The sequence below is a fragment of the Simochromis diagramma genome, unplaced genomic scaffold (assembly GCF_900408965.1).
Source record: "Simochromis diagramma unplaced genomic scaffold, fSimDia1.1 OVJJ01000205.1, whole genome shotgun sequence".
NCBI lineage: Eukaryota > Metazoa > Chordata > Actinopteri > Cichliformes > Cichlidae > Simochromis > Simochromis diagramma.
Window position 1 is genome coordinate 12,901,757 of NW_024386782.1, and position 266,432 is coordinate 13,168,188.

At 41.3% G+C, this 266,432-nt stretch overlaps 17 protein-coding genes across 36 annotated transcripts; 8 read left to right on the forward strand and 9 right to left on the reverse strand.

Annotated features, from left to right (window-relative positions):
- Nucleotides 1-5,485: 5,485 nt before the first annotated feature.
- LOC120727568 (mitochondrial coenzyme A transporter SLC25A42) lies at nucleotides 5,486-12,861 on the reverse strand. 3 transcript variants are annotated; one of them, XM_040021911.1, is made up of 8 exons: nucleotides 12,698-12,861; nucleotides 9,976-10,142; nucleotides 9,249-9,360; nucleotides 8,906-8,931; nucleotides 8,573-8,739; nucleotides 8,358-8,474; nucleotides 7,640-7,791; nucleotides 5,486-7,526 (listed from the first exon to the last, which is right to left on the reverse strand). In XM_040021911.1, exons 2-8 carry the CDS (start codon nucleotides 10,054-10,056, stop codon nucleotides 7,201-7,203), a joined length of 981 nt encoding a protein of 326 aa, XP_039877845.1. In that variant the 5' UTR covers nucleotides 10,057-10,142; nucleotides 12,698-12,861; the 3' UTR covers nucleotides 5,486-7,200. The 3 variants fall into 3 exon arrangements, with proteins under 3 accessions (XP_039877845.1, XP_039877844.1, XP_039877846.1); XM_040021910.1 differs by having other exon boundaries at nucleotides 12,430-12,861; XM_040021912.1 differs by lacking the exon at nucleotides 12,698-12,861 and adding an exon at nucleotides 10,647-12,402.
- Nucleotides 12,862-12,990: 129 nt separating this feature from the next.
- armc6 (armadillo repeat containing 6) lies at nucleotides 12,991-19,466 on the reverse strand. Its single transcript, XM_040021909.1, has 8 exons — nucleotides 19,331-19,466; nucleotides 18,942-19,083; nucleotides 16,363-16,448; nucleotides 15,711-16,272; nucleotides 15,455-15,600; nucleotides 15,242-15,373; nucleotides 14,961-15,098; nucleotides 12,991-14,871 (listed from the first exon to the last, which is right to left on the reverse strand). Exons 2-8 carry the CDS (start codon nucleotides 19,060-19,062, stop codon nucleotides 14,659-14,661), a joined length of 1,398 nt encoding a protein of 465 aa, XP_039877843.1. The 5' UTR covers nucleotides 19,063-19,083; nucleotides 19,331-19,466; the 3' UTR covers nucleotides 12,991-14,658.
- A 402-nt stretch (nucleotides 19,467-19,868) lies between these two features.
- On the forward strand, nucleotides 19,869-31,755 carry mau2 (MAU2 sister chromatid cohesion factor). The gene is made up of 19 exons (XM_040021913.1): nucleotides 19,869-20,239; nucleotides 20,351-20,368; nucleotides 20,503-20,568; nucleotides 21,046-21,141; nucleotides 21,239-21,333; nucleotides 21,431-21,458; nucleotides 21,560-21,715; nucleotides 22,997-23,143; nucleotides 23,249-23,339; nucleotides 23,423-23,526; nucleotides 23,672-23,749; nucleotides 24,876-24,941; nucleotides 25,233-25,316; nucleotides 25,461-25,510; nucleotides 25,609-25,686; nucleotides 25,761-25,872; nucleotides 25,978-26,068; nucleotides 29,122-29,249; nucleotides 29,339-31,755. The coding sequence occupies exons 1-19, from the start codon at nucleotides 20,006-20,008 to the stop codon at nucleotides 29,411-29,413; spliced, it is 1,797 nt and encodes a 598-aa protein (XP_039877847.1). The 5' UTR covers nucleotides 19,869-20,005; the 3' UTR covers nucleotides 29,414-31,755.
- A 5,459-nt stretch (nucleotides 31,756-37,214) lies between these two features.
- LOC120727572 (transcriptional repressor p66 alpha-like) lies at nucleotides 37,215-56,824 on the forward strand. 6 transcript variants are annotated; one of them, XM_040021916.1, is made up of 11 exons: nucleotides 37,215-37,387; nucleotides 46,398-46,912; nucleotides 48,537-48,669; nucleotides 48,908-49,036; nucleotides 50,775-50,852; nucleotides 50,961-51,080; nucleotides 51,326-51,505; nucleotides 53,359-53,617; nucleotides 54,157-54,578; nucleotides 54,678-54,936; nucleotides 55,442-56,824. In XM_040021916.1, the coding sequence occupies exons 2-11, from the start codon at nucleotides 46,401-46,403 to the stop codon at nucleotides 55,579-55,581; spliced, it is 2,232 nt and encodes a 743-aa protein (XP_039877850.1). In that variant the 5' UTR covers nucleotides 37,215-37,387; nucleotides 46,398-46,400; the 3' UTR covers nucleotides 55,582-56,824. The 6 variants fall into 6 exon arrangements, with proteins under 6 accessions (XP_039877850.1, XP_039877855.1, XP_039877854.1 ...); XM_040021921.1 differs by having other exon boundaries at nucleotides 54,678-54,801; XM_040021920.1 differs by having other exon boundaries at nucleotides 37,216-37,387; nucleotides 51,350-51,505.
- A 2,662-nt stretch (nucleotides 56,825-59,486) lies between these two features.
- ndufa13 (NADH:ubiquinone oxidoreductase subunit A13) lies at nucleotides 59,487-64,142 on the forward strand. The gene is made up of 5 exons (XM_040021932.1): nucleotides 59,487-59,619; nucleotides 62,483-62,561; nucleotides 62,660-62,731; nucleotides 63,214-63,283; nucleotides 63,915-64,142. Exons 1-5 carry the CDS (start codon nucleotides 59,526-59,528, stop codon nucleotides 64,032-64,034), a joined length of 435 nt encoding a protein of 144 aa, XP_039877866.1. The 5' UTR covers nucleotides 59,487-59,525; the 3' UTR covers nucleotides 64,035-64,142.
- A 1,257-nt stretch (nucleotides 64,143-65,399) lies between these two features.
- On the reverse strand, nucleotides 65,400-69,927 carry cirbpa (cold inducible RNA binding protein a). 4 transcript variants are annotated; one of them, XR_005694557.1, is made up of 8 exons: nucleotides 69,796-69,927; nucleotides 68,967-69,077; nucleotides 68,757-68,863; nucleotides 68,526-68,658; nucleotides 68,308-68,440; nucleotides 68,165-68,229; nucleotides 65,721-65,812; nucleotides 65,400-65,586 (listed from the first exon to the last, which is right to left on the reverse strand). XR_005694557.1 is itself a non-coding variant. In XM_040021931.1 (7 exons), exons 2-7 carry the CDS (start codon nucleotides 69,064-69,066, stop codon nucleotides 67,655-67,657), a joined length of 531 nt encoding a protein of 176 aa, XP_039877865.1. In that variant the 5' UTR covers nucleotides 69,067-69,077; nucleotides 69,796-69,927; the 3' UTR covers nucleotides 66,753-67,654. The 4 variants fall into 4 exon arrangements, 3 of the variants coding, with proteins under 3 accessions (XP_039877865.1, XP_039877864.1, XP_039877862.1); XM_040021931.1 differs by lacking the exons at nucleotides 65,400-65,586; nucleotides 65,721-65,812 and adding an exon at nucleotides 66,753-67,668 and having other exon boundaries at nucleotides 68,547-68,658; XM_040021930.1 differs by lacking the exons at nucleotides 65,400-65,586; nucleotides 65,721-65,812 and adding an exon at nucleotides 66,753-67,056.
- A 2,135-nt stretch (nucleotides 69,928-72,062) lies between these two features.
- On the reverse strand, nucleotides 72,063-77,936 carry LOC120727574 (midnolin-like). Its single transcript, XM_040021923.1, has 7 exons — nucleotides 77,431-77,936; nucleotides 77,199-77,286; nucleotides 77,046-77,108; nucleotides 74,090-74,632; nucleotides 73,838-73,943; nucleotides 73,423-73,656; nucleotides 72,063-72,638 (listed from the first exon to the last, which is right to left on the reverse strand). The coding sequence occupies exons 1-7, from the start codon at nucleotides 77,658-77,660 to the stop codon at nucleotides 72,457-72,459; spliced, it is 1,446 nt and encodes a 481-aa protein (XP_039877857.1). The 5' UTR covers nucleotides 77,661-77,936; the 3' UTR covers nucleotides 72,063-72,456.
- Nucleotides 77,937-83,890: 5,954 nt separating this feature from the next.
- LOC120722842 (voltage-dependent calcium channel beta subunit-associated regulatory protein-like) lies at nucleotides 83,891-93,400 on the forward strand. The gene is made up of 9 exons (XM_040013981.1): nucleotides 83,891-86,030; nucleotides 89,094-89,239; nucleotides 89,441-89,502; nucleotides 89,614-89,776; nucleotides 89,863-90,043; nucleotides 90,125-90,268; nucleotides 90,630-90,810; nucleotides 91,230-91,434; nucleotides 91,513-93,400. Exons 1-9 carry the CDS (start codon nucleotides 85,983-85,985, stop codon nucleotides 93,398-93,400), a joined length of 3,018 nt encoding a protein of 1,005 aa, XP_039869915.1. The 5' UTR covers nucleotides 83,891-85,982.
- A 2,818-nt stretch (nucleotides 93,401-96,218) lies between these two features.
- Nucleotides 96,219-115,532, reverse strand: stk11 (serine/threonine kinase 11). 3 transcript variants are annotated; one of them, XM_040021924.1, is made up of 11 exons: nucleotides 115,344-115,532; nucleotides 113,637-114,585; nucleotides 106,598-106,681; nucleotides 106,316-106,405; nucleotides 105,870-106,002; nucleotides 105,507-105,643; nucleotides 105,284-105,411; nucleotides 102,588-102,645; nucleotides 102,247-102,440; nucleotides 97,571-97,817; nucleotides 96,219-96,808 (listed from the first exon to the last, which is right to left on the reverse strand). In XM_040021924.1, the coding sequence occupies exons 2-10, from the start codon at nucleotides 113,921-113,923 to the stop codon at nucleotides 97,609-97,611; spliced, it is 1,320 nt and encodes a 439-aa protein (XP_039877858.1). In that variant the 5' UTR covers nucleotides 113,924-114,585; nucleotides 115,344-115,532; the 3' UTR covers nucleotides 96,219-96,808; nucleotides 97,571-97,608. The 3 variants fall into 3 exon arrangements, with proteins under 3 accessions (XP_039877858.1, XP_039877860.1, XP_039877859.1); XM_040021926.1 differs by lacking the exon at nucleotides 115,344-115,532 and adding an exon at nucleotides 115,238-115,310; XM_040021925.1 differs by lacking the exon at nucleotides 115,344-115,532 and adding an exon at nucleotides 114,983-115,209.
- Nucleotides 115,533-116,427: 895 nt separating this feature from the next.
- On the reverse strand, nucleotides 116,428-124,166 carry sugp1 (SURP and G patch domain containing 1). The gene is made up of 14 exons (XM_040021922.1): nucleotides 124,035-124,166; nucleotides 123,398-123,572; nucleotides 123,146-123,246; nucleotides 122,734-122,982; nucleotides 122,453-122,576; nucleotides 122,250-122,350; nucleotides 121,217-121,340; nucleotides 120,797-121,125; nucleotides 120,094-120,200; nucleotides 119,768-119,945; nucleotides 119,540-119,646; nucleotides 118,465-118,610; nucleotides 117,191-117,320; nucleotides 116,428-116,973 (listed from the first exon to the last, which is right to left on the reverse strand). The coding sequence occupies exons 1-14, from the start codon at nucleotides 124,051-124,053 to the stop codon at nucleotides 116,947-116,949; spliced, it is 1,917 nt and encodes a 638-aa protein (XP_039877856.1). The 5' UTR covers nucleotides 124,054-124,166; the 3' UTR covers nucleotides 116,428-116,946.
- Nucleotides 124,167-124,992: 826 nt separating this feature from the next.
- Nucleotides 124,993-133,039, forward strand: rnf126 (ring finger protein 126). Its single transcript, XM_040021927.1, has 9 exons — nucleotides 124,993-125,151; nucleotides 125,938-125,996; nucleotides 126,239-126,299; nucleotides 126,393-126,631; nucleotides 127,206-127,274; nucleotides 127,359-127,428; nucleotides 128,756-128,849; nucleotides 129,181-129,296; nucleotides 131,902-133,039. The coding sequence occupies exons 1-9, from the start codon at nucleotides 125,077-125,079 to the stop codon at nucleotides 132,052-132,054; spliced, it is 936 nt and encodes a 311-aa protein (XP_039877861.1). The 5' UTR covers nucleotides 124,993-125,076; the 3' UTR covers nucleotides 132,055-133,039.
- A 4,043-nt stretch (nucleotides 133,040-137,082) lies between these two features.
- LOC120727571 (potassium/sodium hyperpolarization-activated cyclic nucleotide-gated channel 2-like) lies at nucleotides 137,083-172,862 on the forward strand. The gene is made up of 8 exons (XM_040021914.1): nucleotides 137,083-138,475; nucleotides 141,412-141,835; nucleotides 144,792-144,953; nucleotides 153,991-154,209; nucleotides 165,441-165,587; nucleotides 165,694-165,934; nucleotides 166,014-166,178; nucleotides 166,668-172,862. Exons 1-8 carry the CDS (start codon nucleotides 137,304-137,306, stop codon nucleotides 167,615-167,617), a joined length of 3,480 nt encoding a protein of 1,159 aa, XP_039877848.1. The 5' UTR covers nucleotides 137,083-137,303; the 3' UTR covers nucleotides 167,618-172,862.
- Nucleotides 172,863-196,875: 24,013 nt separating this feature from the next.
- Nucleotides 196,876-210,108, forward strand: LOC120727580 (spindlin-W-like). 5 transcript variants are annotated; one of them, XM_040021934.1, is made up of 7 exons: nucleotides 196,876-196,886; nucleotides 199,561-199,573; nucleotides 204,775-204,842; nucleotides 205,467-205,508; nucleotides 206,198-206,457; nucleotides 208,397-208,630; nucleotides 209,003-210,108. In XM_040021934.1, exons 4-7 carry the CDS (start codon nucleotides 205,489-205,491, stop codon nucleotides 209,206-209,208), a joined length of 720 nt encoding a protein of 239 aa, XP_039877868.1. In that variant the 5' UTR covers nucleotides 196,876-196,886; nucleotides 199,561-199,573; nucleotides 204,775-204,842; nucleotides 205,467-205,488; the 3' UTR covers nucleotides 209,209-210,108. The 5 variants fall into 5 exon arrangements, with proteins under 5 accessions (XP_039877868.1, XP_039877870.1, XP_039877867.1 ...); XM_040021936.1 differs by lacking the exons at nucleotides 196,876-196,886; nucleotides 199,561-199,573; nucleotides 204,775-204,842 and adding an exon at nucleotides 204,209-204,228; XM_040021933.1 differs by lacking the exons at nucleotides 196,876-196,886; nucleotides 199,561-199,573 and having other exon boundaries at nucleotides 204,576-204,842.
- A 12,584-nt stretch (nucleotides 210,109-222,692) lies between these two features.
- LOC120727582 (fizzy-related protein homolog) lies at nucleotides 222,693-229,750 on the reverse strand. Of its 2 annotated transcripts, none has more exons than XM_040021938.1 (14): nucleotides 229,561-229,750; nucleotides 228,815-228,887; nucleotides 228,214-228,342; nucleotides 227,986-228,049; nucleotides 227,128-227,258; nucleotides 226,945-227,030; nucleotides 226,668-226,851; nucleotides 226,469-226,534; nucleotides 225,875-225,977; nucleotides 225,556-225,740; nucleotides 225,205-225,438; nucleotides 224,810-224,914; nucleotides 224,141-224,233; nucleotides 222,693-224,022 (listed from the first exon to the last, which is right to left on the reverse strand). In XM_040021938.1, exons 2-14 carry the CDS (start codon nucleotides 228,881-228,883, stop codon nucleotides 223,981-223,983), a joined length of 1,491 nt encoding a protein of 496 aa, XP_039877872.1. In that variant the 5' UTR covers nucleotides 228,884-228,887; nucleotides 229,561-229,750; the 3' UTR covers nucleotides 222,693-223,980. The 2 variants fall into 2 exon arrangements, with proteins under 2 accessions (XP_039877872.1, XP_039877873.1); XM_040021939.1 differs by lacking the exon at nucleotides 229,561-229,750 and adding an exon at nucleotides 229,060-229,529.
- Nucleotides 229,751-232,137: 2,387 nt separating this feature from the next.
- Nucleotides 232,138-238,672, reverse strand: plekhj1 (pleckstrin homology domain containing, family J member 1). Its single transcript, XM_040021940.1, has 6 exons — nucleotides 238,260-238,672; nucleotides 238,020-238,087; nucleotides 237,859-237,925; nucleotides 236,059-236,149; nucleotides 233,944-234,007; nucleotides 232,138-233,366 (listed from the first exon to the last, which is right to left on the reverse strand). The coding sequence occupies exons 1-6, from the start codon at nucleotides 238,351-238,353 to the stop codon at nucleotides 233,274-233,276; spliced, it is 477 nt and encodes a 158-aa protein (XP_039877874.1). The 5' UTR covers nucleotides 238,354-238,672; the 3' UTR covers nucleotides 232,138-233,273.
- Nucleotides 238,673-239,628: 956 nt separating this feature from the next.
- Nucleotides 239,629-243,861, forward strand: sf3a2 (splicing factor 3a, subunit 2). Its single transcript, XM_040021941.1, has 8 exons — nucleotides 239,629-239,757; nucleotides 241,189-241,457; nucleotides 241,570-241,616; nucleotides 241,802-241,911; nucleotides 242,038-242,087; nucleotides 242,341-242,481; nucleotides 242,574-242,642; nucleotides 243,208-243,861. The coding sequence occupies exons 2-8, from the start codon at nucleotides 241,260-241,262 to the stop codon at nucleotides 243,475-243,477; spliced, it is 885 nt and encodes a 294-aa protein (XP_039877875.1). The 5' UTR covers nucleotides 239,629-239,757; nucleotides 241,189-241,259; the 3' UTR covers nucleotides 243,478-243,861.
- A 241-nt stretch (nucleotides 243,862-244,102) lies between these two features.
- LOC120727585 lies at nucleotides 244,103-247,008 on the reverse strand. Of its 3 annotated transcripts, none has more exons than XM_040021943.1 (7): nucleotides 246,889-247,008; nucleotides 246,223-246,323; nucleotides 245,289-245,317; nucleotides 245,113-245,188; nucleotides 244,906-245,040; nucleotides 244,721-244,815; nucleotides 244,103-244,643 (listed from the first exon to the last, which is right to left on the reverse strand). In XM_040021943.1, the coding sequence occupies exons 1-7, from the start codon at nucleotides 246,894-246,896 to the stop codon at nucleotides 244,293-244,295; spliced, it is 795 nt and encodes a 264-aa protein (XP_039877877.1). In that variant the 5' UTR covers nucleotides 246,897-247,008; the 3' UTR covers nucleotides 244,103-244,292. The 3 variants fall into 3 exon arrangements, with proteins under 3 accessions (XP_039877877.1, XP_039877878.1, XP_039877879.1); XM_040021944.1 differs by having other exon boundaries at nucleotides 246,885-246,995; XM_040021945.1 differs by lacking the exons at nucleotides 246,223-246,323; nucleotides 246,889-247,008 and adding an exon at nucleotides 245,950-246,138.
- Nucleotides 247,009-266,432: the final 19,424 nt, after the last annotated feature.

Consider the following 266,432-nt stretch of genomic DNA (forward strand, 5'->3'; position numbering starts at 1 on the left):
AGTTTTTAGCTACATATCTTTGACGTGGTTAAAAAACAAAAACGCTCGCTATACTGTCTACAGCATAGTTTTAATATTACTAACCAGAAAAGCAGGTGCATTTGTAAATCAAACACAAGGAGCTTAATGGTATATTATAATTCAATTTTTTACTTAAATTTTTAGTAAACTTAAAAAAAACTGCGCTGTTTAGAGATGGGGAAAGGACAGTGAAAGAAATGGTTCTTCTGGTGCTTTTATTTCAGGGAAAGAGGCAATGAGAGGGAGAGAGAAAGAGACTGTGGAGCCGCCATCATCTGAATGAATGCAAATTGGCGCTGCCTCCATCCGGCATCATGCCAAGTATCTATAGCAACCACATCCTCTGACAGCCTCCATCCATCCCTCCCTCCTTCACTCTCTCGGCCTAATTAGTCCTCTATCTTCCCTATAGCTCTTTTCTTCTGGTGTTTTTTTTCCTCCCACTTTCCCAAAAATCTTTGCACAAAGGAGTGTGGACCGAGCTTCCTGCCCGGTTTAAGAAGCGAACCCCTTTTTTAACCTAATTCAGAAAGATGCACAGGAACACAAACACCCCAAAAAAAATCAACCTTAAATAAAATAGGTCATTTCTTTCTAGAGACTTCAGTGCCTTTAAATCTACTCTGAGAGATGATCAGGATTATAATAATTGTCCCCCTTTTTTTCAATTTGTTGGGTCTGTTCTCAGTATTGCGGGGGGTTTTTTTTTCCTTCTTTCATGTGTTGCTGCGTTCACGGTCAAGTTCAAAGCGGCAGAGCGGCCTCGGGCGGAGCAGCAGCTCCATCTGACCCAGTACACCTGCTATCTTTAGCCCCAAGAGCCGGGCTGCACCGCCACCTGCTGACCGACGTGTATTCCTGCAGCAGAAGGCGCTCAACCATTCATGGGGAAGCAGCGCCCTCGAGTGGTGATTAAATGTCATTACACGATAAACAGGCGTGAGAAGATCCATAAATATTTGGACAGACTAACATTAGTTTGAGTTATTGGATTTGTCACTAATTAGCTAACTCAGTGTTAAACAAGGACAATAAAACTAAATAGCAGCCTAGGGAGATCACTTTTGGAAAAACAAGGATATACGTTCCACTATCACTCTATTTTTTATGAATAAAGACTGTGTGGAGGCCAGGCTGTTTGAATCCGCTGCACCAGTGTTACCAAACGGCCAAGCTGGAGTCAGACAGTAGTTTTTCTTTATGCACAGGCTGTGGTCAGCTGAGCTGCTGCTCTGAGATTTACTGCTCTTTGTGACTTTACACCACTGAATTCAACAAAATGTAAGGAGACGTTTCACGAGCCATCTTTCCCCAACACTGTTTATACCATCTTTGTTGGTAAAAAGGCTGAATTCAGTAAATGAATCTGAGTATCATCAACTTCAATTCAAGTTCTTAATGTGTCCTCACTCTGACCATGAACACCACAGAAAACAGTCCAACACAGTGCTATACTGTTAATTCACCACACCACAGCAAGCTAGCCTGTTTATCCTGCTCCAGACTGCCAGTATTTTAATAATACATAGTTGATACAGCCCAGTTTGTTTTACAGGACGTTTCACAATAAGAAAAAAAATATATCAAATCATGTGGAGTTCCAATATCTGATTTAAGAATGATAACATTACATGTTTTACATTTGCAGTTTATCAAATGAAACTGAGCAGTCTTACCTTTAAATATAATCTCTCTTCTTCCTCTCCAGTACTGTCTTTCTTACTTCGTTCACTCTGTGAAACAAAGGAGTCGTCTCTTTAGCTAGCGTGGTAAACTGCACAGAAACTGTTTTTGTTATCTGATATTTGATGAGCTGTTAGAAATGTTGCATTTGAAATTACCGGAAACTTAAAAATGTTACCCCACTTAAGCTAGCTCTTCTTCTGTACAAACAGCTAGCTAGATGCTGAAGTGCAACAACCACGGCTTGGACAAAAACAGCCTTCCAGATCGTTTGAGGCACCTTTTCTTGACAAAGAAACACACAGATGTTAGTGTTGAATTTGTATATGTTTTTACTGTAACTATAAGTAAGTCTAACCCTAATGCCTAATGAGATGGCAGTGCAAGTGAAGGTTATCATTAGGCTAAAAACTTAAGTCTATCCGAGAGACAGTAAAAAATGTAGGATCAACCAAATCATTAACCGGGTTTGTGCTGAAAAAAGAAGAAATGCACTCATCAGCTCATCAACACCAAAATGCCCCAAAGACCAGGGAAGACCAGGGCATGAAGACAGAATTATTGAATGTTAAGGAAAAACAACAACATCCAATCATGAGACACCTTCGTGAATCATGAATGTAAATACAAAGGGTTTACAACAGGTAAAAACCACTGGTTACACTCGAGAATAGGAAGGTCAGATTATACTTATAGTTTATCATTATACAAATGATTCAAGTGATTCATTGGTTTCGTAAGAAATTTAAATATGCAAGTAGCTTAACAGGTTAGGTTGGCTATCAAAATGGGATCTCGCAAGAAGACCAGAATCTATGAATATGTAAATAGTTTAGATTTGAGTCCTGTTTTCATCAGGTTTGCACATCACACGTGTTTGAGACCAAAATTAGCTTTTCATAAGCAGGTATAGCTCTTCAATTCACTGTTTAGGTTTTTATAACTCTGCACCGACATCATGCTGACCAGCAAATGTTAAATATCCCCCTAAAAAAATAAAAATAAAAAAAAAAAACTCAGTTTGAGGGGGGGAAATTCTTTAATATCAATCCAAACAACACTCCAAGCACAAAAATACATCAGTCTGGGACATTAAACCAAAACTAATGATCACAAATCAATGTGTTATCAACATCCAGTTTTATTGTAGACTCTGATGTTACAGACTCATCATCATCATCACTACAGGCCAGACACAGGTTGTGGTTATCAGTAGCTATGTTGACATTCAGTTGGCACAAATCACTAGAATTTAACAACCAGCTGTTGAGTCACATCTGCACCCAAACTGGAAAAACAACAACAACAAAAAACACCACAAGATAATCGGCTGTGACACACAAAGTAGAGTTATAAGTCTACATGTACGGGTTAAAACAATTAACATTTGATTTTACAAGAGGAAACAAAAAACACTCGCACCAGAGTAAGTCGTTGTAGTGTGTCAGTATTTGTTCTTGTTAAGCGCCTGTTGTGTTCCCATCTAAAGATCATTTTGTGTTAGACAAAAAACAAAAAAACAACTTTTTGGCATTCAATGATTGTCTGGAAATGGAAATCAAACAGGCTCTTCGTGTTATACTCATCTGCTGGTAGATCAGAGAAAAGATCATAACAATGCAACAATCACGGTTATTCCAATTTAAATCAGAGTATGGCGTGTTGGAGAAGGGGCAAAACCAAACCAGTAACTTTGCTTTTTTTAAAATCTGCCTTCATGGCTTTAAATAAGTCCTAAATGTGTTGGAATGAACTGGGAACTGAGAATCACCTTTCATGGTGATTTACTCTCCAAGGCAGTTTAAGCTTTACAAAATTCACATACAAAACTGAACCTGAAGAAATACATTCAGCCACTGAGGACTAACAATTTCTAAACTTCAGAGCATCTGCTTCTTCTTACTGAGAACATCCAGACTGAAGCAAGGCTAGAAAATGGAAGAAACCTCCAGAAAGGTTAGTAGAAGCAGCTCAGTCGTAGTAAAAACATTACTATCCTTTGCTAGGCACTTAGAGTGAGGAAATACCCTTCGTTCAGGTTTCACTTAATGTATTCTTTTAACCAAGCACACTTTCATATGTGCTAATTACAGACCAAATTCTCATTGATCTAAGCTTTTCTTCTGCTACCTAAGGCAAGGAGTAAAGACAACTGATATTAAAACACTTTACATGCATCTGCCCACAGCTGATGGAGCAGATATATGGACTGGAGATGCTGTATGTCACAAATCTTCCTCATTTACAGAGGTCAACTAAAGTCAAAATATTGTGTTATGTTCAGGAGATCACCTGAACGCTACATTAATTCCAACAAACAATTTCCACGAGCAGACAAAGAAAATGAGAAAATGATTTCCAGAGAAGGCAGGATACAGGAGTGTAGGGATTGTAAAACTCCCTGTAAAACCTCCCCTCCCAGATATTTTTAAGAGCGATGCCGATATTTGTCGATTTAAAAATTTGATATATAGGCTGATATTTTCTTTTTCTTTCAGACATAAAAAACATAAACAGATTTCATTAACATTTGTTATGCTTAGCTATTTGTCAGTGTGTTACATTGTTCAGCAACACAGTAATGTAACGAGTTACTGTACTAAATTCAGTAATCACATCACGACGTGCATTACAAATCTGCACAAAATGGGAAAATAGAAAAAAGAAAAAAAAAAGAAGTGGATCTTACTTTACTTAGACTTCACCTCTGACGTGTTTATTTATTTAAAAAGAAGTTTGTGGTTTCAATCCCAGCTGTGCTCATTACTTTTACTTTTATTTTGGAAAAACATGTTTAAAACTATCCAAAAAGAATAATACCTATATCACCGTGAGTACGCTGATGTCTTGTAGGCACTAACAATGGAACAATTATCATTATGCTTTAGCAGTGAATCTGTCCCTGGATAAACCAACAATTAAATTTAAAAAAAAAATTAAGTGATTGCATTTTAATAAACTGAAACATTTTCCAAATCTCAAAAGCTATTTTCTAAACTATTAGTATTTCTCATGTTGTTAATTATTATTTGGTGAGGTTATCTGCTGGTCTAAGATCAGAATATTACTTTGGGCACTGTCATCAGTCAGATTAGGTTTTCTCGTTTTGGTGATTAATCTTCCCATTTTTTAATCATCAATTAAACATCCATCCATCCATTCGCTTCCGCTTGTCCTTTTCAGGGTCGCGGGGGGCGCTGGAGCCTATCCCAGCTGTCATAGGGCGCAAGGCGGGGTACACCCTGGACAGGTCGCCAGTCTGTCGCAGGGCCAACACACAGGGACAGACAACCATTCGCACTCATATTCACTCGCACATTCACACCTAGTGGTAATTTGGATTATCCAATTAACTTATCCCCACAAGCTGCATGTCTTTGGACGGTGGGAGGAAGCCGGAACCCGGAGAGAACCCACGCAAACACGAGGAGAACATGCAAACTCCACACAGAAAGACCCCGGCCTGATGTTGGAATTGAACTCAGGACCTTCTTGCTGTGCGGCAACAGTGCTAACCACCGTGCTGCCCATCAATTAAACAATTGTACATATTTAAAAATATAAATCTTTCAAATTCACTGCTGAGTTTCAGTCACAAGCCTTGCTTCTTATTCCTGTTACAGATGACACCTCATGCCCTCTGCTCCGCTTGGCTCTACTCATCTGCTCACCCAGCTCAGCCGTTCTGCCTTGGTATGTAAGGTCCAAGTATAGAAACTATTGACACTGCTCAGGTTCTATGAGCCTGCATCAGTACTGTCAAAATGTTCATCTGCATCATTCAAACAAGCTCCAAGTCCCATCTGCTGCCACAACTCTACATTAACACTTCTAATTGATATGTGACGATTAGAAAAACACGTGATTGTGTGCTGAGGTAAAGTACAATACTGAGAACTAAATTATCTTTGTAACAGAACTCAAATGATCTCTTCACTATGTGTTTGCATATTTCCAGTCAAGTTAGCAAATACTGCTAAAAGCTCTACACTGAGTCCTCCTCCCTAACCAGGAGATTTAAAGTCATTCCAGTGACATGTCACAGTCTAGTGTCAAGTCACGTTTTTAAAAACAAAACAGCCGGGAATGGCAGCGAAGAGACAGACTGCACAGCTGTCACGCTGGCAGCAAATGGAAGACACATTTGTGTAATGTGTGTACTTCGTGTGTGTCCAACCTCAGCGACACATACGAGGGTGAAGATATAAAAATGCCTCTTGATATACTGTACTTTTTAAAAACACCACCACAGATAAATGACATATTTAAAAGCAACACCTCTCAGACTGTGTCAGCAACAATGAGACACTGTAAACGTCACAAAGAGGGCTGTGTACATGTTTAGCTGTTCTTTCTAAATATCAGTGTGTAACATCTCACATTTGGGGGATGACCTAACTACTTGATGTGCGTTACTTAGGGCTGAGAACCAATAAGCATATTTCCACTAAAACTGAGACGCTGTAGTCTCAGGAACTTTTTCCCAAAGAACTACAAGGTTCCTTCATATTGTTACTTGTCTGTGTTTCTACAATACTCTCTTTTCCATTGATGTTTCAGAGCTTATTAGAAAGAAAGAAAACATCCAAAACAGCCTCCCAAATGTTCCTAGTTCTTAGGGGAAGTGGTTCCAGCAGTGAAAAGGCCCCAATAGTTTAGATGGAGTAACTGTAGTATCTGTATTTATACTTCAGATATGAATCTAAAGCCTATGACATGATTAAAGTGAAAAACAATCGATATGTGACGAAAACTTTCTAAAAAAAACACTATGGGCACTGGTAATTCTTTTTTGTTGGCACCACCATAAAACACAACTAAACAACTAATAAAACTGTGAATTCAATCTTCAGGAGTGCCACTGAAAAAACACTAGACTGTGAGCTTTTAATATTTCAGCTCAAACTAAATCAAACCATTTGATAGCAGTTACAAAGCTGCTGTGAACTCACACTTAAACATACTACAACACCATTTATGGCATATAATTTGCATTAACTAACGTCATAACCTTTGGTATATTTTCTTAAAATAAATTTCCTTAAAACAAATCTCAACAAGGGCATATCTTACTCTTATTAAATGAATGCATTTTTTAAAACTCATGGGAAATGAGTGGAAACCAGCATTGCACTGGAAAGTAAAAGATTTAAAATGATATACATGGCAGCTGTGTGTGTGTACCTTTTAACTCTCTGGATTACAAATGTACTGAGAGGGTAGGAACATTACAATTCATGTGTACACACAAACGTATTGATGATATTGCACTTAGATGTACATGACAACAAGGCGTACTATCCAACTTACCTCTGTTACACACAGACAAAGCGAGAGAATAAATTTTTATTACCCACGCATCCTGAGCCACTGTGCTTTTTGTTTTTATCCAGCAATACCCATTTTTCACTCTTGCTTCCTCTTCTGTCTCACCAGAGTGGGCTTACAGGGATCTACTCAACCCTCTACCCCCATTTTCAACTCTCTTTGTCATTATTATGGAGTAGTATAACCCATTTGATGAAGCTTCTTCAAGAGAATCTGAGTGAGGTCAAAGGTGGTGAAGCTAATCCCCACTGCAATAGGTCCTTTAACCCAGTTCATACTGAGACCTTTGTAGAGTCCGCGGATAACCCCTTCCTCGGACACAATCTCCCTCATGGTCCCCAGGATGGTGCGGTACGTGTGACCTGTGACACCCGCAGTCTGCATCCGCCGCCGTACTACATCCAGAGGGTAAGACGCAGACTGGCCGATGAGACCTGCACAGGCTCCAAAAGCCAGGCGTTCGTATGAGTAGGGCTGCTGGCGGCCGCTGTGCTCTGCGTGGAAGAGAAACGTGTGAGGTTTAAGTACTGTACATGAACAGCAGCTGTGCACAGAAGGAAAGGAACAGGGCTAGATCAATACAGATAAACATGTGGCTGTTGAATACCTGCATGCAACTTCTTCAGTGTCTCATAGGTAAAGAAGCTGAGGCCAGCATAGGGGGCAACACCCAGTATGGTGGGAGTAAAGCCTCGATACAGTGTTTTCATGCCCTCTTCTCGAGAGATCCGCACAAACACATGCAGAATGTTACTGTACCTAAAACAGAAAAATATTAAAAATATAAATGTGTTTTAGTAAAAGATGGATGAGAAATTCAGAAGAAAAGAAAAAAAAAAAATTGCTCTTTCCATCTTAGATCATAGAAGTTGACTCAGTCTGCACAAGTGTGCAGTTCAAGTCCATTAGAGGCTAAATAGGATCACACAATACCCCAGCTGACTATACAGTGAAGATGTGAAAATGTGCTGTAGTAATATCTTCTGCATTATGGTTGCACAACCAACTATGTTTATTCTCAAAACAAATGAACAACATTTCAGGTTTTTAGTGATGAATTTGTCTAAAGTGACATAGTGACACATACAAATCTATAAATGACTCAAGAAATTGATTTAAAACACAATTACACAGCTCTGAAGACAAAAGGAGGTCTAGCCCAGCACAAGCAAGGTGTACCTAATGTAGTGGCAAAGTGAGTGTATGTATAACTACCCTAAACATTAACCATGTTTCATGACCCTTGGATTGTTTTGCTGATGCTATTAACAAACTCCCCAACTATGCCCAGAAGACAATTTATAATAACTTCAAAGTTGGCTTACATTTCCTTTGGCGTTACAGCCATCCTCGCACGCACCATATCAAGAGGATATGTCATCATGGCGGCAGTGGTACCAGCCATGGACCCAGCCAGCAACCTTGGGACTGGAGGTAGGGCACTGCAACCAAAAAAAGGAAAAAACCCGTCAGCACTTCAGCCCTTTTATGTCTTTACATAAGAAAACATTTCATAAACAAGCAAAACACAGATACATACTTTCCCTGAAAGCCATAGTAGCCTCCCAGCAGGCCCTTGTACTGCTCGTGTGCGCAAAACTGGATGGCAGCGTACGGGATGACTCGCACCATGGTGGCAGAGTTTCCCCTCCACAAACTGAAGAAGCCCTCCTTCAGGTAGGTGCGGTAGATCAACCTGTAAGCTTCCTTTAATTCAGTGTGCACAAAGATATACTTGCTCACGTTAACACGAAATTAACATGATGCACAAATATTTGTACCCAGTTTTATTTCTGCTAAAAAAACAAAAAAAAACAACAACAAACAAACAACAAAAAAAACACTTATAAATAGGAAGCATGCTCAAACATACCTTGGCAGAGAATCTTGCAGAAGACACTGAAAAACAAAATACATAAACAATATAAAAACCATACCGAACCACCCTTATTTGTACAGCACTTTAAAATAAACCAGGGTTCACAAAGTGCTGTACACATACAAATGGCATGAACAGAAAATAAAATCAAAGATGTTAAAATAGAGATTCTTTAAAAAATCTGCAGTTTCTCACAAGTCCAGTCATTTTATAAGTAATATCAATAATATGATTTTTTTTAGGTATTTCCACACTAGTCCCAACAAGATGTAATCATATATTAATATATGTCCTTTATTCAGGTCACTGTTGTAAATTAGCAGAGCAGCCAGCTTGCCTTGGAAGATGATTTTAGTTCTGTCCAATGGGGCGACAGCTGTCTTGGCTACAGCTCCTGCTAAAGCCCCCGAAAAGAGCGAGTTGATAACAGACCGAGTCTGTTTCATCCCCTGCAAAGCGAAATGAAAGGGTTAGGGTTAGGGTTACTCTTACAATGCCACTATATTCTGCAAATAACATATGACTTGATAGGATGCAATCACAGAAGTGATGGGACAACTGTGGGGGAATGAATAATCATGTAAGAAAACCCATTTAAACATAACTGTATGATAACATAAGGCATATTTATATATCCATTACACACATACACAATTTTAGAAATGCATGCATGCAAATAAATATATCTAGCTAAACTGTCTAACTATTCAATTTAATGTAATTCAGTTAGTAAGATAAAGTCCCTACAATAACGCAGATAAAACCCCAACAATTAAACGACCCCCTAACTGCAAAAACCTGGTAACAGTGTGAAGGAAAAACTCCATTTTAACAGGAAGAAACCTCCGGCAGAACTGGACTCAGGAAGGGGCAGCTATCTGCCAGAATCCGTTGGGGGTGACAAAAATGGCTGACTCCAGAAATAATTGTACAACCCCCTGGAATGTCAACATTAACACAATAATGACTTTTTTCCCTCTAAACACAATTAGTCACAATTAAATAAAATTTATTAACCAAACCTGAGCTGTATGATTACCCTGATCCTGTATAAATGTGCTCACCTCTGACTGACTGGAGGAAGCCAGTGGGAGCACTTCACCCTGTGTGAGTGATGCCCGTTGTTCCTGGACTCCACTCCCCATCTCCGAGGATTAAGAACCAAGCACGCTCATGAATTGAACCGCTGGTGGCAGCAGTGATGCTGGTGGGGAGTACAGGAGGCTAGAAGCTACAAGGAAGAAGGAAAAAAGAGGAAAAACAAACACAGTTAAGTTTCATGTCAGTCTAAATATTTTTAAACAGATTTTCCTGTTACAGCAAGGAAGTTGTTTGAAAACCCTTTTTCCTGGTATGCCTCACCTCAGAAAAAAATGTTCATACTCCACATTACACAACTTTTAATGAATCAGAACAAAAAGAATATGACGTCAGCACTGTCATCCACTCTTTGTTTATTTTCTCTAAAATATTCTTATGTCCTTTTACCTGATTGTCCACCCGCCACAGTTTGATAACCAGTGCTCTAATTAGACTGCATGATTATTTATGGCCTCAATGAATCATAACAAGTACCACAGAATCAAAGTCTGGTCTTAAATCTATTCTACTTAACCGCCCTCTTTCTTATATGCTTACAACATGAGTTGAGAAACAAGATGTTTATCTGTACACAATAAACTAGAAATACAATACACACCGATGTGAATAACTACCTCAAGAATAGCCCACTTACTCTGAACCACCTGCCCTCATGAAAACTGCAGCTAAGTGGAGGCACAATAGATCACTCCTGAAGGACAGAGGACTTGTAGGTGAAAGGTGTCTGAGTGACACAAGCACTCCTGAATCCTCTCCCTTGCTGGAAACAAGTTTGCAGTGTAACCACAACTTTGAACATTCAGGACAATCCTCCAGATCTCATCAATAAAGACAAGTTGACCTTTAGAAGACAAACATTATTTAGAGTGAACTCACTGATTTTAACAATAGAGGTATTTGCATGGCTTTAAAGAACTAATCACTTCACCACATAGATCACATATTCATGTAATGTTCAACCCATCCACTCTGCTTTATCAAGTCCAAAGCTATCAAATATCTAAACCTGAGCTGAAGGAACACCAACAACAAGATGCAAATTAGTAATTCACATCCAGTCTACACAAGATCTACAAGTTTCACACATTCAGAAGAAAGAATGAAAATGATCAGCAACTCTTTTTCTTTGGGTTTTCATGTGAAGAATTTTACTTATTTGTGTTTTTTGTTTGTTTTTTGTCATCATGGGACACACGGATACTTCATCAGTATAAGATCAAATCTGCTTATGACTATGACTAATGTTTATCTGTTGTGTAACATTCATTTTATGCTGTATAATTCTTCAAGCATGATGAACAGCTGACTTGCCCTAAAAGTTTTTCTTGTTTACAGTTTTGCCAACAAACTAATACTGGCACTGGTATGATTAAGTGATGATCTGCCCTTTCAGATTTATATTATTACAGAGAATATGGGTTACTTAGTTTTTGATATACATACAGGCTCAGTACAGGATTTGTGGATGCTGAATATTTGTTAAAAAATTAACAAAACAGCCCTTAGAAACACCAGAGTTCAAGAAGAAGCAGTGAGAGGCTGGCGAGAGGCTGGTGAGAGACAACAGTGAAACTGTAAACGGAGGGTTGGCTCAAAAGTTGGGTCAGAGGCAGCAAATACTGGCAGCAGTGCAACAGGCCTTGTACCCACCTTTTCACAGCAGCCACCATCCCAAATCTCAGGCCATCTCACACCCCTCCCTAAAGCTTCTTTCCCCATGCATATCATCTTACAGTTCCTTATTCCTCACTTGTTTCTGTCCTGCTATGTCTAATTTGTGTGCCTTAGGCTTCATTACTCTGTAATACAGGACAGCATTCCCATGCTATACACATGCAGCAGTGGAGATTTTATAGAAAGTGTATTATCAAGAATAAGGGAGTCAAAAAAGGCAACTTAATACTTATGGGTAAAGCGTGGGTTTAATTTTGTGCTGTATTTATCAAGAATAAGTCCATGAAAATTATTGGAAGTCTAAGTGGAAAAAGTTGAGAGCAAAATATGACCACATGCTAGCTGTGGGAAACAGAAAATACATAAGCATAAATACTCAAAAGGCATCACAATTATCTGCGGATTATCTGAATAATCAGCAAATGTAAGAGTGTAGTGTTGCTGGAGAGAAGTGGATCATCAGCTGCTCATGTTCCCTGCCTCCTTAATACATCAGTTTTGTAACAGCGCCGTGTCCCATATATTGCCATTTGCCTCGACATTTATTAAACTGTAAACCAAAGCACGGTTACAAGTCAACATTACTGCAGTAGAAGTGGACACTTATTCATTAAACGATCACCATGCCTCGCCTTTCTGTTTCTGCCCGCTGCTCCAAACCTGTCGACACATGCCCGCAAACAAAACACAGCCACCCTCTGAAGCCAGCGACCTGTCACTGCTTACACAAACACATTTCTTACCTTATAAACCCGACACCGGCATCAAGAGCTGTCACGTTTTGATATCCCCTCTACTGGCGCGTTATTTCCAGCCGTTAGCAGTTTCTTCGGGAGTTATTTCTAAGTTAGCCAAATACCAGGTTAAGTAAGGTAAGCTAGCCGTTAGCCCGCCGTTTAATTCGCGTCTATTTTCTCGGTAACAGCGTACTGCAAATGTTAACCATGAGCTAATGTCCTGACTGGAAATGTGTCCTAATGTTGAAGGTGCCTTTTAAAATACGTTTCTCACATGCTCCACAGCTGCATTGACTCTAAGTGACAGGCTTCCTCCATTGTGGGCTCTGCCGTTACTACTCCTGTCAGCCAGGCGAGGCGGTTCGCAATGACCACAGTGAGGTTTGACAAGGACGAGCGCAGGTGCATTGTGGGAAATGAAGTCTCAGTGAGGTGCGGCACGCTTGGATAGGTCAGTTAGAGGGGCGTGAGTAGGAGAGCCACTTAGCAGGCAGTGGGCCTCCTGCAGTTTCTTGCTAGAGATACAGGGTCTGTTACTATCACACACAGCTAGATAACAGAAGATGGTATCATACTGTGTTAAACTTTAATGACAAATTTACAAACTAAAAGTAAAGCATGTGTAAGGCATTCAAAACATGTACAATTTGGCCCTGCCAACACAGGAAATAAGTCACCACTTACAGAGCAGTTGCATAGCAGCAAATGCACTCATACAACATTTTACAAAAACACTTCAAAAAAAAAAAAGTTTTACATAAATAATAAAAACGCATACAACAGCACTACAAAGGCCTTTTTGTACTTATTTATACTGGAAAACACTTTCAAATCTTGCAAAAGCATCGTGACTGGTCGTGTGTTGATTCATACTGCCTGAAATGCTTTTCAGCAAATGTACTGTGCAAATATGCCTCACTAAGAGAGTATTTGCTTCTACTATGTTTATATGTTAGATATAAACATGACAGGATTACATTTTAGCCAAAATTGCACTCAGGGAGACATATTTAAGTGTTTGTGGCAAGTAGAACAGGGCCAATGTTGTTGGTTCAAATGTGAAATGTGGGCAGATTTTAGCTGGGCTACCACTAAAACAGGGATAGATTGTGAGTAAGATTAAACCCATTTACATCTGCTGTGTTTACAGACCTCAAAGAAAACCCTAGGGCCACAGGTTGTTGTAACTTTTTGTTGAAATACAACAAATTAAATTGCTGGTTAAAAAAAATCATCTTGAAGCCTCGAGTCTCACTATCTTTGCATTTTCAAACCTGACAAGACAAGAGAGGGGTGGACTCACCGAGATAACAAGGGTCAGGGCACTTTCTCATTTACAAGCCTGCCACACCCTAAAGCACACCCTTCTTTGTCCCTCTTCATGCATTTAATGACCACATGTTTTCAACCAGATGTGAAACTAAAGTTGAAGGCTTTTCTTCATATGCTTTCAAATGTTTTTTGTCTTACTTCAGCTAGCTAGGCTACTGGCTATCAGTACTACTAACAAAGTATCAAACATGGTATCTTAAACCTGGATTAATTTTAATGGACACCATAAGGCATCATCTGTGCCTACAAAAATACTATCCCATAGTCCTATAGAAGTCGAAAAGGGAAAAAGAACAACAATCTTGACTTTTGTAAACCATAAACTGATGATTTTATGGGCTCTGTCACATATTTTGGGACATACTGAATAAAAACTCAGTCTATTTTGTAAATTTTGGTCATCTTAAGTGTCAGAAACGAAGATTATTCAAGATAATCTCATTAGCTAAACAACTGTGATTGATTGCCAGTAAGCACGTGCTGTCACAGTTCCCTCCCTCACTCATCACGTCTGATTTCAAAACATCAAGATGGTGATGGCAAAAACTCTCAGCTTGAGGCATCAAAACAGGGCTTCACAAATCACTGAGTGACATCACGGTAGTGACAGCCATCTTTTATACTGTCTATGGCTATTGATTGTTGTACTTTAGTGGTTAAGTAGCTAACTAACAAGCTATTTTATTTTTTCATACGAATATGGAAGGAAGACTGACATCACCAGCGTCTCTCCTTCATCATGTGGCTGCATGCAATGGCAGTTGATGCCTCACCTAAACCTCTGCCGGGAAATGAAATCACAGTGGGCGGGACTGAATGTCTGCTATTAAACCCCCACCCCATCCCTGCAAGGTGTGTTGAACATTCCTTGCGAACCTTCTGCAGTGGTGCTGTGCTCCACTTTCAGTTGGTAAGGCTGCCATGTTTTCCGGTCCACAGCTCCCGAAGCTCCACCTGACATCCCAGATCTCTCAGGGCCGCCTTGCCTACATCACCGCAGTCTTGATGGTTCTGCAGTGCCTGGGCTATCAGCGCTTCTGCTCCCATCTCCAAGATTGGCTGGCTGAAGTTACGCATTCGTGCGACCAGATTTCTGAGCACCATACACCCTTGTTTCTGTAAAGAGCAGAACACCAAACGTGAATCACAGTCACAAAGACTCCAGATCCCAGGGAGCATATTGTTCACTGACGACATGATCTTACCTGCACGTTCACCACATCGGTATGAGTCTTCATAGCCTGCAGGGCAGCCAAGGCACCTCCATTCTCCATGATGGCCGTGCAGTTGTTGGGTTTACGTAGAGCAAGGACGGAGAGGCATGCACAAGCCTGCTCGCACACCTATGGCAGAAAGTGAGCACAATCTTAGAACATCTTAGAGGATTCTTTCAGTCAGTGTATCCCTCATTTGTGTGTTTGTTTGTTTCAATGCACAGACACCAATTTAGCATGATTTAACATGTAGGTACAACAGTGACACTCACAGCAGAGTTGCTCATGTGCCTGTTCATGGCGATGACAATCAGCTGAACTCCACCGGCATTAACAACAGCGTCTTTCACGTCATCATTTCCTGCTATGGCTCGGATCGCGCTAAGGACCTGCCGAACCAGCTCCTGCGGGAAGACAAACACTTCAGTGAAAAAAAACAAACCTGGACTTGATCCTCATCACGATCTTTGCTTCTTGTACGTTACCGCTGACTCATAGCTGTCTGCGAGCAAAGTCATCATGAGTTTTAATCCGCCCATATCACAGATGTCTTGACAGAACTCATTCCGTACAGCCAGACGGGATAAAGTCGCACACAGCTCACTCAAAACAGAAGTGTTGCCAAGGTGAGCTGCATGGAAGATATCCAAGAAATCAAAATTATTTAAGTGTACCAGCAAATACAAAGCGACTAGAAAGCGCAGAAGCTAAATCTATATTGATATGATCAGCTGGCCTTACCTTTGGCAGCCTCAATCAACACCTTCAGTCCGCTGTGTTCAAGAACAATACTCTTGGCGTGTTCATGAGCGTGCCCAAACGTAACCCGCACGTCATCATCAAAGGTCATGACTCGGAGAGTTGCGCAGGCCTCCTTAACCATCTCCGCACATTCACCGTGCTGTGTGATGGCAACAGTGAGCAGCGGCAGGACGCCGCCTTTAACAAAATCCTGCCTGTTCTGTTCGTGCTTTAAACAGCAGTGCCGCACGGCACTGATGGCGACCCGTGTAACAGAAGACTCTGCCTGGTACTTCTTAAGGACATCCAATAGGAACTGCCGGCCCTCTGCATCCAGCAAGTCTGGCTGTCCATCCGTCAGCGCGGCCAGAGCAGACAGCGCAGCTAATGCTGCTCCCTGCTCCTCCGTGCTCTTTTTGCAGTAGGACAGGATGACGGGGTAGGCGTCTTTCTGGGCAGCGAGGTACCGCTGGGCAAATCCCAGTGAGCACTGCTCAGTGAAGCTTTTTAGGTCTGCTGTCACACCAGCAGAGTCTTTTCCAATTTGGAGGGACTCCAACGCCTGAAATGATTTAAAAAAAAAAAACATTTTTAATATAGATAGAACTTTGGAACAAGCATTCTCTTTTCAGGAAAACAGATCAAGACTCACCTGTAGGACCTCGTGTGTCTGCTCTTCTTGACTGTCAGCCGATGATAATGTTGGGACAGCTTTCACTATGCAACTGAGGTCCACACCTGCATGAACACATACGACTAGATTTAATGCTGACTCACAGCACAACATGAAGTTCACAAAAAAAAGCTCCAAAGGGCAACATAACTTCTTTAATGACCATTTTAACATCTCAGAAGTGGCAGTAACAACAAAAAAAGCTATTGTAATTATCAGAGTGTCAGTGCACTCTCTTCTTCATATTTGACGGGCCTGGAGCCTTTCACAGGTCTCACTGGGCGAGAAGTGGACTAACCTTATGTGTCAATTGTTATTCAAGACAGAGGCTTCAAGCTGATTAAAGTAAGGACAAGGAATAAATTACTTTTTAGTACTTATTGCTTTCCCAACATTCCCAAAATGTCTTTACTGTAGCTTCTGTTAGAAGCAGCAAACCTCAGCCACGGGATCTATATATGAAGATTTGTTTGAAAAAAAAAAAAAAAAAGAAAGAAAGAAAAAAAGCTTTGTATCAGTGCTTTGTGCGCATTTGATTGAGAAATAAGTGAATTCATAAAGTTAATCTGTCATTATCTTTAAAAAATAAGGAAAGTTAAACTCTGTGTGTGCTCCAACTTCCTCCCACAGTCCAAAGGCGTGGAGTTAGTGGGGTTGGATTAATTGGTGATTCTAAATTTGTCATAGGTGTTAATGTGAGGATGAATAGTTGTCTCTCTCTCTGTGTTAGTCCTGCCTCCAGCACTATGGTAAGCTGGGATAGGTTCCAGCCCGGGGGGACAGATAGATGGATGGAGCGACGGACAGATAGATGGCAGAAGCAAATGGAGAGGGTCACTGTGGGGACAGGAGGGACAGCAGCAGTAAAAGTAAATTATAGCTGATTAAAGTCTGAAGAGAAAAGAAGCCAACTGATCCAGTTATGAAGAGTTTGCTACTTTATTGAGGATTGTGGCAGCGGGATATAGTTTGTAGCTTGGCTGTAAGAGGGAAAGGGATGGGATGGTTGAATGCATGGCACACTTGCATTTGCTAAATACTCTCTTTCCCTACATGGTAAGTGCAGGGGTGCCAGAGGACGAGAGAACAGAGCAAAGCACAGAAACAATAATGCTCTGAATCTGGGCAGCTGGTTGAGCAAACGTTTTTCTTTTGTGCTTGATAATAAAGAAGTCTGTGTGTGTGCTCTGTGTGTGTGTGTACAGTCTTCCCTCTCTGTTACTGAGGAGAACCAGCTACAAAGACATATTCATGAGAATGAAACTTGAACAGACTGAAAAGGAAAAAGACAAAGGGATGTTGCTTCTTTTTTACAAGCACACAAATAAAGCAAGACCAGTTTAAGACTGCATACCTTTGCTGAAAAGCCCCTACACACCATGCATGAACTGGCTTCCTTTTCTGCCTTTCAGTTCTATTTGTTACTGCTCCCCCACACCTACCCCTAGACCTTATTTGTGGGGATGTAACAGTGTACTTGTACAGACATGTTGCAAAATGTTCAGTTTTGCTCTCACAATGCAAATCGAATCCAAAATTTAATCACTTTAATTTTAGGCCAAGCTCCACCTCTCCTAAAAAGTTTCATGCCAATCCTTTCATAAGTTTTGAGTAATACAGTGACCAAACAGACAAACTGAACTAATCATAAAATCACAGTGAAAGAGGTAAAAGAATGGTTACACAAATCAAAAACAGAGATTAATCTAGATTTGGCCCATCAAAAATCAGAGTTTTACGATCTGGACCGTTTCTAATTCTGCTGATGTGGAAAAACTGAAACATTTTTTACTTTGGATTTTTGCAAACAGACTAAAAATTTGCAGTGCACAGTGCAGTAAACAGGGAATCTGTCTATCAGCATAGTAAGTTCACCTTCCCATTAAATGAAGGATCAAGGCTAGAGTTGTCAAACATTAAGTCCAGGGCCCAGAATCAAATGTGTAGTGAAAATAATAGAAAAAGCTGTATCAATGGTCCAGCACACTGAAGATCAAAGTGGGCTGTATGCGGCCTGCAATGTACAATGACTTTGACATTCCTGATCTCGGCTAACATCTGCATGCATACAGATAACATGACATGTTACAGATGTTAGAATATAAGGCAAAACTTTAAAGTAAAGAAATTTTAACATAAAACAAAACAAAATGTGACAGAACCAAAAAATAAAGGACACATGTTTCATGAGCACTTTACATCTTCTTCTTCCTCCTCCTCCTCTTCTTTTGGCTGCTCTCTTTAGCCGTTGCCACAGGGCATTGTCTGCCTCCATCTCACCCTATCACTGGCATCCTTCTCCGTCACGCCAACCTTCTGTGTATCCTCGTTCACTACATTCATCTACACTAAAACCTTCTCTGTGGTCTTCCACCTGAGCACTGCACATGCTCATGGCTCCAGTCTTCTGCAGCTTGACCATCAGTGACTTAATTTCAATAGACATGCAACTCTTACCTTGTCATTCGGCCTGAAGTTTATATCAATCTTAACCGACACGGTGTCACCCCGACAAAGTGTGTAACAGTCAGTGTACATTAACCAACTGTGACATTTACCTTGAGACTCAAACTGCTCCACAGCCTCCCTCAAAGCCTCGTCTGGGTCCATCTCAAACTCCTCCATGTTTTCCCTGACAGCAGCATCAAAGGTCTCCTGTGTGATTCTCCGTTTGGCCATTTTGCCTCGTTATCTTCAACTCTGAAATTAAATGCAACAACGAAGTGAAACCTCAGCAGTGTTGGGCGGATTCAGTCTCCACTAAGGTAGCTAATACCGACAGCTATTGTTGGCTAAAGCACATGAGCTCCATCCCCTGTTACTGTAGCCGGTGAAGTTTCCAGGGCAATCGTTAAATAAGACCCTTACTGTGGTATTTCTCGTTGTTTTCATTATTATTTTATATCAGCCGATTAAAAGTAATTCAGTCAAATGCTTTGGATATTACCTCCGCCCTGAAAGAGGATGCTTTCTCCGGTATTATGAATGAAGCGATCACAGTAACGCAGTTTTCGCTCTCGACTGTTTGGTACTATTCACAGAGAAGAGAAATTGTGCGGAAAAATGTACGTGAATAGCAAATTTCTCCAAATGTCCCACACAAATTTTTGCTCTTCTCGAACATAGTCTGAAAAGCATAGGTTCCTCTCACAAATTTTACAATTACTACATTATATCTTGAGAAGATGGCAGTAAATTGTTCATATTATTTATATGTGATTATTTAACGTAACATGTATATTTTAGTGGATGATAAAAAGGATTTGAAATGATATTTTTACTTTGACGAATACCCTTTCAAAATAAAGGAGGCGATTTCAATTATTTATAAAAGTAACTTGTCAAAAAACTAAATGATGGAAAATTGTTCTTTCTGTTTGAATATTGTATCCACGTCAGGCAAGTTTAACAGATAGGTTTACAACATACTAAATATGTTCTTGTTTGGTGTGTCCATATTTGAAAAGCTATAACCGGAAGTCGTTTTTCTTCGGACTAGCTCCCTGGCGCTATTACTCCGATTCATGCAAATGACAGAGGTGGAACGCGCAGCTGGGGCAAGCTGAAGCTGGGGACCTTGTCCCAACGGTAAATTGTTGTTTTTATCCCCGGACGACTTGGGATGGCAGCGAGCACAGAGGCCCCGGAGCCTTGGTATCTGGCTCTGCTGGGCTTTGCCGAACATTTCCGCACGTCGAGTCCTCCAAAGATCCGACTCTGCGTCCACTGTCTGCAAGCAGTGTTTCAATTCAAGCCGCCCCCGAGGGTCGAGGCCCGGACTCACCTCCAGCTGGGCTCGGTGCTGTACCGCCACACAAAGAACAGCGAGCTGGCCCAGAGTCACCTGGAGAAAGCGGTGAGCAGCACTGATGATCAGTACTAGAAACACCACCACCGTTTTCACTGCACCACCCAGGGTCCACCGTGCTCTCACTGATGATCTGTTTCCTTTTTTTTTCTTCCTTAGTGGTTCATATCACAGCAGATATCCTTTTTCATGTGCAGTATTAAAACCCATGCAACCTGTTTTTGTTTTTTTTAAGTTGTGCCACTTAAGCATCTCCTTAAAACCAGGTGAGTTTTCACATTGTAGGTTGCATCTTTAACAACACCTATCAGATCTCTCAGTTTGAAGATGTCAAGTTTGAGGCAGCGAGTATTCTCTCCGAGTTTTACTGTCAACAGGTATGTACATCCATGTTATCATCATCTTCCCTGTTTGTAAAAAAAAAACAATGCTTGGACAAACTTTTGCAGAGGTGCATTTGTTTATTTTATTGGGTTTTGCTCGCAGTGACGTCATACTCACTGCTGTACCGCTGAGCACACCTGAGTCACGTGCAAGCCTTGTGTTCAGAACTCAGAGATAACAACCTGAAAAACCTCTGGCCAATAATCTGAATGAATAAAATGCATGCTCTCATGCATGTGTGTTTGTGTATACATAACTGTCTGTGTGCCATGTTGATGTCATGTCAGCATCCTCTCTTGTCTACTCTGTTCTGTACACTGAGAGCAAAGAAATAACTGGAGCTTAATTCTTTGTGCGTGTACACATAGTTGATCAATAAAGCTGATTCTGATTCCAATTAGATTGTGACTTAAATTCAAGAGAAAATGAATTCAGATTCTTTCAATTACTTATTTGCTTCTTTCTCCAAGAACTTGGTGGACTCTGCAAAGCCGGTGCTGCGGAAGGCCATCCAGATCTCCCAGCAAACTCCCTACTGGCACTGCAGGCTGCTTTTTCAGCTGGCAGTAAGAAACATCTCAACATTACAAACCTACTCGTGCCCGTTATGTTAATTTGAAGCGTGGCTGATGTATGAGCGCAATGTTGTTCTGTCTCCTTCAGCAACTGCACGCACTGGAGAAAGATTTGGTGTCTGCCTGTGACCTATTAGGAGTCGGAGCAGAGTACGCAAGAGTCATGGGATCAGAATACACGAGGTAAACTGGTCAGATTTCTGTTTTCCGAGTGAGATAAGTGATTCATCCGTGGTCATGCATTGACTCACGTTAAGTTTGTTCTTTCATTTTCCCACAGAGCCCTCTTCTTGTTAAGCAAAGGAATGGTAAGCTTAAATCATTCTCCTCTAACTAAAAGCGCTCGATGTGTTAACTTGTGTTGTTTTCTGATTATGCAGCTTCTTAATGTGTGTTTGTGGCCCTGTAGCTACTGCTGATGGAGAGGAAGCTGAGCGAGGTCCACCCGCTGCTGACACTATGTGGGACCATTGTGGAGAACTGGCAGGGAAACCCCATTCAGAAGGAGTCGCTGAGAGTTTTCTTCCTGGTATTGCAGGTTACACACTACCTGGATGCTGGACAGGTATTCCCGTGGTTCATTACTGGCTCTAAATAGATACGTTATTGTTGAAGTTTCACAAAAATGTAAGAAACATCTATTTTAAATCAAGTTTTTTTTAACCCCATAACTTGTGCCAGATATCAAATATAAATCTGTATGCTTTTACATTATGCTAAAATGATGCTCAGAGCAAAGTTAAAGCTGCAGTGTGTAAAATCTCACCACTAGATGTCAGTAGATTGCGGATAACTAAGTTCTGTCTTCTTATCCATCCCAATTCAAATGCATAATTCCAGCGACAGTGGCCGCTGTAGGGCAAACAACTCTCACCTCCGCTCATCTGTAATCAGTGTAGGCTGTCTGTCCGCTGTTTACCTCAGATATCAATATGTGTCCACATCTATTTAGTGTATTGGAGGCTGTGAAGCTTTGTAAAAGGATATTGGCTGTTGAGTCAGTGAAGCTCAGTTCTGTTCGATAACAGCATTACTGTGATGAGTTGTTGAGGATATGCTGAACTTTTCTGCCAGTAAACGCTGCTCTATTTGCTGTTGTTAGCCAGCATTGGTGAAACTTTCGTTAAAGTGGGTCTAACATTGCTGGGCTCTGATGTTTGGGGAATAAACCCTCATGTGGTGAGAGAGAGTGTAATCAGTTTATCACAGGAAAAGTGGAATTTTCAGGACACTCGAGCCTGGCAATAATGTTAGCTTATAACCAGCTGCTGATGTTGTTTAGCCGTCTTATTGTCAGCTACCTGGAGATAAGATGCTTGTGTGCGTTTTTTGTGTGTTAGAGCCCTGACTTCAGTTCATAGATGAGGCTTCAGGTGTTGAGGAGGTTTTATCTAGATGTCGGTGGGTTATCTCTTTCCTTCACGCTTTCACTTCTTCGGTGACGGGGGCCCTTCTCTGACGAGAAAACACATTTATGATTCTTCATATCTGGAGTCTGGAAGTGCAGGCACGATTTGCTTCCACGTCACAGGAACGGCTACGACTTCTCTTCTCCCTGACCTTTGGTGTCCTACTTATGCGGCTGGTCTCTAGCCACATACATAAAACTGGATTTGGTGAAAGGCCCACTGTATTTAAGATTAAAGGGTAACATGTCAGCTTCTACTCACTGGTGCCTGCTCCTACTTATTTTTAATGGATTAATTCTCAAGTTATGAGAATGCATACATTTGTTGGAAGGCATATTTACACACTAATCACTGTATAAAAAGAGTATTCAATTTTATGTTTTCTTTTAAATGACCGACTGTAACCTTCAAAGTGTCTGTGCACGTGTCGGATTCAGGTAAAGAGCGTGAAGCCCTGTCTGAAGCAGCTGCAGCAGTGCATCCAGACCATCTCCACTCTCCACGACGATGAGATCCTTCCCACTAATCCAGCAGCCCTTTTCCACTGGCTGCCCAAGGAGCACATGTGTGTGCTTGTGTATCTGGTGAGACGCTGTTGCTGACACACAGCTTGCGAAAGACTCTGAAAGTATAGTGCAAAAGCAGATAACGTTTTGTGTAATATCGCTTGTTTGTTTTTGTCTGAAAAGGTGACTGTGATGCACTCCATGCAGGCGGGATACTTGGAGAAAGCACAGAAGTACACAGACAAGGCGCTCATGCAGCTGGAGAAGCTGAAGAGTAAGTTTGATGGCGTACATTCGCGTATTATTTCCTACTTGATGATGGTGTTAATCAATCACCTCCGATTTGTGTGCTCAAAGTGCTGGACAGCAGTCCCATCCTGTCCACGTTTCAAGTCATCCTGCTGGAGCATATCATCATGTGCCGGCTGGTCACTGGACACAAGGCCACAGCTTTACAAGAAGTGAGTCACCAGCTGTAGAGATTTTATCCTTACGTTGTCAGATGAATGATTCTGGATAAAAGCATAGATTCTGTGACATTAACTTACTTTGGAGATTCTCAGCAGTTTGCAGTTGTAGCTTAAGATTGCAATGGTTTGTGTTCAGATTTCTCAGGTTTGCCAGCTGTGCCAGCAGTCACCCAGGCTGTTTACCAACCACGCAGCCCAGCTTCATACACTCCTGGTAAGTCTGCAGTTAAAGAAAATGCACATGAGCAGCAGCTGTGAGCACTTCTATGAAAGCAGTGGTTTTGGTAGCTTCGTGGTCTGGAGCATTCAGGTGTGTTTTAACACAGCACGAAGAAGGAAGGACATCACCAGTGACGTTAAAGGAACAATTTTTGCTGCCCATCAGTCTGGGAAGTGAGTCACTGAAGTTCATTCTACACTGAGGATGATTATTCACCCCAAGGTCAGAGCGTGTACTGCTCAGAGAAACTGCAGAAACACTCAAGAGCTACATCTCAGACTGCAGACCTCAGTTGGCACATTAGAAAACTGTATACCAAAGTATTATAGAGTCAGATGTGAAGCCATCTGCCACATAGATAAAGGTTGGCTGACAGTGAGTCATGCAGTGGGACAATGATCCCAAGGAAACCTACAACAGTGGCCGAGTCAAAGTCCAGACTTTAACCCGACTGAAAGTCTGTGGTGGGACCTTAAGAGAGCTGTGCATAAGTGAATGCTCACAAACCTCCACGAGATGAAGCAACGTTGTGAAGAAGAGTGGGTTAAAATTCCTCCAAAGCAACACGAGAGATTGAAGTCATACAGAAAATGTTCACTTCAAGTTATTACTGCTAGAAGTGCTTCTACAAGCTATTGAATCATTAGGTGTACTTAGTTTTTCACACACTGGTTCTGGATTTTGACTCCATCATCTTTGCTGTTGATCACGAACCTGATTAAGGACCAGATGGTTCTTTTATTTTTTTTACGTCTGATATGTAAAATGTCAGCTTTGAAACTGCGTACGTTCTTTTTTACATGACTGATGATACAAAGCTTTATGGAAAATATGACATTCAGTGCATTTCAGAAGACTGATGCTATAAAAAGAAGTTCAGCAGAAGTATTTACATTGGTCCCTGGTGCATGTACAACCTTCCCATTTAAGATCTGTGCTTTTTCAAGGTTTCAGTTAAATCCCAATGAAATGTGTCACATAAGTGTGCACTTGTGGTTGATGTTCTATAGCTTATGGTTCTGTTCAAGTGCCTCTCTAACTGCTCGCTTACTGTTTACAAACTGCAACTGTCTCATTTAATATGAAGCTTTCACACCTGTTTTCTCTTCTTGTGTCTCAGGGCCTGTACTGTATCTCAGTGAACTGCATGGACAATGCTGAAGCCCAGTTCACTGCAGCTCTGCAGGTGAGTTTCGTCATCGCCATCAGCTCCGGATTTGTTTGTCCTTTCATTTCTTTTTAGATCCCAAGTCCCAGGTGCATTGTGAACTCGCCATGAACTCTTCGGGTTATCCAGATACTGGAAACCCGGTAGGATACCAAACATCTGTTTGTATCAGTTCATGCACGGCTAACTTTTTTACACAAAGTGACCGTCTGTCAGCAATGACTGTAATTTTATTATTATTTTTTGGCTCTGTGGTGTTCAGATAGCTCTGTGCTGTCAGTGAGTCCCTGTGTCTCTTTCCTCTGTTAGATGACGACACATCAGGAACTGTGGACGTTCATTGTGACAAACCTGGCAAGCGTCTACATTCGGGAAGGGAACAGACATCAAGAGGTTTGAAAGTTGCTGCTTTATCTAACATTTAAATTCTTTTTTTCCTTTTTTAAAATAAATGTTTGCCTCCTTTGGTTTAAATTCCCTTTTTTGTGCGTGTGTTTGTGTTTTTTTTTTTTTTGTTTGTTTGTTTTTAATTAACAGCTGTATAGCCTTTTAGAGAGGATTAACCCTGATCACAACTTTCCTGTCAGGTAACTATAGAGGCTGCATAGACAAACACATCGTGCAGATTTGTTACTTTTTTGGCATTTTTTTTATTGTTTTAAAATAAAATAACTGACTTTTTCAGCTCTCATTGCCTTCGAGCTGCAGCGTTTTACATCAGAGGGCTCCTGTCTTTCTTTCAGGGACGTTACAACGAGGCAAAGTAAGATACTTTTTTAATATTCTGTCCTTGTTGTTTGGGATGAGGGAGATTATCGTGAAAATTTATATCAACAGGAGATTTCTAAGGGAGACTCTGAAGATGTCTAATGCAGAGGATCTAAACAGGCTGACGGCGTGCTCGCTCGTCCTACTGGGCCACATCTTCTTTGTTCTAGGCAACCACAGGGTGAGACTGCAAACCACCGCATGTTCTGCACGTTAGACCACGCACGCTCTGGCACAGTTATTTTAGGACTGCGGATGTGATCGCGACTTCATTTCTTTTTTCCAGGAAAGCAACAACATGGTGGTTCCTGCCATGCAGCTGGCAAGCAAGATCCCAGACATGTCTGTGCAGCTCTGGTCTTCGGCACTTCTTAAAGGTACAGCTGTCACAGAGCCTTTCTTCAATTTTTGTGTTATGGTCAGTTTATGGGATAAAATTAATTTACCTAAGATGGGTCCAAATAGTTTGTAATCTCGAGAGGAGTTTTATGAGCTAAAATCCCTCTTAAGATTACAAACAACAAAATTGTGACAATATTTGGCCTGAAGGGGTCGCAATAGACAAGCGCTGTGTTTGGAGTAGTTCAACCTGAAGAATACATTCAGTTGTGAACCTTAAAGAAGTTATTATGAGAGATGATGTTTCAAATTAATTATTAAGTTTAGCTCATCAGACTGAAGGACCAATGAGCTAGTGTCATGACACAGTGATTACCCAATGGGTCTTCACCCAAACTGCCCTAAAGGTCATGGTCATTTTGAGGGCCCCTTTCCATTTTCAGAGCATAACTGTCATGCACATTAGTCACAGGGTCACACAGTCAGAGATTCTCTGTGCTGATAAATTGTGTACGCACAAAATGAGGAAAGGACTCCATGAAATGATGTGATAGCTTTGTCACATGTTTCATCATTTTAGTCATGATCATGGAGGGATCCTATTGGTCGACTCCCAGATTAGAAAGGTGTGGTATGGAGCTTTTGTCACCATTATGCTGACATCAGTGACAAGTTCATATCTTCACATATTTTCATGATTTTTATGACCATAGTTACTTCTGACTATGTAGCCATAAACTTTGTGAACTCAAACATTTCTGTTTGCAAGCCTCTTCCACCTGCAGTGGGGTTTTATTCTGATTAGTCGGTGCAGTACAGCCAAGCAGTGTAAATGTATCACTTTGTTTTTGAACACTACACAGTCCTGTGAGTAGTGTTTGAGCATGAGCTGCTATGTGACTGTGCAAAACTCTCAAGCCACCTCTTATTTCATTATATTTTGCTCTGAAAATAGGAAACGAATGCAGTGGTTTATTGAAACATGTACAAATATACATGGGGATACAGTATATAAGGCAAAAACAGAGTTTGTACACTTCTAACAAGCTTAAAAGTCCACATCTGGTATGACAATCTTTAATCATTAACACGGGCTGAAGTGTCTAGGCAGCTTTCTTGTAATTTATTTAAGTAGTCTCCAGGAATATTTCTTTAAACTTCCTTGAAGGACATTCAAAGCTCTTCTTTGGATGTTTCTGCATTTTGTTCTGTTCTCTGTGAAGATGATCCCACACTGCTTCAATATTGTTGATGTCTGGGTTTTTTGGGAAGCCAGTCCATATCCACTGATATCCAGGCATGCTTTTATTTTATCGGCAGTGTGTTTGGGATCGTCGTCATGCTGAAAAATGAAGCCTTTGGCAGTTTAGTGCTTTTATTTCATGGTGTATCCGAATCTGATGGTACAGGTGAATTCATAATTCCATCAATTTTGACTACATCCCCGATGCCAGTGGCTGAAAAGGAAGCTCAAACATGACAGAGCCTCCACCGTGTTTTACAGCTGGCTGTAAACGCTCACTGTTGTACCTCTCTCCTCACCTCATCCACACAAATCGATAAAAATTTAAATCTCTCCATAAAATCTTCGCCACTGATTGTCAGTCCAGCTCTTGTGTAGTTTGGCATGCCTCAGCCTTTCCTCCTTGTTTCCCTTCCTTAAGAATGGCTTTTTGACAGCCACCCCTTCTACTGAGACCATTTCTGATGAGGCTTCACTGAACAGTAGATGGATCAGCTGAAGATCCAGATGCATCTCTCAGGTCTTTACTGAATTCTTTCCTACTTCTTAAGGATATTACTTTCAGATTCTGTTCATCTGCTGTGGATAGTTTTAGTCTTGCAACTTGTTCCTCCACTTGTCCAGTGTCCTCAACTTTTTTTAAGAACACACTGCACACCAAGTTGAGATATGCCAAGTTTTTATCTAACAGCTTTTTCAGAATCACCTTGTTATTGCAAAAATATCTTATGCCTGTCGAACCGGAGTTTTTTTTTTGTTTGTTTAAGGCACTTTGGTGCCTAAAGATACGGTTTAAAATTGGTTCTTTGTGCAGTTTTCTGTTATGTGTATACACAACACTGGTTCATCCCTCATCCCCATCCCCTTCATCCCAAATTTTTGTTTTTTGTTTTTTTTATCCTTGAGTGATTCAAAGGTCAGTGTTAAGTGGCATAACAAACAAAACAAACACATTAGCCTGAAAATGGTCGGATACAAGGAATGGCCTAAAAAGTGAGTGAAAAAGCAGCCAATGACCAAAGAAGAGCTCTGAAAGACCTTCAGAAAGCTTGAACAACTATTGCTCAAGAGCACTTTATGAAACTACAAGAACGTCTGGCTCCCTAGAAGAAAACATAAAGCAATGAGAGGTGACTCGAGACTTTTCACGGTACTCTGTTGATGGGCCACCTGTTATCTAGCCCATCGCCCTTATAGCACCATAATACTTAACAGTTAGTTAGCTTATTTTCAGCAACAACAAAAAGAAAAAAACAGAACATTGTAACTTTGATGAATATGGTATTTATTTGTGAATTCTCTTATTTGACAGCTTTAGCTTGGTGTAATGGATAACCCAGTGGTTGATAATTAACAGTAATTTGTTTATTTTAGTCAAAATTCATGATGTGATCATGATAAATAAACTCCATGGCTCCACGGCTACAGCACAGTACAAAATACCTGTTACGTTTCTTTGAACTACATTGTTATTTTTGGCCAAGTGAACATACTAAGAACACACCATCGCCTTCCTGGCACAGTTGTCGCTCCCTTCGAATAACAAAAGCGCTTTTTGATTTCCAGCTGATCATTTTGCACCAGTATTCGGTTCACGGTGAAAGATCCCTTGCAGAAAGGGCAGTGATATGCATTTCTCAGCCAGTTATAGCATCAATAAATCACAGAGTAATGAAGCCACAACTGAATTAGAACTGAACGAAGCTTGGGGAAAAACAAGTGGGTGAAAAATCATTTAATCACAGTACACACACGCACACATACGGCGCATTCTAGGTTTGGAAATGGTGTTTGGATCCAATATAATTTAACAATCATCAGCATACACAATTAATCTTTTCCCAGCAGATTTGAACAAGGCTTGTGGAAACACCATGGACGCCCACGAGGCCGCGCAGATGCATCAGAACTTCTCCCAGCAGCTCCTGCAGGACCACATCGCAGCCTGCAGCCTCCCTGAACACAACCTCATCAGTGTGAGCACATCATCAATCAGTCACACTATAAACAGTGAGTCACTCCACCCTGGTTGGGTTTTCAAAGGAACCTCTGTTTTGTGTTTCAGTGGACAGACGGCCTCCCTCCTGTGCAGTTCCAGCCTCAGAATGGACCCACGACCAGCCTGGGCAGCCTACTCTGAGAACTCGATGCCACAGTGACGGAGAAAATGAGAGACAGAGCAGCTGCTGCAGACAAAACGGTTAAAGAAAACTGGGGTGTCTGAAAGTAGAAGCAGCTGATAAAAGGGTAAAAAAAAAAAAGAGTGAGAGAGAAAGGAGGAGTAATGAATTTAAGGGGAAAAATGAGGCACACTGCACTGTGTCATTTGGCAGACTTCCATTTGGTGCTTTCCTTCATCGTTTTTGGGGCACTGGGGCATCACAGCTGGGTTTGACTGGGTTAAAGTGCCCCTGTTGTGGTTCTTTATAGGCTCATACTCACTAGAATAGTTTTTCACACATTCATATTTTTTACACTGTACACTGCAGCGGTGCCACTTTTCACCCACTGTCTGAAACACTCGGTTTTAAAAGCCCTTTGCCTACCGACTTTGCCTGCCTTTTACCTTCTTTCTGAAATTTACCTGAAACCACAACACTGACGTGCTTTTAGCCAATGTGAACAGTGACTTTTATCGAACAGCGATTTTAGCAGCAGAGAGCAACGGGAGGAAAGATGGTTTCAAAGTGATGGCTAGTTTGCTTTAGTCGTACTGAGGTGGGTTTGTGTGAAGATCTGTAAATGAGTTTTGTTTGGGGTGTTAGAACAGGCAGTACATGTGAATGAAGAGAGTTGGAGAGAACAACAGTACTGTTAGCCACATTAGCCACACAGCATACAAACACTAAGCTTATAGAGATTTTCCTCATGTTGTGGGGACATTGCAGTAACTCTCAGAGTGTATGAAGACCACCTGATACATTTTTAAGTTAGCAGAAGTGGATGCAGAATAACAGCTGACTGCATCTGGATTTAATCAGCTCTTTAATCTTTGTCTGTGGGTGTGTCACACTAGTCATCATGCATGCATGCATTGTGTTATACACAGTGAGGTAGAAAGCCTGGACTGTAAACAGGCGTTTCAGGAAGTTCTGTTATTGAGAATAACTCCAGTTTGACACTAACGTTGGTCTTTGTAACTTTGCGAGGCTTTTAACTCCATTAAAGCATAACAGAGTCACTTTGAATGTTTTCAGAAAACATTGGGTTCTTTTAAATACCTCAAATAATAATGGAAGTGAGTGAGTACTGTGTGTTGCTGCTAACATAGGCTAGTATAAAAACAGTGTGTGTGGCTTTTTTCTGAGCAACAGACTGCACTGAGCACACCTGTGATGCCCACCACCTGACCTGCTTCTTTCTGTATGAAACAAAAAACAAAAGATCTGCAGTTTTGTTGAACTTTTCTTTTAAATTCACCTGCGTTGTTCCACGAACGTGACAGACGCAGCTCGTCTCTTAAGCTTTGTTCCAAACCACCATGAATGTGTTCTTATATTAAGTCAAATAAAGCTTTTGGTTTTGAAGAGTTCGTTTTAAAGTCGAACCAGTGGCCAGACAGATGCGTTTAGTTTGTCGTTGTGCACGAGTTCAGTATTTGTCTCTTTAAAAGCACAGGATATATTTGGATACGCATTACAAAGCATACTATGTGTAATTATGTTAATGTTATGCAATGATATGTTTGATATGGCTTACTAACTGAAAAGGATCAAATGTTTAAAGTTGTATGAAACGGCCAAACCAGCGGAGCATTTTGGAAACATAAGAACTTATTGAACGTCCAGTTGTATGTAAAGTGTAAAATATGACTGCGATGTCACAAAAAAAGTCTAATCTGACATCTTTTGACACTACAGTCTTGCAGCCTGACTGTGCTTCCCTTTAGATTTTTGTCATTTCACTCTCACTGTGTATATCTCTATGCTGTGCACATTTTCCCCGGGTCAACAAACCAGTAATAAGAATAGCATTTCTACTAAAATAGAACCGACTGTTACCTCTTTGCACATGTGCCGTTTCACAATGAAACCTGCAAACGTTTTCAGAGTTATAGTGTTTTCCGTTTCACTTATCTCTTCCAGACGATGTCTTTATGTATCTATATTTAAATTATTTATTTATTTAAGGGTTTTTTTGTTTTTTGCCGACACAGTTTATAATAGTTTTGATATATTATTATATAGCATGTAGGATATGATTTTTGAGTTCATGCTAAAGTAGGAAAAGATTTAATTAGTTAAGACAGTTTTACAAATGTATTTTAAAAATCAACTACTGAGTTTCGTCAGCTGCATAGTGATTATTGCGATAAAGCAAAGACGTTCGGTTGGTACGGTGTGGTTGCCATTTATTTTATTGCCATTTTACAGCATGTCATAAAAGGGAATGTTTAATTTCTGTTCGCCATGTTGTCATTTTCATGACTTAACTTTAACACTTGTATAACTTTTTTTTATGAATAAAGATTCTAAAGTTGAATGATTTGTTTGTTTTCACTGAATATGCTTCTACACTTGGATCCACTCTGAAACAACGTGTGGCGCTGCAGCGAGGAGAAAGCCTGATAACTGTGTTCAGCACATATGATTGAGTGAAATAATGCCTGCAGAGCCATACCAAAGATTTAGCTGTTTTAGCTTCTCCAGTAGAAGCACACACTCTGCATTACATCACATTGAACTGTGTGGGAAACCAGGCTGATGTGCTGTAAGTGAATTATTTTGTCCACATGTTCAGTGCGTCCACTGGGTTTCATAATTCTTGTACATTATTTTAAAAAATGTCCAAAAAACACTGTTGTTTTGTCAGTTTGAAGTCTGCATCGATTTATGCGAGTCGCTTGAATGTGTTAAGAGCAGTCTTCACTTGCACTGCGTTGCTGCACAGTGATGTCTGTCCGCCTTTTAATTTCCTGGCGTACAGATGGATCGTAGTGGAGGAAAATGCACCAAAAAATGTGAAACCCAAAACTTTGTGCGTGACGTAAAGTCAAAGAGCTGTTTTGCAAAGAATTCTCCAAGTCCACACAGAAGTTAAGTTCAACCACAAGACCTGATTTTAATTATACAGCCTGTCTTCTAAAAGGGTTTGACGTTTTATGAACGCCTGAGATGATGTTTGATTAATGCAGCGGTTTCCGAGCTGTGGTGTGGGCCTAACGGCCAGTCCTGGGGAAGCATGGACAACCATGGGGCAGGGGCCGGGGGGGATGAGTGAAAATCAACCAGAAGAGTTTGTAAAGCCACCATGCTGGAGTTTATTTCTCTATGATTCAACTTGGATTTGTTCTTCTTTTTTTTTTTTTTTTTTTACTTGTGTGTGGAAATCACAAGTTTTTCCATCTTCTGGAGCCGGTTGACCATCTAAAGGCTGGGATAGTTTTATTTTTTTAATTGAATTTATCTGTTTTAATCACCCAAACTGAAAACCTTTTAATAGAAAAATTGCAACCCCACTGTATGAAGATAAATTTAATAGGTACTATCTTCTAGTTTACTTCTTTAGTAGGTTCAATAAACCTAACCATGATGGGTGACAGGTGACCTGGAGGTTAAGACATGCTTAAAAGACAGACATGAATTAATTTAAGGAGAAAAGGTTATGGTGTGAAAAACTACAGTATATGCATCCTTATGTAGGAGTGAGAACAGTGAATAGAAAATAGTCATTTCACATTAAGCCTACTGCTGTACATAACCGCTGTATGTGTTAATAATATCTTTGCAGCGCATGAAAAGTGTGAATGACATCAGGACCACAAGGGAAGTGAAGACCATCACCTGCTCAGACAAAAAGCCAACAAAAGGTCTCGTGTTTCAGGTGTGGTGAAAGCTGGGTCCACTTTTAAAACCTCTTCATTTTGGTGAATGAGTTGCAGAAGATGTGAAAAGTGAAAATGTGTGCCACAACATATTCTCAAACCTCAGTACACAAAATTAAAAAGCTACACGTCCACCACTTTACACCTACAGCCCATCATTCACTCGGGATGATGAATTTGGAGCAGTTATTTTGAAAATCAGCCATCTGTCTTCTCTGCTGAGGTAAGGCATGCATGTGAGGTAGGACATGAAGGCACACCGGGGGCAGAGGGAGACAAGGTTTCACTGTTCAGTGAGCAGCCAGCCTGCAGAGTCCTGCCACAGAGGGAGACAGACACACACATGCGCGCGCGCGGTGGAGACTCCATTACATTTTTATCACCGTGATTACGCCAAACTTCGTCTGCGTAATCTGATTAGAGAACAGACAGTAATCATTCACACGTTAGAAAGATGGTGTAACATCAGCGCAGTTTAAAATGTAAACTGGTGAGGACCCTATAGCACCAATGAAACCCCTAAAACATTGAATGAACACTTAATTGGTGTCAGGCTGAGTTGGTTTAATAGATCCCTTTCTTATAGGTGGTTATGTCAGATCAGCACGCCCGTAGACTCATTTTCCTCTTTAAAGACGCTTAAATTGATTTTTACGCAAGTTGGAGAAAGGCCAGCAGGGTGGGAATCATGAATCCTTCAAAGCTTTTACAAATGAATTCACAGGAACAGCAAACATCTGCGCCCTGACTTCAAATTTATAACTTGTTTAATGTGAAAATGATCAAATAACTCCTTCTGTGCGCTAAATGTGTGCATGAGTTTTAACTTGATGCGCAGTTGCCTTTGTCCGCGTTCAGAAAAAGCACGAAATTTCCACCCACGAACATGAGGTTAGGCAACCTGACGCAGATACCGGCATTCATCGGAGACCCCCGTACGAAAGCTCATCTTTTCTCAATACCTGATTTCTAGTCAATCTGATCCCAGTACACCTACACCCACCCCCTCTCTCCTCCTTTATTCCTTCGTGCACCGATGCCGCCGGGTGACTGTCTCCACCGAAGGAGGAGGAGGTTACAGTGAGAAGTGAAAACTTTTGGGACGCTCTAGGTGTCTTGGACGTAGCTGCTGAAAGGAGTCATTTCCTGCCAAATAGTGAGCCCGCCTAATCGTGACTGCTGCTGCTACTTCCTGCATTGTTACAGTGCTTAATGAGGATTAAGTTGAAGCTGTCATGTCGTAACGGGCGGCCATTAGGCCTGCTCCACACGGAGAGAGGAGCTGCAGGCTGGCCTCGCCTCACTATGATTTCTGAACTGAACCCTTTCCACCTGGACAGGACCTGTAAAACCTGAGTGTACAGTCCTGACCTTAATAAACACCATTTCTACTAGCATATCAATTATATATATATATGTGTGTGTGTGTGTGTGTGAATAAAATCTGCTTTGTTTAATAATCTTTATGAGCTACTTTGTTACTTAACAGGTCCAGCCTATTTAAACAAGCTATGTACACTTCTAACATAGATCACATGACAGGCATGTATGTAACCCAATAAGCCTTATTAAGTCTCTGGCTTCACACTTTGTCAATAGTACTCACTTCAAGGTTGTTCGTTTGGTTAATTATCCACTTTGATTAAATGATGAATCAGCCAATTAGTGTGTGTGTGTGTAACACTGTCCACACAATGCGAGAATAAAACCCAAAGACACCCAAAGTCTCCAAGATTTCACTCATTTATTGTCATAAAGCCCTCCTGTTGGAGGGGTAGTGAATCACTCATATATCTACCGGGATACAACGTTGTCATTAACATAAATGTACTGATTTGTTTGATGAAATCAGTCAGTCAGTCCAAGCCTGTCCCAAGTGAACTGTATTTTCTGTATTTTATATCCCAAAAGCAAATGTTCACTAAATGTCAATAGCAGACATCTAGTTTATGTATCCTAAAAAAACAAAAAAAAGTCTGGCAAGGCTTCCACCTTGTAGACCTCTTCCAGAGGTGGACCGCTCCGCTTTGAAGTCTTTTCATTGCAAGTGCTTTGACTTGTGGCTTGGAAAAACTTCCCCCAGGGGTTGCAGAAAGTGACCAGAAATAACACAGAAGAGATGACTTCAGTGTTCTCAAGTGCAACTCACAGCCCTGATTGTTTTTTAATAGAGCTGGGATAACGCAGTTCTTCTCCATGGGTCTGCTGGAGGAGGAGGAGCAATATTTACAGAAAGATTCATCACAACCTGTAAACTCAAGACCGCCTTTCCCCCCCCCCCCTTCATCTTAATTTGATTTTTTTTTTCTTTGTGCTGGGTGATTATGTGAAGATGGCTCCCTTGCTACAGATGTGATTGCTTTACACGAGACAATCTGTAGCCTCAGGAGATGGAACAGTGGGATGAGGGGACAGAAACAATCAGACCCGATGACACAGCAACATCTAGAGAGAGAGCTCTTTTTGTTGTCATTTAAAGAATGGGAGGGTGAGGCTGACAAAGCACTTCTAACCACCCCCCTCTGCACCCACCTGGAGGCTAGCACTCCCGCTCCCGCTCAGTCTTTATGGACTTCTGTCGTACTTAGATCGCTGTATTCCAGGCACACACACGTTTACATATGGATGTCCATTTATATGCACGGTAGTGGACGAATGAGGATGAGTTCAGTTCACAGGGATGCTTTGAAGCGATGCAGGTCTTGTCATGAAAGAGCACGCCAGCTGGAGCTTTTACAGAAGGGACTCTGTCACTGGCATAGTATAACCCAGCTGAGAGTGCTCTGGACTTGCATGTTTGGATCTGATTCTAACTGCAGGGCTGGCTGACCGCTCTTTAAAGCAAACCTCCTCTGTGCCCCCCCCACCCACCACACACACACCTTCTTCACTGTAAAGAGAGACACAAATAGCCTTAATGTTTGGGTTCAGGACTTGGATCTATTCTGAGTTGCATCACATGCTGCTGCACACAGTGACTCTGAATCAGGAGATAAGTGAGGATGGTTACCTTAGATCATAATTTGAGGTCAGGGAGACAAATGTGAGGCCGGATAATTACACGATGCTGAGGATGTGACGCTGATGCACTTCTGCAGTAGAGACACTGAAGGTAAACATGGCGCTGACTTTGCTTGTGTAAGATCACAGACTGAGCTCAGCAGACAACGTGTTTATGGAGTATTTATATGTATATTTACTCCCCACATGACATCTATCATCTATCTAAGTCTGGGGGGGGGGGGGGGGGGGGGGGGGGAGATTGCAGCTGCCCTCCCCCCCATTAAACCCTGCAAACCATCATGTACAATGCAAACATTAAACTGCTGGGTGGCATGTTTACTATGCATCACTCACTGACTGTATGAATGTGAACAATCTGAGCTTTAATCAGGCATGTAAAGACAACATGAACCACTGACGTGATTAAATACGTGTCTATATGGACTACATCAGCACAACATAGCAAAAAAAAATAAAAAATTAATAAATAAGGGTTTGATAAATCGATTTAGTCACATTCGCCTCTGCCAGGCACAGATTCAACATTATGAAATAAAACAGGACCACCCCCATTAAGCTCATAATGTACTTTAAGTAGAAATAAATCAGCATTTGCTTGCACTTTGGAGACCTTTAAGGGTCCGGGCTCGGGTGCAGTTGAGCGGATTGTCTCCTCGCTCTTGCAGCTGCTGTCCGCTTTGTTTTGTGTGCAAATTGATTATTTGTCCACATGCTAAGTTTGAAGCGTTACTTGTGTCACCGTGCCCATAAGGCTGGCAATAAAGCCACTCTGGCATCTGTGAGCTGAGTCCTGACTTGGAGTTAGAGCCACCGTAGAAGCTGTGGTGATTCAAAGAGGATGCTAGTGAGTGTTTGGGATGAAATATGTGGTGTTTTACATATTCATGGGTCAGTACTTTAACAGTGTGTGTGCGTGTGTGAGTGTGTATTGGAGGGGATCTGTACACTTGCTGGTACACTCACGGGTCACTCCGGGGACCCCGGGGGGCCCTGACATTGTCGTCCCGCTTTGGCCCTCCGTGGTCAGTGACTTACATGATGTGATCCGGTCGCCCTGGTATGGCGAGGTGCGCATGCCCACTAAGAGGACGCAGCGGCTCCATGTGTGTTGAGGCGCATTATTTGGCAACAGACGCGGCAGCGGGGAGGGCCGAAAAAAGAGGATATCCCCTGGATTTCAAAAAAAGCAACGATTTATCGAGGTTAACTGCAGATTAAACATTCCTTGGTCGACCATCGGCGAAGAACGGGAGACAAAGCTACCGAGTAAGTTGACTTATGTGAAGCTGAAGTTTTTTTAGTGAGGGGATCGAGAGGAGCCTTTTATTCGGACTCGTCGAGAGGAGCCAGGTTTTCCTCCACCTATCTGTGACGATAAAGAAGCTGATGGGCTGTTGAAAAGTAACACTTCTCCGCAGAGCCAAAGGTTGAGCACTGGGGAGGAGAAGAGGGGGGGCTCGCTCAGCCAAAATTTCTTTTATTTAATGTTTCCTCAGGAGCACCGGCGAGTAAATGTGATGGCTGGACTTGATTTGGTGCGGTAGAAGTCGTTTAACGAGGTAAGGATTACAACGTTACATCGCCAGCGGCTCGACGGTCGTCGGCGGCGGCGGCTCAGTCCGTGGGCCGGTCGATGAAATTTATGAGTTCCGACTCGAAGGTTTTTCCTCGGGAGGGGACAGACAGGTAAACCGTCCCGGTGAGCCTCCTGAAGCCGCACTTTTAGGGCAGTATCGCGAAAGTTTGGGGGTCCTTTTTGAGCTCGACGGCTGTCCCGCATCGGGGGTGCGAGCCAGGTCAACGATTCGGGCTCGGTTCTGGTTGTGTGTGGGGGTCATGTTGACGAGCGGCTTGCCCCGGCTCGGAGGACTTTCAGTAGTTTGGCTTAAAGTGTCCGGCAGCCGCTGGTGGTCACACACACCGAGTGCCTTTATCCGAGCTAAAAGTGGCTTCGTGTTTTTGTTTGTGCGATGTAGCTAATGTTAGCTCGCTAACTAATAACACGCACACCTCCTCCGAGGCGGTGTCAATAATAAAAAAGCCGGCTAGTTGCACATGTAAGTGTGGGCTGGGTTTAGTTTTTAAAGGGCTGAGTTTGGTTTTTTGGACTGTGTACTGGCGGCTGGAAACGTTAATGGTGGACGCCGCTGCCCGCTTTAAGCCCCGTGGCACCAGTATTGGTTCTGCTATCTGGTAGCTAATCTTCCTACTTCTCTCTGTGACAACCGTAGTCTTCCTCCTCTTAAAGCTGAACACACACACACTCTCACACACACCGCACACACTCCCCTCTCTGTCTCTTCCTCTCAGCCAGACAGGAGCACGCACGCACACACACAGGCGCGTGCACACATTTCCACAGCACGAGTTTTTGCAGCGCTTCGGGACAAAGCTGTGGGCTCAGGATTTCTGCCGTCACACCAGTTCGCCGCTAAATTCGTGCCGTCCGTTCATGCGGACGCGCTGAGGTGGATTTAAAACGTGGGGATATCTAATGGCTGAACGTGACGGAAGCCGGCGTTGCTCATGGTGTGTGCAGCGAGCCACACGCGGACTGACGCCGTGTTGTGACGGCACTGGTTACTCTTGCTTAGTCGTGATCGTGTAGCCTTTAATTGGTTAATTAATTAATTAGTTTTGCAGTTGATTGATTTTCAGCGTCTTATTGCATACCGTCACCTGCAGAGGACATAGCTGACTAATGTCTGCTGACTTGTATCAACTTGCTTTCCAAGTAGCATTAATGCCTGAAAGTGTGAGCCACAATCAGAGTTACTGCAGTGAAGTTCTCCTTGTTAAGCTACATAATCGTCTTTTATTCATTAAAAAATTAATTATTATAAAATTAAGACTGCTTGTGAAAATGATCCAAAAATCTACAAATATGTGGTTAAATGCTACTATTGTAAGACTAAGACAGCTATAAAAAATAAAATAAAAAAAATCTAGGTTTTCTGTCCGATTCCTATCAGTTTCTGTTAGTTCTCATTGCAACACAATGCAGCCACTTAAAAGTCCCATGCATGCCATGTAAGCTGGGGATGGCATTGTGGCAAAAGCGAGCTGCTGCTTTTAGGAGACTTTTATTGCCTCTTTGTGGTGATCTGGAATGAACCCTCGCTTGTTTGTGTGAACAAAGGCCCTGTAAAGCATTATTTACATGTCAACAGTGTGCAGGTTGCCTTTAGTGAAGGGGGCAGTCAGAGGAGAGGGGAGCGCTTTGGCTGTTGAGCTACCTGTCCTTCCTGTGTAGAAACTGTGCATCTGCAGCGTGATGCAGTAGTAGTAGTACTATCCACCCCAGAGTGATTGTGTTGTTTGTATTCAAATGACAAGACTGAGTGAGTCAGAAACAGCGCATGAATTTTCAGCCATTCCAGAAAGCACTGTTCCAGCGATGTCTCTCTCACACACACAGACACACAAGGCTGGTTCAGGGCTGTTGTGCAGTCAGCTACTGTTCTGTAAAGGGTCATCTGCTAGCCACATTTCGAGCTGCTCCACATAACTACTGGGGGTCACAGGGCGACCTGTTTGGTCAAACATCAGAGACGTCATCAAATACGTGTGGAGCAAGTTGCTCCCTAATTGCCTTTTCAGTCCGTTTCGTGTAGATGCTGCCGTGTGAAGCTCTGATCTCTCAAGATCTGAAGTTATTTAACTGAGCAAGTCAGTGACCCACAAAAGTGAGCTTTGGCCATAACTAGCTCCAAAGCAACATCTTATTTAAGCATACACCTCCGATGACATTATTCTATTGTGAGTGGGGCCGCGAAGGTTTTGCTTTTTAGTTAGTGCACGGACACTATCATTGCTATCATTTGTTATTCTGACAGATGCAACCAGGTAATGGAAACGAATACTTTGCTGGTTCAGCAGTTTTCCAAGGTAGAGTGGCCGCATAGTTGCACGGTTTCCTGAAGCACCCGTGTGATGTAGAAATATGTGTTCACAGGGTAAAAGGTCTCTCGGTGGGTAAATAAAGTGCTGAACACATACTGCATGTAAAGGTGGACATCAGTGATAATTGAGAGCAAGGCTGCTGGTGTGAGTGAAGATGATTGACTGATAGCTGACAGGATCAGTGTGATAAATAACTGCCTCATAGCAGGAGAAAAAGACAGAGAAGACAAAACCCTGATAGTGGTAGGAACCTGATGCTATGTTAAAGTAGCACTTTGCAACTTGATAATGTGGCAGTGATCACTGTGATTTAATTACACTCCAGTTGTTAATGAGATGATTGGGTTTGATTGGAGAAATGTCACAAAAAGGATTCAAATGTTTATCAGGCATTTGAGACAGCTGACCAGAGTTGGATTGGCAACTTTCTGGACACTGAGTCAACTTGCATATGTGCCGTTCGTATTACTGTTGGTCAGGCGTCTTACACGGATGTATGGGCCACGTCAGTTCTCATTAATGGTCACTTATAGTGACATGGGCAGGACTTGTTAGAGGACCAGTCTTGTGGGCATTCTTGTAGTGTGCACATGGAAACCTCCAAAGCACAACTAAATGTTGGAAAGCACAGTGTGCACACGGCAACTTTATTGGAAAAAAAATCAAAATTGTCATCATTTTGGAAAATGTGTCTCTGAAAGCAGCAGCGATGCCGTGTTTTCCTACATTGTTGTGTCCCTGTAAAACTGGAAGACCAACTGAAGTCTAGTTTTACAATTACAGACTTGTGGCTTTAGGACGAAACTGCAAGACATTACATTTTGCAAAACCTGCAGAATCTTGGATTAACTTTGTTCTTCAATGTCATTAAATTACAGCTATTTATGTTACCCTTTTTTAAAAACACTGATAAAGAGTTTTAGTAATGCAACGACAGTGTGCTTTCAGATGTTTTTGTCTAATATCTAATGGGCTTCAGTTGGGTGGCTCATGTGGCTCTTTTAGATTAGCACCTACTCTGCTCGACTCGAATAGGTTTCGGTCGTTTTCCATTACAATTGAATGCCATCACACTGTGAGTATGCGGCACAAAACAACACAACAATCGTCGTTGGTGGAGAGTGTCGGTTAGTGTGGAGTCTTTTTCCTTGTATCCGGGGTTCAAAAATGGCGAGTTTGATTCTTGCAAAGGAGTCTCTCTCATGACTCATCCAATGACATCACTCTCTGGCCAGTCAGTGGCATGCAGTCTGTTGACATTACATTTTCAGCTCGCTTAGAACCCTGGCTAAGTAGATACTAGCAAAGTACCAGGTACTACCACCTAAGTGTCGAGTAGAGTTGAGTCGAGTAGGTACTAGTGGGGGAAAAATGGCGTTATCATTCAAGGACAGAAAAATGTAACTTCTTTTCACCAGACACCAAAGGGACAGTGCAGCTTCTGGTCGAAATCAAGTGAATGTTTCTACTTTGGGAAGAAATGCAGATGGTAAACTTTTGGTCTGGTGAAAATGTACTAAAGAAGTGACAATCAACCAGTCAGCCCAGCCCGTGAGAATTATGAGCGCGATCTCTCGCTGTGCTGTCAAGTCTTTGCAGTGTCGTTTAATGCTGTTTGAGGATTTCCATCTGATTTGAATATTTAACAGGATAATGTTGTATACAATGTGATTCAGATCATACCATGACACTAATCACTCCGCCTGCTGCTGTAACAAGTGTAATATTGAAGTGGACAGTGTAGCTTTTCCTCTTTGTGTGTGTGTGCGTGTGTGTGTGTGAAAAGTGAGCAGTTAAGTTTGGCTATATAGCCTGAATTTGTGAGACATGTAAAGTTCAGTTTTGCTTTCGGTTGCTTTCAGAGGTTTTGCACTGGTTGCATGTGATGTCAAGTTCTTGGGTGGGAGGTGGTATGCTCCACCGTGTGTGTGTGTGTGTGTGTGTGTGCGAAGAGGGTTTGAAGGAATTGTGTGTGTAAACTGCCATGAAGATGAAATGTGAAACCTGCCAGCCATTAAAGATCCCCCATTACAAAGATGGGGTCAGTGCCCGTGTAAGGTTGGTGCGGGGATGGGTGGCGTTCCCCATGTCTAATTCCTTCCAGCAGCATCATTTCACAGCTATATGCGCCAGAAATTAATAATGTCATCACAACACCCCACCCCCGCCACACCACACACACAAACACACATACGCACACACTGTATAATGGCCGTCAGTGTGGAAGCCCTGCGCCTGCTCCAGCACCTGAAGGGTTAAAACCAGCTTCAGCTTCTCTCTGTCACACACACACACACACACACACACACACACACACACACACACACACACACTGACAGAGTCACACACACACACACACACTGACAGAGTCACACACACATACACACACACACACAAGCTAACCGGTTTAAACCGGTTCTCAGGAAAAGTGCTTTGTGTGTCCCACTGAATCCTGGGAAGGGTCATGTCATGTGTGTCTCAGTGATGTCAGAGTATTATAAAAACTTAGTCAGCTCTCTGCTATCAGGTGATTGCTCTGCATGCTGCATTGTCACCCTGCGTGCATTTTGTATGTGCGCATGATGGATACATTAAGTGCGCTCATTGCTCGCCGCCATAGCCGTTGTGAGAACAGGAAGGGGAGGAGGGGTTGGAAGCGCATACGGTGTGTGTCACGGAGAAGTACTCCAGGTTGTAAGGGTTAATTGTAGCGAAACCCCCCCCCCCCCCCCCCTTCCCACACCCTTCCAAAAAAACAAAACAAAAAAAGGAACGTAGCTTCCTGTGGCGCGTCGCTGGGCAGACTGAGGGCCTCCACAGTCCTGGGAGGACTGGCTCTTGATTCTGTAACATAAAGACATAAATATGCATAAGTACATAACTGCGGTGCGCTGCTGCTTCTTCATGCTCTTCCAGCAGAGAGCAAGATCCTTTGTGCATCTCTGAATGTGCTGTCTGTTTGAGATCCTGTGAACTTTGAGCACAGGTTGTCTACTCTCTGTGTGTAGCATGCCATATGGATCAACATTTGCCTTTTTACACATTCAATAATAACCAATTCAATGAGTGTGTACACAGTGAACAATAGCGAGCCTTACCTGGCTTTTTGCTATTGCTCTGGATATAAAAATTTCTGAGTAAATCCTTTGTGATCATATCACCAGCATCATTCTTGTACCAAACTACAGTATGTAAGTCCGCGGCATAATCAGCACCACTAGTAATGGAAATTATGAGTCATATTCTGTCCTTATAATTGCACAGTATACCTATATTTAGGCATATTGGTGTTTAGATAATACAGCATCGTGTGTACTTGATGGGGCAGAAAACACCTCAGAGGCACGTGCCCAAATCCAGAGTCATCAGTGGGATGATTGACCCTTTTGTAAGTCTTTTCTTAGTGCACAGGATGCTATTATGGATAAATGGGTCAATATCCACTGATATGAAAAGTGCATCAGAGATGTACAGCCAAACAGTTTGATAGGCCATTATCAAAACCATCAGCATGTATTGACTGATGTGGAGTATCTGCCGTCTTCCCGTGCGTCCGCTCTCGTTTCTGACCCGACTCTGAGTGATTCAGAGCAGCTACTGTAGGGATAATGTGTGACACTATGTGCCATGTACTGGTGCACTTCTGCGAGGGCACAAGTGCACTCTGTAATGCTCGTCCGCCTGACAGAGCGAGCCGCTGTATGTCCTCATCTCCACTACCGCTGCCATGTCAACATCTGGTGGGGATTGAATCTGGTGTTCAGGGGATATTGGACAGTAATGGATATGGTGCACCACTCAGAAAGAGTTGTATACGCATCGTGAGCTCCTCGCAGCCAATGAAAAATCCCTCCACGTGAATACGTACATTTCTAAAATATGTGGATTCATGAGTTGTTATGAATATTTGAACAGAATTCATGCTCCAGTGAATTTTCGCTCTACCCCAAGTCCCTTTAACTCTGATTTGATTACGATGTTGTCATAGATGTTTTATCTCTCTGCAGCATTTTTTTTTTCTCTTTGCAGTCTTTCAAAAGACCTTTCTGCTTCTCTCGAGTGCATTTTTTTGATTTTCTATTTTGCCCTGAACACTTGAGCACTTTCTGAGTACGCCCATATTTTTCCTAGTGTCCCCCTTTCTCCTGGCTTTTAGTTTAGACTGAGATTTGGAGAATGGGATGTTTTGGAATTATACTTGAGTCAACATCTTGGCTATGTGACCGTGATAATCCAAGATGTTTTGTCTGGGTGCCATTTTTAGAGCATGTCCCCTGCAGCTGGTTCAAGGTCAGTCTTGTCTGCGTCATTATTGAACGACACGAGGACAATCGCAAATGCAGTTGGGGTAAAATAGACGCCTTAATTTATTATTGGGTAATAGACCTGCAGGTTTCTCCTACCGTGTTAGCCTTGTGAGAATGACATGTGACTTGGACTAGAGCCTAAATAAAAGGGGCTCTGTTATTTTTCTTCTCACAGTTCATCATAACCTTTATCTGTCTTACTCTGTGCCTTGGTGCAGCCCCTCAATTCATCCACTGTCTGAAATAAGCTGTTTTATCACCTTTCCTTATAAGATAGCTTTCTTCTGATTGGCTGCCCCTCACTAACAGGAAGTTTGAAGAGCAGCTGGGTGAGGCTGCTGCGCTTGCAGTCAGAGCTGTGTGCCTGAGATTACCACATTAAGGATGTGCGATCAGAAGAAATTAAAGTTCCGGCAGCACTTTATTAATTGGCCGACATATTTTACCTTATAGCTCGCATCAGGGTCACTGTAAAACATCAAACACTACACGCTCAATAGGATAAATGCAGAATAGATGAAATGGAAAACAACCAGTCACTGACAGAACACTTCAATACATCCAATTTGCGAGTGTAGTCTGTCTGTCTTTTGGAAACATTCCTCAGATTTTGGGCCATACTGATGTGTCACACAGTTGCTGTAGATTTTTGTAGCTACACATCCATGATGTGACACCCCCCCTCCCGTTCAGTGAACTGATTGTCATGTTTAACCAGTCAGAAACCAGTTTGAGCTTTTATTTGAGCTTTGTATAAGGGTACACTGATCATAAAATTAAGCCATGCTCAGTTAATACTGTGGGATCCAAAGCGTGCCAAGAGAATATCCTCCATACCATTACTCTATGACCACTGTGAATCAGTGGTATAAGGCAGGATGGTTCAATGCTTTCATGTTATTTAGTCTGACCCCACCATCTGATTGCTGAAACAGAAATCGAGCCTCATAGAACCAGGCAGCCTCCTATTGTGCACTTTCAGTGATCCTGTGTGACGTCTCAGTTTACTGTTCTTAGATTCACCCGGTGTGGTCTTCTGCTGCTGTATCAAATCTGCTCGAAGGTTTGATATGTTGTGCATTCAGAGATCCTCTGCATACCTTGGTTGTAACAAGTTAGTGTTGCTTTCCTGTCAGCTCAAAGCAGTCTGGCCATTCTCCTCTGACCTCTGGCATTAACAACGCATTTTTACTCCGAGAACTGCTGCCCACGGGATATTTTCTCTTTTTCGGACCATTCTCTGTAAACACTAGAAATGGTTGTGTAGGAAAATCCCAGCAGTTTCTGAAATACTCAGGCCAACCCCTCTGGGAGCAACAGCAACGTTACATTCAAAGTTACTTAAATCCCCTTTCTTTCTCAATCTGATTCTCAGTTTGAACTTCAGCAGATTGTCTTGACCATGTGTACATGCCTAAATAAACTGAGTCGCTGCCGTGTTGAGTGATTAGATAACAGTGTTAATGAGAAGTTAAAAAGGGCTGGCAAGTGTAAAGTCACATAAAGATCTGCCAATGAGGCGGCAATACGGCTGTGCCTAATATCATACGATCATAGTCAGTCAAGGCAAAAAGGGAGTGTCCAGTGGAAAACAAGGTGGTATGTGACGCAGCCATGAGCTGGAAAAGTGCAGCTGAGGGGTGGTGTTTAAATTTTGTCTCACCCAACATCAGACATATCCACTCAAAACACTTTGAGGTAGTTTATTCACATTTTTTAAAGTTTTTATTTTTATAAATATATCTTTACGTTGACCCTGATGTAGGCCATAAGCATGTGACTATAAATGGGTAATGTAAATTAAATACAAGGACTTTCACTTTCAGTTCTTTTGGAAATGGAAATATGATTTTAAAAGTTCTGTTTTTTTGACTGAGTAGAATCTTAAATATACCTAAGTGGTGTTTTCCAACTTCATACAATAAAAATGGACATTTCCTTTTACTGGAGTTTTTATGCTCCCTATTTTCAATGTAAACTTTTTTTGTTTTCGTGTCATTTTGGGATCCTGCTTGACTATTGAACACGTCACGTAACACTGTTATTCTTCTTCTTTCTATTTACAGGGGATGTCTGAGGAGGCTGTCCGCCAGACACGCAGCCAGAAGAGGGCGCTGGAGAGGGAGGCTGCCCCACAGTCTGTAGAAACCTCCGATGCCGACAATGAAAGCAAAAAACCTAAACTGGACCCGTCTGAATCGCCAACGCAGACACCAACTAAACCTAAGCCTGACCTTATTCTGGCACAGGATGGTCAGAGCCGGACTAGGCCCGGATTAGAGCATGACAAGGAGCAGGAGCAGGATCAGAGCCCTTTGCCGTTATCTTTAGTGTTACCCTTGACCTCCCAGCCGGTGAAGGATGATCGGAATTGGTCCCAGAGACAGGAGGTGGTCGAACCCGGCTCAGACAATCGGACTGACTGCAATGACAAAGCAAGGGCAATGGATACAAGGAGCCGCGTCCGGCAGGCGGAGCCAAAGGCGTCCGGCGGCATGCTGGCCGCAGGGGAAGTAAAGGCCACTATTAAGGTTGAAGTTCAGACAGGAGAGCAGCCCGTGGACATGAGCACCACCAAAGGGTGAGAAACGGTTCACAGTAAACTCTGTTCACTTGTGACAAGCACAAAAATAATAATGTGAAGGTGCCTTGTGGCTTTTCTGAAGCACTGCCGGCTCCTCGTCTAGACTTTTTGTTCTAAAAACCCACTTATGGGGTTTTAGAAAAGGACAAATGGCACCTTGTTTGAATATGAACAGGCTAAAAATGTTTCAAAGTTACTTTTGTAATCCTGCTGCGTGTGTGTGTTAGTGTGTTTGTGGCTCAGAGGTGATGCTGAACTTTTGCTCTACCTCCATTTTCCCCCCTCTCCACCACCTGAACCCTAAAAACTCCCCGAACACAAAATGAAGCCGTGTGTGTCACAAACTGGTTCCAGCCGGTTGTTGCCATGGTTTCCACAGTGGAAGGAACAGTGAGGGGAGGGGGAGGGGGGGAGAGATGGGAGGAAAAGTGAACGTGTCACGTGATGATGACTTTGAGGTCACGTGACTTCTTTGGAAGAGAAGTGATTAATCCACAGGAAGTGATGATGGCGCTAAGCCCTCAGGAGAGACTAATACACACATGAATAAACACACAGACACACACAAAAGAAAAAGACGGCGAGGAGAAGAGACGGGCCGCGTGTCGTCATTTGTTGACTTTACCAAATTCTTATGCTTCACAGAAATGCATAATCTGTGCAATCATAAGGCCTGTCTTATTTTAACAGGAGCATTCCTCCTGCCCTTCAGTCTTTGAGTGCCACTAGTCAAAGTATTTAGGTCATCTACTCTCACATATAGCCTGCAGCTCAACTAGTCACTTTGCAGTAGGAGCTGTAAGTGTTTGGAGGGGAGGCCATGAGTAAAACGTGCATAACGATGTGGTTTTGTAGATAAAAGTGATGACTGATCCCAAAATTCTCCAAGATTTCCTTAGCGTGCCTTGTGTGACGAGTTTACGCGAATGCAGGTCAACTCTAAATGCTTCAAACGCCTGCCCACAGTATCCTGTTTCAACAGGAAATGCGTGCTCTCAAGCAGCCGTTTCATTGTGACTTAAAGACCTTCACCGGAGCTTTAAGTCAGTCACACCTTGCCCCTCCTTGGCATTTAAGCCTGTTCCCCTTGTTGCTGGTAAACCTTCGACATGAATAGAAGCTGTGCGGAGCGCTGTCTGGACTTGTTAGATTACAGCGAAGAGGATAAACCTGTGGTCATAAATTATATTTGTGGTTGAGGCGCAGACCTCCTTAAATACAGGCATTAGTAATGGCTGCCAATACTTGAAGCGGTCGAGTTGTGCTTTATCTTCTTTCAAACCGCCATACACGTTCTGAAGCTTCTCAACCTATCCGGATCTGCCACTGCGAACTCGAACGGCACAGCTAAATCCTGTCTTTAAACTCAAATCACATTTGTGATTTTTCACTGGGGATGCTGATGTTTCAAGAGTATACACATTCATGCACAACACATTCAAATGATGCATCTTCTGAATTTTGACTAGAATAGAGAGATGATAGAAAGAAGTGAAATGGTCAAGCTGTGGAGTTTATAACATCCCTCAAAGTACTGAAGGAACACACTGGATGTAATCCGGACAGAAACATCAATTTAAATGCTGTTATTAACATTTTTGTTTTGTTTTTTTTTGTCCAGGATTATAAAAAGAGAGAAGCGCCCTCCATCCCCTGAAGATGATGACGTCATCATTTTGTCAGATAATGACTCCCCTAGTCCACCGATGAACGGGCTCAGCCACTTTAAAGAGCTGGACACGGACTTGCTCATGGTGAGAGACCAAAGTCAGAAATCGTGCATTGGAAGAGAGAGCTCGAGACTCACTTAGCTGTGAGCTTTTATAGATTTTAGTACTGAGGGTGCAAGTTTGGACCTCAGAGATGTTGCACTGTGTGGTTAGAGGTGGATTGAGGACTCAGAGGAATCAGGGGATGTTGAGTCACCTGAAGGGATTTCATTTTTTTTGTAACGTGCGTGGTGTAAGTGCCGCTGTGCTCTGTTGAATGTAGAAGAGCAGCCCAGCTGAGAGGGAGCGTATCATTAAGCAGCTGAAGGAGGAGCTGAGACTGGAGGAGGCCAAGCTCGTGCTGCTGAAGAAACTGCGTCAGAGCCAAATTCAGAGGGACACTCTGCAGAAGGTAACTAGCAGCTTTCGCCCACATCAACACATCATTGCACTCTTCCACGTGTAGGGATGGATATTGATGGGATAATATTACAAATCTGCCAACAGGTCATTGATCTTTAGTGATTCTCTTATAGTTCCTGCACAGTTTTCTGTGGATTGTGAAGTATCCCAACGCTGTCACTAAAATCTCCCATAAATGTTACCATAATACAGTCAGTCTGACTGCATTTGAATGTGTTCATGTTGGCAATTGTATCGGTTTCTGATAATACAGCAATTAACAGTGATAAATCATTGAAAATCACATTTGTTGCCCTCTACATAAAAAAAACTAAACAAAAAACTCACTTTAACTCTTTAACATTTGTGCTCAGCAGACTTCCTGTTCAATAAGAATATAACCAGCTGAGTCGAGTCCCCTGAGTGTGCTCATTGACAAAACTTGTTCAGATTGATGCATGTATAAATCAGACGGCAGTTATTTGCCAACCTTCGACTCTCTGAGAGTTAGACTGCAACTGTTTGCAGAAAGGTTTGCCTCGTATCAGGTGACCTGTGCAATCACTTTGCGATCAAAAGTGGTCATGGGTGTGCAACACAATAAAGCTCTTTTAATAACCCCAACTTGCAATTGGTAGCCTATGTGAAAATTCAATACAGTCAGCAGAGGCAAGGGGGTTCCTGTCACTCATGTGACTGAGCCAGTTGGGAGGTCAAAGGTGTGTTCAGTGTTGGATGATTTCTAGGTTGAGCTGATTTAATGTACGGTCATTTGGCTAACACATATGACATCAGCCCGCTAGTTCATTATATTCAGAGTATTTTAATTCATTTATTGAATTTTCAGTATTGTGTTACACGCATCAGGTTAGAAAAATAAGTCAAGTCTAAAAGTTGTGTGAGTTTGTAAGGAAGCAACAGCAGCTACAAATTGGCCCTTAGCATTAAAAGCCTCTCCTACAATCTCTCACCTACAGCTTCAGATTATACGAGTCGTCTGCACATTTTCTTTTTCATTTGATGATAATTTGTTGTAAATGACTAAAGTCAAACTTGTCAAAGGTGGTGCACAGAAGGCAGAGAAAAGATGGGTCGAAAATGTGAAGCCAATGCAGAAGTGGCTAAAACCTGCATTCTTTCTAATGTCCAGCAGAGGGGCTGGGGGAGGAACACAATGTTCATTTTGTGATGTATACGTTAGGGTTGCTACTGCATGAGCGTGCAGTGTCTTTGATTTATGTGTCAAATCCATCCAAAATGAAATCGGATGAATCCAAAATGCTGCAAACAGCAGAGCACTGTCCAACGGCTCATGTCACTGTGGTAGGAATCTGTTGTTTACATACAGACTATGTGATTAAATACATTTATGAAAAACGTTGGTTACAGAAAGATGACACAACAAACCACACAAATCTGCAACTTCTATTAAGTAAAACTGACAGTAACCATGACAACAGCCTCATAATTATTACATAACAAAATAAATAAACGATTTTAAAAAGTGATAACGACTCTCGGTCAGGTTTTATTCAAATATATAGGTTAAAGCCATGATAACTGTTGAATAATGCAGGTGATGCCTTGATGGTGCAGATAAACCATGTGTTACATGCAGTTCATGTCGTTGTCAGGGACAGCCGCTGTTTCTATGTTGATTGACGATGCGATTTGGTTCATCTAAGCTTGTGCTGTTCAGCAGAGTGAAGCATCGTTTCAGTTTAATATCTCTGTACGTTGTTTTTCAGCCCTCAGGTTTATCTGGCTCATCTGCTCCTCCTCCTCTAATTCGAGGAACAATTGCAAGCAGTAAAGGCTCTCCACAGGTTAATACATTAATATCACACATGCACATTATTTGTTTGAAAGCACATTTGCACTATAGTTGATGCCACTTCTCACGGTGTGTTTTTTCTTTTTCTTCTTTAAACCAGATTTTGACAGGGAGGAGTTCGGGTACTGTCATCCCTCCACCCCTGGTGAGAGGAGGGCAGCAGATATCGTCTAAACATGGCTCCCAGATCATCATGCCACCTCTGGTTAGAGGGGCACAGGTGAGTCATGGGAAAACTCATCCTTGTCAAGTTAATTATAGCCTGAAGGTGTTTCGTGGTAGTGTTGTCTTTTGCTCTAAGGAGACAGACTATAGGGAAAAGGTTATATTTAAACGTAGGACTTATGTTCTCTCTTTGCGCCTTCCTCTCTTTCTGTGTGTTCTTTGCTTTGGTGCTTTTTGATGTCCTTTCCTCGTCCTCCGCTACCTTTATGTCTGTGTTGCCCCTCTCATTGTCGTGGTTAGCCCATCTCTGTGTCTCCACAGCAGATTCAGGCTCTCCGCCAGCAGCAGCAGCAACAGCTGGCTGCCTCTGGAGGCTCGGGGTCTGGTCCTCCTCCTCTGCTGTTGGGTCCCCGGAACTCTGACGCCCAGGGCCAGAGAGGAATGATCCAACCAGGCCTCATCAGAGTCGGCAGCACGCTGGTTAGTATGTCACCGGTCCCTCAATGTAAAAAAAAAAAAACAAGAGTGGGCAGAGAAGTGATTCACTCTTCCAGGCTGGAAGCGTAGGATGTATTATACCATGAAGTTAAAGTTTTGTTACTTTGTCTAAATTTGATATGTGTAGAGTTCAAATTGCTCCTGATTATAACTGAGAAAGCTGTAGCCACTGCACGTTGGTGTATGTGTTGCCTTCAGCATTTAATATCACAAAGAATCCTAAATTTAACTGATGGGAATTCAGTCAGAAATCTTGAATGGTTCACTCAATAACTACTTTCTTTCATTGATTATCTACAGCGCTGAGGTGCAATCAAGTGTGCAGAATGTACAAAAAGTGAAGTCTAAACGGTTGGTTAGCTCACATTTAGTTTTGAAAATAAAACAAATAAGAACCCTTATCTACCAGTCCATAGGAAGCCGGGCTGTTAATGGAAACTGTTACTTGTAGGGGAAACAGGTTGACTAAGATGTACCGTCAGCCTGTAGATGTACAGTCGTGTGAAAATGAACACTGCCCATTTCAATAGAAATTCAGAAGGCATGTAGCAGCCTGATCAGATGCACTTGGTTAATTGATCATCAGTAAGCGTGAGCACCTTTATGAAAACGGGTTTTGGCAGTTTGCTGGTGTGGAGCATTCAGATGTGTGTGTGAACACACACAATGTCACAATCTACTCAGGAGTGGTCGTCCCAGCAAATTCAAGGTCAGACTGTGCAATGCTCAGAAACCTCAAAAAACAATGATGTGCTTTGGACAGACAAGGTCAAAGTGGAAATGTTTCACCATATTTAGCGAAAACCAAACACAGCATATCGGCATACCAACTGCGAAGCACGCTGGTGGAGGGGTGATGGTTTCCTGGTCACTGAGTGGAGTGTGAACACTTCTGTATACCAAAGTATTCTAGAGCTAAATGTGAGGCCGTCTATCTGACAGATAAAGCTTGGTTCAAGTTGTGTCATGCAACAGAACAATGATCAAATCTACAACGGAATGAGTGAAAAAGGAAAGAATCAGGTGTTGCAATGGCCCAGTCAAAGTCCAGACCTCAGGCAGACTGTGAAATGCTACGGTGGGACCTTAAGAGAGCTGTGCATAAATGAAAGCATGGGACAAAATTCCTCCACAGCAATATGACAGACTGAGGAAGTCATGCAGAAAATGATTACATCACGTTATTGCCGCTAAAGGAGGTTCTGCCAGCTTATTTTTCCACAGGGCTGCATTAGGTGGCAGACAGCAAGTTCTCCCAGTCCTCAATTAAATTTCGAAGAAATTGATTAATGTATCGTTCGAATAAAAACTCTGAAGCCTGTTGATGCTCAGACTCACAAACTGTGCTCAGGCAGATGATGCGCTTCATCACTCATTTGACCAGCTTAGCCTTGCTACTGAAGCAATAAATTTGAAACCTAGATTAGACTGTTCAGAATGTGTAGTTACTGCAATGGAGAGTTCATTTTGAGCCAGGCTAACCAATCGCAGAGAAGGGTCCTCTGGCCAGGACAGTTGGCCGTTAGGTCGGTGCCTCTTAAACAGGACACTTCTGACTTCAGGAGAACATGGCACAGTCACCCATAACAGACTTTTTCTGGAGAACGGGGAATAAAGTAGGTTGACCAACCAGGTGTGTGTGAAGTCAGCATCTTTGATAAATAGCAGGTATTTTTGTAGTCAGATCATCAGATGAGTTAGGTTTTTTTGTATTGTGTTATATTTGACATTGGCACAAATGTGAAATACATTGTGACAGAGCTTTGAGACACTATTGTGGTCGGGGCTGAATATTTACACCATGTGTTTCTTCCTGTCTTTGCTTGTTTACGCAGGCCTCTTCATCCAGTTTGAAGGGCTCTTCCCTAGGAAGCGGTGTGTCTGTGGTGGGTCTGAATGACTCTCCGGCAAGCCGTCAGGCTGCAGCTAAACTCGCTCTGCGGAAGCAACTGGAGAAGACACTCTTGGAGATCCCTCCACCCAAGCCACCTGCCCCAGAGTTCAACTTCCTGCCCTCTGCAGCCAATAATGAATTCATCTACCTGGTGGGACTGGAAGAGGTGGTGCAGAATCTGCTGGATACCATCCACAGAGGTATGTGTGGATTTTTAGCTTTTGGTGCTTTGCTTTGTTTTGTTGTTATAGAGGTGAACTGAGCTGTGGTTCAACAGAAAAATAATGAGACGTGATCACTAAAGGCATTCATAATCAGGGTTGCCAATCGGTCTCCTTTTGCAGCAATTGGGTTTTAACAGTTTGTTCTTTTTATTTTGTATGGTAGTAAAACGAGTATCTCTGGCTACACAGTAATTTTGTGGTATCACGATCAGCTTTGGGAAATATTGATAGACATTTTGGGGCAAGCAAGCAATTAACTGATTAATTAGGAAAATAACTGTCATGTTCCTCAGTAATGAAAATGAAAATAGCGATTAGTTGCTGTCCTCCCCCTGTTACTAATTGGCCTGCTTATTTTTGTTTCTATTGTTCCTTCCGAGTGAAGACATCTCCACTATCACCCAGGATTTAAATATCTGTCTGCTTGTGTCTGTTTTTCTTCAGTGCTTATTTGATGCCACACTGCTCTGTCTTTGCTCATTGCCTCTGGGCTTCCTGTCTCTGTTTCCAACCAGGAAAAACGGGTGTAGCCCTGCCCAAGCCCACCATCAGAGAGCCTTTCATCTGCAGCCAGTGCAACACTGACTTCACCTGCCGTTGGAGGCAGGACAAGACGAAAGGCGGGGCGGTGCTCTGTGAAGACTGCATGTCATCTAACCAGAAAAAGGCTTTGAAAGCTGAGCATACCAATAGGCTGAAAGCCGCCTTTGTCAAAGCACTGCAGCAAGAGCAAGAAATAGAGCAGCGTATAATTCAGCAGACATCCTCACCAGTCTCCCACAGTACCTCATCATCCGCTTCATCTGCCTCTTCATCACTGAAGGCAGAGCATCTGGTGGCTCAGCAGCTGAAGCAAGTTCAGGCCAGAGTGTCCTCCCTCCAGCACCACCACCAGGCCAGCCGAGGAAACCTCATTCATCATCACTCCATCAAGCAGGTTGGAATCAGGTTTTGTTCTCTTTTTTTCAGAGAACACCTGTAGAGTCAAAGCTGCCGTAGCTCAAACAGCCTTTTTGTGTCTCCCAACCTCCCTCAGAGCTCACAGGGCCACCTGTCCCACGGTGTCTCATCAGTGGGGGTGAGAGGCATCCCCCACTCCTTTTCCTCCTCCTCCCAGCTGCAGAGCGCAGTGGCGGCCGCGGCTTTGGTCAGCCGGCCAGGTAAGCACGCCCATGTTTCCCACCGCTCTGTGCAGAGTTCAAAGGTGAGCAGCAGTGGAATCCGCGGCCACAGGATTATCAGCGGAGGTAGTGCCTCATCCACTGCATGGAAGAAGCAGAGCAGCAGCAACACAGGTAGACTCGCATTAATACCAGCCCAACTCTGACGCCTGACATCTGCTCTCTCTCAAATTCCTGTCTGGTCCAAAAGCAATCCTTTGACACCCCAAATCCAACTTTTTTTTTATTTTTATCATTAATTTGTCTTCTTTCTAAAGAGAAAAAAATTGTGATCACTGTAATCTTACACATTAGAAAGAAAATGACGAATAGGAAATGTTTTCGGACAAGGCACCCCCCACCCCACCCCCACCCCTTCTGGAAATTAATCTGTTTTCCTGCTGTAATCCCTCAGTTTGGTGGTTTTAATACTTTTTCCTGGGTCTCACTACTGTGTGTTAGATTAGCGCATAACTCTCATTCGTTTTTCCTTGGTGTCTGTCCGTGCGTTATGGGGCCGTGGGTGGCTTTACATTCAGGTGTTACACAATCATACAGTGTTTTTCGAAGTCATTAGACGTAACGCCGCAGTTCTTTTCCACGCCCTGACCTGACCTGCCGCTCTGCTGCATGTTCACAGGAGTGACCATGGCCTACGTGAACCCCAGCCTGACGGGTCACAAGACATCAGCCACAGTGGACGCTCGCCAGAGGGAGTACCTGCTGGACATGATCCCCTCTCGCTCGTCAATCTCGCAGACTGCAAACGCGTGGAAATAGTCGAAGCCGTACTCCGCTACTCATTTACTAGTTTTTGTCCAAAGTTCCTCAGCTCCAATAATACGGTCCACAGCGCCCCCGCAGGACTTGTTAAGCAATTACAATCTCTCAAAGTGAAGAAACGTTCCTTAATTAATACCTTTGTATGATTCTTGTTTTAGTTTTGCTTATTTTCTAATGGGTTTTTTTTTCTTCTTTTGGGGTTCATCGTTATTTGATAATTGTGCAGAAACCATTTTGATTTGACTGGGCAGAGAAGAAAATACTTGAAGGGCTTCCTCTGGGCTCTGTCCTCCAGACAGGGTCGTTCAAATGATGATGTACGATAGGAGGTTATGTCTGCTGCGAGTACCTTTGATAAAAATAAGAGTTCTGTTTGAGGCTTGTTAGCCCTTTTCTGCCATGATGTGGGTGAAACGCACCCAACCTTTTGACACTTGAATAGTTGTATCACACCCAAGAGTTCACGTTCGACAAAATACACATTTATTTTAAGTAAAAGCAAAATAACCAAGTTGTAAAATTTTCATTACACCACCCATGTAGTTAAAGGTTTGAATTTACTTTGTATTTACCGTAAGTTATTTTTGTGTTTTTTGTTTTTCCTTTATTTCTTTCTTTTTTTTTCTTTTCTTTTTTTGTAATTTGGACTGATGTTTAAGATCACTCAGTATAATGTGGTTTCCACAAATGAAGATTATTCTAGCTTTGTTTTTTCTTCTTTCTTTTTTTTCCTTTTTAACAGCATGCCTATCCTTAAGCCCATTTTGCACCTTAGCTGAAGAAGCGTGGTGTCATTGCTTAATTCATCTGTAATTACCATCTGTAATTTGCTTATTTTATATTGTCAACATTGTAAGATTATTTTGAGTGTTACATCATCACTGAGAAAATGCAAAACTCTGAAGGAGCTGAATTCGCCACACTGGAGCCAGAAATCTTGCCTCCGATATTTATCCATTGTCCACGTGAGACACGGGCTACATGTAGCCTCGACTCAGTCCTTAAAGGAAACATCTTCCAGCTTCCTGGATTACACAGTTAAAGAGTTGTGTGATCACACAATTAAGATTAAGACTCTGGATTACACAAGACCATTGTTATCTTGTGCCCCTCACCATAATGCATAATTTCTCTGCTTTCCAGTAATCTTAATTGCAATGTACAAAGTTATGTTTAAATTTATTTGGTTTACTTTTTTCCTAGCTCCTGAAAGAAATAATAAAAAATATTACATTTTAAACTGCTGCTTTCGTTTGCTGCTTTGGGATATCACTGCCTCTGTGACATTTTTGCTCTTATGAATTTCGATTCTAGGCCCATATGTAATCAAATCAAATCAAATCACTTTTATTGTCACATCACATGTGCAGGTACATTGGTACAGCACATGTGAGTGAAATTCTTGTGTGCGAGCTTCACAAGCAACAGAGGTGTGCAAAATACAATAATGTAAACAAGCAAAATACAAGAATGGCTACATCTGAAACTAATAAATATATGTACAATATATAATAGTATATGCATTTCTGGATGTGTATACTAAATATTTTTCTACGTGTGTGTGTGTGTGTGTACACATATTTTACAAATTAAATAGAGTAAACAATAAATAAAATATATAAAATAAATTAAATAAAATATACAGAGTGAGACATGTGCAAAACAGTGGCATTACTGTACAGTATGGAGTGCATAATGTTAAAGTTCCAGTAGTGAAGCTGAGGTGTCTATGAAGTGTTCAGCAGTCTGATGGCCTGGTGGAAGAAGCTGTCTCTCAGTCTGCTGGTACGGGACCGGATGCTGCAGAACCTCCTTCCTGATGGAAGTAGTCTGAACAGTTTATGGCTGGGGTGACTGGAGTCCTTGATGATCCTCCCCGCTTTCCTCAGGCACCGCTTCCTGTAGATGTCTTGGAGGGAGGGAAGCTCACCTCCAATTATCCGTTCAGAGCACCGCACTACTCTCTGGAGAGCTTTGCAGTTGTAGGCGGTGCTGTTGCCATACCAGGTGGTGATGCATCCAGTGAGGATGCTCTCAATGGCACAGTGATAGAAGGTCCTGAGGATGCGGGGGCTCATGCCGAATCTTTTCAGTCTCCTGAGAAAGAAGAGGCGCTGCTGCGCCTTCTTCACTGTTTTGTTTGTGTGTACTGACCACGTAAGATCCTCAGCCAGGTGTACGCCAAGGAACCGGAAGCTGCTCACTCTCTCCACAGCAGCGCCGTTGATGGTGATGGGGGTGTGTACTTCTCTGCACCTCTGGAAGTCCACTATCAACTCCTTTGTCTTTGCGACGTTGAGGGTGAGATGGTTGTCTTGACACCAGTGGGTCAGGGCGCTGACCTCCTCCCTGTAAGCTGTCTCATCACCGTTGGTGATAAGACCCACCACTGTAGTGTCGTCCGCAAACTTCACAATGATGTTGGAGTTGTTAGTGGCTGTGCAGTCGTAGGTGTAGAGTGAGTATAGGAGAGGGCTCAGTACACACCCCTGTGGAGCACCAGTGTTCAGTGTGACGGGGGATGAGGTGATGCTGCCCAGTCTGACCACTTGGCGTCTGTCAGACAGGAAGCTAAGGATCCAGCTGCAGAGGGAGCTGCATGTATGTTGTTAACAAATATCTACTCATTCACATGGTAGCAACTATGCATGTAGATGTGGTCAGGATGACCTGCTGAAGTTTAATTTGAGCGTTAGAATGAGGAAGAAGGGTGATTTATTTATTTTTATTTATTATTTTTTAAGGGACTGAATGCAGCACAGTTGTTGGTGCCAAACTGGCTGGCATATTTCACAAACTGCTAATCTACTGGGATCCAGTGAGCAGCATTTCTGTTGAAGAAAATACTCCATTAAAATTGGCCAATAGAAGATTAGAAAAATATTGCCTGGGCCGATGAATCAAGATTTCTTAAGATGTTGGAGTCAGAACTTGGTATAAACAACATGAATTTATGGATCTACACTGCCTTGTATCAGCAGATCAGGCTGATGGTGGTGTCTTGATGTGGGGGATGTATTCTCTGTGCTCTTTATGCTCCAATGTACCAACTGTGCATCATTTAAACATCACAGCCTACCTGAGTATTGTTGTTGACCATATCCGTACCTTTAAAACCACAGTGTGCCCGCCTTCTGATGGCTGCTTCCAACAGGGTAACACATCATGTCACAAAGCTCAGGTCATCTGTACTCAAATGGCCTCTACAGTCACCTGATCTCAATCCAACAGAGCAGCTTTGGGATGTGGTGAAACACACCACATCCCATTTTATACTGTCATGTCAATATGGCTCAAAATCTCTGAGGAATGTTTCCAGCACCTTGTTGAATCTGTGCCATGAAGAATTAAGGCAGTTCTGAAACTTGACACGAGGGAGGCGTAGCTAATGGCCCCTCTGGTGTTTCAGTCCAAAATTAAACAGGTGAATCTAAAATCAAAGCCAGCAAGAAATCACATGATGAAATGGAAATATCAACAAGCAACCGTGATGCTTGTTGATATTTCAACAAGCATTTTTCTTTTGGCATTTTTTGCAACATGATGTTTTTAGGAAATCCATCTTTGCTTCTATACACTTTTTAAGTACTTTTACTCAGATTCAGGGCATTTCTTTGTTATAGAATATTTATGTTTTTATTCTGTTATTTGCATTATAGTTATCACTTTACCACATCAACATAAAAAAATGAACATTATGTAACATTTTTATAAAATATATGTTAACATTACAGTTGGATATAATATAATATAATATAATATAATATAATATAATATAATATAATATAATATAATATAATATAATATAATATAATATAATATAATATAATATATGTCCGAACATGTGGGGGCGCTGGAGCGCTGCTACAGTTTTTCTCTACCAGAGAAGAAGAGTGTCTTCAGGGACGTCACTGGCGTGTTTTGGAGGAGGTTGGAGGAAGATGGCGGGGTCCAAGGTGAAGCAGGACATGCCTCCTCCGGGAGGCTATGCTCCCTTTGATTATAAGAGAAATCTACCGAAACGAGGACTTTCGGGTACATACGCCACACGCTCACGTAGCCAGACATTTAGATTCATTCAGCAGTTGTTAAATGTTGGATAGTTTATGTGATATTTGCTGGTTACGCTAACCCGTTAGCATAAATACAAAGATCCAAGATAAGATAAAATGTGTATGCGGGGTCTTACATTTAATCTTGTTATTAAAAGGAACATCTTCATTAACAGCACGACAACAGTTGTGAAAGTGTTTTTGCAGCAGAGCAACATTTTAATGTGAATTGTTATTGACAGGTTTAGAACGACATGCTAACTAGCTAACACAGGGAGTCGTTTAATTTGCAGGTTCAGTTAACGTGATAATGCCTACTGTTAAACGGAGGGTTAGGTTTTATTTGATGAAACTATTCTAGCTGTTCTATCGTTTGCTGCTTGGTTAACAGTGTTAAAGCCGTAAAATCAACTACTTGATTAAGTTTAAGTTAATTGATTAAGATGATCTCTTAGGACAGCGTAGTCTGAAGTGGTATTCAGGAATATTTCTTCAGATTTCTTGAAGGGCATTCAAAGCTCTTCTTTGAGTGTTTCTGTCCCCTTTTGTTCTGTTCTCAGTCAACATGATCCCACACTGCTTCAGTAATGTTGAGGTCTGAGCTTTTGGGAGGCCAGTCCATGGCTGATAGTGTTCCACTACTGTGTTTTTTTTTTTTTTATACAGGCATGCATTTACAGCACATACTAAAAGACCAGATTGTATTGCACGATGGGTCAGAATCCAACCACACTTCTTTACTGTGTTCACAAGGTCTTTACACCACTGGCTGAAATGCAGCTCCAAAGCATGACAGAGCCTATATCCTGTTTTACATATGGCTGTAGACACGCTAATGTACCTCTTTCATGGTCTCCTCTCTACATGTTGACTTGATTTGAAGCTAAAATTTCAAATCTGGATTTATCACTCCACAAGAGACGTTACCACTGATGATCAGCCCAGTTCTTGGGTAATCTGACATACCTGAGCCTTTCCTCCCTGTTTCCTTTTATTAGGAATGGCTTCTTGACAGCCAACCATTGAGACCTAACGTTTGTGCCTCTGTTAACCTGCATTAAAAATGTCTGCTGACACAATTTCCGATTAGGCTTCAGTGAACAGTAGATGGATTAGTTGAAAGGTCAGATTGATCTCTCAGATCCTGTGTCATTTCTTACAGGGGTGACTTTCAGATGTGGTTCATGAGCTGTAAATATTTTTTTTTTAGACCTGACATCTCTGTTGTCCTCCACTTATTAAGTTTCCTGGATTTTTTTGTTTGTTTGTTTTTTAGGGCACACTGCACAACATTCTACAATATGCCAAGCTTTCAGCTCTTTGAGAATGAACTTGTCGGTGCAAAAATATTTGATGTTTATCAAACAGTGTTGTCTTTCGGAGTTTTGTTGTACATTCAAGTAAAAGAATAGAAATGAACATTTGGTTTTTGTTACAGGCTGCTAGTAACAAAATGCATAAAGATACAATTTAAAATGTGTTCTTTGGTAAGTTGTCTGTTATGTGCAGACACAGCACCGTTGCATCCCTTGAGTTAAGTGCATTTTTTTTGTGTTTTGATTTATTCAAAGCCCAGTGTTAAGTGGCTTAACAAACACAAGAAACATTCCCTTGACAGTGGTCGGGTACAAGGACTGAAAATTATTGAAAAAGCAGCCATGTCCAAAGAAAAGCTTGGATAGACCTTCAGAAAGCCTGGAGAATGATTGGTCAGACTACTTTGCAAATTACAAGAAAGGCTGGCTCCTTGGAAGAAAATATAAAGAGCTCAGGCGCGCCTCAAGACTCTTGCACAGCTCTTTACGTTGGGGCACAATAATTGGTACAAAACTCTCTTAGTGACAGTAACGTTATATAGATGATTTCAAATTAAGCTGACTATGAATAAAAGTTATTTTAATGTGAACCCAAAAAGAGACTTTATGCCAACACTACACATCAGAATACACTGCAACTGAAAAGCACTGCAAAGAGTTTCAGAGAGCAGCAGCTACAGAAACAGTGACTTTTAGACGCTTTTATCTAAACTGTCCCACCTGCGTTTGAGTTGTAAAACCTTACTTGCTTGGCTTTTGGCTGGTAAGTAAAAATATAAAGTGTAAAAAGTATAAAATGCATATAAACACTGTATTAAACTCCATGACTAGATAGTGGTTGCAGTAAGAATGCTATACATATTAATGTTAAGTGTTAAATTAAGATTATTTCCTGTTTGTTACTCCAGCACCTGGATTAGTTTCGTCATGTGAATAATGGGTTAATCTGAAAAAACAGGAAAAATGTTTTAATGGAACCTCATTAAGTTGGTTTGTGAAATCTTCACACATTTTTCCTCCCTATACCAAAAAGTGTGTGGTAATATCCATTTAATGGTAATTTTATAAGGCGTTGTAGGGCAGTACAGGACACTGAATTTTAGCACCACTTACTTGACAGTATCGAGAAAGATCTGAAATGAGTCTCAAAGAGGCATCAGTCAGCAGTCGCAGTCTGATGACTTTATATCACAGTGAAACTGCTTTAAAATGAAGCGTACTCAGGTTTTCCACATCTTCGACATGTAATGATGGGAATTTATTTCCAAAGTTGCGGCCGAACGCAGGTGACACCGTATGTGAATGTCAGCTCCTCCAACAGGGTCTGATGTTGTTAAAAAGCAAATTCTCTGATGGATATTTCAATGAGTTCTCCTGTATAATACGTTAGAACAGCATAAGCCTGTGCAGCTATTATTATAGTAAATGCTTTAATACATATGTAAACTTACTTAAGCTACTTAAAGATGTTAAAAATGTGCATTAATACTCAATATTGTTCTGTTGCTTCATTCATTCTTTAACCTGCAGGATATAGTATGTTTGGCATTGGCATTGGCATCATGGTCTTTGGGTACTGGAGGCTATTCAAGTGGAACAGAGAGAGGAGGTAAGAAATGTCAAGGAATTGTGATGTGGTTTTGCTCACTGTCACACCTGTGTGCACTGCTCAGTCTCAAACTGTGTGTGCGTGTTTGTGTGTTGCAGGCGACTGCAGATTGAAGAGCTGGAAGCCAGGATAGCTCTGATGCCTCTGCTGCAGGCAGAGCATGACCGAAGGTGACTGAGCACTTTTGTGCATGCTTACTATGATTTTTTTTTTTCTTTCAATGGTGTTTACAACAATAGACTGTATATAATAGTTAGACATAGGCAGCCAACCAACGTTTAGATCACCTAAATGTTGGTCTGTAATTTTCTGTTATGAAGCCTCAAACTGAGGTGTTTCTCCTTCCTGACTCCCAGATTGACTTTCATTGACAAAATGGCCTCAATGGTTTGTTCAGTACAAACACAAACTACAAACTGAGTCCCTAAACACATCAGGAAAGTGTTTACTGGGGTCTCAGAGGAATTTGGGAATGCTTTGGGGTTTTTTTTCCAAGCACAGGAGTCGCCCTCTGCTGTCCATTAGAAAGAATGCAGATTGAAGGCCATTGACCTTTTCAGACACATGAACTATGTCCATCTTTTATACTGCCTAAGCTTGCAAACACAGGTCAGCTGTTTAAATGCTGAGCTGAATGTTGTGTCTGTGCTAGGGCCTTACGGATGCTGAGGGAAAACTTGGAAGAGGAGGCAGTCATCATGAAGGACGTTCCAGGTTGGAAGGTAAGAAGTTAAAAAAAATCAGTTGCTCCTGCTTATTCATTATTTTTTAGTCATTTATTACTTTTTTTCATATACAGCATCTTTATGATATAATTATAGAGAAGAATTTTTCATGACCTGTCCAACATTATTTAATAGATGCCTTTTCATTAGTTTTTAATATACTTGATGTTTTCATTTTTGAAACAGTTCAGACACCAAAGAAGAATCATACTATAAACATTTGCATTTCGTATACAAATATTAGCTGAGATAGGTGCGTACAGTCCAACACAGAAAAGATGATTGACTTTTCCTCTTAAACGCACTGACCGACAGTATTATTTTCAGCTGTTTTGTAAGCATAACACTTATCTAGATTTCCCACCTACCTTACTTGCTGTGAGCCTGCTGAGATGCAAAGGTTAACCTGAGACACAATTTAAACAACCCCGTACTACTGCAGCTGAAAGGAAAAAATAAATAAAGGAAACTTCAAAAATCCAAGTATGTTTGGGTAAAAATGCAAAGTGAAAATACATAAGACTCAGTAAACAGGGTAACAAATGAATCTATATTTTAGTTCAGGTCTGTCGCTGAACTTCAGCGTTCCTGTGTTGATGCTGACTGTGCATCTTTTTAACCCGTGCAGGTTGGCGAGAGAGTCTTTCACACAGACCGCTGGGTCACCCCTCTGTCAGAGGAGCTGTTCAACCTCAGGCCCCGCGAAGAGCTTTTGCACAAGCGTTTCGGCTTCCTGTGGTACGTGTGAGCACCACCGAGACCACCAGCATCCCGAGCTCCTCCACCTGGACCTGTGTGGTTGTTCACTTCAGCTTGTAAATGTTCCAAATTAAAGTGTCTGTTTTTCTGTACCTGATCTTGGCTTCTGTGTCAGTTCTTTAATTTAGGCGAAACTAAAACTACTTATGTCAGTACTGTTTCAGATATTTATCATCATACTTCTACTCCACTGCATTTTATAGCCATGTAGTGTACTTTATTTCTTATTTCATGAAGTTGACTGTTTATTTTTCTACAGGAACTAGCACAGTACTAACACACCTCTACCAGCTGTGACATCCAAATGCTTGATATTTATTTAAATAATGAATTAATATACTTAAATATGAATCCTTATTTTGTATTTTTAGTACATGTAACTCAGTGCTCAAGCACAAAATCTACTAGTCTGAAGCTCTGCCTTTGTAAAATGTGACACCACACGTGTGCAAAGTACAGGAAGATGAGTTTGGTGAACTACAGTGTGGAGGTCAGTGCACACTGACAAAAGTGAGCCACTGCCTGATTATCAGCTTTCCAAACTGTGAGGTAGTAGATTAGCTTTTATTTCACTGATCAAATTACACTGAAGATTAAGACAAAGTTGTCCAATTACCTTTTTAGATGAAGCCATTATGAAACCACAAAAAGTACAGCGGTGCATCCTGTTAAACTTGTTTGTCCTAATTTACAAGACAAACCAGCAGCCTTCATGTTTGCATAGTAAACAAACCTGCTGGACTTGTTTCATGTGCCTGTGTGTCAGTGTGCGCAGTCGGCTGCATTTGTCACGTACACATTGGGTCAGAAGTGCATCTTACACTTTTGCCATATCTGATGCATTGATCATATTTCCACTTCATATCATGTTAAACTTCTAATGTAATCCTTCAAATCTCACAAAGACCAAGTATTAGTTATTACCTCTACCAAGTATGTAATAATACCAAGTAATAGCTTGGTAGCATCAGTGTGTCTAAACACAACAGCTTGACAAGTGAGATGTTATTCAATTAAAATTGGCTTACATACACCAGACTACTGGAAAGACAATGAGCTGGGTAATTAGATTGTAGTATTTTACACACTATTCATATCCAGCCATTTACAAATTTGTACCAATGACCCATTACCCTACATACTTAAACACGAATGTATATCTGGCCCTAGTGCATCTTCCTTAAGATGACAATTAAACTTAAGCACACAATATTTCCTCAACTACATTACTTTCCCCTCCCACCTTTAAGCCATTCTGACATGTCTGTATCTTTAGAAATAAAAAGCCAATGTGAGTTTCAAAGTAAGCAAATCCTCAGGCATGTGTTTACAAAGATAGAAAAACCACAGCAAGTTCTTTTGTGTCAGATTTTATTCACGTTTCGAGCCAAAGCAAAACTACATAGTCAGGTTTGTCTATCAACTGCAGCTCTGTAATGCCGTTTTCCCTAGTTTGCGACATTTACTGTAACATCAGGAAATGTGCTTCAGGAATTTGGGAGATTCCTTCGTGTTGACAGTCACCCCACTGCTCATTGGACCTGGAACAAAACACATCTTATTTAGCCTGACAAAATTCTAGTTTTGAGCCAAACAAAAAAAACAAAACAAAAAAAAAACCCCACAAACTGAAAACCACCAAAAGCTTTGAGTAACAACATGCTTCACAACTTACCTGATACAGCAACTGCATGAGATCTTGCAGCCTAAAAATCCAGCTACTTCAGCTGTGACGAGATCCACTGAAGCATCCAGTCAGTTTTCAGTCTAGAGGAGGAGAAATGGATGGATTAAACCTGCCAACTGATGCTTGAAGTCAAACTGCATGCAGTATTAATGACTCACCACATAAGGTACAAAGGAAAAGTGAATGCAGTCTAGACACCTTACACATGAATTGGGGCTTGTGGACATTACAGGAGCAAATTTGTGGACTAGTGAGCAAAGTGGACTGAGCACAAAACTACCCGACTTAAAGGACCAATGCATTTTTTTGGTGGACTCAAGGTGGAGCACTAATATCCCAGACAGAAACCCCACCTCCCAATGGACTTTAGAATCAGGTAAGAGGACCTGTGATGTTTGTAGGAGACATCTGAAGCAGAGGACTAAACAGCGGCTAACTTGAAGGTATTCATGGCAACAATGAGAACTTAGTTTCAAGGATGTGAGCAAAGCAAAAGGAGATTTTTACCTCACGTGCACTGGCCTACTTTCTTCACATTTGACTAGGCAAGAGCAGCTTTCATCTCTGAGGAGCACTTGTTGGTAGGCGCAACACTTCACTCTCCAAGGACTTGTAGGATACTGAAGGAGCTCTTGACCTCTCTTGAACGTAATGAAGCATGAACATGACCAGGCACCAACTTCCCCCATATGCCACTTTGTTTGATCAGCACACTTAGTAGGTACAACATTCGGCTCATGGATCGTTTAACATGTACAGGATTCACTTGATTCAACTGTGCCCCCCCCTCCTTTTTAAACTTGTGTGGATCTTTACAGATACCCAGTAACTTCCCTCCCCTCCCTTTTCAGCTCTGAGAACTTTGACTAGCCTACCAAATTGTTGACTTTAGTCCAGAGATGGGTACCATCTGATTGCATCAAGCAGATGATTTAGTTCTCACGCAGCATTACATTAAAATGAGCCTACAGCGCTCAGCTTTAGTCCCCATGCGGTTGTTTTAAGAGGCAACAATCATGATGATTTTCCACAATTTGTTTAATAGGCTCCATGAAGCCAAACTGACAAAAAAAAGTTGATCATACAAAGAACAAAAAGTACAAAACTGTTCCCGGTTTGAGATATATATAAGCTTTAGGGAAACAAAGTTACATTTCTCGATCACTTTAAACAAGATTAGTCCATTTTACAGCACATTAAAAATGCAGATGTTGAGCAGAGCACAGAAGATACCTTGGACAGACTGTAGCATGCTGCAATTTGCAACTTCATGAACAGCCGGCCACTTCGGATGTGTAGTTCACCAGTCTGAAAGGAATTCACTCTTTTGGGAAATTGAACAAACAGGAGCCTCAGTTAAACTAAGGTTTTTTTCTCTTTTTTAATATTAATTTGAATTTAGCATCAAGTCTCCCAAAAGTCTGTTTATGAGCATATATCTTTCCTCTCAGTTTAAAACCTGGCAGGAGGTAGGTCAGTCAGAGACTGAGGGGGAAAATAAGGAACACAAACAAGCCCCAGATATTGCAATATATAAGAAAAGGAATCAAATCAGGAAGCACTTCAAGTGCTGGACAAAGTTTAGAGCAATGGTAGTGGCTGTTCAATGAAAAGCCACACTGAGAACTGTCTTGATCCCCAAAAATGGGACTTTACAGTATCAGATTACAGATGCCTTTTAGTTGCACGATCTTTGAGAAATGAGTCCAATTAAGCATGGTTAAGATTCTTTAACTGTAATTTGTAACAGGTTTTATAAGGAATGACCAAAACCCATTGCTACATTTTTCTTCTTTTTAAAGATGCTGAACTATTACAACAAAACTACAGAACTAAGGTCAGCAAACACGTGGACATTTTTCTTGAGGAGCGCATCTTTGAAAAACAGCCAGCCAAGTGAAGATCTTGAATCAGGGAGATGTTTACTCATGTGTAGCTGAGGATAAGAAGTGGGCACAGAGGTAAAGACACTGCAAGTTCGAACACTGGAGTTTACAAATATTCCCCTTTCAACCCGCCTAACAACCCTCCCTCTTTTTGCATAAGGGGGTCCTTGCCTTCCTCGCAATTTGAGAACACGTGAAATTCGGGGTTTGCTTTAAGTGGTTCAAATGGTTTCCAGCCTCTTTGTCAGAGAAGGGCACAAAAGAAATCTGGCAACCGTTTGGAAAGAGGCATCAAGTTGAGCACAAAACTGAGGGGCATACATGGTGATAGGCTTCCCATGTTGGGGCTGTGAAATCTCAATTTACAGTGTTGGAGTGTACAGCATCTCAACCCGCCACTTAAAGCAGGTATTTAAAAATTTGAGTGCTGCGCAGTTTGACTATGCCAGTTACTGAGATGTGCTTTCAGTGTTCCTTTAGATTTTGTACAGACAGCCCCAACATAAATGCACCCAAATACCTGAAATACATATTATTGATGCTTACCATAGCTGTCGTATCCATCGCGGTAGGATCCAGATCCTGAACGCTCACCATATCCACCCTGCCCCCTATATAAACAAGAAACTTTCATTTAAAATACAGTCAAAATAAAGTGCATTAAACAAACTTAAGCTCCGATTATTTACCTGTTTTCTCTGTAGCCGCCTGAGGAATATCCTCCACTCCTGTATCCACTGCCACCAAAGCTCCTGTCTCCACCACCAAAGCTTCTGTCACCATAACTCCTGTCTCCGTACCCTCTGTCTCCACCATATCCACCTATTAAAAACAAATCAGTTTTAATTTCGATAGTGTTAGAATAAACCTTTAATTTCAATTTTTTAAAAATATTCCCACGTCGCACCTCGGGAATAACCACGCCCACCTCTCCCTCTGGAGCCGCTAAATCTGCCTCCTCGTGGGCCAGAGCCAAAACCTCCTCTTGAGCGCCCTCCCTTTCCAGCTTCGTCCACCCGAATAGCACGTCCGTCCAGCGTCTGCAATACAACAGGAAATGTAAAAACGTATAAATACAATTACATTAACTATATAAATTTTTTTAATTCGATTATAAATTGAGTAGCGTGATTTTTACCTTTCCGTTCATGGCGTCCAGTGCGTCTTTAGCGTCCTCTGCATTGTCGTACTTCACGAAGCCAAACCCGCGAGATCTTCCGGTTTCTTTGTCTCTGATCACGTCCACTAATCAGGGAGAAATTCCGATTAGGCCACATATTTAGTAAAATATTTATGTCTGAAGTCATTTTAAACTATATACTCAAGAGGGGTAAAGAGGTTTAATTACCTTTTTCGATGGTTCCGTATTTGCCGAAAGCCGCAGCCAGAGAGTCCTCGTTGGTCTCGAAGCTCAGACCTCCGATGAATAATTTTCCCTCGTCCGACATTTTTGTTATAGCTACAAAAAAAAAAAAAAAAATGAAAGCAATTAAAAAAAAAAAAAAAGTCTCCCCACAAATCCTTAAAACTGAAAAGGGGCCCTTTATCGGCGAAAAACCGTCGACACGCACAGTCGGGTTAGCCGCAATGAGAAAGTAGGTCACCGGAGCAGTTTCATAAAATGGCGATCACTGATTGCGTAGTAATGGCCTACATACCTCCCGACGTTTAACAGACCATGAAATCTGAATTTATCTTAAAGCTACGTCATATTTAATCGATGATCGTCGACAAAAGTCAAAATGGAGTCACCCTAGGCCTGGGGCCTGAAAACGTGGCGCAGTTTCGTTAGCGGATTAGCTGGCGGTATTTCTTCCAGCGCCATTTTGTAGCACCGCGCTACACGCTTTTGTTTCAATGAGCTACTTTGCGCCATCTCAAGGGGTGGCCAGCTGCCTTATTTTGCAGCTCATATAACTACCCCAATTAATATGGGAAAAAAAATAGGTTAACCTATTTCTGCAAAGTGCACCATAGCATTTACACATCGAAAAAACATTCTAATACGATCAAATAAAAAAAGCGATCAAACGTCGGTTAAAAATATTTTCAATCAATAGAAAAAGGTCACATTGGAAAAAAAAATATGCGTTTCATACTTTACAAATATAGATGCATGAATAAGATTATAACTTGCAACGTGTAGAAACAACACGTAACAAAGAGAAAGCGTTTACCTTTGTCTCTCACGGAGATGTAAGGGAAGTTGCTAGGAGCGGCGATGCAGGTCGAATGAGGGAGAATAACGAGCGCGATCCGCTTTTCACTGCAATGCGCACTCACTCCTTCTTCTACTGCTGTTTGGGCGGCAGACCGTTAGGACAGCCGCCAACAGCGCCATCTTGTGTTAGGGTGACGCAGCATAGTGCTCTTAGGTTGGGCCGCATTTAATTCCTCTTCGTTTTTCGGCTGCTGCCTTTAGGGGTCGCCACAACGGATCATTTGCCTCCGCCTCAACCTATCTTTAGCATTCTCCATTATCAGACAGCTCACCTGCATTTCCTCTTCCACTACATCCACGAAGTCCTCCTGCCTGGCAGCTCTGTATCCCCCCTGCAAAGAACAAGGTACTCAGAGCCGATCCCTGATGCCCTTGAACCCATCAGTCACTTCTGGGCTTTTTCATCTCCAAGTAGTTTTCCTAGCAGCACAGATTACCGTACTCTGATTTGAATAATAATTTGTATCTGATTTGACTTCGCAACCAAAAATATAGATGTAGAAATGTCCTCCTGCCAGTGGCTTCCAAACACATTAAACTGAAAGTATCCGCGTATATTTGTGCCTTAAACAGAAACCAGATTAATAATCATTCCAGAGATGCTTTGTTTTCAAGCACAGTAAAATAACAGCGTGGTAGCACAATTAAAAACACTGAGTGCAGTCAGATGAATGCCAGTCATAACTGCAAGTCGCTTTCATATGTAGTTAACGGAGGAAATGATTCAACTGTGTTTATTTTGCACGCCTCGAGTGCTTTGTTTGCGTGAGTCACGATGGCAGTCAGGTGTGTGGGGCCGAAGTCCTGTTTGTCTGTGTGGGAGGAAGATTTATCTGCACATGCACGCCTAAGCGATGCAGTGTGTTTGAATGGTGTGTGTGGGAGGCAAAGAGAGAGAAAAGAACGTCTGTGTAGGAGGCTCGAAAACCCATAGCTTTCATCTGCAACGTCCTTGCAGCGCTACAAGGAATAGATCAGCGTGCAGGGAAAGGGTTTCATCCTCTTTCTTGTAAATCATTGGATCGATACCGCCAAAATGAATTCATCGGGGCAGGCGGTGTGTAGGCTACACTATCATGGCCGACTGTGCCTGCAGCGCCGAATCTGCAGCACAGGCGCTCTTTAGGATTCAGGACGAGCAGCCGTGATATGTGGCGCCGGGCGTGCTGCTGCAGCTGCACACTCCGTGATCACGATCAACAGAGCTGCACCGAAAACAACGCCAGCATTCGCGCTGCAGTCCCCAGCTGTGTGCTGATCGTCGTTTGATAGCCGAACGAGTGAGCTTCCACACGCTTCTCAGCTTGCAGAACACACAGGCTACACCTGAGCAAGGCTTCGTGTTTGTCTGCACGTCAGCGGCGAAGGCAGGCACAGATGTTTCAGCTCACCTCGAACAGTTTCATGTTCTGCCGCTGTGATTTGCATCCTGTGAGCTCAGCATCAGACACGCTGGCTACAGAGAGGCGAACGCTTCGGTTTATGGCATTTTTCACAAAGTACTCATTGGAGTGCCTCTTAAGATTCCAGTCATAGCTTTAATAAGTCACATAGTTATTCACGCAAATTCTGGTATCTCAAGCATCACGTTTTAGACCCTATGCTATGCTTGTCTTTAACGGCCCGCTCGAAACAGTTTGAAATGTTCAGTTGCTGTCATGGAAGAAGTGTAAGGAGTCTTGGTTGGCTGCACATCAGTGCTCACGTTCTACTTCCTGCGTTACTGTCGAGGAGAACCAATATTTCAGTTTTATTTTAAATCGTAATGCTCAGCTTTACAGCATCACTGAGATTTTCTTGAAACCTCTGCTCCACGAAGAGAGATGGCATCACCTCTCTGAAACTCATGCGGCTATTAATAATGAAAAGCGACAAAGCACAGAGGTCACAGAGTAACCTGGAAGGCTGCTTCTGTTGATCCAGTGTGCTGACTGCAGGTGTTCCCAGCTTTATAAACGGCATTCAGTTCAGTTGTTCTCACCTGGATGATTGAGCACGCATCAAGACAAAGCACGTAGCATTTAATCTAGAAGTAGATCATTCATCTTCACCACACATATCTCCTGATCACAGATACAAGAGCAGCTGTGACAACCAAACAGAAAGGACGATCAGTAGAATAAGGCTGAGACATTTTTATCCCCAAAAAACCAACAAAAATCCAGTTTAACAGACGAAGGCAACATTATATTCTTCATTTAAAAAGAACAGGCTCCACTCATAAACGCTTTCAGATTTTTTATTGTTTCCCTTTATTATTTGCATATTTTTTTGCTTCCTATTATTTCATAAATAAGATATTTTCAAGAAACATTGCTTGCATGGAACGAAACACAGTCTTACATTCAAAACATGTACAGTTAAGGCATCAGAGTACGTAGAGTAAAACACCAACAGGGAAATCTATGTGACACGTGCTACATACTGCAACAGCCGGAGCTGCAGTCACTGAAGGACAGACTCAGATTACACATCACAGAAAAAGCCACAACATTTAGACGTATAGTTTCAGATAGTAGAAAAATACTAACAAAGGCTCATTTTTTTTTCGTAGCCCTGTACGGCAAGGTCAGCTCTGGTATCTATCATAGTGAGCGGGTCTTTTTACATTCAGAGACTAGGGGTGATGGTGGCGCTTCTGGTACGGATGAGAGCCTTGTGAGAGGCGCGAGGTCTTGCAAGCCCTCCTGCGTAGACGCCTCTCGTGCATCAGGAGCTGGAGGTGCTCTAGCTTACAGTGCAGCGTTTGATTCTCCTCTGTGGACGAGTGCACGACGGAACCCTCGTGGGCTACGTCACCTACAGAGAAGAAGAAAGAAATGGGTCAGACACGTGAATGTTTATGATGTGCTCTCCGCCATTAATTACTGCATTGATCATAAGAAATACACTCAAAAGCCACTTTGTCAGGCTTAATTTATATGTCTGCTCATTAATGCAAACATCCAATCAGCCAATAACACGCAGACGTGGTCAAGACGACCTCCCGAAGCTCCGACCCAGAATCAGTTTGTTTCTCTGACGCAGTAAAAATACGACTAGTTGAATTTTCTAAAGCTGCAGCTGTCAGATGCTTCGTCTTGTTCCACCACCTGTCAAAACCCTCAAAGTTTCATCAGCTATGAGGAGAAAGAAAAGCACCTAACTATGTAGAAGTGATTGACAGACAAGCTGCGAGGCAACTGCTCTGCTTGATTTCCTCATATTTTCAGCTCTAATGCAAACATACAAATCCACGAGAAACCCCGTCAGCACGAGAGAATCGCAGCCTAATAAGGAAGCGTAAACGCTCGTGGATGCGCTGTCGTTAACACCGCCTGTTAAGACTGTAATAGTCTTTATACTCACGCAGGCCCGTGTAACTGCTGCACAAGTGCTGCGTGACTAAATATGACGCAGCACAGAAACACGAGCGCGTTTTATTCTCTGGGGGCCTGAAACAGTCTCTTTTTTTCATGTTTTTGTTTCCATTTCCCTGTCCTGATTTCTAAAATGCACACTATTCCAGTATTTGCATGCATTTACATGCGTGTGATGATGACATGCTCTCTGAGTTTCCAAAATAATATTAGCTTGAGCTGACCTGGAGCTCCGCAGAGGGGCTCTGTCCTCTGCATCGCTGGTGGTCTGGGCTCTTCTGCTGTGAGCAGCGGGTTGACTTCAGCGCCTTGAGCAGGACAGCGGTGTAGAGGATGAGGAACTGGAGCCCCCTGGTGGTGGTAGGCGGCTCTGAGGAGGTCGTTGAGGATCTGGAGAATAATGGCGACACCACGTCGAGGATGACTGAAACCGCTCTGACTGCAAGGGGCCAGGGTGCCTGAGAGGATAAAGGAGTCATTACTACTTTTTTCTCTACTTTTCCTAAAAACAGCTATTCAAAAGAGAAAGGTCATTAGATTAGAAAGAGTGCCCTTATAGTTGCAACACTAGGAAACATCACTGGTTTATGTTAATCAGACCAAACAAAAACTGCTGAGCAGTCTCCAGATCAGACGTACCAGAGAAAGTCCCAGAGAAGATGCCAGGTGAGTGTCTCACGAAACTCTCTATGACAGCTCCTGGAGGATTGGGCAGCTGTGCAGTGGATGAAGCATCAGCATTACTCTGTAAGGGACAAATATCCACCTTAAGGAATAAGTCTGAGTAATAAAATATTCTTTTCTCACTAATTTAAATTCAAAAAGACTATTGTGAAAATTCGGTTACGCGTTAACGTGGATGACTTCTGCGTTAGAGTGTGTGTGGCTAACCTCTGTGAAGGTCGAGGCTGCTGTGGGGCTCAGGGGTGCCGGGCTGGAGCCGATGGGACCGGCTGAACAGACCGGTGCAATCGCTCGCAAAGGAGAGCCCGGATGTGGAGAACCACAGGGCAAAGGAGGAGAAGGAGCGTGCGGAGATCCGTGCTCAGAGTGGGAATTAAGCAGAGAAGAGGGATTACAGCAGTTTGTGGCAGGAACGCTACTGGATGGAACCGAAGGGTTTTGTGAGTTCAGTGAAGTTCTGGCTCCCTGAGTGTTAAACTGAAACGAGGACAAAGAGTCAACAGAGAATGGAGTTGCAGATGAGGCCTGTGAAGCTGATGTGGTAGCAGGTCCAGTGGTGGAGGTCCACGCCGAGGCAGAGTGAGGGTGGTTCGTGCTGCTGGCCGTCTGCGCATTGCTGCCGTGAGCCTTTGAGTCCAGCAGCAGCTCCTTCACGTCCTGCGCCGACAGCTGGAGCTCCACACACATCACGTGGGCACCGATTCCAAGGTTAATGTTCAGAGGTGAGCGCCCAGACAGGAAGTCGTTAATCTGCAGGGACAGACAGGAAAGTTTCACTCTTCTTCTCCCGGTGCTATCAGTTTACAGCACAGTTATCTGAAACCACAATACACTGATAACCAAGAAAACCTATCATGGATGTTTCCCATGAATTTCTCATGTGGGTCAATTTGAATGGCTTCAATGACATAACCTCTGATTACAGAGGAATCTGCTACACAGAGATGTAAATTTAAATAGCAAATTTGCCGCTTTGCTTCACCACACCTTTATTAAAGCTTTAAAGACTGTGTAGTGTGTGTGTCTGTGTGGGTTATTGCCTCTGGTAACTACAAAAATGATGAAGGTTATCTCACCTATGTATGTTTTAATGTTATTAATTGGATCCGATGTTTGTTTTTATGCATCTATGTTGCAAAGTCTCTCTTGTAAAATGGATCTTTGACCTCAGTGGGCCTAACCTGGTTAAATAAAGGATACATAAAAATATCTATCTTTATTGAACAATCACTCACAGCGCAGGCTGGGAAAAGTAAGTGAACTCTTGTCTCACAAAGATGAAATATAGAGCAGGACAGCGCAGGATGTGGAAAAAGAGAAGCGTGAGAAATTATTTGAAGAGGTGGACGGGTGCAAGATGAAGGCCAGATACGCTGTCTAAAGTTATTTATTTTTTTAAAACTTCATATTAAAGACTTGTTGGAAGTGGCTCAAAGTTTACTAGAATGTAAAATATACTGCTGCAACGCAGAGGATCAGGAAAAGATGGAAAAGAAAGTTCAAAAGGAGAAAGAGGAAGAGAAAATGATAAATAAAGAGAAAGAGAAGAAGCGACACGTCATGAAGAAGGAGGAAGAGAAGAGATGGACAAAGATATCAGCATATTGTGAGAAAAGACAGTAAGTATGAGAAACAGCTGTGATGACAAAGACAAAAATAATAAAAGAAAAAAGGGAAGTAAAGAAGGGACTGGGGGGTAGAAAGAGGAACAGGTAACGGCTCCAGCATTCCTCCCCCTGAAGTCTCACCCCCACCCCTTCTTTCCTAAACTGTAATATTGTAATAATAAATAGATAGGATTACATTTCTCCACCCTGACTGTCTGTGAATATTTGCTGCTTGCGTTCAGTACAGAAAAGAAAAGTGCAGTTGTTTTTGTGCTATTATTAGGACTCTATATGTGTACAGGTCAGTCCTCATTTTACGAGTACAGTAATACTGAAATAAAAAGTAAAAGTAAGATGGAAATCCTGATAATTACAGGGTCCGCATACCTTTTCTCTTGCAGCTTTAACGGCTGAATGACATGTGTGTAGCCAAAACTATGCACCTCCAAACTTGGTCTTTAGACGAGTAATTATTGATTGATTTTTTTAAAGGGTTTTTAATATGTTTCTCTGCCTCATTCATGCATTCAACCGGTTCCTACCATAGACCGTACACCCACCAGCCACTTTGTTAGGCACACCTGTTCTGCGACTTGTTAATGCAAATATGTAATCAGACAATCACTCGACAGCGACTTAACACATTTAGGCATGTCGGCATGGTCAAGACGAGCATCAGAGTGCGGAAGAAAGGAAAGGCAAAAAAAAAAAAAAGCCTTGTTTACTGCGTCAAGCTGATAGGAAGGCAACAGGAACTCAAATAACCACTTGTTACAACCAAGGTATGCAGAAGATAGGCTCTGAAAGCACAACACGTCGAACCTTGAAGTAGATGGGCTACGGTAACAGAAAACCACACTGGGTGGCTCTCCTGTCAGCTAAAAACAGGAAACTGAGGCTACAGATCACACGGGCTCACCAAGACTGGACAACAGAAGACTGGAGAAATGTTGTCTCGATTTCTGCTGCGACATTCAGCTGTTACAGAAGGAATTAGGTGCAAACTACAGGAAAACGTGGATCCATCCTGCCTTGTGTTAATAGTTCAGGCTGCTGGTGGTGCAACGGTGTGACTTTTTGCCCCCTTATTATCAGCTGAGCACCCTTAAAACACAACAGTCTACCTGAGTATTGTTGCTGACCATGTCCATCCCTTTATAACTACCAGTGTAGCGTGTTCTGATGGCTGCTTCCAGCAGGATAACACATCAAAGCTGAAATGATCTCATTCTGGTTTCTTGAACTGCTCTCTAATGGCCTCCACAGGCACCTGATCTCAATCCAGTAGAGCACCTTTAGGATGTGGTGGACAGGAGATTCAGTTCATGGATGTATCTGTGTGGGGCTATCATGTAAATATAAACCAAAGTCTCTGAGTTTCCTGCCGTGAAGAATCAAGACAGGTTGGAAGGCAAAATAGAGTCCGACCGAGAACTAATAAGCCGTATTTAATGAAATGGGTGCATGCAATAATATAATAGCAATATTATTACATGCAAACGGTAGTTTCTAGTGTTTACTTCAAGCATACAGTCAGAAAGAATTAAAACGCTCACCTGGACTTCTGTTAAACTTTCCAACACATCCATAACAGTCCTTTCAGCCCTGGTAGTCGAGCACTGTGCGGCACAATATAGTAAACAGTCTGATTATATGTGTGCGTCAAAGTTACAGAACAGCCAGTCTAAGATGTGCATTAGTTTACGTACCAGTAAACCAGCTTCAATGACTGGGACCAGAGTCAGTTTGCTGCCATCTGTTACACCCTGGTCCAGGAGCGTCCCTGCAGTCAGGTGCCTAATTTATAATACATAAATCAGCTTTAATGGGTCAAACCGGGAAAAAACAAAAACACATACGCATCAAATACGCGGATTAAACGTAATTGCTTTACCTAAACTCCCGGAAGTGCACAGCATACAGGGTAAAGCAACAACTCACCTGTCTTTATGCAGGAGTACGATCCTGTCCGTGTGCAGTCTGAGTTTCTGGGAGATGCGCGCTTTCAGGGCCTCCACGGTCTCCCCCCGGGGGACGGTCAGCTCCACCGGGCTGCCGGCCGTGGAGGTGATGCACAGACGCATGGAGGACTGGCCGCTGGAGACCCCGGCCCCGCGGCTTGCACACTGGAAGGCGGTGACGCTACAGAGACCCCGCTGCTGCTGCTCCATTCACGAACACTGGCTGCTTTAAACTCGGGCTCTGGTCGCTGGGATGACCTGAAGCGACGCGCTGCGGGGCTCCTGTGCTCGGGTCGTCACTGCTCCTCGATGTGAAGCATCCCTGAAACCACGACAAGCCGCAGACTGCACACCAGTTCCTCTTTCTGTCTCTGACAAGCGCAGCTCCACTCCTCCAGCGTGAAAATACACCCCGACCCCTGGCAGGCCGAGGCCCGCCCACTTCCCATCACAACCAATCGGAGAGGGACACAAGACTACGAAGGCTTTATTGCCCAATCTGAAGGAGCTCTGCTTCACGTGGCTTTTTTTCACCCAACTCGCCATTCATAAATGACGCAATCCGCAGTGCACATTTTGTACAGAATCACAAAAAAACATCCGACTGTAGTAATTCTTAAGATTTAAACTCTGGGGATTCTTCACGTTATTAAAAGATTATACCAGAGATGCTTCTGTACCGGCAGGGGGGTTAGTTCTGACCCCCCGCGATGACATTGCATCCCTCTAAGGAGGTGACTATTTTGTTAAACGCCCACTCCTTGGCATGAAAACAGCGTCGCCTATTTTTATGCAAAACCTTTAAGGAGCTGGAAGCTCCTACAGCATGAAAGGCACAGAAAATCCTCACGGACATGCAGTGGAGTCAAACACGTGGATTCATGAAAACCTGAGAACTTTGAGCTGATTAAAACATGAGCATAATCAAAAGTATCCCTAACAACTTTTCTAAAGTTTTAAAAATATATATTTTTCTGAGGAAAGAAAGCTTTCAGAGAAATAGTAAACAGACTGGTTCTTACATAGTGCTTTTCTACTCTGCAGAAGCACTCGAGGCATTTCATACAACATGCCTCATTCACCCATTCATACAGGGGGTTTTTCTACAGCGAAGTGTTTTCTATCTGACATTGACACACATCTATAGTCTGATGAGCACATCAGAGATCTACTTGGGGTTCGGTATGTTGCGTAGGGATACTTTGGCACATAGTCTGGAGCAGTCAGGGATCAAACCACCAACCTTTCAATTAGTGGATGACCTGCTCTACCTGAGGTATGTCAGTAAAAGCCTCCAAGAATCTGATATCAGGGTAAGAACATACATCATACAGGGATAATCAACCATTTATTCTTATGTTTCTCGCATTTAGCAATGATGTGGAATTTCACCGTTCAATCAGTGGGATGAGCGCTCACAGAGAGCCCATCTCTGGTCTGGTCGAGGCTGCACCTGTCATGTGATGCACAGCCGAGTGGACTGGCTTGGAGTAAAGTGACGTATGAAGCCGAGGAGTGAAGAGAAATGGAGCTCATATGTGTCTCCTCACGGTGGCTAAAAATAACCATACCCACAGCACCCCCGTTTTACAGCCTGCGTCACTGCACTTCCACATGACCTGCATCACCTCACCCCCTCACTCACCTCTCTCCCAAACGCAGACATGCAGAGCTTCTTTCATCACGTCTTTTCTGCCTGAAAAACCTCGGCATCCCTTGCTGTTCTCCTCTGGTTTCCTTTGCATAGCTGTTTCAGCAGTTACCGAGCTCTCTCTGTGCCTTGTATAACTGATACGAGAAGTTTATGCACAGGAAAACCAGCTTTTTAATCACTGCTGACTTCACTCTGGAATTTAGAAGGAATCCCATGCTGACCTCTCCCTGATCTTTTCTCCTTTAAATAACTCCCTGAACTTCATGTTCCAGTGATATTTTCATGGAGGATCTGACCTCCCTTTGGAGATTGCGTTCTCCTCCTCCTCCTCTTTTTCTTCCTCGTTTATCTCTCCGTTCACTCCAGCGCTTTGCTGAGAGGAGTGAGATGAGAGAGGCCGCTGCTTTACATTCTTCAGGCCTCACAGAAAACAATTCCACAGGATGTCCTGCTCTTCGGAGCATGCACAGACGCAGCTCTGACGTCAGCCCTCCAAGAACACACACGCACACACACCCACTGCGTCCATCCTCTCTTTCTCATTCCTCCCACCCCAACACGGCCTCTCCTGGCATCATTTCCCAGATGTTTCAGTTCCCTGGCAGGCTGATTTACCCCTTGTATTTCCTGGAATTTTTCTTTATTTTTTTTAGATAAAACAGTCGTACATGACGAATTTTATCTGAAATATTTTAACAAAGACCTCACTGATCAGCTAAGAAAATTTAGATGGAATGTAGCTTTTAGACGCCACTAATAAGAACGCAATAAAGAAAGAGGGCACTACTGTTTGTTTCATTCATCTGTTGTTGCCGTTTTATGACACAGCACAATAAGATCAAGGAGTTCAGCCGATTAAGATGCAAAGAAATAACTATTAAAACTACAAGAACAAAAGTGACAAGTAGAATCATAAAACACCATGCACTGAGCAGATCTCGTTTAAAACCATTGAGTCTTTGTTGATTTGTAGCTCCACCTTTCCAAAGCATTTATTAACATATGCCTTAGTTCCCTTTAAGTACACCCACGCTTACTGTGAGGCAAGTCAGTTCCAGTGTACTGTGATCATGTGTAAATGGTGACAGTGTAGCCTGTGAAAGGAGGCGTAATACAGTCTTCCTAGTACAGATTAGAGATAGAACTAAAAAAAGCTAGAAAATCCAAAGATGTCTAACACATTGTACTCAAAAGCCAGTGTTACAGATCTGGCACTGAGCCACTTTGCTATATTCAGTTTTCTTTCCTACTTGTGCAACTTGTTCATTAATTATTATCCAAAACAATCACCATGTTACAAAGATAGCGCTCCACACGTGCCGTTCCCTCTGAGATCTGTCACGTCCGCTGAGTAATACTTTAACAGCTTTGATATGTGGAAAACATAAAAAAAAAGTAGAATTTCCTCTTTTCTGCAATAATTTTAGATGCTGTTCCAACATGAATGCTGTCTTATTCTTTATTTATCAGGATACTGATACTCTCATATGCGGCAGAGAAAGTTATACATTTTTCTTATTTTAATAAGAAAAACTCATGTCCATGATGAGTCTCTCCATATAATTAGGGTTATCTGGCCTTATCCACTGTGCCTCATTGTATATAATGAAAAGTGTATTTACATTTCAAGGGAAGAGCTCTCTCTGGCTTTTTGAGTAATTAGGTTCTTGTTAATGGAAAAAGGGTTTGAGGAGATTAATATATTCCAAAAAAGTGACCTGGAAGAAAAGAGAGAACACATTTAAGACCGTAGCAGCTTAGTCACCGGTGGCAGAGGACACTGTCACAGTTTCCTGTGCCCAACACATTAATGTGTACCGCCACTGAATAAATACATTTTGGTGATTTCAGTCACCCTGAACTGATTTCCCAAGTTGAATTAAATCACTTGTCACGTGTGGTTATTTCTGTCGCTCAGCTTTGAACCAGTTCTCGAAAGTTTTCGGAGAGGCGGGGGAAACAAACCCAACAACAACCCAAAAATAGCTCTTCGGATGTCTAAGTGCCCCCCCTGTTTCCTGTTTTCATAGAGGCACAGGTTACACATCTATTCATTTTGGTGCTGAGGCATTTTCTGTTTGTGCAAAACATCATGCAAGGAGTGCACACTGCAGAGGTTAGAGCTGCAAACTGTGGATTCCATTGTGGGTGCAGATGCAATATGCAGTTTGTAGCCTATATGATGCGAAAACAGAGACAAGCACAACAATAAAAAAAAAAAGGGTCATGTAAACAACAAAACCTTAAACTAGCAGATGGATTTAAATCATTTGCAAGCACTCTTACGGAGGTGGGTTAACTTAGCCATATTTAGCCAAATGCACCCAAACAATAAACATCACAGATTAAGAGCAACATGAAAAGGAGGGCAGATAAATTCTTTCTGCAGAAAAGCATCCTCACTAGAATCCAAGTGTGCAGCAGCTTTCACTGGCAAATAATTTTAGATGGACTAACTCTATTGAATTAGAGTGAAATGAAGCTTTATTTAGCTGTTTTTTCCCTGGACCATCTGGACAAAACCTGCAAGCAGATCTACCCCCCCCCCCCAAAAAAACAACAACAACAACAACAACAACAACAAAACCCAGACAGAAACAAACAAAACAAATTAAAATGAATTAAGTCAAACAAAACATTGAAAAAACAGCAGTGCAACGCTGCCACCACGTGGCCAAACATGAGATTACAAAAAAACGTTTTAAGGGGATCCGTCTGCTCCTGCTATAGGACACAGACTCAAACACTGCAAAAAGGGAAACTTGGGCATATTTCAGTGACTTATTTAAATATCTGCATCGATATATATATATGGCTCAGATAATTACTGCCCCCCCCTCCCTCCCTCTCCCTCTCAGTAGATACCATTCATGAGCAGCTGGTGTGAATGAGGACGGGTTTTCTCCTCCATCTCGCATCATCACCACCATCACCACCACTGTCGTCGTCAGTGCCTGTCACGTGGTGCGTCGGGAGCGGGCGGTGGGTGTGTCTAATCGCGTGTGGCTTCATTCATAACTACAGTCTTTATTTGAAGCCCAAATTAAAGTATGCAGACGGGGCAGGCTGCCGGTGGACCGCTTCAAACGGAGTCTACAGCCGGGTGAGTCCGATCCTTGCGCCTCACACACACACACACTGATCAGGTTACACGGACCTACAGCTGTGCTCACGGTTTAATGTGGTACTATTTCATTATGTAATAGGTGGGATAGGTGACACAGCCGACTCTAGATCGCAGCATCTGATTTATTGGGGCATGTCTGAGGCGCGGGCGGGGGTCCTCAGCTGAGCCCCCACACTCCAGCGTGTCCGGCACATGAAGGCTCCTGGGTGACTAATCGTGATTTATTCCCCGCAGGCTGAGATCAGACGTCGCAGAGATATGGGGCTGTCCTGATCCGCGGGTTTTCGGAGGAGAGGGGAAGATGCTGCCGAGGCTGCTGCTGCTGCTGATGCTGAGGCTGCTGAGCGCCGCCGGCTGCAGCGGATCGCTGTAGTCGGGCCCCACAGAGCGGAGCGAAGCACCGTCAACAACGCCTGTATAGACCGTAAGATGCATCACATCTGGAGCACATCATCGTGCAGTCACACGTCAGACTGACATCCATTACCCGCCCCCCTTCCTCCTTAGTCCGGACAGTATTTATGAAAGTGACACCATCCGCTCCATTACCGTGACACAAAGTACACCAAGACGTCGTCAGAGATGATGTTACATTCTAACATGACTTCAGACCCTGGGACTAACACGCGCACGCACGCACGCACTCACGCGTTGGATTAGGTTATATTTTTTGCCACCAGTCGGGGTCAGTGTTTTAAACTTCAGCTTCAGTATTTACCGACAAAATGATGGTGAAGCTGATGCACTGCTACTAGGTTACAATTACCAATACTATAGCACCGAAAATTATTTTTTAAAAGATCATGATAATAACGACAATAATGACATTTTCCAAGCCTGACTGGAGATTCACGGTCTGTCCAGCTTCTAAAACTCAAGCAATCCAGTATTTTAATAAATATGTTAATAACTAGACTTGACTTAATTTGTGAAATTAGTTTAAAAGAGCCCCGTGGATTTGTCTGGATGTAATAATTGAATACACAGAGAATGTAAGAGTGCCTTCAAGGATACATTTTAAAACCATCATCCAAAGTTTATGACTGCCTGTTACGTGATCAGCAGAAAGAAGACAGATGGTTTCCAAAAAATAATCTGGAGTTATAATTAATCTAATTAATTATCTGTTCTGGTTTTGCCTGATCCCAGCGTGGTGGAAACCCTCCAAGACACACACACACACACACACACACACACACACACACACACACACACACACACACACACACACACACACAGACCATTAAATGCCCACTTTAACCTCATTCCATCTCAAAATTATGTCTTCCTGAGATGAAATCCTCATGTCTGTTATGGGGATCTGCTTTTTTTGCCCACATAAAGAAGACCCGTGTCCCCCTCAGTGTACATCTCACCAGTGATTAAGGTCCCCCCACCATACCCCGACTGCTCTCAAGCACATTTTGACAAATGCCAAGCGTTCACTGAAGATAATTCGACAGCAGAAGAATGGGCCGTGTGTGTCTGTGTGTAGTTCTCGCCTCAATTCAGAGCTGCGCTCACATCATAGTTACCTCGAGCTTGTTGGTTTGTATGAGCTCTTACATAAAATATGGCTCTCACATGGTGAGGGAATGTGTGGCGGTGTTATCAGCATGTGTGAAGAATGCGGTCTTGAGCCGATGTTACACAAGCTGAACTCTGTGTAAATATTAATGGGGTGTCCGCTCGTCTTCCTTTGCTCGCACCTTTCTGCAGGAGAGGTTAGTTTACCAGATGTGAGCAGATGTTTGGGAGCTTTAGCTGAGAGACATTTGTGAGGGGTTTTGTGCCATTTCGGTGGATGTCAGCTAATCTCAGCAAAGCAGTCGACCCAGTCAACTGTCAGGCTTACATTCTTGGGGATGTTAAAGGGGAGTTACTCCAGTTTTGCAATATCCAGCTCAGCTGACTTGTTTTTGGAGGTTATTAAAGTCTGATGAATTCATGTTATCTCCATGATCTGTGGCTGCTGGTATGCAGACAGCCTTCATTACTAACCAGCGTATTTCAAGTTTGAGGGGTGTGGATGAGCTCCAGGAGGAATTCAAAAGAAGATTCTGCTGGAGTGCATTTTCTAGCCTAAAAGTCTGCAGCATCAAGCACCGGAGCCAGGGTTTTTAGCAATATTGAACTCTGTAGATTTCCATATTTTTCATCTTTTCAGTTTCTTCAGAAACCTCGCTTTTGGATTCCTTTGCCGCCTTAAAACCCCACCGTGTGCCATTTATCTATAATTACCACAAAGTCCGGCTCAAATTGTCAAAATGCCAGCTTTCAGAAACAGCTCTTATGGCGTGACGCACCACAAATGCACTGTAGCCGTGGTGTGCATCTTCATCTTATAAAGACATTAAAGCTGAACTATCAGGTTCTCTGCCAAACCATCAGCCCGCACACGCATCCCCAAATTATTTCCAGGCAATGAGTAACAATCATCACCCTAATGATATGAAGATGTAGCTGCACATTGCTGCTGTGTCATTCTCAAATTGTCTTTCACTTGATGTGGACATGACAACAGATAACATCCTGTGGTAAAAGTACGGCTGCGAGTACATCTGTGCGTGCAAGTGAGATGTGATGACGCATAAGTTGTGAGTTCTGCGAGACAGAATTACAATAGTGGTTTTAAATGGCCCATTTGTCGGGTACTATTTTCAGCTGTGCATTAATACTCTCTGGGTGCTCTCATTAATATTTTACAGCACTGATGTATGTGGTATTTAAAATAAACTCTGCCATATGCTGACTGTAAAACAAGAGCACATCACGCTGTACAATGCTGTGGCTCTCTCAGGTGTTTTTGATGGTTATAAAGTAGAGTTATGTGGCTCAGAGGCTTATCCTACCGTGTAAAAGTCTTGAGTCACCCTTCATTTCTTTTGGTTTTGGTATGAAAATGGGAAATAGGTGCAGCGATATACTGAAACAGACTGAAACGGTAGCTGGTGTAGGATCCGACCCCTACTTGCTTTACCGATCTCCTGACAGTTTCCATTCTGATGAAGCTTCAGTGAGCAGTAGATGGATCAACTGAAGGATCAGATGCATCTTTGAGGTCTTGTGTCATGTGTTTGCTGGATTTTCTTTCTCATTTCTTAAGGACATGACTTGCAGACATTGTTTATCTGCTGTAGATAGTTTTGCAGTCCTGCAACTTCTTCGTTTGTCCTCCAATTGTCCAGTTTCCTCACATTTTTAATGACACTCTGCAGACCATGCTGAGATACGCCAAGTTTTCAGCTGAAATGGGAACAAACAATGGGTAAAGAAATAAGGCGTTACTCAAGACTTTATGCACTGTTTATTTGTAAACGTTCTGATTAGTGAGGGCTTTGACATTTTCATATCCTTAGCATATCTTTAAAACTCCTTGGTCCAACAGGCTAGCCAGTCCCAAATATTTTTATTTTGCAGTCTTGATAACTAACCCGTTTCAGTGTTCAGGGTGTATACCAGTATTATAAAAGCTGCGTGATCAGAGCACCCTGCAGTGGAGTTAAATTCCCAGTCTAAATGATTGTTTCAGCCCAGTCTTGTGGGATCTTTCCACACCGACTTAGTTCTGGATTCGATGACCACGAGAAAACGACTGCGCATCTTACCAGTGATCACACTGTTTACACCTAAGACTTTTCAGCATAACATAACAGGAATTGTGTTGCTGTCTAGTAAGAAGCGTCAGCTCAGCGTGTGACATTCTTCACTTTCTCATCCTCTGCAGGGTTCACTCACACCGACCTTTACCATGAGCAATGATCTGCCTGTTCTGACAACTCTGACTGAGAGCTCCACTGTGAGTACTGTCAACACCTTTGACACAAACTGGTCAGTGCGTCCACTGATGCTGTGCTCGGCAAATTTCAGTATTGATCTAATACCAAGTAAACACAGGGCCAATATGACTGACACCAATGCTTTCAACTTATAAAGACAGCTTATGTAGGGGAGAGCAGTGTGTCATGATTTGATGAATCACTAAAGCATGTCATGCTAGTATCGATCTGATACCAACACCAGCATTGATCTGTATCAATTTAAAGCAATATTTGAACTGAATACAAGCTACTGCTGGACATAGATGGGTAACATCCTCTTGACTTACTGTCACCTGGATCTGGAACTGTATTGTTAATAAACACTGAAGCCGAATTTGACCAGAATAGGAACTGAAATCTTTAACAAACTGAAGTAATAAAGTAGCTTTTCCTGGCAACTAGCGAGATACCGGCAGACTAATGGCTCAGACAGGTCGAGCCTCTGTGTGACATAAAGGACAGTTTTCACTCTCTCCTGTCTGCAGTGGACGAGTTGGCAAATATAACATTAGAAGACATTAGAAAATATCACTAAAATACATTATTATTACTACTTTATTACTATAGTTATTTTTAGGCGTTTGGACCCTAAAAGGGTCTAAACTCACATGAATCATCAGCCCTTTCTGGTTTAATAAGCAGATAATGACGTTAGATTGAGCCTGTGATTGAAGCTGACTGAGACTGATTGAGGCTCATACTGAAGAGCCTCTGAGAGCATAGTGGAGGCAGTGAAAATCAGCTGTTTTTGCTCTTTTCAAACGTGCACAAGCTGTTTTCTAACAGGCCGCTGCTTTTCTTTGCCTCATGTTCGGAGTAAACTGGATATATTTGGGGGTTGGCTCGCTCTTCTGACAACAACTTTAAATAGGCAGCAGCAGGCTTCAGGTTTGCTTTAATAACCTTGCTGCTGCTCCTATTAAGGTCATCATCTAAAAGTTGGAGCTTCTCCGCCTCACAGTTAACTCTAAAGCTCCATAATGGCCGTCTGTCACACTTTCCTGCCGAATTAAAAAACACAAAGACTTGCAGCAGATGAATATTCTGCATGTGATGCGGGGGGGGGGGGGGGGGGGGGGGGAAGAGAAACCAATTATTTTCCCTGCTTTTTGAAGCTGACATGGGAAGAAGAGCCAGGAAAGTCTCGGTGCGGTGTGCGGATTGCTCATGTGCGTTGGCATCCTCCTCCTCCTCCTCCTCCTCTTCCTCCTCCGATTTCCATTTTTAGCCTGCAGAGGCCTCATTTCCCCTTCATTGAGAAGAGCTGGGAAATTGAATTAAGGGTCTCGCTGACGTTTCGATTAGCATCCACGGGCTCACTCAGCCAAGACAGAGTATTAATCAGAAGAACGCGGATGTACACAAGTGTGCGTCTGGATAAGAATCACTGTGAGGGACTTAAGAGAGTCTTTCAGTGTTAATTCCACTCATTAAATATTACAGCGCTTAGCTGACCGCCTAATGCCAGAGAGAGAGAGAGAGAGATCCCTCAGTGCTGTGAAGCTCAAGGGGAGAAAAATCAATTACTGAACTGTGCAGCCACCAGTTCACTGCAACACAACGTAACAACAGAGATACTGCATGTAAGCTTGTGCCTTATTGTGCTTCTGAAGGAAGGAGTTATGAGCTCCAGCTATGCCATGTGAATACAAGCGGCGCAGATTAATTTGATGTTGCGCAACCCAAATGGGAGAAGAGTACAGAGAGTACCAGTTTGACGGGTTTTTAGTGAGACGCTTTGTGTTCTTAAAAAGGGAGAAATTCAGATTTTTAAACTTGTTACTGTCAGCAGTAACACTTGTTTTTTCTTGAAGCGCAAAAATAGCTTTAGTGTTACTGTTTCATTGGTATTTGATTAACACTGCTTTTCCAGTTGCACTTTTCTCTAATATTTGTTAATAAACAATGAGATGAATTAAACTGGTCACTGGATTAAACCACGAGTCGGTAAAGTGACCCCAGCCTTTCTGTGTGCTCTGTTATCTTCTTCAGCCTCAGCTGTAACAGACATGCACACTACTGATGAGTTTCAGTTCAGATTGAGACTAACAAATCAATGGCAAAAAAATGACCCTCTCGTTATGGTGTCATAAGTTGGTTGTTACACTAAAACTTTCAAATGTAAAGCTACTCGTTATGTGGAACGGTCCTTATTAATATTACACTGTGATGTATATAAAGTGGGTCCATGGTGTAAATGTTAACACATTTGCCATACACATGTCAAAGATCCCTCTGAGCTTCTGTGATATGGTGTGTTATCCTGCTGGAAGAAGCCATCAGAAGATGGAAACACTGTGGTCATGAAGAGACGGACTTGATCAGCAACACTCAGGTGCTCTTTGGACTAAAATATCCCCCACAGTATTACATCACCAGCAACATGAGCTGTTGAGAAAAGGCTTGTGCTTTCATGTGGTTTGCACCAAATTCTGATCCTACCATCAGGAAGTCCATGTGAGCTGTAGCTTTAGTTTCCCCATTCTCAGCAGACAGGAACCTGCTTCTGCTTCTGTTGCTACGACGTGTTTAGAGATGCTCTTGTGCACAGCTTGGTTGTAAAGAGGGGGTATTTGAGTTACTGCTGCTTTCCTACCAGTTCAAATCAGTCTGGCGATGCTCCTTGGATATTTTCTCTTTTTAGAAACACTTTCTGTAAACTCTAGATCATGTTGAAAAAAAATCAGATCAGCAGTCTGGCCCCAGCAGCTACGACGGCCACTTAAAATCACCTTGTTTCTTTATTCTGATGTTCAGTTTGAACTTCATCAGATCGTTTTGACAACATCCACATGCCTAAATGCCCTGAGTTGCTTCCATGTGATTGATAATGCAGATATCTAGTCGTCCAAGCAGTTGAACAGGTGTAATTTTCTTTATTTATTTTATGGAACTTATCCAACTTTGAAAACAAACCTTGATTTAATATTTGATTAATAATTTGATTAATATAAGCAAGATGTTATAGCTGATTGCCCCTCTGAAATGAATAAAGGTTTGACCAAACGTGCCACCCTCTTTTCACGATTGCCTCCCATCAGGATGTGCCGGTGTCGGCCGGTCAGGTAGAGAACTATGTCCTGCTGTTGGTGCTGCTGAGCGTTTTCGCCGGGGGGATGCTGGTCCTGCTCTCCCTCCTGCTCCTCTTCTGTCACCGGTGCTGCATGGGTGGGCGACGCTACTCCAGGTGAGCGCTACCTTGCAAAGTGACACACTGCGTGGGGACTAGCAGGTCAGGCTTGCCTCGACGGCACTCGGGGATTACAGGGGCCGATGTGATTATGACTGCCGTGGATTAAAGCTGAAAATGAAATGGAAAGCTGCGAGGTGACGCTGCGTTTTTGCTTCCACGAGAGAGATCTGAGTAAAACTCATTTGCCTCTTTCAGAGCGAGCGATGACCCTGAGAAGACAAACACCACTTATGCTGAGGATTCTCAGCCCACGCAAGGTCAGAGCTGTGTAAATGTTTCACGTTCTTGTTTTTTTCTTTCGGTCCGCTGTCGTCAATAACTCCATTATTCCTCTCCCTTGCTGTGTCCTTGTTGTCTTTGTCACTCAGAAATCACCATTCGTCTCGATGAATCAGATGCCCTCTCAGCATCGAGCTGTCACGATGGAGAGTCAGAACGATTCATCTCCACCGGGTCCACGGGCCGCAGAGTCTCCTTCAATGAGTCTGCACTTTATGAACAGGAGAAAACGACTCAGGACAAAGGACGCAGGTACAGCTCAACTGAGCTTGGGATTTTTTATCATTTAGATAAGCTGTTTGATGCCATGAGCTCAGGCGCTCAATCTTTATGTTCAGGTACACCCTGACCGAAGGAGACTTCCACCACCTGAAAAAGGCCCGGCTGACCCACCTTCACCTGCCTCCGGCACCATGTGACCTAAAAATACTCACCATCATGGAATGTGACTCAACAGAGAGCAGCACCATAAACATCAGTGAGACAGCAGCTCCCAAGCTACCCCTCACCATCTACCAGGTATGCTTGAAATCACACATTGTTCAGTCACTGGAGCAGACTCTCTCAAGGATAACATGCGATTCAATTCTTTCTCTCCAGCCCGCTAAGAAGAGAGTCTCTGACTGGATGGGCCTTAGCCTCAGCGGGGGTCTGCCAGGAGACCGACACCACTCCGTCATCCTGGACGAGGGGCCCAGGCAGTCTTTATCAGCCATGAAACCACAGCACACACGTTCTCAGACAGTGAGTTTGACTTTTATTCACCTTCCACTGAGAATAAAAGAAATAGGTGGGTCTTAATAAGTCTTAAAATTTAAAATAAGCCTGCATTCAGTAAAAGGCAGGAATACAGTGTACAATTCAGTGCAGATTCATTTGCTTTCATCAAACATTAACAGAGCTGTGAAAATCAGCTGCCACGGGCGCTGAAAGCTGCTGATGCGCTTTGACATCAGTCATCACTGCTACTCAGTGACAAAATGACAAACTGCTGTCCCCCGAGGACTTTGCCTCTGCCCATCACAATCCATCTTAGCTCTCCCGCTTCAGCTCCTCCTTAATGTGTCACCACCACCCTCCTCGTCCTCCTCGTCTCTTCTGCCAGATGGAGGCTATTGGCGACAGGGGAGAGGCCGAGAGCGAGACGAGTCAAACTGTGGGCCAAGCTTCAGTTCTGCATTTCTTCTCCAAACTGCGGCGTCACGCCAGTCTGGAGGGGGCAGGGCCTTACTTCAGGAGGTGGAAGTTTGACACCACGCATCGCGCTGCAAGTCTCGATGCCAAAGGTTTGTGTGCATGACAGAAATGGATCACTCAGACATGGTTAGTTCAGCCAGGGCACGAAATCAGTCACAGTTACAATCCTGACAAATACGCTGGACTCTGTTATGATGACTAAAGTTGGTGGTTTGACCCCTGGTTAGTCCAGTCTGCATGCCAAAGATAGTGAAGCCCGTGTGGCTACAAATGTTATCATTTTAGATAGATAAGGATCTGTTGTCACTGATGCTCTGCTCCGTCTGGGAATCGTGCTCTCATGTATGCATGTGGATGGACACAAAAGTCCCAGATCAGAGCCATGCTGCCAAATATGTATTACTGCTGATGGGAATATCACGCTTCTTTTGACTTTAGCGGCCCTGACTGAAATAAGACTGAAAGCATGGGTAAGGTCTAACCTTCTTATCATATGAATTTCTCACAGGGTCCCCCAAGAGAAGGCCCTTTCAGAGACAGAGAGCAGCCAGTGAAACCACTGATCACACTGAAGACGATTCCTCTCCTCTCCGAGATGAGGCCATTGAATCTTTTCCACATACACCCATCCAGTCCGGTGGCCTCCAGTCACTCTCTGCAGAGTCTCTCTCTCATCCCCAAACTGCACCCACATCTTCAGTCTTCCTTAGCAGGTACACCCCTGCCCATAATACCATGACTTAACACCATGCAATTTACCAAATTGTCTGACAGTTTTCCCATCTGTGCAGGCTTAATCTGGAGGCCATGGTGGAGGTAGGTGGTAGCAGCACCAGGAGAGAAGAGTTCAGTTTGCCACCAGATCGCTGCCTCGCCCAGAGGCAAGAGGAGGTTACAGTTAATGGAACAGGAACACTGAAAGAGGCAGTCGTAGGAACAGCAGCAGGATCGGGAGGAGACGGGCTGGAGTCAGCGGACGAAGATGAGTTGTTTGGGACACAAGAAGCTGTCATTCCGGAAAGATTTGAAGACATGTTGAGGAAAGACTCAAAAACAGATGGTGCGATGGCAGACGCAAGGAAAAAGAACGAGGTAGAGCCAGATGATGGAGACGAAGTGGTGTTGGGGGCAGAAGCCAGACAAAGGACTGACTCGGGCTCATCGCTTTCCTTCATGCTTCGCCAGGAGAGCCTGGAGGCGCCTCCTTCCTTGTACAGAGACATTTGGAGCTTGCGAGCCTCTCTGGAGCTGTATGCCTCCTCAGACCAGAGCAGCACAGACCGGGAGTCCATCCGCAGCGATGCGGACAGCGTCTCATCCCTTGGCGGTGCAGGAGCTCGTTCTGGCCTCGACAGCTGCTTGTCCCAAGACCTGGATGATGAGCCTGAAGGAGATGGGGAGGGAGAGGGGTTGGAAGGGGGAACCAGAGGGGCATTGGGTTTAGACAGTGAGATGGGAAGTGGACCTGGGGGAGAGGGTGAGGGGGGGAACAGAAAGCTCCTTCAGATGGACAGTGGTTACGCCTCCATCGAAGCTCCATCCAGGGCCCCTGAGGAGATGCGACTGTTTGGGACTCCCGGTGCCCCACGAGGGAAAACGGCATCAGAGAGGAGGTTGTTTTTCACCAACTCCGGTAGAAAGGGTTCAGTATGTGAGAGCATCGAGGCCAGGCTGTTTCAGGAGGAGCTGGAGGATGAGATGGCAAGCAGCACCGAGCCAGAGGAGAAACTAAAGGAGAAACCACAGAGCGGCAGCCAAACTCTCACCCTCCAAGATTCACATCACCCTCTGAAATCTCTTCACCCTCAGAAATCTCCAGAATCGCAAACACAGCTGATGTCTCCACTTGTGAAAACAATCGCACAGCCCACCAGTCCTCACCGAACACGTCTCCGCCGCCGTGACTACAGCATAGATGAGAAGACGGACGCCCTATTTAACGAGTTCCTTCGCCACGACCCACGGTTCGACCAGCAGGACTCCCCGTTACGTTCCAGGCACCGATCCAGAGTTCACCTCCGGAAACAGTGGCAAAGACATAAGCAATACAGCGATCCTGGCTCGAGCTCTGGGGGAAGATACTCCCCGTCTTTGGAGAGGCAGAGGTTCACGCCGCTGAGGAGAGGGGACAGCGCTGGTTACCCTCTGGACACCAGATACCACAGCACCCTCTCGCGCATCGCAAGTGCTGCTGATGAAGAAGCCAGCGAGGTCGCGGCTTCTGAGGAGGCAGCAAAGGAAAGAGCAGAGAGCGCAGATCCATCACACGAAGGCGCGGCAGAGGATTCCCCACAAAGCGCTGCCAACAAAACATCCGAAGGAGACGAGGCAACAACAAAGAGCAGCTCTTGTTGTGCAGCTTCAGCTGGTGAGACCGATGGCTGCCAAGCCTCCGCAGAGAGACAGACAGCAGAAAGCACAACTTGCCAGTCTGTAACCACGGTGCCTGCACAAAAGAGCTTCATGGACCCAAGAGTTGACAACAAGAACAATAACAGCAGTCAGGCTATCCTATCAGAGGTCTCCCTGCAGGCACAGAGCAGTCTGACAGACAAGCTGGCTGTGTCAGTGGAAGAGAGGCTTTACAGCGGCCTGCGCAGCACAGAGATCAGCCAGGGGGAACCGGAGCGTGTGCTCACAGTGGCTCGCACAGCCTCACCTGGATTCAGTCCCACGTAACTTGTTAATGTCTGTTTTCCAGTCTGTTGTCTATAGAGCGCACACCCAGATAAACGGGTCCACAACAGTTCAAACATCCTCGTGTTTCAGATGTCTTAAAAAAACAAAACAAAAACAAAAAAGGACGGAAGTACCTTCTCGCTCAAGCATTTCCATTCACACCTCAGCTGTCGCTGTGATGCCCATGTGACGCGTGATAATCCCTTCCATTGGTAATCATGGGGGGGGAAAAAAAAAAGAAGAAATAAAGAATTGCACTCAACCCATCATAAGGAAACCTACATATTTTCAGACTTAACTGAATTCTTGGCATGCTACCATAGGTCCGAACATCATCATATGTGAATACTGTACAGTTTACAAAAAAGCACTTTGATGGGAAGAAAGACAATGATGGCATTTGTTCCCCCTCATTTTAAAAACCATATCCTCAAGTGTCCTTCTTGTCTCGACCATCATGAGGTTAAATGTCTGTGTGAGCTGTTGTATCAGAACAATGCTGACCATGTTGAAAAAAAGAAAAAAAAAAAAGAAACAGCTTAACAATTCTTCAGTGCTTGCAGCCCTCTCTTTCATGAACATGTCTTAAAAGTAAAAACAGATGGGAAGCACAATCCAGTCAGCAGGCGTTTTTCCATCCTCATATTTTACCCGTTTTTATTCTTGTTAGCCATCTGTCCCCTGTGCATCAATCAGGTTGTGTCCGGGAGGAGTGGAGTGAGTGCTGCTGAGGGAAGACTGACAGATGATGCTTAAATAGTGACACAGTAGCCTCTCAGGCTTTTAGACAGATGGTTTGGTGATGGGAGAGCCGATGCTGTGAGGCACGGGAGGTTGGAATAGCTCCTGCGACATTGTCTGTCAGAAAGGCAGTGTGGCAGTGGGAGTGTGTGCTTCCAAATAAAAGTTTGGCGATTTACTACATTTCTCAAAATCAGCAATGGAAGTAATCTTACTAAAAAATGAAGGCCGAGTAGGCGAAGTCAGATTCTTTTATGCCACAGAGCTCCATATTTGTTGTCTAAACATTATTACATAAACATCAGTGAGTCACACTGTTGGACTGTTCTGTCATTACAATGAGAGCAGCTACCGAGCCCCGCAGACATCATCCCGCTGCCATAAATACAACGCCGAGCACCAAATGCATCATTCTCCAGCTGAACGCTGTCCTGCCAACGCTCGGGAAAAAAAAAAGCACTGTTTACACTTGAGAGATACTCGCTTCTTTGCCAGAAAAATCTCAGCCCAATGACTTTAACCTGCATCGCACAACCATCGTAAATCTAAGCAACCCATCCAGCTGGGTAGAAAGTGACGTGCGGCTTAATTATGCAGTCCAGAGAGTCTCAGAGGCGTCTTCTGGTGGAAGTGGTTTAATACTTAAGGCAAAATTTAACAGCTAATCTTAAGATGAGAGTCCATGGGAACAAGCGTAATTATCCTCAAAGCTTTAAGAATATTAAATGCTCGCGTATGAACTGTACAGCAAACTCTCTTAGCTGATAACTGGTTTTTATGAGCTCTTCATCCAGCTAAGGGATTTTAAACTAGTCACACAATCCTGATGTTTGGTTTAAATAATCTTTGTGTTGTTGTTCTAAATAACTCCTGGGAATTATTTTTTAAATTTCCTGTGAAACTACAATTTGCATCTTTAAGGACATGTTCGTTGTCAATATATCACATTTTGTTTCGTTCAGTCCATGAGTACATCACCTCCCTTAGGAGAACCAGAAGAGACGCTACAGCAAGGAATTGATCTAATATGGAAAACTAATTATCAGGTTTTCCTCTCCTGCTTTCAGTTTGTACTCTTTGTTTTGCATTCATGTGAGAAATACTTCATTTTCTAATGCGTGATGAAGACTGTCAACTGGGAAATGAAACGGTAGGTACACAGGTTTTTTTTTAAACTTCTGTTTGAGCTCCAATGAGCATCTCATGAAATTTTTAAACCCTCGTTCAGGGTGAAGCGTATGCTTTAGTGTGCAAAAAATTCAAAACGTCTCGCAGCCTCAACAAAAGCTCGACCTTGTGAGGCGAAAAATCGATTTGCACTTTAAGTTTTTCAGATTTTCTTTTTTAATAAATGAATTTTTGCTGCTGATCTGTCAGCTGACACAAGAGTGAGACCAGTAACCTTAAGTGTGCCCTCACGTACTAATCACCCTCCCGTCTTCGGTCTGTTAGCGCGACATCTCTCTTCTTCATTTGTCTCGTCGTACGGAGAGCCTCTCCGTCGACCTTGCTGACGTGGGAAGCGCTCATCTCTCCCTCCCTCACAGTGGTGACTCACCTGCTCTCTGATCTATTCCCAGTGAGGAGCTGATGATGGGCCTGCCTGCGTAAGAGGGGGGTTGGGGGGGGGAAGGACACCCGCTGAAGTGATCGGCACAGCAAAGAACATCACTGCATGCCGCCCGCAACCGCAGCATCACCCTGACTACCTAATTGCTGCAGACACGAGAGGAAGATGAGTCTAATATTCCTGTCAGAGCTGTGCGCTCTTTAAAGGACACGTGAAATAAAGGGGGAGGAAAAAATAAAAAAAGGTCATAAACCAATGAGCTGTGTTTATGAAAATATGCTAAACTTAAATTCAAACAGAAAGGATCATCCAACAAAACAGCCTGTTTGGGACATGTTTTATATAAATAATAATTAAAAAATATTCATAGGAAAAAAAAAAGAAAGAAAACCTAAAAGGGGAGGGAAAAAAATACAAATCTCAAGGCTTCAGTCCGTCAGTGCATCCACATAAAACCAAGAGCTTTCCCTTTCTTCCAGCTCTGTACAGCATGCAGTTTCTATGTCGGTGGTAGCACTACCATAATTATGCTCAGCAGAGGTTTAAATATAGAATTATTCATAACATGTGTGGGGTTTTTTTTTTCCTCTTTAATTTTTTTACACATCACAATGTGTCTTAAAAACTGCCATTAGGGTTCTGTAAAAACAAAAGGTAGTCAAAGAAACAAGGTGGGTTAAGGAGGGATGGGTGGGGTAGGTGGAGAGGAGGAGTGGGTAGGTGGGTGGTGGAGTCTGTAACGTCCGGTGCAACACTTGGCTCTCTGAGGAGGATGACAAGATTGGAGAGGAGGGGGGAGGGTTGGGAGGGGGAAAATGATAAGAGAGAACTGGATGAGTTTAGTTGAAAAGGAGCCCAAAATTTTGGAGAAAATAAACACCATCTTCACAGCCTCAGTCTCAGAGCAGAAAGAACATTTCATGCTGTCCTCCTCCTCCTCGTCGCTAATACCGCATCTTCAAACGACTCTGCAGGCCAGTGGTCCAGCGAGGTTTGGGGAGAGGGGGGCAGGTGAAGGTGTTGGGGGGGCTTAATGTCAGCAGGTTTCTCTCACAACTGTGAGGACTCTGGACACAGGAGGATGAGGACAGATCACCCTGAGGGGACACAGACAACAGAATATTAGCGGAAGTCTGACGAGGGTATTGAAAGCCCCCCCCGACTTAAAACTAAACACCGTGACAGAATTTTTTTACAAGACAAGTACTAATTGGCGCCGTTAACGCGGAAAAGACTCAACCCACAGAGTGAGAAAGAGAGAGACACACAAACATCCCACAGCCCACTTTATCTCATCCAAGGATGAGTCATCGCCTGAACAAATTAATACACAGCATCTCTCCTGCACTGCACCCGTGACAAACAGCCTCGCTCCGTGACTGGTTCTGTATGTGCTGAAGACAGAAAGAGCAGCTGTGGGCGGTAACTGGAAAAAGAGAGGAGGACAACTTGTTAAATTTATGTGTACGCTTGTAGCAAAAATCTGCCTCACTCCACGTGAATGAGGGTGACTGATGAACCCTTCAAAGGCAACAGATCCGAACAGAAACAGGAGATGCATCACCGTGGGATAGGTCCAGATGTGGTTTTTGTCACTGTATAGGAAAGTGCCCGTGTGTTTGCCAGGGGAATGGTGGTGATCCAGAGTGCTGCTTGCTGAATACCAACACAGACTCTCTTCACTCACTCATTTCCTCCCCCTCCTCCTCCCTTCCACTGCACTGTCATTCCTCCTACCTTTTATCTGGATCTGCAGCACCTGCTTTCCATAAGGGCTTCTTTATCTTTTCCCACCTTCTACTGTATAACAAGAAGCACAAATTGAGCCACAATTTTTGTGAAGCAGTCTGCACACTCACCAGGTGGGTTGCTGCTGAGGCAGAAAGGGGGAGGAGGGTCATTGCTGTTTGCAGGTGGAGAGCTTGCGGATTTTGCTGGCTGTGGAGACTCCTTTACGTGAGGGGTTGGACGAGGATGAGGATCGGCGTTCGGCTTTGGCCTTGCTGTTCAGAGACCCCCCTTCTGTCCCATTCACACAAACTGGCTTGGCTACAGCTGGACTGTGGTCTGCGTTCCCCTGATCCTGATCTTCTTCGGCCACTTGTCCTAAAGTCACAAACACACACATACGAGGCTCAAAAGAAACCCAATACACCAGTGTTGAGTGCTGCTTTGCTAACCAGCTGTGAGTTTGTAGTATGAGCAGACCCCTGTAGACATTTACCTCGTTTTATCCAACATCAAAGCACCAAAAACACTCCGACACTCATATGCGACAAAAACCTTTGTGTTGCGTCAGGCTCTGAATTTCAGCACAAGGAAAGGTCCAGGCTTTCTACTCCAAGTGTCCAAGGAACCAGGAAGTCAAAAGATTAACTTAATTCTTAATTAGTATGAAAAAGCGACATTAATGCTATCCATTAAGGACAATAAAAACCAACCTTTACTTTTAAACCAGTTTCTAGTTTCTTCTTCTCTTTAGGCCTAAAGATTCTGTAACAGAAGGCATCGAAAGTGAATGAGGAGTTTATCAGAGAAGTCAGTTTTATGATTTTGGCTACATTCACATGTAAAATCAACACTCTTGCTTGTTGTTAGCAGATATACTGCTGGTTTGAATGTGCTATGCTGAGTACATACTGAACTAACCTTGCTTTGTTTTCAAAACGCCTGAGAGAAAGAAGCTAAAATGGACACAAAGCATGGAAGAAAGACCTGCAGATGCACAATGTAGAATATAAAATTCTGTTTTTTGAACAGAAAAGCTTGCAAACATATTATAGTTCACCCACAGAAGAATTTATGAGTTTGCAAAGAGCCAGTTCACTAGATGATATCAAAAATGCCAAAAATAGAAAACAGCCTACTGCATTTTGTCACACATGACTTGTTTTATCCATTAAAAACAAACAAACAAAACCAGCCCCCCCCCCCACACAAATAAAAAAAGTAATGCATAGGTTTCTATCAAATAACACATATTTGTATGACCTGTAACTGCGTGCTGCACAGTCATCAGAAACCCTCACCAAAACCCCCATGATAACACAAGAAACCTGAAGCTGTGAGAACTGAAGGGGACTTAGGCTCATTTCTAATCAATATTTCTATTCTTAGATTCTACTGAAACACTCGCATGACTCACAGCTCACAAATGATCTGTATTTTTCGTATACTTGATCATACTGCAAGTGTGTATATATTTTGAGAGGGGAACGCTGAAAATCTAATTTACCAACAGCACCATCAAAATGTCAGGTCAGGTAATGGTGAGAAGTGTGCGACAAACCGAAACCTACAACAACAGGAAATCCACCAGCTGAAAATAGAAATTAACCTCAGTGTGACCAGTTTATTTCAGTACAGACATGTGTGAGTATCTGTGAGTGCAGCAGGCGCCAAGATAAACTTACAGGTTCCCACACAGCACAAACTGCAAGTCTGAGGAGAACATTAAGAGCAGGGACATATATATTTACTGATTACGAGAGAAGAGGTCAAACGAGTGATTTAATTTACCAAACACACCAACATTTTGTGTGTGTGTGTGTGTGTGTGTGTGTGTGTGTGTGTGTGTGTGTGTGTGTGTGTGTGTGTGTGTGTGTGTGTGTGTGTGTGTGTGTGTATATATGTATCCTGGAAACCCATTCAGACTCCCACACTGAAACCATTTCAGCAGGATTATTTTTAGATCGCTTCATTCACATTCTGCAGCTCCATTTGGTTTTTTAATGTGGGGCACCAATTCTAGATATCCGAAACCGACTACTGCATTTATTATTACCAACTGTTGCCTAGCAACAGATAAAGGATTTTAATAATTCGGGGGGGGGGGGGGGGGGTGGAGAGAGAGAGTTAAAGGAAGAGTCTGGGTGCAAATTAAATCAAATGAAAAGATGCAGTTAATATCTGCTCTTACCAGAGCCTGTCAACAGTGGGTTGACAGGCTCTGGCTCTTTTCTTTGTACACATATCATTTAAGTGCACCTTGTTCCAGCCCTCTGAACCTTATTTCATGGCAGACATTACGACTCTGCACAGCATGGAGAGGAAATGGGGAATTTAAGATGCCTCAGGTTCATACTGGGACAAGCCTGATCCAGACGTCCACATTTCCGCAAAGACCGTGAGGGCAAAGAGCCATCATGCTGTCAGCGTATGAAATGCATGAGAGCAGTCTGACGCAGAGATTTTAAGGCTTTTATAAGAACTTTCCATAAGTCTCACTTCTGCAGGAAAAAGGGGATCACGCACAACACAAAATGTAGCAATGTTTACTATTCAGGGATTTCACAAACAATGAAAAACAAGAAAAGAAAAAGGGGGGTAAATTAGCAGACGAGCAATGAACCCTCACATTTAGGTCCTGTCATACGCAGGTATTCTGGTAAACTCAGCTTTCATTACATATTAAAAAAAAAAAAATTGGTGCTTGAGGTCACTTAATACAGAGCTTTGGGAAAACTCGCTCCTACTGGCTCGTGAAATCAACATTTTGTCTTACATCATAGAAGGTGTGCTCCTATATTTGTTTTGTTTTTGGCAAACTGGACACCATGATATCATTTGTAGGTCTGGCACACATTTCTACATGCGTAAGTGTGGATGTAGGCTTACAGGAAATCAGAGAATTGCAAGTCTATTAATTTATGATTTTTTTTAAACTGCTGCTTTCCTAACTTTGTTAACTTTATGACTAAAATAAGTTAAAAGGATACCAACGAATTACTTCTTCCTCCACTCTACTCAGGATCCTTTAATAGGCAGTTTGTCTACTGAGTTCCTCTGAATAACAACAACAACAACAGTAACAACAACAACAACTTCTAACGAGTATTTAACATGTTTTGTCTTCATCAAGGTCGTGTCAGGTAATTTGTAGTCAAGTCTGGTCCCATTCATATTCATACCATTTTAAAACTACATGAACTCACACTGCACTGCAGCTGCACAGGGCCACAACCACGAGACATGATAGAAAATGTTATAAAACAATGAACAGAAATAAAAACCCTGAGACTCACACAATTCCTAAATCGGTGTGGAAATCCTAGGAAATGACAGCAGCTTCCACGATTTGAGTTCACTGATTTGCACAGCCACTCCCAAAAGGAAATCACCAAACATGAGCACGATGTCAGGCTGAATGATTGAAGTGAAATAAATGATGTGTGATTACCAAGCTACATTAAACACCACATATCTGATCATTTGTGCGCTGACCTTCACACTGAACCCAAAGCCTTCAGTTTTAGTAACATTAAGACGTGACCGTTTTATTCTTTGCAATATGGGACGGAAAGATTAGCAGTAAGGCCTTTATCAAAACCAACAGTATCTGATAATTGCAAACTGCTGTAACATACTGAATACTTTAAAAGGGAAAGTACTTAATGTGAACTTCGATTTCTATGTGAATGGGATGGAAACATTACCTGTACCATTTTACCATTTCCACACAAATCCTTAAAACAACCCATTCTTTCTGAATGTTTGTAAAGGCACAATGAAAGGCTAGGTGCCTGATTTCATACACATGTGACTTAGGACTGAAAACCCCTGAATGCAAGGAGTAAGAGCTCTGGCCCAATACAATTTTCCACATATTGCATTAGCTACTCTGCTTACTTAGCCTCTGGAGGAAACATCCAATTTCTTGTGTATCCTGGATATCGACGTTACAGAGAAAATTTAAGACTTCCAATTTTATGCAGTTATTTGGAAATATGAATTTTAAAAAAAGCAAACAAAACCCATGGTTTTGATACTGCAGTGTTTCCATTTTCATTAACTGACCTTCAAAGCCAAAGGAAGGAAGGAAAACTCATTTCTTTCATTAATCATTCACTTTGTGTTATTTATGTGCATTTCTTTAATTTCAGTTCAATGTGAAAGTATTTATTACATTTGGAAGTTTCCTGATTTCTCTTTGCTGCTCTGTCTGTGCCTGTGTGTGTCTGTGTGAGAGAGAGAGGAAGGAGTGGTGGAGCACAACACAGAACCCAGCAGCAGAGGAAGAACAGAAGCATCAATTGGGCTGAAGACAACTCCTCATTACCGTACAGCAAGTGCAATAAAAGCTTCCCAACAAGTGCTCCAAAGAGAGACAGACGCTAACAAACCCCAGATATCTGTAAGCCCGAGTACTGGCTGACACTGTCCTCATGTGAATTTTCAGTAGTTCAGCTGTAATTTTCTGTCAGAGTTTAAATGACACCTCGTAGAGGCAGAGTAACAATTATGAAATGTCCAATTTTCTTCAATACAACAAACTAGAACAATGACACAAAACTAAATGGAGGAGTAAAGCAGTGAACCTCGGGCAAACTGTCTCGGATTTCAGCAAATGCATTTCCCCTTTTTGCTCTTCACATTGACCGTATCCCTGCATGCAACCAAAGCCTGTTCAGACCTGACTGTAAACAGAACTAAGACAACCAAAAACCTTTCCTTGCCGACAGATTCTGCATATAGCATATCTGCTTATGGAGAGTACCCAACTCAAATCATAAGAATTATCTAAGCCCACTCTTACCTGGCACTGTGAAGTCCTGAGTGTATATGATCTCATCCTCCCCATCATAGAGCTCGTCATCATCCTCCTCTGTGTAGCCATGCAGATCTTCTAGATAGGGCACCACCGTCATACTCCGCCAAGGGTCCCTGCTCTCTGCGCTGGCAGGGATGGGTACAGGAGGCTCAGATGGAGGGTGTTTCTTCCGCACCCAGCTGGTAGGGTTATAAGAAGGACGGGATGGTGGGGGGGAAAGGGCATGTAGATAACAGATCAGTCTTTTATTTTTAGTGTAGAATATAATTTTCCAAACACCTGATAATTTGTATGCTTAGTCACAGAAATACAATCAAAATACTCACTTGTGTTGCCTTATGTTTTGTATGGAAAACCTCTTCACAGGATCATACTCAAGCATGCCTAGATAGGAGGGGGGGGGGAGAAACAAAACACAAACACAATGTCAAGGTGAATTTAATCATGATGATCCTGAACAATTTCCTCCACTCACATCTGTTTCCATGGAGCATTTAACAAACTGCTGGGAGGCCACAGCAATGTGGGGAAGGTGAACAGCAGCCAGACAGCAACCTCATTCAAGAACATCAATTAATGAAAGTGATAATCTTTCACTTGTCAAAGCATCCGGCATAGCTGAAGAAGTCAATGAAGTACAGTAGAGAGAGAGGGGAAAAAAAAAGGACTGAGCAACAACTGTAACAATGTAATGAAGATTTTGTATCTCAATTATCACAATGTGGGCTGAATCTGTGGGAAAAGCGCAGTGTCAGTGTGATAAGGTAGAAGTGATGCAGTGCCTCTCCTACTAATGTAATTGTTTCCTAGTAGGCAGAAAACAGGAGTATGCAGAGTGCTGATAGTAGTGCTGCGCTGGCTGAAAGACACCTTTTTGTGGCTTATTTTAGGCGATGTAATTATGGACCGACTATTTCTCAGGTGCTGCGTCATCACACACACAGACGTCAGACCGATGATGGGGGACTGAAGCCCAGTATGTTTTTCAGAAGAAACAAAAATCAGCGAGTTCTTTTTTTCTCTTCATTGTTAAACATTTGATTCCTTTTGACAGAAAAAAAAAAAAAAAAAAAGTTTAAATCGCCTCCATTTGACCCAGAATCATTTTACAGGTATAAGCCCCAGCACTTATACCCGGCGCTTTTTTTCCATAAAAGGACAAAGAGAGCAAAGCTGGATAATATGCTGAAATACAACTTAGCATTCAGCCTTCATTGAAGGATTTCATTAGTTAGTACAAACATAATCTTCCCAACATTGTTCTTGGATTTTATAGGCAGTGAGTTTGGGCTCTTGTAATCGATTCTTTTTCTGTTCCTTCTTTTTTTCCTCCTTTCTTTCTTCTTTTTTTTTTTTTTTTAATTTGTTTTTAACTGAAGGACTCTTGCCTTTTTTGTTTTGTTTTTTTAAACAAGGGGCAAAAGCATTGCAGTATTTCACTCGGGAAAAGCAATGCCCGACTGTGAAGTGCTTAGTATTCTGCTGCTGGCTCCAGATCAATGGAAACTACGTCAACAGCTGGAGGGATTTCTACAGTTTGGTGGAAGCCTGGCATGCTGAGAAGCCACAGTGACTTCCAGTGTCACAGCACCACCTACTGGGTGCACACAGAAAAGATCACAGTGAAACTGCTTGACATTTGAGTGATTTATTACCCACTAGACTGCTGGTTTTTCTGTCCTATATTCTCCTGTTCACCAATCCTAGCAGTCTAGAGGATGTTTTCATATATGATCAATAAGCATGACAAAAACATCTACTGTTAACGCTATGATCTTTAATGGATTCATTGTGCCCTGAACTGTAAATCCACTGCCTTTTATTTCAGCCTACACCTAAAGACTGACAGGCATAAAGGACTGAAAATAAATGTCAGTTTTTTAAAGTGTGACTCATTTTGCATTTCATGAAAATTGAGCTAAATCTAAGATAATGGATAGAAAACAAACACTGTAGTTTTGTATAAGGAGGGAAGCAACCTAAGAAACAAAATAATATATAAACCTGATGCATGCCTCATCTTGCAAACCATCTGGTGTACCATCCTCAGTGGACAGTGGTTACAGCAAAACACCTGACTGCTAGGTGGTTAGTTTTGGTTTTGTGATGACGTTCAACAGCTGCAAGTAATTTTAATTTTAGAAGGGGGCACACCATCTGAGATTTTAAACAAACATCTATAGCAAACTTAATGTGTCACAAGTAACAGCCAGTTTTGTATCTTTACTTTGCAGCTTCTCCTACATGTCTCAAATGGTCAAAAATGGTTGGATCCATGCATTGGATTTGGCACCGTTTTTACACTGGATGTTCTTCCTAAAGCGATCCTATTTATCCGGGCTTGGGTCTGGCACAGAGAGTACACTGGTCTGCGTCTCCTCCTGAGCTCAAATAAGGGATCTTTCATGTGTTAACCACTTCATCGTAAAGCCACAGATTATTGAGAATAAGAGGGTCTTCACAGGAATCAGTAAACAAGGTACATCAAAAAGGTGTGTGTGTGTGTGTGTGTATATATATATATATATATATTTTTTTTTTTTTTTTGAAGTACATGTACATAGAAGCTTCCCGTGCACTCGGCACATATACATATGATGGTCAAATTCGTCCCATACTTTTGCAAGCATATTGGAGTCACTGCAGCCACTGTTGCTGTTATGCTACCTGCAGGTGAACAAATGAAACTTACAAACCCAAATCTTTCTAACAGTACATGTTTCGATTGTTACCGGTGAAAAGCTGCAGAATTAAAGAAATCAATTCTTTTTGATAGGCACTGTATATTGACACCTCTAAAATACTAAGAACACCTATCAATAGCTGTGAATATGGTAATATTTCCAGTCCAACAAACACTCAATGCTGACTTTTCACTTTTTTTTTTTTAAATCTGTGTGCACACACCACTCTCAGGTGCTGTTCAGCATTTGCAAGGAGGCGACAGACCACTGAATTGGCAAAACAAAATGCCAAAATTCATGCAGAAAATATAAACACTTTGGCTGCGAACAACACCGACCTCGCAGCAGGTCCGACAGGAGAGGTCCACACTCCTCAGGAATAGTGTACTCTCCTTTTCCAATGTTCTCAAATAGCTTATAGATGTTGTCCCCCTCAAATGGATACAGACTTGTTGTAATGTTGTATCTGATTGAAAGGAAGCAAGAGTCAGGAAGAGTCAAGGACAGAATTTAGAGCTTTATGTGGATAAATGCATGACAAGTACGCAGAGTGCCGCTCACAGTGTTACTCCAGCAGACCAAATGTCCACTTTAAACCCTGAAAAGGTGTCCAGTCCATTGGCAATTTCTGGAGGCTGAAAGGCTGGAGAGCCCTGACTAGTACGACACGTGTCATCCTCTGCAAATGGGTGAAGGGCCTGAGGAAAAACAGCAAGTAATAAATAGATTATTTTTTGTTCCTGTATACATTTCAATGCAAATAATTATAAACTTAACACCTTTAAAGCACCAACATAAGGAACAAACACAAGCACAAGGAATTAAAGTCATACACAAAGTCTATACAAAGAAATGCCAGCCCTTTTCTTCTAATCAAGAGTAAGAATTCAGAGAGTTTACGGAACTCTGGCAGGCGATGCTTACCTCTGCTACTCCCAGGTCGGAGATTTTAAGCGAGCCGTCTGTGGTCAGCAGCAGATTCCCTGGTTTAATGTCTTTGTGAACTATTCCCTGGCTGTGCAAATATTCAAGGCCATCTAAGAGTTGGCAAAAGTACCTACAAGAAGCATCAACCAGAGGGAATTTATGGACACATTTAAAACCAGCCAAAGTCAATCACAGTTGAAGAAACTTAAAAAATAAAATATTTGTGTGGTTAGATAAAGCTGCATCACATTTTGCTTCAGCAGCTTTCCAGCAGTGACCCGACATTCACACAGTCTACGGTCAGTAATTTTAACGGTAGAGGCCCTGAAGTCTCCGATCTAAACTTAGGTTTGGAGCAGCGGCTGCAGAGAGGCTCAGACTAAATATAGCAGAGAGACTCAGGGATAGAGGGGGCAGAGAGGAGAAGTAAGAGGAAGACTTACCCGTGAGCTTGAAATACTGGAAACCTTTTCTCTGGGACGCTATCCAGCATTTCTTGCATCCCACAAACGCAATACTCCATCACCATATACGTAAGTCAGGAGTCAAGAGAATTTACCAAACCAAACAAACACATTTTTTACAATTATGAACCAACTATAAAATCGGGAAAAGTGCAGAACATAAATAGAACTTGGGTACAGAAATAACCAACGGTAAAATAGACCGTCTATAATAATTAATGTCAAAAATCAACATATGCTTATTCAGTAGGTAAAAGATATATTTTCTGCTTCTCTTCATTGTAAAGAACGTCCACCAACTGAATCACATTCTTGTGTTGGAGTCTTCTTAGCAGCTGAATCTCCCTATAAATGAACATACAGAGAAAAGACATGAAAATGCATCCACTTGCTTACTTAATGAGAGACATTTTCTACTTAGTATCATTTTCTACTGGGCCATGTTAGCTGCATAATGTAGCTAACATGGCTGGGTACCGTACATCTGCACACTGGCTTCAGTGGGTGACTGTACAGCATGGCCACAACTGTATTATTAGTTTCATTACTTTCTAATAACCTGCTAAACAATGCGAGAACTGGTGAAAAATCTAGTTGTTTCACTACATAATGCGTAACAGGTTTATGAGTTACTCTATACAGACACTCAAATTTAAATTTATCATGTGATTTAGTTCTTAATGAAAAACATTGAATTAAGAGAAAACACATTTAAGACCGACTAATAGAAGAAGATGAGCAGAGTTGCAAGGACACTATATTAACAGACTTCATGTTATCAGCTGAAACTGGCTTCTGATGGTCATGGGTAACAGTGCTGTCTGACATTTGCTGCTACTAACTTTAACAGAACACCATGCAGAAAAGGACACTTGGTGAAATATAGAGTTGCTGTCATCACAGTTTGCCCAGCAGAGTGGCTAAAGCCCTGACATTTACAATGCTCAGTATAGGCTGAAGCACCAGCAGCAGAGCAGATACAGTTAGGCTTTTTTTGGACAGTGGCACATTTTTCTTTGTAGCTATGACTATGTAACTGGGATTATGAATAAAATGAATAATAAAAATAATGAAAATTTCTATCATTTCCAAACTATTAGTGCCTGCTAAACAATGGACTGTTAAATTCTGACATGTGTCATATTGTTCGATTGTTTGTTAATGAGACCCTAACAAATATGCACCCACCAAAAACAGTGCAGCAGTAGCAACTCCATTCTTACTATAAAGACAGATAACCTGACAGTTTACTTCGCTGTCCAAAGAGGAGATGTTCAAATCACCAGCATGGCAAAACCCCTGGAGACTGAACATTAATCAGCGAGCCATGAAAGGGAACGCTAATGAATCTGGATCGTAAGAGGGGAAGAAAAAAAAAAAAAAAAAAAAAAAAAGCACAAACCACAGACTTTCCAGGGGTAATATCCAGATGCTCACACAGGAAATATTGAGGGCTTGCTTTACAATTACAGGAAGGAATCTAAAATCAAGTATCATTTTGTATTTTTGCACATTTCGCTGAGCATCACGATATATTATTTGCACTCATAACAAGACAACTTGTATTGGTTATAATTCAAAACAGTTAGCATAACTATGAATGAAATGCTGCTTACTTCTCTGTAATATTGTTTCATATATAGTGAAGACCGGTTTGTTTAACTGCCATTTATGTTTCATAATGCAGTAGAGGTAAACCGGGGAAATAAATAACATTTTTTTGATTGTTGAATAAGATTCTCCGCCTGCTTCTCTTGATACTAAATGTGATTTACTGCATCACACAATAAGTCAAAGCCATAAAGGAGGGCTGCCTGAAATAAATAACACTCTTCAGTCCCTTCAGAGCTGAGACATCATCTGTGCTCTCACAAAATACACACTTCAGAGCTTTTCTGGCCGTCGTCACCCTGCAGTGTATGAGCTGCGTCAGTCCTTCGTCTTAAACACAACCCCCCCCCCACTGACAAAAGGATATTCAGGGGCTAGTCAGCCTCTGGCTTTCACACACAGACACACAAGCGGTTACTGCTGCATCACTGCACTGGCAGAAAGACTAAAAAGCTCACCCACATGTAGAACAGAGCAACATTAAAATATAGAGTCTGAAACTGGCTACTAAATGATGTAAAGATGATGTGTGAACTGTAGGAAATCACAGTGCATTAATAACAGAGCTCATTTCCATAAAAAGTGAATCATGAAATGGAGGCAGGGCTGTTGCTTAAGGCACACTGACTGCTGCAGTCCATCCACAGTCTGAGTTCAAATGTGCACTGATGGACCTCGTGCATTCGAGGCCTGCAATCCGCAGAGCTTAGTGATATGGCAGTGACTCAGGCACACAGCACCAACATAAACAGCTGATCAAAATCTGCATCTCCACTGTGCGTGCCCGTGTGTGTGTGTGAGCCTGTCATTCCAAACGTGGGAAGGGCATTCTTGGCGTGTTACCATAGGAACAGAAGTAGCATTGCTCAATCAAAGCAAGCATAAGCATGCTTGTCCCTATAGCAATACTTTAAAAGCAGGAAGTGTTAGGCACACAGGAATGCTCAACAGTGGCTGAATAGAGAGGCTGGGGGCTACTATGACACCCAAGCACAGACAGGCATTCACAGGCTCGGGAATACAGCTTCCTCAGGCTGGAAAACATAAGGCAAACACCAAGTGGGAGGGGTGTACAAGAAGAAAAAGTACAAGGGGGAAAAAGCAAAGGGAAAACAATTTCACACATCAAGAGACACTGCTATGGCCCCATTAACAAAGTGACAGAACCATGTACTATTGCAGCCTATAAATATAACCAAAGAAATCTAAAATAAGAAAGTGAGAACTGGCTTTAGATGAGCTACATTGTAACTCAGGAAAAGATACACCAGCATGCAAAGAAAGCAGTTGAGGCTGATGAAGACCTGCTTCATGAACCTGTGTGATATTCTAACACACCTGTTCAATCTGAAGCTCTCAAGGCTGTGGAAAATGCCTTGCTTGGTTCCCGTTCCAAAAAGTCATCTCACCAACCACAATGACTACAGACCTGTAATGGTCCCCTCACATGTCATTAAGGGTGTTTTCACACCTATAGCTTGTTTACTCTGGTCTCAAACAGTTGATGAGCTTGTAAACTGTAGCTTTTCCTTGTGGTTTGGTTTCACACAGAAAAAATTCTGTGTGAACCAAACTGCGCAACTACAAACCCTTTATAAGGAATTCACATCGTTTAGCTGTTGGATGTATAGTCTTAGGTTTGTGTAGAAGCTGCTGTGTAATTTCCTGCAAATAATTAATAAAGGATCTAACTATTTATCTAAAAAAAAAGAAAAAAAAAGAAAAGAATGTGGTGCAAGAGTTTAGGCATTTTAACAGATCTTAGCTCTTGGATAACTTTTACCAAGGTCTATGAGCTTAATTAGCATGCCAGGGGTATTACTTGTTCACATTTAGGTCCAGAATATACTCTATTCCGGACACAGACAGCTGAAGACCTGACGGCTGATGGCTCATACTTCTTTTTAAGTTTCCTTTAAGTCCACTGCCTGGGGCGCTCGTGGCTCAAGAGTTGGGAGTTCGCCTTGTAATCGGAAGGTTGCCGGTTCGAGCCCCGGCTTGGACAGTCTCGGTCGTTGTGTCCTTGGGCAAGACACTTCACCCGTTGCCTACTGGTGGTGGTCAGAGGGCCCGGTGCCGCCAGTGTCCGGCAGCCTCGCCTCTGTCAGTGCATCCCAGGGTGGCTGTGGCTACAATGTAGCTTGCCATCACCAGTGTGTGAATGTGTGTGTGGATGACTGGATGTGTAAAGCGCTTTGGGGTCCTTAGGGACTAGTAAAGCGCTATACAAATACAGGCCATTTACCATTTAGTCTGTGCATTGTAATGAAAATTCCCAGCTGACAAGTCTGCATGGTCACAAAACAAACACCTCAGAAAGAGGAAAGATCTGAAAGACCAAGAAAATGCTTAAAAACAACTTATTGTAGGATTGCTAGTTAGGCTAGTAAAAGCTGCGTTAGACCTTCAGAAAACCTAGATAAAGTAGTGGTGTACTTGAACAAATGTGACCTTCATGGAAGAGTCATCAAAAAAACAACAACAAAAAAAAAAAAAAAAAAAATTTTCCTGTGGCCTCAACATGAAACTCAGAAGAAGTTTGAAAATGAAATAAACAAGCCTGATGTATTTTGGAAACAAGTCCTGTGAACTGATGAAGTTAAACCAGACCGTTTGTAGTGCAAAGGGCAAAGGTACATGTGGAGGGTTCGTGTCATTTTTATGACACGAACCCTTCACCCACTGCTTAGTTTGGTGGCAGATGATGGCCATGGAGAAGATTTTTCTGGCAATAAAAACAATGAATTCTATGAAATACCGCCAAACTTCTAGAAGGAAACAACACACCATGTATAAGGCAGCTGAAGATAAATAGGGGAGACCTTAAAATACACCGTGGGTTACAACAGGAACTGCAAGATTAAGGTTTGGACATGGTGCTCACAGATGCCAGATATAAAAAAACAAAAACAAACCCCCCAAAACAAAACAAGCATGGATATTAAACGAACTCTGCATGCAAGAAAGCTCATAAATCTCACATAACTGGAAGCCTTTTGCAGGAAAATTTTGCAAAAATCTCTCTAACAGCATTCTAAACACTCAAAAAAACCCAAACCCCCCCCCCACCAAAACCCTTTAAGTTGTAATACTAGCCTGAGAAGATGTTACAAAGTACTGACTGTGTATCTATCTTTATAAGATTTGCACATGTGGACAAACAGGTTTTCACCATTCTGCTTTGAACAAACTTTTCAAAGTTTATGAGGGGAGACAGGCCACAGACTTGGGACTGGACTCAGGCCTGGACGTGACCACTCAAAAGAAAACTTAAAAAAGGAAAATGAGTCAGTGTCTTAATAGAAAATAAATGTCTCACAAGTTACATTTATTTTGCCAACAGTTGGTTTTCTAAGGATTTCTCATTTTGCATTTTCATTTTAACCTCTACCATCACTTCTGGTGAGCTTGTGTGTTTTGTTTTGTTTTTTCCCCCAGCCATCATTGACTTGGTGACCTTTACACAAGGACTTACCCTAGTGAGATACTGAAACTCTAAAAACGCTCTTGTAACATTTTCCTTATCGGGACTTTTACGTAACACTGAAGATTTGCACACAATACTTTTTTATGATGATTTTCTTCCTCCAGAAAATCAACACCAGTAACTGGACTTTGCATTTGTAGGTGTATTTAATTTGCTGTACTTTGATTACAAGTCACAAGTGCTAATTACCAACACTACACCCCAGAGCCAGTAATGGGGTAGGGAATGCTAATTTATTGTTTTCTGGTTCTCTGCTGACATTAAAACAGACTTTGTCTTAGTGGTGTTGTTAAATATTCCCACTCATACCATCGAAGACTCAACAGTGCAAAATAATGAATAAAAATCGAGCAGAAATAAATAAGTATTAACAACATTGAGGTGAACAGTGATAAATGGTGAATTGAGCCGACTGCATTCTCAAACTGCATCTTAGTGCAAAGGCAGCACTATGGGTAAACAGAGCCAGTGAAGATACTAACAGCTGAGACTACAGCTGCTGCAAGGCTCTTTTATTCCCAGCAAACTAAAATGCAGCTTTAGATTATAAAGCAGTTTTCTAGGACAAAATTTGTTTAAGTTAGATAAAACACGCAATACCAACAAAATGATTCTAACTGAGCTTACGGGCTTTTCATTGCTCTGCTGCTGTTGTGACTGTGGCCTAAAAAAAAAAAAAAAAAAAAAAAAAAAAAAAAAAAAAAATCCCAAACAAACAAAAAAAAAACCCACATTATCTTGCACCTTCTTTCTGTCTGGGTGAACTTGCTCTGACAGTTTTCTAAGGCTTACTCTATAATTAGCACAGGCCCAAGGCGAAAGGCTGGAGTGATATTTAATAATACTGCTGTGATTAAAACTACCGATGCTCATCAAGAAATGTGGGATGCAAAAAAAGAAAAAAAAGAAAAGAAAAAAAGAATACACAGACATGACAGCTAAATCACAGACGCAGTGAGACAAAGGAAACAGAGCCCCAAGAACAGAAAACAATTACACAGTTACTAGAAATCCATCTACTACTCACAAACAAAAACAAAACACGTTACTGGTTTGTATAAGTAATATTTGATGACATATTTTTTTCCTCTGTGCATGTTGTGTAGATGCACTGGAATTAAATAACCGCTTTATCAAATGGATAAGTGAAGATCTGAGCTGAAGACACCGTTTTTTTCCCCCATCACAGGGGGGATTGCGAACAAAAAACTAAGCATTAACAGAAGTACGTTGATGAAAGTAATCAGGTTTCATGCTTATGTGACTACTGAAAAAAAGCTGACAATGACCTATTGATGTGCATCTAAAAATCGCTGAATGCAGCATCCTCATGCAGCCTTTCTCTGTCTCCTTCACATTTTAGCAAAAATACACAACCATTTCCTGCAGTTTTTTCCCCTATTAGATAAAAACAGATCCACACATTTGTGCATCGCTAATAAATCACTCTTCTCTTTTTTATGGCTAGGTGTAGAAAGTCATCATTTAGGCCAGATCTGCAAGTTGGCCTTGCATCTACGGATGGTGTTTGGCATATGTGTGTGTGCGCCAGCCTTGACTGGGAGGTACCATTAGTGCAGCGACACAAATGCTATTGATATTACCCATATAAGTCTACTATTATTGACTTTGTTCATATAAATGACAGATGGATTACCCACCGCAATGATCAACGACTCTTACATTTTAATGGCTGCACAAGCACAACCTCACTCTCAGGATTCAAGAATGATGCTGACTATGTAAAATTATCTTTGCTATGTCAATTGCTGGACAGGTTTGGCTTTGTTAAGTGAGAAAAATAACAGTGTGTATTGAAATTAAATGTCTCAAACATATTACAGTATTCTGGTGTTTGGATTGAAACTAAGGCTTTGTGTCTGCCTTTTTCCCTTATCAGTTATGATCGGTAGGTTTCAAGTACAGTATCAGGTTTTTCATTTTAAAAATACAAATTAGGAGTTGTACACATTTCGGAAAGGGAGCTGCATTTTTTTAAAGGCTATGGCACACATTAAAACTCATAAGAAACTGATTTTACTGTTGGCAGGCTAAATAAATTTTCTGTGTAGTGACTAAAATTAATTATATTTTGATCATACGCTGCAGGCATGCCACCTAGTTTTACCTAGTACAACCAACTAAAAAGACCTTTCAAGATGCATGTGTGAAACAAGATAAAACAAATCGGGAAACACTCACTTTTTCACATTGGCTTCTCCATTGGGAATCCTCCTAAGCTTCTTCTTCTTCAGTATCTTGACAGCCCTGCGACAAAGAGTCTCTGAGTCCAGCATTTCTTTCACCTTGCCATAAGATCCTTCCCCGAGTAGATCCCCCATCAAGTACTTTCCTATCAGCTTTGCCCTCTTCCTCCGAGGTTGGTAGATCACCTCTGTAGAGTCAATGCGGTGAATAAAAGTATCCATCTCCATCAGTTCATTTTCATTTAGATAGTCAGACAGGTGAGGCAACTCGCTGGCACTCATGATTGACAGCTTGTACTTCCAGTGAAGGAAACTGTTTGCAAATAGCTATGACTGCTGCTGTGAAGTAACCCACTGGTAACCTTTCAGCACCGAGGTGAGTATTTTAATTCTGCAGGATGAGTTACAAAATACTGAACATTGGAGAGGGAGTAATCAGGCCTGAGAGTTAAGGGGAGGAGGTGGGTGATCAGGCCCAATTTGTAAACTTTTTCACTCAAGAGGGGCAAAAAGGGGCTAAAAACCCTTGGAGTCCAGTACCGAGTTAGTGCTTTATACTGTGCATTTTAACTACATCTACAACAAGTGCGGCTGAACAGAAAACCGGGGAAAAAAAAAAGCGATACTACAACGTTTTTCTTCTCTTTCACCAATCACCTCAGAATTAATACCATACAGTCTTAAGCAGAGGCAACCAGTCTTGATTCAAGGCCACGCAGCACGGCATTTCTGTCAAGGGTCCATGCTGGATATCAGAGTTTTCTCAGGGTACATAAGTGTTTATAGCTGGATTGGATCCAAGCACAGATCTACAGCCAGAGCATGCAGCAGTATCAGTCCAATCTCTGCTATCAGTGGGGCTCCTGGAGATCGACTCCAATGTCCAATGTGTTGAACTGTCCTCAGGTGTCCTCCATGTCACCGCGGTTTTTACTGCCCGGTGCCTGAAAATATGAGTAATTTAAACATTAATAAAAACCATACACATAAGTTAGCCATCTTTGGTAAACAATCGACAACACATCAACACCTAACCACCTTGAAATCCCGTGGTCAAAAAACAAAACAAAAGTCACCAGGTTATTCTTTCTATATGCAAACATAACAACCTCATATATATATAAGGATTGTAGTTTACAAGTTCTTAAGCCGGAATAAATATTTTAAGTGTCAACTGTTGGCTAGCTGGTAAGCTAGTGCAGCAAGTCTGCTTGAATGAACTAGCCTGAAATGCCACTTTGCGGTCCGTCGGTAAGCACACATTCAGCAAGCACAGTAGGTTTAATCTAAGAGACATGCTTAAAAACAACAGATAGCAATTTAATTTGACAGTGAACTGACAGAGAACAGCTGGTAGGTGGGGGGATAACCGAAACGTCGTCATCCAACTGGAGCTAACGGTGGCTGTGCACCTCCAGTACTAGCTAGCCAACTTTGCCTGACGTTTGTATTTAGCGTTAGCCAACTTCACCTCCTTTACCGGTGGAAGCGGAGGCAATAATGGGGACACACATTGTTCTCTAAAGACAAAGCATTACGCTGAGCCGACAGCAGAGACACCATCTTCAACCTCTTCTACACTCAGAAGAAACGCACCAGATAAATTCAGCTAACGCAAGCTAACCGGAGTTGCGTTGGATGCCAATGTAAATAGCGAGCTAGCTGGTTAACAAGCTAACTAACTCCCGGTACCGGGTCTCACCTAGATCCAAATGAACCTCCTTTTCGCTGCAAGGTTTGTCCTCTGTTGTGAGTCCGTCCCCAATGAATAAATTATTTAACTTTAGTCTGACAAAATCTCAGTGATATATTTTTTCCCCTGACTCTTCGTGTTACTCTTGCTTCTCAGGTTGTCGCCATCTTGTTTACCTACCCCCCCCTACTCGCAGGGACAGCCCATAGGTTAATGCGTCAAATCAAAGTTCCCCCCCCCCCCAAACAATGTAGAGGAATGTCAACAACAGGGGAGTTTAATACAACAACTGTAATCTTTCTCATTTCACTTTTAATAAGGGATTTTACCCCATTGTTATCTGTGATCATTTATATTTCCCAGGAGGAGAGAGTATATTCTCGGCAACTGTAGTTCATTTTTCTCAAGCACTGATTACAAGAAAGAGAAATTGTTAACTGAGACAATTAATTAACCAATTAAATATCCAATTATTCCAACTAAAAAATGTCAATCATTACTTGTTTCATCTTCTCAAATGTCAGGATTTATTTGCCTTCAAGATAAATAATTTAAGTATATTGTCAAAAGCTATTTTACATCCCTTTCACAATTCTCATAAATTTTAAGAGATCAAAAGATTAATGGATTATAATAATTGCACCCACTAATATCTGTCTTAAGAAATTTAATCCATCAAGAAACCCTCATGCCATTAACCAGCAACTCTCGATTTACTTTCTACTTTCTCTTAAGTTGCCTCTGATTGATTGTTTGGATGAGGAGCAGCTCTTGCTTAGCTGGGATTTCTGAGTTATATTTATCCTGTCTAAACCTCTCTGGAGAATGGCAAACTGAAGGTCTGGTTTCACTGATTTGTCACTCCTCACTACTGGCTGCTTGAGCCCGGTCAAGCCTGCTTAATGACTCACTGCTGTACAGAGCCATGGCAGAATGATTACCGATCAAACTATCAAATATGATTACACGACTGCCTACACTTGGCACACAGGTATGTCATAAACTGAAAGTAAGATACTCTTGGCCCCTGCATGTCCTCTAATAAACAGATTATAAACAAATAGGTATAAGTAGGTGAAAAGATAACTGCACGTTTCAGGAAGTGGCTGTTTTATTGCAGAAACTGTAGCATATAGTGAAAATAATCAAAATTGTTACAGAACACAGTAAACAAAATTATACAGAAAATTGTGTGCTAAAGCAGAAGTGAGTTTATTAGATGGTAAAGCAAAAAGATGTAATGAGTTTACTTATTATAGAAGTCGGGTGAGGACAGTATTTGTTACAATCTTAAATTGAAATATAACACAGATGATCAAATACTGAAAACTGTGTGTAATTACACCAAACAAACTAGAGAATCTACAGAGCTTTATTCCATTTTCAAACTTCGTCATCCTCTTGGGCACACACACACACACACACACACACACACACACACACACACACACACACACACACACACACACACACACACACACACTCTATTTCAAAATTTCTACTGTGCAACAGTGTTCATTTTGTAATGAAGCAGAGCTGTGGCAACTGGGAAAAAAAAAGCTTTTAAGTTACAATAAAGAAGAACAAGTATAAACATAAACAGCTGTCTACATTAGTAATATGGTCTCCGTGGATTATTCTGTAAGAAGACAAAAGAAAAAGATTAAATTCAAGCACAACAAAGGACTGTGTGTGGCTGTGCAGCAGAAATCTTCTTTAAAAAGTCAACAGATCATAACACGGAAACAATGTGTGGCTTTCTTTATGCAAATCCAAATTATGTAAACAGTTTACATAAATTGGTGAAATTTTATAGATTACTTTTACAATGTCTGAAAACATAAAAGATATGTTACCAGTGGGTTGGGCCTGAAGCGGTAGGCGAGCATCATCCTCTTTCTAAAAGCGTCATATTCATCATCACCTTTTGAGAGCTCAGCTGGGCGGTCAATTCCAAATCCTGCTCCATTCATAGCTGTAGTTCCCCTGGAGTGAGACAGAGAGATCATAAAATAAGACTTTTTTGTGTCTCTCTGATATGAGTGTTACAGTCTCTAATAAAAACAACTGCTCTTCCAAATCAGAGGTGTAAATAATGAAAGTATTAATGAATGGCTACTGTGCACGTTGGCTCACTGTCAAACTCATGGCCCCCTGAGACAGCTGAATATAAACAGAGCCAGTGGTAATAATGGCTCTGTTTATATTCAGCTATTTATACATAAATAGGTCTGCTAAGTCCTATTTAGGTATAAACGCCCACAAGATTTACAAGCACACACTGTAAACTGACTGCTAAGTAATACATTCCTGACACTGTCATTACCGGGTCATTTAACGACACCAAATTACACTTTTATATACTTACTGCACTAAATGTTGAACTAATAATTCCTGCAATTTATGTACCAAAGTACCCTGTGACTGAAGTAGTAAATCAGGTGTAGTTTACTTACACTCATCATGGGCATGAATTTCATGGTTATTTAGAATTTTTGCAACCGTTCATCTTCCAGGATGGAGTGATTATACAGCATATATTACTCTCTATCGACTTAAAAAACAAAACAAACAAAACAAGAAATGGTGCACAAGTTGGAATCTTTTTATAACTGCCAAAACTCAAGAACTGGAAACTGCTGGAGTGTCACTGTCCACACTGAAGCGAGTTTTACATTGACATGGAGTGAGAGGGTACTGACCAATAAAGACGATCCTGCTCTAAAAACATCTTCAAGATTATCCAAACCAAATTTCAGTCAAAGCAGGTTAACATTAAGCCGATGGAATGGCCTTCCCAAAGCCCCGACCTCAACCTTAATGAAAATCTGTAGACTATGTTTAAAAGCTGGGTTTAAATGAACTGGTTTGACAATACCAAAAGTGTCTGGTTGAGGTGCAACTTGATAAGAGACATTTAACCAAATATTACAATCAATCCATCCTGGAAAATTAACAGTTACAAGAAATCATTTAAAGCCCCAATTTACCACGGCATTCATGCCCATGATTAGTATATGCAAACTTTTGCCCACAACTGTAAACACCAGAAATCCAACATCATAAAATTACTGCACTGAGTTCAGTTTAATTTAAATATTAGAAGGATGATATAAGTAGAAATGCTCACTTGTTGACAGGAGCCTTTATTCCTTGTCCTTCACTGCCGAGGCCTTCGCCTTCTTTCCAGCCCATCTTCATGAGCATTCGGAAACCGAGATTCTCCACCGTCAACTTAAACTCTTTGTATTCTGAGTAGTCAGGGTCCCGACCCTCCTGTGAATCCAGGAAAAAAAGTTGAGCATTCATAACAAACAGAAGCAGCATTGTGTTTTGATTCCACACATTTTTTATGACTGTGAGGAATCATAATTCAGTTTTATTAGAAACACTCAAAAAATCCTAAAGATGTCGCACAAACATGGAGCAAATGGGACATGGAAACAGCTAAAATAAAGCAACAATGTTTATCATCCTTGGGAAGTGCACATGTACAGAAACAGGGAGTGTATATAGTTGATTATTAGTTCTGCACAGGTAAGTCATAGGTGTCTTCTATTGTTTAGTTGTTTTAAATGTTGAGAACATTATAGATGATGTATCTCAATAACACTCAGCCTTCAGGCCTTCATCAAATACAGCCTGCAAAAACATATGTACTATAATAACCCAACAGTTATATTACATTTTCCTCAAAGACACTTGTCTGTGTTTATACGTGCTTAGACTCAAACTGTATGCAGTTTGCCATTTAAAAAGCCACATCCTGGAGCTGACTTTCTAACAACTTCCCATGCCTCTGGTAGACAAATTACATTCATAGTGTTCATTTTTTCAGCTTTGATACTTTTTGATGAGATAATAACAGTGTCAAATCACACAGATTTCTTTTTAAAGTAGCAATTATAGTCTGTTCCTAGGGGACTTTCAGAAAGGGACGAGGAATGTGCTGGGAAATGGGCAGTCTGGGTTCAACTGCTGAGGCATTTCAGAAAAACCTCAGCTCTACTAAAGATATGTATGCATTTGTTGTGGAAAAGACACTAAAAATTATATATATATATATATATATATAAAAACTGATTTACAAGGGCCTACTTTTCCAATCCTTTCTTTTCCCCAGAAATAACATGCGTGATGCATTAAACAAATCCTGATATTTCCTTCCCAATTTGGGGAAGTGTTGAATTGAAATGAAAACTGACCTTTAGTGCCTTGAAAGTCTCCATAAACTTCTCCAGCTCCTCTGGGGGCAGGAAGTCACCAATAAAGTGCTTCCCTTTACCCATTTCTGTCAGAGATTCAGCCCATTCTGGAATAGACATTTACATAAAAAAAAAAAAAAAATCAGAAAGGATCACATACTAAGTCTTCAAAAGCCTATAGAGTTAAAGTGTAAATGAATGATTTTCCAGGCTGCTGGTAAAACTCACCGCGAGTCTTCTCCATTTCCATCTTTCGGAGCCGATGTTCCCAGGTCCCCGCTTGCTGGTCCACCTCTTCATCGCTGTCATACTCGTGCTGATGCTCTCTTATGGCCTTCTCCCACATCACTTGCATGTCTGCCATTGCACGCTTGTGCTTCATGATCATGTCATACATCTCTTGCATCTGCAAAAAACCCCAAAAACAACGCCTGCTCAGTTAGCAACACGTACGTTGTTAAGAACTTCCAGGAAATTATAATCTTGTATGATCTGAAAGAAATTTAAAAGATTAAAGCAACAACACTATGTATTCTTTTTTAATACTTCCATACCTCTTGTTGTTCTTTCAATTGTCTCTTCTGGTCCTCAGATAATTCTGTCACTCCAACCAGACCAAGAGGTTTCCCTTTTTTATAACCCAGACCTCTCAGCTCCTGGGCTAAAACGGGGAATATCCATTAGTATGTATAATGCTAGCAATCTCAATTTCTCATTAATTGTCAAACTATCTTGCTGGGCTCAATGTTCAGATGACTTTATGAAATATGGCTATGAGCATTAGGGGTGGCTGTAGCTCAGGTGGCAGAGCAGGTCAGCCACTAATCAGAAGGTCGGTGGTTCAATCCCATGCTGCCTCCTGGCTGCTTGCCAAATATCCTTGGGCAAGATACTAACCCCATGTCTGCCTACTGGTGGTGGTCAGAGGGCCCGGTGGCGCCAGTGTCCGGCAGCCTCGCCTCTGTCAGTGCGCCCCAGGGCAGCTGTGGCTACAACGTAGCTTGCCATTGCCTGTGTGTGAATGGGTGAATGACTGAATGTAGTGTAAAGCGCTTTGGGGTCCTTAGAGACTGAGTAAAGCGCTATACAAATGCAGGCAATTTACCATTAGCATTTAACAATATTTGTTGTCAGCTGCAAAACACATAATACCGTCTTCCGAAAGAATTGCACAAGAAAAAGGTTTGGGGTTAAATTAATATTCATCCCCTACAAATAAACACATGAACAGTACTTGCACATTTGTAAAGTAAATACCAGAAAGTGATGGTGCGTTAGGGTCTGGAAGACTGTTCTCATGAGGAACAACAATGAGAGGAATAGGCAGGTCGACTTTGTCTTCTTCAGACCCCCATCTGCTCTTCCTCTTTCGTTTCACAGGTGGAGTTTCTGACTCCTTAAAGTTAAGTGCAGATGGTTGGCTCTGCTGTGGAGAGATTTCTGGTACTGGAAAAGCAGCTGGTGGCTTAACAGCTGTCCTGGAATCTCCTGTTAAATCTGCAGAGTTCTGAGAGTTTGCAGCACGATACTCCTTTACTTTCTCTTTGTAGAAACGGTGGGCTGGACTTTGTTCATCATATAAAAAACTGAAGGACAGAAGATTCATACAGTTCAGACGAACTATCAAAAAAGAAAATGTGAGACATGCAGGACACAGGAACAGATATGGCCACTTACCTGAAGGCTGGGTTGTCTCGGTTGCGCTCAGCAGCGATGGCTTCCACCTCTGGGCCACCCTCCGCCACAAACTTGGCCAGCTTCTCAGCCACCTGCTGGGTTTCCGCGTCCACTGGGGGGGAGACTTTAAGCAGCCTATTAGTACTGGGAGTCAATTCACACTCTACTACTGTACCGTACTCAACTGGCCCTCATACACCACCAGTCTAGAGCCAATAGGGGATAAGAAAAGGAAAAGGGAAGGAGGAGCAAGGGGGACAGGGGTGGTGAATGGGGAACTGTATGGATTTGAGGCGTTTACTGTAACAAATGAAGAATGAAGCCCTGAGAGACTCCAACAACATACAGTATGACTATAATTTAAAACTTACATCTGCATTCATTACACCGTTCAAGTCAAAGTCTAATACTGTATTTATTAAAGACTTATCCAAAAATAAATCAGTATAGCACAGTCATTGTGCCAGAAAACAGATTGAGAGTCTGAAAGCAAAATCTGCAACATATTAAGCACAGTTAAAAGCAAAGGCTAGCTGTGATGTGTTGTCATGAAGTTGGAAAAAGACCCAATCAGAAGCAGAAAGTGGGTGTTGAAAAGTGCCGATCCAGATCAGAATTTTAAAATACATGAATGGTTCAGCTGCTTTCTAAACATCTCAGTTTTAGATATGCTAGGAGTAGACACAGTAAAAGTTACACATTTAAAAATAAAAAAAATATTGGTGTAGATGGTAAGCTGCACTAACACTACCGAGAAATGTGAGCCTTCTGCTATGCAGTTTTCAAAACAGATCAAGTTATGATGAACTCCGTTGCAATAGTACATTAGTTACAGGCTTCTGTAGTCACGATATTAGCCATCACTATCAAGCTCTGAGTATCTCAGTAGTCAGATTATAATACCTGAAAATTGCAAGTGTATCTGAGAATGCGGTATCGGCATGCATTCCTGTGCAATAACAGTAATTCTTGAGAGGAAAGATTAAAGAAAAGAAGCAGAAAAGGAAGTGTGTGAAGTAAAAAGGCCATTTACCATTATCTGAGAGTTTCTCTGGTCTTTGCAAATCCTTTTTCCATTCTGCAATCTTTTTCTTGTAGTAGAGATATTCCACGCTGCTCTTATCATACAAAAAACTAAAAGACAAGGACAAAAATTGTAAACAGATATGTCTGAAAAAAAACTTTCAGAGTAAAATAAGTCTTACTAAGTTAAGCGACAATGTCCTTCAAACTTACGAGAAAACAGGATTGTCCTTGTAGTCTTCCTTGGCCTTCTTCTCCAACTCAGGTCCCCCCTCAGCCACAAAAGAAGCCATCTTGTCGATAATGAGTCTGGTGTCTGAATCCTCTGGGGGAGAGACTTTAAGCACGCTATGAGTACATTTACTCAAAGGGCACAAATGACAAAATGCCAGTCACAAGGCAACTGTTCCACTGGAGTACGCAGAGGATGCACTGAAATGTCCAAGCCATGGAGGTGTCCCCTGACACAATGAAAAACACAGGCCAGGAATTACCTTTCATCTCTAAGAATTTGGAGTAATCGGCCTCTTCTTCCTCATCATCACCATCTGGAGAGCAAAAGACACTTGGCCTCTGGCTGAGAATAGGATTCTTCTTGGACTGTGAGAAGCTCTTGAACTGATTTAGCATGCTGCTGACTCCAAGGCCAGGTCGCTGGCCAACGAAAATGCTCTTTTTCTGGAGCGCATTTCCTCCTGGTGATAAAGTTGGGGTTGATGGGGTCTTGGCATCATTGATGGAACCTAGAAAGAAAGGGAGACACTTCAGAAAAACCCTTCTACTAAATTCTATTATATTTAGATTCTAATTAAGTAGGTTATGCATACTAATGCAAACTGTCCCATCTAAAGCTCTGCTAAATATCATTCAATATTTTGAGTAAGCTGTGCAGAATCGGGTACTAACCAGACACATGCCCCTTTTCCTTCTGCATCTTCATGAACTGCTGTAAGAAGCTCCCATCATTTGCGAACTTATTTGTGGAAGCCCCTTGGACACTGGTAGAACTACAGGGATAAAAGTGTAAAAAGGTAATTTTAAAAATATGTTTTCAAGTCTAAGGTCACTGCTGGCATCACAGAAAACATTCACGTGTACAAATATCAGATTGTTGGTATTCAAACTGAATGTGGGCCATGATAGGATGTGTATAATTACCTTTCAGATAGAGGCTTGCTAGTGGTTTGAACATTCATTTTTGCTTGCTCTGCCATTCTTTCTTCGATCTCTTTTTTCTTCTGAGCTATCAGTTTTTCTTGACGGAGAATAGTCATGTTCATTTTGCTTTTCTGTGGTTGGATGGGTCTGGACTTCCACCCTCCTCCTCCTCGACCTCAAATACATGACAAAATACAATGCATGTGACAACAAACCTAGACCTCTAACAAAAGATAGAGCCACCCTCTGAAACAACTAGCATATCAGGAAATCTGACACTTATTTTATAAACTGGCGAAGACTAGTGCTAGCCTTTTAAAAAAAAAAAAAAAAAAACACTTATTCGACCAACAAAACAATTTTCAGTAGCTATGTGACGAACTCTGAACTGGGTTAAAGAGGCAGTTGTGTCTTTAAATATGATTGTTAAAGACTGCAGTTGTATTTATGTGTATTTATTGAACTGTATTAATCTTATTTAAAACCTGACCCAGCTAACCCAACAGCTAGTTAACTTAGCTGGCGTTGTACACTGGTTCAAACAAGCTAAATTAGCTTGTGAGATTTAACGGATAAACTATCGACCTTAAAGTGCAGTTTGCACGTATTTGGTGTAAATCTCACTGTAAAGGTTTACCTGCATCGCCAGACTCCATGGTCGCAGCAGGAAGAAAAATGCACTTCTAAAGAAGACGAGCAGGGACGACACAAAAGGCCTGCAATAGTTACGGTAGAAGCGGGGCGACTTCAGGCTGAATTTCCCCACAAAACTTCCGGTTTCCACTCACCAGAATAAAAGCATAATTTTTACCTCGAGCCTTAACCGCATTTACTTTAAAGTCTATGTAGTAAATAGGTATAGAATAATTCAATAAAACCATGCTTTCTTAAATTCCGAATCTTAAACAATGTATATAATTATCCTTCATCTTCAAACCCCTAAAGGAAAACAAAGAAATAAACAAACAACAACAACAACAACAAAACAACCTGTAGTAAGATTTTTTTTCTTCACATCTCCCTGCCCTATTGAAATTGTTTGGACTTGTAAAGAGGAGGGCTAGTGAATATATTGTTACCACAAGCTCTGACTATTGAGCTATCAGGCAGGAAGAAGATGGATGCAGTGAAGGAGGACATGCCGAGGATTCGTGTGACAGAGGAGTAGGCAGTAGTCGAAAGAAGAATAAAAATACAGTAATTATAGTGCAATACTTTAATCATTTATTAATTGTTATCATTCAGCTTCTTTTCAGGTTCACTTTTATTGTTTAAAATGGGTTAGTTCTCTTTCTTCTTTGCCTTCTTCCTCGTATTATTATAAAAATGATCAGGTTTAAAACGTTCTGAAAAGGTAGTACAATATACAGATAGACAAAACACTTTGTCTTACAGCCATACCAAGGTAGGTCAAAAATGCACCAATAGGGCCTCCTCAAATTTGACAAAACTGACAAAAAATAAAACTAAAAACTTGCTTCTATATTACATATTCGTTTAGTTCGTTTTATGGTAAGATAGAAGAACAGAAATTATAATTTGGAGGTAAATACACCGGAAGTCATTTCCTGCCTGTCGTGTCAGGTGCCCGTTAGTTTCCGTTTCCTGTTGCAAGAGCCGTCGCTGTTGTCCCTTGCTGCTACCCGTCCGTACTGTGCGAACTGCTCTCCTGCTCAGAAATGGCTGAAGCTCCCCCACGGCCCTGCCGGTTTTTTTGTCACCGGTGTTCAGCAGAGATTAGTCCGCGTTTACCGGTAAGGGCCGTAGAGACACCTTTTGTCCGCGTGAAGGATGATGAGTAATATCCGACCTTTTCTTTTTTATGTGCGTTTGGCGCTCAGAGAGTCTCTTGACTCATTTGCTGCTGTTTAGCTGCGCTAGTTCGGCTAGCCCTGTAGTAAAGGACGGGGTGGTAGTCAGGTGTCACTAATCAGGCTAGCGGATACGCTCGGGTTGAGATGTCATGTTTTACCGTTATTATATCGAAAGTCACTAAATGACAACCAGGTAGAGCTGACGTTAAGGGCTTGACAAGTTCAACCGCGGTAGCCTTTTGACGTTAACGGGCAAGCTAACGGAAGACCGCGGGCTCACTTTCGATTTAGGGGACTTGTTCTTTTTTTTTTACTCAAGAGACACCGCTTAGCGGGGAATGCTTTCCAGTAAAGACTTTTGTTGGCTGATTGTAGTTGTTAAATCATTACAAAGTCACTCTCTGTCGGCTCTGCTGTTGTGGCATCAACCAACCTCCCAGCACTGTTGTCAAAGCCTTTCACATGAAGCTTCTTGAATGTTGCAGTAACAGTTTCTCTTTAGTCAGTCTGCTGCTCAGCTGTGTGACACAGTGCCCTTTAAATGTAGGAAACTTCTGAAGCCCTGCTCAATAAAGTTGCACTCCATAAACCCTCCTAAAGACAATTTAAATTAAAAAAAAAAAAAAGTCTATATATGGGTTGCAGAAGTATATAATGTTGGCGTTTGACCTAATAAAGAGACAACTGTGTTTGTGTCAGGGATTCAAATTTACATTTTCATTGTAGGACTACACGTGTCCACGCTGTGAATCTGGTTTTATTGAGGAGCTGCCTGAAGAAAGAAGGTAAGGAGGATCAATCTGAAGAAGTCCACTGAAACAAAGTTTAGCTCTTCATCACACTCTCTTTGAACATTTAGTCAATGCATCAGAACATCAGTGCAAAATATGAGCCACCAGTAAAAATTGACCATAGGCAGAAGGGACTTGTGTATTGATGCTCTGATGATAAATCGGTGTATCGCTACTTAGTTTAATATTTCAGTACATTTCTACCTCTTAACGTTTCACTTTCTTTGTTTATGCAGTGCTGAAAATGGGTCTGCCTCTACTTCCTCTTCCAGTGATCAGTTCCGCCCAGTCTTGGAGGTAAGTGTGACGTGATAAATCAGCTGGTTCTGAAAAACATTTTTTTTAACACCCTACACTATATTTTGACATTGTCTCTGTCTCTACCACTAGAACATGGATCACCAGCACTTATTCACATTTCCCCCGGGTTATGGTCCGTTCGCCCTTGGGATTTTTGATGAAAACTTTGACCTTCGGTTGCGGCTACCCACAGAGGACAACCGAGAGACGGAAAACAGGAGAGAGCGGGAAATGGCATCGCGGCAAAGATACGGTGCACGGCAACCACGGGGTCGGCATGTTCCTCGGCGACAGGGTACGCGACACGAAGGAGTGCCCACATTAGAGGGGTGAGACATTTTCAGCAGTAGAGCGTGACTGAGAAGAAGTGACAGGGGAAACAGCTTGGCTTGTTACTGTGTTATGTGCAAATATTATATGTCACATGTTATGGCGGCACGGTGGTTAGCACTGTTGCCGCACAGCAAGAAGGTCCTGAGTTCAATTCCAACATCAGGCCGGGGTCTTTCTGTGTGGAGTTTGCATGTTCTCCCCGTGTTTGCGTGGGTTCCCTCCGGGTACTCCGGCTTCCTCCCACCGTCCAAAGACATGCACTTAGTGGGGATAGGTTAATTGGATAACCCAAATTGTCACTAGGTGTGAATGTGCGAATGAAAGTGAGTGCGAATGGTTGTCTGTCCCTGTATGTTGGCCCTGCGACAGACTGGCGACCTGTCCAGGGTGTACCCCGCCTCTCGCCCTATGACAGCTGGGATAGGCTCCAGCGCCCCCCGCGACCCTGAAAAAGGATAAGCGAATGGATGGATGTTATGGTAACAGTATTAATCCCACTGTTTCTCAGTTTGAACCCTGTTGCTTGTTGTAAGTAGTTTGTTTTTGTGATGTTTCTTTTTTCCTGACTAGAATTATCCAGCAGCTAGTAAATGGAATTATAGCACCTACAGCCATGCCAAATATTGGGATGGGACCTTGGTAAGTTTAAGAATGTGTGATAGACACATTGCTTACTTATTTCAGGAGATTTTTTACTTTGTTAACATCCTTCTTAATTTGCAGGGGTATGCTACATTCCAATCCAATGGACTATGCCTGGGGTGCCAATGGGCTCGATGCTATCATTACGCAGGTATGTACAATGTTTTTCTTTCACATGAAAATAGAGATAAACTGAAACAGAATTTTATACTTGGCTTTCGAGTCCAACAAATCTATTCAACAGAGTTGCAGGAATACTGTGATCGAGTGAATACAAGACCTGGGCCCTGGATTTCAGAGTGGGGTCATTTTAGCAAGTTTAGCACTTTAAAAATACACTGAAACAATCTAAAAGTGTTGAGCACAACATTTGGAACCTCCCTCTGGTGTTTCAGGAAGTCTCACTAACGTACACATAGAGGCTTCAGAGATTTGACCTTGAAGGCTTTCAAATTTGGATCACTAGCTAAAATGTAAATCTGCATCAGCTGATTTTTTTGAACAAACAAAAATTACTCTGTGGGAGATGGGAGGGGGGGCTGACTACAACAAGGAACGAGGACCTAGGAGGGAAAAAACTCCCAGCATTTTTTTTTCTATCGGCTGCCACTGGATATGAAACATCAGGACATAACCGCATGGTTAACACGTAACACACCAGCATGACCCTAAATGTCTTTGCAGAAGTCCAAATCAGACATTATTGTAATGTTATTAAGGTGAAGTCCAAAGACAAAGCTCTAGGCTAACTGGCTCAGAATGTATCTGTGACTTGAACATAATTTAGTGAAATGTGCAGCTTGGTTTTTAATTCATGGTGTTTAATGTGACAGAGGACAGGATAAGAACACAGAGGTGCATGGAGGCAAAATAAAAGAGCCACCACAACAAACACAGAAATGGTAGAAATTACACCAGTGTTGTAGCTTAAGGAAATGGCAAAGCACAATGCAGGCCTGAAGTTAAGGTCACAAGCAGTATCCTCCTGGAATTGTATAAAACCTTCAGTCTAAAGGAGCATCTTCTGCAGCCCAGCATAACTTCTAACCTTCCTGCAACTTTCACGTCCAGGTCACGTTCCTGACCTGATATGCTGCCTTCAGGCTTGGACACTGTGGACTCATTCACTGAAACTTGTGGTTTGGTCCCTGGGTCATAGCTTTCATTGACCCGGTTCCCATCAATATTAATGATCCTCAACATGAGGGTCTGGTCAGAACAGGAATTTCAAGGTTCACTCTAAAAATAGCAGTGACAGTGGGAGTGGAGTCGAAAAAAAAGGAGAAGGTCCAAATTAAAAATTTTTCTTTTTTTTGTGTCTAGAGTCAAAGAATGCACGTTTGCAACTGCCTAATGAAGCACTGGTGATCAGGCATATAGAAATATGAAGAGAAGTTTCCTTTGATTTGATCGGCCTCGTTGTCATTCTGATTTGGTCACAGCTGGTCATTGTGAGCCTGTCTGTTTTTCATTTGTAGTTATTAAACCAGTTTGAAAACACGGGTCCCCCTCCTGCAGACAGAGAGAGGATAAAGAATTTACCCACGATTTCCATCACAGAGGAGCACGTCAGTAAGTCCTCTTCTCATTTTCAGCGTGGTTCTTTGTACATTTCACTGCAACCTGTTCAGCTATGCACTCTACTTAAAAACAAATAAATAAAACATCTGTGTAGACATTTCTACTGATTCAACAACAGTATGTTTTTTTTTTTGTTTGTTTTTTTTAATAATGAGAAAACAGCCTTTGAAAAGTGTCTCTTTTTTGGGACATTTGGCTTTCAGTCACAATTGCTCAACACTACCTAAACTCAAATAAACTATATCAGCGTGATCTCAGTTCTCCCTGGGGCTGATGTGTGTGTGAGCACAGACAGATGGTGTGTCGTTTGCTGTTTGCACAGGTGCTGGTTTAGAGTGTCCCGTGTGCAAAGAAGACTACAGTGTTGACGAGAGTGTAAGGCAGCTACCCTGCAATCATTTGTTTCACAATGACTGTATAGTACCGTGGCTGGAACAGGTATGTATATTTAATGGATGATGCAAACAGAACTATAGAGCTGATTGAAACATTAATTGTGTTATTTCATTGATATCAACCACTTGCATATGAAGCCAGGTTTGTTTTGGATCACTTGATTCTTATATAACCTTTGTACTTCATAAACTACTAATGTGGTTGCAGCAGATGGCTGCCCCTCCCCGAATCTGGTTCTGCTGAAAGGTTTTCTTCCTGTTAAAAGGGAGTTTTTCCCTCCCAATGTTGCCAAGTTCTTGCTCATAATGGGTTGTGTGATAGTTGGTTTTTTTTTTTCTAATCTTCTAGATTATTTTCCTTAAAGTATAAAGTGCCTTTAGGTGAGTGCTGTTATGAATTGATACTATATAAATACAATTAAAATGTTTCTGATGATACTCTAAACAAGTTAACTGCTAAATCATAGCTTTACAGTTCTAATAAAGACTTTCAAAAGCAGCACTGATTCTCAATATTCTCTGGTGGCTCTCTTAAATCTTGCTGCTTTGAAACTTTAGTGGTTTTCTGTATTCCAGGAGTAAAGAAAAACGCTCTAATCCATGCAGTTTTACACATACTGCATCATTACACGGTAGTTTGGAAAAACACACAATATTTCCCCGTCTTACACTTAGTTGCAGGCCATATTATAAATGGGTTGCATTTTTTTCCCTTGGTGCATATCATGTGTCTCTTCTGGTACTTTCAGCAATCTTCCAGGAATTTGCTGACATTTGTGAGCCAGATAAGATGGAAAGATTTTTTTTCAGAAGCTCTGTTTTACTAAAAGGCCAAAACAGAAAAAGCAGTGTTTACCAAAGTACCTGTGTATAAGTGGGCACGGCTTACAAAACCAGTCGGATGCAGGCTGCACTGTCTTATTTAAGAGCTGTCATTCATCCTGCCATTGTGTTGAGGTCAGATGTTTTCTGGTTGGTGGGGGTTATTTAGTTTTATTTTGCTCTAACTTGAGCAGCTTATGACGTGTGAGTCCTGAAGAAATCACCTTGTCACTGAAGCTGTGGCTAGAGGCAGTTGAATTACATTGTTTACAGAAATATGTCAAATTGAATTGACAATAACAAATTCCAACACTAACTCTTTGGTTGCACTGGACACGGAGGGTTTTCAGACCGTTTGCGGTGATTTTCTCTTTTTACTGGCTACATGCAGTGCTTGTTCAATTCAATTTTATTTATACAGTGCTAAATCACAACAACGTTCACCTCAAGGTGCTTTATATTGTAAGGTAGACCCTACAATAATACATACAGAGAAAAACCCAACAATTATATGACCCCCTATGAGCAAACACTTTGGCGACAGTGGGAAGGAAAAACTCCTTTTTAACAAGAAGAAAGCTCCAGCAGAACCAGGCTCAGGGAGGGGCGGGGCCATCTGCTGCGACCGGTTGGGGTGAGAGAAGGAAGACAGGATAAAGACATGCTGTGGAAGAGAGACAGAGATTAATAACAAGCACGATTCAGTGCAGAGAGGTCTATTAACACATAGTGAGTTAGAAAGATGACTGAAGAATAAATACTGAGTGCATCATGCAAATTTCCCCAGCAGCCTATTGCAGCACAACTAAGGGAGGATTCAAATTCAAATTCAAATTTTATTTGTCACGTACACAGTCATACACAGTACGATATGTAGTGAAATGCTTGGACAACTGCTCGTGACCTAAAGAAAACAAAAAAGGAAAAGGCTATGAATAAGATAGGAAATAAATATGAAAAATTAAAAAGGGTAAATTTAACTAGGAAGGAATAAAATACAAATTAAGGTTAAAAATGAAATAACTGTACAACACAAATTAGAATGAAGGGTAAATTTAACTGGGAAAGAATAAGATAAAATATATAAATTAAAGTTGAAAATAAAATAACTGTACAACAAAATACACAATATAGAACTATATAAGAATGTATGAAGAAATATAAATATAAATAAATATATACACAATAACAGCAGCTGTACAAGTATTAACTGGAAATGAAGAATATAATGTCCAGTGTTGTGCAATCCACAGGGTCACCTGATCCAGCCCTAACTATATGCTTTAGCAAAAAGGAAAGTTTTAAACCTAATCTTAAAAGTAGAGATGGTGTCTGTTTCCCGCATCCAAGCTGGAAGCTGGTTCCAAAGAAGAGGGGCCTAAAAACTGAAGGCTCTCTTTTGCATGTTCTGGGTAAGGCAGTTTGACTGAGTTTGTGGGATGGCCAGACTACACTGGCTAAATAAATGTTGGCATCAAAGGTCATTTATGGAGTTAAAAAAAGATTTCCCAACCCAATAGCGTCGTCTATTTTTACGTTTTTGGAGTGGCTCTTTGTGGCGCACTCAGTTTAGTCATTGCTGTCACGCCTAATGTTGGCATTTTCATTGATTACAGTGGAAGCATACACCCAGTGAAGAGTCTGCATTATGTCTACAGTGTAGCCACAAGGCTGTTGTCTGGAACCAGGCTTCTTTCAGTTGTTTAAATGCTCTATTCAATTGTCCATTTTACTGAATTATTAAGATTGTGGGTGAGAATAAAACTGCTGTGTCCATGTATTGAAGCTGATCACAGTGATAACTTCCTATTCCCCGTCTCTTACAGCATGATACGTGTCCTGTGTGCAGGAAGAGTCTTAGTGGACAAAACACAGCCACAGACCCACCGGGGTTATCGAGAATGAGCTTCTCCCCCTCTTCCTCCTCCTCTTCCTCCCCAAGCTCACCTAGCAATGAAAATGCTGCCAGTAACTCCTAGATTTTCACTGTTTCACAAGAGAAAACATCACACCCTTCTTAGACCCAGCAGCTCCTCTCTGCAGCTGAAACAGGACATTTTTCTGTCTCAGGTGAACGGGACAGTGAGACGAGGTAAACTCAAATTTTAGGATTTTTTTTTGTTTTGTTGTTTTTCTCCCTCCTTCTGTGCTGAACAGATATTGGGACCAGCTCCCGCTGCTACTGTTACAGAGTGTTTGAGGAGGTGGGAGTCAGAAAAGATGGAGAATATGATGATGATAATAATAACAGTCCACTTATGAGTGGGATTCTTACAAGACCCGGAGCAGAATTGAAGCCAGATTGGACTGCTTTTTGATGAAAACATGTCCTTGCAGCAGTGCTTGGACACATTTTATATTTAAAAGACAAGATGCCCTTTGTTTTTTTAAAAACATTGCCTGTGGTGGTGGAGTCCATAGATGTGTAGATAGAGAATTCCTTTTTGAACTGCGAGCCACTGTACAGCGAATGGATCAAACTAAGACCTTGCGGGAAGGAGACTGAGAGTGTGCATCTGATTTTTATTTATTTGCACAGTTTTTGTTTTTTAGTTTTTTTTTTTTTTTTTTTTTGTTTGTTTTTTTGGCACAAAATCTCATGTTGGGATGTGAATGTGAGTCAACTGCTGAACAAAAACAAGCAACATTTCAACCTTTTGCATTGAATAAATCTTTGAAGATGTGTTTTTTCTTTTTATTAATTTATTTTTTTTAGAGTTTGATTCAGTGTATTTGGTGCATCTTGGTTAGTTGAACATTGTTACAACTTAGGAGGGGATATGTAGTGAAAATGTTCACAACTGTGTGTTTATTGGACCCCTGCAAAGTAAAAATAGAAAAGGCAAACAGGCATGGGATCATCTTAACTCTGTGGAACTGGCCAAATGTGTTTCACGAAAACAAGTGTTTATTATTTTATTTACTGAATTTTTGTACAGTCACAATAAAGTGATTAAAAACAAATTTAAAGGTTTTTGCTGACGTTGTAAAGAAATATGACAGCTGACAAAGTTACTCTGAGGTTCAACTATACAGTATACGTTAAACTATAGGTTTAGGGAAAAAAAGGATGTTAAAAAATGTAAATTCCCTCATTCCCTTTTTCAGGATGAAGTGTTTTGAGGTTTGATTTCTTTAATGGGTCATAACAAATGTTAATGTGTTTTCTCACCATGTGAGATTTGAAACTTTTGGATAAAACAATGTCTTACATATGTCTTGAAACTTTTTTTTGATCATGTAGTAAAGTGATGGTTGTAAATCAACGTCTTGTTTGCTGCAGCAATGCTCGTTTTCAGCCACGTCCCGTATCTGACCTTATATGTGATTGTTATACAACACTGAATCAGTGTAGATGATGTGTGGCTTAATAGAAACTGATCAATGGCTTAAAAAAACAAAAACTTGATATGATGATGCAACAAATTTTAAACTATAATATTTCACTCTCTGTATTACGGCACAAGTCAAAGCCTTTCAGTTATGATAAACAACCAAAGGACACTTTATAAGGTACACCTTCTTAGGGCTGCCTTAATTATTTGTGGTTCAAGAATCCAGTTTGAGATGATATGAGTTTTGTGACATGGTGCGTTGTCCTGCTGGAAGCAGCCATCGGAAGATGGTACACTGGTGATAAAGGAAAAGGACATGGTCAGCAACAATATTCTGTTTTTTTTGTTTTGTTTTGTTTTTTTAAAGAAGCCCTTTTGGTACAGGGGGTCCAGATTGTTCCAAGAAAATATCCCCCACAGCAGACTGAAGCAAAATGAATCCATGATTTCATGTTGTTTTCACCAAATTCTGACTAATATCTGGATGTTGCAGCAGAAATCAAGATTTGGCAGACCAGGAATCACTTTGTCAATCTTCATTTTACCAATTTTGTTGAGCATATGTGAATTTAAGCTTCCTCCTCTTAGCTCACAGGAGTGACACCCAGTGTGGTCTTCTGTGGCTGTAGCCTTTCTGTCTCAAGGTTTGACGTGTGATACCCTGGTTTTAACAAGTGGTTATTTGAGTGTGGCAGGATGTGGTCTGCTGTTCAGCTGCAGGGAATGGATGGGGCAGTGCCAGGGAAGGCTGGCTAGCACAGGTGGTGCCCATGTTCTAATCGTGCGTCCACCATTTAGCACCTTGGATAGCACCTTGGGACCCAGAGAGCAGAGTATGAGTAGCTGGGAAAACAAGCTGAGGGAGCTGACAGCATCAAAGAGCAAGCATTTAATAGAGCACTAGAAATCATCCACCAACCCATCTTTATTATTACATTGAGTTACTGTGGCCTTCCTATTAGTTCAAAGCATTCTGGCTATTTTCCTCTGACATCACCCAGAAAACTAATGCTCACTGGATATTTTCTCTTTTTCGGGCCATTCTCTGTAAACCCAGGATATGGTTGTGTGAGAACATCTCAGCAGATCAGCAGTTTCTGAAATACTCAGACCAGTCCATCTGGCACTAACAGCCATGCCACATTCAGAGATACTTAAATCACCTTTCTCCGTTCTGATGCTTGGTTTGAACTTCAGCAGGTCGTCCTGACCACGTCTACATGCCTAAACGCACTCAGTTGCTGCCATGTGATTGGCTGATTAGATATTTATGTTAAGGAAGTAAGTACCTAATGAAGTAGCTGATGAGTGTATTTATACATATCATGAGTGACCGTGAAGGCAAAGTTAAGAGCACGAAGATGACTCTGATAGATCCTTTACAACATTACAAGTTCATTTGAGGCCTGGTGTTCATAAAACCTAAATCTGCACTGATAAAACCTTCAAGCCTTGAACCTACTTCCCTGAAAGGAACATGCCATTCTTGGATTTCTGTCAATGTGTGAAAAAGACATCAGACGTTCCCATTGAATTAAGCAGCCCTTAATAATCAGGTGGCGTCTGAGTCACTGCAGCGCCCTGTGAGGTTTTCAGATTCAAGTAAATGAATATAAGATTGCTAAAGGACTCCAAGTTGTTGGTACAAAGAAATGAGGTGGCAGCACGTCAACGCAATTACAGAAAGCTTTTGGTGACTTATTTACACAAGCTCGACAGAACTGCTGTAGTGGAGAAATGTTGTATCACTAAGCCTTAGAACTTTTAGGAAGACTTACAGATGATGTGATTCCTCTTTAGTTTTTAGAGCTCTTACCTTATGGGCCACACAAATAAGGCCATCGCTTAGTCTTCCCAATATGGGCTAACACATGTGGTTTGATTAATGGATCAACCTTTATAGCGTGTGCGTTCTGCTCTTGTGTTCACCAACATGTTTCTGGGCCACTCACATTACCTACCTACTTGTTGAGAGTTTCTTTTCTGCTACCTACATTAATTTTCCTGCCTCCCTTTGGTCTGGAATTAGCTGGAAACCATTTGAGAATGTCAGACCACTACATCACCACTACCAGGAAATTAAACCGAACCTGAGTGCTGCTGCACATTTTTGACTAATGATGCAAGGGGAAGACGGCAGAAAGAGGGAGACAGAGAGAAAGACTACATGGGGGGGGGGGGCAGAGATGACTTCTGAGCACTGATAGTAAAAGATAAGAAATTTCTGAGATGTCGCAGAACAGATCTGCTAAGTGGGATTAGTTACTGTATATTCTTGTGTAAATGCCAGATTCTGTGAAGCACCACAACCATTTTTTTTTAAATATATGTGGCTGAAATTGCACCCAACCAAAACTAGAACAAAGAAAAGAGGCTAGCTACTATCTCTCCTCTGGTGGCAGAACACTCGATTATCGTGGCCTAAATCTGTAGAGATGAAGCTATACCTCTGTGGCTTTGGCTGGTGTTACATGTGGGTTCAGACAACTGCTAGTCTGGAACGTGGTGATGCCAGTGGATATTTACTTGTTCACTATGTGGAAGCAGCTGGTGTTGTGCTCATACTTTGCAGGTGAAACCACAACACAGTCGTTGCAGTACATGACATCTGCTGTGTATTCTTGCCGACCTTTGTCACAGGTAGTCTCTGCCAGATTATGCCGTAGCTGACTCCACTTCTGAGTGTTAAGTTGTTCTGTTTTTGTGGGTCGGGTGTTGGAGAAGGACAGGAATAACTAATTGATTATTCCTTGGTATTTCCTTTTCATATAAGAGTAAGCATTTGAAAACAAAAAAAAAGGCCAAATGTGGACAGCAACAGAACAGAGGTTTTTGTTTCATGAGCTGTATACTTGGCAGTGGTTAGCACCTCACAGCTAAAAAGTCCTGGGTTTGAATCCAGCTTGTAGCCAGAGACTTTCTGTGTGGAGTTCCCCCCGTGTCTGCGTGGGTTCTCTCTGGGTACCCCGGCTTCCTCCCACAATCCAAAGACAATCAGTTAGTGGGGTTAGGTTAATTGGTGATTCTAAATAGGTGTGAATATGAATGTGAATGGTTGTCTGACAGACTGGTGACCTGTCCAGGATGTAGCCTGCCTCTTGCTCTATGGCAGAAGAGAATGATGGATTGTATGCTTTGAATGTAAGAAACTTTATACTGGACCCATTCATATTTTGGATATTTTTTACTAGACTCAAATGTGTAGCAATAAATAAGTTGAATGAATAAGAAGAAAAAGCTTTTAGGACAAAAATCAATATTGTGAGTTTCAGTATGTCCCCTCGGGATCTTCAATGCACTTTGTTTTTGTAGAGAAATGAGTCCAGACTGTAGATCTGTTGCTGGTTTTGAACATGTGCCATGGATAACATTTGAGAGCTTTGCCAGAATCATAAAATGAATTATGACCACTAGAGGGTGCTAAACACCAGCTAAGGCACCAACATGCTTTAAGGAAGATTGACATTGTCAACGTCTTACAGAACACATGAATTAATTTCAGTTTGCATTGACGTTCAGGGAAAAACATTCAGTAATTGGCAGCATGTCAGGTATTTTCTTTGTTAGATTTAAACATGACGCTTAATTCATGTTTAAGGTAATGACTGAGAGGCCTCAGCTGGATGCAGGCTGAACTGAATTTAGAAGAGCACAGGGTAATGGTGTAATGACATTTGACGCAAAGAACCCAATTAATTTGATGCTTAATCATTTCTGACACAATGACTAGTGAAAATATAAGTGCAGTAGTTTGCAAATAAGTCACGTCCACCCCTCCCTCTCTCCTTTCTCCCCCCCCCCATCTCTCCCTCTCTCTCCCCCTTTTTCTCCTCTCCATCCTCGCTCTATCTCTGATTGGCTTTCTTCAAAGATAATTGGAGGCAAAATTTGATATGCTCAATGTCATGGACAGGAATGAGGTTTCGCCGGCGTCTGCTGCCACCATGAAAAAGAAGGCGGAGGGCGGCACTGGATGCAGCCACATCAGCGCAGCCAAGGCTGTCTCATCCAAATGCACTCGGAGCAACAGCGGGCAGAACTGTCTGGACCCTGGCTCTCCCGGGGCAGCGAGCGCTAACCTGTCCGGTGTGCCCAGCAACGTCGTGATGGACGAGACCGAGGACGGAGAAGAGGAGTCCAAGTTTCAGCATCCGCGGTTGCGCCGAGCTGGGGGGAGCGGCAGCGGCGGAGGCGGAGGAGGAGGCGGCAGTATCAGGATGAAGAACTTTACGCCAGGAGGGGGAGCCTCGTCCTTGGCTTCCAGGAGAAACTCCAACAAGGAACCCTGCCTTACGCACACAGAGGACGCTCCTGCCGCCCCACGGCCCACTGCTGCCTCCAGAGCTACCGAGACACCCTCTCCGGGCGATGCTGCCCAACGCGGCGAGACCTGCAGAGCTTCTGGGGTGGAGGCGTCGGAATCAGCGGTCGCGGTAGAGGTTTTAAACGCGACAGCGGGTGATGGTTGCAACGGCGTCGCTCCAATTTCCAGTATGAAATGCAACAAAAACGGAGAATGCAGGAGGGACTCGGGTACCGGGAGCCTGCGCTCAATCATCTCCAAGACGGAGAAGCAGACCGGGGGATCGGGGAGAGCCGAGGACGGGGGGAGCGCCAAGCGAGGAGCCTGTAACTCGACCACCGCCAGCATGGACGGCTCGATCACGCCAGGCGGGTCCCTGACCGGGGGGCACGGAGGAGAAAGCGCAAACCCCGTGTCCAGCGGAGTCCCCGAGAAAAAGGACTCCAAGGTGTCCTTCTCTAACGCACCAAGCCGGAAAGCCTCGTCCTCGCTACACGGCCCGGCTCAGACTCAAACCCAGCAGCCGAGGAACTCTGTCACTTTCCAGAAGCCGGAGGATGGCCCGGCAATTGTGCCCGCCGAAGATGCAGAACCTCGGGGAAGCCAAGCCAGCTTCATGCAGCGGCAGTTTAGCAGTATGCTGCAGCCTGGAGTTAACAAATTCTCCTTGCGCATGTATGGTAGTCAAAAAGCAGTGGAGAGAGAGCAGGAGAGGGTAAAATCAGCTGGAAATTGGATTATCCACCCTTACAGCGATTTCAGGTAAGAGCTGTGGGTGCGATTGGTTACATGAGGGGCTCGCAAGGGTCCTCATTGTCATCTACAACTTACTTTGCAGTGAGTAGCCTAAACACTGGGACTCCTTGGAAACACATGCATTTATTGTTCGGGGCTGCCAGCTGCTGGTTTTTCATGCCGTCCCTTATGATTGAACCCGCAGAGATTTAAAACGATGCATTGCATCGGACTGCCTGTAATCCCCCCGCCAAACAACCTGTTGTCAGGCAAACCGACTTTAGCGAAGAGTGTCCTTTCAAGGTTGTAAACAAACCCATTGTAGTCCACACTATAGCATGTCTGGGGTGCTCAACAAGCTAGGCCTGCTAATATACCTCGACTTTTCGTTGCAGTGCGATCTCATTTAGCAAAGGGGACAGACAGCGCTCTGAAGCTGCCTTCATTTAAAATGCCATTATTTCTTTGAGGATCCGGATAAGGTGTGCAGTGTAGGCTCTACCACAAAAGCTTGCTGACAGGATGTATATGTATGTGTGTGTGTGTGAGTGTGTGTGTGCCTGCGTGTGTATGTGATGCACTCAGTAATGGAATGTCACCTTGAGCCAAGTGTGCGGAAACCTCAAGCATGCTCACTGGAGACATATCCGCCTGTAAGACTCCCCGGATTGTGCATTATAATGACGGATGCGCTCTTTTACATTGCGGCTCAAACGCTGGACATCCAGCAGCTATTTTGTCATTCAAATATTTTGGAGGAAGCACCAGAGAAGAGGGCTCCTCGTGATTGAGGCTTGCCTTTCAGCGTTTTATTATAAACGTATGAGTCGCCTGATTGAATTTGGGTCAAAAAACCAGCAGGTTTGACTCTGGGGCTGGATGGGTTGGTTTCAGCACCACAGGGAGTGGACAGCTCCCATCTCATTTGGAGTCGGCTCGCGCGTGTGAGCGCTACGTTTAGACCCCCATCACTCATCATCCACGCTTGGCCCTTTCGTATCACGTAACACCGTGTCAGGACACCAAGCATGAGACATAACTTCAGCAGCAGAGATGCAATTTGACGACAGGCCACTTTGTAGACCTTTGTTTAGCTCGCAGACTCCCACTCCGCGAGAAGCTAGCGGCCCTCCCCTGATACTTATGCTAATTAATGCATCTTAAAGCAACAAAGTTGCTTCAAATATCATCATCGGGGCGGTTATTGTTGTTGTCGTGTGGTGGGGGAGTCAGTTCCTGTTGCATAAGTCGCAGTGTAATGACTCAGCGCTGCACCTGTCCTGCAGAGCTTCCTGTGACGGGATCAAACCTCAACACTTTGCTCTCTGTCCCATTTACCAGCCTGTCACATCAGCACTGGCAGTAAGTAAGCGAGACTGTCGTCCTCTTGATATCAATACCGTAATATTGTTGAGAGTTTCGTATAAACGAGCCCTCATTTTCTGTTATTGGGGCCCAGGAGAGCTCAAAAACACATTTAACACAATATATGCGCGACTTTTTGTGACAAGAGAATACAATCATGGGTTTAAACAGATCATTCAGAATTCAGAAATAAAAAATAATAAAAATAGTGAGAAAATCCCTCTGTTTGCAGTCTCTCAGACTCCAGATGTAAAACCTGAGAGAAAACAATCGATATCTACTTGCTGATCTTAATAATAGGCTACTTCCTATGCAGCACTTCCTCACTCAAATCCTAAATGCATGCATCTGTGTTATTAAATTAAAGTAAATCAAAAACATGAAACATTTCCTTGTTTGTTGCTGGTCGCAAATTCAGCTTATATTCATACATATCCGGTTTTAATGAGGTCTGAACAACAGAAATAAATTAAAAAGGAATTTTCTGGTCATTTATATTCCCTAAATACTGATTTTTAAACATGCAGATGTATAAGTGTTGGCAGGACCCTAAACAATGAAGAGGGTCCTGCCAAATGCAACATTAACAGATTACATCCTTCTCTTTCCACCCAGTCTATGTCCTTTCTTGTCCACAGTCCTGTTACCTACCGTATTGACTACTGCAATTCTCTTTTGCATGGTCTCCCCCCCAAAATCCCCCCATAAGCTTCAACTGGTTCAGAACTCTGCTGCTCGCATTATCACCAGAACCCCCTCCTAACAGCACATCACCCCGGAACTTCTTCTGCTAACCTTCTCTAACCTTCTCTGCTCCCAGGCTGTGGAACTCTCTACCCCCAGATATAAGAAACATTGGTTTTCTCCCCCAGTTTAAATCTCAACTCAAAACCCATCTGTTCAAATCTGCATATTCACTGTGAACCCACTGTTTGTTCATTTTATCTTATGCTTTTGTTTTATTGTTCTTCATTGTCTTTGTTCTATTATGTGCTTTTATCTATTGTACAGTGTCCTTGGGTGTCTTGAAAGGTGCTTTATAAATAAAATGTATTATTATTATTATTAAGAGGCAAAGCCAAAATAAAACCCAGTGGTTCAGAAACGAAGATGAAAAGGCCTTCCATGGTTTAACCCATCATTTAAACATTTGCATTTAAATTTTTGAGTTATTACAGGAAACGCAGTTCTGCTACATGTCCTTACTCACACAAACAGTGATAATCATTAGATTCCTTTTGCTTTGTTACAAAAATCTAAAATGTGTAAAGAAATCAGTTTAATGCTGATTATAATTCACGTCAGTATCGGAAAAAGTAAGTATCTTCCCCCCCCCCCCATTATTCTCTGCATGCTCATGCTGGCAAAAAATACCACTTTGGCTGCACTTTGTTTACACTTTTCCATTTTGAGCCAGGCAGTCTCTTGTGCCTATTGCGTTTCCACAGCAAATCCCTCTTCTCATCTGACTCTATTTTTGTCTTTTCTTCCCCTTTCCCCTCTTTTTCCCTCCTGTACTCTGTGCACACACCCATCTAAAATGCACTGTCACGCACACGCACACACATCCACTTCCACTTCGCACACACGCCTGATAGGTTCTACTGGGATTTTACAATGCTGCTTTTCATGGTGGGCAACCTGATCATCATCCCCGTGGGCATCACCTTCTTCAAGGACGAGACCACGACGCCCTGGATCATCTTCAACGTGGTGTCCGATACCTTCTTCCTCATGGACCTTGTGCTTAATTTTCGCACTGGAATCATCATTGAGGACAACTCAGACATCATTTTGGACCCTAAAACCATTAAGAAGAAGTACTTAAAAACTTGGTTCATTGTAGACTTTATCTCCTCCATCCCAGTGGATTACATATTCCTTATAGTAGAGAAGGGGATCGACTCAGAGGTGTACAAGACTGCTCGGGCCCTGAGGATCGTCCGCTTTACCAAGATCCTGAGTCTCCTGAGGCTGTTGAGGCTCTCCAGATTAATACGCTACATCCACCAATGGGAAGAGGTAAGGGCACACATTTCATAGCTGTCCATGAGCTAAAACATTATCTCAAAACTCACAGCTACACAAGAAGAAACCCCTAGCTTAGTCTGTGAGAAAAGGTCAGTGATTTTCCTCCAATATGCTGATGTTGGCTCATGGCCAAACCAACAATCTGCTTCTCTGGCCTGCTCTCCTTCACCTGGAGGCCCAGGATCAGTGTTCTCACCTGCCACCTGGTGAGAAAAATATAATGTCTGCAGGATGTTTGCGCGCTAACAAAGTTTGCATTCTAATTACTGTTATTGTAACACCATCCTCCTAACCTTCTGTCTCCATCTGACCTGGCAGTCCCACAGGTGGCACTTAATAAGCAACCTATTACCAGGGCAAACATAGTTAATCAATTAAGAGACCGGAGGAAGAGCAGGTGAAGTAGAGACAGCGATTATCATAAGCAGCACTAGGGGGGCTATCGACTGTGATTATGTGACTAATTATTCATTTAAAGTGATTAGAGTTAGGTGAGATGGCAGGTCTGCACAGACCTGACTGGTAGACTCTGCATGTGAGGATGGGTGCTGTTGCTAGGATGCTTCTTGAAGACAAAACCCAAAGCACCAGTCCTGAACTTCCTGGCCACTCAGCTATTATTTACTCCACGAGAGGGATACACCTTTGTGGGCCCCTGCCCCAGCCCCTCACCAGACTCTCCTCCTCTGCTTTAAGAGGAATAGCCTGGGAGACAGGAGGTCCAACAGTGTCATAAGATCGCTCTACTTTTCATTTATGCGAGTATTGGCAGCCTGGTGCTGGCATTTTGCAGTAGTGAGCAGCACAGTGGGGCTTGGCTGCTCACTTGACCTTTGGATAATTGGATTTCTGAAGATATTATGTGATATGCACATAGAGTGGTGCATGATGGGAAGTAATACTTGCACGTGCGAAGAATAAGAGCGGCGATGTAGTGGAGAGCGAAACACTGGCACATGCGGGAGATGCCCATTTCAAATGCCTGTTTCCGTTATTGTTAACTATAACAGTTTATTTTGAAAATCCAAGAGTTGAAGCTGTGAGCTGTTTTTAGTTCCTGTAACGTTCTCGGTGCTGTCCGCGGTTCTGAACACCTCAGTGAGCCAGCACAACAAGTCGGCTTTCTGTCATCCATCCTCCTTGCAAGAATGATGACCAACTGCTCTATTTTGTGAGTCGCTGATTGATAAAAAGTGACAGTGAAAACCTCATAAAGGTTAAAGCTGCATTTAGAAAGATCAGCACATGTGATTCATGTCCAGTCTCATTCCTCATCACTCCAGTCATAGAGTATCACTTCTCCCTCAGTTGCACTGAGTAAGAAATGACCCATTTCCTGTTCCTTCATAGTAGACTAATCAGACCATTCTACGTGTTTTATAATGAAACGTACTGTCACTTCTGCACATTAAGATCTCATACCTATTATTAGTGCTTTTAAGCAGCTATTAGATGCTAAGCAGCATCACAGTTTTGATTCTTGAGGTCAGGCAAGTGATAGATGATTGGCCTAAGTGACTGTCCAGTGATGGAGGATGATTGATGTGCGAGACGACACAGACTATCAGTTGTTAAGGCTCATGATGGTCCCTGTCCATCACGCTGTGTGCATGTGATGGCACGTCTGTCTCCGCTGTTAGTGTATCTTTTGTGCCCGCCGGCTTGCGTGAGTGTTTTGTATATGTGACTGGGCCCCATGCGTGCTGGCGCCTCAGATTGATGTCACATATCTCGGTGTAACGAATGCGCTGCTCGCTCCTGCTGTGTTTGGTTTGAAACTGATGGGAAGCTGTCTCCCCTACTCATTGATTAAACTTGGTGGAATCCAAAGAAGAGTGTGAAGCTGAGCAGGAAGGCAGCTTCCCAATAGGAAATTAATTTATAGTAGATTCTTAGCAGAGGGGCAGTTGACATGGTCAAGATTGAGGTTCAAAAGTGGACACGGTTACTGATACACACACACACACACACACACACACACACACACACACACACACACACACACACACACACACACACACACACACACACACAAGAAGACAAACTGGCCGGGGTTATGAATACCAACATGGAGAATGAAGAGGCTGCAGAACAAAAGGAAGCTGTGTTGACTCTGTGACACAGAGTGAAAGAAGACACACAGAATAAAGACACGGCGAGGAGGAGGTTAATAAGGTACAGTGGGATGAATCAGACACTAACAACTGTGGACAGAAAACAAAGGGAGAAAGTGAAAACAAATAAAAAAGGAAGTAGCACAAAGGGTGGTGGGTCAGGTAATCAAATCTGCTCAGGACCATTCCTGAATGTGTGAAGTGACCAGGACGCATCCGCACGGCAGCCATAATAAGACCACATGATACACTGAAGCATCTTTTATGAAAAGAAAAAAGATCAAATTTGCTACTTATTGAGATTTTCCCTTGTGTGAAGATTTACATATAAAGGAAAAGCTTAATCGAAAACATGTTTAAAGTTTACTACAATTCACTTTGTATTAGCTGTATGTATCCTTCTGTTTTCAGCTTTTTTTTTTAACATCCACGATTTTAAAAATTAAAATTGTCATATATACGAACTGCCTGAAACAGCACGCTGGAATGATGTCCGATAGGCATTTTGTAGCCCATCTGGGCATTGTAGTTTCAACATTGCAGTCATTTGTTCAAGAGTGCAGCACTACCAAGTTTTTCTTTTACAAAGTCCTTATAAGTTCCCCTTTTCTTGTCCTCATGATGTTTTCCATTAAGATCAAAGTAAAGCAATTATGAATTGGAGGTAGGGGGTAATCATTTCGACTGGTCGAAATGCAGGCAGCTGGAGAACACATAGCGCCGAAGTCTCATCAGATAAAACTTACGACACTGTCAAGAAAGCCATAATTACTGAGTTCATGTTCCAATATAATCTTACATATAAACTCCTCTCCTTGCCTTGCTGTCTCCAGATCTTTCATATGACCTATGACCTAGCCAGCGCGGTGATGCGGATCTTTAACCTGATCGGTATGATGCTGTTGTTGTGTCACTGGGATGGCTGCCTACAGTTCCTGGTCCCCATGCTGCAGGAGTTCCCATCGGACTGCTGGGTGTCCCTCAACAAGATGGAGGTACGTATGAGGGAATCATGACTAGGCACGTAGGACTGCACATATCAGACCAGAACTGGGCTTGCTTCTTGTAACCCGAGTGAACAAGAACTAACTGTGGTCACAAGGTATTGATCGAAGCGTCTCGCTGTCATCAGAAAATATTGGCTAAATCTCAGTCAATATTTTGTGACCATGATAAGCTCTTTCTTGTCTTTCACTGCGCAGGAAACCCCGGTGCTTTAGAAAGGTTATTTGGAGAAGGGAAGCCTCAAATTGGCCTCAGAGATTTTTAATACTTTAGAGATGAACACCACCAATTTTCCACTTGTGTTTACAGGACCTTGCTAAATATGTTAAAGAAAGTTGCACAGTGCCCTTTGTCACTTCACAAAGCCGTGTGAAGTGTGATAAATGTCAAGTGATGGCACTTGAAGTTACCAGATATCATCTGTCGCCCACTCCTCAGCTCAAAGCTACATCAGGCTCCACCAGCATAACACAGCTGATTCTCCAGTGTGGGTAATATGGGCAGCAGGAAGGAGGCATGCAAGCAAAAAGACAATATCTCTGTTGTGCTGCCTCAGTAGCTTGTTTTTATTGGTTAATCTTTTTAAATGATGTGAGCACAAAAAATATTAAGACATGAACATTAAACAGATCTTAATTGTGACCAAACTACTTTACAAATAACCGTGTATGATTCAATAATTTATAATATTAATATTAATTAATATTACTGATACCAGGGCAGAAAATCATTATTAAGCTTAGTGATCACTGCTGTGTATGATTCAGGAGGAAAAGTGTGTTCGCCTTTCAAGCAAATCAAGGATATTACTCATATCACAACCTTGTCATTGGCAGAAAACAGCTATAGCTTACCAACAAAGAGGCTGTTAGAAACAAACCTGTGAGATTTAAATGCACCTCTACATCACTCCGTGTCTCCTCTTCAGCACGGTGGGGCGATGACAGGAAAGATAAAAGGGGGAAATAGAGGGATGGGGGAAATATGGCCAGGCAGCTGGGCTCTTTGTTGCCATGTCTCTCTCAGAGAGATAAAAGCTGTTTGTTTATAGGTCTGTCTGTCAAACCAGCCTTTTACTGAGCAAGAGGAGACCACACCAAACCCAGACACGAGGCACAGGTCCAAATGGGGTTTTAAACAGATTGGGTCCTGCTCCCAGACACCGTCTGGGTCGGCCACGACGGCTTGTAAATTCAGATTTGAAGTATTTCCTGGATGAGTGGAGGGACTCTTGTTTTTAGTGCTGTACAAGAGTAATTCTAGTTGGAACAAGTTAATGGGATGATGAGGGTAAACATCCTCTTTGCCATATTGCTGAGATGAAAAGGATTCACTTTTTGTTTGATGTGTCAGACTGAAACCTACTGCAGTTTTACTGATGTTATTTTGTAGAGCTGGGTCACCGAGGACAAAAGATATATATATATATATATTTTTTTTTTTCTTCTTCAATGCTGGTAAAATGATCTTGGACAAAAAGAACAATAAATTACCTCTTACTTTTTATTTTGCTCCTCTAAATAACTAACCTACATCCAGAAAATGTAGGTACACATATTTATATGCAGAAATTTAGAGATTGCAATGAGTGGAGGTGTGTTCGCTCACCCCCGAGGCTGACTATATCAAAACCAAGCCTTTGATGTTATAGATGATTAAAAATCCGTCATGCATTGCCTTGACTGTATCAGCTCTATGCCCTACACTGAAATACACACCACAGTACCAGTATAACAAACACCCCTGCTTCTTTGAATTTATCCATCCATCCTTCCATCTAGTTTCTTAATCACTTGTCCAATTCAGGGTTGGAGCCTATCAACAGCTGTCATGTCAGAGGGTGAAAGGCAGTGTGCAGAGATAGGAATAAGACAGTCAAATTGAAATTGCGGCGATTTATTGGATCTGAAATGATTAGCTCCATTTGTCGAGCCACAGAAAATTAAATCAGCAACTTAATGACAACAGATGAAATCTTTTGCTTAGCTGTAAGTGCCAAATATTCACTACTTCTGTTGCTCACATGACTTATGGCTAATCTCTTTGTTTTACATAACTCGACATTCCTGGTAAATCAAAATAAGAAATTTGAAAATGCTGTTTTGGACTCACAAAATGAAAAACTAAAGACTTTTGTTTATATTGGCCCACAGTGAGATTTAAAAATGTCTATCAAATATTGATAACATCATAAATTAGAGAGTACATAACGGCAATAAAACTGTGTCAGTGGCACAGATGATTTTGGACCTGTTGTAAAAGTTGTCGACTGCACTCGACCAACTTTGATACAACGCAAATGAACCACAACAAATAGTACATCCATTTTAATCATAGCAGGAACAGGGGCCTGCTCAGTAAATGTACCATGGTACTTTGGAAGACACGGACCTCCAGGGTGAAAGAGGTTAAAGGCCTAAAGAACTCACCGAGCGAATATCCAAGAGATCCTTCAAATTAGTGCACCAACATGCAGCTGCTATGTAAAATGTAAAGTGTGTATCTAACAATGACAACTAAAAAGCACCGCAGATGCAACAGCAACACAAGTTCAAAAGTATTTCTACTTTTCTAAACTTATAGGCTGCACAAAAGGCAATCGTGCTCAGTACACGCTGCAGAGTTTGAAGTCCATGATGATGGAGTCTGGGCCTGACAGGACACTGACTCCTCCAGTGTTCTCTCCTGCTGTATAATCAAAGACAGCCGGTCTCCAGAGAGCCGTCACTCTCAAACGAAAGGCCCGCTCTGGCATGGGCTACATATGGCCACCTGAGACCACCCCCTATTGAGTGGCTGACAACTTGTAACATTAGCCATTGTGTTGCAGCCAGGCCATCCATCATGGCTCACACCCTACAGTGGCTCTGGTGGTGTGGAGCCCACAGGCAGGACCCATGGAGGGCGTTGAGAACACTCTGTAACTCTGAATGACATCCACCAGCTAATAATTGGATTCAGTCAAACTTGTACTACCTCAGGGAACATAGGTTGTTTTAGCAGCACACCCAACTTCCACCCCTGTATTGAACTCAGGTTATATTTAGCGTGAGCTTTACTCTGCCTTATCAGCCACTAAGTTAATTTCCATGCAAGAGTGCTTATAGAGCTTGGCTGCATTATAGAGTACAGAGGCGACTGGGTAATAACAGTGACAGTCATGCTAACTGACAGAAACGGGGTGTATACTTTCAACTCTGTAATTACAGCTGTGTGTGCACCCATCCCTTACAGTACCCACATCACAGAGGCGTCTCTTTCCCATTATCCTCCGCTTCCCTCAGCTTTGCAGTACAGTGGTCTGCTTACTTTAGTGACAGTAAGTCAGTAATCACTGTGTCTGGTGTGAAATCATCTGATTTACTCATTGCAGTTAGTTTGACCAAACACCATCACAGGTCTGCTGTGGGATATTTCAGATTTGATTTGAAGTACTCATTAAGCCAGTTATAGCAATATACACATGAAGAGCTAAATCTGCTGTCTGAGCTCTAAATTAACTCGAAATTAGTTGGTGGTGTTTGTTTCGTGGGAGAGGAGAGGGAAAGATGGGATTATATCGCAGGTGTTTTTGTTTTGTACAGCCTTACTGAGCCGAGTACAAGGAATGCAATAATATTATAGCCTACTAAAAGACGTCGTATTACTGAACAAGTAGCTATGACATCTAATTATGCTGAAAGCCACTCAAGAGGAAGTATTTTGAAGCCAGTGTAACAGGAACTTTCCCTCACGTGGTGTTGTTAAAAGGACTAAAGTGGGCTCCTGACTCAACTTATTTCCCTTACACACACACACACACTCACACATTTTCATATCTTAGTGAGGACATCTAATAGTGATAATGCTTCCCCTAGCGGCTTCCCCAAACCCTAACCATCAAAAATGAATGCCTAACCATAACCCTTAGCCTAAACCTAACCATAGCCTAATTGTAACCCTGACACTAAAACCACATTTTGAGTCTCAAAAATTCCTTCAAACTCGTGGGGACAGGCATTTTGTCCGCTTAAGTGACTGTTGGTCCTCACAAGTATGGTATCACTACAATTTCATGGAGGCTTTTCACAAAGATGACAGTTGCTGTGGCCACCATCAAAAAATATATGTACACTTTATTAGTTCCACCCCTCTGGTATTGGTTTGTACCCCCTTTTTCCCTCACAGCGGCTTTAATTCTTCATTGCACAGATTCAACAAAGTGCTGGAAACATTCCTCAGAGATGTTGGTGGTTACTGACATGCCAGCATCACACAGTTGCTGCAGATTCATGATGTGAATCTCCTGTTCCATCACCTTTCAAAGCTGCTCTATTGGATTGAGATCTGGTGACTGTGGAGGCTATTTGAGTGCAGTGAACTCACTGTCCTGGTCAAGAAACCAGTTTGAGCCATTGGTACAATGTGGTCATAAAGGGATGGACCTGGGCAGCAACAATACTCAGGTATGCTGCACCCTTTAAACATTCAGTTTCCTGTTTTTAACTAACATGAATGGCACCTGCTGTGGTCTTCTGCTCCTACTTCTACTTCAAGGTTAATGATCTTGTGCGTTCAGAGTCGTTCCTCTGCAAACTTTGGTTGTGTTGAGTGGTTATTTGAGTTACTGCAGCCCTCCTGTCAGCTCAAAGCAGTCTGGCCATTCTCCTCTTACATCAGCAAGGCATTTCACCCAGAGAGCTCCTGCTCACTGGATATTTTCTCTTTTTCAGAACATTCTCTGCAAACACCAGAGATGGCTGTGTGGGAAAATCCCAGTAGATCAGCAGTTTCTGAAATACTCAGAGTAGCTTGTCTGGCCCAACAACTATGCTAGATTCAAAGTCTCTTAAATCACCTGTGCTCTGATGTTCACTTTGAAATTATCAGGCCACCTTGACTTTTTTAAAAAATGTATTAGTCCTTTATTTATCCAGGTAAAAAATCTCATTGAGATTAAAAATCTCATTCCCAAGAGAGACCTGGCATCATGGCAGCAAAAGTCAAAAATACATGTACCACACAAGTACATAACATTTAAAACAAATACAATATCCCGTTTGTCTCCATGTTTTAGTGAACTAAGTTGCTGCCATGTGATTGGGGGGGTTGATATTTGCATTAACAAGCAGTTGAACATTATACCAAACAAAGTGACTACTGAGTGTATGGATAAACAGTATATATTATCTATCTATCTATCTATCTATCTATCTATCTATCTATCTATCTATCTATCTATCTATCTATCTATCTATCTATCTATCTATCTATCTATCTATCTATCTATCTATCTATATATCTATCTATCTATCTATCTATATATATATATATATATATATATATTTGGTGATGAGGAGCACTACTCACTTCATAGAAATATTTTTTCCAGTTTCTCTGAATGAGTTTTGTCAAGTCCAAAAAAATAACTGATGTTAATGACAGGTTAATAATTTTAGCACGCAGCCAGTACTAAGAAAAAAATCAGGGCATGTTGGCCTCTGCTTCATCTGCCTAATCCTCTTTAATCTGTCGCTCACAGGTATACCATTTCATCACAGTGAGTACAAAAAATGACTTATAAGTTGCATTTAATTTAACAAAAAACCTTTGCAGGAAAAGCTTGACCAAGGGTTAAAAAAAGAAGACACGTATAAGTCTGAGATATGTACCATGACGATCAAACTCTAGTGGAGACGGTGAAATAAGATGCGGGAAACAGCTAATCTGACTCTGTCCAAAGAGTAATGTTGATACACTGAACTTTTAGTGTTATGCACTATTTTTGTTTGCATGAGCCCCTCCAAATGTAAACATGAGCTGTTCGGATTTAATTGATGTCATTGGTATAACTGACCAGCTGAGCAAAAGTCCTCCTTCATTTTCTGGGCTTATAACTATGACACAGATGATAGAAGACTAAACAGAGTAAGCGTTTTCTCACCATATCTAACTCATGGAACACAGTGTATAACAAAGTGTCTCCGGTTCTTTTCATCTTCTCTAAAGTTGGCTTAAATTAAGTAGCTCCACTGGGCCAGGCAGCCATCAGCTCATATTGGACAGAATACTAAAATCCAGCTTCTCTGTTGACCTTACAATGAGCTCTCTGTGGAGCATGCTTTGCCCTCCACTTTCCAAATAAATACATTTCACTGTCCAAACTGCAGATCATAGAGACACCACGCACACTGAGGCAGACAGGGAGAAACAGAAGGAGAGGAAGCACCAGACAAAGCTGACTGTACAATGAACTCTGATAAGCTGTTGTAAACTAAACTGGTGGGCGTGTGGCAGGACCAGGGCAGCGACTTTGTCAGACGGTTGTCGATTATCTTTGAGATGTTTGTTCAGCTTATCGGGCATCCAGCACGCATAGTGATCATTCAGTATGATATTGCTCCATTTTCCACTTCAGTATTACTGTTGTTTTTCATGCACTTTGTGTCATTTGTAACATTGTAAGTGATTTGGATCAGGGAATGGGAAGGTCTGTCTGTTGCTCTGCGTAACACTTTGATTACAGAATTTAACAGATTGCTATCAAATTTTCATTAGACTATAAACTTTGTTATACATTATATATATATATATATATATATATATATATATATATATATATATATATATATATATATGTATATAATGTATTTTGACACCATCCGCAATTACAGTAAACATAACAGTTTTCATATTGCACTTTTCTGCTCTACCCAACCACTTTCAGCCATTCACACAAGCACTTTTTTTTTCTATCGGGCTCTGATGGATACACTCGAGAACAACTTGGGGTTAGGATCTTGCCCAAGGATATCTGGCAGCCAGGGATCAAACCACCAACCTTCTGACTGGTAGATGACCTGTTTTACCCCTACTAGGAGTAACCCTTGCAGCTCCTATCTGAACTGGGTGGTTTCTGTCATATTTCAGACTTGCTTACAGAAATAATTAATGAGTTTGCATCAGAGGTTAGTGATGGTGTTTTCTGCCTATGAACAAAACCCAGAAACTATTCTAGTTCTTGTCACACCACATCTTTATTAATATATACCGAAGTGTCATAACTTGTCATTAATGGTATAGGGGAGGTTGTCAAATGTCGCCTTTATGGGGGAAAGAATTAAAAGCATCCCACCGCTGCTAGCATGGATAAAGTGCTGATGCATACTGATAATGTGAAGGTATTTTGACAGCACACGAGTTACATAAACCTGCCCAAACTGTTTGGCAGGTGCGTTTCACATCTGTGTTTGCGAAGCATCTTGCACAACAAGGTTGCTGCAGGCTATTTAAAGAAGCATTTTAGGGTACCACAAGATAAATTTAAAGCCCCTGCGTTATCAGTCAAGTTCAAACAGACTATCTGCGGCTAATGGAGACGGTGATTACCATCAAAGCAACGGATAGTTCCCAAACTGAAATCTCTGAGGAGAGCGATTGAGACTTACGAGGATATGGAGTCTCTCCTTCTCTCTTGCCTGTTTCTATTTCAGAATCAAAGTGCTCATCGTTCATCTATTATTCAACCTGCTTCACTCCACTGTTTCTCTTTCTGTTTTTACATATACCATTTAGCCCCAGCCCACTTGGTGGAGCTATATTTATTTTGGGAGTTTTGATTTCCCTGACCTCATATGGAGAGCTCTTTCTATCACTTTGTGGCCATTTAAAGTTATGCTGTTTGGATGTTAACAAACCTCTCTGCTCAGTCTCTACCTGTGATTTTTTTTTTAACCTTTTATACCTAGTGATTGTTCTCGTATTTAATCTAATAGAGGAATCAGATAAAAACAAATCAGAAAACAGCAAAAAAACCAACAAAAATTCCATATGCTTTTTTAGTTTTCAGGTTTGGGAGTTACCAGCACTTAGAGAAACTACATTTATTTGCCTCAATTAAGCCAAATATTTATAATGAGAAACTGATTTGTGCATTAATCTGCTAGACACAGTACTTGTTGTATCGTCAAATTGTTAACATTTGAATACACACAACACATTTTGCATCGTACTAAAAAGGTTTTTTACATGAACTTAAAACAATAATGTAAATTTTTAAGATTCAAACATTGAATAAGTTCAGGTTTTTCATAAAAGCACTACACTTTGGTTCATTTGGTTAGTTTCGTTATAGGAAAGAAACAGAGAAGAACTGCACACTTCTTAATATAATGCTGTAGTAGAGTGCTGATGCACTTCTCTGCAGCAGGTTATGGGGAGGATATAATGCAGCTGATTGCCTTTGTTAAGTGCAGCCTGTGACCTCTGTGTAGCTGGTACATATTTAGTGAGGCTAAGTGTGTGTGTGTTTTTTTTAGTGTGTGTGTTTCTTTAAGACTTAAGGGTCTCAGAGGTTTTCAGGATGCTGTTTGTAACTTTTCCCCCCCTGTGCGCTGCTTTAGTAACACAGCTTACACAGATAATGAGTTTCTTTAGTAGAAAAAAGATTAAACATAGCTAAAAATCTAGGATTCTGATCCTACTTTTGGCTTTGAATTAACTGCATCAGCATCGTGTTCAGACTCAGGTAAGCACAGTAAGACCTTTTTCATCTGACTTTTCTGTGAAGGGCTGTGTTTGGGGACAAAGTTACAGTGAAATAAAACATTGAATAAGTGTTCATTACATGTATTTAAAGTGGGCGGAAACATAGATGTCTTTCTAAGTCACAATAAGAGTTTGGAGTTGCCGCACAAGCAGCTTGGTGACTGCTGCCCGGCCGTAGTAGATTCCGATTCACACGGTTCTTCAAGTGCATATTTAATGACCTCTCATTATAATTCCTCTCTGAGGAAATAACTTTCAAACCGTCTCTACTTTCCTGATTAGGCCTCGAAGGAATCCCTCGGTGTTGTTTCCCCTTCCTCCCTCTTTCCTTCTGTGTCCCTTGAGCTCTCATTTATATAACTGTTCCTCCATGACCTCCTGTCCCCAAAGCTTTTCTTCTAGTTACCTACTCCATGGCATCACCCTCGTCTGAAACATATATTTGAATGTAACATTTGTGTGTTTAACTCCTTGTTTATCTCCTTTCTTGTCTTTCCACAGAACGACACCTGGTCAGAGCTGTACTCCTTTGCTGTTTTCAAAGCAATGAGCCACATGCTGTGCATTGGTTATGGCCGCCAAGCCCCGGAGAGTCTATCAGATATCTGGCTCACTATGTTGAGTATGATTGTAGGAGCTACGTGCTATGCTGTTTTTATTGGCCATGCAACAGCTCTCATCCAGTCCCTGGACTCCTCCAGACGGCAATATCAGGAAAAGGTGAGGAAACAACTCCATCCCATGATTTCAACACTTTTCTGCGAGCTGTTTTTCTTTAGATCCAGTATTTCCTCTTTATTTGTCCTTTAAAAGCAAGTTATTCACCTGCTTGCAAAGTGTTGGATAAGAAAATGAGATGAAACATTAAAGCTGAAGTGGTGGCCCATCAGTTGAGTAATTTAGCCTAGCATGAAACAGAGAAGCAGCTAATCTCACTGATCATCTACCAAAATTTACTCACAAGCTTCTGTAGAGCTCTTCAGCTTAAACATTATGTTGTTTTTTTGGGGGGGGGGGTTGTCTTGCCAATCAGAAGGAGCAAGGCTTGATCCCTGGCTCCTTCAGTCTATGTGCTGAAGCATCTTTGGGTGAGACACTAAACCCTGAATTGCCACGATGTATCCATCCCGCACCAGATAACGACAGCTGTGGTTGGAAAAAGTCTTTGTTCCAGTTGAAGTCTATGGGAAAACAGCTTCCTGTCTTGACCTCTTTAAACACTTTCCTGATGAGTTGATGGGCTCAGTCACTCATTTTGAGTCATACTGAATAAAAAATTAAGTCTGGTTAGATTAAAAAAATGAGGATTAACCATCATATGCTCACTGGCTAACAACTTATGATTGATAAGTCACCTCACAGTCAAAGACTCATCCTGATGCGGTCAGGACCAGCTCTATAGTCCAGAACAATCATTGTACTAATGGAACTATGACCAGCAAGACACAAAATTCAGTAAGCAGTAATATGTGTTCAAACAAGCCTACATTTTTACACTATTTGTTAACTAAAATGTAAAAATGTAGGCTAATAAGATTGCTAATATGCATGACTAGCAAGTGTTACCAAGGATTAATCTCATGTAGTCCAAGATCTTACAGAAGAAAACAACTTTATGTTCATGTTGAACAGAGCTGGATAAAATAGAGAGGTCCTTATGGTTAATGTCAGACATGCAGATGCTGACATTGCTAATGATTTGACGTAAAGATCACTGGAGACAGATTGGTAGTTAGTGTCAAGGGAGGAGTTAGATCAGTTTCACTATATCTGGAAGAGTATTTTACTAACTGAAGGTCAAAAAGGATCTTTTTTTTTTTACAATCCTCATTTTGTTTGTAGCCGATTTAGATATTTACTGCTCATTAAATGAAAATTAAACCACAAGGTCACGTAATTAGTTATCAATAATAGATAATACATATCATACAACAGGCTGTATGTGTGTGAGGAAGTGTAACAGCAGTGTGTAGCATCAACCTACTCCTAAACACTTCAGGTTGTGACCTTAACGGCACACCATCAGGCGCCATTAAAGCACCCGTATATGCTGTCATAAGGACAATGAACCTGAGCGCGGATCAGAGCAGCGCTGAGCCGCGCTGCAGCAGTGGCCTGTCGTGGTAGCACAGTCGCTCTGTTTCCAAGCAGAGTCTTGCCGGCTGGGGAGCAGTGGGAGTGCTGCTGGCTTTCAGCAGCCAATCAGAGGCTCCGGGTGTGTTCGGCCAGGTAGAGCCACATTGCCAGAGGCTGTGGCTGTGCCTGTGTGTGTGTGTGTGTGATTGTGTGATATGATGTCCCCTTGAGCAGCAGTAGAATTGATGAGGCAGCAGACCTGTGTGTCCCGGCAATGTCATCCTGAAGGTGACGTAAGCCATCATGGCCGCCTCCCTCTCTCAGAGTCTCTCACTTCCTGGTCACTCACTCACTGGATCTCACTCTGCCTCTGCTCTATATCATCTCTTATGCATCTTTAACTATCCCACTTTACATGAGCTCCACCCCTCTTTTTCCTTCCCCCGCACTGCTTAAATGTCTCCACCTGATTCTCTCTGGCGTATCTCCTTCCTGATCTCTCGCTCTCCTCACCCCCGGATCTAAATTTCTTTCTTTTTTCCCCTTCTCTTCCTCTATCTCTATCCTTTCTGGTGGTGGTGTCCTTGAAAGGTACAGTGCTATTGCTAACTGGCTGCTATACAAAGCAAACTGAGGGGGAGGGTAAACCTGTGGGAGAGACAGTCCTGGTGCACTGCAAGACATTTGAATGCTGTGTATTTCACATTGTTTGGAGTTTTTCTCTCTCTTTTTTTTTTGTCAGTTTGGTGTCTGGCTAGCATTGTGCGGCTCTCCCCAAAGAGTTTTTTTGCCATGTGGCAGGACACTTGAGTATAAATCATGTCCAATAAACGTTTTAGAAGAAAACGATTCAGCCAGCAGAGTGCTGACTGAAGCTCTTGTCGTCGCAGTTTGCCCAGGATGATGAGAGTTACATGGCGAGAGGAAGGTCCTTTGTGTTTTCTGTCTGAGGAACAAGTCACCCAGATGTGCAAAGTTTAAGTTTTCCCCCCAGTTTTAAAAATCTTGTCGAATTTGCACCACAAGCAGGATGAACTCAGCAAACTAAAACTTTAAAAATTTAAGAGCTGTGATGAGTTGTCTAATCCTAAACCAGCCTGTATGTTATCCAGTTTAAGGATGAAGTGAGGAGTATGAAACCTACATGCCTTGACATTAGAATTTTTTTCATAATGCCGTGCTCTTTATGTTTATTCTTTCAGATTTAGACATTTTCTAATACGTCCTCACCCTGTCCCAGAATATCCAGTTTTTCTGCTGAGGCCAAGAAGTGCATTTCCCTTAAAAGCCTTTTTTTCTGACCAGTTGTCATATTTTTTTTTCTGTTGCTCTGTGAGGATTAGTATTTGAGCTGCAGGCATGTTTATTAAAGAAAAAAAAACCTCAGAGAGCAGAAAAGTGCCATGCATGCCAGTGAGGCTGATGCTGATGCTGCCGGGTGAATTTGCAATGCTTCCAGATAGGACTGTGAGTGGCATTTTTATCATTTTGGAGAGTGTTAGCAAAACACGTCTGCTGGCAGTCTGTTACAGCCCCAGTGTGGATTGAGCTAGCATTGTGTGAAGGGTTCCTTTTCAACCCAGAAGAAATGTCAGAGTCACAATTCATGCAGGTTAAATTTAGCGAGAATTTGGCTTGGTGGCTTTGGTGCAGAGACCTTTGTGTTAGTTATACATAGTAACAATGCACAGTGACACATAGCAGAGGGGCATAGAAAGAACAGCAGTTCTACTTGTGCCTCTTTTTTGCAGATTCAAATCTGATACACCAATGAAAATGATAAAAATGATGAATTCAGGGATTCTAGATTCTAGATTTGACCGTTGATTTGGGATACCATATAACTGCACTGTCCTCTGATTCCTAGCTCAGTGAATATGCTATATGTCATATTGCTATAGCTCTACAATGACATACCAAAAACATGCATAACTGCTCATTTGAACATCTGGAAAATCATGTTTTAGGTGCAGCATTTTGTGATTCTGACTTTGTGGTTCTGAGAGTTTTGTGTAGCGCTGTATGAGGTGTATAATCGTGGTAAAAAGAAAGTAGACTTCAATTCTAAGGTTTTGGGTATTGGGACATAATGAAAGTAATCTGGTCCACAACAGATCTTAAAATGAGGTAAATACAGTCTGAGATGAATTACAAAACAACACATATTAAGATGAAGTACACCCTTACTGGTTACATAGGAACCAAGAGGGTAGAAAGCAGCCAGGCGCTGTTGATCAACTGCAGTTGATGAATTGATTGTTGGAAAGTGTGAGGTTTGCGGAGTTTGCAGGAGCATTCAGATGACTGTTACCACAATGCCAAGGAGAAAAGACATCAACAATGATCTTTGGAGAAGCAAGTGTTGCTGTTTGTCAATCTGGGAAGGGATATAAGGCCATTTATAAACAATCTGAAGTCCATCATTCTTCAGTGAGGTCAGGCCTTAGCATATTAAATGTTAAAGTACAGGACAGTTAAAGGACAGTACAATTAGAAAAAGCATGGCTTGTTCTAAAGTCACCAGGAGAAAGCTTCTTCTCTCTAATATAAACATGGCAGCATGGCTTAGATTTGCAAAGTTGTATCTTCTTGTTGTTGGCTTTGGACACGTGCACCTTGCAGTCGCTGAGTGGATCATGAACTCCTGTGTATACTAAAGTATTCTAGAGTCAAATGTGAGGCAGTCTGTCTCACAGCAAAAGCTTGGCTGAAACTGGATCACGCAACAGGATAACGATCCCAAGCACAGCAGCAAATCTGCAACATAAAAAAAGAAAAGAATCAAGGTGTTGCAATAGTCCAGTCAAAGTCCAGACTTCACCGTGATCGAAATGCTGTGGTGGGACCTTGAAAGAGCTGTGCATAAATGAATGCCCCAAAACGTCAGTGAACTCAAGCAATGTTGTAAAGAAAAGTGGGTCAAGGTCTGTATGAATGCAGCACAAGGAATTTGTAGACATGACCTGTGATTAACATGTCTCAAGCTTTTATTTTTTCCCCCTTATACTTGTGTCAGTGCTAAACATCACACTTTACTAAGTGTGGCTTGTTAATAAAGTTGTTTCTAGTTGCAGGAATAAGTGAATCTGTGTAGAGGTGGAGAATCTTTAAAGATCAGACTGGATTTTATATTTATATATACTAGATACACTCTTTTTTACTTATAACATTAAAAAGGGGTTTTACGTGAAATAATCATCTCTCCTTTGTAATCATTGTAGAGGCTGATCTGAGTCAGTGAGACAGAAAACACACAACAGTGCTCCACCACCACTAACCTCCCTTCCCTCATCTAGGGTACCAAAAACTCTTTTCTACAATTTTTAGTCATCCCCCAATTACCCAGAGGCAGGCGGGCTTTGTAAAGAGATTCCTGCACTCACATTTACAACAAAAACCATCCTTTTTTAGCTGTATCTGATGGTATTCATTATTTTACATTACTGGTTTTTAAATAAAAGTTTGTATTGAGTCAAGCCTTGGCTGTCTCTGCCTTTGACTGAATTATATGATTTCCTGTATTTCTTCAGAAGCTCAGTTTCGTTTAATGAGACTGTGTTCTGTGTGAGACCCCACAGCGTGTTTTTCCTCCCTCTGTACACATCTCTGAATTGAAGACAGAGAAGTCAAGTTCTTACTTACTGTTATCTGATTTCCTTCTCTTTGGTGAATGTGCTTCATAATGTAATGAGGTGATTTAGCCGGGGATGGAGTGAATGTATTATACATCCACATGTCCGTTCGGGATGAACCCGAATTAGGATGGAGAGTTTTTGGATGAATGAGAGGAGGTGACTCAAGCGAAAGGGAGAGAAAGGAGTAAAAACCTGATGCTGGCTCAGTAGTTCATGGGTTTGAAAGCGGGAAAATGTAATCACAGACAAAGCGCTCCCTAAATGTCTTTCCGAATAACAAATCACGAAAAGCAAATAGATCCCAAACAGCGGTTTAAATGACAAAATGTCAGTGGAGCGGTTTGCTGCCGCATCATCAAAGTGACACAGAAAATGGATGTCATTTTCACTCTCATTTGGGTGTTTGTCAGTCCCCTGTGGGCGCTGTGACGCACTGGTCAGACGCTTGTTTTCTCTCCTCCGTGACACTGGAGAGATTTGACGTTTGCCCGGCGATGATCGATACGCCGCACTATGACATGGCCAAGTCATTAAATGCCACCATCTCAGTTCAATCAGATAAGCTTTAGCTGCCTTATTCGTTCAGCCTTATCCGACTCAAGCTGCGGGACTGAGCTTCATGCGTAACCGCACACGGTCGCTGCACCTCTCCCTCTGTGAGGTTTACCCTCACTGCCACCCCCCCTCGACACCTACTCTTTTCACACAATCAGCATTTCCTATTGTGTGGGCTGCTCACCAAGAGCGCAGTGTTGGCATGGACACTCCGGGTAAAGAGTTGTGACACGGGGTCATTTCTTCAGGCTGCCCTCCATCTGCAGATGTCAGGAAGCAGATTCACTCATGCAGGTGAGACTTTGTGTTGCGTAACTCCGTCAGAAGAGCTGTGGCGCTGCGCCGGCCCAGGAGACTTTTCTTTATGTGGATGCTGAATAATTCAGATGTTGCATGTTAGGTTTATTTATGTTTATTTTTGTTTTCCTTAAGGAAGCTCTGAGGATGACGCTATCAGTCAGAAGCACGCATTGCTTTTTCTGGGCATGGTGACAGTACATTTTCACTACAGAACAATCTGCATTCACTGCATTACCATTTCCTCTCTGCAGGAACAATAGTCGTGTAGTGTGAATCTGGAGGGGTGATATTAAACCTACACAGAACACAGTTTCATTGTTTGGCCTCCGTGCATTTGAAATATAGCAGGTACTGAAAGTACATAGAAAAATCTTACAGTCAAATTTCGTATTCCGTTTTTAGACTTTTGTGTTTTTTGTCACGAGTTACTCATCAGAGAGGCCAATCTTAAAATATTTACACATTCTTCTTCTCCAGAGTGCACAGGGAAATAGAGGAGTTTACGGCCGTTTTGCTGGCAAAGCATACCCAAAGACCGAAACTGTTTTCAAGCCCATGGCACCGTCTCATCTGGACAAGGTTTACAATACTGTGCAAAAGTCTTGAGGCACCACCTATTTCTTAATATTTTGCTCCCAAGGAGCCAAGCGTTCCTGTAATTTTTGAGCAATAGCTTTCCAGGATTTCTGAAGGACACTGGTCATTGGCCATCTTTGGACATCGTCTGCTTTTTCAGTCCAGTTCTTGTACCTTTTAAAAGCAATCTTGTTTTCTTTAAGCCATTTAACGCCGACCAGTGAATTGTTCAAACATAAAAAAAGGCACCTGACACAAGGGACGAACCACTGTTGTGTCTACAGATAACAGACAGCAAGCAAAGAGTCAAATTAAATCCCCTTTCTCTAGTTCTAATATATGAAGAGTGAACGGGTCACCAATATCCACAGAAGAGGTCAGAACAGAGATTCAACAGTGAGTGTCTATAGCCATCTGTAAAGCACTGCGGAGGCCCTGGCATGATTTGGGTCTGCCTTTCAGCCGGTGGTTTCAGGGATCCTCTAAAGCAGGGGTGCCCAATCCCAGTCCACAAGGGCCAGTGTCCCTGCAGGTTTTAGATCTCACCCTGGGTCAACACACCTGAATCACATGATTAGTTCATTACCAGGCCTCTGGAGAACTTCAAGACATGTTGAGAAGGTAATTTATCCATTTAAATTAGCTGTGATGGATCAAGGACACATCTAAAACCTGCAGGGACACCGGCCCTTGTGGACTGGGATTGGGGACCCCTGCTCTAAAGAATGATGGAATTATGAACATGGAAAGTACCATCAGACTGACAGTGGCTTCATTTTCTAGTATGGTGATGATCCTGGACACACTGCCAGTGCTTTAAAACCATACCCAGGTAGAAAAACACCCAACGAAACACTATCATTCATGGATCGACCTCCCCAGGGCCTGGAGCACTATTCCTGAAGACCACTTAAAGAAATGACAAGAAAAAAGCCAGAGACAGTTTAGGCTGTGTTTAAGAATAAAGGTGGTCATGCTAAATACTGACCTTGTTAGAACTGTGCAAACTCTGATTTTGCGTTATATGCTGTATTTCCAGGTATGTTTGCATGTTTCAATAAATTGCTGTAAATGAGGGGTTGCTTAAGACTTTTTTCACAGTATTGTATGCTCACTTCACTGACTGCTCACACTTGTGTGATATAATCCTGAATGTTGCATCACTATGCACTTACTGAGAACTACATTAGCAGTAGCTAATGTAGCTCCTTTTGCATATTTCTTCAATAATGTGCTGAAAATTCCTTAAAGATTTTGGTCCATATTGACATGACGGCATCACACAGCCTCTTACACACTCTGAGCAGCCCATCTGGCACCAACAACCATATCACGTTCAAGTGACTTAAAACAGCTTCATACCTCAATCTGATGCTCTGATCTGATGCTCGGTCAAGGTCATCTTGACCATGTCTCTGCTGAGTTGCTGCCATGTGACTGGCTTATGAGATATTTGCTTTAATGAGCAGTTGAACAGATAAAGAGTGTGTCAGTGTGACTGTGTAAGAGGAAAAAATGTCCCAGAAAAGGGAAAAAAGCAAAAATGTTGCATTTACTTCTGCACTGTGGTGTCAGTGTATGCACATCATTATTTATTATTCAGTTTTAATAATACGAGCATATCTGCTCAGTTTATTAGCTCTGAGATCGTCCCCCGCTGTCCGCTGTTTTCCCCCTGATAGTTTCATTCACATTACATGAATAATGTAAAATATTCAGCCAATAGCAAGGGAGATAATTCAAAACAAGTCTTAACAGAAATAAAGCTCCGTGTTTAAGCAATGTGACCCTAGTAGAGTGAAATGGTACTCATCGGTGGGGTCTGTTTGGTTTCTTGTTTGTCGTTCGTCTCTTATTAGCGCGTTAGTGTGACCAGGATGTTCACAGGATGTACTGCTGTCATAAAGCCTGGAAATGAAAAAAGGGAAGCTTTCGTTCCATTGTGCAGCTTGGATCTGAGACAATAATTCTTCTAGTACAGTACACATGCATTCGGTTGTGTACATCTTAAAATCATTGTTTACTAACTGTAATTTTCTTCTGCAAACAGAGAGCCAGGCCGTCTGTTCCTGACAACAAACAATTTTCAGTTAAGGAGTTTATACGTTGCACTGGAGGATTCAGAGCTTGCAACAGTGTTTGAGCAGGTGGCACTCATTGTTTTGCTCGGGGCCTCTGGCAGGACACACAACATCTGACATACTGTTGTCTGTGGAAGAAGTTAGCCAAAAGCCTTTCAGGTTTTTTTGGGTGGGGGTGGGGGAGTGGGGAGTGGTGGGGGGGGGGGGGGGGGGGTGGTCTTGCGAACAAACCTTCTCAGGGGACGTTACTCGATACTTACAGAGTGTGGCTTTATCCACCGCACAGCAGCTCCTGAACGTTGTGAGTACACAGCAGCGGCCAGTGTGCTGACCTCTCAAAATTGTGGTTTGGACAGCTTTATAGGCTGAAGTTGAGTTGTGGTCTTAAGCTTTCCAATTGAGCTGGGTTGAAGTGCACAGAGGCTGACAGCAGAGTACAAGGAGAAATCTTTTTCAACCAACAGTTCACTGTCTGCTCTGTTTACTGCCACGTCTATCACTCCTCTCTCTGCAGCCCAGCCACGTTGTTTCTAGTTTCTCTGTGATCACTTTGGAAGGACTGAAATTTGCATATCTAAACAACAGAAGCTGCTTGTTTGACTTGCAGCTATGTTGAAGGGAACCTTTCACTTTTATATTGATTTGGCATTGATTAACTGCTTGGTGTGTTCATTTCAGCTGCGTGGTTTGTATATGTTTGATGACACTTGACAGACTTTTGCACAGACACTGATGTGTAGAGATTTATAAACCTTTCTAGCACAAAGTGATGCTTCTATTGAGAAGTTCTTGAAAAAATAGTTACCGGTAGTTAATTAGTAAATATTCAGTAAAGCATTTTAGTCCATGAGAGGGAGAAGTGGGGTGAAACACTAGTTGGAGCATAGAGGACTTCTAAGAAGCTTAAGAGATTCTGAAGCAGATAAAAATTATTTGTAAGAAGAAGAGGCATGAGAAATATTCTATAAATGCTAAATGAGAGTGGGGCAGTAAAATGCTACAGGTGAATTTTGGCCTTTTCTAAAATTCATAGGTGATATTGCCTAATCATAGCATGATGTTTGCTTATTTTGCCCTTTGTCTTAGTTTATTTTAAACTTTGAGTGTGGTGGTATTCTGGGTTTTTATTATCATCAAAATCCTGTTCACTAGAAACATTTAGCACTTCCTAACTCTGTCTTTCACTAGAGCCCTGAGCCAGTTCCTTCCTCCTAGATGTATTTATTTATGAATGAAATGCAGTTGTGAACAAGTTTTCACACTAAGGACAGGTTACTGCTTCTTAGGAATTAGGAGGGTAAGTAGCTGCCAGATGCTGCTAATCAAATTTACTTGACTAATTGATCATCAGCAAGTCTGAGTGCCTGTATGAAAGCAGAGGTTTTGGCTATTTGCTGGTCTGAAGCATTCAGGTGTATGTTAACACAATGACATAATCTTACCAGGAGATCAGAAGAGTTTCACCCCGAGGTCAGATGGTGCAATGTTCAAAGAAACTGCAAAATACTCAAGAGCTACATCTCAGACTCTACAGGCCTCAGTCAGCATGTTAAACGTTTGTGACAGCACAATTAGAAAAAGACTGAAGGAGTATCGCCTGTTTAGAAGGGTCACGAGGAGAAAGAATATCCTGTCTTAAAAGAACAGCTTCAAAGCTGCTTCTGAACAAACCACAAGTGGGGATGTTTGTCCCTAATGCACAGAAGCATTTGGACAAAACTAAACACAGCAAATCAGCACAAATACCTCATACCAACAGTCAAGCATGGTGGGGGAGAGGTGATGACCTGGGCTTTTATTATCCTTAAGAGGGCTGTGGATAAACGAGTGCCCACAAACCTCACTGAGCTGAAGTGGAACAAAATTCATCCAGAGACTGAGAAAGTAATGAAGTAATAGAAATGAAAATGATCAGTTCATGCTATTGCTCTAGTAAACTAGAAGGTCACAAGAAAATGCAACAAAAATAAAATGAAATGCCCACACTGGACAGAAACAGCTGTTTTGCAGATCGCTTTGAGCGATCACCTGTCGGGAGTTTTCGTACTGAGTTATAACTGCAAAATATTGAGCAGTTCTTTAAGGGTGTAAAGTTTTTCAGCCCTCTCTGGCCAATAAAATGCCTCAAGTCTCAAGCAGTTGCCTGTTGACAAACTTGGATCTTGAACAAAATTTAATGTGGTCTTTGTGCACCTGCCTAACTGGGAGTAGTAAATAATAAAGTCCAGAAACGAGTGAGCACTGCAAGTTTTCACAGTTTTTAGCTTGTTACTCAAACAGGTGTGAATGTGCATTTTGGGGGCTGTTATCAGTGGCAGGTTGATACACACTGCTGGTGTTTCAGTGAGTTTTAGAGAAGCAGGTTGATATATTTGGGATTTACTGAATGTGAACTGAAAAAAACATGTTGCGCTGACGTTTTTCAGTGTTTGAACAGGTCTGTGATGAGAAATAGATATAAAACATTTTTAATGGCTCAATTAATTGCTGCTTTCTGTATTTTTGGCATTAAGAAACATGTATAATAATAGCTGAACAATTGAACAGTGTAACACTAGAAAAGCAATATGATGCACACTTGCTAAAACTAATTTGCCAGCCCCATTACTGTTGTGGTTTTTAAATGCAATCGCTCGCCTCAAGGTCAATAAAACCTTTTTCTTTCTGTTGTTTTTGTTTGCATTAACAGGAAGTAAAAATCATCTCTCTTCATCCCACTCTCTCTTAGTACAAACAAGTGGAGCAGTACATGTCCTTCCACAAACTGCCTGCTGACTTCCGACAAAAAATCCACGATTACTACGAGCACAGATACCAGGGCAAGATGTTTGATGAGGAGAGCATCCTGGGAGAACTCAGTGAGCCCCTGAGAGAAGTGAGACAATAATGCACATTATTCCCATTATTATATGAAATATATATTATATTAAAAAGTCTTTACTGTGCACATTTTTACTGTTCTTCTTTGCGTCTTGTCTTAGGAAATTGTGAACTTCAACTGTCGCAAGCTGGTGGCGTCGATGCCGCTGTTTGCCAACGCAGAGCCAAACTTTGTGACCGCCATGTTGACTAAGCTACGTTTTGAGGTATTCCAGCCACAAGATTACATCATTCGGGAGGGCACTATTGGCAAGAAAATGTATTTTATCCAGCATGGAGTCTGCAGCGTCATCACCAAGGGAACGCTTGCAATGAAACTCTCTGATGGCTCTTATTTTGGAGGTAAGATATTTTTTTTATGGTGCCATTGTTTTTTTTAACCCTTTTGTAAGCGGTGGCATTTTCTGTTTCCCCGTTTCAGAGATCTGCTTATTGACGAGGGGTCGTCGAACAGCCAGCGTGCGAGCGGAGACTTACTGTCGACTTTACTCTCTGTCTGTTGACCACTTCAATGAAGTGCTGGAAGAATACCCCATGATGAGAAGAGCCTTTGAGACTGTTGCCATTGATCGTCTAGACCGCATAGGTAAAAAAATGATTTAGATCATTTTCATATGTATCATAATGTATTATCATATAATATATAGGGCATGAAATTATGTAAATCTCAAAAACATCAGCTGCTAAGTGTTTCTTCTGTCTTTTCTTTTTAATGAAAGAAAATGAAGCTGTGAACAAAAAACACAAAAGAAAATGTTTCCCGAATATTAAAAGAAGCAGTACAATGAGCTGTGCTCTTTGCTCAGAATGGCATAGGATGCTGTAACAATAGATAAAAGTACAGGGTGACACGTATATTTCCTGAGGGCTTGTTCTGCTAGAGGATGTACCTGATTTGAAGGGCATCGCATGCTATATCTAAATCGCATTGTTCTCTCGTTATACGTCCTCCTGTTTCCATGTATTTATGCATTATTCACCTTTATGTACTCCTTGTCCTTTCCTCAAACTTTACTGCTTCTGCCTTTTTTTTATATCTTTAGTAATTAGCCTGTGCTTTTATTTCTCTCTGCAGGTAAAAAGAACTCCATCCTGATGCACAAGGTGCAGCATGATCTCAACTCTGGTGTCTTCAACAACCGGGAGAATGAGATGATTCAGGAGATCGTCAAGTATGACCGTGAGATGGTAAAATTAGTAGACCTGCAGCGGCCACGGGCCATGTCTATGACCCCTTCGCTTGGCGGCATCTTTGCCCCTCCGGGTCAGCAGCAGACGGGCTCTGCTATCGCCACCCTCCAGCAAGCTGTGGCCATGAGCTTTTGCCCTCAGATGGCAAGTCCTTTGGTGGGTCCAGGGACTCTGCAGTCTCCACGCATGGTGCGAAGGTTTCAGGTGATGCAGAATCTCTCCAGTCCAGTCTCCATGTCTCCTCTGCAGTCTCAGCCCCCTCTGACGCTCGGAGGGGCATTTGGATCAGCAATTTCGAGTCCCCCAGTCCAAAGCCCGCTTGCAGCTTCAGGACGGACTTTCCAGCACATTGCAAGCGTGGGACCCTCTGGGTCCCAGCTGTCCCTAGTACAGCATCATGCACCAAGCCCCACACAGACCCAGCAGAGGCCTGCCTCACACAAGAGCACCCACTCCCTGCATATGGGGAGCTTGAGTCAGGACACCCGTGCCCTGTCGGCCTCCCAGCCTTCACTCCCCCAGGAAGGAACACCGCAAGCTGCCTCTGCAGCCCCTAGCCCCCCGCCCTCCACTCGCACCTCCAACACCTCCATCGGACCTCCGCAGCCCCCTCACTCCAGCATGCCAGGGCCCTCAGGGGTGGGGAGATCATCGGGAGCCCAACAGAGGGTGGCATTTGCCTCCACACCTCCTCCCACTGGACCTGCTGGAATGGGGGCAGTAGCAGCAGCTGCTGGATCAGGACCTCCAGACTCTGGAGCTCCCAAGAAAGATTCAATTGTCAGCCTTCCAGAGCTAGACTCTGCCAGATCCCGGCTGTCTTCCAACTTGTGACCCTGGTAGAGTTCGAGAAAGAGGCCTTTTTTGTAGGAGAATCCATTCGGTTTAGGTCAGTCCGGCTGATCTGTCAGCTTGCTGAATGACCAATCAGCTACCGCCAGCGCCACCAGTTATTGGACCTGGATGCACTGTGTGCTGGTGCCAGCAGAAGGAAAAGAGCTACTCAAAGTCTTGAGACACTTTGGCCAGGAGGAGTCTATACAATTAAGCTAGTATAACTTAAGGTTGAACTGGTCTAGTCTACTGTGCCAGCACCTTTAGTCTTAGTATCACCCCTTTCACTCTGCTTCCAAACACCTACTGTATATCGCTGTCTTTTCTGTAAAGATATGAAGAAAAGTATGATTGATGTAACTATTGCATACTGTGTAGAATCCATGCAATGCAATCTAGCAGGAGCTGGACTTAAACTGAAAATCAGGGACTTGAGGTCAAATGACAATGACATTTTAAGCGTCCAAAAGTGTTTTGAGTGTAACTTTTCTGTATAAGCTGTCGTAGCAAAAGAACACATTGCTCTTCATATTGTTTCAAATAGTAATGGAAATAGTGTTTTAGACCGCTGGTCGATCTTACATCGATGTGTAAATAGTTGATGAAAAAAGTACGGAAGGATATTATATTCATCGTATCTACCCAAACCAAAGTTGAGCTTGAACACCAAGTCTGGTTGTGTCTGTATCAACTAAAAAAAAAAAGAAAAGAAAAAAAAAAAAAAAAAAAAAAAGAAACATCGAAGAAAATGCCATTTATTTAACTGCCTTGATTCAACATTAGAAGCCATATATTTGGTTTGTGTGTATGTATACATGTGAGTGTAAGTGTGTGTGCGTGAGTTTGTTGATATGTTTTGGTTCTACTTTCAGAGAATGGACTCACACTCTACACTGCACGGTTGGTTTGACATGCCGATGGTGGTGCTGACCTGCTTTCGTGAAACACCTCTGAAGCCGGTCGGGTTACAATCAGCCGCCCACCAAAGCCGGTTTGGTGGGTGGCTGATTGTAACCCTGAAGGCAAAGGTGGTTAAAATATCTGAGCTTTACTCGAAGGAAACATTTGTGAACAACCCATACTGTATACTTGCTTGTTTCTGTCTAGGTTTATTGATTAACACATGCAATATAATTCTGCAATACTCTACCCCGCCTATATATATAAATATATATGAATATAAATATCTATACATATGCTGTACAGGAAAGTGAACTTCTTTCTTTTTCATATTGTTTTGTTTTTAATGTGAAATCTTAAAGAATCCAGCAGCTATTGTGGCTTCACTTGAGGTATTGTAATCCAGTGACCATGTTGTTACCTTAACCAAAAATGCTTGAGAGAATGAAAGGACTTGTAGTGTAACTCTTATTTTGTTTTGTTTTGTTAACACTTGAGAGGAACAAACTGTTTAATTCTGGTTTCACGTCACAGGAAGAATCCACGCTTTGAGTTCAGCGGGTCAGAACCTTAAAAAGAAGAAAAAAAAATCAGTTTAGCTAAACTAATTCTCTCTAATGTTCAATTGTGAGATAAATGGGGGTTGAGGGTAGGCAATATGAGGGCATAAAATGCCTCACATGTAAAGAAAAAGACAAGAAAAAAAGAGAAAAAAAAACCGTACTTGCTCTATATCAAAGTCTTTATGTGTCCCATTTCATCCAAAACTCCCATGAATGTCTCAATATTTAGGGTTGAGGCTTGGATAGCTGGTTATATTTACTCAAAATACTCTGATCCTGTTGAACCTGAAATACTTCTCTTGCTGAATGTACGCCATACGAGAAGGAAGACAGCTAATCAGATATAAACTGCCATGTAAATAAAGGGACAGTGATTTAAAGAGGCTTTTATGATGCAAGGGGGGGTTGTGGGCATTGCTGTATGTGTTGCTGAGTGTCCGTGTGATCTTTTTTTTTTATGGTTTAATGATGCTTCTCTGGGTTGAACATTGCTATATTTAACCTGTACCAGATCTACCACAAGAGGATCTTTCTTCTTCTTCTTCTTCTTCTTCTTCTTCTTCTTCTTCTTTCTATTAGTTTATTTACTGAAGTGGGCGTGAACAAGAGTGAGTCATAACAACTTTGATCTCCTTGGTCCAAAGTGAGCACTGAGGACGTCCAATTAAGCACCTTGTGTTGCACTACGACCTTGTAATCAAAATGAAAAATCGATGCTTCATTCTCTTAAAATGGTTGCAGTACTTCTCTCGGATCCATTATCTGGTTAAACTGTAAGGAAGGAAAGTGAATCCAATTGGGTTAGAAAATAGGCAGCTGATTCATTGTGTTAGACAAATACCATGTCCACCTTTTTCAGCTCTGAACATCGACAGACTCTAATTGTAAAATCGATGCGATGGACATTTCACTCAGGTTTGCTACCTTTCCAGAGAGATGTATTGATTGCCGCAGCGTGGCTTTCCATTGATTTATGTAGACTTGTCTATCCTCCCATCATCCACTTGTTGATTTAACCGTGCTGAAAGGTTCCCCTTGAAATCTGATTGGCTCAGATAAATATGGAGGATCTACTGAAGTCGTAACCCTGAGATTGTTATTAGCGTAACACTCTGCCCGTTTGGTTGTGATCACTTATCCTGCGAGCTGTTTGAAACAAGGCGTAGGTGATTGTTTTTATCCAAGGGCTTCATTATATGGCTTGTAAATCCTGGCTCATTGTTACTGTAGAGCAGCCACATGTTCTCTTATCTGTTTAATTGATAACATGCACTAAACCTCGTTGTTTGTCATACCTTGGTTACAAAGCTGTGACCCTCCTTCATCAGCAACACTCTTTTTGTATTGCTTTTTTTTTCCTATGGGAAAGGTACATGCCAAAATGCCAATATGATTGTGAATGAAGTCCATTTGAGTCAATGGCTGTTGTGCGCTTCAGTACTGTTCCAGTGCAATCAATTGGTCCTCTTCCCCAATCCTTTGTGCTAATACCAGAGTTTGCCCTATTAAGCTGCTATCAGGACTGTGCTGATATTATTTGAATGAGACCACAGTCAGTGAGAGCAAGATGGAAGGAGAGTTAAAGAGCTAACGTTTCAGGCAATATCAGGCGCTGTCTCTGTTTCATTGCATCCAACCGGTAGGATATGTGTGTAACTCACTCCCACTCAAAGGATGGCGTCCCAGACACTTTGATCAGTACCGCTCTGTTTGAACCCTCGGCCATGAGGCGGATACAGCCCTGGCCGAGCACATACTTCTGTCAGTTATCTGTCTAGTGTTCAGTCTGCTGGCTTAAAGCCACCGTCAGCATGTTGTGTGAGTGTATGTGTGTGTGATGTGGCGCTGTATTTGCCTGATGACGGGGGGTTCAAAGTGTGATTGTTTAATGGTTCTTCTACTGGGCCTTGCTATTTAGTGGGATTGAAAGCCCTCATACATGTTTGACACTGACTGACAATTATTGAGAATCCCTAAGTTTCAAACCTCTCATTCTTGCTGTACCAGTTGTTAAGGGTACCGAATGCCTTGGTGTTGACATGTTAGCAAATCAGGGTATTGTTTTTATTTGTAAAACTGTCTTTGAGTTATCAGTCTCTTTTGTTCGGTTGTTGTTTTGCAGTTTGTTTTTACAATGTGCCCCATGCACACGGACTGTATATACCTTGTGCCTAGTACATCTAGTTTCCACATAGTCTATTTTTGTGGTTTGTATGTGCCTGTAAAAATGCAAATCTGTGTTCTTATTTTCAACTCGCAATATATGTAAAAAACAAACAAACAAAAAAAACATTAGAAGAAGATTAGTATTGCTGAATTACGATGACAATGTCAGTATATACAATTTTCCCAGATACGGGAAACACAAAATTGCACATTTTTGTTGGTTTGAGCCTTCCAACACCATGCGCGCTGTACTCTGTACTCTCATGTTCTGTACATATGGTATACACAGAGATGTGGGGCACATTGTTGTGTTTTTACCACAGCCTGCTGTATAAGATACATTTTTTTTTACAGTGAGAGGGTGAGCTCTGACAGGCTTCTGGTGGATATCGGCAGTCTAGACGTTAGCTTAGATGATCCGCTCACTGCAAAGAACCAAAAACGACAGAAAGTAATAAACAAACTGTGGAGATGCTTGCACAATATCAATACAGTAACAGAAGTTGGCTGTGCACGTGCTGGAAACAACGTTCTTAAAACATATTGTTGCACAGCTATTTACACTCTGATGCTGGTTGCACACTGATCAAGTCTTTGCCATTTAAGAAAAGCTCTCTCTTAGGCTGAATTCGACTCATGAGCAGTCATGAGCTTGACCTACCATACCTTGGCAGATAATAGCAGAGTGCATGTTTGTATTTTTCTTATCTAAGCAGAGTTCTGTGTACAATTCTTAGTGGGACCTTCAAATCTAGACATTGTTGTGTACCAAACTACTGTACAATGATTTTATTTAGTCTAACAGTTAAACTTTTGTGTCGTAGCTACTGTAGCCTGCTTAGCTTACCTAAGCTTTCTCTCTGCTTCAGGACTCTGTGTGCTTGAGTTTGTGTGTGCGTGTGTGTGTTCCTGTGCCTTTCCTTCTATAATGTTGGTCCCACTTGAGAATATGATGCCATTTAGGGGGTTTTAAAAACCCACATGAAGCCGAGAGAGATGTGTGTTAAATGGTCACAACTACATTTGTTCTACAGAAGAGAAAAAAAAAAAAAATGAAAGAAACCACTGTAATGCTCCAAGAAATCACTCTAGCACATCCCTAGACTTAGTAGCATTCCACAGCCTGCACGAATAGCTCAGTGTGGGCATCCAGACACACTTTACCAGCACCATGTAGACGACAGCACAGATATCTGACACAGCATGTGTTCTCTCTCTCTGGAGGCCAGTCTGCAACCATCTCAGGCTGTGCTCTGCTTCTGCTCTTAACGGAACGGTTTAAGTATTTTGAAACTCCAGCTCTGTCTAAGTTGATGTCTACAACCCAGGACAACTCAGCTCCCAGCCCAAGCTGCAGTGCTACCAAATCAGTGTCAAAGGATTTAGATGGATACTTGGCATGCTTGTAATATTTGCCTGCATCCAGTCCTTGCGGACCGAGATGCTGGTGGCGAGGGCATGGGGCTGATTTGAACCTGTTTCTGAAAAGGCTGTCTTGTCCACCACCTCTGCTGGCCAAGAACACAGAGCCACACCCTGGTGTCTCTCAATAAGCTGGTCTGTCAGTCAGTGGCAATGTTGTTTAAGCATTCGTAAACAGACAATACATTGTTGTGCAATAAAAAGATGAGCGCATTGGCATACTTATCTCTGGGTGTGGACTTTTATTTGTCATCTGTCTCTGTTGGTTGGTGTTCTGTGTGTGCATGAACCTTTACCAAACTGCTGGAGTTACACTAGTTATTACCCCCCCACCCCCCACCCCAAACACACAGACACACACACACTCGCATATGTGAACACACACACGCTCAACCTTAATCAGACAACCACCTTTCCACCTCATTCTATCCCACATCAGATGAGATCTCTCTCTCTCCCTCTTTCTGCAGACAGGGGCTCTGCTGCATCCCTGATGAGGTGTCTGCGCTCAGTCTGAGAGCTTGCTGCTCTGTCTGTGTGTGTGTGTATACGAGTGAACACACGCACACAGCATTGCACAGCATTAAGTTCAATTTCTCTGGTACCTAAGAAGGTGTGCATGCACATGCAAGCCCTAGTTTTGTATTTGTCTGAGGGAAAGAGAGAGAGAGAGTAAATGAACCGGTGCTAGGAGTGTGCGCGCGTGTTTCGATGCGCGTGTCTGAAAGGGTGGGTGGGTGCGTCACGGAAGAGGGCAGTCCAAGGACACACTCCTCTGGCAGCCTGGGAGCAGCATCCACCCATTCCCTCTCTGTCTGTTTCTTTTCCTTTCTATGTATGCACACACACAAACACACTGCTGTCTGCCTCCTCAGTGATTATGCATGGCACAGTGAGATAGAAAGATTAAAATTACATGCAAGGTGAGATTTCACCACAGTGCTCTACACTGTTCATCTTGCCTCCCCAGCTCTACATGCAGGTGGTACAAATGCGGGAGAGGCCATCCGCACTGCGTGTCCGCACTTTTACCTTGACGTGACATAATGTCCTCTCTCTTCCGCTCTGTTGACACACACACACACACACACACACACACACACACACACACACACACACACACACACACACACACACACTCCCTCTTTCTGTTTCATTGTAATTCAATGAACAAGCAATGTACTGGTAGTGGCTGCCGGCTGATACTACACCAAGTTGTGAAGCTATGTGAGTATATAGTTTCAGCCTTATATGGCCGAGGACTGTCCTCTACCTTGTTTCCTCTGCAGTGCTGGTCCTCTACTTTGTCCCTGGCTGTCCTACTTCAATTAATCATATCAGCATCACCCGCACTACCCACCCTAGCTGTTTACCTCCAGAGGGCAATTTGCTTATTTAGCTCCTTACCGGTATCCTCGCCCCTTCCCATCCATCTCCTTCCAGTTTGCCTTACTGCTCCGCACCCCCGTCTTCGTTCACGTCTCTCCCGGGATCTTCCAAGTAAGCAAAATCTACATTTCAGCTTTTTCAGTTCGCAGTAACAGGTGTAGCTGGGTATTGCTTAAACATTTGCAGGTGTTCTAGTGTTATGCATAGACATCTGTGTGTGTATTAAAAGCAGATACAAACAGACAGGCACAACAGTGCACCCCTCTGCCCCCAAATTCCCTATCCTCTGATGCTGCCGCACCTGCTTCAGCCTTGTCTCTCTGCTAAGGGGAGCATCTAGAGAGCACAGCTCAAATCTGAATACCAGGATTAGCATTTGGTCCAAGCTCTGACTCTGTGAGCGAGTCAGTGAGCTAGGCAGAGAGAAAGAGAGGGGGATACAGTAAATCATCTTACAGCTGCTGGCAGCCTCAGTAGCATCACAGTTTGCTGGACAGCGGGTTGGGTGGAAGTGAGAAATGCGTCAAGCTGAAATGATCAATAAAAAATAAAGCAGAGAGAGAAACAGGAAGAAAGGATCATGTGATCTTCTACAAGCTATGCCATTCATTAAAATAATAGTTTAAAAAATCTTGAAGCATTTGCTTTACTCCTCAGGAAACCATTGAAATGACTCCATGACACTTCTATGTCTTGTTTACATGAATGTTGCTAATTTACTCACAAAATTCTGCTATATGCTAATGTCACTTTAGTCCATCAATTCAATTTTATTAATATAGCACCAAATGTTAACAACAGTCACTGGTTGGCACTTTATATTATAAGGTAAAGATGCTACAATAATACGGAGAAACCCCAACAGACGACCATCAGCATGAGCAAGCACTTGGTGACACTGGGAAGGAAAAACAACCTTTTAACAGGAAGACAGCTCAGGCAGAGCCAGGCTTAGGGGGACTGACATCCATTGTGTCCAGTCTGGGGAGATGGGAGTGAGACAGGGCAAAGACATGTTGTAGAAGAGAGCCAGAGATGAATAATAACTAATGATTAAATGCAAAGAGGTGTATAAACACATAGTGAGTGAAGCAGAAATGCTGAGTGGGAAGACCCCAGCATCCTAAACCTATGCAGCTTAGCTAAGGGAGGAATCAGGGTCACCTGATCCAGTTCTCACTATATGCTTTATCAAAAAGGAAAGTTTTAAGCCTAATCTTAAAAGTAAAGAGTCTGCCTGTCTCCCGAATCCAAACTGGATTCCTCAGAAGAGGGGCCTTAAAGCTGAAGGCTCTGCCTCCCATTCTACTTTAAATACTCTAGGAACCACAAGTAAGCCTGCATTCTGAGAGTAATGTGCTCTAATGGGTCAATGCGATACTATGAGGCCTTTAAAATAATATGGGGCCTGATTATCCAAGACCTTGTATGTGAGGAGCAGGATTTTAAATTTGATTCTGTATTTAACAGGGCACCAATAAAGAGAAGTCAATGTGGGAGATATATGCCCTCTCTCTTTTTAGTCCCTTTCAGTACTCTCACTGCAGCATTTAGGATCAAGTGAAGGCCTTTCAGGGAGTTTTTAGGCCAGCCTGATAATAATAAATTATAACAGTCCAGCCTAGAAGTAATAAATGCATAAACTGTGAAGAAAACAAACGTTTAAATGTGATACATATACAATGCATTATTTGAATAGCGGGATCAGAATTGAAAAAGCTCACAAAGGAAAACAGCTCAACTGGATAAGTTGCCCTTTGCACTTGAGTATTCAACAGTGTTTCCCATCAAGTAGTGTATATTTGCTTTAAACAGCAAATTATATAATGAGCAATGTGCCTGTTGGGGAAGAGAAGGAGGATGAGGAGGAGGACAACAGCAGTCATAAGGGCACAGTCTACACATATATACAAGGTTTTATGTAACATTTTATATAATCTTTCATGTAAATTAAGTACTGGTTTTATTATTGTAGTTTTCAGACTAAAGTCCCTGAAAACTGCTTCCATAGTAGTTATAATCATTTTACATTTCAAGACTCAGAATCAGAATACTTTTTTAATTATGTGGTCATAGTACCCCACATAGACACAAAAGTACTTAAAGTCAGACTGGGTTTTGTATAAAAACAAACCAACAAAATAACAACAAACCAACAAAAGAGAGAGAGAGAGAGAGAGAGAGAGAGATAAAGCAGAGCAGAAAGAGTATGTGCTGTGAGCAGTTGACCTCAGCAGCACTCTGTATCATCTGCTCTGCTAAACTCTTCCTGTTACAGGAACATCCATGAAGCCCCTGGCTAAAAGAACAGAAGAAAAATACAGATGGGGTTACAAATGGGGGAGATGTGGAGAGCTTGTTGCTGACATTTTAGAACTGGGAAGAGCAGGACACGATTCATGAAATGAAAAATGAAAAACTTTTTCTCTAGGTAGATGTAATAACTATCAGTTTTGATAAGCACTTTTTCCTTTTGTTTGTATAAGAATAGCAAACCCCCGCACTTTCTGCTTTGGTGTTAGGTCATGCTCTGTATATTGATCCATTTACTTAGTTTATTATTTCCTATTAGATGTCATATATTTAACAATATAAATATGCAAAATGAGGAATATAATTGTCATGACTGCAAAGCCGGTGTGTTTAAGGAACGGACAGGCCCTCCCGGTGATATGCATGTGTGGTATAGAAGTCAGCTCCGCCCTCTCTCACCCTCTCCTACTAATTCCCACACACATTAATATGAGTGTCTGTACAGTAATCTCCAAAAGTGTGTCAGTGGTGGCTCACCTCCAGTAAGTAGTTATAAATGCAACCAGACCACATTATCTTCCAGGTGAATGTTGTGTGTCACTCACAGACAGTATAAAAATGGTTTTGAAGCCTTGAGATACTCATTTTAAACACCTATAGTGGCAACAATTCACTTACTATTTCATTAAATATGACCTAAAACTAATGCTTAAGACCAGGTCAGACCAGAAGGCTGTTCTTAGATCTATGGGTCTTTCTGGAGCCATGGGTATTTCCTCCCTCATGGAGACAAAGTTAGCAAAGCAAGGCTGAAATTATTTGGACATGTGCAGAAGAGAGATGGAGCTTCCAGGCAGAGGTTAAAGAGGAAGACAAGAGGAAGACCGCAGAGAAGATTAATCGTAGTGAAGGAGGACAGGCAGAGGGTTGGTGTGACAGAGGAGGATGGTAGAGCTTAGGTGAGCTAGCGGCAGAGGATCTTCTGTTGAGACTCTTAAAAGCAGAAACCAAAGGAAGAAGAAGAAGAAGGTACCTTCAATTTGTTGCTGTTAAAAATAATGCAGATTTGAGGTAATTTCACAATGGCAACATTTGCTGCCCCCCCTGGCAGGACTGTCCTATGTTGGTAATAATGTAATAAGCTTGCAGAAAACCTGGTGCCAATCGCTGGACAGATCTCTGGTGCATCTCAGGACCAACATAGACACAGGCATCCATTCTCACTCTTACAAAGTGATGGTTGGGACAATCAATCAATCAATCAATCAATCAATCAATCAATCAATCAATCCAAACAGATTATTATGAGTTTTAAAATCTTATTTAGTTTTCATATCTACCTGTTTTCAGTGATATCAATTTTAATACCAGGGAAATAACTAAGCATATAATTGTTTTCTTTCACTCTTTTTTGTAACCTGTGTGTGACAACAGCACAATAAAACTGGAAGTTCTGTTGTTGTTGTGCCACTGCAATATTTTTAGTGGGTGCCATATGGCCACCACTGTGAAAAAATTCTGGAGGCACCCCTGCTCATAGCAAATCTTAAGTCAAATTAGTAAATCCATTTCTGGCAGGCTGCAGAGTGTTCTGGACTTTTACATTAGAGATTTGCTTCTTCTGGAAAATGTAATTTATTTCTGCGTATGCATGCTTTTGTTCAGGTAGTAGCTGTCGATTCTATGTTGCTGCTGCTGATGTATAGGTAATACTCCAGGATAAATCAAGTCTGGCTGTTTGCGTGGTCTAAAGCAGGCTGGGTGCACAGAATATGTCTCCATGGTAATTTATGTGCCACTGCTCTCATGAAACCAAGTCACGACTAAATTCAGCCAGGATACCTGGAAAATCCCACTTTAATCTACTTTCTGTGTTTTGTGAAAAAGCCTCCAGGTCTTTACTCTCTTTCAGCTGTGATTGTTTTGCAAAAGGAAAAGGAGGCCCCCGCTCAGTAATTTTACTCCATCATCCACTTCCACCAATAATATTAGCTCTGGGCCGCCAACTGAAGTGATGAGAGCCAGAACAATGCTTTGCTTCTGAATCATCTCATCTGTTCTGCTCTGTCAAGGTCTGTACTCAGTGACACTGTGGGCTATTCATCAGAGCAGACACACTCACACTTTCACACATTGTCACACACAGAGCGAAAGACAAAAATATCCACCGTATGATTGCAGCGCTTCTATTGACTGATCAGATTATGCACATTAAGATTCTAACAATTCTCTTTGTGTTAATAGGCATTTGTCAGTAATGTATGCAGCAAAGTGTCAAAAATCAAAGGAGAAACCAACATGAAGAGACTTAGTAAGGTTTTTGGGCCTCTTCACTTCAAAACGCCTTACCATTGATTCTGCAAGCCTGGATCTCTAATGAAAGGACTGTCATCAAAACAGAATTGTTTTGATGACAGTGGTAAAAAGCGCTGTCTGATGTTGTGAAAATGTTCTACAATACAGTAATCACAAAGAGCTGTTTTTTCTGGGATTTATTGTCACACTTGCCAACAGGCCTGTTTCCAGTCAAAAGAGTGCTTTCTGATCCTAAAAGAAGCAATCCATCTACTCCAAGCATCCTTTTTGTACATGTATTTCAATAAAGAGAGATCCTTAGAAGGAACTGAGTGCGATTTATTGATGTACAGAATTCAATTTGAGGTATTTGGCGGTTAGACTCCGATGGCCCAGCACAGCAGAAAGCAGCGGTGATGGGGATTAGGGCAGGACCCCCCAGAGTCAGTGGTGAGGAAGAGGTGGGTTGGACAAAGTTGTCTGCAAGAAAAAATGATAGCTGCGCAGTGAGATTCAAAGTACATGGAGTGGAAGCTGGTTGGCCTGAAGAAGGCTGGCGGAAATATGATTGGACTAGACCAGTGATGTCACAAGCAGCTTGACAGCATGGGAAAGTGGAAGTGATACAAAGCTTAGATTAGCTGCTAATACCTGGGAAGCAGACAGATGTGTGACTACAGAGCTTCCTTATAACTTGCGCATAAGCTTCTTTTTTTTCTGCAAATGCATCCAAATATCAGTGACAGGTTTTTACATAGGTGTTCCACTGTTGAACTGGTGACTGCGAAGTCCATAGCACATGATTCACACATCTTCATACTCATTCGGTGACCCCCACCCCCCTCAGGCCCTTTAAATGGAAGCATTGCTGTGTTGGAAGAGAGCACTCCCTTTGGGACAGAAATGTTTTGTCATAAGACAAAGGTGATCACTCAGAATTGCTCTGTATTGACTCGCAGTGACCTTTCCCTCTAGGTCGGAACACACCAGCAACGTGACCCCCACAGCATAACAGATCACACTCATTGTAGGGGTCAGAGTTCACATTTTGCTGCTGATGTTGTACTGCTGTGTGTAATTTTGAATTACGTGGCTTTTTTGTTGTTTGTAGATTTCATGTTTTGTATGCTTTAGTTATAAAAAGAGACAGAAACATAGACAGAGTCAAATGACTACGTTTATTTTTAATACTATACTATATGTGTTCCCTTAGAAATAAAATATCTTATGAATATAAATAATATGTGCCCCTCAACTATAGTAAACAGTTCTCAGATCTTGATGCAGCTTTTTTAGGAAATACAATGCAAAAAATTACTTTACTGAGCGAAATGCAGCTCTGAAACAGTGTGTGTTAAAAGCAGCCAATTCAGATGCTGGGGGTGACTGGAGGCCGAGAGACAGTGACAGAAAAACTGAGAAAACTATGAACACAATAAACTATTTGTCACTGTGACCCTTTAACAGAGCTATTTAATTCTGTCTGTGTAGGCCTTTCTGTTGTTGTTGAGCATTAGCTCAGGGGCCAGTCTGTTCTGCTCTGTCACTGCGTTTGGCTATGTGACCATAATCACTAATGAACTGTTGTGGGGTCTTGCACTCTCTAGTGGAATCCAGCATTCAGTAACATAATCTCTAGTAGTGATTTTTAAGTGGCCTTAGCAAAGAATGATGACTGTGTGCCGCAGCATCTCAAGCAGGCATATGTTTCTGGGTGAAAGGGAGAACAACAATGATGCTCTAATTGTCATGAGGATATAGAAACTCTAAAGCATCCATCACCTTCACACAGAACACCCCTGGGTCCCTCGTTTCTCCCTCTCACCTGGGAACAAACAGACCTTCAGTGATTCAAACTAATGCAATATAAATGTATTCAGGGGTCTGTGTTCAGGATAGTATCTCATGAGCCAAAGGTTGTTTGGTTTTCTTAAGATTTCAAGAAGCGTTGCTATTTGGTTTTATTCAAGCTACCAGTTTCTGGGAATTCAGATACTCTGTTTTGTTGTTGATGTGTAAAGATTTACACAACGAGTGAAGGAAACAATGCTTTTTATGTCATTTAATCCTTTCTGTTCACATTATATTCTGATTCACTGAGAGTAGTTGGCCAGTAGTGAGTGAGTGTATGGATCACTGTCCTCTCTGTTCTTTGAGGTAGCTGCAGCTGCAGAGTTCGGTTTGTTCCCCATCTCAAAGGCTCTTCTGGGACAATCAGCATGCAAAGGGTAGCGGTTTGATTGCCCAAGCAGAATTACAGAATTACTCAGCAAAGTGACAAAACTAAAATTTAAGCATAAATGCAGGGCGTCTAACAGCAGGAATGTAGGCTGCAGTCATGCAAGTGCAGCTATTGATCTTTTTCTACATCCTATTTTTCATCCTATTCCTCCCCCTTTTTCTGAAGTATATAATACACTTTAGTATACTATTAGAGTTACTGATAAGGATTTTTAAAATGTTTCCCATAAAGAGGCAAACCTCAGTGTTTTGTGAGCGTTTCTTTCATCAACAGAGCCCAGGATGAAGTTGGCAATGCTAATGCCAACAGACGATGCTGTTCCATCTATAAAGGCCATTGTTGAGAAATCAAAGCTGCAGGCTGTAAGTAACATGATATAACTGAAATGCTTTTTGTTGTACTGACAACTGAGCTGAATGGCTTGTGACTACAGCCTTAGTGAAGACAATGGGGATGTTCAAAGTGTAGCTAAGCTACACTTTAAGCTACTCTTTATTATTCTTGTGAGACTTTACAAGTCTGGTGATCTGTTCTTAGTGTGTATAAAGTGATGTTAGGCAGTCACTTTGCACCGCAGTATAACATTTTACTCGCTACATTAGCTTCAGTAATTCTTGATAGCTTTCCACTTCATTTGGTATTTTATAGCATTTCCCTCATTTAGGCTACGTCATTTAACTGGAACATATATAGACACTGTTTCATACAGCTACATACTGAAAGACTAAATCTACTGTTAGTTTCTACAATGAACAGAAATGAGCACTCCAAAGAGACAACCTGGCACCCTATAATCTTTATTGCTGAGGTGAATTATACATTTTATAACTGTATAATTGTGTATAATTTTGCAAATACACATTAGTTTGTATTAGTTTGCACATGTTGTTTTTCAGAGTTTGGCTAGTCTTAGCAGTGCTAACAGCAGTAGCCATTTCTTCAATGCACCATCTGCATCCCTGTGCAGTGGCTACACCTTTATTCTGACAAAGCTGACACGCAACTATTTTTTCTTGTTTTTGTTTTTTTAACGTCAGCACCATGGCTGTCGTCTGTTTACTTTCCCCTGCATGTATTAACATGTTCCCTTCAGACAGGGGAGGGCGTGTGGGAGTGGGTGCAGCCATCTGACAGGACTGCAGCCAGTGTGAGTGACTGGCAGCACCAGAATAATATGTTGATCTGACCAGTATTTCTCGAGCAGACAAGCAAGGGCAGCTGTGTTTAAATGTTTAGTTGACTGGTCGCTCACACTTTGAGAGTTCTGGATCTACAGCTTCCAGCAAATCTGGAAGCATATGAAAGTGGGAACAGAGAGAGGTCAAAAAGACAAAACTGTGGTCATCTGTTTCACCCCAGTGATCACAAAAAAATGAGTTTGACTAAAGAAAATATGAAAATGCGCATTATGAAACAGATTACAGGGGCTGTGAAACATTTGAGGATATTTGGGGGGCTTTTTAGTCTTTGTTATGAGAGGACAGTTTGAGAGTGGAAAGAAAAGGTGGGAGAAAGAGAGCAGAGGGAAACACACAACAAATGGCCCAGGCTTTTATAGTAGCCTTCTGGCACAAGAGTTACCTGTTCAACCCAGGCAGCTATACCAGGACTTGCAAACACAAAAGATGGTGCAATAGCTAGGTAGAAAGAAACAAAACATTACTGTGCTCAGGAGGAATCACAGTTTAGATTGTTTTTTCCATATCGGCAAGCATTATGAACGGGAGATAGAGCTGTGAAAACCATAAATGACTTTGCTTAAATTACTGTTAATACTCTTTCGGGATCTCATATCATGTACGCACGCTCAGTGTTGTTGTTTTTTGCATTGTATCTGCATCATATCTGACCTTCATTGCAAGATAAACCAGTAAAAATAAGATGTGAGTAATGGGAATGAGTGGGAGTGAGCTCTGGGTACAGTCAGCTTAGAGAGGAAAAGTCAAAGTAGCAATAACAAACCTTTGTTCAGTGTAATGTGTCTGGTGCAGGGCTCCCACTGACTTTGAACTGCAATGTTTAGAGATGTAATTTTTAAAACTGAGGATGCTGAGTGGGTGTGATCAGCTTACTGGTGTTGTCATCACAGGTCACAGCTGAGGTAAAAAAAATAGTTCCTGCACCCCCTTAACCTAATTCCCACAGAGTTACGAAGGTTAGCCTTTTTTTCCTCCTAAAGGCGTCTGATTCTGGGTGATTCTGGACTCCGTTGGTCCATTTGTTAAAAAGAAACACTGCCTAAGATACAAAAAGAATATTTCTTCTAGCAGTGACCAGGAGGGCTTACATGAGGGAGTGAATTTCCACTAGTAGGGCGTGAATTTTCTCATAGTGCAATTCTTTGCATGACAAAATGTTGCTAACATCAGGGTGGCCACCTCTTAATTAAAGATATAACTTCTTTCTTTAGACTACTTGAACACACAGGTTCCTAAAAGGCGGTAAATACAACACATGAACTCTAGGTGAAAACAGATCCTCTGTCCGATAAGGAAAACTATATTATTTTAGAAAAACAGAACAAGCCAGTTAAATTGTTAAAACAATTTTTCCTTCAAGGTGGATCTTGCTCCATACAAGTGAGGTTTCCAATTCAAAGCTACATATTGCTGTCTCAGTTTGAATGGAAGTAATGAACTTGTCTGCAAACACTGTCCCGCTACTTTCCGAGCTGTGAAACTCTGAAATGTGCAACACAACCTGGAAACGCAGATCGTTTGGCCCTTTGAAAGATGTTGGTTGCAGTGCTGAAGCACAACTTAAGTTTTGAAGGTGAACATTTTCCATTTCTGGAAAAAAAAATGGCTAGTAGTTAGTAGAGGTGGGAATCACCATACATCCCACGATACGATATTATCACAATACTTAACGCATGATACGATATTATTGCAATTTTTTAAAAATATTTTGCGATATTCAGATTCTGTACATAAAGGTAAACTTTATCAATATTCATTTTATCTAATATCAAAGTCTCACACTCAGTCTTTCTCTCATTTCAGTCAGTTTTATTGTTGACAAACTTGAACGGTTTGTATTACAGTCTAGTCCAATTTAACTGAATGAAACCATCTGGTACAATTACAGCTATTCTGAACAATGCAATTTATGAAAACTATGCAGCCCATTCAGCAACTGAAGAATTTGAAAGTAAATTAAAACAAAATATAATTTTACATTAAATAAAAAAGTTTTAAACTTAATTAAAATAAAACATGTCTTAAATTAAAATAAGTAAACTGTCATGTTTATTGCTGCCAAAAAAAAAAGTTAAACACATTTGGACAGTGAAGGAATGTCAGGATTCTTGCTCAGAAAAAGGATCAACATGCTCTGAAGTCAGAGCATCCAGTTCCAGTCCACAAAAACTTTTTTTTGTAACAAAATATCGATTTCTGCTGTCCCTGTATCGATACATTATTAGCAAACAAAATATCACGATACTACACAGTATCGATTTTTTCCCCCACCCCTAGTAGTTAGCAAGTATTTGCAGACAAACATGAAAAACTACACGCAAATGAGACAGTCTGCTAGCAACCAATAGTTTATTGGTGCAGACATTCTTTGCCTAATACTGGCCACCATAGCTCGCTGTCTTTTACTGATCGGTGCTTGGAAACATGTTTGCTTTCTGGATAGACTCCTAATGGGTCAGAAAATTTGTTTAAAACCTGGATCATTGCTGTTATCCAACCCTATGTTGGAAGACACCAACATCGTGTTGCATCAACCAGTCCTGAACAGCTCACCTCAGCTGCTAGCAAAGACAACAATGTCATCAATGTCTGTAATTTCCATGTTGGATTAATCACTGGTAGTTATGGATTATGTTTGTGTTTTCTTCAGGAAAAAAAACTCCTGTAGGGACCGATAAAGCCTAAAGACGCAGCAAACAGGGGTTTTTGCATGATTGTATTCAAAAGTCTCAGATTCCACACCAAACTAAAACATAATCTTGGAATTGATATTATGTCTGCAGAGTTAAGGCTCCTTAAAGAGAAGAAAAAAGGGTTAGGGTTATGGGTTTAATATGATGCCAGCCCAACCTTTGCAGCTATAACAGCTTCAACTCTTCTGTGAAGGCTTTCCATAAGGTTAAGAAGTGTTTATGGGAATTTTTGATGATCTTGGGTGAGGAGGCCTGGCTTGCAGTCCCAACTTTAATTCATCCCAATGATTTTGTCTGGTTGAGTTTGCAGGCCACTCAAGTTTTTCCACACCAAACTTGCTCATCCACGTCTTTAAGGAGGTTGCTTTGTGCACTCTTGCGCAGCCATGTTGGAACAGGAAGGAGCCATCCCCAAACTTTTCCCACAAAGTTGGGAGCGTGAAATTGTCCAAAATGTTTTGGTATGCTGAACATTTAGAGTTCCTTTCACTAGGACTAAGGGGCCAAGCACAACTTCTGAAAAACAACACCATAATCCCCTCCAAACGTTACACTTGGTACAGTGTAGTCAGACAACCTGACAACCACCAAACCCAAATTTGTGATTCCTGCTAGATTTTATATTTTACTTGATTAACATAAAAAATAATATTTTAATTTCTCCATTAACATCTGATCCATCTTCAATTTATGACCAACATATGCGTTGGTCATTCATTGAAGGTCAAGTGTGCAAATACTTCAGTCACAGTATTCACAAGCAGAAATCAGCCAAACTGAACATGATATCAGGCCAAATAATGAAGGAAAGTATCGCAGTATAAGCTGAGGTCAATCGTTAAAAACAGTATTGTAATTGATACATCTTAGGAAAATGAACACTGCTGGCTTCACATTTTACACCCCCTGACATGTGCTCTCGCATTACAAATGTCCTCCTGCATCCCCATGGTCCTTGCAGACTATCTTCCTAAACTAATAAGGTTAACATGAAAGCTCATTTCCTTTCTCCTGCCTCTGTTGTCTATCAGACCACTGATGCTGCTGCTGGTGTTGTGACCACCCCATGGCTTAGAAACACACACACAAGTTCAAAGCATGACCCGCTACACGCTCATGCTCTCCATTGTCTCCGCTGGCGTTAATTCTCCACCCCATCAGGCTCAAGAGTCGGTGTTATCTAGGATGGCAGAATACTCAGGGCCTCTCCCTTCTCCTCCACTCCTCAGATATCCCAGTATGGTCTATTTCTGTCCCTGCATCTCTCTGCTTTCAGCAAAGTGCCTCTGACGTCTCCCTCTGCAACAAACAGATGAGGGCTGTCAGTGATGGGTAGCTGAAGATCGCACAGCAAACCAAAACAATTTAAGTAATGCCTCCCACCCCCCGCCACCACTTTTTAAAAAAATATTTTACATTTTACTGAATCATGTAGAACAAGAGCCTCACTTTTCTAGTAGAGGAGCAATAATAGAGCAACGGATGTGTGGTGATGATGACTTTTCAAATCTCCTCTCCCTTTTTTCCCTAATTGAGAGTCATTATAACAATGAGATGTTATTTTTATGTACAAAAGCAATTAAGTAATGAGACATAAATGATTATTGGAAGCGAGGAGGCAAGGAGAGGTGATGGAGTGTGAAAAGGGCAGAGGGGATAAGGGGTGAAGAATCATAAATGGGATGAGGGGATTATTTACAAAAAAAAAGAAAAAAAATTGTCTCTGAAAGTGCTGAGTCACTGGAAGGGTAAAGCTGCAGACCAGCTCTCTTTCTCCTTCTGTCTCTTCCTCACCCACAAGCTCCACACCAAGACACACAGCATGTCCCCACCCCACTGCAAAACAGTCACACACACACGCACAAAACTCAAGAGGAAGGAGGATGAGGCATATTGTTACTGCAGAGCTAGCCCCCCGGTATCAACGGTGCTGTCGTCATCCAGATTTGTTACAACAAACCAGATCACACTACATGTGGAAAAAAGAACAACAAAAAAAAAACCCATCCATTGATTAAAAACTATAGCAACAGATTGGGGGCCTGGTGGCTAGATGACGTGTGTTTGATGTGACGTCGAAAACGGGCTCTGCATTGTTGCAAGTTCCAGTATTCACTCATAAAAATGCATGCTGAAGATTAAATGCCATTTTAAACAGCCACAGCCTCTGGTCATAGATGGCATTTTGTTGAGTTTACCACATTTCCATTGCATGCATTTTCATTTTGTTTCTGCATTGTGAGCAGGATGCTATGACATTTGCCCTGACTGACATGTCTTGCCATATGTTGTGCTGAGAGGCATAAAACCTCTGACTTTGCATAAATTCAGTCATATGCTCCACTTACTGGAAAGGCTCAGAGCTCCGGAGCAGAAGTGAGCGTGTGAAAATCTGTGATTGGCAAAGCTTGATAATCCTATCTATTACACTGTTCAGTGGGCAGAGTGCATTTATTTGATTGGTCAGGATGGATTATATTTATAGTAGTACTTCTTACCAAGTGACAATATAACGACTGCAGTAAATTCAAATCTTGGAAAAGATACAAGAAGGAATATATATATATATGTGTGTGTGTGTGTGTGTCCCTGCTTGGTGTTTGTGTATGATCATGATCTTTTTAATCTAGGGCCATAGCCATTGAGTCACATATCAGTCATTCTTCCTCCAAATAAGATGCTGCATTAAACCAATGCTTTCAAAATCTGATCTGGAAGCCTTTAAAAAAAAAGAAAAGAAAAAAGCTTTGATTGCAACAAATTTCTTCTTTCTGGTATAAATGAAAAATTACTGTCTTGTTTTCTGCTTGTTCAAAATGCCCCTGAAAGCAGCTTCTTACTTATATTAGCAGACTTCATCACATCAGCCACATCCTGGCTTCTCTGCATAGGGTCCCCGCACTTTTAAGAATAGGGACTTTTAAAACATGCTGCAGACTAGCTTCAAGCTACATGGCAGAACTGTTGACCCCAGATGAGCCAGTTTGTCAGCTCAGATCCTCAGCTGGGGCCCTCCTGTCTGCTCTAAAGCCAAGGCTTAAATCCCACGATTTTTGCCATCAGGGCCCTTCAGCTCTTGAATGACCTGCCTGAGGAGATGCCAGGCAAAATCTAAAAACACATTTTTTAAAAACTTAAAAACTATTTTTTTTCTCAGTCTTTTGTTCTTTTGTTATCTCATTGTTTTATAATCACCACCCATCCATCCATCCATTTTCTGACACTTATCCGGTATCGGGTCACGGGCAGCAGTCTGTCCAGAGAGTCCCTGACTTCTCTCACCCCAGCCTCAAGCTCATCTGGGGGGACACCTAGACGTTCGCCAAAAGCCAAGAAATATAAATCCTTAGTGATTCTTAGGTCTGCCCCAGGGCCTCCTCCAGGTCAGACATGGCTAGAATACTTCACCTAGGAGGCACTGAGGAAGAATCCCTGTCAGATGGCTTCACTTTTATGCTCAACTCTCTCTTCACCACAACAAATCAGTTTAGCATCCATATCACTGCAAACACCGCCCCAATCCATCTGTCAATCTCATGTTCAACTCTACCCTCACTCATGAACAAGACCCCGAACTTGAACTTCTCCACTTGGGGCAGTAACTCGTCTCTGACTCAAATTGTCACTCCACCCTTTTCCTGCTGACTTGGAGGTGCTGATTCTCATTCCCGCTGCTTCACACTGGGCTGGAAACCACTCCAGTGCGATTTGGAGGTCACCAACTGATGAAGGCAACAGAACCACATTGTTGGGTCTGCGCTTCCACAGGTCCCGCTGGTTTAGAGACTTATTCCCGTTAACGAAGCAAGATGAACAGCTTTAACCGGTTTTTCACATGCTAGCACGGGAAGGATCTCAGAGCAGCCCTTCTGCCCTCGGTCTCAGACCACTTTGAAGAAAGAGCTTCCCCTGCAGCCTTTTATCCTGTGACACAGTTTACACAAACACCCATTGTAAACCCCCCTATGGTGTCACTCACTGTATGTGTGTGTATGCATGTGCGAGAGTGTGTGTGTGTGTGTGTGTGTGTGTGTGTGTGTGTGTGTGTGTGTGTGTGTTTGTGTTTGGGGGTGCATTTGTGTGACCTCGTGCTCACAAAAGGATCATCTCCCCCACCCTGTATATGGCTTAACCCCTCTAACGGTCTCACCATACACAAGCACAGGTGAGGTCATAAATGGCAGGAAGTAAAACATCCTCACTAAACATGAAAACAGAACTCTCACATAGGATGTGCCTATAATAAAACACTACAGCCTCCCCCACCATTTGACAGGCTGGGGAGGGGGTCACAACCAAAGGAATGTCTTTGATCACACTCAAAAAAGTGAAATTTGGTGGTTATTGCATTTACAAGACTCTAACATGTAATTTGAACACAATGAATTTATGTTTCTAAGGTGAACGTAATAAAATCATATAAGATCTACATGAAATTTACCAACTTAGCGCCTCTTAAATTTATTCTTGTTGATATGACATGATAAAATCTAACAAGAGTGGTTAGCTGCCTTAAAGACTCGCGATATCACAAGATCACGTGAGATTCTAAACAACAAGAGGCAGGAAAGCACATGGTTTGCTTCGCGGTCATCTTGGAAAGGTAAGAGTGAATCTATCTTCATCCATCTTGATGAAAATACTTTTTGCACAAAGGTATCATTAGTTTGTCGATTCTTTTCAGTTCTATTTATTCACATTTGTTTTTTTTTTAAAATATCTGTTTGTTTATGCCATTCTAGGTAGCTAACACGTTAGTGCAAGAATATAGCACAATGTCATGCTAGCATGATAGCCTAATATGAAAGACTTAGCTACTCCAAATATAGATATTGTTTATAACTTAACCTCTGCACATAAACTAGTTTGGCTGTACCACAGAGACTGTTGTGATAAATTTACATTTTATGTGTGGGTTGTTGAAATTTGAAAGTTTGTAAGTTGCAACTGATGGACAGTGGTTTATTTAACAATTTATGTGTTTTTAGTACACTGAGGAGGAAACACAAAACATGAACAGATATGTTTTCCTGTTTTTTAATTTTTTTGAAATTAAATATTTTTCTACTTAATAAACTTGGAGACTTGCAGTTCCCTCCTGTAAAGATAATAAATGTTTAATCTTATCAGGTGGTGAAAGGTCTGGAGAGCTGGCAGGCCAGTTCATCAAATTCATGGTGAGCTAATATTTTTCTTAAAAATTATCACATTCCCATGTTAAAAATGTAATATATTCATTTGTAAGTGACATATAGTTTTGAGACCAAGAAAACATTGCATTCTGATTTTATGTACACATTATCTAAACTTTCTTGAATTGGGGGTATGGCATGATTAAATTAATACACAAATTACAAAACAATATTAAAATGACAGACTTGTCTAAAATGCATAAATACTATTTGAAAAGGTTAAGACTGTAAAACAATAGCCTCTGTATTTCTCACAAATTCCTGGTAATTCAACTAAAAGTTCTTTAATCCCACTGCTAGGTCGTTGAGATGGATTTCCGTATATATTTGTTTTTTTCCCCCCTCTGTGTATAAAGACTGATGCTGTTGAAATCAGAAGAGAATACATCGCCAAAGGTCTTTGCGTGTACCTGAATGAAGATCCTGAGAAGCTGGTGAAGGATTACCTGTATCCTTAACTAAGGAGATGATCAAAGATAAGCTTGAACTACATACAAAAAGTTTCAGGGGATGGGGTTTTCCTATAAATTACCGGTGGCTGTAAAAAATACCTTTTAAAATAGGAAAAGTAAGAGCTTTATGTTTCTCACTGGATACTACACACACCATTCTTGAGTGTTTTATACTATCATTATTATAATATCATTATAATAACCTCATTCATACACACATTCATACAAGATTTTTATGTAACATTTACACTTCAATGGATGTATCAGGAGCAACTTGGGGTTCAGTATGTTACCCATTGATAGTTTTAGTATCAGATTAGAGAAGCCAGGGATTAAACCAGTAGACAACTTGCTCTACCTCCTGTGCCACAGTCACCCCTATCACAACTCAAGATTTTGAAAGACAGGACATTGTTGAGGTATTGAATGAACTTCTCTTGAGTCAGGAAAAATATCGGGCAGTCATTTTTGATTACATTTACATTATTATAAGGCTTGAATGAATAAAGCTTTTAGGTATTTTACATTAATGTAAAACAGATATTTACTTTTAAAACTGTTTGCAATGGACATTAGTGAGAAATCATTATCTTTTTTTTGTTTGTTTTATTGTCACAGGAAGTTGATAAAAGCATCGCCACTGCCATAGCAGAGACAGTCTTTGGAATCTGTGTCATTCGATCAGAGGGTGCGGAGCCTGGCGATGACCCTCAGGATGTTGTGATTGTTCTAGAGGGGGTGGAAGTGATGGGTGAGTTGGGCAATGTAGTTTTTGCAGTGACAATGTTGCTTGGTCTGGTCTATTCACTGAACCTGAGCTACCCTCTGGAACTCAGGTACACCTTTGAGGTCCTGCAGAAGATTCTTATGGAATTAGATGCACACGAACTATCCAACAGCACACAAAGTACAGGTTCTCAAAACACTATTTTCTCGTTGAGAAATGTTTCCATTACAACAGCTACACCATGTATCTGGACCATGAACCTAAAATAATTGCAGATATTTTCTTTTTTGAAAGTGCATCTGTTGACCTTCAAAGTAGTTGTATTGGTCATCGGAAAATCACCTGATTCAGCCATTCATTGTTGTTAAAAAATTGTTTTTTAACAGGTTAACTTTCCACTTTGTCCACTACTTTTTTTTCTGTTATGTAACTTGTACTTGCATTTCATGTATTCTTTATACATTATGTGAAATTTGCTATAAATTCAATAAATTGGAGAAAACAAAAAGATGTGTATGACAAATTTTTATTTACCTTTTAGATGTAATAGTGAAATGTATGTTAACCAGACTCTAGACTTTGTTAAATGCTCCAAAAAATTACTCTTTAAATTAACTTAAAATAATCATGGAAAGAATTTCCACGTGATTAAATTGCTTTCTATTAGCATTAAAGACTTGTGTTGGAATAACTTAATTTGTATGAGTTGGTTCAACTCAATTAACTTAAGCTGGGACCAAATTTAGTAAATTAGTTGGAGAAAACCTACTGAATTGAGTTGGAACCAAACTCTTTAAGTTGGATCAACACTATTAAAATATATTGGATCAAAATGCAGTAAATACGTTGATTCATCAATCTTTAATTAAGTTGGTCCAACTTGAGTGCATTAAGTTGGAGTAACAGAATTGCATAATGCTAAAATAAAGCAATTTAATCACGTGGAAATTCTTTCCATGATTTTTTTATGTTCATTTAAAGAGTTATTTTTTTGAGTGCACACAGTTTGAAACAATGTAGAGATGGTAAGCACAAAAATGACAACATCTAACAATTCACTCTAACACACATCATCTGAAAACAAGAACACCCTCCTCCCCTTTTTTCATTTTTTTTGTGTATTTTTTGTGTTATATTTTTGGGTAATTCTTTATGTTATCTATACAATGTTTTCTTAACTTCATCCTGCTTATTTCCTGCTTTTATACCTGGCATCCTGTTTGGGGAATAAAGCTAGGACCAGTTGTCTGTCAGGTGTCTGCCATATCCCATTGTCATTCTATCACATACATATCACATTCTAAACATACATTTATAGAGCAAATTATAAAAATAACCAAACTCTGTGCAGTGCAAAATAAAAGATGACATTAAGAGGTGGAGTGTGTAGCGGAGGACTGCTGCTGTGACTCTTTTTTTCTTTATGGTAATTAGTGAGAAATGCAGAACACACAAAGCTAAATGAGCCATTTATTAGCTGATGAAAATTCAATAATAAACAAATTCCATAAAAAGGAAAGAGAGAAAGTAAAAACAGCTGGGTGGAAATGAGGCACAGGTGAACAGAATCCACACAGGAAATTAAGCTAAATACCAGACAAAGGAAACAACCAGTAAAAAAGATTACAAAATATAACAAAATTAATAAATAAAAATCAAATATTCAATAAAAATCAGAATATAAAAGGAAAGAAAAAATAAAACCTAAAATTCAGCAATAGAACATAAAGTATTAACAAATGATGTTACAAGGACAAAGCGGGGGACTGGACATTTATCCACACTAGGCTGATTGCTAAATGACTAACAGGAAGGTAACAAGGTACAAGTGAACCCCATTAACAAGTGAAAGCAAGACAGCAGAACTGAAACAAGACACAAAAGGAAATTAACCTTGAAAATAAAACAGGAAATAATCCTGTGAGACGTGATTACTAAGTCTGAACAAGATGTATGAGACAAGGATAGAAAATGTCCAAGACAGAAATACTGTTTTGAGACTGGAAAGATACCAGTCTTACTATTAAGAACATAGTGTACTCTCCTCCTTGGGTGACCAATTGGAACAAAACTTTGTACAAACATTAAAAGAACTGGAATTTATGATAAAATGTTTCAAAAACATAAAGGCTACTAATCACAGCATGTGTGACATACAGTGATTAAATATACAGCTATTAGCAAGGTTTATGTTTTTGAAAAATGTTACTATAAATCTCAATTCTTTTGATTTTCCTGTATATTATGTCCATGTCGATGTGTTTTTCTAGGGAAATGTGTTGCAGCTTCCCAAATAACTTAGAGTTATTTGGGAAGCTGCAACACATTTCAATATCATCTCTACAATATCAGTTCTAGTGCAAAATAACATACTGACAAATAACATACCCATTGTCTTTTCATGTTGTGGCAGAAGAGAAGTAGTACATTTGGCATAGAGTCAGTATCAGCAGCTGGTGAAAACATTCATGGTTCCACATTATAGGCATAGTTAATGAGTGAAATATGCTTCTAGTTTTCCACTCCTTAGACAGTACAGATTTTTACAGCAAATATGCCCACCCATGGCTGCAGAGCAACAGCTCCTGCTGGGGTACAGCAACACTCCTCGTACAAACCACCTGTTAAAGTGACTATAGCTTAGGAAGGAAAGCATCATCTTCTAATTGGAAGGTTGGTGGTTCAATCACCAGCTTCTCTGGCCATAGTGTCCTGAGGCAAGATGCTGAACTCCAAATTGCTCCCAGTGCATCTGGTGTACATGATGGCTAGAAAGGGCTTTTAAAGGAGTAGATGTAGGTGTAGCCGTGTGACTGGATGAATGAGGCTCATAGTAAAAAATACAATTAAATAAAAATGCTGTTTTAATTAATTAATACTTTAGAAAAACACTTAATCTACTTTGAATTACTTAAGAAGAGATCAGCTGATTATATGAATGCAGCTCATGTGTAAGTGCAACGAGGAAGATCTGTAATCGCTCATCCGTCTTTACATCACTTCCTGTTTCCCACGCTGTCACACTCAGTGCCGACATCATTACTCCGACCCAATCATTTTCTTGCATACCTTCTTCGAGCCAATCAGCCCCCACTCTGCTCCTCTTTTGTTCTGCTTTTCAGAGTCAGACATTCGTGCAACCTCCCTATCTCCGCCTCACCTTGATCTCTCAGAGCCCCATGCGAGCCTCCATCTTCATCTTCACCAGCGCTTAGACTCCAGGATTGGTGGGAGGGGGTAGGGGGCCCTGTCCTAATTCCTACCATTGCTGGGACTATTTTCTGCTGTAATGGTTCATCATAGCAGTCTAATCACCAAATAGCTTATTAATCGAATTCTGCAGCAATTAATCATGTTCAATTCTTCCAAATGATCCCTTCTTATTGAAATAAATGCTCCTGCTAATTGAAATCTTGGAAAAACATTTTTTCCTTTGTTGTTTTCTGTGTTTTCTGGTGTCATTATTGTCTATGCATTACCTCATCAATGGGAAAAAAAAAACATTTGTACACACACACACAACCCTAAGTACACAGACAAGAGATAAGCTATCATTTAAGCTTATATGGCATCGGTAAGCAACATCAGGAATTGATCGACAGACCAGCACCCCCTGTTGTTTGTGTCACAGTGATAGGAGGAGAGGAGAGCGGAAGAGAGGAGAGGAGACAGATGTGATACAGTATGACTCAGGGCTATGAAGTCAAAGTGGGTTTATGCAGAGATTAAAGGATTGAAGAACAAGGGAGAGAAAGTGTAGGCAGGCAGACAGAGAGTCCATAAGAGTCCAAAAGCCTCCTGGAGAGACTGCAGAGAGTAACACAGAACAGTTACTCATCAAAATAAACTGCAGACTCAATAGTACGTCTGTGAAGTGGTCTGATCAATACATTCAGCGCTGTTTATTTTCTCTGTGAGGGGATATAAAGTGCAGATCAGATCATTCGTGTGAGGTGGTTGCCACATGTCAAACTGCCCAGTAAGCAGACAGTGTCAGGTGGCATCTCCACCAAAGCTACTGACCACCACTAACACAGAGTTTTTGTCAAAGCGTCCTTGAGCAAGACACTGGAACCTTCCCATTCATAGGAAGTGGACAGCTATTGAAATGATATAAAATAGCTAAATTTGTTCCTAAAAAAAATGCAACTATGTATTTTTAGAAAAACACAAATGCTGTGTCATCTGAACAAAAGAGTAGATGGACCACCCAGCATGATAGAGCAAAAACACTAAAGAAACAACAAAGAAGACACAGGACTGTTAAGCAGCTTGAGTCCTATATTAGACAATAAAAGGACAAAAGTCCAGCAGCTGGTCTGCTCAGCTGCCAGATGTTTATGGACACAGTGGTAAACATTGCCCTGGCCCAACTTTCTTGAGAAATATTGCTGCCATCAAATTCAAAATTACCTTGTTTTGTCTTAAAATTGTACATTTTGTCACTTTTAACATTTGATATGTTCACTGTGTTCTGCTGTGATTAAAATATGGCTTTATTAGATTTGCAAATTGTTGCATTCTTTTTAATTGGTATTTTAAACAGATTGCATAAATACATGTAAATGAAGATGTTACTCATAGTGTTGAATGCACTGAAAATTTGCACTCTGTCAAAAGTCCTTTTATGTCATTACTTCGCTTTAATGACTTTAAACATATATTATACATTTTGGTTCTCTCACACTGATCTTGTTGTTTTGTTGCTGTTGTTGTTTTTTGTGTGACAGGAAGTTGTTTTCAGTAAAAACAAATAAGCCCCACACCTGACTACCTGGCTCACAACAAACAGACAAACAAGCAGGTTTCTGGTGTGTCGAGAGGTACGCTACTTTGATAAAAGTATTCGCTCGTCTGCCTTCACATATGAACTTGAGTGACATCCTACTCTTAATCCACTGGGTTTAATACTGTATGATGTCAGGCCACCCATTGCAGCTATAACAACTTTAACTGTTCTGAGAAGGCTTTCCACAAGGTTTAGGAGTGTTTATGGGAATTTCTGATCATTCTTCCTGAAGTGCATTTGTGATGTCAGACAGTGATGTTGGCTCAGAAAGCCTGGCTTGCAGTCTCTGCTCCAATTCATCCCAAATTATTCTGTCTGGTTGAGGTCAGGACACTCAAGTTTTTCCACACCAAACTGGTGTACTGTCATGTTGGAACAGGAAAAGGCCATCCCGAACAGTTTGCACAAAGTTGGGAGCATGAAGTTGTCCAAAATGTCTTGATATGCTAAAGTGATAAGAGTTTCTTTCACTGGGACTAAGGGGCCGAGCTCAACTTTTGAAAAACAATCCCACACCATAATCACCTCTCCACCAATCTTTACACTTGGCACAATGCAGTAACACATGCACTGTTGTCCTGGCAACTGCCAAACCCAGACCTGACCATCAGATTGTCTGATGAGAAGCATGATTTGTCACTCAAGAGAGCAAGTCTTCACTGCTCTGCAGTCCATTTGCGTTGTGCTTTACACCACTGTGCCAAACACTTTGCATTGCACTTGGTGATGTAGGGCTTGGATGCAGCTACTTGACCATAGAAACCCATTCACTGAAGCTCTCTACGCACTGTTCTTCAGCTAATCTGAAGGCCACATTAAGTTTGGAGGTCTGGCACGATTAACTGCAGAAAGTTGGCCTTAGATTTCAAGTTGCCTACCACTTCGTGGCTGAGTTGCTGTTGTTCCCAATCGCTTCCATTTTGTTATAATACCACTAACAGTTGACTGTGGAATATTTAGTAATGAGGAAATATCATGACTGGACTTGTTGCACAGGTTGCATCCTATCATGGTACCACTGTGGAATTTACTGAGCTCCTGAGACTGACCTGTTCTTTTACAAATGCTTGTAGAAGCAGTCTAGGCAGGCCACATGGCTGCACATGACAGGCCTCAGTTTTCCCCCTGACCTGAATCAGTTGTGACACTTTCATAGCAGATGATGAAACTGAGAGTGCTTGAAAAATAATTAGCAAGTGAGCAGAAAAGCTTATACATACATCATGTTTCCTCAGATATTAATAGGACAAAAGGCACCTAATATCAATAATCACTGTGACTTGTACAGGGATACAGTCTGTCTTCATATGCAGTATTTTTAAACTGTACATGAATGCTTTGTTTCATAATATGATCTGGCTGGCTTGATTGGGGTCATGAGATCTCATGTCTCACTCTCTCTCTCTCTCTCACACACGCACACATGCTCACACACGCAGATGTACAGTATACACACACTCATGCATTCCTTTCTGGTTCCGGTGGTCGTGTTAATTAGAGCTGTGGATAAAATAAGGCAGATGTGCTCCACCTCATTCTTGGGGTCAATTAGCTGTGACAGCAGAAGGCTGCAAAGTCCTAAGACCCAATTAATGAGAGGATTTACTTTCTATCACACAGGCTGGATATAATTACACTGAAACATTTAGTGTTATGGGTGAGTTTTGTTTGGCAGATGCTATGACTACCTCGTAGTAGTGACCGCTGTTAATTATGTGATTATTTCTGTGGAACTTTTTTCACTATTTATGACATCAAATATTACTTAAAGTAGCTTAGATATTTTTGTTTGTTTGTTAGTTAGTTTAAAAATAAGTGTTTTTTTAATGAAATTAGCCAGGTGTTGCCAGTGTCACTGATTGAACGTGCACCACACCAGCCTTCCAGTGACCTGACACACAAACAGGCAAAAAGAAAGACAAGGTGGAGTGGGCCGCCAATCTTATTTTTTTTGCATATTTGTCAAACTTGAATGTTTCAGATCATCAAATTTTAATATTAGACAGAGCTAACCTGAGCAAATCTAAATGGAAAGAAATGAAATGCAGTTTTCAAATGATGATTTTATTTATTAAAGGACAAGTTATCCAAACCTTCCTCGGTCTATGAGGAAAAGTAATTGGCTCTTAAAAATACTAACTTGTTGTGCCACCTTTGGCACCAAGAACTGAAATTGTGATCACATCACTGCGGAGGGATTTTGGCCCTTCTTCTTTGCAGAATTGTTTTGATTCAGCCACACTGGAGGGTTTTCAAGCATGAACGGCCTGTTTGACGTCATGCCAAAGGATCTCAGTCTGATTTCAGGCAAGACTTTTACTAGGCCACTCCAAACCCTTCATTTGGGTTTTTTTGTTTGTTTTTTTCTGTGTTGTTTTAGTCATTCAGAGGTAGACTTGTTTGTGTGTTTCAGGTCATTGTTCTGCTGTATAACCTGAGTGTGCTTGAGCTTTGGAACACAAACTGAATGATTTGCTTTCTCCACTAGGTTCTTTTGTGACCTCCTGTATGTGCCGTCAACGCCCTGTTGGAGTAACTTTGGTAGGCCGGACGCTGTTGGGGAGGTTCATCACTGTTCCAAGTTTTCTTCATTTGTGGATGATAGCTCTGACTGTGGTTCACTGAAATCCCGATGACTTAGAAATGGCTTTGTAATGCTTTCCAGACTGATGACTTTGTTTCTCAACAGTTTCTTTAGACTGTGGGATGATGTGTTGTTTTTTTAAATCTTTTAGCCTGCTTCAGTTTGTCAGACAGGTACTATTTAAGTGATTTCTTGATTCATCAAGTCTGGCTGGGGGCAATTACTTTTTCACACAGGGTTAGGCAGGTTCGGACAGCTTTTCCCCCTCATTAAATAAAATAATTATTTTGTATTTATTTTGGTAATCATTGACTAATATTAAAATTTGTTTGGTGGTCTGTTTATATTGTCAGACCACAGGAAAGTTTTCTATTTTGACTCAGCACATTCTTTTTTTGTTGTGTTTTTAAAGCTTGGCCAGTTTGTTTGTGGATCCACCACATCCAATAGAGCCATAACAATTTATATAAACATACTTAACAGATGTTTAATTTATCCCAGTTCCAATACGTATAACCACATATGAGTCTGTTACAGAACATTTATGAATAAATTTGTACAACTTGTTTTTGTTTGTTTATGGGCTAAAAACATCATTATTGATGCTTATTTTTTGTTATTATCTTTTACTTAATTGGAAATTGAGCAGATTAATGGCTGCCTAAACATCAAAAGCCTAACAGCTACAGTAACCTGTACGACACATCATGCCCCACTGAACTCAAGTCTGTTCACCAGGAACATTTCTGTTCTGATCTGGATAATTTTCTGGATGGGGATAAGAAGTTCTTCACAGGAGTAACCACCATTTGTGTTGGACATGGTTACAACACAACGATCATTCTTTGGCAACAGGATAATTCAGTCTGATCATTTTTGAGAGCCATATTTCTCTGCAATTTGAGAGTGTGAAAAAATATAGAATTGTTTCTGTGAGACAGAAACTGAAATATGTGGGAGTGTGGGAAAAGACAGGCAAATTTAGCCAAGGCCAATAAAAATAATTAATTACACAATTTTATTGAAAATGGGTCCCACAGACCTGAACAACAGTTAAATAAGTTTGTTGGAGAAAAGCAGATGTGTGCTCCTTTCTTTTATATTGGAGCTTGGATGTATTTATGAATCGTGATACCGTGATAAAAGTCAGAGAATACTTTCTTTAAAAAATCTATAATTTTCATCAGTTTCAGCATTCAATCGTTTTAGCTTTGTAAAAATGGGAAATAAACACAGGGTTTGAATGTTTCTGTCTGGATTGCAGGAAATGCAGTAAAGAAAAGATGACGCAGCTCTTGATCATCTCCTATATCAACAGATTAAATTATGCACATGGATTTAAAAAGTAATTTTTCTCTCACTAGAAAAGTGCAAACTTCGACTTTTGATATTTGAATTTACTAAACTACTTGTTTAAAAGTGAGCCACTCAAAGCTAAAGACAGGTGTGGCCTGCACTGAACCTGCTGAAAAAACCCTCTTTCCACAGTTCTATATGAATGAAATTTCTCCTTAGATAAATGTGACCAAAGACGCTGTTTGAAAACTCTATCAGACCTGTGAAACTGTCTCTCTGAAGGGGAATTAGCTTTCATCTTAACATGAAAGAAAGCACAGGAACAGTCAGCAGCCTGCTGTATAAACACACCCATGTGTAGTTCTGTATCTTGTGACCTTACAGTCTCTCAAAACCCTTTGAAATCCAGTTCATAATACTCGAGACACTGTATCATCATGTTTGGTCTTGATATGTCTCACGGGGTTGTACCAAGCATATTTGCAATTTTATCCTCAGAGAAAAAGGCGAACTGTGATCCAGATAGGAAGAGAGCCCATCTAATTAAAGCTGCTGATCAGCAGCACGTCTCTTTTAGCCCAATACTCTGCTCTCTCTCACACACACACATACAGGTTTAATTTCAAACATGCATGACACAGCCATGATATACCTTTAGCTCTGCCTTAGCTCAGGTTGCATAGAGATGGTGCTAATAATAGTGATATCTAATCAATGCACACACACACTAACCTTGAGCTGACTTTGTAACTACACTATGCAATCTCCCTGCAAGACTTGACAAAAACCATCCAAAGTATTTCTCAGCAGGATGCAGATAATTTCTGCTCAGGAGAGCGTGCTTGATCTGTGAGTGTCTCCTCAGTCCGATAAAGGAGCACACAGAAGAGCTGAAAAGTTGGAAGGAGAGGAGGATACCTCTATTTTTGGAGTCTGTATTCTCATGGCGTCCCAGGGGAGAGAGCCGCTGTGGGCTCCCCTCCTGTGACGGCAGCGCTGGTGAAACCTCCAAGGAGCACAACGTGTCAGTCAGTCAGACAAGTAAACATGGGGATTCGTATTTTGGAGCTTTGTAATCACACAACTTTCAGCAGAAATCAACAAAATCACGTGGAAGAGATACTGAAACTGGTTTTGGAAATAATTTACACTCACTCCAAACTTAATTTTGCCCAGAAAACTGTGCGTTGCACTGATGAACTGAAGGCCTTGTTGAAAAAGAAGCCGGACCACTTCTCCAACATGCGGGCATTTTCTGTTGCTGTGACAACAGCAAGGACCAGAGGAGGCATCCTTGGATGCTGGACAGCTTTTGTGTCTATACAACACTGGCTTTCTCACAAATGCTGTCAGCTTTATGGTTCACCGTTTCTGACTCAGACTGCACAGTGTTCTCGTCTGCGGTGAAATGATCTGGAATATATGCGGTCAGAGTGTTTTAATCTAGAACAGGAATTTCATAATTAGATTAAGGAGCTCACTCAGATCAAAACAATAGCTGCTAATGGAGGATAGATAATGACTTCCATCAAATCAGCAAATCCAGTTGAGAGCTTATGGTTTTTAAAAAGCCACTGTGGAGTTTGCATCCGAGTGGGTGACTGAATAGACAAAAGTACTGGACCACACCTCATAATCTTTAAATTCAGATGCTTCCAGTCCCACAGATTTATAAAATGAAGCACCTAGCCATGCGGTCTGCCTTTGCAAACATTTGTGAAAGAAGGGGTCATTCTCACTGAATTTGTGCATGCTGCTGTAATAAGATGCAGGATGTTGCAACAATTTAGTTTGCAAAATTTCTTCCCTCCTAGTTACTCCATGATCAGCTGTAAATGGCATTATTAAGTGTTTAGGAGCTACAACAACGCAGCCAGGCAGCAGCAGAATACGTATTTAGAGAGTGCTGAGAAGCAGGGTGCGGAGAAGTCTCCAATGCTCTGCTGATTTGGTTACTGCAGAGTTACAAACCTCCTCTGGTATTAACATCAGCACAAAAAGTGTGCACCAAGAGCTTCATGGCATGGGTTTCCACAGCAGAGCAGGCCTGTAGGGGTAATGTGGAGGTGGGCTGGTGCTTTTGTCCATATAGTGCAAGTCCAAGGAGTGCAGATGAAGTTAAACATATGTTTATCCATTTCTTTAAGAAGCAGAAGCACTAAGGTTACCCCACCAATATTAGGATCATTAATGCTGGCAATGCTGTAAAGCTTTGACAGTGCCAGTAACAGGTGAGCATTACAAATCCTCTTTTTTTAACATTCCCAGTTGGTTGGTTACTTCTGTGTCCTGTTGGGGGGAAACCTCACTCTAAGTTAGATTCAGTTCAATTCAGATTAAATTTGGTTTCATTTGTCATGCAGGAAAAATAAAGAAATGTTGCTAGTGCTGTTAATTCTGTTGTTGAGTGCACAACAATATAATTATTGTTGTGCTCAAAAACACTTTGATAGCAGTCAACTGAAAGCAATGTCACTCACATTTGAAGCAAAGCATCAGGTAGCCTGCGTGAGAAATTTGATCAAACTAAAGAATAAAACTAAGTTCAGTTTTCATTACAAAGATCCAAATCACAAAGGCAGTCACCTTAAGGTGCTTTATTTCTGTGGCTGGTTGTGGGTGATGAGGTAGACAACATTTACACCCCCCCCCCTTCTCCCTCCCCCTTTTTTAATGTAATTGCTTTTGTAAGTTTACAATAAAACATTTTTTTTTTTTAAGTTTTAGTAAAAGGATGCAGAGGCTTCAATTAAGATGCCAAAACAGTTCGTATTTGATTAGGTGCCACATCTGGCTAATTATTAAGAATTTTAATGAAATGATATAAGAACGAAGAAGGATAAGAAGACAGTCATACATCAGCTACTGGGAGACAGCCAACCACCACTAGACATACACTAAATATACATACAAGCAGATTTTACCGTAAACAACGAGTGAACTCCCAGCATACTGACCAGAGGCAGCCATTCACAGGAACTGCAGAAACAAAGAGAACAGAACAACCATGTGAAATACTATTAAATAGATAGAGACAAACAATACTTTAAAAGAAAGCTAAAATAATCCCAGAATAAGCAGTGGTGAGTACTCCGCCTACACACAAACAGAACAATGTTACACATATGTACTCATTTTCTGTCCACAATAACAGTTATGGCAATTATGGCTGTTTAATCCTTTGTATCTGCCATGTGATTGGCTCTCCCTTGCTACGTTTGTTTTTCTGTAATTTAATATAAGTATGACAACCTTAGCGTGTATTACATTTTGTGAATAATAAATGGTCATTAGTTTGTGCACTGTTTTTATTCACCTTCTGATCACATATGAGTCATGCGCATACAGGTGGTTTGGCACAAGATAAAACCAAGAGCTTTCACCCTGAAAATGTACACACACACACACACACACACACACACACACACAGCGAGTGAGAGAGAGAGAGAGAGGTACTCTATCGTTCTCTCTGCAGAGCAACGAGTCCATCCTGAAGTCTGTTAAAAGCCCAGACACAGTGGCAGAGAGTTTATGTTTAGTCTGACATCTTGTGGTGGAATTAAACACTTCACCTACAAAAACGACCAATCATGCCTTTCGTGTAGCACTTAATACATTCACAAATAAAAACTGCATCTCTTTTGGTTAAAAGTTAACGTGTTTTAGATTGTTTCAAATTCTTGGACATGGCTTGAAATTTCTCTCAAATGTTACAAATATCTTTTGATCAATTACCAAACCATTAGTTGCAACAGTTGAATTATTAAAGCAATAAATATCAAATAAATACTGTTATGGTAAAATATAAACTAAAAATGAAAAAATTACATCTATTATACATAATAATTTATTTTATCCACTAAAATACCCGACATACTCAGACGTGTGTCTCAAAACAGGAATGTAAAACTATGCCTTTGTGCCATCAGAAACTGAATTTGAATAAGTTAAATTCAAATCTGAATTGCTCAACTTAAATAAAAGCTTCTAAAACTGAATTTGAATTAGCCTAATTTAAAATCCAATGTATTGGTTTGAAAATGATTGTCACTAAATTGAAACTGAATTTTATATTTTGAAAATGAATTAATTGAATTTGAAATTGTATTCCATCCTTCTTTAAATGTAGCTCTTGAATGCTTTCAGATTCACTTCGCACCATTCAATTTCAGTTCTTAAATTCAGTTTTTTGGGTCATACATCCTACATTATGGAAGCCGTGTGGAAAAGAGTACCAGATTCAGTAAAAAAAAAAAAAAAAAAAGTATCCATAACTCGAGATTTCAACTTATTTTCTCGACATTTCGACCTATTAACTCGAACAGTAACTCAAAATTTCGAGTTAGCTCTGTCAATCAGTAATCTACGTGAATGACGTAATTTTCCTGTTACCCGGAAGGATATGACTCAGAGGAACGCGCACTCAAAACCGGATGGCGAGCTACCAATGTATAACAACAAATTGGCGCTTTCGAGAGTACCTTTGCTGGTGGTAACGCCACGTGATTCAGCTAATAACACAAGGATTTCATCATTTATGAAGCCACGCTGAAAATACTCAGCAATTTGTGCATTCATGACTGGCTGTAATACTGGTAGCTTAGCATTTGTAGCTGAGGACTTCAGCTTCCGGGTAACACGGAAATGACGCAATTCACGTAGATTACTGATTGTCAGTGCTAACTCGAAATTTCGAGTTTCTTTTCTCAAAATTCTGAGTTAAAAAGTCAAAATTTTGAGCTACTTTTCTTAAAAAAAACATTTCGAGTTAATAAGTTGAAATTTCCACAAATATGACTCGAAATTTCGAGTTATGGATACTTTTTTAGTGGCGGAAAGGGGCTTCCATAAAAAATATGGAAACCTTGCATGTTTTTAAAGTTATTCGCGGTTGGATAAAATCAAAAGGAAAAATTTACAGTTTACTACGAAACCCATAGTCCTTTGCGCGCTACGCCTTCCTCTTGGTATTTGTAGTCAGCAAATCCGTCTCGTTTCCGTGTGTCTTGCTTTAGGTGGAGGAATCTGCTCTGCAAAGACAAACACGTGAAATTATTGATCAGGTAGGGCAAACAGCTTATTTTGCTGGCTCCCGCCTAGTGAACTAGTCGACCACAGATGTAATATAAGCTATTTTTCCATGTTCAGCCCTTATTTTTTCCGGTAATCCAGAAGCTGTAGACAGGGTGCGAAATCAGCGCTTACATGGCGATGCATTTCCTTTTGTTCAGCTAGCTTACGTGCAGAAATATAGAAGCCAAAATCTCACAAATGTTTCTCGTTTAAAAAAAATGAAAGGTGACTGAGGGGATTTCCTGGCGTTAACCACCTACGTGGTCCAATTTTAGACACACTGTTGCTTGGCATTTCCGACGGCACTCCGAACGGCGGCGTTTATTCAGCTAGACTCGGCGAAGTTCCACATTTATTAGCCATAAAAACTTAGCTTTGTAAATATGTAACCTGTAGTCGTGTTAGCATTGTTAGCGTTAGCAGCGGGCTTGTCGCAGTAATGTTGTTTACATCCGGTAATGCTTGTTCGCATGGATGTGGTTGATTGAGGTGAGGGCTGCAAACCTACCGGGGAACTTGAGTTTGCTCCTCTTTGCCAGAAATATTCTGATTATATGATCACATTTCATCAGGTCCTGTTACACTCATCAAATGACTTGTCTTGTTTCTCACAGGGTTGTGTGAATTTATGGAAACATGTCAAAGAAACGGGGCAGGTAGGCTCATTCAGCAAGTCAGATTTAACACCTTTGACCCTGCTGTTACAATGTAACACAGTACACACACACAGATTTCACTTTATACTTCCCCTTTGAATGACACTGTAGTAACATATGGTCAGATCATCAGTCAGCACTTAAATATAAGCTTAAACGTTTACTGACCTGGAAAAGATGGCCAGTGGTGACCAGTTGTCTGTAACCAGTCCATCCAGAGTGCTTAGATGCTAATTATAAATATTGTTATTTGAGCTTGTTTATCAGCATAGCAGGAGCTTTTAATTATTAACCTGGCATATTGTAATCTTGATAAGAAAGCGTATGGGCCACTTAATTTTTAAATAAAATGTTTTTGCTGTCTGTTTATGGTATAGATACAACAGCCAACCCTCTACATTATTTTCACACAATATCTGTGAAGTTAAAGGCTTTAAAGATTCAGTAGTGTAAAAGACGACAGCCCATGGCAGATTTTACTTTGAAGTGATGGCTTTGAATATTAAATTTAAAATAGTTTCACACTCATTTGTTTATGTAACATTTTGATAGTTCTCATTGTTTGGGTTGACTGAACTCTCTGTCATAAGAGGTAACGCAAACAATATACTGATGGAACAACTTAAGTTCATCATACCCGCACTAACGTATGAATGCTAACGTGGCGCTTGCTCCATTCCTGTTTACAGGAAGCGCAGCAGTGGAGAGCTGAGTGAGAGCTCGGCGTCGACCCTGAGTCCGGACCCTGACAACCTACTGGGCCGCAGGATTCAGCACACCTGGAGGGAGAAGGGCAACGTAACCAAATGGAAGGGCACAGTTTTGGAGCGCCTCTCTGTGAACACCTCCCTCTACATGGTCAAATATGACGGCTTCGATTGCGTCTACGGAATCGAGCTCTTCAAAGACAGCCGGGTATCCAACCTGCAGGTCCTGGCAGAGAAAGTTGGTGAGTGTCATGATGAAGCTCTAATCACCGATATTTTGCTTGAATTTAAATGTTTTATACTCAATTATTGAAATTTAAATGGACTTTGTCATGTCTGCAGTGCATCACGCTGCATGTCACGTTTTTGTAGGATTCCCTGTTGAATCTCGTGTTGGTGTTTATCTCATTTAGGTCTGAGGGGATACACTGTGAAGCAAATTTGCCATAGCTGTGCATTAGCCGCCTCGATTAAACCTAAAATCCCAGTCGAAGATAATGCGCATCACGCTGGTAGACACGAACTTTGTTTCCCTTCTGAGGTTTATTGCACATTCTCACTAAGGGTGTGGATTGACGCATCATTTGACTCCACTTCTGCTTCAGTCAGAGAAATAGGCATCATCGAATGCTTAAAAATAAATAGCAGGAACGAGTAGAGAGGAATACTGGAAGAAAATCTTTAATGGTTAAAATCCATGTATTTATTTTGCCAGTCGTACACTTACTGAGGCTCTTTGTTTCTGATGTGGCGGATGCACATTTGAGCCATTAAACTTGATTAATTTAAACACGATACATCATTCAGTGCACCTCTAACGTAACAGGTTGCTGAGAACATGTGCTGCTATGACAGGAGAAAGCTACATGATCCACTCCTGCCAAGAGTATGCTTTCAACATTTTATGGTGCCACGTTTTTGTCTGTTTGCACCGATATTTGCCTTGCTAAATGCAGGCTTGTTTGTGTGCAGCCTTCCAAAAAACCAGCAGGGCATAGCTATGAAGCTGTAGAATGCTTATTGGTTGGAAAAAAAACCACTCGGCTGGCTCTGTGTGTGTTATAATTTAGTGCTTTTCTTTGCTGCCTGAACACGAGCAAGAGTAGCCCACTCGTGGGTTTTTTGTGGCACTGCCCTCTGGTGACATTACATAGCCACAGCATGCAGATGACAGTCTGTAAAGCTGTGCATAGGCTCTGCGTAGGAGCCGTTATTTACCCTGGTGATCTAGTCAGGTAAAAAAGAAAAAAAAGAGCCACCTTTGTAATGTTGAAAACTCTGCCTTTAGGCTCTACATGGCTCGCTAATCTCTATTCATAGCACACCCTCGGGTGTGGTGACGAACTTTGTGTATTTAAAAGCAACATAACTACTGCTGGTTACACAAAACACACCTCTCTCTTTTTACTTGAGGACCGTATTAAACAGCATAATAATTTACCAGCATATAAAATGATTTAAATTTCAGTGGCTTATTGGTTTATATCAGGATACCTTATTTTACATGGTGAGATGTTAATATGTTATAACTGCACATTTAACCCCTGAGATATTTTAGCACAAGAAAAAAAAAAGTAAAATTTCTGCAGTACATCTCAGTTTTTATACATGAAATAAGAAATGCTGCTGAAAGAAGTCTGTGAGCATGACTCTGGGCTTAAATTGTAAGAAATAATTGTGTAAAAGTTCTGGTTGCTCATTACCCAGACTGTCCTATAAATATAAAACAGAAACTTTCTGTTAATTCACAGAAATCTGACCATAGAGAAAACAGAAATTTCACCAATTGTTAGTGTGAACATTTTTTTCTGTCTTTTAATTGTTTATCCATTAATAAATTACTTTGGTGTATTATGAATGCCCACCGGGGAGTCTTTATCAGCAAGAAAACCTGTAAAACGTATAAAAATACGTCCAGTGAACCAGATTGGCATCTTGGGCACCCGGGGCCTTATTTTTGACACCCTGGCTGAACATGATGACAATCTTTGTCGTCCTTTACTAAGAAATAGTCTTTTATTTTCTAATTGAAAATGTAAAGCTGGCAGCATCAGAATAAAGCATTGGGGGAATTATAATGTCATATAAAATAGATTTTAGTGTTTTCATTTATCCTGTCGTCTTGGATCTGTAAATGTTTTGGATTGATGGACTCATTGAAGTGTCTTCTCATTTCCACAGTGAACAATAAGATCAAGGTGCCTCCTGGGGCGGAGGAGCTGGTGGGTCGAGCAGTGGAGCATCTGTTCGAGAAGGAGGACGGGGAGAAAAATGAGTGGCGAGGCATGGTGTTGTCCCGGGCCCCAATCATGACCCACTGGTATTACATCACCTACGAGAAGGACCCGGTGCTCTACATGTACCAGCTGTGGGACGACTATAAGGACGGGGACCTGCACGTCCTGCCGGAGTCAGGTATGGTAATGTGAGCTTCGCTGTCAGTGTGCATAAAACTGCAAGTGTTTTATATTTCCGATCCTCCTGGAAAAGTGGGAGGAAGAGAACAGGACAAATTTACATAGTCTGCATTGCAAAACACTCCAGCATCTCTGGCTCGTTCTTCTCCTCCTGAACATTTTGTTCAGAATTTCTGCTTAGTTAGGAGAGTATGATCTGCTGCTTTAGAGGAATTTATTCATGAATGAACTGTGGCAAGCACAGGTGGTGGGTTAAAGGTCATGTTCAAACGACAGGTAACAGGCTTGGAAGCCTGTTGCAAATAAACGTATGTGGCTGAGTAAATGCTGTCCAGCACGGCATCATGTGGTTTTTCTGTTTGCCATCCAGAGAACAAACACCTTCTGCCAGCGGACAGGAAGCCAGGTGAGGAGCCAGAGAGCCTCGTCGGGAAGCAGGTAGAGTACGTCACAGATAACGGTCTGAAGAGGACGGGTTTAGTCATCTACCAGGTCCCGGCGAAGCCCACCGTCTACTACATAAAGTATGACGACGATGTTCACATCCACGTCTACGACCTGGTGAAGACCACCTAGTACTGACTGTCTGGTTTCATCTTCAGCTGTTGGCTCAAGTTTTACCCCAACAAGTCGTTACCTGTTAAAGTGTTGAAGGTTTCAGCTTTCCTCCAGTGGGGGGCAACGTGCCGAAAAGGCCATTTTTTTTCTCATCTTGTCCCATATGGGCCTGCGTCATTCTATGATAACAACACATCTTTGTTTTGATTCTGAATTTTAAGTTGAACTTAAAATATGGCACTTAAAGTCCTCTTCCGTGTAAATAAAGCAGATCTGAGATCAGCTGTGTAGCCCAGCAGGTGAAATGGAGTAAATCGCAGGCGTTGCTGTATGGTGCGACTCCCAAACTCAACAAAAGTTCATACAACACATCAAACTAATGTTTTTCTTTTCTCTTTCTGCTTGTGTTATTTATTTGAATCTGGAATATCTGGCTCTGCTGCTGGTAAGGAAACAAAAAAACAACAAAGAAAACTGTGTCTGCTGTGTTTCATGTGTGTCACTTGGTAGGCCTCAGTTTGTTGAATATAGAAAACCATGTGTCCTGATTTCCCATCGCAGTGAACTCAGATTTCTGTTGACTTGTATAAGCATTAATGAGACTGGTGTCTCGCGTGAATATAAAAACAGAATAAGTGAAAAATCCATGTATGATATTTCTGTTCCGTTTGATCATTCAAACTGTCAGTTTTTCTACATTAAAATATATCAGAAACACTGATGTTGATGTCAAGTTGTTTGAGACGGTGTTTGTGCTACGCACTATTTATGTAGTTCAAATTGGCGACCAACAATGTTTAGTATTTTGGACTGAAAGTCTTCATTAGTTGCCAAAAATGAATGAAATACTGTTCATTGTGACCCTAAATATGTTTTGTTCTGTAAATAAAAAAGACATTTTTATGAACGTACAACAAAGCTGGTTGTATTTTCTTTTCCAGATGTTTCCTATTAACACGTTCATCTTGAGTGCTGTTAATATTTATGTCCAGGGAGCATGATGCATGAGTTTAGCCAAACAGAAAACACTCACTAGTCACTCATAAAACAAGTCAGACTTGAGATTTTAGAGATGAAAACTCTGGTTAAATAACCCGAGACACCAGAGCTTGTTGATGGACTCGGTAGCTACTACACACTGGTGAATCAGCTGTGCTTTATCCATTGAGTCACGTGGTTACCATGGCTGAAATAACAAATATCTGTGGATAAAGTTTAGTTCTCCTGAGCCAAATTCCTAATTAGCTTCTATTTAAAGGTCAGGAAATCAGGGAACAGTTATTGACCTACACAGCTGATCATTTAGGATGAATAGAATGTAAATATTCATTTATCTTACAGCTAAATGTTATTATAATCCCTAGTGTTTATCTTAAAAATGTTAGTTTTTTCCCCATAAATTGGACTTTTAAAGCTTCCTCTGATTTTCTGTGAATATACTGGGAATAACTGTCAGCAGACATTCACACACAGTCCCTTCTGCATGTTTTAAATGCAAACATTGTTAAGACTACATGACTAGAAGATTACTTACAACTTATCAGTTAATCATCTTTTGCTGCTTGTGTTTCGTTACTTAAATGTATATCATGCTTGTAAATTTTTCATCACCACCAACAACAAGAGCATTAGAGAAGACCCTGCACAAATATTTGCACTTATTTAATTGCCAGACACAATTGTTCTGTGTCTGCTGATCAGTCGTCAGGCCCTGATCTTCTTGACCACACATGTAGCCACATGCGGACTCACTCTTCCTCCCCCGGAGTCTCTCCGAGGTGCCAGTTCTGTGGTGATGGGTGCCAGCACAGACATCGGGGAACAGTTGGCATACCATCACGCCAGGCTTAGTGCCCAGATAGTAATAACAACGAGGAGGGAGTACATGCATTGCACAAGGTCTGTGCTCTTGAGAATGTGTCTAATGCAATTTGTCACCTGTTGTGCACTTCCTTTTACACATCCATCACTATTTTTGACCATTTTCTTTCCTCGTGAAACCATCTGCCTTAGTTGTTGGCAACAGTTTTTACTGTTTAGACATAATGATTACTCTCAAGTATCTTAGATCGTGACTCTGACTTTTCTCTGCTACAGTGTGCACTAAGTGCTTTCAGTCTTAACTCAGGAGAATGAGAAAGCATGAAGTGTCGTGGTATCGCTGCTGTGCCAGTTTCTGTCTGTGCTGTAGGTGTGAGATGTTTTTGAGGGGTTCATGGGGTCAATCAACGAGAAAGACCTTTAAATGTTGTTGTTATTTTTTAATCAGTAGGAATCAGACTTTTTTATTTCTCTGTCTCGTGTAACCTACAATAGCGATCACACCAGAAATACAGCTAAAAAGCATTTAAAATAGCCACAGTTGCTGCTGAAAGCTGCCTCTTCCATTAGATTAATAAATATTTTTCTTTTTCATCATGGGCCTAAAATTAAGAGGCTGAAATGAGCTACATGAGGTTGCATAGCACTATCCATACACTCAGTGAATTATATGAAAGGCTGTTGTGAGAGAATCCTCCGATCTATTTTTTTCTTCCTTTTATCATTATTGCAGTACCTTCCTCAAAAACCTTGAAACTTTGTCTGCATTCTTATTGGCCAATAAACAAATGCACTTGACTCTTTTGTGTTGCTTAGCAACACAAGCCAGACCCTGATTTTATATATGAAAAAGCAGGATTCAGCCAATCTGGAGACTACAGGGTGCAGAGTGATGGAGACCAGCCATGGTGCATTTTTAATTAAACCATTGCAAGCATTTATGAGTGAAAAGGGTGGAAGGCATTGTCTGTGGTCAAGATTATCAAAGCATGGTGACATGGTGACTAATTTCAGTTTCAGAGACAAAGATGAATGTAATCTGCATGACGGTTACATGTCAGCTTTGGATTTTAAGCAGTCCTTACTTTGTACTGATCTGATTCAAATAAAGTGAGTTTTAATTCATTTTAGGTGGGCTTGACCTTTCTGTCATAAGCACTTTGTTAGCAACAAATGGCAAAGATGGGGATTATTCAGGTCAACCGTGCAGGTAAAGAGAACAACAACAACAAAAAAAGATAAGTCTGTCTCTACGTTTTCATGTCTGTCTTGTCTTAATTGTTTTTACAATTTATTTAGTATAGATTTGTCTGCTCTTGCCCCTCTCTGCTTTTATTCAGCAACTGTATGCAGCTTCTCATGTTAGAATTTTACATAATGTGTGCTGGTTATTGTGATTAGTGTGACTTGATTATGTCTCTGTCTCTTATTTTCTCCTCTCTGCATTAGTTCAATTCTCCCATGTGTCTGAATATGACAAAAAGACCAAAGTGCAGTGGAGCACAGAGCAGGTCTGGTGTCTTCTGTGCTGTGTGAACACGCCTCTCAGTTTTCTTAGTGACTGTAGATATCTTACATTTGCTCAGGTCTGTTTGCTGATATTAATCCAAGCTCAGAAAAGGATCAGAGTCCACCTCATATACAGACCAAATACTGGCGGCCAAAAAAAAGAAAAGAAAAATCTTATTCTATAATTATTTTGGACCTACTGGGCCCAAAGAACTGCGAGTACGTTCACAAGTCAGCCTACCGACACTTGTTATAATATTTGATGTGTGATAACTATTAGAACTGGTTTTGTGGTTCTTTTACCCTCTGGAGAGCATTAGAAAGCACACACAAGGCTACACGACTGTAACGACCTCTTCTGGTGGATTCACTGTCTGGTCATTAAGTAGGAGCTCGTATTTTATTCAGTGGGTCACTCACAACTTTGATACATACTAAAAAAAACTACAGGAAGTAACAGCCTGTTCACAGAAGAATTTAGAGCCTCCTTGTTGATTGATTGGCTTATATTCATTCCTCTGTCTCAGCTGAAGACACTGTAGTTAATTGGACACAGTAATTCCTCAGGGATCTCCTCTGATCTTAGTGTGTGTGTGAGAGAGAGTGAGAGCCAACCTGTTCAGTGGTGCTGATGTGATAAAATACAGAAATACAAGGATCTTTTTTTTTAAAAACAGGTTTTATTTTGCAGTGTAAATAAAAGAAGTGCCATTTATTCCCATGTGTACAGATTAATGATCAATAAACAGTTTGAACAAAGCACAACGAGAATGAGCAAGCCCGAAAATAGACGTAGAAAAATAATACTGGGCAATTTTAGTCTTTTTTTTTGTTTCTTGTACAAAGGGCTTTATAGCATTGTTATTACAGCATTTCCCTACGTGGCTTTTATAGTGTGTGATTCACTCGCTTAAATGATGCTTTTGATTGCAATTCTGCTGGTAATTAACATTACTGTGCAGCGAAACTCCTTCACACGGAGCGTGAATCAGAACATTTTACGTGATGTTTAAAGGGCAGGCTTCATATTGTTGCCTGCTGAATAAACAGGAAATTTCATCAACAGTGCCAACAATGAAACGTGAACGGCTCCTGAGCTGAAGAGCAGGTTCACATTGACGTGAAACTGAAGTTCACTGCTTGTGCTGAGAGGCAGACTGGGACTTGTTGTTCTTTGATCAGCGTCACAACAAAATCACTAGTCTTCCACTCAGCACCACCAGCACCTTCGACTCTTTTTTTTTTGGTCACATCCACATCCCCTGCTTCCGCCTGTAACAGAAGAAAAAGAAACAGGGGGGGCCTTTAGATGCTTAAAAAATCTTCCCCTTCACTCTACAATTGTTGAACATGAGGTATTGATTTGGCACCATTAGTGACACGGGCTTCAGAGCTGAAGAAGGTTTCAGGACATGCATGTGTCACAGGTGTTGCAGGACACCGGCGAGTGGCATGCTGGTAGGTTGCGAACTTTAGATGTTGGAGATGGAAACACAACATGCATTTCCCATCTCTGTGTTTCCCCCCCCCAACCCATTTCTCTCTGAAGCCTGTTGACATTCCATCCTTCCTTTGTTGTTGTAATGCCAACCTTTCAGCTCCTCTCAAAAGAGGGAGACAGGAGAAGGGTGGGTGGGGGGCACAGAGAGAGAGGGAGGAGAAGAGCACAGCACTTAGAATAAACGCTGTTCAATGGAAATGTGAACGCAGGGCATCAACTCAGTGATTTGTGTGTATGTGTGCGTGTTTTCCCCCTTTCTAATAGGTCATATTTGGGGTAGAAGAATAGGAGAGAGAGAGAGACATACAGATTGTCCTGCATCCCCAGTATGTTTTTGAGCTGGTAGCTATGCAACAAGACTGGGAGTCAGTGGAGGAGGGGGATGGGAAGATGGGGACAGTTAGTGAGAGGAAGGAAGCACGGGAGGAGAGAAAGGGGGCTCCTTAAGTGCAAACTAGAGGAAAGAGGAGTGCTGAGCGGAGACAGCCCTCCATTTATACCCAGAGGAGACCCTGGAAGAGATTGTCAATAATGTTCATGGCACTAAATCACTTCATTTGCTGTTGCTCTTTGTTGCCCTGGCGTTCAAACCATTAAAAAAAAAAATCATGTATTTAGTTTCTAAACAGCGACTTAATTGAATGCACGCCGTCAGGTTGTGTTAATATTCAGCGAATGTGCCGACACGGTTTAAAATTAGCTCTAAAAGCCACAAATAAACCTGCTCTTCCTTCCAGATCGCAGCTAAATGGAAACGATTAGCCCTCGACGTGGGAGCTGTCCAGTGTCTCGGTGCTGAATGACGCCCTACTTTTTTTTCTTCTTCTTTTTTTCCCACGTCCATCTCTTCCTCAGCATCTCGCCTCGATTCCGGCCCGGGAAAAACATGCCACCTGTTGCTGCACCGAAGTTTTCTCTCTGGAGGTTATAAAGCCAAAAGACCTCTGATATCTGACTCATATAATCGCCAGCGATCCCAGTTTTGAAGTGTAGTAAGGTCACTTGTCTTCCCCCCACCTCTCAAATCACGGCAACATGACGGCATGATAAACATTTTCCCTCAGGCGAGGCAGGAAGAGGAGGAAGGGGTTGTCATTTAATTTCCCTTAAACGCAGTCGCTATTTTTTCTTTTTCTTTTTGTCTTTTGTTTGTTTCCCTTGTAAGCTACGACTTATAGGATTTCACATCATCTCATTTGCTTTTCAATCCTTCCAACTGAAGGTGGAGAGAGAGGAAAAAAAGACAGGCAGCTTAAATAAACGATAGCAAACAGCACATTAATTAATACCCAGCTAATAAGCATTGGTTTAAGAAATCCACTCACCGTTCATCGACGGGAACAACAGGTGATGCCGACATAACATTCGTGCAGCGTGTTCTGGATGAGTAGCCGAGGCTGCACCTCTTTCACTGTTGGCTTTTCTATTGAAATCGGCCACAATCGGAGCCTGTGCGCCCTCCCATCTGAGCGCCACGTAATGGTTATCGTGATGTTACTGGGTAAGCTCGAGGAAGATGGATCAGTGTGTTTATATACGTCTGCTGCCCGGAGAAGACAAGGAGGAGGTGGGACGATGACGAGTGACGACTGCGAGTGGAGACCAATTGACGTGATTTTTTTTTCTTTTCTGTTTTTTCAGACCTTGTTAAGGGTGCGGCTTAAACCAGCAGCCAAATTACATTATGTGAAGGTTAGAGAACCATATGAATAAAACATATGGCGGGTGGAGATGTATGTCGGTGGAAAATAGTATTATTGCTGCTACTATTTTTATTTAAGGGAACGCTTTTGCTTGATTTGCTGTGAGTCGGTGCAATTTTGTGGCCTGATGTCAGCGCGTAATTCTAAAAACCCAAACGGTGCAATAAACTTCACCTGAGCCGGGCTTTGGTGGAGAGCACAGATGTAATGAAATTAAATCTGAACTGTGAGCTCGAGATTAACATTTACTTAATTTGGAAAGGTGAGTTAGTGGTCGTGGGGAGGGCCGTGGAGATTACATGCCTCGAAGCTCAAGTGGTGTGCTTAGGGGAACAAAGCTCAATCCGGTTTAAATTTTGAGAAATTTATGTGAAAATACAGAAAACTGTGTCCAATAAAGTGGCATTTTTATGAATATAATAAAGAAAATACAGCTTTCAATTCTAAAGTTTTACATTTTGGGGTATGATGAAAAAAAAATTTAGCCCTCATGAGGTTCTAACATTTTTTAATACAACTTCAAATGAACAGCTATGTATGACATATTGGACCTTTTTTAAATAATACAATGTTGCTTCAGTTAATCAAAGTTTGTGCACATTTCAGTCCATTGCAGCACCTCTATTCCTTGATTTGACTCTAGAATACTTTGGTATGCGGAGGGGTTTATGCTCAATTCAGTGACTGTAAGGTGCAGAGGTCCTGTGGCTATAAAACAAACCCGAATCATCAGCAATCCACCACTGTGCTTGGCACTTGGCATGAGATGTTTGTGCTGTGTTTAGTTTTCTCCAAACGTGGCACTGTCTATTATGACCACATACTTCCATTTTGGTATTATCTGTCCAATAGACTTTGTTCAGATACAACTTTGCAAACCTAAGTCTGCTGCCAGGTTCATTTTAGAGAGAGGAAAGGCTTTCTCCTGGCAACCCATCCAAACAAATCATACTTTGTATGTCCTTTTCTAATTATACTGTCAATTAGAAACTTAGAAACATACTAGAAACAATATGTCCTGCATTTACTTAATTTTAAGACCTGCTAAGGACCAGATTTGTTTTTTTTTTTAAATTTTAATAAAGAAACTGGATTAGGTGCAATTTTTTTCAACAACTGTACAAATGCTAATGTTTTTCATTGTATAATAGTGTTTTTCTTTCGTTGACAAGCTTAAAGACTGGTGGAAATGAAAATGTTCAAATCTTAATGTGTGAGTGTTGTGATCGTTAGGCAGTTTTAACTCACTGGTGTTTCGGCTTTGATTGTTGTGGATGTGTGATGTGGTTTCCAGTGTTTGTGTGGCTGAGAACGGTGTTAAGGTTCAGCTTGCAGTGGGGCATGAGCAGCGTTCACCTTCAGGCTAGTTGTTAAAATGTTGATACAGTTCCTGTAATTATGTGCTGTGAGGAGTATGGGGAATTATAACAAAGCTGAAATCTTGTCATAGTTCAAGAAAGAAACAAAACTGGAATCAGGGTACATGTTTGAGGACATGCAGTTAGATTTTACAGTAATGAGCTGCTAGTTGTGATTTGAATAGAAACACTAAGTAAAGGAGTATAATAACAACTAAACATTAGGATTAAGCTACAGTCCCATGACATGTTTTACTGCTGTTGTGCTTTATGGTAGGCATACTGTAAAATAACGGTGTTGCCACAATGTACTCTGTTTTTCTGTAATGCTGAAATTCTCATACAATAGCCGATGGGATTTTGCATATGGTATGTATTAATAAACAAAGTAAGTGAACCCTGTGATGTGAAATAATTAGCAAAAACGAGAAATGTCCACAGAGAACAATATGCATAAAAGTCTTAAGATTACAGAATTGGTGATGTAGATGGTAAATGAACAGGTTCGTATACAGTGCTTTTCTACTCTACCTGAACACTCAAAGCGCTTCATGCAACTTGCCTCAGTTACCCATTCACACAGGCACGTTTCACTTTGTTTTCTATCTTACATTCGCAAACATTCATACTCCAATCGATGCATCACAGAGCAACTTGGGGTTAGTATCTTGCCGAAGGATATTTGGCATGCAGACTAGAGAATCCAGTGATCGAACCACCAACCTTACGATCACCTGTGCTAACCTCCTGAGCTACACTTTTAATAAAAGATGTAGTCTATGGGAAATGCTCTTTTCAACCTTTGCATCCTAATAGTTTCTTAAAAGAAAAGATGTCAAGGTTAGCAGGATGAAACAAAAAAGGAGTCTTGTATCCGTCTTTGAGGACAACCAAATCAAACACAGGTTCCCAGAAGACCTCTCATAGTCCATACTGTAAAAGACACCCAACCCACCTAAACATAACATGTTTATCATCTCAGAGACACAGTCGAATGCTTGACAGTCATTTCTGCATTAGAGCAACAGTAAGTGCAAATGGCATAAGAGTCTAATCATCCAATTACTCACAGTTTTTGACCTACTTAATAGTTCAGTGTCAGTGAATTGGCTTGTAGGGGTCGAACGTGATTTCAGTTTGCAATCTTTTTTTAAGTTTTGATGTAATATTGTTTGGTTTTGCCGCTGTAATGATTCCAAAATTGAGCAGCTCTCTGAGTCAGCATCAAGCAACAATGGTCCCGTTTGGCTTCATGCCTCCTCGCGCACCTTATCTGGACCAGAGAAAAACTGCAACACTCCTCACTGAAGCTATTAAATAAATACATTGGAGCATCCATAATTTTGGTCTGCGTAAAAGATTCCATTATACCCATTGTGAATTATATTTTATAATTAATAACTGTTAGTAAACCTCAGCGTAGGCTATTAAGAAGCTTTGACTGTAATTAGGCACTATTACCTTTTTATGAGAAAAGTGAGAACTATTATCGTGCAACCAGAATGATTTAAAAACTGCAAAAAATCTTGAGCCCTGCTCATAAGTTTGCATGTTATCAAATCACGTTGACAAGTTAAGTTTCTCGCTCTACTTTCACATGAACTATAAAATACCAAAAATGAGCACAAATTCTCATTTCAGGTTCCCAAAGCACAGTGATGTCTGGAAATTATCTTGTCAGTGTTTTGCCAAAACTTCTGCCTAAAATGTGATATTTACAGTGACATGCAGGGAAAAGGAAGAAACTTTACTTACTGAGGAGCAGTTTATCATCAATCCATCTTTTCTTTTACTTCCTTTATCCAAGTTAAGACCACATGAGGCGAGAGCCTATCCCAACTGTCAGCTGTCATACTCCCTCCGCTGGTCACCAGTCTGATGCAGAGCAGAAGCCTATCCCAGCTGTCATAGCATAAGGTCTATTGCAGGACTAACACATTCATGCTCACTGTCTCACCCATGGTCACTTTTGAATCACCAGTTATGGTAACGCCATGCGTGTCTATGGACTGTGGGAGGACGGAGAGAGAACCATCACAGACACGAGGGGGAGCATGTAAACTCCACACAGAAAGGCTCCGGGCTGGTTTCAAATCCAGGACTTTCTTGCTGTTATTGTCCTAATTTAAACTGTTAAGAAATAAAGATGCTTAAAACTGGCACTTGCTTATTTTAAACAATTTCACTCATTCATTATTTGATTAATATTTTCCATTAAAGAAATCTCTAACGCCAGTCCGAGGATGTTTCCCGAGTCCCCTGAGAAACATTTCATCAAAGTTTTTAGGTTGCTCGATTAAGCTCTTCCCCCCCCAGTGAGATACTGAAATCATAGCATCTTATCTGACGCTCACTATCTGACAGCTGGTCACACTTTACAGGCTGAAGAAAACCATCCTTACCCATCCACCATCATTTTATGGATACCAAAGTTCTGCTGGGGTGACTGACGAGTGTCAGTGGGACATGAGTCACAGGAGTGACTCTCTGTGCTCTTTTCCTTCTAACAAAATGACCAAAGAAGAAACCTGGGTGGTTGCAGCTATCACACGAGCTTTGTTCCTTTGATATCCCTGTAAAGACTGCTTATCAATGAAACTCAAGAGTCAGGCTTAGGGAGGAACCTGGGGGAATATCATGTTCGCTGTCTTGTGAGGCTTTGGTTGTATAACGAACCACGCGCTCGGTGCCTCTTGATAGAAACATCAGGAGGTAGGATTATGCATATTAGCGATCTCCCTCTGTTCTCCCCTCTGCTTTCAGGGCTTAATGTTAACATCTGCACAGTGAGCGAGAGCCACAGATGAGCTGGAAGACTGTGCTGAAAGTCTTCCATTCAGATGATTTATCTGATCACTATAATGGACTATGCATGTTATTTCGATGACATTATAATGGAGTCTGAAGGGGAGAGAGGCTTGGGCTCTTTGGTGTTGATAGAGCTGAGTCACTTAGGCCTACACTACTTGATTTTCATCACAGAAAAAAAGCAACCACTTCACGAAAAAGACCTTTAATTTTTGAAGCCACTCAATTAGCAGTGATATTTTTCTTTTTCTTTTTATCTTTGTTTGTTAAGCCCTACTTATTAATAGTCAAATTCCAACAAAGCTGTGGATCATTTCAGTTTTTTCAAATTAAAATAAAACCAGAGCAACATAATTATTCAACATCAGCCATCATTATTCATGCATTTGGACCCTTCAGCTGTTGTTTACACTGATAAAATCCATTTGCTGTTTGAATGTGTAAGGGGGAGTTTGGATAAGCAACAGGCCACAAGCAGAGGTGTGGGAGCTTTGGGAGGCAGTGAACATTCATTATTTTTCATGCTCTGGGTCAAAACTATGCTTGTGTGGGCTGGGCTGGTAATATGATGAAAATTTGCACACTTCCTGGAAACCAGGTGAGGCCGCGGGATGTTTTCTGGCTGTTAAAAGCTCCCGTTTGAACAAATATGGTTTTAAACTGAGGGTAAAATGAAACCACATGCCCCGTGAGGTTTGTCTGGTCAGATTTTTACCCTTTCCAGAAGCTTGTTATAAAAACAACCAATGCTGTTAATATCAAATTATTCCTCTTTTGAATGTAAGATCTGATCCTTACCTTTGAGGTAGCTTTGTTCAGGTAGATTCTGCTGTGTGGTAGCGTCACTGAATCACTCATTTTGGACCAGCTCATAGGATGGCTCCCTCTGGTGTTCACTTTTAGTTCTGACAATACTACAAGACAAATATGTTGGGAGGTGTTTGGATAAGTGTCAAAATAAGTGAAAACCCAAAATAAGAGAGAACAACACTGAATCAAAACACAAAATCCACAGACACTTTGTTAGGTACAACATTTCAGGTGATTTAAGTGACTGTGACGTGGTTGTTGGTGCCATACAGGTTAGTGTGAGTATTTCAGAAACTGCTAATCTGCTGGGATTTCTGGTCAGCAGGAGAAGACCACAGTGGTGGCACTCTTCTCATCTAAGAACAGGAAACTGAGATTATATTGCTATAGCACTATTAAAGTTTTAACTGTCCAGAGGACCTCAACAGCTACAGGCCGGTGGCTCTGACATCCTACCTGATGAAGAACCTGGAGCGGCTGGTCCTAGCTCAGCCTCGCCCCCTGATGAGCTCATCACTGGACCAAATTCAGTTTGCCTACCAGCCTGGCACTGGAGTGGATGATGCTGTCATTCACCTCCTACATCGTTTAATCTCTCACCTGGAGACCACTGGAAGCACTGTGAGGATCATGTTCTTCGATTTCTCCAGTGCGTTTAAGACCATTCTTCCCTCAGTTCTGAAGGACAAGCTGGAGAACACAGGAGTGGACCACCACCTCACAACATGGTACTGGAATACCTCACCAATCGACCACAGTATGTGACAACTCGGGGTCTGACAGGATTGTCTGCAGTATGGGGGCCCACAGGGAACAGTTCTGGCTCCATTCCTCTTCACCATCTACACTGCAGACTCCTCTCACAACTCCACTCAGTGCTTCCTGCAGAAGTTCCCTGATGACTCTGCAATAGTTGGCCTCATCACTGATGGGGTCGACAAGGAATACAGAGTGCTGGCCCAAGGCTTTGTGGACTGGTGTCAGCAGAACTACCTCCAGATCAACACTAGTAAAACCAAGGAGCTGGTGGTAGACTTCCACAGGCACAAACATCCTCCACTGCAACCACTAAACATCCAAGGTATGGACATTGAGGGTGTGGACAGCTACAGGTACCTTGGTGTTCATCTGAACAATAAACTGGACTGGACTCACAATTCAGATGCTCTCTACAGAAAAGGGCAGAGCAGGCTGTACCTGCTGCAGAGGTCTTTTGGAGTGAAGGGCCTGGACCTTCTATGACTCTGTGGTGGCCTCAGCCATCTTTTACGGTGTGGTCTGCTGGAGTAGCAACGGGCCAGCTCTGTTCTAGGATGCCCTCTGGACCCAGTGGAGGTGGTGAGTAACAGGAGAATGGTGGCTAAGCGGTCATCCCTGTTGGACAACATCTCCCACCCCATGCAGGAGACTCTGATAGCACTGAGAAGCTCCTTCAGTGGCAGACTGCGGCACCCACGATGTGGGACGGGAAGATTTCGCAGGCATTTCCTTGCTGCTACTGTCGGACTCTACAACATGGTCTTTGCAGATGACCACACACACACACACACACACACATCCCATACACAATTGTAAATTTCACCCTGTCTCTCCGATGTGCAATAGTACCAAGTGCAATCTTCCCAATATAAGAAAGTATTTTATTCTATTTTTACTGCTCTTGTACTTTCTGCCATGACCAAAAAATTTCCCACATGTGGGACTAAAAAGGTTTAACTTATCTGTTTTAACTGTAAAACAGTTTGAAAATGTTCACATCTCAGTTTAGAAACCAGAATCAAGATATTTTGTTCTCTAAAATTATATGATAAATAAATTCATATAAAGGATTCTTCTCCAAATGTAACCAAACGTGTAATAACTGAGAATACCTGCAAACTAAAGACACCCTTTAGTTTAAACAGATGAATGTTTGGTTGGAGCACAAAGCAGGAACGTAAAGTATTACTAACAACTTGAGGAGTAGTTACAGTCCAATAAAACAGCACTAAGTTACAAGATATGGCAATTTAATTGTTGTTCATGTTCCAGTACAGAAATTTTTTTTTCTTTTTTAAACATTCTTTCAATAACTGAAGTTGCCAGCGTTGTCTTTAAGTGACATTAAAATTTAGAGTTGACCGTCAGCTCCCTTCAGACAACCTCGCTAAGCAAACCTTTTCACTCTGTACTCTAAACTTTCACAAGACAAATAAATAGCGCTTGTTCAAAGGTAGGTGACTGAAACATTCAAAGAAAACGTGGCAGAGGATATGAAATATTTCTCCAGATTAAAAAACAAAGTTCAACAGCATGACTGCCTGACACAGAAGAAGTTTGAAGTAGCAAAAAAATGAGCGCCCCAAGCTTGAATATGTTACAGAGATAGCACAAAGCAGAAGTTCTTTACACAGCAGCATTTCACCATCTGGTTTAATCACAAATGTTTTTACTGTGCGCTAGCGGTTGCTGTAAACTACAATGATAAGCCAAAGCTATTTCCTTTTAATTTTCCTTGGCTTGCTTTTCAATTAGGAAAAGATAATCTCCCAAAAACAAATTGTTTTGGGGAGATAATGAAGTAATGCTTGCCATGTTTGATTATTATTTTCATTAACTAAAATAAAAATGTCATTTTTCTTAAAAAACAAAAACAAGAGAGATCAGGCTCTTTCACTGAATCCTTGTTAACTATTAGCAAAATGGCACAAGATTGTGAATCTTTTATCAGTGTACACGAAACATTATTGCCCCTCAGGAAAAGGTAACGCAAGCTTGGAATTTTTTTCTGCAAACCTGAACAAAATCAAACTTGCTCCACAGATCAGACCAAAAAACTGCAGTTATGCACATGAAATTAAGTCAACCAGCCTTTGCAGCAAATACGTCGATAACATATGTTAAAAATGTAAAAAAAAAAAAAAAAAAAAAAGGAGCAAAAAACATACAAACAACAAAGAAATTAAACAAAAACAGAAAATAAATAAACGATCACAAGGACAAACTCAATATTTGGCAAGTATGCACAACGTCTGTTTGCAGACACGGGGAGATAAAGGCCCCGAAACTGGAGGCGGCAGTGGCTCCATCATTCAGGAGGAAGTGGAATACTGTGTGCATCTCTTCTACCCTCGATACTCGGTCTATGTGTCTCCTCTCATCTTCTGCTACAACTTAACTAAGGCCAGTCGAGGAGGACCTCTGCAGAGTACTGAGGTGAGTGTTCAAAGAGGCCCCATTTACACCAGGAGACATGCAAAGACAAATTCCCTTCCTGTTTTTATTCCCCGCACAGTGCAGACTACCGGATCCTGGTGAAGAGGTTTAACACAGAGACTGATTCCTGAAAGAAGGAAGGTGGACGTTAGACAGAGACCACTACAAAAATAACACGCAGGTGATGAAAATTGCATTCAAGGAGGCCCAACACAGAGAAAGTGAGAAATGGGAAGGAAACATGCCTTGGTGGATCTCATCTTGCTAAAGACGTTCCAGAACCTCAGAGTTTCATCTCCAGCCCCCGTCACGATGGCCTCCCCATCAGGTGACATAGCCTGCATGCAAGTTATTATTAAACACTGAATATGCACCAGGATAACAGCTACATCATTTCCTCTGGGATTAATAAAGTATTCTGATTCTGATGTAATTACAGGAATCTGAAGTGGGCACAGGAAGGATTTTATCATTTTAGTTTGCTTTAAGTGTAATTATTTATTAAAATATAATTTTTATACTCCTATCTAAAGTTCACTATATTTGCTTTCAGCACATAAAATATTAATTAAAATCCTTCTTAAGTTTACATGTGCATTCCTATGTATTAATTGTTGGTGTAAAGCCAAAGTGATGCACAGAAATCACAACAGCACTTACACAAAACATCAGAAAGAGGTAGAAAATGTCAGTTTCACTCATTTTTTTATTTTTGAGAAGCTCTGTGTCAGTGTCACCCTTTTACCCTTGGATATCTAACAGCGACACTTCTTAAAGGGTCAGTCAGTGAGTCTAGTTTTATAGGATCATTTCCTTACACTTTTTTTTTCTGTGACTATTTATTTCTGCTTTACAGTTTTATTTTAAGTTAAGATTATCTTTAATTTAGTTATAAAGGAAAAAAATATACTGACCAGGTAAAGTACTCTATAGGAATGCCCCGTAAGCTTGGCCACTTGAGTTAGAGACGGATACTTCCACACGAGGATCTGGTTCTGGGAATAACCGTGCGTGCTGACCTGCAGAGGAGGAACAGTTTTTTCCACTTATTTAGCTGGCAGGTTTGTCTACCATTGGATAAAAATCAACAATTCCACATCACTGCTTCCATCGTATTTTCCAGGCAAAAACACACGCACAAAAAAGAAAAATAAATAAATAAAAACTGAGTTGAATGCTACTGAATAGCAAAAAAAATCCCTCACCGACAGCCCTAAAATTAACCTTGGTGTATGTCCGTATTTAAAAGCAGATGCATGTATTCTATTTCACAGGAGCAGAGTGCAGTCAAAGACATGGGGTGTCTCACCAGTTCGTTAGTGTGCTTGGACCAGGCCAGGTTGCAGACCTGAGAGCCGGTGTCTGTGCACTGCAGAGGCTGGCCAGTCAGAGTGTTCCAAAAGCGGATGCAGCGATCGGCAGTGCCTCCTCCAGAGGCCAACAGGCCGTGTTGGTGAGGAGACCAGGCGATGGCCTTCACTGCAGCTAAGTGCTCCGTGTACTGCTGCACTGGGAGGACACTTGAGTGGTTCCACACGAGTAACTGCAGACAGCAGGTTGCAATAACAAGAGGACAGAAAATTTTTGACGTTTTTTATAAAAAAGGGACCCCAATAAAAATGTGGCACAGACAAAGGCATGGGCGAGATTCTCTGCATACCTTGTTATCATTTCCACCTGAGGCTAGAAGCTGGTGGTCTGTGCTCCACTTGAGCCCGCAGACTTCCTGTCTGTGTCCTTGGAGCCGACGTTCTGACTGGAGAGGCGGTGCCCTGATGTCCCGCTGCAGGATCACCCGATCACGACTCCCAGACGACAGCTGGTCGGCATTCCATGCTAGAGCACCTAGAAGCAGGGAATGACGACCAGGGGAGATGATTCACCGATCATGAATGAGAGATGCTGCTAAACAACTGCGTGAAAATAAATGAAGCTTGAATGACTATCTCTGCCTTCATTTCCATAGACTTTCAACTTACCCACTCTGGCTGTGTGTCCTTCTAGCACAGAGAGCTTCTTCCCTGCTGCTGCATCCCAGATTTGTACATAGCCTTTGTGGGTGCCTACAGCTACCAGGTTACCCTAAAAATAGACAGCACACTTTGAAGATGACACTGGCAAGTAGGAGTCTAATCTTACAATGGCACAAAGACAGGAGCAAGTGCAAATACCCTCAAGCCTTTTCTTAGTTACAGCATAGGTTAAAAGCCTGAAATCATAAATAAGCTTGAATTTCTTTGAAATATCCAGACACAGTCTTGTTTCATGGCAGACCTTCAAAGTGAATCAATTATGCTTTTCCTTACTTTCTGTCATATATACTGTTGTGATTGTGAATTCTCAACCTTGCATAAACATATCCAAAGAATCGATAATTAAAGTCATATTTTTAAAAAACAATAACTATGAGCCCAAACCTGAGCCTGTAGAGTGCTCTGAACACTCAGTTTCTGGCAGTTTTTCTGCTTTCAGAAACTGTAAAAAAAGGCCAGCTGTGCAGGCTTTATTACAGCATTGTTTAAAGTCCTGAACGAGAGCTTGCAAAGACAAGAATCAATGAAAGAAAAACACACCCTCTCTGACCAGCCCACTGACGTCACAGAGTCTCCTTCTACAGAAAGGTCACAAAGACGAGTCACCTAAAGTTTCAAAAAGTGCCAGACAAAGGAGACAGATTAATGCGAATGTCCCAGGAGGTAGTTCAATTATGTCTTTTTCATTAAGTATGACACACTATCACAGAGGTTTTCTCAGCTAACATGTCACACACACCTGGCTGGTACAGGCACTCCACAAGTAGACACAGGTACCCAGTCCCACACTGAGCACATTCAGAGAGGACCAGTCCACTAGGTTGAGGTAGAAATCATCTTGAAGCTCTGGAGCATCCAGAACTTTGAAAGGTATTTTAGAAATCTTGCGTGTTGGTTTTCGTGGCGATCGAAGAAGTTTCTGACTGTAAAGCACAATAACATGTAAGCAACACAGTAAATTTTTCTCCCCATATTAAGAAATGGCACTTTCACATTTAGCTGGAAAATTTAATTACCTGTTACTACTGACGGGTGATAGTGAATAGGGAGAGACTGTGTTTCCATCCTCTTCGGGAAGAGCTCTCTTGGTACTTACAGAATACTACAACAATCAAACAGATTATTTCTAACGCAGACAAAACCCACCGTAAAACAAAAAACACTTAGCCTGTTACAAAAACATTATTATTTTTTTTTACACTAAAAAGGCTCCTCTTGGCAGGCGTAGATGGCTGCAAGCGACGATCTTCTGACTGGGGGTCCTGGACTTTCTCAATGCCTGCTCCTAGTAGCTCATTTTTCAGCAGAGCTGAGTAAGCCAGACCGTCCGCTGAAGACAAAGGAACAGACCGAGGGGAAATCAAACCAGGCTGTCGAAATGATTAACTTCACACCCTGTGCTCCCTTTGCAGTTTCTCAGCTCTCGCTCACATCTCTGAAGATCAGGGAGAATTTTCCACTAAGCTTTGTTTAGCCCTTATCTGCAGTCTCCATGAGCCTGCCCAGGCTTAGTAAACAAGAGAAGGTCAAATTATCAAGTTTGACTGGAGCAGAAAGAGATACCTGTGGAAATGAACTGAAAATGGATAAAACTCCCACCTAAAGTACATCTACAACACAGAAAAACATATTTCACTTGGGGATGGGAAAGCGAGTAACTCCTAATACATGACTATCATGATAATTATTCAGTAACTAAATATCATGATAAAATATAGGCTAAAGTTTTTTTCATCATCTTTTATCCATTACGATAGCCTTGAAAAACAAAAAGAAAAACACACACCTAAGTGTGACATATAACCAACCTTATTTTGAGCAAATTTACAGCACCATTAAGAGCTTTCACTCTAATACTAAGTCTGAATGAACAAACACAGGGGTGAAACTAAATTCCAACTACACAAACATTCAGACAGAAGCTAAAGTAAAGAAAACTGAACACAAAGAAAATGCAAAAACAGATTTTGTCTCATTCACAATTTAAATACTTGTGACAAGAGAGGTGCAGGTGGAAACACAGTTTGTCATCATTCAAGAGAAAAGCAATGGATTACCTTTGTTGCTGTCAGTGGTGCCATCTTTGGTTTTCCTATTTTGATTGTGCGACTTTTCAATTTCCTGTGTTAAAATAATCATAATCAATAAATGATCACTCTCAACCAATTCTGTAAACTTAAGTGTATTAGAAAAAACAAAGCAAACACTTTAATCTTGAGAGCATTGTTCTTTTGGTAGGACAGGCAGAAGAGTGCTTGGTGTATTTGCTGTTGTGGCAGACTCACATTAATGCGATGGAAGTTGACACTCCAGTTGGCTCCAGCCCGGGAGGGAATGAAGCGATCACCATGCTTGCTAGGAGAGGACAGGGGGGAGCTGGTGGGTGTCAGAGATCGCACTGCTCCTACAGCTTTCTGCACAAGGGAAAAGAGAAGACAGCATTGTGGGGTTTTTTTTTTTTTTTACTCTACGGCAAACAAACAGGCCTCGGAGTGGATTTGAAAACTCAATAACGGAACAGGAACATAATTTAGATGGCAGATGGTGTGTTTGTTTGAGGTGATAACAACAGGAGGCAACATTCACAAAAGCCAGTCTTTTGGCCAGTAAGGTCTTGTTTTTACTCAACAGTGGTGACAGTGTCAATAGACTGCCATGTGAAACCATTTTTCCCTTATAATACATGGAAAGCACTGCCCTCACTTCCTTCCTGGGAGGGGATATCATCATTTAAAAATCAAGACAATGACCTTATTCAAGATTACCTGCAGATTTGACTAGTCTTAATTAGACAGCAGAATTAGCTTTTGTTCAGAGGATGAACATTACTTTACATACAAGGAATCAGTCAGAATAGTAAAAAAACAACAACTTGTTTTTACTTACAATGGGACTTGCATTCTCATTTTGGATATTGATCTGTCTGAGGAGCCTGCACTCATAGTCCTGGTCCATGATCCTGAGAACAGGACAAGACCACAATAAAGTTTATTCACAAGATGCGTTCATTGACGATGTGTTTATCCTATATAGGAAATGGCACCGTGTATAGCTACCTGTCAAACATCGGTGTATTTGTTGTTAGATAAATAAACCCGTTATTCAACTGATTTAAAACGCTTTGAACTTACCGTTTATCAAACGACAATGCTAAGAGTCACCGACATGGAACAGTAATCCCCAGAGGAACTGCTTTGTATTGATCAATGAGGCAATAAAGCTACATTAAAAACCTCCGGAAGAATTACAAAGATAAACCGATCAATAGTTAAAATGTAGAGTTTTTTGGTTTCATTCCATCTCCAACTAACTAACTAACTAACCAACTAACCAACCACCGACGTGTAATTAAATGACATACCAGTACCTATGATCAGCTGCGACTGTGGACTCTGACATGCTAACAGCATTTAAATTATCTTTATGAAAACCTTAGTCTTGTAACTTTGAAACGCAACCCAACAGCAGTCATTTACTTGCATATCCCACAAAGCGAAATACTGCTATCTCTGGTGATTATCGCTGAAATACGAATAAAGAAAATCTAAACAATCCAACGACCCAGCACAGAAAGCTAGGCTAATGCTAACGCTAGCTCAGCTGTGTAAGATATTTCTCGTATTAGCACCTACCTTTCCCCCAGCAAACGCTTCCCCCGTATGCACTGTTAATTTGGTTCTCGTAGTGTTTTCTAACTCAGTTCAAATGTGTTGTTTTGTGCTTTTTACCCGTAAAATCGACACACAGAATACAAATGTTTTCTTTTGCCGAGCATTCAATTTAGGCTCGCTAAGCATCACGGGAAGTGCGTGACGTCGCTGTTTTTGAAACACATTTTTCGTTGTTAAGGAAACGTGTCCGACTCGACTGAACGTTGTCGGTAAAACCTGACCTCTGGGTTAAACCAGCAACCGAGGCTAAACAAGATTATAGTCGCACCAGTTTATAGTCAAAGATTTAGCACAGGTTTCAAAATGAGTAGCAGTTCAGGTCATGCCACAGAGAACAGAATCTCAAATGTAACAAAAATGCGATTAAAAAACATACATTTTAATATTTTACTTTCTTACACTGTGGATTCATGTTTGAGCATCAGCGTTGATACTAAAATTTATTTTATTTCCACTTTCAACGGTGATGTATTTGCATGATAGTTAAAAAAACAATATGACAAAACATCAAACACCATTTAGTGAACAAAAAGGTTTAATTCAATATACTTAATAAATAATTATTTATATAATGTGTGTGTTTCCAGAGGCCTGTACTACAAAGCCAGTATCTTTCCATTGTCTGGTTTTTACTCAAATTCAAATTCAAATTCAAATTCAAATTTTATTTGTCACGTACACAGACACAGTACGATATGTAGTGAAATGCTTGGACAACTGCTCGTGACCTAAAGAAAACAAAAAAGGAAAAGGCTATGAATAAGATAGGAAATAAATATGAAAAATTAAAAAGGGTAAATTTAACTAGGAGGGAATAAAATATAAATTAAGGTTAAAAATGAAATAACTGTACAACACAAATTAGAATGAAGGGTAAATTTAACTGGGAAAGAATAAGATAAAATATATAAATTAAAGTTGAAAATAAAATAACTGTACAACAAAATACACAATACACAGTATAGAAATATATAAGAATGTATGAAGAAATATAAATAAATATATACACAATAACAGCAGCTGTACAAGTATTAACTGGAAATGAAGAATATAATGTCCAGTGTTGTGCAATCCACATTATGTCTCACCTTAACAACAAAAGAGATGATATATTTGTAAAGTTTAGACTGGCAAATTGAAGCTTATATAACCTTTATCTATCCAGATAAAACGTCCCATTGGCATTAAAAAATATACTTTTTTGTAAGAGAGATCTGGCCAAGAGGGCAGCAGAAATTAAAACAAATATAACACAGTTGTATAAAAATATTTTCAGTGGTTGAAAAAGGACTGCATTAATTACAATGTATAATGCAGTCATAAAGATACCAGCAAAAACCATATTTTCTTTTTTTTATTCATAACTCTTTCATAAATGCTGTTGACTACTGTCTGTTTACAAGTATAAACCATTACACACACACACACACACACACACACACACGAAAACACAGAAACATCAGAAATCACTTTCTGGCGGTTCCTGACTGTCTAATAATCCCGACTGTGTAAGTTGACAGACTAATCAATATCACCATTTAAGGGATGGTACAATCAGGATTATAATTATGAATGAGTATTTCAATATAGTAATGCTTGAAGGACAGTTTTAGATTTCATTCTTTCATGTGTGGCCTCTGTGGTGTCTCTTACTAAAGAATGAATTCATGCAGACCTCCTACTGTGAAGGACAAGAACAGTCACGCGCATCAAAATAAAGAATTCTGTGCCTAAATAATGAGTTGTGTGATAATTATGCATTTGTAAATTTATTTACAAATTTATTTTTAATTATTTTTATTTATTTAAACATTACTAAAGTAATTTATTATTTAATTAAAAATAAAATATTTCAAATATTTCCATATCCTGATAACTGTCAGGCATGGTGGTGGAGGGCTGATGATTTAGCGTTGTTTTGTACCCACAAAGGACATTACTGGCACAAGTTTTGCAAAGTCCAGTGAAAATCACATAAAAATGAAAACTTGCTTTGAGACTGCTAAAAACAACAACAACAAAAAAAACCCAACCCGTCTGCTGTGCTGATGTTGCATGCCTCTTCTCACTTCATTGACTTTTTGAAGCCTCAGCTCCCTGCTCACAACTCCTCCTTTGCTGGTGTGTGGATTCAAACATCAAAATGACAAAGGAAATTGTGTCGTTTGATAACAGAAATTGGCTTATGGAAAATTGATACACAGGCACTTCTTTACACCAGGGAAATACGAAAGCTCAGTCTCTCGCCTTAGCTGAAATTATTTGCCTTCAGCATCAACTTTCCTTTTTGTTTCATTTTGTGTATTTGTAGTAGCAGTGGACGTGTGCCTGTCTGTTTAGTTTAGTGTGTGCACAGGGGCTCCAGCTACACCCTGGCAGGCCAAAATGTATTAAGAACCTATAGAACCTAAGCTACAGACTATTTACAAGAGCTGGATGTAGCCACCGACACACATTACATTTTGTGTGTGTGTGCGTGTGTGTATGTGTGTTATCAAATGCTTTCACTTTTGGTTGACAGATGACACACTGGATGAATTTAAAATTTCTTTCAAATGGCTTTATTAGTATAAAAAGAGATGCCAGTGAAGCAGATGTTGTTAACTAAAAACAAACGTTCTATGTGCAAAACATTTAAAATGAAGATACATTCAATGACATGCAATTACAGAGAGACTCTTGAAAAACAAAGATTTCGCTAATTTGAAAGATGCAAAAAAGTCTTACAGGAAACTTGAGTTGAGAGCAAAATGTCAGCTCTCGTTTTCACAAATATTCATGTGATTTGTTTATTTTTATTTCCTGAATCATGCCAAGAGCCTGGTTTTTAAACACATGGTTCAACAGCTTACATAAAGGGATCTGAATCAAAGTGCCACAGAAAAGGTACAGTAGGCTGATCAAGTACGATAGTTGTAATAAAAGAAACAACCCTCAACACCCAATAACTGTGCAAAAGTATTGTCTCAAACACTAAAGGAATCTAACAATGAGGCATAACATGATAAATACACATCTGGACAGCTTTGCCTTTTTCACAGACACTAAGTAAAATATGTGGCTCAACTCAGCAGCTCAAAAGACTCAAAAACAGTTCAAATCAGAGCAGGAATACTGCCAAAGGTTTTCTAAATCAGGTGCACTATCAACTGTAAGCTTCTTTTAAAAGGCTCCATTAAAACAATGGTTTACGTGTTAATATGTCCTCAAATTAGATATTTTGAACATAGTTCTACTCACATTACTAACAGTCCTGAATGAAAGTCGCTCTTGAAATCACATTGTCTGAATGTATAGCATCAACAGTAGAAAACATAAAATGTTTATACAGGGAACTGATTAACTGGGCCAGAAGTCTAAAAATGACACAGAAAAGGCAAATGAGAATGCCCCGAAATCACAAATATGATAGTGTTGACTTAACCAAAGCATTGCGTTGCTTGTAATGACTGACAAAGACGCAGCAGGACTAAACTGAGGATGGCTTTACATTACCTAAGACACCTGCATAGGTCTGAGGCAACCCGAGATATAATAAATGCAGCGCAGTAAAGCTCTAAGGAGCAAGATTGTGGGCGATAACGCTGTGGTTTTCAAACCAGTGTGGAGTGATGCTGGAATGGCAGAGTGAACTAATCAAAATAAAACATATAATGTGAACACAGGACGCTGGTCTACAGGGAGGAGGTATCTCTAGCCACAAGCGGCCGACCGTTGCTGACCTGGAAACGAGCTTCATCGGATATACCATACTGCTCCAAGGGGTCCTGTGGAGAAAGCAGGCAGTGAGTAAAACAGTGTACAGGGAAAATTAGCTGTTACTGAAGCAGAATCAGACTCAAAGAACCAAACAAATAGAAAAGCACTCAAACCTAGAGGTCAGAAAGCCTGGCTTTTACTTAGAGATTTTTGAGATCTCCAGAGGTTAGTGGGATTTCAGCTGCGGCTCACACTGCAATGAATAATTATATGCACAATCAAATGTACAACACGAGGAGAAAAGCTTTTGCAGCCTGTCTCATCCCGAGTAACTAGGAAATTGTTTCTAGAGAGACACATTGCTAATTGAGCTTTCTCTGGCATGTTTCGTTGTGCGCTTTGAGAGTCATCATGAAATTCCACAGTGTTGTTTACATGAATCTTAGCAGCCGAGAGAGCTCAGCATTGCCGAGCAAAACCAAAACCATCCCCCTTCATTAATCTACCAGTCTGTCTGCTATTGATGATGATGATAATATGAACTCCAAACCGCACTGTAACCATCCCACAGTATGAACGCTGCTGATTAAAAGCACCATCTGTGTGGCATTTAGCGCACCGGCGTGCTGCTGCGAGGGGTCTCACCTTCCCTGTGAGCCTGTGGATTTCTGTTCGATAGAATATAAGATTCTTCCTCATGAACTCGTAACTGCAAGAGATTAGACAACAAATGAACTTGACATTTAGGGAGAAATAATGTTAGACAAATACAGTAAAGATCAGAGCTGCAACTCAGCTTGTAACATTAAACACAGTCACAGGAACTTCCTCTGGAGCAAGGATCGACTTAAAATGTTCTGTACAGGAACATTTTAATTGTTTGTTGCTAGTTGACAGGTAGCTGGGCCATGCTAGCTAAGTTACGCAAGCTCAGGGTTTCCACCAGTGCGTTACAAACCCGGCAGTCTGCCTGGCCTCAGCTGACCTCCTGTCAGCTCTAAGCACAATGAATTTTACACTCCGCTACCAAGACAGACAACTCTTTATTTTCAATACATCTGTCTGGCAGAGACACAGTTTTTCATAGCTGATTTTGTAGTATTTTTATAGCTCATCTTATTAATATAGTTACTATTATTATTATTACTGTTACTATAAAAAACTGCTTAAATAAAAAAGTTAAACAAAAGTTAAAAGTGGAACAAAGAACAAATGTTTTTGTTTCATACCATTTACCTGTTCAGCTGATCTGTGTCTCCTTCTTGTCCACTAATAAAATCTCTTATTGGTTTATGTAAACAAGCTAAAATATGAATGGGTGCTCTTCTGCTAAGCTTCTTACTGATTTTAGCAGACAGCATCATATGACCCCTGTCCTGGCTTCTTTCTGCTTGCTTCCTCTATGGTTTAAATCTGATTTTAGGATTTTACTGATTAGCTCATCCTTGTCTGGGTTCATAGCAGAACTACTGACCCCGTATAAGCTTGCTCACAGCCTTAGATCCTGTAATGACCTTCTTGAAGACAGCAGGCTTACAGAATCACTTCCTCTTTCTTTTTATAGACTTGCTTCTAAGTCAATCCTTGCTCCAGTAGTTCATTCATTTTATTCACATTTTCATTCTTTTTTGAATATATATGTGTGTATTTATGTGACTTTAATGGCTGTGTACCCCTGGCTGTCAATGCACTTTGTAAACTGTGTTATATTAAAATAACAATACACTATAAAAATATAGTGTATTACTGTTATTATGATGATTATTATTTGTGAGAAATGGACTCTGCGTGTCTCTCTGTCTCCCATCTTCTCTCCGCCTGTCTGCTCACATGAAGCCCAGCAGGTCTGTCTGAGCTACCACTCAATTAGCAGTTAGCAGATACATTAATCAAGCACAATATTAAATGTGCCCGACGCCACAGCTGCCAGGTCTGACAATTTTTCCGGCAGACTCACTGAAGCCCAAAGGAGAAGATAGAGCGCTATGATCCTCCTCAGATATCCTCTGCTGTTTGGGAGTATTATGCATTCCCAGTAAGCTTTAAAACAATATGTCAGAGCTGTTATGGATCAGACTGAAGCCGTTTAACACTCACATTTCTAACACTGTGCCTCTGAAAACAGCAAAATCATTCATTTGTGACAGTTTCACCCATGTGAGTCTGTTACTCTGTTACTATGTGAGGTGTCACTTGTTCTACCCACACTGTTCAAATGGCATAGATGTGTAAGCATATTCAGCTGTACAGAACACAGCTTTTCATTATTTGGTTATTAAGTTAGAAAACACACACAAAATGCTCTTCTTTTAGACTTTATGAGCATATGTAGTCAGTACAGCTCTGTGTTTTTAAATACGCAATATAGCAAATTAAACAAATACAAAAAACAAAACTACTCACTGTGGGGGGTTAAGGGTTTTACTTTTTTTTGTCTTGACCATCACCACCTGCACCATGCTTAGCTTGAACTTCAGCAGATCATCATGACTGTGTTTACTTGGCTAACTCCAATGAGTTTCTATCACGTGACTGGCTGATTAAATATTTGCTTTAAAGATCAGTTTAACAGGTGTAACTATTGGAGTATGCAGTGAGTGTGTTCTGACCTTTATGGGATATTATTTGATACCCGGTCAAAAAAATACATTTGGTTTAAAAGTTAAGTTTTTCTCCATTTATTAATCACTTATTGACGGCTGTAAGTGTCTGTAAGCTTCTGTGCTTCCTGGAATAAGAAAGAAGAAAAGTCAGTCCTACCTTGCTTTGATAATGGAGTCTATCCACTCGGCACACTGCTCTTCAGTATCACATTCAAACACATATTTCCTCTCTGCTTCATCCAGAAATGCTACAGCAAACAGAGGCCATTAGAGATCAGAAACACATGAAGGAAACAAGCAGAAACAGCAGAGCACCAGTGAGAACGTGAAATATACAGTTAGGTCAATATGTTTTTGTAGCTTTGCTTCTATATACCACCACGGTTCATTCTGCATCAAACTATTGCAATACGACAGAAGTGCAGACTTTAGCTTTAACTCAATGTAGTTAACAAAAGTAATGAACTGACTGTTTAGGTATTACAACTATTTCTTACACGGTCAAACACCTGACTGCCAGTTTCATGACCAGGTGTTTCCTGTTTCCTTATTCAATGACAAGATAAGCAGATAAAAAGTATGGAGTTGATTCCAGATGATGTTGATGAAGGCGCAGGAGGCCGAATAACCAAAATAAACCTAAATGAGAGACAACAACAACAACTGTAGGAACAGCCAAATGAGCAATCTGGTGCATTCTTAAAAAGGAAGAAGAAATGCACTGGCCAACTCAACAACATCAAAGTCTAGAATGAAGAGACACCTTCATGAATAGAAATGCAGAGAGTTTACAACAAGGTGCAAACCACTGGTTATATTCAAGAAAAGGAAGGCCAGATTAGACTTTTTCAGAAAACATCTAACAGAGTCTGCACAGATCAAACCAAGATGAACTTGTACCAGGATGATGGAAGGAGAAAAGTACAGAGAAGGAAAGACACAGCTCATGATCGGAGGCATCACACATTATCTGTCATACATGGGCATTATATGGCTGCCAGTGGAACCGGATCACTAATATTTATTTTCCCTCCAAAGCGACGAAGTATGTAATCGGTACCATTTGTCTGTCTGCTTGTTAGCAGTTTAGTGTCCACAGTTTTCATGATATGATTTTCACATTTGGTGTGATGGTAGATACCAATACAGCTCGAGGTGATTTCATTTTAGTGAGAATTGTGTCAATGTTAAAGTCACACAGAATATGAAAAAAAAAAAAAGCTGTAAACTTTATATCATCCACAATTTTTTTTAATGGATTGTCTTCAAATTTCACAACAAGAAACTAGACCATGGGGTAAATTAAAACTAGGCTGGCTAAGCATTTGACCTTTATCGTCATTACTAGCACCCAAGGTCAAAGTTGACCTTGAAAACCATTTTAAAGAAATTATATTGAGTAATATATCATATGAAAGCACATGGAGAGACCAGTACAACACACTTTCAATTTTCTCAATACGACACCCGATGATGTCACAATGATGCCATTAACAGGTTGATGTCAGCATGTTGTAATAAAGACATCATGAAATATAACAGTTTTAGCACAGCCCTTGCTCTTCGGCGGGAGTTGCACTCTGTGACTGCTGATAGAAATATGAGCAAAAGCAACGCAAGAGTTTTTTAAACCAAAGAAATGGGATCGTCTTCAACTGAAGTTGGTCACCTGATCTCAACCCAATAACACAAAACTAGTAACTAAAGGTGGCTGCAACAAAGACCAGCACAGAGGGTTACAGTTTATAAAAATGGTTGTAACTCCTAAAGAGGTAATGTGATATTGTTGTTATAGCCCTTGAATAAAAGCTGGGAGTCTGCGCTTCAAAGGCATGTTCATTGTTTGATGTAAAAACCACTGGGGTTGTGTACAGAGGCAGAACTACCAAAAACAAATCGGTCACTTATAGACTTACAGTCACTCCTAACTGTACCTCTAAAGGATGCTGAAGCTTACCAATAGAGAAAGTCTGGCTGTCCTCCCTCTCCACCCTACACTGCTCCAGCAGCAAAGCTCCAATTGGCTGCCAAATAAACACGCAGTTAATTTTGACCCCACTTTTGAAACAAATGTATTCAATTTATCACAGAAAATGCTGTGACATCAAGCATACTGACCTCTTCCTCATCAGTCCGGAAATAAAAGAGGAAGTTGACGACAAGTTTCACTAGCCTCTTCTTTACAACTGCAAGGCCACAAAAGGGAAGTTAGACAGACAAACTCGTCTACAACAAACACAAAGCAGCCCAGCTGTCGCATGAAGTACACAGAGAGAGATATGTGTAATATCTGATGCTGACATTAGCTGCTGTGCCCAAATACACGAAACGGAAGTGCGTCTGAATGATTGTCCTTACCATCTCCTTTCTTGGGACCTCTCATCCCCAGTTCAGCTGCTCTCTCCGAGGGCTGGCGGCTCAGTAACACCAGCTCCTTCTCGTTGAAACGCATCGCGGACACACACAAACACTCACAGGCTTGACAAACAGACGGACACACGCAGGTACACGGATGCTAAAGAGGACCCGTACCCCCAGTCGAAAGCATAACACAGGAGTTAGCTAACGGTAGTACGGTGCAAAAACTATACTGTATACATCGCTGAGTCCACGTCGCTGCTTCGTTATCTAAGGTCCCCGAAACCTGTCGGACTGCGTTTGGTCACTTCTGAGGGTCAACTGAAAACAACAGCTCTGGACTTCATGTCACACACACACCTCTAGTAGTAATGACACTCCTCTCTGCTAAGGTTGTCTTCTTCCTCTTTTTCGTCAGGCGCGTTACTGCCCTCTGCAGGTCAAAAATGGCTCCTTTGCTCTGTGCCCTTTCTTCTTGATATTTACAATTGAACATGTGTATATATTAGTGCTATTTCTTACATTTGTAAACTTTGTAATATATTGTATTATTTCATTACTTTAGTCTGTTACTGTTATTGTCTTGGAGCAACTGAAACCCACATAATTTCGTTAAGGATTATTAAAGTATTCTGATTCTGATTCTCTGCTGGTATTACAAATGTATTTGTAATGTCTTTCTAATACTAGAGGTCAGCGGAGAATGGCCAAGCTGGTTCAAACTGTCAGGAAGGCAACGGTAACTCAAATAATCAGTGATTACTACCAAAATATGCAGAAGAGTGTCTCTGAATGGGCAACACATTGAACACTGAAGCTGATAGGACATAGCAGCAGAAGACCACATTTGGTGCCACTCCTGTCAGTTACGAAAGGGAAGCTGAGGCTACAATTCACACAAGCTTATGAAAACTAAATAACAGGGGCAAGAAGCATATTTATTGGTGCTGCCACATTTGAATGGTAGTGTCAGAATTTGGGGTAAGGAACATGAAATTATTGTTCCATCCTGCCTTGTATAAATGCTTCAGGCTAGTGGTGGCTAGCAGAACTTTTAGGCCTCTTAGCACTACAGCTTACCTGAAAATTAAATCGAAACTAAAAAAAAACTGTCAAGTACAATGAAAAAAAATTAAGAAATTAAGAAAAAAAACTAAAAAAATGCAAAACTTTAAAACTTGTGTTTTAGAATTGTGTTTCTACTGAAAATGAAATAGGAAAAAGGCCAGAATTTCTAAATGAACCACTGAGCAGTTTATCTTTTTTAATTAATTATTTTTTACCTCCTGTGTCTGCTGCTGTGAAACAATCAGAAATTTAAGAACACGAAGCCCCCCCTCATAGGTCCAGCCGTCGTGTAGGCTGGAGATCCAGCCCAGCAGGTGGCAGTAACACACCAGTGGGATTTTTGCAAACCACCAAAACCCGGGAAAAAGAATCTACTGAAGCGCATGCGCACAACAAATCAGATGAGCGTGTCGCTGTCGTTGTGAAACTGGTGAGTGTTTTGATAAAGTAATCTGTTTGTAGTCTCCTAAAATGTTTAATTTTGTGGCTAACGGATGTGGTCATTTTGCATTTTTAATATTCACTTTAATCATCTGTATTTGTTAAAAGCTTTTCATTATTTTTTGGTAGCACCATTAGCTTAGCATTAAAATTGCTAGCGCATTTAGCGGCTTTTGTATGCTAAAATGCTACAGCTAGCTAGATGTTGTTGGGATCATTCAGAAGAATGGATTTCTTTTTTTAATAACGGGAAGAATCTTTTTTTGCTCGCTGGTAAATTGCCACCGATAACTTAACTTGGTCCTCTAAAAACCGCTGTTTGAGCCTTACTTCGCAGTGTTCATGTTGACTCTTTGTAAGGACGTTAGCATTGGGAATCTTCGTATAGAGGGGATTGTAATGACGAGTTGCTTTTAAAACAGGTTATATGACCCATATAGGTTTGAGCAATAAAAATGTGTCCAGGTTAGAGCCTTAGCTAAAACACAAGTAATAATGCAAATCTACACATGATGCTGTTGTTGTGCTACAGCCCTGGAGTGCAGGGTTATTAATGTGGACCTTCACTGGCAGTACTTGTTAGGGCAAGGTAATATGGCCAAAAACATTTATCACGATATATATTTGAAAATTTGCGGTAACAATATAACTGACGATATAATTGACGCGAGACAAAATATTTTAGAACTCCACAACTTTATCAGTGCAAAAAAAAAAAATCAATGTATTTTCACTTAAACAAGCAGCTGTTTTTTATGTGCATTAAAGCTATATAAAAATTTAACAGTGCAAATGCAAATTTCTTCCTGACAGTTTAACCAAAAGGCATTACCAGTGGAAATTTGCCGACATATCCTGAGCATAACCATGTATAATAGCCATAAAACTTAAAAAAGAGGTTATACACACAATGCGGTAATATTATGTTGAAGCACAGTACATATTACTCTGCGAGGCTCCTGACTACGGTACCTGTAATGCTCCGACAATCCATCAAGTGGTGCGGCTTCGTAAAGTCGTACTAAAACATTTTTTGACAGATTTTTGAGCGCCGCGTACTGCATAAAATCGGTACGGTAATAACGACGGCCCACTTGCATTCTCTACCAAAAAATGTGCTTTGGTGTGTATCTGACGGATGAAAGCCAAACCAGTTCCACACCACTGAAGTTGCACCATTTTTACAAACCAATTCTGGTTCATCTGTTTCATCCAACGATCCGCTTTCGCCCTTCTCATTCTCCGTCACCACCATGCTTTTTCCGCCATGTATGTATGAAAACAAAGGCACTGCACATGCGCGTTTTACCCATATTCTTTTGCGATATTTCATTTTCTTATCATTGCCTAACATTATACCGGTATTATGAACTGTATGATATGGCCCAGCCCTAGTACTTATTGTTTTGTTTTTCACCAGGTAATCGGGGGAATCTATTTGGAGTAACTGTCAACGTTCGTGTGACTGTTTAAGTCCAAAACCTTACAAAAATGGATTTCCAGCATCGAGCTGGAGGGAAGACGGGGAGCGGAGGGGTGGCATCTGCCTCTGAGAGTAACCGTGACAGGCGAGAACGGTTACGTCAGTTGGCCTTGGAGACCATTGATATCAACAAAGACCCCTACTTTATGAAGAACCATTTAGGATCATACGAGTGCAAACTTTGTCTGACACTTCACAACAATGAGGTGAGGGACACATAATGAGACATTTCTCTGTTAACTGAATTTGCTTTTATTTCTTGTCATCTGGGTGTCTTATTTGAAAAGAAAAATTAAAAAATGTCTCTCTGTATTTCAGGGAAGCTACTTAGCTCACACACAAGGAAAGAAACACCAGACCAATCTGTAAGTCCATACATTATCTGTGCTACAACACAGAAGTGCAATAGCTGTAACTTTATGTTCTGATTTAATTAAAGTGGCTGTTTAACACAAATGAGTCCCAATTTAAAACTTCTGGGAAACTTCTGGAGAAATTTAAATTTAAAGAAATGTAATTTTGAGGAAAACCTTTTACATACATTTTTCAGAGCACGGAGGGCAGCCAAAGAAGCAAAAGAAGCTCCTGCTCAACCAGCTCCAGCCAAAGTGAAAGTTGAGGTCAAGAAGTTTGTCAAAATTGGTCGACCAGGATACAAAGGTAGGCAAGCTCTGGCATTTTATATGGTAGTCACAGTTTGGTTTATAATACTAGTTTCTTTAAAAAATGCATTGTTAAAAAAAATTATTATTATTATTATTATTTTTTTTTTTTAATTATTCACAGTGACCAAACAGAGGGATCCAGAGATGGGACAGCAATCTTTACTTTTCCAGGTTTGTATATTTTGAAAGAATGCACATAACCCAGTATCCTTTTGAGGCCACGTAAATAATTTATTATTTGTGTGCTTCAAACCAAAGCAAAATGCTCACTTATTCTTTGGATAATCTGGTGAGTGTAAAGGGGCTTTACACTGAAACTGGGTCACAGGAACAAATTATAACCTCATGCTCTAACCTGCAAAGTTTCACAACACCACAACAGTAAAGGCCATGTGTTACTGACCTTCTTTTCTTGGCCCATCAGATTGACTATCCAGAGATCGCTGAAGGAATTGGACCCAGGCATCGCTTCATGTCTGCTTACGAACAGCGCATTGAGCCTCCCGATCGTCGCTGGCAGTACCTGCTTTTTGCTGCTGAACCATATGAGACCATTGCTTTCAAGGTGAGACCTGCACTTTTCTCTTCCCCTTATGTTTTTTTTTCTTTGTCATTTTTTCCTTCACTCATGTAATAACAAGATGTTTGCTGTTTTAGGTACCCAGCAGAGAAATTGATAAAGCAGAAAACCGCTTCTGGACCCACTGGAACAAAGAAACTAAACAGGTACCATGTATGTTACAGAGTGTCTGCCAGTAGAGTTATTAGGTCCAGCAGCCAGAACCAATGGGAGGGGTGAAGCAAAGTGGGCACACTGTGTGTCAAAAACGGAACAGCAGAGGTGTAGATTTAGCTTCTAGCTGTCTGATAAGATGCGCACCTTGGGGAATTTTCCCTGTCTTTCCGTATGAGAAGTCAATAATGTGCCGCAGAGTGAGAGAGCTCTGAATCATTGTTTACCTCATTTACATGCAACCTGATCTAATTAGTAAACAAACGTGGGTGAATGTCAGCCCGTGGGTGAATGAAGGTAAAACGGTCGCTTGAACTTGTTTATAGTTCTAATTTTTTCAAGCTGTTATGCACAAATAGCAGTTGATAGGAACAGTGAGTCAATAAAGTGACCTTAATATTTGTTCTATATGTTTACCTCTTCATCTTAAAAATCCTTGTAAAAAGTTTCTGTGATACACTAGTTTGAACTAGTGGAACTCGTATATTAGTTTTCCTAAATTGTTTCTAATAGTGGAAACATGTCTTTAATTGTTCTTTTTTTTGTTGTTCTATCCAGTTTTTCCTACAGTTCCACTTCAAAATGGAGAAACCTGTTACCCAGTCGAGCGGCCCAGCACCTGCTGCCACTGTGAAGCGTCCTCCTCCCCTTATGAGTGGAGATCACCCATCAAACGACTCTCTGCCCCCTCCCCCTCCAGGGGGAATGCCCATCCCTCCTCTTCCGCCTGGTGCCCCAGGAGCCCCTCAGATGCCCCCACAGATGCCCATGCCCCCCATGCCAATGAGGCCACCCCCTCCGGAGGGCCTTACATTAGCTAATAACTGATCTCTGGCCAGTGATCTGTTTTGAGTGATTTACTATAATTTCTGTAATGGTGTGTAGTCACACTGCCCTGCCTGTTTACAGTGTCCATCTCCTTGTAGATACTGCAGTTATGTTTAGTTTTATTATTTCTGCAAAGGGTTAAAGTTCATGTTTATTGGAGTTTTCAGTCTTTGTTTGGTTTATGTAAATGTGCAGGGCAGTCTCTTACTGCAGCATCATAAATATGACCACACTCTTTTGTAATAATATCCACATTCTGGATATGGAGGTGTGATTGGAAGTTCGTATTTTAGGATTATGGTTTTGTAATTAAATGCTGTGGACAAACAGAAAATGTTTGTGTCATAAGAGTCTTTGATTTTATAAAGATATTCCACCAAAAGATTTCTTGAGTGTTCTTTAAATACTGAATCTCAGCTTTGCTTATCGGTGTGAAAACCTGAATTTACTGAGAGGACAGTTTTTTAACTGGGCTCTTTAGTGGCTCTACAACAAGCTAAACTGGACAAATGAAGTCACTTCTAGCAACACACTGTTGACATTTTAACTGCATTTGAATGGATGGGCATAATTTATTCAGTGCCACCTTTCAGAACCAGAAAAACAAATTGGTTAACAAGATGCCTCCGTTTGAAATAAAGCATTTAATACACCAAACCACCAGAAAGCATCCAAATCTATAACACAGCACAAAGTCATGTCAGAAGATTTAATTGCAAGCACACTTTAAGGCTCAGATTTTGACAAAATTGCCACCTTTTAATAATGAATAAATCATACCAGCTGATGAGAAAATAGCTTCTACTAGAGTGAAATTATTCTTCTGGACTCTTTTTCTTTTCTTTCTTTTCCTCTGACCTCTTATTTTCCTGAGCAACAGCCTCCTCATCTCCTGCATCTTCAGGATCACCTTTTTTGTCTCTACCTTTCTTTACTTTGATTTCTTCATTTCTGGCTTTTGTGGCTCTCCTGTCCTTTAAGTTCTTATCTCTTTGCTTTATGAGTTTCTTATCTGGAAGTGGTTTGTTTCTCAGAGCTCTTAATCCTCGTGCTGTTGCTCCTCTCTTTGATTTTCCCCTTTTAACCTCTCCATCATCGTCCTCTTCTTCCTCGTCATCAAAGTCAGGCAGCCACCAAAACACGACTTCCCACAGAGATGTTTCAGGCTGCCGGGGGAGAACAATCAAACAAAATGTTCACGCCACCTATGTTGATCAGCGATCATTTTTAATCGCCAATTTACCTCCGGCAGTGGTCTTCTGTGTCGCAGTGAGCCTGATCGCCTCATTGTCAGTCCAGTTTCTTCCTCTTCAACTGCTTTGTGACCACGTAAGGTTTCTGTTTTGGTTACAAGAAAGGATCACTCACTCACAGTAGATGTGCTATTTTCATACCTGAGTTTTCACTTTAGTTCACTGGTTTACTTGCCATTGAGCCTCTGAAAACCTGAGGTGAGCACCAGGATGGTAATGGCCACAAGCAAACAGCGGTTCAGGGTGACGTTCTCCCACGGGGTTTCGATCTGAGTCGGATTCTGAATGGACAAGGTTTTGTGCAAGGATGCTGAAAGAAAAAAGAAGTTAACAGGATGCACGGATCAGGGAGACAAGGGTAGGGGAGAAAGCTGGGACTCACTTGGTTTGGGGAAACTGACTTCTCTGGTTATAGTCTTGGGTTCTGGTGCTGGCTGCTGTGGAGCTGGAGCCATTTCCTATTTAAGAACAATGTGAAGGTTAATAGAAAAAGTCTGTGAGCTGTGAGGCCTGGGAGCTGAGTGAGAAATTGTTAATGCTGGTTGTTTTCCAACCTACCTCCCTGATTTTTCTGGTAGCGTACATTTCTGGAAGGGACAGATGGAGATTTAATGAAGGGTGATATCATACACCATTAACAAAAAAACAAAACCCCAAACAGCCATGCACTCAATCTGGAACTGGTTTGTTTACATCTATTAACATATATTCATATACTTGTGCTGGCTGAACACATGTTTTTCAATTTTATTAACTCCTCTGTATATATACTACAAGTCATCAGTGAAAAATACTGTTCTGATTGAAAAGGCTGCAGGTATGCTGGGAGCTCCGGCTGGCTTTGAGCTGAATGTTAAATGCTATGTTTCCCCATCTCAGTCTAGCATGCACTTAGCACAAAGTTCAGGGTGAGGTTGATGCACTTGATCATTAACCAATAAAAGAACAAAAGCCCAGATTTTTATGCCCAGCGCAAAGTCAGATATGAGTGTGAGAAGCAAAACTATCATGAAGCTGTTGGTGCTATTGTTTTCTACAGCCATTGGTGCTATTTGATAGCCTAGCTTGTTAGCCGCGCAGAGAACGATTCGACTTCTACACTGTCAAGACCAAACCAGCTAAACTGTGCAATAAACTGTGACAATGAGTCTGAAAAAGTTTTCAGAAACTCCTGCTGTAGAGGCCTCATGAACATATGACATGAAAATATGATACTTTCCTTTTTTTGTTTAGATTTATGTTTCATGTTTCAGAAGATGTTATTTTTGTGGAAATAAGCGCAGTGCACCCCACTGCACTGAGAAATGATCCATCCAGCATGGCTGTGGCTCATTATCACTGTGTTGCTTTCCACCAGGAGTCAGATTTCGGTGGCTCCTTGTGCTGCTGTTCCCTAGTATTTATAGAGTTGTACGCATATCCTGTATTTGCAATGGAAGAAATCATTTATGCATAGTCATTAACAATTCAGTGCGTGTGTGTGTGTCGCCACCTGGTTTGCGGATCTGCCTAACAGGTTTCTGTGGAGGAGGATCTGCTCTTGGTGGCCATAACTCCTCTTCAAATGTTTCATAGCTTTCTTCCATTTCTTCCCTGAGAGAGATGGAGGAGAAGGAACATGGGAGTAGCAAATCATTTAAAATTTTCATGTTTTAGCAGACAATCACAAAAAGATCACAAAAGCTGCAGAGGCCAGTTCAGCTTTTTTAAGGGATGTTCTTGCTTTTTCTTAAGTTCTGAATACGAGATAATTCATTGGATCGCACTCTTATCACAGTTGCTCTTATCACTATTCCTTCCCCCATAAAAAAAAATCCTGATGTCTCATTGGGATTCAGTTTTGACTGCATAAAACGATACTAGTAAAAGGTCAACTTTGCCACTTTTGCATTAAATTAAAGCAGTTTGCTGACCTTAACATTTACAAATGAATACAGTAAGGGCCTTATGTGTTGCATGACATTTCTCAACGGACACTGAGGTAATGCCCTTCCAGGCCTATAAATAGATAAAGCAATGGTACCAGCAGACAAATGGATACACACTATATAAATACACAAAAAAATTAAAGCCCTAATGTTTCTCTTATATTCTTGATCAATCTCTTCTGTGTTTCAGCTGTAAAGTCAAACCCCAATTGAAAGAAGGACCTACCTGCCTCAACATTTGGGGTCCCCTGGGCAGTGCTGGGAAGCCTTTGTCACAGAGCTGTTGTTCCTCCACAAAGATGGCAGCTGAGTCTCACTCTGAACTGTCTGATAGCCAAGAACAGGTGGCGGAGAATGAAAAAACAAAAAGGTATTAGGTGTCAGGCGCTGACTGAGGGAGGGCTGACATTAACATGCTTTATGCAACCACTAGATCACAGAGTGATGAGGGTGGGGGGAAATAACCAGTTCTGAAAAACTCTGACCCATTTTGGATAAATATCACTTTGTGTCCAAGGAGTCAAGGAGGAAAAATATCAAAGTTTTTGAACAGCAACGTGCTGCAAACAGTGATTTTGATATTTTTAAGCAAATGATCAAAAATGCTGCTAAGGAGAGGTGAGTGGGGTTTGAATTTTGTATTATTACTCACCAGCAGAGAGCGCTGCTGCGCTATTAGGGAGATAGAGTCTGTGGCACTTTGCTCTGCAGATGAGGCCTGTGGTCTGTCAGACATATTAGCCGTCAAACAGACAGAGGGTCTGCCAAATTTCTTTTTATGAAGCTACATCTGCGATGCAAGCACTTCAGACACATTAGGCCATTTTGTCTGAGCAAATTATATTCATGCAGATGCTTTGCAGCATATTTCCTCTTTTTTCCCCTTGTTAAATTAATAAGACAAGTAGGTATTGTCATTCTGTGTGCGATGTGAAGCCTCGAGGCAAACTCACCCTTCTATGTGACATGGAGGCCACTAACAAGAAGCCACGCGAACAGATGTAAATCTGATTAGGTTATATCAGGGTTAGGTGGTTGCAGGCCACCTTTATGTGGGAGGGGAGAGGAAGTGTTGATAAACAGACTTGTGGCGATGCTGATGAGTCATACCTTCGCTGGTACTGTGCCCAATTCCAGTTGAATCACACACTGCTTTAGCTGTCAGTTATTAAAAATGGATGTTTGCTCTGTAGCCTTTGAAGTGAAGAGACTGACCTAAACAAACCGGGGATATACTCTTTGTTTTCCAATGTAATGCAAGCAGACCTCCAAATATATTTCGTTCCCCAAAATGTGTTAATTGTTTGCAGATCTAATCCGCAGAACTCCGACCAGCATTTAGCTGATTTTCAGCTTTTTATTGCATTCTTCTTCTTTTTTTTAATTCAAAACACTCGGCATGCTTGCTTATAATGAGCTTGTCTGTGGCCTTAATTGACCAAATGCACACTCTCACCCCGCTGATTTGTCGGTACTTATTAGTCCCAAGGATGCTCCTTCACCGCGTGCTAGAGTGCGTCATCTGTGTGAAGAGTTCTTTCTATTATCACTGATTGAAAGCTCATTTGATCTGGATAAAAATAATTCCACCAAGTTTCAAAATGAACATAGAGATTAAAATTTTTTTCTTTCTCAGCACTCTGTAATCTGGGGTTCTCCTTTCATCCTTTATTGAGCACACGTCAAGGTAATAAAGTGAAACTTTGCAAGTTTGTGACAAAACCTTAAAGAATGTTTCAAGGGCAACTCTAACCCCCTTGTGGACACATTTTATCCAATATAAACGAGCAAACATTGCTCACGGACATGTACGTTCCAGATTCGGGCACTAGAGAGATCTTAGCTGGGTGAAGCTTTCTGTCCCCTTTTGTCCTTACATAATGGGGACTGTGCTCAGAGAACAAGCTGCCTGTCCAGCATGCAGTGGGAGCTGCTCTGTGCCCTCTCTCACTGAGTAGCATGAAGGAACTTGAAGCAGCATTAGTTGTAGTCTGTCTGGAACATAAAGGCCTATGACGCCTTGAATATTGTTTCAGTCTTTGATTATTTTAATTGCTTTTAATTACACTGTTACATCGCTTTAGTTTGAAATCACTGGGGAAAAAAAGACCTGATATGGCAAACCTTACAATTAAAGTAGTTTTTCTGGTGCTGTAGCCTCAAGACGTCACAAACCAGAATACGTGACCGCTCAGAGACTTGATATATTAGAGTCTCAACTCCCTAAAGGCTTGGCTTATTAAAAATACAAACACACTCCTGAAAAAAACCCTGCATATCTAAACTTTTCCTCTACTCCAAATGTATTTTTATCCATTTATTTTTTTCCCCAGATGGAATATTTTGGCTTTACTGTGCAGAACCATATACAGTAATGTGTTGGTGATATCACTGACCGTGTATTTTTTCTTTTCAATAAACTTCATGCAAAGTGAAGTAAACTAATAAGTATTCAAATCAGGAATTAGTGTGACCTTTTTAAAATGTTGTTCTCAGCACATTTGCACACTTTTTAAGGTGCTTGGTACACAGATGGCTCCAAGCATCGTGGAGAACACGCCACATTTCTTCTGGGTAGGTAGGCTGTCTCTGAGTCTTCATGTAATCCCAGACTCATGCTATGAAGTGGAATCCAGGTTTCTACAGGGGACCACTGTAGGTGTTCTCTTTGTGTAACAGGTGGGTGCATGTAGTGTCGAAGCATCCACACAAAAAAGAGGATACATGAAGCTGATACTAAGGCAGTTTGTGGCATTTAAACAATGTTCAATTGCTCATCAGCAGAAGACCACATCAGTGAACTGCACTCTCAGGAAACTGAGGTCATAATTCACCGGCAAAGTCTCCTGTTGCTGTATCAGATCTGCTTCAAGTTTCAGTGTGTTGTGTATTAAGAGATGCTCTTCTAGATACCTTGGGTGTAATGGGTAATTATATTAGTTAATGTTACGTTCCTATCAACTTCAAGTAGTCTGGCCAGTCTCCTTGGAGTTTTTTGGACCATCCTCTGTAAACCCTGGAGATGGTTGTGTAGAAAAATCCCAGTAAAGCAGCAGTTTCTGAAATACTTAGATCAGCATGTCTGGGACAAACAACCATGTTCACCGTCACTTAAATCATCTTTCTTCCCCATTCAGATGCTCAATTTCAACTTCAGTAGGTTGTCATAATGATGCCTTAATGCCTAGATACACTGAGTCGCTGCCATATGAAGTGGTCTGTGAGTTTATAAATACAACAGTGCTGTCCATGTCCTTCAAAAGTGTTTTAGGTGAGTACACACTGAGTGCCAGTCAGTGAAGTACAGGATTGTAAAATGATTGCTTGACTGCCTTATGTACCATGCATACAGAGTGTTTCAATTCTGTAGCGAGTCCAGAAGGTGAGCCTGAGGCTGTAGTGCGCTCAATGAGTAGGCTTTTCCTTTCTTTTTTAATAGCTTAAATTCATTCTAAACATAATATTCCCAATGAAAATGTATTATAGGAGAAAAATAACAGCTGAAGGGATTTTAGGCATCGTGTCTATTCAGTAAAAAAGAATGACAACACTCTGAACAGAGCCTCACTGAAGAAACTCAGGGTGGACTTGATAAACTTTATCAGGGTTTCAGTCTTAGTCCTTATCAGTAAATGGATTTTAATTTCCTGTCATGTGGTTATGTTGACATGTGAGCTCAGTGGCTGGTGTCATCCTCATTCAATTCAATTCAATTCAATTCAATTCAATTCATCTTGTCCCAAATCACAACAACAGTCACCTCATAGTGCTTTATATTGTAAGTAAACATCCTACGATAATAGAGACAAAATCCCAACAATCAAACTAAGAGTAAGCACTTGGCGACAGTGGGAAGGAAACTCTACAGCCAATACTTGTACTAATAAAAGTATTAACACTGATTTGAAAGAAAAATATTCAAATATTTTAATACCAAGCACTGAGATGTGGAATAAAAAGAGAGATTAAGAAACTTGCAAAAGACCTGATTTGGTGTTAAATTTAAGGGATGTGGACGATTTACAGTTTGTTGAGACAATATGATGCTGGATCCTGGAGATGGAGAATTAAGACAATGTTTGATTAGTGGGTAAGGCTTCCTAACAGAAGCAGAGCATGATTTATCCTGCATAGATCCACCAGAAATCTTGTAGACTGTTCTATTCAACTGCTTGTGCTTCTTTGAATGAAACCTCTGTCTCAGTCTCAGCACTCCTAATTGGGTTTGTTCACATATGGAGGTTGAAAGTTTGAAATACACATGCTTAAAAAGACCTGAGCATAAGTGGTGACCTTGTGTTGTCTGTGAGGCTGAATCATTTTCAGTTTACAAGCACTAACAAGGCACTCTGTGGATGCAGTGTTGCTGATGTAGCAATGCAGCTCTCCATACAGACTTAATAATATATGTACAGAACAAAGTGAATCCATAATATGTCGCTTATTAAACTCAACCTCTTTACTAATTACACTTTATTATTCTCTCATTAACTTAAGTGTCCATTTGCAGTTTTATATATAGCTGCTAATTCCTTAAATGTCTATATGGTTACAGCCATACCGTACCAGCAGTTACCAGCCTCAGAGTAAGTCAACAGCACTGACTGAGGAGCCCTCATTTAGCAGGCAGCCTCATAGGACAACCTGCCCGCCTTCCAGCGCAGATATCTGCCTGTGTGTTAGACATCATGTTTCTCAGATGTGCTGACAGTGTAAAACTAGCATTTGAAGATGAATGACACTGGATCCGCAAGGATTCAGTCACATGTCTCGGTGCTGCTTGCCTTTCACTTTAAATCTCAAACCAAAGCCTTCATGTTCTCCTGGAGCCACCGTGGGACTCGTGTGCCTCTCTGCCACTCTGTATCTCTTCATGCAGCCCTCCTCAGCCTTTGATCTTTCAGAGACCACAACAAGGAGCTGCCCAGATCGTGACTGTGAGTTCTGCACCTTGGGGGGGCATTTTTCTGTAATTCAGACCTCACCCTCAGGCAGATAAATGCACAGATGTCCAGACAATGTGATAATCTGCCCATCATTTTCACATCTTCGGAGATGGAAGCAGAGGTGTAACATCCACAGAGAGAGATGCCTGAGAAAGGAGTTTGACACACAGGAACGCTGGAGTATGCAAGACGATGACTCTGACTGGGGGGGGGGGTTTAAGAAGAATAGCACAGCTGAAATTTTCATTTTGTGCAGGTTATTTGCGATCACTTTTCTTCAAATATTTCAAAGCTATATTTCATCATTATCGGAGATCGATGGATTGTGAGGGAAGAGAAAAGTGAAGAAGATGGAAGAGTAATTTGTTAGAGTTGTTGGATTTCTTTAGAGACGATAGAAATCTAATTACTAATGTTTGATTATAATATGCCTCCCCCTTTCTACAGACCTCATTGTCTATTTTTATGTAACTTTGATGCTTTTCACTGCCTATCATACTGACCCCACCCCTCACCCCAGTCCCTGTTTCAAATTGTGTCTGTGGGCCATTTTATTGATGGACTAATTTGCCCTGAGATTGTACTTCACTCTCCCGGGTGCTTTGTGTATTAATTACCATCTATTCATTTGAGACTGTTTAGCCTTTGAGCATGCTCCAAAGCAGCGATTCCAGGCCAGTGCTTCACAGCTTCTGTCACAGTCCTAATGCTGCATGAGCCCACGGGATACGAGTAATGTGAAACCTCATGCACTGAGGAAGCGTGTGATTGACTATTACTGCTCTGCAGTTGCTAAAATCAGCAGAAGAAAACGCAACAAAACTTGCAAGATCCCAAATCTCTCACAACTGAATAGGCAAATTATAATTTTGTGCATACAGGCAATGACTTTAACTTTAGAACGAATTTGCGAAGGTCTCACTAAGTTCCAAAAGGAGATTTCACTTGGAGATTTCAAATGACTGCAGGGAGTTTTTGTTTTGTGGCAATAATAAACCAATCACATGCACATGAAGGAAGAGGCAGGAGGTGTGGTTTGGACTGATTGATGTTAATTTACTTATGAGTAAGACTGCTTGAGGCTCATGCTGAAAGAGAAGCAATATGCTTTCTGATTTCCACTACCCTTATCTCTACTCTATGCACACAAGAGCTTAGAAATGTGTATATTTCATATGAAAGACAAGCTCAAGGTTCCTCACAAACACATTCCTAAAAACTGTGGCCTTAATCCTCCACTCATATGTCAGTCTTATGTTACAGCTGTTAAGAGAAATGAGTGCTGCCTGACAACATCATAAACCCCCCTCTTACTCACGTGTCATCCTTCTTCTAATCAAGGTTTCTTTCTGCCCGTCTTAGTCATCAGTGGCAGTGCTCAGTCTGTGCTATTAAGGATGTAATCTTCGAGACCTTCTAAGATTTTGGATTTTGCAGGCTTGCGAGGGTTACAAAATATCTTGCAAACAAGGCAGGCTTGTTGCTCTTCTTCAATCCTCTAAAACACAGTGCTGCACAATGAGCTTGCACCACCACTTATTTCTTTATACTTTGCTTCAAAGGAGGGTTTCTTGTAAAAATTTTTCTAAGTGGCCTTCAGCAGTACTTATCCAGGATTTTTGAGGGTCTTCTCTGTACAATGGGTGCTTTTCCGTTTATTTTCCATCCGCTCCTTGTGGCATTTTCAGAGAAATTATTTCTTTTTTTAAGCCACTTAACACTGACCTATGAATCTGTCAAGCATAACAAAGGTACCTAACTCACGGGATGAATTAGTGTTGAGTCTACACATAACAGAAAACAAAAAACAATGCTAGTAACAACCAATTGTTACTAGAAGAACCCATTCCAAAAACATATCATTTGTTCCAATTTCTTTAGTTGAATAATACAATTTGTCAGGGATAAAATCCTTATTTTTCACCAACAAGGTGACTCCTAAAGGCCAAAAACTTGGTGTGCAGTGTCTCCTTAAGAAATGAGAGAAAAGAAGGTCTAAAAGGTCTAAAAAACAATTTACAGATAGATAGTACAGAAACTGTAAGTCATGATCTAAGAAACGGGGAAAAAAAACCCTTCAAAAATCTGACAACAGGAGCTGAGAGATGAATCTGGCGCTTCAGTCGATCCATCTACTGTTTACTGAAGCCTCATCAGAAATGATCTCAGCAGAAGAAATCTCTAGAACTACTCTTGAAGCCTTTTTAAAGAAATCATGAGAAACTGTGCCTAAAAGAGTTCAGGCTGTGTTGAAGAATAAAGGCTGTCACACCAAATTTTGATTTCAAGCTTCTCAGATTTGCACAGACTCCACTTTTACTTTTTTTTTTATTTCAATGTATGTTTCCACACGTTTCAGTCAATCACTGCACCTTTCTCCCATTTTCCTAGCTAAATATATAGACATGAGGAGTGACTCAAGTCTTTGCACAGTACTGTATATTTCAAGTAAATGTGAAAAGTAGGCCAATTCTCGACATTGCAACTGGCAGCAGAAAGCGTTCAGTCATATCACTTATTGCCTGTCCATATTGAGTTTTTAACTTCAAAACAAACCTTCTATTTATGATTCATAAAGCCACTTTATAAATAAATTATAAATAAAATGTATAGAGACAGAATGTCTCGGGTGGAAAAAGGACATTTTTGAATGGAGAAGCATGAGGATGTTTAGGCAACGTAAGGCTTTAGATACACGATTCTTTGCTGTTGCGCTTTTCTTGTCTGATTTGTGTACACATCTGCTGCTGCTTCATGATTTGATCTTTTTTTTTTCTCTCCCCACCCCCAAAACTAACATGGCCACCATTTTTCTCTTCTTCCTCTGAGATATTTTACCCTCCATGCCCCTTGATACATCTCTCCCTCCACCATGTTTGTGTGTGAGCAGCCTTTTAGTCGGCCCCCGGTTGTCAACTGATTGCAGATAATTACAGCTATTTGACTGCAGCATTCACAGCCAGTCCTTTCTGGAGGCACTTACAGAGGGAGAACATGCCAATCAGACCCTTAACTGCCTCTGGGGATAACTGCAGACACAATGGCACAGTGAATATGACAAAATGAAAATCATATATTTGACTTATGTGGGTACTATCAGGCATTCACACATAAAGCTGTCCAGCATGGACCCAGTGAACACCTCAGTATTAAAACACCAAAGGTTTACATTAAAAAAAAAGCAGTATTTACCTCCTGAACATTAAGTGTGTAGCTCAGTGCTACAACTCATTGCATACTCCTTTTTTCAGGCATATTTGAGACAGAAATACTTCTTTATGGTATCCACCCTTTAAATGAATGTCTTGATTTAATATTGAAGACTCTCAACCAGGCATAATTTGGAGGTGGCTTCAATGGAAATTGAGTCCTTTCACAGCCTAGTTTTGAGGAGTCTGCCCCATTCTCTTCCACATTATGAACCTAATCCTGGTTTGAAGGAATGTAATTGTTCTCGAGCTGTCGTACATTAGCAACATGCCTCTCAGCTCCACTGCTATATCCAGAGCAGTAGGAATGAGTCAGACTCTTTATGATGACAGCTCTCCTCATCTTTCTCCTTCTCCCTCTCTTTCTCTGACACTTTTCTCTCTTGCTGTTCTTTTTCATCTTTGCTCTTTGTCTTCCGCATCCTCCCTCCCTCGTTCGTTCTCCTGCTTACATAAGCTCCGTTGTGTGCAGCGACAGCACAGACTTGAGAACTCATAACAGTCCTCACTCAACAGGAACACCCCTTCTGTCTGTCTCCTTGTTTCATGGGGAGCAATGACAGCTGCACACTTGACCGCGGGCGAAAGTAGATAATAGCAAGAGAGATCAAAGCAGAAAAGATAACACAGACCCATGCAATTTTTTTTGTCTCCTCTGCATCCCTCTCTAACATAAACTCCTTCTCTCTGACTCGCACTTGACATACATGAGGTACATTAGTTTCAAAGTGCGACCAAAAGTTCAAAGCAAAAACTTGTTCTTTTAATGTTTGGATTTTATTCAATGTATGATTTATTAGACTGTCAGACATTGTCCCCATGATGAAAGGATGAAAGGAGATACAGGGTCTCTAAAAGGTTGAAAGCACTAGGGGTACAAGGACATCCACACTCTTCTATGAATCTACCAGAAAAACAGAGATGGAAAAAGGATTTGTCACAAAATGATAACAGTTAAATCCAGTGTTAGATATTATTGTATCTTCTAACATTCATTTAGCCGAGTTTCCTGTGTTTAAACAGCGCAAATGGTATAAATCATCATCACCAAATCAAGACTACTGCTTAGTTAAAGAAAAAGAAACGAACTTATATACTAACTGTGTTATTGAGAAGTATCATGCCTCTTCTTTTCATCATTAAAAAAAAAAAGTTTCTCAGTCTCACCTCATTTTTGTACATATAAAGTAACTTTGATCACTGACTACATTGGCAACAAATCGCAAGAGGAAAACATTCATCTCTTCTGTAACATTTCTCTTATTATATCTTGTTAATATATCATAATTAGATTTAGTAGTCTATGCAGTTCTGTGTAAAACTAAGTGCAGCTCATGATTCAGCTGCTTGTAGAATCAGCTTTGGCAGCATTAACTTCAATTAATTGTTTTTTGTATGGCTTCTCATATTGCTGTGGAGGAATTTTGGCCCAGTCTTCTTTACAGTGTTGCTTCAGTTCATTTGTTTATGCACAGCTTTGTGAGGATTCCAGCATTTCAGTGAGGTTCAGGTCTGGACTGTTGCTGGGCCATTACAACACTTTCTTTTCTTTTCTTTTCTTTTCTTTTCTTTTCTTTTTGAGGCACCCTGTTGTAGATTTCCTGCTGTGCTTGGGATCATTGTTCTGATAGATTGTTGGACATTTGACTCAAGAATACTTTGGTATAAAGAGGAGTTTGTGGTTGACTCAGTGACTGAAAGGTGCTCAGGGCCTGTGGCTGCAAAACGAGCACAAATCAGCACTCCTCCAACACCATGCTTGAGGTGTTTGTGCTGACATCCTTTGTTTAGTTTTCTCCACATGTAGTGTTGTACAACATCTCCACTTTGGTTCATTCTGTCCAAATGAAATTGTTCCAGCGATCTTGTGGGTTTTTTGGTTGTTGTTTTTTTTTTTTGCTGTCATGTTCTTTTTTGAGAAAACAGGTTTTCTCCTGCCAACATTTCCAAACAAGCCATATTTGCTCAGTCTTGTTCTAATTACAGAGCAGCAGTGACACTGACATGACACTGACAGAGGAAAAAAAGCTTCTGCTGCTTAAATAGATCACCAAATTGGTAAAGTGTGTTTGTTAGTTTGACATGTTGGCTGCTTATGCTTATTCGTGGCATCAGAAACGAGCAACGACACATTACTGACATTCCTTCGCCTGTTGATTTGTATTTGAACTTGATAGCAAACGTTGGCACATCCACATCATTTTGGTTTCTGCCCAATAAATGTTTGGGTGTTTTTTTTAAAATCTGTTCTAATTTGGTTCTCGTGTTCTCATCGACTAAATTCAAATACTTATTACTTTAATCACTCATCTTGTCGATTCTGGCAGAAAAGTTTCTAGTATGCAGGTGATGAGACCAAAATCCCAAATCTCTTCTAATCAGTATAATGAGGACATCTGAACACAGAGCAGCTGCAAACATTTTGTTCATATGAGCAGGTGAGAGCTGCTTTAAGACACGCTTGGAAAGAATATGAATCCATGCACAAGCAAGGATTAAAGGATTTCTCTTTCACTGACACGATAATGTTGTTCCCTCTACATAAACCTCATGAAAGTCAGTATCATGTATGCAACTGAAACAGCTTGTTGAGTACTTCCAGTTCTTTGGTTATTTAGTTGTTTTACAGCCAAGACTTGCAGGATGGCAAGAATACAGAATACACACGCTTTTTGTACCCTGACAGGATCTTTTTCTCCGTCTTGCTCCTCTATCACTGGTCTCGGTTTATATTTAAGGGCTGTGAAATGAGGCAGCCGAAAGAAAAAAGCAGGAAATAGATGAACTGCAGAGGGAAAGATGGCAGTAAGTATGTGATTAGTGAACTGCAATGTGCTCCTGGTCTCCTTCAGGCTTGTATTGTCCTGCAAGTTTGCGTTTCAGATGAACACACACACACACACACACACACACACACACACACACACACACACACACACCAACAATGCTTTAGTGATGCCAAGTTTTATTCCCTTTACAGCTGATCATGTGTTGTTATGCCTTTAGGGTGACCTTGTAATGCAGTAACCAACCAAAAATGTTGCGATTATTCACACCTATCTTATGATGTTTTTACTTCTCTGGTTCTCTTTGTTTATGTGCACTGGGCATTTCAAGTTGCAGTAAAAAAGTAATGCGAGACCAATACAGGAGGGGGGATATGTGACGGCTCTGTACCATATGTATATTGGGACGTGCGCTTGCTTGTGTATTTCTGCAGTGTGGACCTGCAGCTGGCGATAAGCGGGTGATCAATGTATGCCTCGTAATAGTAGTCCAGCACTGTTTCCATTTCAGCTCTGCGTAGGAGTCCCACGGCAGGTACCAAAATAAAATAAGATTACCATTTATTTTTCTCAGTGCTGTTAGAGTGCAGTAATTAATGCGAACCTGAGCCTCATTTATCAGTGTTTTCTTTTCTGTATGCATGAAATGTCACGAGGCTTGACAGAGCACTTGTTAATTTGTAAATATATCATAAGATAATTAGTGCCTGTGTGAAACAGAGTCCAGAATTACCTCCACTTGTGACAGAACTATACATCTTTCTTCAGATGTGATGAATTATGAAACAAACACAAACTGTCCATATTTCTATGCCAATGCTTTGCCGAGACCTGTGTTGAGGCAATCATTTACTGCGTATGTGCTCTCTGTAACAATGAGGGCTGTCTCAGCTGTGACTGGCTGTGCTGCTTTGGCCCTGGTCTCAGGTGGTAGGTGGTCTTGCCAGGCAGAAAGCAGCCTGGTCTACGGCAACACACATCATCTATTCCTCTCAGTCTCATTTGCCGCTGTGAGACAGTGCTCTCATCACTTACCTTTCTCCATCAGCCGCAGTGATTGGCTTATTATCAGATGTCCTGCACAGAGAAAGAATGAGCTATGCATCACTGCACCTATCGCTACTTCCAAACACTCTTATGAAGATTTGTACACACACACACACACACACAGAAAAAAAGGCGCCCGTCTTTTGTAGTTTTTGATATGTGTGTCTGCACGCGCGCCTTTTTTGTTTCTGTTAGTTATGCTAACCTGGCATGGCACACTTATATGTGAGTACATGGCGTTGTTCACACGACAGAGTGAGAATTTCACAGATAATAAAACATGCCTGTGCTAATGCTTCAACACAAAACATGTTTATTGTCATAGTTCCATTAGGTGCCTTGACAGTAACTCACATTAAAGACCAATATTACATGTCAAAGGCAGTTTACAAGTCATGGTTAGCTCGAAAAAAATGTCTTCAGTGGCTCTGGGGCAGCTTTCTAAAGCCTCGGGGTGAAGAATAAATGATGTTATTATCAGGGGTAGCTTAACGTGGACTTTGAGCCTGCACGTTTGTAAAGGAAAGTCAACAGAGTTATAGTAGTTTTGCTTTTTATGACTAGTTTTTATTTTTATAATGTAGTTTCAGTTTAGTTTCCAGAGTGGACTTCAGCTTATTTCGTATTATTTGAAAATGTTTAGTTTTACTTTAATTTTTAGTTACATTCAGTCTTAGTTTGAATCTTTTTAAGCATTATTGAATAAAGGGCATATGTTAGAGGTAAAATTTTGGAAAATCAGTACAGGTATTACATTTAAAACACAGAAACATGTTTCATGTGTAGTAGAAAGCAGAAATAAAATAATTAAATACTTATGAATTGTGAAGTAGCTCTTCCATCCACGGTCGCCCCGACTATCATAGGCATAGAGATAAGGTGAGCGGGTGGAGCACAATATACAGGACACCAGTCTGTCAGAGGTGAAGTAGCCTGCTTATGAAATATTTGCAATAGGCATAAATACTGTATTTATATATTGAAGATTAGTATACAAAAGCATGCTTGCAGGTGCAGTCCCCAAACACTTGATCCAAAGTAAGCTTTAAATAAAATTAAATGTGCACAGACTTGTGTTAGAAACGCTAACTGATTTGTCCTTGACCTCAAATGTGGTTCAAATGGGTGTGTACTGTAATTCTGTAGCAGCTTTACGTCTGTTTAGCGTGTGAAATGTATCAACTGCTGCCTGCACGTTCCCTAGTGAAATTGCTTGCAGCAAACACTACAGAGCGCATAAGTGAGCGAAGGAGTGGACAATTTAAACACACGCTTTTTTTCATTGCCAAGCTTGAGGTCAGTCAAGGGTGGACACAAAAAAATGAAAAAAAAAAAGAACAAGAAAAAAGAAAAACAACTATATGTTTAATACACTGCAAGCTATGGATATACCAGGATGATGGTAGAATGACCAATGAGTTAAGTTAGAGTTGTGTTGGCCTGTTATAATCCTTTCAGCACTTAGTTGGTGTTGACATTTTGCAATTATTGTAAAATGCAATGATTTTTGCTTTTATGGATTTTTATGTCTTATTTTATGTATTAAAAAAAAATCACCCATTATCAAGTGTAATCAGGGATTAAATTGAGATTTGGCAGGTGGAGGGTTGGGTATATAGCAGTGCTGGAAATAAGTCAGAATAATTGGTGAGCGGATTTTTCTTTATGTACAGGCTGTGATCAGCTGGACTTTTCAGCTTCTCTGAGTTCCTGCTGCTCTATATGGATTTAGCCAACTGAATTCAAAAAGATATAAGAGGCTGTTACATGAACTATAAACTCTCCTCTATAAAGCTGGTATATAAAGGTGGAATTCAGTGAGCGACTAATGTGCATTTAAAGGGATTTCTGCTGCTCTTTATGTAACCTAACATTGATCGCGATCACTTGCAGAGAGCTACAGAAAGACCTAGAATCAGCAGGTACAATTGTTTCAAAGAAAGCAGTAAGTATTGCACTCATGGCCTGTATCCGTGCTCAAAAAGCCATTGCTGAAGGCAAAGCACGTTGAAACACATTTAAAGTTTGCTGAACAACATTTAGACAAGCCTGTGAAATACTGGGAGGATATAGTCTGGTCAGATGAGACCAAAAGTGAACTCTTTGGAAGCTATAATACACACCATGTTTGGAGGTCAAAAAGCACTGCATATCACATCAAACACACCGTACCAACAGTAAAGTTTGGACTCAGGAACATAGTGTGGGGCTGTTTTTCGGCATAGGGCACAGGCACACTTCATATAACTAAAGAAAGGACGAATGAAAAATGTGCTGACACATTCTTGATAAAAATCTGCCAATATCTACCAGAGTGATGAAGATGAAATGAGGGTAGAGACACCAATTCCAAACACACAGCCAAGAAAACTCTGAACTGGTTTCAGAGAAAAAACTAAAGCTGCTGGAATGGCCCAGCCAATCACCTCACCTGAATCCATTTGAAAATCAACTGAAATAATTAATTGAAAGAGGGTTTTGTATAATGTATTTCATACATTTTAGTAAGCATGTTCAATACTTTTTCCTTGTGTCATTTCTCATTATTGCACATAACTTAATTTATAGACATCTAGGGTTAATTGTAAGACTCTGCTTGGATTTGATTGCTTAATTAATTGATTTAAGGTACCAGAACCCTGTTCTGGATTGTTCTGCTACACTTTTAACCTCTGGTTGAAATAAAACAAATGGAAACTGCAATAGCTTTAAATGTGCACATTGCATGCCACCACTTTCACTGTAATATTGTAACAATCAGCTTTAAGATGATATTGGATCATGGCCTCTAGGGGGGCTAAAAGTCAGGATATGCAGTCATTTGAGTTAGTTTCATTATAATTTGTATTCATCCGTCTCAGCAGAAATTGAATGCCTCTTTAGACTTCTGAATGTGTCTAGCAGCTACATGCATGTTCATATCACACAGACTATGACTGTATCCTGCTTGTCTGCAGTCTTTTAAAGTAAATAGAAGCTATGATACTACATTACAGCATGAGTGAGTTAACAGTGCAGTCAAATGTACAGGGAAACAGCTGTTAGTACCTGTCTGTTTATACAACAGTATGCAGTCTATAGGCTTACACGGCTCTTCACTTGGCTGAAGACCACATTTATCATTAGTTAGTCTTTCCTGCAAAATCTTTATGTAAAATCATTCTTAAACTATGAGACAAGCAGTAAGAGTCTGTGCAATGTATTAGCTGAGCTCTACAGGAGGGGCATCTGCGGCAGACAGAGTGCAACGTGCTGGAATAATTTGTCTATGTTTTGAGCTTGAACTGACTTCAGCTATAGTGGGAGGACAGAAAGTCAAAGACTGAGAGAGAAAGGGGGGTGGCATAGGCTCCTTCTACATATTGGAGTCAAGGGGTGCTGAGATTAGTTTGTGTGTGTGAGTGACTATGTAAATCTGAGAGAGAAAGAGAGGCTGTGGGTGTATTGGTTTGCCTGGCTGTATAGGTATATTTTTCAGCCCGAGGTGAACGAAGGTAACCACCAAAAGCCTTTAAAAGTCTCCTACCTTCCTTCTTCTTTATCCTCTTTGCACAATCCTTTCATTTTCTGGTCTCTCCACCATCAAGTCTCCAAACGCACTCTAATTCTGCAGCCAATTTCATATGGCATTTCTGCCAAAGTCTCCATTTTCCCTTCACTTCTGCCCACTCACTTGTCAATCCCCCTCTATTTCATGCTTTATATATTCTGATTTAGACCTTCTACCAGGCTGGTTAATCTCCTCCTCTGATGTTCCAGTCCACACCTTTTATTTTCCTGCTTTGAGGATCTTTCCTGTTTCTCTCCTTCTTCCTCTACTTGCCTCTCATCCTGACCTCTTCTAACCTTGCTCTAAGCTTTAGTCTTCCTTTTGTAAACTCAGAGACTTGCTTCCAGTCCTTAAACAGCATTGAACTGCATTGCTTTTTAGAGGGCTAGAAGAGCTCTAGGCTATGTGAGGATGAGTTTAATTTGTGTGTGTGTATGCAAGTGTCGGGGGAAGTTGTAAGTGTTACTCGTCATGATTAATGTGCCATCATCTCCTCCTCCATGCAGATCAGACATCATAAGAAAGGCGTCACAAGGACAGGAAGTAGAGCAGCAGAAAAGTGGAAGTGTTTTAATAAGAGACATGTATTCTACCTATTTTAGAGAGAACATTGCTGATACAGTACTGTGCAAGTGATTCATCACACAGGACAAGTGGGGATGTATGTGATCAGTGCTAAATTCAGTCTGCACCATGGCAGTGTTGAAACATACAGAAAAAAAAAAGATCCATACATCAGACAACTGATTCAAGTGAGCCAGGGATTACATGAACAGACAAAAAAAGAAGAAGACACTAGATAAGGATTAGGTAGAGGACATGAAACTGAATATACTCGACCGCTCCTGCATTTCCAAATACCATAGTTTCCATTAACTTTACAACACTGTTCTTCAAAATCTCGAAGTAAGGCTTAAAGATTATAGTGCAGGAATCACAGCTGGTTATGGATGGGTTTTTATTACAATATCTTTAGCCATAATGCAATTTTTCAAAAACTTGAATGTGGTTTCCTGACTCTAAGTATTAACAGAGTTTCTGTATGCAGATACAATAAATAAAAATGCTGGTACAGAATGTTACCAAGGGTTTTACAAAATCATCAGATAACATTATTCTAGCCTGACACATTATTCCTCTCAGTAAGGCTGATCTTACCCATTATCAGGCTGCCATAGAGCAAAACAGTGAGAGGCTGAGTAGAGGAAGAAGGTACTGGTTTTTAGTTTATATCTGCATATACACTTTGACAGGTACAAGTGCTGAAGTGTTGAATCTGTTTGTTAATGCAAATATCTCATTAGCAAATTATATGGCAACTCAGTGCATTGAGGCATGCAGACATGGTCAAGATAACCTGCTGAAGTTCAAAATGACCATCAAAATGGGGAAGAAAAGTACTTTAAATAACTTTGAATGTGGCATGGTTGTTAGTGCCAGACTGGTTGGTCTGAGTGTTTCACAATCTGCTGATCCACTGGGATTTTTGACTACTTTAAACTAGAGATGGACCGATCTGATATTACGTATCGGTATCGGTCCGATACTGACCTAAATTACTGGATCGGATATCGGAGAAAAATAAAAAATGTAATCCGATCCATTAAATATCACGAAAGCAGCTCACAAAACTTGCAACACGCTGTAACTCACCTCAGAACGTTAGCACGTCGGAGCAGTATGCATCACGTGATAGAGCGGCTGTGGCATGCGGGACCTGTCAGTGGTCTGGATAGCATTTGGAGCTTCGCTAGCAACCCGGCATTTCATCACCGACAAAGTTATCCCCGAGAGAAGTAAAGCAAGTGTGTAAGTCCATCTCTGAATCTTTGTAAAGCATTCCTGCGTTAAGCTTAACAACATATATAAGGAGCGACTGCCTCTTCTCTCTCCCTCCCTCTCTTGCTGCTACTTCAATCATGAAACTGCTTAACAATCAGCTGATCAGCTTTTCTGTCGCGAGTCCGTCTCTGTTGTTTGTTTTTGGCCCACTTTGCACCAGAAAGAGGAAACCAGTGGATAAACAACAGCAGCACATTTAAGCTTGATAAGCTGTTGTTAGAATTTATTTAATATTACTTTCTACTCGAGGATCTTTTTCTACGTAGCTGACGGCTGGTAACTGTGCAGGGGCGGATCTAGCAAAGTTTAGCCAGGGGGGCCGATAGGGCATTAACAGAGAAAAGGGGGCACAAAGACATACTTTTCTTTCTTATTCTCATTTAAAATGTCTAGCTTTTAATAAATAATTATCTGACACCCAAAGTTTTAATTTGATGCAAAATGAATAGAAGTCAATTACTGTATATAGTAACTATTAAGTCTAATATACCCTAGTAAGCTATAGTACTTTTTCCTTTGGGAAGGTACCATCTGTGCAGTCTGCAATTTTGTTGAAGAAAAATGTTGAATCTATTTAATATTTCTTGAAAAATAATTGATTTCTGTGCATTTTTTTTCACACTGCATCAAATTAAGGTTGATTACGTCGATTAAGCATCATGAGGTGGAGGGGTGGTTCCCTATTTTTTATTTTTTTATTTTTGTTGTTGCTGGGAGTTGGAACCCTATTAGTTAGGTTGCTTAATATTTATGCTAAGTACTCTTTAAAATACCAGAATAGGGAGGATGGTGTAGGTTTAAGTTTATTAGATTGATCAGTATTGCTGAACTATGAAATATTTTTTTTTGCATACAGGTATAACAGAATAGCTTTAGTGTAGTTGTTGGTTTAAACTTGAGTATGAACTTATACAAAATGCAGCAAGATATTTAAAAAACAGTTTTGTTGATTAAAAAACACTATATCGGATTCATATCGGTATCGGCAGATATCCAAATTTATGATATCGGTATCGGTATCGGACATAAAAAAGTGGTATCGTGCCATCTCTACTTTAAACTAACAGCAGCAAAAGACCACACCTAACAAAGGGGAACTAAGGCTTCAATTCACATCGGCTCATGAAGTATTGGCTAATTGTCATGAACAATTAAGGCAGCTTTGAAAGCAAGACAGAGTTCAACCTAGTACTCGAATGTTGGACCTAACAAAATGGTAAGTGAGTGTAACTCTTCACCTAAATGATCTGAACCCAGTATTGAATTGTGAGTGCAGCTGCTTAGAAGAGGGTCAGCTCAGATCTGAATGCTGTGAGTGGCACCTTGTCACAGCATCGTTCACAAATCTAAAAACTTAGTAGTAATTAAATGGTTGGACATCAAGTCAGTACACTGTAACAGCATTATTTGTACTGCCAAATTTGTAGATTTATGAAATCATCTTGATTACCAGTCTAAGGAGCTTGGAAAGAAAAGCGTCTGGACTTCTTTAAGTTGCTTGAAGACGTTTCACCTCTCATCCAAGAAGCTTCTTCAGTTCGAGGGTAAAATGGTGGAGAGTCCCAGATTTAAGCTCTGTGGGAGTAACCCACCAAGAGGGACAATGGAGCCCCTAGTGATCCTCTACCTAATCACATGAGCCAAGGTGTGAAAATGGGTGTAGGTCACAACCAGCCAGGGTTTTGGGTGAGCTCATTGTGAAACCTAACCCCACCCTATCATGTGATTTCCTGAGGTCAGATGGCCCAGGATGTAAGTGGGCGTTAAGGCGTCTGGGAAGGGATCTCAAAACTGGATTATAGATGGCAGACAGTTGGTGTCGTAAACCACCGCCTCTGTTCAAAGATGGTCACTCACAGTGGACATAAATGCTTCTTTTACTCCTCTTTCAAACCATCTGTCCTCTCTGCCCAAAATGTGAACATTGGCATCCTCGAAAGAGTGACCTTTGTCCTTTAGATGCAGATGGACCGCCGAGTCTTGTCCCGTGGAGGTGGCTCTTCTATGTTGTGCCATATGTTTTTGTGAAGTGGCTCTTTGGTCTCTCCAATGTAGAGGTCTGGGCATTCTGTACAGCATACACCACATTGTTAAGTTTGTGTTTAGGAGTTTGGGACTCTCCACCATTTGACCCTAGAACTGAAGAAGCTTCTCGGATGAGAGGTGAAACGTCTTCAAGCAACTTAAAGAAGTCCAGACGCTTTTCTTTCCAAGCTCCTTAGACTACGATGACCTGGATGACTGAGAACCTTCACAGACATCTTGATTACCACATTATCTATACTTGAATAGTACAATCTAATAATGATGAGAAAATGACTGATCAGATTAGGGCAAAATTAAGATTGTGGTTACATAGAAACACACATCTTGAGTTGAAGAATAACCAGTGTC

Bases quoted from the DNA above. Each gene is read 5' to 3' on its own strand.
- ndufa13 (XM_040021932.1), top strand. From the start codon at position 59,526: ATGGCGGGGTCCAAGGTGAAGCAGGACATGCCTCCTCCGGGAGGCTAT. The intron at 59,620-62,482 runs GTACATACGCCA...TTTAACCTGCAG, and splicing joins ACCGAAACGAGGACTTTCGG to GATATAGTATGTTTGGCATT. The intron at 62,732-63,213 runs GTGACTGAGCAC...TGTCTGTGCTAG, and splicing joins CAGGCAGAGCATGACCGAAG to GGCCTTACGGATGCTGAGGG.
- LOC120722842 (XM_040013981.1), top strand. From the start codon at position 85,983: ATGAGCAATGATCTGCCTGTTCTGACAACTCTGACTGAGAGCTCCACT. The intron at 89,503-89,613 runs GTCAGAGCTGTG...TTTGTCACTCAG, and splicing joins GGATTCTCAGCCCACGCAAG to AAATCACCATTCGTCTCGAT. The intron at 90,044-90,124 runs GTATGCTTGAAA...CTTTCTCTCCAG, and splicing joins TACCCCTCACCATCTACCAG to CCCGCTAAGAAGAGAGTCTC.
- cirbpa (XM_040021928.1), bottom strand. From the start codon at position 69,066: ATGTCGGACGAGGGAAAATTATTCATCGGAGGTCTGAGCTTCGAGACC. The intron at 68,659-68,756 runs GTAAAAATCACG...GTTGTATTGCAG, and splicing joins TGGACGCCATGAACGGAAAG to ACGCTGGACGGACGTGCTAT. The intron at 68,441-68,525 runs GTGCGACGTGGG...TGTTTTTAATAG, and splicing joins TGGGCGTGGTTATTCCCGAG to GTGGATATGGTGGAGACAGA.
- sugp1 (XM_040021922.1), bottom strand. The intron at 123,247-123,397 runs GTAATTATACAC...TTATCCCTGTAG, and splicing joins AGCAAGCCTCTATCTGAAAG to TTCTACCAGTGTCCAAGGGG. The intron at 119,946-120,093 runs GTATGGAAGTAT...GGTTTTTTGCAG, and splicing joins AATTGAAAGAACAACAAGAG to ATGCAAGAGATGTATGACAT.
- LOC120727572 (XM_040021916.1), top strand. From the start codon at position 46,401: ATGTCTGAGGAGGCTGTCCGCCAGACACGCAGCCAGAAGAGGGCGCTG. The intron at 51,506-53,358 runs GTTAGTATGTCA...TTGTTTACGCAG, and splicing joins TCAGAGTCGGCAGCACGCTG to GCCTCTTCATCCAGTTTGAA. The intron at 53,618-54,156 runs GTATGTGTGGAT...GTTTCCAACCAG, and splicing joins GCTGGATACCATCCACAGAG to GAAAAACGGGTGTAGCCCTG.
- LOC120727585 (XM_040021943.1), bottom strand. The intron at 245,041-245,112 runs GTGAGTCCCAGC...TTTTTCTTTCAG, and splicing joins AGTCAGTTTCCCCAAACCAA to CATCCTTGCACAAAACCTTG. The intron at 244,644-244,720 runs GTAAATTGGCGA...CTCCCCCGGCAG, and splicing joins ACAGAAGACCACTGCCGGAG to CCTGAAACATCTCTGTGGGA.
- plekhj1 (XM_040021940.1), bottom strand. From the start codon at position 238,353: ATGCGTTTCAACGAGAAGGAGCTGGTGTTACTGAGCCGCCAGCCCTCG. The intron at 238,088-238,259 runs GTAAGGACAATC...GTGGCCTTGCAG, and splicing joins AGGTCCCAAGAAAGGAGATG to TTGTAAAGAAGAGGCTAGTG. The intron at 237,926-238,019 runs GTCAGTATGCTT...TTTATTTGGCAG, and splicing joins TCCGGACTGATGAGGAAGAG to CCAATTGGAGCTTTGCTGCT.
- LOC120727574 (XM_040021923.1), bottom strand. From the start codon at position 77,660: ATGGAGCAGCAGCAGCGGGGTCTCTGTAGCGTCACCGCCTTCCAGTGT. The intron at 77,287-77,430 runs GTGAGTTGTTGC...ATTATAAATTAG, and splicing joins GTACTCCTGCATAAAGACAG to GCACCTGACTGCAGGGACGC. The intron at 73,944-74,089 runs GTTAGCCACACA...TGTCCCTTACAG, and splicing joins CAGCCTCGACCTTCACAGAG to AGTAATGCTGATGCTTCATC.
- rnf126 (XM_040021927.1), top strand. From the start codon at position 125,077: ATGGCTGAAGCTCCCCCACGGCCCTGCCGGTTTTTTTGTCACCGGTGT. The intron at 126,632-127,205 runs GTGAGACATTTT...TTTCCTGACTAG, and splicing joins GGAGTGCCCACATTAGAGGG to AATTATCCAGCAGCTAGTAA. The intron at 127,275-127,358 runs GTAAGTTTAAGA...CTTAATTTGCAG, and splicing joins AATATTGGGATGGGACCTTG to GGGTATGCTACATTCCAATC.
- mau2 (XM_040021913.1), top strand. From the start codon at position 20,006: ATGGCAGCGAGCACAGAGGCCCCGGAGCCTTGGTATCTGGCTCTGCTG. The intron at 21,334-21,430 runs GTAAACTGGTCA...ATTTTCCCACAG, and splicing joins ATGGGATCAGAATACACGAG to AGCCCTCTTCTTGTTAAGCA. The intron at 23,750-24,875 runs GTAAGTCTGCAG...CTTGTGTCTCAG, and splicing joins CCCAGCTTCATACACTCCTG to GGCCTGTACTGTATCTCAGT.
- stk11 (XM_040021924.1), bottom strand. From the start codon at position 113,923: ATGAGTGCCAGCGAGTTGCCTCACCTGTCTGACTATCTAAATGAAAAT. The intron at 106,682-113,636 runs GTGAGTGTTTCC...GTTCATTTATAG, and splicing joins GGAGAAGCCAATGTGAAAAA to GGAGATTCAGCTGCTAAGAA. The intron at 97,818-102,246 runs GTAAGAGTGGGC...TTGTGACTTTAG, and splicing joins TCAGGACTTCACAGTGCCAG to GACAAGTGGCCGAAGAAGAT.
- armc6 (XM_040021909.1), bottom strand. From the start codon at position 19,062: ATGGCCAAACGGAGAATCACACAGGAGACCTTTGATGCTGCTGTCAGG. The intron at 16,449-18,941 runs GTAAATGTCACA...GTGTTCATGCAG, and splicing joins GGAGCAGTTTGAGTCTCAAG to GTGTGGACCTCAGTTGCATA. The intron at 16,273-16,362 runs GTGAGTCTTGAT...AAATCATTTCAG, and splicing joins AGACACACGAGGTCCTACAG to GCGTTGGAGTCCCTCCAAAT.
- LOC120727582 (XM_040021938.1), bottom strand. From the start codon at position 228,883: ATGGACCAGGACTATGAGTGCAGGCTCCTCAGACAGATCAATATCCAA. The intron at 228,050-228,213 runs GTGAGTCTGCCA...ATTTTAACACAG, and splicing joins TCAACTTCCATCGCATTAAT to GAAATTGAAAAGTCGCACAA. The intron at 224,023-224,140 runs GCATGTTTCCTT...TCCTTCTTTCAG, and splicing joins GCAAGATGAGATCCACCAAG to GAATCAGTCTCTGTGTTAAA.
- LOC120727571 (XM_040021914.1), top strand. From the start codon at position 137,304: ATGCTCAATGTCATGGACAGGAATGAGGTTTCGCCGGCGTCTGCTGCC. The intron at 154,210-165,440 runs GTGAGGAAACAA...ACTCTCTCTTAG, and splicing joins GACGGCAATATCAGGAAAAG to TACAAACAAGTGGAGCAGTA. The intron at 166,179-166,667 runs GTAAAAAAATGA...TTCTCTCTGCAG, and splicing joins TGATCGTCTAGACCGCATAG to GTAAAAAGAACTCCATCCTG.
- LOC120727568 (XM_040021911.1), bottom strand. From the start codon at position 10,056: ATGGGGAGTGGAGTCCAGGAACAACGGGCATCACTCACACAGGGTGAA. The intron at 9,361-9,975 runs GTGAGCACATTT...TTCGCTTTGCAG, and splicing joins CTTCCTCCAGTCAGTCAGAG to GGGATGAAACAGACTCGGTC. The intron at 7,792-8,357 runs GTAAGCCAACTT...TTTCTGTTTTAG, and splicing joins GCTGTAACGCCAAAGGAAAT to GTACAGTAACATTCTGCATG.
- sf3a2 (XM_040021941.1), top strand. From the start codon at position 241,260: ATGGATTTCCAGCATCGAGCTGGAGGGAAGACGGGGAGCGGAGGGGTG. The intron at 241,458-241,569 runs GTGAGGGACACA...TCTGTATTTCAG, and splicing joins TGACACTTCACAACAATGAG to GGAAGCTACTTAGCTCACAC. The intron at 242,088-242,340 runs GTTTGTATATTT...TTGGCCCATCAG, and splicing joins AGCAATCTTTACTTTTCCAG to ATTGACTATCCAGAGATCGC.
- LOC120727580 (XM_040021934.1), top strand. From the start codon at position 205,489: ATGTCAAAGAAACGGGGCAG. The intron at 205,509-206,197 runs GTAGGCTCATTC...TCCTGTTTACAG, and splicing joins ATGTCAAAGAAACGGGGCAG to GAAGCGCAGCAGTGGAGAGC. The intron at 206,458-208,396 runs GTGAGTGTCATG...TCATTTCCACAG, and splicing joins GGTCCTGGCAGAGAAAGTTG to TGAACAATAAGATCAAGGTG.